This window comes from Schistocerca piceifrons, chromosome 2 (assembly GCF_021461385.2).
Source record: "Schistocerca piceifrons isolate TAMUIC-IGC-003096 chromosome 2, iqSchPice1.1, whole genome shotgun sequence".
In the NCBI taxonomy this organism is placed as follows: Eukaryota; Metazoa; Arthropoda; class Insecta; order Orthoptera; family Acrididae; genus Schistocerca; species Schistocerca piceifrons.
This window is the reverse complement of record NC_060139.1, coordinates 710541038-710812285: the sequence shown is the minus strand read 5'-3', so window position 1 is coordinate 710812285 and position 271248 is coordinate 710541038. Positions and strand designations below refer to the sequence as shown.

The 271248-nt window shown below is 41.9% G+C and overlaps 1 protein-coding gene across 3 annotated transcripts; it reads left to right on the top strand.

The window, feature by feature from the left end:
* Positions 1–41291: 41291 nt before the first annotated feature.
* Positions 41292–242281, top strand: LOC124776568 (acetylcholinesterase-like). Of its 3 annotated transcripts, none has more exons than XM_047251609.1 (11): positions 41292–41432; positions 175690–175833; positions 177407–177541; positions 184682–184844; positions 196830–197015; positions 201568–201770; positions 206742–206907; positions 216996–217183; positions 218070–218202; positions 225974–226106; positions 241578–242281. In XM_047251609.1, the coding sequence occupies exons 1-11, from the start codon at positions 41322–41324 to the stop codon at positions 241732–241734; spliced, it is 1719 nt and encodes a 572-aa protein (XP_047107565.1). In that variant the 5' UTR covers positions 41292–41321; the 3' UTR covers positions 241735–242281. The 3 variants fall into 3 exon arrangements, with proteins under 3 accessions (XP_047107565.1, XP_047107567.1, XP_047107566.1); XM_047251611.1 differs by lacking the exon at positions 41292–41432 and adding an exon at positions 68835–68887; XM_047251610.1 differs by lacking the exon at positions 41292–41432 and adding an exon at positions 143284–143404.
* The last annotated feature ends 28967 nt before the right edge of the window (positions 242282–271248 follow it).

Below are 271248 nucleotides of genomic sequence, written 5' to 3'. Positions count from 1 at the left end.
GCCCTACCTTCCTATTCATAAGGAATCCTACTCCCGTTATACCATTTTGTGCTGCTGGTGATATTATCTTACACTTATCTGAGCAGAAATCCTTGTCTTCTTTCCATTTCGCTTCACTGGCTCCTATTATATCTAGCTTGAGCCTTTGCATTTCCCTTGTCAGATTTTCTAGCTTCCCTACCACGTACAAATTTCTGACAGTCCACGCACCGACTCGTAGGACGTTGTCGTTTCGATGGTTATTGAATCTTTTTCTCATGGTCACCTCCCCCTTGGCAGTCCCCTCCTGGAGCTCTAAATGGGGGACTGTACGGGAATATTTTGCCAATGGAGAGATCATCATGACATTTTTTCAGTTACAGGTCACATGTCCTGTGGATACACGTTGTGTGTCTTTCATGCAGTGATTTCCATTGCCTTATGCATTCTTATGACGTTCATCATTGCTGATTCATCCGACTTTAGGAGGAGTTCCGCACCCCAAGGACAAGAGAATGCCCTGAAATTCTATTCGTTTCTTCGTCCTCTTTGACAAGGCCACTGGCAGAATGAAGGTGACTTCTTATGCCGTAAGTCTTCGACCACCGTAGCTGAAGATTTTTATTCAAAATTTAAGTGCTGACGCGTTTCGAACCAGAGACCGAGAATGTTTTGATTACTAATCAAAGACGCTATCCCCCAGACCACGTGTGATTGACGAACATTTGTTTGAAACATACTGAAACTTTTCTGCTACATCCCGACTGCAAAATGAGGCACAATAGTGGAAGATAAATATGGTATTCACGAATGTATTGGTTTTTGTCGATTTACGTACTTGTATTTATGGTGGCTTCTGAAACTTGCCCATAGACCGTTTAATAAACTTTTAACGCTAGGTAGATCGCAAGATATTATGTTTCTGTTCGTAAACAATATTTTAGTTATTATTCATTGTGTTTCAAAGATACTGTAATTAGTTGTCCAGGTCGCTCCGAAACAGTGAAAAAATTTGTGACTTCAGCTCACTGTGTTGAAACTGAGAAGTATTTACAGCAGGGTAACAAGGCAGCCGCACTTTCTTTTTCTTCCTTCTGTCCCGCTTCCTTTTTTCGGTAGTTAATTACACGAGGCAGTTAATATAATTACTTGCCTGGAATCGAAGACCACCAACAGGTGCTTCCGCATAAGGTATTCCTTCAAACCTGTATATCGTTTTGCCTGTATATGTTTGCGAAATCAGACCCCTCACAGTGCCTTCTTCTGTGTCTACTGTCACATATTCCTGACCCTGTAAGAAACAGAAAGAAAAGTAACATTATGTTTATTATAAATGTGCGTAGGACGAAAACAGTAACAGGCCCACTTAAGGTATTAATTTGGAATACTTGGATCAGAAGTGGGTGTCTTAACAACACGTGGAAAGGCCAGCTGACTCTGAAAAATTAAATACTGAGTTTCCTCTGGAAGCAGCAATTCCACACCCACAATTTATTGTTTTTGGTAACAGATGTCATTTTGTTATGAGAAATCCCGCAAAAGGGCATCAGTTGCAAATAGCTACAAATGATCACTTTTGACAATTTGTAACTGAGACTCTTGAAATAAGTATTTTTCGCTGCTTTTATTTTATTATATTTGAAACTGTTCAGCTTGTTTCAGAGTTACAGCCCTTTTCAAGCTTCTACTCGCGTAATCAGCAAAGAAAGACCGGGAGCTTGGTATTGGACCTGCGAGTCTGAAACCAGCAGCAAAGAATCAAATATCAACATATAAAATAAATGGAGTTCAGCTGTGCAACTGCTACTGCATCAGTTACGGATCCGCAAATCAATTTCTCCATCGAAAATAACGCAGGAAATAATGATAACATTGAAAAGGCAGTAAAGCAACAGAGAAGCATTAGTCAGAAATAATGAATAGTCGGGAGAATGTGAGCCACTATTATTGTAATTAGTATGTGCCATCTAACATGCATCAGAAATGGAGTCATCTGTTCCTGAGACTACTCACAAAACATAATCCATAAAATCATCTGTTGCAATGAAAATAGTAAGAACTGATGTAATATACAGCGCGGAAGCACATTAATTGTTGTAAAGTATAGTAGGAGTGCCGCATACAAACTGCAAGACATGTACAGTTGCTAGAGGCACACATTTCCAACACTGAGAAGCTTCTTCTGCCTTTGAACGAAACACGCTCCGTTAGAGGCTCGACACTGGTTCACCGATCATATTCGCAGTGTGTATTTTAGAGCCCTACAACAACAAGATTATTTCTGAATAAGATGCAACAAAATGCCTACTACTGATGGCTTGGTGCGAACGTTGACAGGCCACGTAATACTATTAAGAGTTGCTAACCTACTCCTGTTCAGAGAACTTAGGAACTGTTCACACATGTGACGATAATACACTTTCTTAATGGAAGATGGTACTAGCTTTTCTATTGATTGGGAATGCTTTCAATGGATGTTTTAACACAACGTTAGAAGTACATAATAGTGACTCCAGCTTTTTTCGACGTTGCTGTTCTCCACAAAACAAGAATCTGTTTAGTTTTCATTAAACTCTTCTTACACGTCGTTATTCCGAAAATTTTCAGTTGGATCACTCAGATTCCAAGGAGAAACGATATATACGTATATGTCGAAACTTAGTTGACATCAAGGATGAAATCTGCACACACGCACACTGGACTCGCATTCGGGAGGACGACTCTTCAAACCTGCGTCTGTCCATCGTGATTTATGTTTTCCGTGATTTCCCTAAATCGATTCAGGGTGAGAGTCGACATCGTGGCATTAAGAGAAGCTTGCTCGTGGAATCGTGCAGCGAGAGGCAGTGGTGGGTGGTTTGAGAGCTCGCGGCGATTAGCCGACCGCTCGAGGGTTGGGGTAGGCTGGTGGGTGGACACCTGTCGCGGGGCTCTTCCCGAAGGCCGAGTTTGCGTGCTTGCGTGAAGGGTGGAGGGACTTAATGGCAGCTTAGATGAGTGAAATGACGGATGAATATTATATTTTGAACGAAACTACAGGCCCTACAAACATGATACAGCAAGACCACGCACACTAGAAAAATGGCGGCGATGCGACGAGGTCATGGCAATTTCGAGCATGAATCTAGAGTAAATATCAAGACAGTGAGAACTGTTTGAAGAATGATAGATTATAAAATTAATAAGAACTGACATGGTGTGCTTGTATATTCCATTCTATGTAGAGAACGGCGAACGTTATGTGCAGTCTGCTTCCAGAGTAAGTAGAAGCGAAATACATTCATTCACTTGACTCTGGAGGTGAGTCAATAATCAAAGGACTGTAACAAATAAAACTCCAAACAGAAGCTGTGGTGTCACCGCCAGACACCACACTTGCTACGTGGTAGCCTTTAAATCGGCCGTGGTCCGTTAGTATACGTCGGACACACGTGTCGCCACTATCAGTGATTGCAGACCGAGCGCCGCCACACGGCAGGTCTAGTCTAGAGAGACTTCCTAGCACTCGCCCCAGTTGTACAGCCGACTTTGCTAGCAAAGGTTCACTGTCTATATACGCTCTCATTTGCCGAGACGACAGTTTCGGATAGCCTTCAGCTACGTCATTTGCTACGACCTAGCAAGGCGCCATATTCAGTTACTATGTCTTCTAAACAGATAATATTGTGAATCATGTACCGTCAAAAGCGACGTTCATCATTAATGGATTAAAGTTAAGTATCAAACTATTACGTCCGCTTTCTGAATTCTAATTCCTTGTCATGTTCCAGACCTCACGTCAGTATAGTTCTTCCCTCCTCACGCCAGCCAGCGTGAGCTAAGACGCGTGCATTTCGGCCTCCTCTAGTAACACGATGTTGGCTCTTCAGCCAACACTACAGAAGCCATTCAATTTTCTGGAGAAGACAGAAAATAAAACCAGCGGAGAAACATAACTAGGTGGAAAATGATGAGGTCTCGAAGTTAACAAATGTTAATTCTAAGATTGGCAATGTTTTGTGAATTATTGCTGTGTAATCATAAGGCAACATGCACGGTAGCTATTGGTGAGAAACTGAAAGTGGGAATGCAAGAAAAAGTGAAAAATAATCAAATGCACTAATAATCTTGAAGTGTTGCGTAACCAGTGGTTTCGACCTCGAAGAACTGCAGCTAATAAAAATACTTGCTGGGTAGGAATTACTTACCGCCATTCATTTAGTTCCGTTGCATGTTATGACAATACTTTAACTTTTCTAACTGTAGCTTTTAGAAAGAACATGGTGGTAGAAGAACTTGAGATGAAGACAGCTTTTTATACGACAAAAGTAAATAGTTACATCTAAGTTGTGTTATTCTTCTGCATCGTTGCTCGTCGCACAATTTTTTATGCGTATTATGTTCTTTTCCAGACAAATTCCCGAAATATAAAGGCGTATACTACACATCTGTTAATTATGGTATTCGTATTCTTAACAATTGGCTATGGTACCACGAGACACATGAAACAAATCAGGCTTTTTTAACAGATTACTTGACGAAAAAGTATATCTGGAAAAGCTAGATGGTTTCGAAAATAATACAGATCGATTGGGCTTCTCGAAAAGACAAAACTAGGCAACGCTACGTTGTTACGTATCGATGAAAAAGACACGTTGATTGATCTGACGAAGCCACTTGAGCTAGTTCAGTTTAATTTATTACGTGTAGGTATCGGCATGCGGAAAGTAAAGCAGTAATTTTTGTTTGTTTCTTTCGTGAATTTTTGTTTTGGAGTTGTAATCAAAGGAAAATTCACTGCAGCCAGCATCCTATTCTACGTTTTTTTTCTGAAATATCTTTAATCGTATGAAAATTCGTATGATATCGTTCGTATCCCATCGATAAATCGTCCTTAAGTAAAACTGTGTTGGCGAAATTTTATACATTACATGAAAAAAATAAACTCATTTGCGCAATAAAGCGTAATCTATGTTTTGAAATAAATTTACTTACGGTTATGACGACCAGGATTAAGCAGAGTACTACCGTGAAATGTACTAATTCTTTTAGGCACATTGTAATCAACACTTGGTTCCTTGCAGAGTAGCAGCAAACGACTGAGTTGGATATCTACGTATCTCGCAAACAAACAAAGATATCAAAAATGACATACTGGTGCTCATCAAGATGAGGAAAAACACTCCACTCTCTTAAAGATAGCATCAGTGTGAGTGTTATTTAACCTGAAAGGACTATTGGTGACATACTTGTAATGGAGTATTTACAGATATGTTCGGTACATCCAGTACTCAGTGAAGAACTTTTGCGAGAAGCTTCCTTTGTTACGGTATTGCTTATCATTGAGAATTAAACAGAATCTAGAGGACTGGAAACTTAAAAACAGAAAAGAATTAAAAGAACATTCAAAATCATGGAAGTACAGTCTGATGATGAATTAAACTATTAGAGGACTAAACTATTAGATGACCCTCGTTTTCTAGTGGAGCTGTCTCCAAATTCTCATCAAATCATCCAGGCTTAGGTTCTTCGTGTACGAAAGAGCACGATCTGCTTTTTTCCACATTCGTGTCGTATATAGTAGGGACTCGCCTGTAACTCAAAATACAAAAGAAAATCTTATCAATATTGAAGATGCTGTATTAACAATGAACACCAAATTAAAAATAAAGGACACTGTTTAAATCAACTGTATCTTACACACATGGTGTTTCGAGGGCTGTAATCCCACAATTTGAGGTATTTACATCACTAAGGTTAAGATGACAGTAATTTTATGTCACTTTTGCGAAGTGTTGCTTCTGTGTGTAATAATGGAACTATAAACTGAAAGTTAGTATTATCGAAAATTGATTTTGCATACCCACTGCAAATAACATTTGTCGTCCCACGAACGAGAACGACGTTCCACCTACCCTGGTCTGGATGCATGCTCTGATTTGGTTGTGAAGGGTCGTAATAAATTCGTTGTATCCTCTCCTGGCGTAAGCTGACTCTTGTAACTGGCCCTTTATCTCCTACGTACTGAGCTAGGCCCACAGATGTTCTATTGGGGACAGATCTTGAGATCTCGCTGGTCATAGAAGTACCTCAACATCATGAAGACAGTTCATAGCGACACGTTCCTTGTGTGGATGAGCATTTTCTTGTTGAAAAATGGCACCACCATACCGTCGCAATAGAGACACGTACCTTGTGTGAATGAGAATTGTCCTGTTCGAAAATGGCACCGGTACACCGTTGCGTGTGAGGTAACACATGAGCAAACACGTTCCACTGTGCTGTCATATTTCCTCAATAACTAGCAGCCATGACTTGAAGTCACACCCTATGGCTCCTCACATCATAACACCACTGTAACTTTCCAAAACATTGGAAGACTGCTACCTTTCCCCAGGACGCCACAATACTTACCAACAATAGTTCAAATGGCTCTGAGCACTATGGGACTTAACATCCATGGTCATCAGTCCCCTAGAACTTAAAACTACTTAAACCTAACTAACCTAAGGATACCAAAAATAGTCATGTGGGGTAGTACAGAACATTGCTGAACGCAATGTGACACCATTCATCAACAGTTCATGTTTTCTGGACGTGGCATCATTCCAAACTCAGCCGTTTGCGTTGTGGTATTAATGGCAGCCAATACATGGGATGGTAATTCACTTCTCCTGCTGCTCCAAGTCCCTGGCCAATGGTGTGGGACGACATAGAATGTTACAAGGTTCAAATGGTTCAAATGGCTCTGAGCACTATGGGACTTAACATCTATGATCATCAGTCCCCTAGAACTTAGAACTACTTAAACCTAACTAACCTAAGGACAGCACACAACACCCAGTCATCACGAGGCAGAGAAAATCCCTGACCCCGCCGGGAATCGAACCCGGGAACCCGGGCGTGGGAAGCGAGTGTTACAAGGAGCCGACTACTTGCTCTCGGATGGCAGGTGTAGATGTAAAGGGACTATGATGTGCTTGATGCAAAATAGGGCGACCCATCGTTGTGGTGGTTAGACGTTGTCAAATGAAACCTTGTCAAACGAGTACGCCTGCCGTCATGTTCCGATGCAGTCCAGCATGGAGCTACTGCCACATTCAAATGAGCCACAAATTTGGATATTGTGCGATTCGACCAGTCGGACAACTGGAGACCCACAGCGAGGCCTATTTCAAACACTGTTAACTCATGATAACGCTATTTCAGACAAATACTCAGCACTTCCATGTACTTCACAGTGATCACTCAACATCTAACAATGTTCACACCCACTATATATCCTAACAGGCCTGATAACAGCACTAAACACGAACAGTAATCTGGCGATCATTCTACCTTTCACAGAAAACTGCAGCTCTAATCATTTACACACCCTCAGATGGTGGATGTGTTTACGAAGTTAATTGACATCCAAACATGTCTTCATGGTGCTTCACTTTTTCCTTGTCAGGCAGCGTATATCATAATGACTCTGTACTGACAAAATCATAGAAGAGTAAAAGGCGTATACATTTCCTAGCCATATGAGCCGAAATACTTATAGAAGGCCGGAGTTTTAAAGGTGTAAGCAAGTAGAGTAGAGTGTTCACAGAACAACGTGGCCGGGAGATGCGCAGTCGGCAGGACGCACTTGGGGATAGCAGTGGAGGTGGGGGCTGCGAGCAGGCACTCTAGGGGAAATGCCGAGCGCTGGTATGGACGTGCCGTTCTAAATTGAAGCCTATGCACAAATTTTTTGTAAATATTAAGTGGAACGCATTGAAAAAGAATTATTGTCATATCTACTTTGATTACTACCTAAAAACAATTCTGCTGAAAATTAAATAAAAGCAATGATTTATTTTTGTCTGGCCTGTAAGTCATCTGCATCTTTAAAAAAATCGACATGAGTGACATGTCTTGTTGTCATGTTGACATTTGCTTCTTTTTCCAAAACACAGCAGAGTTTACGCAATGTCATCTTACTAACATGTTGTGCAGATGCAGCTACGAGAGAATTCTGAAACAGTGGGTTATTAAATGAGGGACTGAGGAAAAGTAAAGTCAAAGCACAACCCACAACGTTTCTCTTTTCAAAACCATCGATGGCCCTTAAAAAGTTACGCTCCAGCATCAAAAAAGCCTATAGTTAGTGGAATAACACAGTAGACAATGAAATTTTGCTTAATAATTATATAGAAAAACACTCATATCATTTGCCAAAGTCTTATTTCGATATCTAAAACCGATGTGAAATGTGAGGAATGTTGTGGATATTACATTCTGGCTTTGTCGCTGGCGGGCGCGATCGCAAATGAGTGTGCTACATCAGATTTTCTCGAGACTGGTGACAGAGACCTCCACCAAACTTGAGTATTTTAGCAAAATTTCATACACAGCAACATATTATGTAAAATGCACCAAACGCAATATCATAGTGACCGCTATATTTCATAGCAAACTGTTTCGAATTTATCACAGCGTCTTATTTAAATGTGAAATCATAATAACTATTACCATTATAGAAATAGTAGGATGTCATCATGAAGCTGACATACAAAGCTATATTATTTTACCGAATAGTTTCTGTAAAATCGTTTGAGAAACACTGGCGTGCGCCTCGATTATGTCATTGCAACATGTCGCTGACCAGCTTAAAGTGTGCAAAATATGTTGCCTTCCCTTCCGAACAAACGATTGAACTCACCCAGTGCTTTGGACCAAAGTTGGTCAATGCGCATTGGCCACTGTATTGTGGACGAACTTTATCTGTGAATGTTAAGGAGAAATATAGGGGATGAGATCTAATGGTCCGTGCCCTGAGTAGACCAACCATGCAGGTGAGGTGGCTTTACTCTAAACCTGTTGTAAAAATGTAGGACCATGCAGTTGGTTGCTCCACGCGAAAGAAGGGACTACTCAGCTGGCACAGTACATGTGGCGTGCATCAGGGAATTATTGGCTTACATGAATGCCTCCTTACGTTCAGTGATGAAATACTTGATGAAATCTGAGACTGGTAAACAATCGTAATCTTGAAAGACATATTTTGGTCTTAAACAGGAAAGTTAATAAGCACATTGCAGGAGCATCCATGGAAAGATCCCACAATTAGGCTCACTTACTAAAATAAATAATTCTGACGTAATACTAGATACTAAAATTTCGATAAAAACGAAGTGAGCAGCTGCAAAATTATTAAATACAAACAGTATATCTACCAACACTCTGAAACACTGTTGCAATTTCTGCTGCTCGGTGGTAGCACAGACATGTAGATGCAATCGCATTTGATGGGTATCTCAAAAAATCTGAAATGGGAGCTGGCAGCAAATACAAATATTGGTGGGAAATTCAGAATAGGTCAATTGTACTGCAAACAGGGAGAAGGGAAATTAAAAAAAAAAAAATTAGCAGGAAATTTCTAAGCTCAATTGTGCTTTATGCCCCAATGCCCCACCCTCTTCTTCTACTTTATGCTCCAATCTCTCACCCCCTTCTTCTACCAACCAATCACATCGATGTATTAAAATAAGGCATCACATTTGCATAAAATAATTTTTAAAACACGACACAAGCTTAGTTTTGTTTTATACCTCTCCTCTGTCCTTCCCCTATCTCCAGCCGATCGGAACTCAATATTAAAAAATCCAAGACGGCTGAACAGTCCAACTGCATTAGCCCAAAACAATGAAAAGACCTCCCCTGCACCCTATCTCCAGCCGATCACATCACAGCGCTCCTTATCTCCCATCAATCATAGAGCAGTATTAACAATCCAATACGATGAAAACGACCAAATGAGTGTTTATACCGCACATCCCTCCTTTCTCTCCCCAACTAATCAGATAGTATTGTAAAAATGGTGTCAAGTTACATTACTTACGTACAGACCACCAATATGCACTATATCCCCACTTCCCTCCTCTTTCCAGGGCACAATTAAAAAGCCGGGATGATAGGGATACACCAGTTGTGTATTCTGTACCCCAAGCCTACTACAGTAAACGCTAAACGGTAAATAGAAAATGGTGAACGCTAAATGCCTTACAGTAACCGTTAAACGGTAAATGCTAAATGCTAAAAGTCCAATGGTGAATGCTAAATGGCAAATGCTAAATAGTAAACGCTGAACAGTAAACACTAAACGGTAAACACTGAAGAGTTAATCTTATACACCTGTGGCATAATGCCTATCCATCACTGGCCGTCACTGATCCCTGACCATCATTGATCACTGCAAGTGTAGCAACAGATTTCTACGACAATTTATGATGGTCTCAAATTAAATTATTTCTCTGAAATTCAGAGATGACTGTGTACATAAGCATGCCACTGGAGAAAGTTAAAAAATGTTTCCAAGGTAAAAATGTTATGCATCATTTATGTACATACGCATTTCTGAGTTTCTTACACAAAGGACACTGTAGTCACCTGTATTGTCTAGTAATCATTTCTTGTCTCACACACAAGGATACTAAATTGCCTTATTATGTTATAAGATTACTATGGAATTAAAGAAAAACAAACAATGGTTCAGGCTGTGGGTTCCTGTAGCCATGTCCTAGTTCATGAACCACGGGCAACGTATGAGTGGCCAAGTAAGTTGTCCCGACAGTCGGGATACCAGTTACTTTGGAATAAGGCTGGGCATCTCGGACATATTCTGAGTCGTGGTCACCTTTGTGCTCATACGGCAAAGACTACCAAATCCACCGGTTAGTCCCTCAACCGTTAGGGGTAAAACTCAATGGGACTCGGGGCAAGTAAGGCTAGCAACCTGCTTCCCTTGTACTTTAAATATGATGCTGAAAACAATCAGAGCAAAATGCCTCGGACCTTTGGAGGTGACGGAGTCCCACCTCTAACTGACAAACGAGGGACTCCTAAGATACGACTCGGCAAACAAATGGTAATGAGATGGGGAGCTATTAATATCAATGGGGGCTACTCTGGGAAGAAGGTAGAGATGGCAGAGGCTGCAAGTAATGTGGGGCTGGATGTTTTAGCTGTTAGTGACATTCGGGTAAGGGGTGAGAAAGAAGAGGAAGTGGGAGAATACAAGGTCTACCTGTCAGAAGTCAAAGCAGGAATAGCACAATGGGGTGTAGGGCTTTACATCAGGAAAGAAATGGAACCCGGCGTAGTTGCAATAAGGTATGTAAACGAACGGCTGATGTGGATAGATTTGACAGTGTCTAGCAACAAAATTAGGATTGTGTCAGTATATTCGCATTGTGAAGGGACAGATCAAGATAAGATGGATAGTTTTCATGATGCACTCAGTGATGTAGTTGTTAGAGTAAAGGACAAGGACAGTGTTCTGCTCATGGGTGATTTTAATGCCAGGATTGGAAATCGAACAGAAGGGTATGGATAGGTTATGGGTAAATTTGGAGAGGATATGGAGGCCAACAGGAACGGGAAACAACTCTTGGATTTCTGTGCCAGTATGGGCTTAGTAATCACAAACTCCTTTTTTAAACATAAGAACATTCACCGGTATACTTGGGAAGGCAGGGGAACCAGATCTGTCATTGACTATATAATAACAGATCAGAAATTCAGGAAGGCTGTGAGGGACACACGTGTATTCAGGGGATTCTTTGATGACACTGATCATTATTTAATCTGCAGCGAAATTGGAATTGTGAGGCCGAAAGTGTAGGAGGTCAGGTCCATATGTAGGAGGATAAGAGTGGAGAAACTTCAGGATAAGGAAATCGGCCACAAGTACATAACAATGATCTCAGAAAGGTACCAGTTAGTTGAATGTAATCAATTACAGTCAGTGGAAAAGGAATGGACAAGGTACAGGGACACAGTACTAGAAGTGGCTAAAGAATGTCTTGGAACAGTAGTGTGTAAAGGTAGGATGAAGCAAACAGCTTGGTGGAATGACACAGTCAAGGCAGCCTGTAAAAGGAAAAAGAAGGCGTATCAAAAATGGCTACATACTAAAACTTAGGTAGACAGAGAAAGTTATGTTGAAGAAAGAAACAAAGCCAAACAGATAATTGCAGCATCCAAGAAGAAATATTGGGAAGACTTTGGAAACAGGTTGGAGACTTTGGGTCAAGCTACTGGAAAACCATTCTGGAGTGTAATTAGCAGTCTTCGAAAGGGAGGTAAGAAGGAAATGACAAGTATTTTGGGCAGGTCAGGAAAACTGCTTGTGAATCCTGTGGATTCCTTGGGCAGATGGAGGGAATATTTTGAAGAGTTGCTCAATGTAGGTGAAAATACGATCAGTAATGTTTCAGATTTCGATGTACAATGGGATAGGAATGAGGATGGAAACAGGATCACATTTGAGGAAGTGGTGAAAATGGTCAATAGATTGCAGTGCAATAAAGCAGCTGGGGTGGATGAAATTAAGTCGGAACTCATCAAATACAGTGGAATGTCAGGTCTTAAATGGCTACACTATGGGACTTAACTTCTGAGGTCATCAGTCCCCTAGAACTTAAAACTACTTAAACCTAACTAACCTAAGGACATCACACACATCCACGCCCCGAGGCAGGATTCGAACCTGCGACCGTGGCGGTCGCGCGCTTCCAGACTGAAGTGCCTAGAACCGCTCGGCCACTCCGGCCGGCTAGCTTCTTATGATAGGACTGACACAGTTCTAGGTAATAAATACACTTGTCCCTACCGTACACTTCGCAAACAAGACAGTACTCGGAATCACTAAAGCACTCTCTCTGAAGCGATTGTATTATTCACTCACTGACTTCTACAAAAAGTTTTAGTTCAACAATGAATTTTCTTTTAGAGATCAATATTACCATCTTCCACTGCGTAATACTTCATGAATGGAAACTGACTTTTTTACATACACAACTATTAAATATCAGTCATTCAAAATCGACTGTATCAGTATCGCTCACTCTTCCATGATGTATGTCAACTTTACCGCCGTTGAAGTAGTCGAGCTAGGCAGAACTGATGGTCGGGAGTATTGATGGTAGACATGTCTCGCAGTCCTTCAGATGAATTAGCACTATTTCGTGGTGACACGTTTTGCGCTCAATATCGGATGGTGGTTGCTCTTTTTCCAACGTTGACTGTCTTATGGTGTGTATTGCACTCCCCAGACTCTTCAAGTTCTGTAACACAGAATATCTGCTTTCATTATTACAATTAATAACTCATAAGTAAAATATATACATTCTTATTAGTAGCAGTGCCTGTAGTAATTGCATCTTTTGCGAAAACAGCGACTGCGATATTGACTCTGCAAAGATTCTGCGGTTCTGATTCAGCTGAAAGCTTCGTAGCAATTTTTTTCCAGCTTTTATAGTACGCCGGCATGCTGAATCAGCAGGCAAACGTATGATCAGCAGGCATTAGTCAGAAACTTTTGTAATATTTTGTTTACAACACACATTTCCTAAAGAGAGAGGACCCCTCCCCGAAATTTACCTGGGAACATAATCTTTCATTCTTTATGGATGTGTTTGTTGGAGAGGAAAACATATTAAAGACAGAATTCGCTTCTCCACAACAAAACTTTGCGTTAAAATATATATAAAAAAACACGGAAAAAAATATTTTTAAAAGGCGTACATTATTAATTAAAGCGTAATGTACTTAGACACAGTGGTAATGCAAATCATCTGAGGATTGGCTGCGGTCTTGTGACAGATAAGGCTGCAGTTTTAACTTTTGCAGACGTTAGCCGTGCTTTCTCGCTCATCCCGCACTATACACAGCTGACGTAAATCTGGGTCTTTATGAAGGTGGCATCTATTCTTTCGGACATGTCCGAAAGAACAGATACCATCTTCATATAGTTAAGGCTAACCGGCCATTGACCTTCTTCTTCTGTGCTGGATACACTCGTATTGTCCCAACTCTCACGAGAGTCGGTAAGATTGTCTGCCGCGAGTAATGAGTGTAATGGGCAGGGGCACTACGAATGTAGTGTGTGGACAGTAAGTTGGGACTGTGGGTCTCACGGGAAGCGTGCAAGGGATAAATCCGTGCATTCGCACTATCTTCTGTTCTCTCGGTGGCTCAGATCAGTCTGCTTTCGGCTGCGGGCGGTTGGGGGTGGGGTGGGGGGTGGGGGCGAAGACGTCCGCTGCGCCCCGCCGTGCGCGACCGTGAGCGCTTGCTTGTGTTTACCTTCTGCAGCGCGAGTTGTATTTGTTCTAAGTTCAGTGTGACTATGGCACATACATGGCGCCACGATACGATCAAAATTACCTTCCAACCAGATCACGCGCGGCCTCGAGCCTATGAAAAAGAACAGTTCATACACGACGATCTACGTTTAGATCCGATGACTGTCGTCGGAATACAGTGTTCTATAACGGCGAGCGTGGTTTATGTTAAAATAACCAGTGCAGAGGTCTGCGCGACAGTGGTGTCTAAATAAGCGAATTCACTCAGATTCAAACATTCTGACGGGCATATCGGTGCAGTGACGGTGGATCATGCAGGCATGGGCCTGAGGACTGTAAGGGTTTTTCAGCTTCCCTTCGAGATCCCAGAAGAAGTTGTCAAGGACGCCTTCCGACCATATAGCAATGTTATCAGCCACGTTGCAGAAAAGTGGCAAACTTTTTCGACTTATAAGGTCTACAATGGTGTGCGCCAAATTGAGCTCAAGAAACATGTGCCGTACTATTTGAACATCGGTGGCTGTCGTGCAATCATAATGTACGACGGTCTACCGCGTACCTGTTCCGGATGTGGGCAGGAAGGCTGCTTACAACGTAGAATTACGCAGACACCAGTGGGAGACTCCGTTTCCCCGACGAGGACGACAATCCTGCCCCTCACGTACGCTCAGACGACGATGCGTACCTTAGATCAGAACGAAACGGGAGATTGGGCACATCCACGTCAGAAGGACCAAGGGAGGAAGGGACTCCCGATGCCAACCCAGATGTCACCCCCTCCACATCAACAACAGTAGCAACAGTCCCACGGATCCAGACGCAACGTAACATTAAGGACGAGATGGACGTGGACGCGAACATTGTCCCGACCGCGGCTTTCCTAGCGGAAGGTGATACGACGCTGGATTGCCTCCCACATTCGGATACGGATGTCCACGTTCGAAAGCCACGTTAGCCTCGACGACGCAAGCGACGTCGGCGGACCCCTTCTGACGATTGCCTCCTGCACACGACCGGTCAAAAAGGTGATATCTCGTCAGAGGGCATTGATGCTGCTGCTGCTGCTGAGGATCTAAGTGGTGTAGACGATTCGCTTGCCCATACTACGAGTTCCCAGTTACTTCTTGCACCACAGATGGATGGCGCTCCGTCCTCCTCTTCCAAAGACGACGTGGGCGAGAGAGATATAGGTGCCAATCAGCTACACAGCATCGTATTGCACCCATTGTGATCGGACGATGTTGAGGAACTTACGGGAGAGGGCACGGGTGACTGGGGAGGGGGTGGCATTGGGGATGCCACTTCTAGTGTGAAAGACTCATAATCTGTAACGGGTTCGGTGAGTCCGGCATCTCTTGTGGTTATCTTCGATTGTCATGGCATCTACCCTAGGTGACGAGGCTAGGTAGCACACCTTTCGCCTTGCCACAATCAACAGCAATGCGATAAGGGCACCACACAAACTGACAACGCTACAACGCATGCTCGATGCGGCGGACATCGACGTGGCCCTCTTACAGGAAGTATGTGTCGCTAGTTTCCCTGACTTCTACGTATATACCGCCCACATCTCCCACGCCTCTTCTACCGATTGTGGCGTGGCTGTCCTGCTACGGGACGGCTTGACGGCTTCGCGGCTACGGACGTACTGTACCTACCAAGTGCAAGAGCCATGGCCGTAACTGTCAACGGTGTACGACTCATCACTGTATATGCCCCTTCAGGATCAGGGAGACGGAGAGATCGAGCCCGCTTTTTTTCGAGAGATATTAAGCGCCTCTTTACACGACATGGTGATCGAAGGAGATTCTAACTTTACTTTATCTCCGTCCGATCAGCAGCCACATCACGTCCCGTGTGCGGAATTGGAAATGTAGTGCGTGACCTCAACCTGCTCGACACGTGGTGCCACATCCATGGCCCAGCTCCTGGTTACACCCATTATACAAGTCATTCGTCAAGTCGGTTAGACAGGATTCACGTCACAAGCACCCTTTCAACGGTGACGAGAGGAGCAGAGCTCTGGCCCACTGCATTCACCGACCACACAGCCTGTATTTCCACCATTGCCCTCCAACCTGCACGTTTGTGGCGCAGTAGCCCCCCCCCCCCCCTCCCCCGGAAGCCGAACGTCGCCCATCTGGACGATTCGGCATGTAAAGGTGCTATCGAAGAGTCGTAGAACGCGTCGTTACTGCGTCGTGGGCGTTGCGGATCGACCCTCAGTTGGTGAATTGAATGTGCGAAGCCTGCTCTTAGGCGCACCTTCAGGGCTTACGGCCGGGAAGCGGCGGCATGGAGGAGGAGCACGGAAAACGTTTATTACACCGTCCTACGGGATGTCTTGCTATGGAGCCCTCACCTGACAGGCAGATCATAGCCAACCGCGCGAAAGCGCAGCTCGTCTCCTTAACACGCCATCATTTTCAGGGCGCTGTTATATGGTCGCGTGCTCCAGATTATGCAATGAGAAAGGCCGTCTATGCCCCACATGCTCTTAGAGCGCAGGAGGCGTCGTAGGGCGCTGGTAACCGACATGATAACGGACTACCGTCGACACGTGGTAGAACAAGCAGACATAGCAGAAGCCTTCTATGAGCATTACGCTCACCTTTATTCAGCAGTGCTCCCTAATATGACGACGTAGATATCGTTTCAGCACGTGTCCACGGTACAGTTCCACCAAACATGGTACCGACTATACTGGGAGAAGTGACAGAAGAGGAAGTGCTCGACACGATTGGTAAAGGTACTCCCCATAAATCACCAGGAATCGACGGATTACCATTAGAGTTCTATCGAGCCTTTAAACAAATGTTTTCTACGTTCTAGGGGACTGATGACCATAGATGTTAAGTCCCATAGTGCTCAGAGCCATTTGAACCATTTTAAACAACTGTTGGTACCGTGTTGGGTTGAAATTTGTCACGAATTGATGTCCCCAGGTATACCGTTGCCTGCACCGTTCTTGGAAGGACTGATTGTATCCATCCATAAGCCGAAGGGACGGAATCATGTCCGCGATTATCGCTCCTTAACGTTATTGAGCAGCGACTTCAAGATCTTTTCGAGGCTGCTATCAGAACGTATTCGCGGCACACTATTGCACGTCCTGTCCAGCGATCAGACGTCCTTGGGGGGAACCAACAACGTCAGAACTGCGTTATGTCGTTACAGAGATCTCATCTCCCTTGCACGGGCGAGACGTTTGCCGTCAGCCCTGGCGTCTATCGACTTTAGCCAGGCTTTTGACCGTATGGGTCACACTTTCCTCATGGCCGTTCTACGGCGCATGGAATACCGCGACCCCTTTATCACAGTGTTGACACGCCTTCTGCATGGTGCTACTTCTCGAGTTCTTGTTAATGGAAGACTGACGGCACCCATGCCGATCCGCCGATCAGTACGACAGGGATGTCCATTATCTACATTGTTATTTTGTTATTTGCATTGGCCTTAGCACCTTTGTTGTGTGGTCTCCGAGACAGGCTCACTGGGATACAGTTTGGCGGCTCCATCTATCGCTACACCGCATATGCGGATGATTTGATGATCGTCATACGTGGAGCTGACGATATGGCGGCGGCTTTGGATTGGATAGCAACCTACGGTACAGCTACTGGTAGCCAAATCTACGTTGAGAAGTCCGTCGCCTTGAGCATCGGGATTGGGCTACCGCAGGAACACATTGCCCCCTTACGCTTCAGTGACACTGTCCGCTGCTTGGGCTTAGATTTCATGAACGACATGCGACGCGCGACGACGCTCAGTTATCGACGCCTTCTTAACCAAATTCGGGCCGGAATTGCAAATCAGCGCTTGCGATGCCCCAACATCGTTCAGTGGGTGCATTATGCCAATGTATATCTTGCGTCCAGCATACCGCATGTCACCCAAACGCTACCGATTCCGAACCCCTTGGCGCACAGCATTATGGCAGCGCTGGTATACTTCGTCTGCGCTGGTATGTTACTGAAGATCAGATACGTATCTCTTACCCTCCCCAAGGAAAAAGGTGGTATCGGCCTAGTTAACGTCCATGACAGGGCCATTGCCCTCTATGTTAGCTCACATTTATGTCTGCTGCGCCGTTGTCCTACAAGCACACGAGTTTGCTTCTGATGGCGCTACGACCTGCTTCACTAAGAGCGCCGGTGCCGCCACAGGACATTCCAGCGCCCCTCTTTTATACAGGACGTTTCTATTTAGAACAAAGTTATTCCGGTGTAGCGCTCACGACACCATGAATGGCCACAATTCGACGCCTATATCACGACATGCTGCAACGTCGCCCCCAAAATGTGGTCGAACTAAAATATCCTGGTATACGGCGGCGCGTGGTGTGGAAAACTGTACACGAAGCTATGCTTGATTCCGATGTTGTTCCACAATGGTACGTAGTCGTTAATATCTACAATATCCACATGGCAGAATCTCCTAATTGAGTGGGTTGCAATGCAGTAGATTCTGACGAGCACCGCCTCAGCTCTGGAGAGGCGGAACCGGTTTGGCATCTAGTGCAGCAGATGCTGGCTTATCTCTTGCGAGTTACGCCGAAGCATATATCTGCACGCACGTTATTGTTTCCGGATGAGACATTTTACCCCAAGACTCGGACCAACTCCGTCACCTGGATACGTGGACATGCGGTCCATTACCTCTATCGTGACGGACACAAGAACTTACTTGACTTCTGGCTTTATTTACAAGAAAGACATCATGCTATTGCCGGGCCTACCAGATATCGACAATGCTTCGCAAACTACCTATGGAGTGCCTTTCACAGCCCGCCGTGTAGTTGGAACGTTCCAGGCAGTGGTCGATGAGGTCAGAACGAACTGCAAACGATCATACATTAAACTACCTTTATCAGTGGGCGCAGTCGCTGGGAAGCCCAACTACGATGTGGTAGATTTATTTTCATGTTATTTATGTTTACTAAATGGTTCAAATGGCTCTGAGCACTATGGGACTTAACATCTTAGGTCATCAGTCCCCTAGAACGTAGAACTACTTAAACCTAACTAACCGAAGGACATCACACACATCCATGTCCGAGGCAGGATTCGAGCCTGCGACCGTAGCAGTCCCGTGGTTCCGGACTGCGGCGCCTAGAACCGCACGGCCACCGCGGCCGGCATTTACGTTGACTATCTTCGATGGTGTCTTCATTCTGTTTTAGTTTTCGGGGTTTGATTAACTATGACTATTCGCACATTGCTATCTATGTAAATAAAAAAATTAAAAAATTCAATAAATAAAATAATAAAAAATATAGATAACAAAAATATCTTCCGCACCCTCCTAGAAATACCTTTCCCCCTTCCTTTCTTCGTGTTTTTGAGGGTTGTCGTACACACGGTAGTCCTGTATAGTATAGTTTCTTCACATTTTAGATGGGGGGTGGTTACGTATGGTTAAGAAGGCAACGCCTGAAGAGGTAAGAGTTCATTTTGTTTGGCAGGGACACAAGTGGCGGTGCCCCGTACGGATGCCTATGATTTTGTTTTCTTAAAAAAGAAAACATTGTGATCCACAATTTTTTTGTTCCGTTTGAATAAATAAAAAAAGAAGGGCGCTTAAAAAAATGATGGATCGAGTATCCGCCATGTAAGCAGGAGACCCCGGGTGCGAGTCCTGGTCGGGGCACACATTTTCAACTGTCCCCGTTGATGTATATCAATGCCTGTTGACCACTTAGGGTCTTGATTTAATTGTCATTTCATAAAACTGGCTCAGTTATTTTCAGATCTTCTGTGGAAGCGAATGTGATCTCTCGCGATCTGTTCCCATAACCTAATGTGTGCTGTTCCATCCAAATCAATAAATACGTGGGCTGTTTGCGAACCTCTGAAATGAATTCTTTGCGGATATTTCACAACTGATGGAATGACTCCATATGCAGTGTCTCAGTCTTTCATTGTAGTATTTTCAGCCGGCCGCGGTGGTCTATCGGTTCTAGGCGCTCAGTCCGGACCCGCGCGACCGCTACGGTCGCAGGTTCGAATCCTGCCTCGGGCATCGATGTGTGTGATGTCCTTAGGTTAGTTAGGTTTAAGTAGTTCTAAGTTATAGGGGACTGATGACCACAGATGTTAAGTCCCATAGTGCTCAGAGCCATTTGAACCATTTGTAGTATTTTCGACCACCATCGTGAACTTCAGTCAATAATTGAAACTCGTTCGCTCTGTACCTATTTATTTCCTCTCTTTAATCTCATTTACACTGCGCTACAAGATATTTGAAAAATTTCAGATGTTTTATTAATCAATAACCCTACAGCATCAACCACTTTCACTTCCAAATATTCTGCAGCTCATTTTGTACCCATCTGCAACTTAAAAGAGAAATGGACAAGATTAGCTTTTTTTTACTAACTGACCAACACATGATTTTATTCAACAACCGTGTTATGCAAAAATAGCTCACCTTCGGGTCTGAGTCATTTCCACACTTTCATTGTGTTACTAGATATTTCAGTAATCCATTTCGTATCATCTGAAAAAGACATTAATTTCAACAGGATGATTACTACCACGTGATTTTATTAGACGACTATTGGTTTTCCGAAAGGTTTTTCAGCAGAAAATGCTTTATATGCTTTCACTGGTCAAATAATAAACTCTGAATAACCGAACACCATCCATTGGGATTTTTTGTGATCTCTCAAAGGCTCTTGACTGTGTGAATCACGAAAATCTTCTCGTCAAGCTTAAATATTGTGGTATTGTGAACAGTACACAAATGGTTTGATTCGTATTTAACTGGAATAATGCAGAAGGTTGAAATAAACAGTACAGATCGTCTGCAAAAGTCAGCAGTGTCCTCTTGAGGCATGGCGCCTTATATCGGTCCTGTCTAAAGCCTGTGTAGCGGGAGAATGACGCATGCATGTTGCATGCACAGTGAGAGAGGGTTCAGTCGAGTACGTAGCCGGCCGGGTGGCCGAGCGGTTCTAGGCGCTACAGTATGGAACCGCGCGACCGCTACGGTGCATCGGGCATGGGTGTGTGTGATGTCCTTAGGTTAGTTAGGTTTAAGTAGTTCTAAGTCCTAGGGGACTGATGACCTTAGAAGTTAAGTCCCATAGTGCTCAGACCCATTTTTTTCGAGTACGTAGTTCTAATTTTCATCTGCTAGAGGACAGTAGCGGACAGGACTAAACAAACAGAACTATGATGTAGTTAAGAATTTTGACCACCAGAGTCCAGTAGTTCACCGTGACATTCAAAAAACAGGCCAAGAGAATGTTTTTGTGACTTATTCTGTTTATTACTTCAAGACCTTTTTGTTTACTTATGTTTGCACAGATTTGTATATGCTTTTAGTAGCGTGAAAGATGTGTCAATGTGGTCTAAAGTAAATGTGTAGATCATTCTTCTAATGATGAACGCTGTACGAACTAGTATGAGAAAGTTATAAGACAGTGCGAATGCAGACGATGGAGGATTTTGTAACATAATGTGTTAAGTAAGTTGATGGTAAAAGGAAAGCTAATTCGACTACAGATGAAAATTGTTTATAGCGCAAAGTATAAAAAATATCAGAATGTTAAATATTTATTTCGGGAAAAAGTACAGTTCGAAAGTGTGTCATTTGTTGATTGGCTAATCATGAAAAGCGCGGACTAACACGGCCTTAAAGAAAACTGACCAATCAGAACGTAGTATTGTTCGCGTGTCTTTTCTCTTTTAGATATAGAATATTACCGCAGTCTAAGGGCGTCGGAGCCCAGTCTTTCAATGGTGTGGTCGTGTGTAGTATGAGCTCCGAAGGAAGTTATAATTTGCCGGTTTTAGTTGTGTAAAATCTTTCAAAAGTTTTTTAAAGTGAAGGCATATTTATTCCTGAGTGTTTTTTAGAAAGTAAGAATTTTTAAGTAATTATGTATATGAGAAAAGACAGTATCTCGCGTGGAATATTGAGCAGATCGGTGACTAAAAACTTGAGTGCATTAGACACTGATAAACTTAATAGTTTGGTGAGCATTTTGACTTAACAACAATCCATGCTTAGTAGTTTTTCAGATTTCGGGAAATACGTTACCACAAACTTGCTAACATGAATGAAAGGGTTTGCGCATGGTTGTGTTAAAATTAGCACGGGCTTGGCAGTGAAGGTGTACATCTCAAGGTTAAGAATGTACCGACGTTTTGGCAGTATTTCCACCTTTCATTCAAAATTAAGACCGTTTCCCGATTCTCAGAATAATTACGTTATGTGCAGCCTGCTGCGAGTTGCAGTACGGTAGGTTTTTGCTTGGCTTTCCTACCGGCGATCTGCTGAAACGAGTTTACCGGGAGGTGCAGGTAATGGTCGAAAGTAACCGCGCCGCCGCACTCTCACTGGGAAGGTATTAAGAACAGTGCCCCACAGGGTTCAGTCAAAGGTCCCTTACTGTTCTTAATATTTATTAATGACTTGCCACTCTATATTTTTTCATGAAGATGCAAGGCTAGTTATTTTTACTCATGATAGAAGCACAATAATCACACCCAACAAACCAGAATTAGTTAAAGAAAGTGCAAATAATGTCTTTCTGAAAATTATTAAGTGGTGCTCTGCAAATTGACTCTCACTAAATTTTGAGAAAACAATATACAGTTCCTTACAGTAAATGGCATAACGCCATTGGTAAATACAGACTTTGAACAGAAGTCTATTGCTAAGGCGGAATATTCAAACTTTCTGGGTGTTTGCACTGATGACAATTTAAATTGGGAGAAACCATTGATGATCTGCTGAAACATTTGAGTTCAACTACTTATGCTATTAGAGTTATTGCAAATTTTGGTGATAACCATATCACGAAATTAACCTAATATGCCTATTTCCATAGCCTGCTGGTAATATCACTCATCACAGCTATTATGATAGTTGAGTCTATGATATTCTGGTAGGTAGGGGATAGGACTCACAGAGTTCATTTGGTGCAGTTGGTTCCGGAGAAGTTTGCTTTGGTGGGGCCCTCTACGTTCCATAGAATTTACAAGTTGCGGCGGTGTAGTTGAGTATGCTGTGTGAGAGAAGGGGGCAGCGGTATCGCCACGGGACGGGTTGACTGCTGCGTATCGTACGTGGCGGTGCTGATATATCCATTGATATGGCCTTGATGGCCTGTTCGGGAGGAGTCTCCTTATGGCAACAACTCAACAGCTGTTGAGTCGAAAGTAGCGGTAATTCTGTACCCTGTTTCGTGATGTTGAGGGGGGAGAAGAAACTACATTTGTATAAGTTCTGTTTACAAACACAGCTGCTGCTTCTCGGACGGTAATATTATTTAGAGACATAATTTTGTTGATTTGCTTGTGTTTGAGAACACAATGGGCGGCTTCGAGATAGGGCATTGTGACCACCGGTACAGTGAATACAGGCAGGTTGATTGGCCCTCCCACGGGCGCCACTTGCGCGTGGGCTCGCGTTATACATACATTTTACGTTACTTCTGCACTGTTTGCTGCCATGTCAAAATCAAAAACAATTATAGCGTTCTAAGACGAACAGAACATACACATAGATTGGACAGGGAACTTCATGAATATAAACTGTGGGAGCTGCTGTTATCTAAATGTCACAGTACAAACTGGAGAGGGCTTTGTTACCTTTCGCCCAATCAAGATCGTAATTTTACTAAATCTCCTTATGGCAGTGCCAACGGCGTTGACGCAGTGGTAACACCGGTTCCCGTCAGATCACCGAAGTTAAGCGCTGTCAGACTGGGCTCGAACTTGGATGGGTGACCATCCGGTCTGGCGAGCGATGTTGGTAAGTGGGGTGCACTCAGCTCTTGTGAGGCAAACTGAGGAGCTACTTGAGCGAGAAGTAGCGGCTCCGGTCTCGGAAACTGACAAACGGCCCGGGAAAGCGGTGTGCTGACTACATTCTCCTCCATATCCGCATCCATTGACGCCGATAGGCTCAGGATGACACGGCGGCCAGTCGGTACCGTTGGGCCTTCATGGCCTGTTCGGGAGGAATTTCCTTATGGCAACAACTTCCCAGCAAAACGCCATTTCCGTTAGTAATTCGTCCTCCATAAGTTAGGTTTGAACATCATTGAAGATGCCTTGTTTAATAAGGAAGAACTTCGGAATTTAGGCCTCAAAATTTGCTTTATCTAAGAAAGGATGTTAAACCATGGCATGGGCAGTCTGTACTGACACAGTCTCAATTTTCACACGGTTTTTTACTGCCGCCGTAATATTGATTGTATGCTTGAATACTGACTCACATTCCTGTCTAATAATTATGCCTAGTGCCATAGAATGGAGCCTGCCTCTGTTTCTGTCTCTTCTCTCAACAAATAAGACGAAAGGCCCTTTGTCGGTAGTTGCGCACAAGTTAGCAGTGCTACTTGTACGTTGGTGGGTTACAGTTCGTTCTTGGGCGGCGTCGACACGTAGCACTTTCTCCATTTTGTCTCGTTGGTCGGCGCCTCCTTCCTCTCCCGTGCGGTCCCTTTGGAGTTTCTGCGAGGCCTGCAGGTCTCTTGCTGTAGTTTCATCGACAGATGGTATATGTTCGGGTGTGTCTGTGTTGTGGTACAAAATTATTGCGTCGCTGATCACTTCACTGATGGGTGCATGGAGTGTATCAGTATCCATTGCGCCGGCCGTTGTGACCGAGCGGTTCTAGGCGCTTCAGTCCGAAACCGCGCAACTGCTATGATCGCAGGTTCTAATCCTGCCTCGGGCATGGATGTGTGTGATGTCCTTAGGTTTGTTTCGTTTAATTAGTTCTAAGTCTAGGGGACTGATGACCTTAGATGTTGAGTCCCATAACGCTTAGAGCCATTTGAACCGTCTGAAGTATCCATGACGACATTGTCTGGCTGGTTTTTCGAAGTTTGTCGAGCAGGGGTTTGCGATCGCCACCGTTCGTGGTTGCGATCGCAGCGTAGCAAAAATTTTAACGATTTGGCAGAGCCTATGGAAGTAGAACAAGCGCTGAAACGAACCATCACTGTGTATACTGCGTGTGCACTAGCCGAGCAGGAAGTATTTACACCGTAGCGCGTCGATGTTGTCACTTCCGCTTTCTGGAGCAGCACTGAACATGGCGCACTATTCCCCAGCGGTGGTTTTCGGTGTACACGCTGCCCAACGAACATTCATCATTCTCCCATGGATGTCTACAGGTGTTTGTCTTTCGGCAGCTAAGAAAAGAAAAACAGCACATTTGTCCTGTTTAGGCGCATTTGATAATGAAGTCACTGTAGTTCACGTTGCCGCATGTACGGCGCGAAGTCTGAAAGACACGAGTCTAATACCCTGCTGGCAAGTCGATGCTTACACACCCGCATCAACTAATCCCTTGCTTACATATCGGTGGTTACATACTCGCATCACGTTGCAACAACGCCCTCAAATGAAAACGTTTTGATCTCTCTTACATATATTAATGGAACACTTGTAAATAATCAGCATGTATCCATAATTACAAAATAATTTGTGATGTGTTGGTAAAATGACTTATTCCATGCCATTATGGTTCAAATGGCCCTGAGCACTATGGGACTTATCATCTGAGGTCATCAGTCCCTTTAAACTTAGAACTACTTAAACCTAACTAACCTAAGGACATTGCACACAGCCATGCGCGAGGCAGGATTCGAACCTGGGACCGTAGCAGTCGCGCGGTTCCGGACTTCACGCCTAGAATCACTTGGCCACCGCGGCCGGCTATGCCATTATGATTTATCGTGCAAGTGATCAATGTAACATGAAAATAACTAACTATGGCACTCAGTACAGTACTGTAATTGTGGTTTAATTAACAAAATACGAGCGTTGTGAGTATCGGACTAGAATTGTAACTGCATACAGTTCCTGCTTTTAGGATAACACTGGAGGGCCCGAGAGTTTAATCACCGACGGTGCTGTTGCTTATAGGAAAGTTCTCAAGTTGGTCTAACCCTACGCAGGGGTATAGTGGGCATCACGTGATAAGCCATTGACCTGCCTCCACGAAGCTCTGTCTTGGTCACTGGAAGCTGCTTGCTGCAACCCTATATCGCTCAGGCTCTTCATCTGCTCCATCCACCGCAATGGTGTGCGTCCTCTACGTCTTCTGCCGTCGACATTTCCCTCTATGGTTGCTGTTTCCATTGCCTGTTGCCTTCTGGTATTGTGACGAAAATATTGCAATTGATTTTGGTTGACAAGAGTCTAGAGTCTTGCTCTAATGCCGAGCTGCCTCATGATAGATTCACTGGTTCTATACAGTGATGGAGGTGTCCTTCCAGATGCGAACAAGATTTGTTGTAAAATGCTCACAGTCGAAAGGCGCCTAGGATCATAAGCTCGCAGTCTCCAGTATTCTAAATACTCGAAGTGCCTGACGACCTCGTAGCCAGAAATTGTTGCAATGTTATGTCTGCTCTCATTAGGGCGATCTACAATCATCAATTTGGTCTTTGTGTTGTTGGTTTCAAGACCATATCTTTTGTTTTGTACGGCCAGCCTTCGAGTGGTTGTTTCCAACCGATGTTTGTCGGTTGTAAAATTATCAGAGTATGATCAGCATAGCTAAGAGTGTTAGGTATGTGCCACCTACAACGATGCTGCCATACGTGTCTCCAAGAACCTCCCTCACAATGTGCTTGCTATATGCACTGAACAATAATGGAGAGAGATTGCAACCTTGTCTCACTCCGGCACTAGAAAACAGGTCTGAATAGGAGCTATTGATTCTTAGCGTCTCCGCGTTCGAAAAGCCCAGTTGCCGGATCAGGTATACCAGGTGTCTCGGTGTGCCCATCTCGATGAAGATACTCCATAACTTTGACCGTTTCACCTTGTCAAAAGCTTCGTTGAAATCCACGAAGCACATGAAGATCCTTCTTTATGAGCTGCCGGATGTTCAGGATCTGATCATTGGAACGTTACAAGGCCAAGAAACTGCAGCGAAAATCTGTAGAGGGTAGATGACTGGTGCAAGGACTGGCTACTGCCCCTGAAGGTAAATAATTTTAACGAACTGCTCATAAGTATTCGAAGACAGTTTCACTGTAACAATTGAGTCAAATCGCCGCTAAATGCGCACTGAGAATATAAACACATAAAACAAAAGTGATGCCATTTCAAGAACTGGAATTCATAAGAGCCAAAGTTGTTAAAGATGGGCAAATAATTTAACAAGTAAGAGTGTTTAAACACTTAGAGTTCAATTTTAAATTTCCCAAGTCAGATGACGAAGAGCTAAAATTGGCCAGATTCAGACATTTCTGTGGAACTATACAACGTACATTAAAACATAATGTACGAAAAGAAACGTTAACTGAACTCTGCAAAGTGTTTGCGTTACCTATGCTTCTGTATGGTAGCAAATGTTGGATCCTAACATTTGATCAGCTACGTCGAATGGAACCATCAGAGATGTAGTTCCTCAGCTATGTAGAGGGATATTCATAACTAGACGATAAAAGAAATGCCGACATTAGATAATAACTAAATGCTGAATCTATTACAAATATAACAGAAAAATAGCGAATTATCTGGAAATAACATCTCCAACGTATGTCTAATGACAGAACAGCTAAAGTTGCAGTACAGTATAACCCAACCAGCAAGAGGAACGTTGGACCTTCCGTAAAGAGATGGCCTGAACAGTTCTGAAGTGGAACAGGCCAAAAGGCCTGATCTTTGAAGACGGTGATGATGATGGTGGTGATATACATTGTTCAATTGCACCACTGGCGATGGAGATTTACCGACAATCATTCTTCCCACGAACCATTCGTGAATGGAACAAGGAAGAGGAGAAAAGATAGTGATACCAGAAATACCCTCCGCCACACATCGTAAGGTGGCTTGCGAAGTATAGATACAGATATAGATTCCCAAACTGTGGGAAAGCTCCATCCCTCTGCTCACAATGATCAAACGATTTTATAGTTCATGCTACGTCATGGCAATGAAATAATGGAAAGTAATGGACATTAATAGTAACTCCCACAATATTTTATAATAAGTGTTTGGATTTGTACAACTAAACACACAAGCATGGCAGACTGGACAAAATTAGTCCCAGGAAGATGTGTGCCGGACTCTCAGAAAGTTACCGAGGATTACTTTGAGAAGATCACCTTGTGAGTCTCCTATAAACGTTATATACTCTGCAAAATTCTGATACGGAGACTCAGTTCAATGTTTCGGTTGTAGCCGTTCTGCTGATGTGTTACGGTCGCTAGCCGCTGCAGGACGACCTGTCGCCAACACGCACTTGCCGCCTTGAGAACGCTACGTTCGCTTTAAGTTTGATAGAGCCACCTGCCATGTCTCTGAAATAAGTTTCAAAACCAGAGTGAATAGCTGCAGTTTAATTAATCTAATGAATCGCTGATCCTTGGAACTATAATTTCAGTTTTCTTGGAGTACCGTCAAGTCCTGAAAAATACTGATGCAAGTACACGCCATAAAATTATAAAATCTACATATACATCTGCGTGATTACTCTGTTATTCACAATAAAGTGCCTGGCAGAGGGTTCCGTGAACCACCTTCAAGCTGTCTCTCTACCGTTCCACTCTCGTACGGCACGTGGGAAAAAAGAGCACATAAATTTTTCTGTGCGGGCCCTGATTTATCTTATTTTATCGTGATGATCATTTCTCCCTATGTAGGTGGGTGCCAACAGAATGTTTTCGCAATCGGAGGACAAAACTGGTGATTGAAATTTCATGAGAAGAGCCCGTCGCAACGAAGAACGCCTTTGTTTTAATGATTGCCACTCCAACTGACGTATCATGTCTATGTCACTATCTCCCCTACTTCGTGATAATACAAAACGAGCTGCCCTTCTTTGTACTTTTTCGATGTCATCCTTCAGTTCCATCTGATGCGGATCCCACACCGCACAGCAATACGCCAGAATAGGGCGGACAAGCGTGGTGTAAGCAGTCTCTTTAGTACACCTGTTGCACCTTCTACGTATTCTGCCAATGAATCGCAGTCTTTGGTTGGCTCTACCCACAACATTATCTATGTGATAGTTCCATTTCAGGATATTTGTAATTGTAATCCCTAAGTATTTAGTTGAATTTACAGTCTACAAATTTGTGTGACTTATAACGTAATCGAAAATTAGCGGATTTCTTTTAGTACTCATGTGAATAACTTGTCACTTTACTTCATTCAGGGTCACTTTTCACGCCATACAGATATCCTATCTAAATCATTTTGCAATTCGTTTTGGTCATCTGATGACTTAACAAGACAATCTAAGACTGCTACTGAGATTGTCCCCTACGTCGTTAATAAAGATCAGGAACAATAGAGGGACCATGAGGCTTCCTTGGGGAACGCCGGATATTACGTCTGTTTTACTCGATGACTTTCCGTTTATTACTACCCACTGTGACGTTTCCGACAGGCAATCACGAATCCAGTCGCATAACTGAGGCGATATTCTATAGCCACGATGTTTGGGTAGAAGACATGTGTGAGGAACGGTGTCGAAAGCCTTCTGGAAATGTAAAAATATGGAATCAATTTGACATCCCCTGTCGATAGTACTCATTACTTAATGAGTATAAAGAGCAATTTGTGTTTCACAAGAACGATATTTTCTCAAACTGTGCTGACTATACGTCAATAAATCGTTTTCTTCTAGGTAATTCATAATGTTCGAACACAGTACATGCTCCGAAACCCTACTGCAAATCGACGTTAGTGATATGGGCCTGTAATTCAACGGATTACTCCTATTTCCCTTTTTGGGTACTGGTGTGACTAGAGCAGTTTTCCAGTCTGTATGTATAGATCTTTCCGTAAGCGAGTAGTTGTATATCATTGCTAAATATGGAGCTATTGTGTCAGCATACTCTGAAAGGAACCTGACTGATAAACAATCTGGATCGGAGGCCTTGCCTTTATTAAGTAATTTAAGCTGGTTTGCTACATCGAGGATATCTACTTCTGTGTTTCTCATCTTGGCAGTTGTTCTTGATTGGAATTCAGGAATATTTACGTCGTCTTCTTTGGTGAAGGAGTTTCGGAAAACAGTGTTTAATCACTCTGCTTTAGTGGCACTGTCATCAGTGACTTCACCGTTGTTATCGCGCTGTGAAGGTATTGATTGCGTCTTGCCACTGGTGTCCTTTATGTATGACCAGAATCTTTTTTGATTTTCTGCCAGATTCCGAGACAGAGTTTCGTTGTGGAAATTATTAAAAGAATCTCGCATTGAAGTACGCGCTATATTTCGAACTTCTACAAAACTTTGCCAATCTTGGGGATTTTGCGTTCTTTTAAATTTGGCATGCTTTTTTCGTTGCTTCTGCAACAACGATCTGACCCGTTTTGTGTATCACGGGCGTCAGTACCATCACTTATTAATTTATGTGGTTTATATCTCTCAATTTCCGTCGATACTATCTCTTTGAAATCATTCCACATCTTTTCTACCCTTACACGATCAGATCGAAAAGAGTGAAGACTGTCACGTGAAAAAGGCGTTAAGAGAATTTTTATCGGATTTTTTTAAATAGCTGTACTTTGCGTGTGTTTTTGATGGTTGTGCGTTTTACGGTATTCAGCCTAGCAGCAGTTGCCCTGTGGACGCTAATCCCTGTATTCGTCACGATACTCCCTATTTGTCCAGGATTATTTGTTGCTAAGACGTCAAATATGCTTTACAACCATTTACGCTTCAGTGGCCTCATGAGATAATTGTTCAAAACAATTTTCTGAGAGAACATTCAGTACGATTTCCGATGACGTTGTATGCCTGCTGCCTGCATTAAACGTATAATTTTTCCAGCATATCGAGGGTAGACTGAAGTCACCACCGACTATAATTGTATGAGTGGGTTACCTATTTGAAATGAGACTCAAGTTCCCTTTGAACTGTTCAGCAACGATAATTTCTGAGTTGGGGGCTCGGTAAAACGATCCAATCAATAGTTTAGTCCGATTGTCAAGTATAATCTCTACCCATACTATTTCGCACGAACTACACTATGTGATAAAAAGTTTCAGGACGCCTTGCCAAAAATGACTTACAAATTCATGGCGCCCTCCATCGGTAATGCTGGAATTCAATATGGCGTTGGCCCACCCTTAGCCTTGATGACAGCTTCCACTCTCGCAGGCATACTGGAAGGTTTTTTGGTGAACGGCAGCCCATTCTTCACGGAGTGCTGCACTGAGGAGAGATATCGATATCAGCCGGTGAGGCGTAGCACGCAGTCGGTGTTCCAAAACATCCCAAAGGTGTTCTATAGGATTCAGGTCAGGACTCTGTTTAGGTCAGTCCATTACAGGGACGTTATTGTCGTGTAACCACTCCGCCTCGGGCCATGCATTATGAACAGGTGCTCGATCGTGTGGAAAGATGCAGTCGCCATTCCCGAATTGCTCTTCAACAGTGGGAAGCACGAAGGTGCTTAAAACATCAATGTGGACTTGTGCTGTGATAGTGCCACACAAAACAACAGGGGGTGCAAGCCCCCCTCCACGAAAAACACGACCACACCATAACACCACTGCCTCCGAATTTTACTGTTGGCGCTACACACGCTGGCAGATGATATTCACCGGGCATTCGCCATCCCACACCATGTCATAGGATCGTCTCATTGTGTACCGTGATTCCTCACACCACGTAAACTCTTTTCACTGTTCAAATGGTGCAAATGGCTCTGAGCACTATGGGACTTAACATCTGAGGTCATCAGTCCCATAGAACTTAGAACTGCTTAAACCTAACTAACCTAAGAACATCACACACATCCATGCGGGAGGCAGGATTCGAACCTGCGACCGTAGCGGTCGCGCACTGTTCAATCGTCCAATGTTTAGGCTCCTTACATCAAGCGAGGCGTCGTTTGGCATTTACCGGTGTGATGTGAGGCTTATGAGCAGCCGCTCGAACATGAAATCCTAGTTTGCTCACCTCCAGCCTAACTGTCACAGTACTTGCAGTGGATCCTGATGCAATGTGGAATTCCTGCGTGATGGTCGGGATAGATGTCTGCATATAACACATTACGATCCTCTCCAACTGTCGGCGGTCTTTGTTAGTCAACAAACGAGGTCGGCCTGTATGCCTTTGTGCTGTACGTGTCCCTTTACGTTTCGACTTCACTATGACATTAGAAACAGTGGACCTAGGGATGTTTAGGAGTGTAGAAATCTCGTGTACAGACGTATGACATAATGACACAAGTGACACCCAATCACCTAAGCACGTTCGAAGTCCGTGAGTTGCGCGGAGTTCCCCATTCTGCTCTTTCACGATGTCTAACGACTACTGAGGTCGCTGATATGGAATACCTGGCATTAGGTGCCAGGACAATGCACCTAATTTGAAAAATGTATGTTTTTGGGGAAGTCCGGATACTTTTGATCACATAGTGTATCTACTTCAATTTCACTACAAGGTAAACTTCTTTTTACGGCAATAAATACTCCGCCACCAACTGTATTTAATCTGTCCTTTCTGAATACTGTTAGGTCGTTTGAAAAAATTTCGGCTGCACTTATTTCCGGCTTTAGTCAGCTTTCCGTACCTATAACTATTTGAGCTTCAGTGCTTTCTACTAGGGTTTGGAGCTCTGGTTCTTTCCCAACAAAGCTACGACATTTTACAACTACAATACCGATCGTTTCTACAACTACCTTAGTGTGTTTTACCTGCCGCCTTTTAGACGGACACCCTTTCTTTGATTTCCTGAGACCCTCTAACCCAAAAAATCGCCCAGTCCCTCCCACACAACCCCCGCTACCCGTTAACCGCTTTCTGTGTGTAGTGGACTCCTGACCTAAGAAGCGGAACTCGGAAACCCACCACCCGATGGCGCAAGTCAAGGAATCTGCAGCCTACACGGTCACAGAACCGCCTGAGCCTCTGATTCAACCCTTCCACTCGGCTCTGCACCACAGCACTACAGTCGGTTCTATTGACGATGCATCAGATGGTGAGCTCCGTCTTAATCTCGCAAGCTGCACTGGCAGTCTTTACCATTTACGCTAGCCGCCCAAAACCAGAGAGAACTCCTACGATCCAAAGCGACACACGTCATTGGTACCGACATGAGCCACCACCTGCAGTTGGCTGCACCCTGTACTCTTCATGGCATCCGGAAGCACCCTTTCCTCATCCGGAATGACTCCCTCCCGGTATGCACATGGAGTGCACACCGGCTTCCTTCCCCTCCTTGGCAGCCATGTTCCCAAGGGGCCCCATAACGCGTCTAACATTGGAGCTCCCAGTACCTGAAAACCCACCCTCTGTGAATGCCCAGACCTTGCGGGCCGAGAAGCTTCCTCTGGAACTGTGTGGACGACTGCAATAAATTTTTTAGCGTGGTTCCAATGGGCATAACCAACATAGCAATGAATTTGGTTCTAACATATGGGTTCTCGTACTCGTAGACAAACGTTCATGTTTTAAATCTCGAGGATGTGTGTTATATCGTCAGCAACAACGTACTTCAAAGCTCTAGACTGTGGATCAGATGCTAATCGTCAATTAATACCGTGCTAATTTTGGCTTTCCTTTATCTGGTATGGTCGGAATTGAGCTTAGTTTCTATACACCAGCCGGCCGGTGTGGCCGTGCGGTTCTAAGCACTTCAGATTGGAACCGCGTGACCGCTACGGTCGCAGGTTCGAATCCTGCCTCGGGCATGGATGTGTGTGATGTCCTTCGGTTAGTTAGGTTTAAGCAGTTCTAAGTTCTAAGGGACTGATGACCTCAGAAGTTAAGTCCCATAGTGCTCAGAGCCATTTCTGTATAGCATCAAAATAAGACAAATTAAAAATGAGTGTAAGAGACTGGAGCACGTATTGTAAGTTTGGGTTTCGTTGTTGTTTCTGCACTCAAGTACACATTTCAGTTAATGAATGTCCATAATGTTCAATGCGTGTAAATATCTGCTTCATCGATTCAGTACCACTGAAATATCTTCTGTGCTCTGAGAAAAGATAAAGTGTTTTAGAGTTTTCAAGACTTTGCAGTGCAAATAAATCTTAAAACATTTTGCGTTGCTGCTTATCAGTTGTGCATTAGAATTTAATTGTCATACACTAAAAGGTTTAAATTCAGATTTGTTACTTTATTTTTTACAGCCTGGAACGATATAACACTCAACGAATTATTAGGTCTACAAGTTTGCTTCCGCCGCTTTTCCCTTAGTTAGAGGCTTTATTGTGAAAAGTTAATAAAAAATTTATGATTCAGGGTATTGGCCGTCATTGGCCACTACTTCCTCCCATCCTTCGGACAGCATACGAATCCCGTTGCGGAAGAACTGAGCGTCTTTTGAGATGATCTGTGAATTGATCCAACTTTGCACTTGTTTTTATGACCGGAAGCTCTGGTCAGCCAGGTCATGCGCCTTTGATCGAAATAGGTGGTAGACAGCGGGAGAAATGTCTAGAGAACACGATGGCGGGATAGGACTTCCCATTTGAACGTTTCCAAGTATGTTTCCATGGCTTTTGGTACATGGGGTCCAGCACTGCAATGCTGTAAAATCACTTTTCCACACCTATCACTGTATTGGGGCTGTTTGTCTCTCAGTGCTCGGCTCAAACGCATCGAATGATTTCGATAACGATCTGCTGTGTTTGCTGACGTCGGTTTCAATTAAAAGGGTCCTATAAATCCCTTTCATTATCATTTTATTTGCTTTCCAGAGCACTTTGCGTCCTACAGAACAATTCGGGTGTTTTCGTTGCTAAATTTCGTACCATAGAAGACTACGCTATGATTCAATCTAGCTGAAGCCTATTTCTTTGTACGATTTGCAAGCATCATATGGTTGTTATGATGGTTCTTTTGAGACTTGCAAATGCGTCTATAACGCCATTATAAGTCGTCCGTGTTTTTATATGTAACCCAACTCACGACTATGATTCCATAAAATGTTTATCCCTTGTTCTCCTATTCCAAAACTCTCTGGCATGCGTGAGTGAATGAATGTGGGTCTACAGTAGCAGGTTCGAATCCTGCCTCGGGCATGGATGTGTGTGTTGTCCTTAGGTTAGTTAGGTTTAACTAGTTTTAAGTTCTAGGGGACTGATGAGCTCCGAAGTTAAGTCCCATAGTGCTCAGAGTCATTTGAACCATTTTTTTGAATGTGGGTGTGTTTTATTTTGCTGTACGGTTGTTTAGTCTGCTGCAGAGAATAAGCGGTAGTCTTACAGAATGGCCAACCGTTGCAGTTTTCGGGTAGGCAAAGAGGTTTGTTCCCTTTGTGTGAAAGTTACTGGTGTTAGGTTGGTGGCGGAAGGCCTCATCTCTGAGCTTTTCTGGCCACGGGGTCGTGTGGGGGAAGTTTTAATGTGTGATGGTCAGTCTGCTTCCAGCTCTCCGAGGGTCTGCAGCCGAGGTCTCAACGAAGAAGGGTGAGTTGATTTAACCCCGTGGCGCGTTGTCTTGTAGCGAGAGGGGAGCTTTTGGTTTTTAGCCTCGCGTTTTGTCCAATACATTGTTTTGCAAGGACGCAGCAAGGAATGCAAGGCTTTTGCATACTTTCAATTTGATTCCTAATGCTGATTTTAGTCCGTAAAGAGTTTACTTATTGCTCTGATTTTGGAATATTAAATATATCCTGTCTGGATTATTCAATTGTATTTGTGGTTTGTGATTTCATGTTAAGCGTGTATGTGTGGCCCTCGTTGAGGCGATTTCTCGAAACCGAGGTTTAACTTTAAATGCAAACGTGATATTCAGATCACTCTTTTATTTTATCATTTCTCAACACAGCGGAACAAGTTCCTAGTTTCGTTGCTTGTTGGTGTTGGGGCCGTCCTTGTTGTTCTTTGAGTGAATGTTGGTCTGAATGTGAGTATTAAAACTTTCGCATCCCCCTCTTATTACGACCGCGATTCTAAATTAAAAGATTCTGTTGTGAATCGTGTAGAGTTTCACAAGCAATCGTATGCAGTTACCAGGCAACAGCAGTTATATAGATGTCTTATATCAGTGTCTTAAGAAATAAATTTTTTTTCATGTCTTATCCAGTGTACCAATGTTACGTCTTCTTTACCTATCCACTTACACTATAGCTTCGAAAGCCTTCCATCACTGTGCTTGTCTTCGACGTCAAAATAACCGTTCTTGAAGCGATAAAACCATTCTCTGCACGTTGTTTCACTAATAGGTCTCTCACACTAGGTCTTACCCAGCGTTTTATGAGCTTCAGCCGCATGTTTCTTCATATTAAAGCAGAAAATTGAAACTATGTGCACCACCACTTCCCGCTAATGTCATCTATTTCAAAACTGCGGAAGTGAAGCTGTAGACCGAACACTAAAACATCCGCTATGTGCTTTTCAGGGAGTGACTTCGAGTTTTTTCAGCATTTACACGAATAAACAGTTAAAAAATCATTTGACAGTTTGTTGTGTAACTGATGGATGATTAACGACAAATTAACGCAGTTGTGCAGTAAGAGACATAACAGAAGACTAGCAGCATGCTATTTCATAAAAGACTGTTTGAAATTCCACCCTGGCTGTTTTGTCATCGCTCATTTATTTCATACAACCAGCTGATTTCGGTTATGTGGCATCTGACGTGCTTACTCATATTGTAACTCTCGTGTTGTTACCAATTCTTTGACTGGATGTTAATTTGACCGTGATAGTGTGTGTAAATGTAAATAATCGGACTGTAACTCTTCACCTGAACATTTACGTACTGATTGCGTATAAAGTTATTCTAGCAGAAATCGAAGCTACAGTATGCTGTTTGAAAAGTAAAATCTGCGGTTACGCAAATAAATACAGTCGCCAGCCTAATCAGACAAGGGTAGTTTCAAGTAAATGTAGATCAAATAAAACTAACTGTTGTAGGAAATTTCAGTTACAAATCTGTTCAGTAAATGGATACGAAAACAACAGCGCACTGTAGCATGCATTAGAGAAACAGCTAGTCATGAGCATATCTGCTACGTTTTTAAGTTCAACAGAAACAAATTTCTTCACACTAACGTACACTGCCTGCTTTACGAGCTAATGTGTGAAGAATAAAGCTAATTACAACGCACCACTACTTTGCATATGAGGTGGCCTTCTAACTTCACTACTGAAAGAACGTGATTTTGGCGTACGAGGCTTGCTGAAAATTAATGTCTCGGAATTTTTATGTGAAAACTCTTAAACTTTTTAAATAAAACAGACGTTGTTAACTACTCTGCTTTCTTCATGTTCACACATTAATTTCTTAACATAGTCACCCTGACGACGAACATATTTCTCCTAGCGAGAGACCAGTTCGTTGATATTGTCATTGTGCAGCGACTGACTTTGTTGACGGAGCCACAACCCCACCTCTGCTTGCGCCGCCCCATCGCATCAAAGACGGTCACCAGATGCCGTCGCCATAGGTCGCCCGACAACATCGGCCGGTCACAGAGCGAAATGATAATCAAATCAAGACCCTACGCTGCCGACAGGCCTTGATATACATCAACGGGGACAGTTGAAAATGTATGGCCCGCCCGGGATTGGAACCTGGGATCTCCTGCTTACGTGGCAGACGCTCTATCCATCTGATCCACCGAGAGCACAGAGGTTAGTGCGACTGCAGGGACTTATACCTTGCACGCTCCCCGCGAGGCCCACATTCCAAACTTAATGTCCACACACTACATTCGAAGTGCCCCTGCCCATTACACTCATTACTCGCGGCAGACAATCTTACCGAGTCCCGTAAGAGTTCGGGCAATGCGTGTGCATCCGCACAGAAGAAGGTCAATGGCCGCTTAGCCTTAACTATATGACGATGGTATCTGTTCTTTCGGACATGTCTGAAGATGGATGCAGAAAAATACGAATTGAAATTTCATATGGTAAAATGTAATAAATAACTGTTTCTGTAAGCTCAGTATATTGCATTTTATAATAATATTATAATATCAGTAAATAGAATTACTTAAGTTGCGAGAACAAATACATTTTACGTTTTGAGTAAAAAATAGGTTTGGCGTCATTCTGCCCCACCTGTGCGGCGCTTAGATACTTCACGTGAGGCACATTGATACGAGGAGGAAATTGTATGAAACTGGTTTCAACTTCTAAGAAAATTATTCTTTTGTTGTGAAGAAATCAAAATCAGTCTTACATTTAACATAAAAATTCAAATTATGAGTGAAAATTAATTTTTAAATATCTTTAACGAGAAATTTTTTTAGTGAAATTGCGAGACGAGTTGCCCACTTGAACTTAAGAAAATTGCAAGAGAATTAAAATTGCTAGTAACTGTTAGTACGCTAACAAACAATCGTTCAGAATAAACGACTTTTTAACGTAACATTCTTAATAACAACAGAAGCAACGTCTATTACAGATTGTATGCACTAAAATCAACCGAAAAAGCATAGAGATATGAAGTTCGAGGTGTGCCATTTGAGAAATTTCTCTTAGTCTTCTTCATTTGGGAACACAAAAGAGAAGAAGATTCTGTCTTTTTCCACAACAAAGAACAATATTCTGTCTTTTTCTCAGCTATGACGTTTGATAGGGACCCACAATCATCGTATCAAAACACAAGCACGTTAAATGGTCAAATTCCAGGCTCTGATAAGCTACTTGTGATATTCTTTGGTGTAAAACATTCCAAGGAGGCCGATTTTGAAAGTTGAGCTATGTTATATATGCATGAAGTATTTCCAATGTTTTGAATGTGCCAATCACTGAAAGCTATTTTTAAGTTTGCATTTAAACGGACCAAGAAGACTGACATCCAATGGTTTTAGCTTGTGTGACGTGTGTGGCGGTAGAGACAGGCAGAATATTCCATTGTCTCGACAGAAGTTGACTACTCCGATCGAAAGAGGTGTTTCGTGATTGTCACACATAAGGACTAGAGTGTAGTGCTTGAAGTGTGACGCTGATCGTTTCTCAGAACATGGACGAACAATTCCATTGTCATTCAGCCGCCCCTGCTTGCTAAACCTAGGCTGGACCTCTGCTTAAATGTTGATCTTCTAAATGCACACGAGGAACAACACAAACAGGAGGTAGTGCAACATCTGTTGTAGTAACTACTCCGCAAAACGTAACAGGCTTTTCCCGTTCAGCTGACACAATTTGTCCTACTTGTCTCTGTTCCTTTGCAGTCAAAACATTAGGCGTTGGTAACACTAGTTAATTCCTGTTTCGTCAAGATTTATTACACGATCAGGCGTAAATTTATAGTGCTTTATTACACGCTCGTAAAGGTAAAACAACGTAGTAATTGCTGTTTTATCGAATGCAAAACTTATTGCTGGGCTTGTATTTTCAGGTTTTGTGAGGCTACGTTCTTGGTTCCTTTTTCTAAATTTTGTTTCCCAATTATTTCCAGCACATGTATTTTTTCCATGATCCTGGAAAAATGCATCCCAAATGTTCAGCGTATTCTTAAGCCAATGTCAAGAGTTTCTGGATGAAAATAAAAATTCTGTAAACATCTTCTCTCGTTGTTTTGTAAATGCCTGAGCAGCAGTATATTTTGACCTGTATGTCGTAGAAGACGACGACTGGTAATTTTCTTCGTGAGTTTCTCGAAACCTTTCAATAAAATGTTGCGAGGTTCCAGGTTTGACATCGTAATTTTTAGCTGCTTTTCGTACGGATAATATCTTAAGTGTAACTTCGGTTATGGCATCCTTTATCTTCTTCTCATCTATATTGCGTCTCTCAGTCTTTGGTTTATATATATATATATATATATATATATATATGTACCTACTCCTTGTGAAAACGAAAAATAACTCAAACAGCTCCTCGTTCTAATAAAATATTTGTCCCACCAGCCATTTCTTCAAATTGGGGAACAAATAGTAGTCCAAGGGAGCCAAGTCTGGAGAACATCGGCGGGGGGGGGGGGGGGGGGGGGGGGATGTGAAACGAGTTGGAATCCTATTTCTATTAATTTTGTGACCACAACTGCTGAGGTGTGTGCTGGTGCATTGCCGTGACGTGATGGAAAAGGACTTTTTGTGGTCCAATCGCCGGCGTTTTCTTGCAGCTCGGTTTTCAAATGGTCCAGTCACGATCAATAATATGCACCTGTAATAGTTTTACCCTTTTCCAGATAGTCGATGAGGATTATCCCTTGCGAATCCCAAAAGACAGTCGCCATAATCTATCCGGCCAAAGGACTGGTCTTCACCGTTTTTGGTGCAGATTCTCACTTGGTAACCCATTGTTTAGATTGTATGGTCTCAGGCGTATAGTAATGTATCCATGCTTCATCCACAGTGACGAAACGACGCTTGAAGTCCTGCAGATTCTTCCTGAACAGCTGCAGATCATCCTTGCAACACTTCACACAATTCCATTTTTGGTGAAGCGTGAGCAATCGCGGAACCCATCTTGCAGATAGCTTTCTCATGTCCAAATGTTTATGCAAAATATTATGCACCCGTTCATTCGAGATGCTCACAACACTAACTATCTCCTGCACATTAACTCTTCTGTCATCCATCACGATATCATGGATTTCATCAATGATTTCTGGAGTCGTAACCTCCACAGGGCGTCCAGAACGTTCAGCATCACTTGTGCTCATATGGCCACTCTGAAAATTTTGTAACCACTTATAAAGTGTTCTAATCGAAGGTTCAAAGTCACGATAATGTTTATCAAGCTTCTCTTTAGTCTCGTGAGGCGTTTTGCCTTTCATAAAGTAATGTTTACTCACCAGACGAAATTTTTCTTCGTCCATTTTTTGACAATCACTAGAGTTCCTTGATTCACACGAATGCCAGACACAAAGAAACAGACCAATAAGGCTGAAACTTGGTGTGCGTTCTTTCCAAAGATGCTACTAACTAAACATGCCCTCGATACCTGCCGGTGGTGCCATCTCTTGGACTTTGCGCGGACTTTTCAAACGCCCCTCGTATTCCCATCCGATGGTGCTGTAAGCAATAGTGGTCACCCAGCACGTCATTATGGCCAATGGACGACATGAGGAGCAGCGAAACTGCAAACATTCAGCTCGCTTGTAACCGCCCGGAGCCGCTTCCCTCCTGACACTCCTGCGCACGCAGGTCACGCACGCTGCACTGCACTGCCAGCTGTCTAGCCGTGGCCTGAAATTTCGCGTATGGCAGCTGCGGAGGCCTACCTGCTGCTCGCCGCAAACTGTTGCGCAACAGGTGGCGCCGTCGGTGCAAGGCCGCGCCGGCACGCTCGCGACAGGTACAGGACAAAGGCGCCCGCTGGCTGGCTGGTCTGCCTGCCCCCAGCCGCTGCCTACTGTACTGTACCTCATCTCCGCCGGGTACTTGAGCGCACAACACACAACATGTTCACCGGGCGCGCGGTGCGGCTGGCCGGACTGGTGGTAGGAACGGCGCTAGCACTGGTTGCCGTGGCGACTGCACTGCTGCTGGTGTTCACCTCGCGCCGCCTGCAGGTACTGCCACTGTTTGTGTCTTGTCCGACGATTACTACTCGCCATTCATTACAAAACAATCGTTTGTCACTTTGTTGCTAATGTCAAGTACATGGGTTGGATAAAATGTAGCGGCAACACTGCCATAACATGAAGGATGTGTGACACATGGCATACCCGTTGTCTGTAGCTGGTAGCAGAAGGACAGTTGGAGCAGTGCAGAGAGCACCGACGGCTGTGTTTGAGTCTGTTGAAGTCTGAAAGTGCAGGAGGCCAGTTCAACTACCCTAACAGTATGGCTCAAATGGCTCTGAGCACTATGGGACTCAACTTCTGAGGTCATTAGTCCCCTAGAACTTAGAACTAGTTAAACCTAACTAATCTAAGGACACCACACACATCCATGCCCGAGGCAGGATTCGAACCTGCGACCGTATCAGTCGCGCGGTTCCAAACTGAAGCGCCTAGAACCGCTCGGCCACCGCGGCCGACCAGTGTACGACACCTAGCATCTGTGTGGGAGAAGGTGATCGAGATGTGGGGCGATTTCATTGACGGCATGTAATACGGGGAACGTCTGTGAGTAAAATCTAGTATGACTGTAAGTTTTCACTAAGTGACTTTAACTCCAATAAGGTATGTCCACGCGACGCCTTATTTTTGCTGTACCTGTATGTACGCGCATAAATTTCCAACAGCGCAATTACGCATGCGCATGAGTAATTTCCTGAAAATGAAGGCTGTGCTACGGCAGGTGAAGGACAGAGATAGCGAGAGGAATTTCTGTGTGTATGATAATTCCCTTCCCTCGATAATTTCCTTCCTTCTTGCCCCCTCTGTGTTACCACAGATGACGTGTCACTGGTCTCATTTGTACTAAGATTGCAGTACACGAGAGGTACTTAGTTGCTTCCACCGACCTGAGTTCCATAATGATGTTCACCTACCTGCAGTAAGTTGTTGTCGCCTGCGCAGAAAACAGCACAGACGTCGTGAATCCGTTACCTTGAGGCCCAGCGCGCCAAAATGATAAACATCCGTTACTAATATGAGAAAAAAATGGTTCAAATGGCTGTTAGCGAGGAACTGGTACTGTATAAATAATTAAATTTATATTGGTTTGGTAAGCCACGCGCTTTTCACTAGCAGAATACGAGAAACTGCACAATTGTAGACCACCTTATGAATTACAAATATTTCCATTATTCACACTTTCACAGAGAGTAAAAAAATATTGAACTACATGTTGTAAGCATATTATATCGCTGGCGTAGTCGTGGAGTATCTTTGCGGGCAGCCGCGTCTGTCGAGTCGAGCGCGGGACACGGAACTATTATGTTGTGTTGTGTGTAGGTCTGCATGTGAGAGGCATTGTTAGATGGAAGTTGAAGTGTTGCTACAAGTGCTATTACAGTAAAGTGATAAAATAAGCAAATGATTCAGAGGAAAGTGAGTCAAGATGTAATTAAAAATGAGCAGTGCCGCCGATAACGTATGTGTGTATCCTCTCGTTGCGTGTCACACAGCATCAATCATCCGCGCCGTGTTTGGTCACCCAGAATGAAGTGATGTGAATCAGTAGAAATTAGTCACCATAAAAAAGTGCAGTCGAGTGCAAGTGTCTTGTAGCGAGCGTGAGAACGTGCGTTCGATCATCGCGTTTCCGCATTATCAACAATCAGCTGCGCCGCGACGTTACGCGCACGATCGCACAATTGAGAACTGTGAACTGTAAATTTAACGTAGTGAACAGTGTTAAAATTTATCATTAGTGTCAAGGAGGACTGGTACCAAATATCTGTGTATGCATGACGAGCGTAAGAACTTTCGTGCGATCATTTGGCTTCCGCATCATCAACAATCACCCGCGTCGTGTCGGTTACGCGTACGCACGTCCAAATGATATTGTGGACTGTTAATCATCCATTAATTGGGATAACACTTCTGAATTAGAATGTAAACAGTGCAACCTGCGACTTTCTTTTATGGTCTCAGAATATAGTTGTTCATACCAGACGTAGAACAGTGTTGTGTTTTGACGTTGAGTGGCTCCCCTAACTCGCTTGCGTATCTCGATAGACAATTTCAGGCAAGCCAGCGGCATTGTGGAGCAGAACAGTACGACCGCCGCGGGATTACCAGGTACGTAGTGTGGATGGGGCGCACGGTCTCGAATCGACAAACAGATAAAGGGAACGCCGCCCATTTGTACTCCCGGGCGTGTTACAATGTTGCCTAATTACTATCAGACTGGTGCTCAATTAGACGTCCAAAAACCATAGATTGCTAATTATGTCTTAACTGATACTGACCACTACAGAAAACATGTTTGTCATCCGAGACTGCCGATCGAGCTCTGATACGACGGCCGAACCACCCCGCCCCCATCCAAGTTGGGCGCGACCGGAAGATCTCCGAAGTGCTTCTTCTGCCTTTCCGTTTAGCAATTGTTTATTACTCTGCTGGTAATTAACACTTCTAAAACAATTGAATGATAGCCTGCTATTGAGAGGTGCATTTATACGAAATGCAAGTAAATTCACTGTTTAATTTTTCTTATATTAATAATGGATGTTTATCATTTTGGCGCGCTACTTCCAAACACAGCAGCCAATCGCGGAGGAGGACCACAATTTAGGCGGTTTCTCTCATGATACATGTACCGAATAAACCATCTGTCACCAGTACCTCAAAACACATTACGTCGTCTTCCCAGTGATGCTTTCTGAACTCCTCTAAGAAAACCTTCTTGTAGCTGAATATGATGGCTGTAAAGCCAGAACTGAAAGTATTACAGTGGGTATAGCTCAGTGATACACACCTTCGGTGGGAATAAAAAATGGTTCAAATGGCTCTAAGCACTATGGGACTTAACATCTGAGGTCATCAGTCCCCTAGACTTAGAACCACTTAAACCTAACTAACCTAAGACATCACACACATCCATGCCCGAGACAGGATTCGAAACTGCGACCGTAGCGGTCGCTCGGTTCAAGACTGTAGTGCGTAGAACCGCACGGCCACTCCGGCCGGCTGACAAGCTCTAAAAGTGAGGTATTTATAATATGCTGTTCATTAGGATAATGTTGCTAAAAAATAGGATACTTGCCTCTCGCAACAAGGGAGACTGAAAGGAAAGATAGAAAAGTAATATCAACTAATGCCTTCACAAGAAGGGCTGCGTGCCAAGTCTAGAAAGTTCTAGGAATTTCTTGACGTAGGCGTATGTACAGTCAGTAAATAGAACCAGACCTGTCATTCAGTCTCTCGTTGATCTGTATGCTTTTGGAAATTATGACAGTAGGCAGAAAGCAGAACCATCAAATTCCGCATTCGAAAACGTCGTACACCATACTACTGTTTGACTGCTACACAGACTCAGAAATGAGAGACATTGATATAAGCACTATCAGTGTTACAAAACAATTAAATTTATCTAAAGCGAAAAAGGCAGGAGCCTCGGACACAATTCCAGTTGTGCTTTCATTGAATAAGCTGCAAAATTAGGTCCTTTGGAAGATCGTGTTTACAGGAAATGTCTTTGTCCAGTGTTTTATCTCTCGTGACGAAAAAGAACAGTGCAGGTCACTCTTTGTTACAAGAGAAGGGTAAAATGTCGGATACGCAACACGCTAACGTTTACCAGTTACAGTATCTAAGGAAAATTCTGACCCCTACAGTGTGACGTTCCGGAGGGAAAAAATCTTTTCTCACAGAATCAGCATTGAGTCAGAAAAAAATCGTTCGCATGAAACAGAGCTTACATCATTCGTACACAATTTTTCGCAAATAGTAGATGCCGGTGAACAAATGGCTTTCCTCTTTTTGTATTTCAAAATCTCATCTGACGATCTACCACATACTCGGCTAATAATGGAATTGCCGTTGTTAAAGGTACTCGTATCTTCACAGATGTGCGATTGGATCGAAGGATTTTTCGCAAATTATAACTAGCAGAATGTTGGCAAATAATAACTACTACGTTGTACTGAACAACGAATGCACAAGAAAAGCTAAAGTAGCTCCTGGCCTGTCCACATGCAGTATAATAGGACTTTTAAGTTCTCTCTGTAGGTAAATTTTATCAACTAGGATTAGGCTTCTGACTGACTATCGTGATATGTGGAGGAATGTTGGGCACTAGTCGTCGGCTTTCACCAGTGACATAGGAAACATGTGACTGATGTTGCTGGTGATTTTCTCGAACGGGCTAAGCTACGGATCAATCCGTTACCAGAACCAGGGTTTTTTCAGTGTCACATACGTCGGCTTCGCGATCTCACAACCAAACTGTCACCTTCCACCCTAACCCAGATCTCAGGCAAAGCTGTAGATCAGTCTGTCACCACAAGAGAGTTTTTTTAGTATCAGATTCGTTGACTTCGCCAAGTCACATCTAAATTGCTGCTTTCCGACCTAAACTTTACCTCTGGATAACCACATAAAATTTTGTTAGTCACCACAACCAATTTTTCAGTTTTTTGTTTTTGTTTTATTTTTGTTTTGTTTTAGTAACACACTGTGAATACATGCACCAAAAGCTGACGTGACAGCAGTCGTCAACATTACGTCAATGGCCAAAGCCGACGACTCATATCCAACATTCCTCTTGACTCCTATCGTGTTGTCGACAAGGAAGTATCATTGTTGGACAATCGTAAGGAAACTCACATAAATTTGGACAAAGTTTACTCTTGCTGTGCTGAACGGTAGCTCTCCTTAGCGTCTTAACAAACCTCTATTTGCAATGCGAATTGTGTCAGACATAGGGGATATAAAAATGAAAAAACTGGCATACTATGCTTACTTTCATTCCATAATATCATATGGGATTATTATTCGTCAAGCCAAGCTAAAGTTTTCAGGGCACAAAACCGTGCAGTAGGAGTTATATGAGGTGTGAACTCAAGAAGCCTGTTTAGGGAACTAGGGATACTAACTACTGCTTCCCAGTATATTTATTCCTTAATGAAATTTGTCATTAAAAATATATCACTTTTTCAAACCAACAGATCAATTCATGGAATCAATACTAGAAATAGGAATAATCTTCACAAGGATTTAAAGTCACTTAGTCTTGTTCAAAAGGTGTGCATTAGTCAGGAACACACATTTTCAATAACTTGCCAGCAGCCATAAAAAGCTTAACAACCAATTAAATTTAGTTTAAGAGAAGCCTAAAGGATTTATTGGTGGCCAACTCCTTCTACTCCATTGATGAATTTCTCAGTAGTACCAACTGATTTGTACAATATAACCTCTGCACAATTTCAGTGCATTAATGTGTTCATTGTAAATAGGTGTGTGTGTGTGTGTGTGTGTGTAAGTACAATTTAACTTCTGCACCAGTTCAGTGCAGTAATGTGTCCATTGTAAATAAGTATTTAGTAGTTGTATTACACGTTTATTACCTTATAAATAAATAAATAAACTTTTTTTTATTTTAATTTGCAAAATGTTTCTTTCATATAGCGTTCATTAAAAAATGACGACCATGCCACTTGGAACCTATGGAATGGTACATTAGCTTATTTTTGTGAGTTGTAAATATTTGTCATGTATTGTTGTTTTTCTGACATGTTCTACATCCTGGAGAACCTCCTCACTACAGATAAATTGGAATGAAAGTAAATCTAACCTTAGATGCAAGACAATGCCTACTGCAAAGAGAAATAACTGCCTGGAACCCGATTGCAAGGTTAGTGACGAGAATCTGAGCAGGTGACCCCGTGCCTCTGGCAGGACTGCCACCCGATCCCCTCCTCCCCTCACCTCATCGCATTTTCCTTCCTGGCAGCTGTAGCTGCCATGTGGTTTTTCAGGTTAAGCACTTCTCGCTATTCCTGCATTTCCGCGTATTGTTTACTTTGACCTCTCGTTCCTTTATGCCCTCTCTACTTTTTGAATATCGTTTTTGCTTGCTGTTGTACTGCCTCTGTTGCTCGCGGAATTTATTCTCGGAGCAGTTCTGGCCATCTTGTGGTCTTGCGACGGTGTGTCTGTTTTCCCAGAGAAGCTATGACCCCTATTTCCAGACTGCCTCGACAATTCTTGGAAAAGTGGAGCAGTCTGTTTGAATCGTTCACGCAAGTACGGGCTTCCCGCCCGTGCACGCGACTCGCGCGTCGGAAAGTATCTTGGTAGATGCAAGGCAAGCCTGACGATCCTGCCTTGTAGACCTTGCAGCCCACATATTCCAGCACTGGCCGGATCAGGGCTACCATGTGTAGAAGTATGAAACTGGAATTTAGTTGCAATAACTACAAAAAATGGTTCAAATGGCTCTGAGCACCATGCGACTTAACTTCTGAGGTCATCAGTCGCCTAGAACTTAGAACTAATTAAACCTAACTAACCTAAGGACATCACACACATCCAAGCCCGAGGCAGGATTCGAACCTGCGACCGAAGCGGTCGCTCGGCTCCAGACTGTAGCGCCTAGAACCGTACGGCCACTCTGGCCGGCCAATAACTACACTGCTGTTGTTTGAAAGCGATAAACAACATTTCATTCAAATAATCTTCATTGCTGTTTATACTCTTTTCCCACCCCTCCGGCAGGTTATGAATGCCACGTCAAAAAACGGTCGTTATTTTGAAGCAAACCATTCAGCGAGCCATTTTGGTACATTTCCATACGAACTGAAGCGTTGTTCAGCGACAGCGTGACCCGGTGATGCAAATAGATGATAATTGGACGGAGCCAAGTCTGGAGATAAGCCGCATGCCCTAGTACGAGGTGCATTCAAGTTCTAAGGCCTCCAATTTTTTTTCTAATTAACTACTCACCCGAAATCGATGAAACTGGCTTTACTTCTCGACATAATCGCCCTGCAGACGTACACATTTTTCACAACGCTGACGCCATGATTCCATGGCAGCGGCGAAGGCTTCTTTAGGAGTCTGTTTTGACCACTGGAAAATCGCTGAGGCAATAGCAGCACGGCTGGTGAATGTGCGGCCACGGAGAGTGTCTTTCATTGTTGGAAAAAGCCAAAAGTCACTAGGAGCCAGGGTCAGGTGAGTAGGGAGCATGAGGAATCACTTCAAAGTTGTTATCACGAAGAAACTGTTGCGTAACGTTAGCTTGATGTGCGGGTGCATTGTCTTGGTGAAACAGCACATGCGCAGCCCTTCCTGGACGTTTTTGTTGCATTGCAGGAAGGAATTTGTTCTTCAAAACATTTTCGTAGGATGCATCTGTTACCGTAGTGCCCTTTGGAACGCGATGGGTAAGGATTACGCCCTCGCTGTCCCAGAACATGGACACCATCATTTTTTCACCACTGGCGGTTACCCGAAATTTTTTTTGGTGGCGGTGAATCTGTGTGCTTCCATTGAGATGACAGGCGCTTTGTTTCTGGATTGAAAAATGGCATCCATGTCTCATCCATTGTCACAACCGACGAAAAGAAAGTCCCATTCATGCTGTCGTTGCGCATCAACATTGCTTGGCAACATGCCACATGGGCAGGCATGTGGTCGTCCGTCAGCATTCGTGGCACCCACCTGGATGACACTTTTCGCATTTTCAGGTCGTCATGCAGGATTGTGTGCACAGAACCCAGAGAAATGCCAACTCTGGAGGCGATCTGTTCAACAGTCATTCGGCGATCCACCAAAACAATTCTCTCCACTTTCTCGATCATGTCGTCAGACCGGCTTGTGCGAGCCTGAGGTTGTTTCGGTTTGTTGTCACATGATGTTCTGCCTTCATTAAACTGTCGCACCCACGAACGCACTTTCGTCACCTCCAGAACTCCATCACCACATGTCTCCTTCAACTGTCGATGAATTTCAATTGGTTTCACACCACGCAAATTCAGAAAACGAATGATTGCACGCTGTCCAAGTAAGGAAAACGTCGCCATTTTAAGTACTTAAAACAGTTCTCATTCTCGCCGCTGGCGGTAAAATTCCATGTGCCGTATGGTGCTGCCATGTCTGGGACATATTGACAATGAACGCGGCCTCATTTTAAAACAATGCGCATGTTTTATCTCTTTCCAGTCCGGAGAAAAAAAAATCGGAGGCCTTAGAACTTGAATGTACCTCGTATTTCCCAATTGAGCGCCTCGATCGTTTCCCTGCCCCACTCTGCTGTGTGAGATGGGGTGTTATCATGGAGCAATATGACTTTGCGTCGCCTTTTTCCGTATTCGGGTCGTTTTTCACGTAATGCTCCATTTAAATCGATCATTTTCTGTTGTCAGCGATCAGTGTTAACAGTTTCATCAGGTTTTAGGTGACAGCCTTATGATCCCACCAAACACAGACCATTGTCTTCTTTCCAAAGCGATTTGGTCTTGTAGTGGATGTCGATGGTTTACCTAGACTCACCCTTAATTTAAGACGCTTAGGATTCTCAGTTGGGATTCCGTGAGAAGTTAAACGCGTATAAAGACACAGTTCACCCATCCTGGAACTCGAGAATCTCAAGGATTTTTGCTTGTTTTCGATGAGGATACCGGCAACATATCGGTCCCCGGAATTCCAAGACCTACCATGAAGTCCTCATGGAACAGCCGATGACACTGTAATTCTGTTACAGACTGCAAAGAACCTGGAAGAGCAGTTGAACGAATGGACAGTGTCTTGAAAGGAGGATATAAGATGAACATCAACAAAAGAAAAAAGAGGATAATGGAATGAAGTCGAGTTAAATCCGGTGATGCTGAGGGAATTAGATTATGAAATGAGACACTTTAACTAGTAGATGAGTTTTGCTATATGGGGAGCAAAATAACTGATGATGGTCGAAGTAGAGACGATGTAAAATGTAGACTGGCAATGACAAGGAAAGCGTTTTGTGAAGAAGATAAATTTGTTAACATCGAGTATAGATTTAAGTGTCAGGAAGTCTTTTCTAAAAGTATTTGTGTGTAGTGTAGCCATGTATGGAAGTGAAACACGGGCGATAAATAGTTTAGACAAGAAGAGAACAGAAGGTTTCAGAATATGGTGCTACAGAAGAATGCTGAAGATTAGATGTTTAGATCACATAACTAATGAGGAGGTACTGAATATAATTAAGAAGAAGAGGAATTTGTGGCACAGCTTGACTAGAAGAAGGGATCGGTTGGAATGAAACGTTCTGAGGTATCAAGGGATCACCAGCTTAGTATTGAAGGGCAGCGTGGAGGGTAAAAATCGTAGAGGGAGATCAGAAGATCAATACACTAAGCAGATTCAGAAGTATGTAGGTTGCAGTAGGTACTGGGAGATGAAGAAGCTTGCACAGGATAGAGTAGCATGGAGAGCTGCATCAAACCAGTCTCTGGACTGAAGACCACAACAACAACAACCAAAATCTCTACAGTAATTCCTGACGCTATTCGATGGAGAAACGACTTTCTTTTGTACCTGGCGAGCAGCATTTCACAAGTGGTCTTTCGATTTACTTGATGTCTTTCATTCAGTTCTTGCGGAACCCGTTTTTACACTTCCTGCACCTTTCACATAGCTTTCAACCGAAGAGAAACGGATTTCTGCGTCACATTCAATTGTTCCGCAAGTTCCTGTTGAGTTTGAGTATCATCTTCATACAATAAAGCCTGCAATTCGTTGTCTTCTCACGTTTAAATCACCACTTTTGAATTTTTTGAGCCACTCGAAACAATGTGTTTTCCCAAGAGCGTGTTTACTGAAAACTTCGACAAGCATACGAATTGTGCAGCAGTTTTCTTCAAATGATAACTGATAACCAATGCTGTTCGCAAATCGTAGTTCGTAGGCACAAAACTCGACATGTTTAGGGGTTTGAAACAGGTACCGATGTATGGAACCATGGTTACTGTGTTCTGATATTCGTCGTCAGCCGTTACAAGAGGCAGATGGCGCTGCAGACGCGGTCTCACATGTCCTACACTGACGGCTAGAACCATGTTCAGCGAAATTCCGGTTTCATACTTCTACACCTGGTAGATATAGCGTCATGGCGCGGTGTGCGGAAAGAGTCAATATTGGATTTAAATGTCGGTACAGCGCCGTCAGGCGATCTTACGCTTTCCCTCTGACGTCTTCTGTATATGGCTTCCATGTAAGACGCCTACCAAGTACTAAACCAAGTACTTTGCAGTGGCAGACCGTGGGATTGGACCTCCCATGATCCGCACCAGAATAAGATCCACAGGCACTTTATGCCGTTTTATGATCGCTGCTTGGCTTTGAGTGCGTTATATTTAAGACGCCACTTGGTAACCCGTTATCTTCCCTGTAAAACTGTTTGGAACCGAGCGACCGCTATGGTCGCAGGTTCGAATCCTGCCTCGGGCATGGATGTGTGAGATGTCCTTAGGTTAGTTAGGTTTAATTAGTTCTAAGTTCTAGGCGACTGATGACCTCAGCAGTTAGGTCGCATAGTGCTCAGAGCCATTTGAACCAATCCTGTAAAACTACCTGTCTGCGACATTTTTCTCCGCTGTTTTAGAATTTTTTTAACTTTATAAGTTGGTTTAATGAGAATGAAGTTGATTGAAAAGTATTGCTTGAACTACACCGAAGAAAAATATTGCGCACAACAAATCATATGTATCATTGTAGTAAATAAATTGTAAATTGTGCAAGCTTCCCAAAAAAAACTGAAATTATTATAAAATCTATATATTATTATTTTTGGCAGCTCTGTGCATGGAAACAACTCATTGTATTTGCTGCTCGTAAATTATTAGTAGTGCATAGTTTATTAATTAGAAACGAAAAAAATAGCTATAAGTAAGAGTTGAGAAACTATCACTTTGAAGGAATTGTGTGTTTATTATAATTTTATTTTACATTTCTTTGGTTTTGTACGAAGTGAAGTCATTGACTGTGACTGAAATCAAGTTTAGCACTTATGTCGTTTCCCATCGACGAGTTAGCTAAAGTGGACAGTCAGCTTTCACTAATACCCGACCTTACTAAATTTTTTATTATTTTTAATTTGCAGAAACTGCGTTCAGTCACATACATTGTCGTAAACATCCTTGAAGCAATTTCGCGGTTTGGATAATCAATGGCTTCACCCACACTCTGAAATGCAGTTACGTCGCTGGGTTCCCCTCGTCACCTTGTTGCTGGCACATCGCTGACGCGGCCCAGCGATGATAAAATGAACGCACTAACTGGCAGCATATTTTGTTATATCCTAGCCAGTAATGCCACCCGAGCCCGCTGCCAAAAGGTTGGCAGCATCAAAGTCCGGACGCCGTCCGCATAAGCAGCGCCAGCGAGACAGGAAATCGCCGCAAGTCTGCGCGCGCCACCGCTGACTCCTGGGTTCTTAAGCGCTGGAGTCGCGAGCGCTAGGACAGTTCTGTATTCGCCGCTCAGTTGTATACTCGCCACCGAATTGTGTACTTGCGAGTCAGTTGTGTGTTCATCGCAGCAGAGTTGTTGTTTGTCGTCAGCCGACGCTGACCTAGCCGCTCCGACTCGAACTAGACAGATCTCTGTAGACACGGAGTTCACTACTGTGTTTCTGTATCTTCGTTAATAAAGATAAGTACCGACTTTTATTTAATCAGAGTGTTTGGGTTTTCATCTTTCTGTTCACTGTTCCAGCGGACCGGTCGGCCCGCTATTAAAAGTGTGGCGGTGACTTCGTAAGCCGTTTCTACAGCGAATTGTTTGTCGCTACGAACGCCGCCACAAAATATTTAACCTGCAATATGTGCTGCTCGTATGGCCGCTGTCCATTCGGATACGTGCATACGAACTGCACGTGCCTCATGGCACAACTGGAAGAGCCGGCGTGGTAGCCGAGCGGTTCTAGGCACTTCAGTCCGGTACCGCGCGACTCCTACGGTCGCAGGTTCGAATCCCGCCTCGGGCATGGATGTGTGTGATGTTCTTAGGATAGTTAGGTTTAAGTAGTTCTAACTTCTAGGGGACTGATGACCTCCGATGTTAAGTCGCATAGTGCTTAGAGCCATTTGAATTTGAACAACAGGCAGACACAGTGAACCCACCCAACTGGTGAGATTACGTTACAGAAATTACCTGGGTTAAATGCTTTGCGGAGCGATTGTCAAATAAATTGAAATTTTTCAATTCTTTGTTCAAATGTGTGTGAAATCTTATGGGACTTAACTGCTAAGGTCATCAGTCCCTAAGCTTACACACTACTTAACCTAAATTATCCTAAGGACAAACACACACACCCATGCCCGAGGGAGGACTCGAACCTCCTCCGGGGCCAAGCCGCACAGTCCATGACTGCCGCGCCGAGACCGCTCGGCTAATACCGCATGACCTCAATTCTGTAGTGTGTGTTAGTTTTATTTGCGCTAGAATAACAAAAAATAGCTAACAGATGAGTTAAGGCCAACTTCCAGTGGTCTTGCAACACCAGATACTAGGACAACGCAATGGATGGTCTATCGTAGGTACTACTGTAAACTCCTGCAATATTATTAATCAGCCACATAAAAATTATTGTTGAATTTTTTATTTAGGCAGCCGATCATGCAAACCTAATCTTGAGAGCAGCAAAAGTATAATATTATCTGAAAAAATCTATACAAATATCCAGTCAGATATTGATACGTGCTGCAAAGAGTGGCAACTTCTTTTAAATGTTCAGTAACGTAAAATTGTGAAATTTACAGGACGAAAAAAATGTTGTATCGTAGGAGTACAATATGCGTGAGGCACAACTGAAATCATTCAACTTACGGTACTTATACCACAGAGTAACATTTTGTTGGTATATGAAATTGGATGATTTTATGGGCTCAGCACTACGTAAATCAAGTAACACACCTTGGTTCATTAATAGGATAGTTGGAAAACTGCAACAAGTCTGCAAAGGAGATTGGTTACAAAACATATAGAGGGTATCCCCCCCCCCCCCAAAAAAAAAGAGCAAGCTTTAGGGACGGTTTCCTTGTGCCAAAACAAAAAACAAATGTCGGTGAACATGGTCTCTAAAATGCATACTTTAAGAGCTATGAGCACTTGTTCATCGTCGATACTGTGGAACAGACCTCTTCCACTGCAAGGACCTCGCTTCCCATATTTTGGAAGGAGGTAGTATACACCAAACCAAGGAAACAAGTTCCGTAAAGATTGGGTCTAAGATGCACACTTTAAGAGGTATGAACACTTGTTCATCTTCACTAGTGTGAAAGAAAGCTCTTCCACTGAGAAAGTACTCGTAGCTGTTAAGGTACGCGTTTTAGGGTCCATGTTTACTCTAAATTTTTTTCTTGATTTGTTCCATATTGCCTCCTCCCAAAATATGGAAAGCAAAGAGCTAGAAGTAGAAAAGATGTATTTGATAGTATCGAAGATGAATAGGTGCTCAAAGCTCATAAGGTATGCCCATGTTTACTAGACTTTTTTTCCTGTTTAGGCATAACGAAGCTGTCCCTAAAGATTCTCGGTGTTTTTTTTGGACATCCTGTATACAGAAGGGCAACACGAATCGTCAGGGATTTGTTTCATCCGTGGAATAGCATCACAGAGATGTTGGAAAAGCCTGACCTGGCAGGCGCTAGAAGATAACGAAAACTATCCCGAGCAAGCGTATTTACAAAGTTTCGAGTTTCTAGTCAGCAATATACAAGTTAGTTAACTTATGCATATACGTGGATGTGACATTTTTTAGGGACGTCTTGTAGATTGATCACACAACCTCAGTTGCAGGTAATCAAGACAACACACTACGGTTCGTTGGCAGGACACCGAGAAAATGCTGTCAGTCCCATAACGGAAACTGCTTAATAATGATATAGTATCCCATCTTAGGATATTGCCGAAGTGTGTGGGACGAATTCCAGATATTAACAGAGGAATTGAACGTATACAAAGAAAGGAAGCACAAAAGGTCAGAGGTTTATTTGACTAACTGGGGAGCGTTACGCTAATTTTGAAAACTCATAATTAGCAGATAGACGCGAAATGCGGCCAGGTGACATGTGTTCTGGTATTCCGCCTTGTCACAAGAAGATTAACTGACGAATCCAGTGATATTCGAACCCTCACGTATCGCTCCTGCAGTGACAGTGAAGGCGAGATTAGACGCACTGCAGCACGCAGTCATTCGTCCTGAGCTCCAGACGCGACTGGAATGCGAAGAATCCGTAACGTCTGGTACCACGCTGAATACCCTCTGCCATGCACTCATAGTGGTTTGCAGTGGTCTGCATTTTGTATTTGATAGGCATCCACACGTCGTTGTTTTCGCTCGGGAGTCAAAGTGTGCATGTCAAACTTTGCACAAACCTTTCTCTTCATCAAAACGTTATATAGAATGTCTTGAACGACTGATTCAAATATGTTATTTCACTGGTTTTTATGACACAGCAGTGTTGATACACTAGGGTCGCACGTCAGATACTTAACACTGCCTGATCACAACTAATTGGCTGAATGCATATCTGTTGTTTTTCAGTTGTTAGTCTAAGCTGCCGCCGTAGTTACAGCGCTGATGTTCCTTATAGGCCGTGAATAAAACAAGTCTTGGTTTTGGACGAACAGCGTACTCTCCATATGCTTTGCTTCTTCCACCGTCGCGTCTTGCTCTAGCCCTCATGCCACAGAAATCGGCAAAATGCCGGAAGCATTTAGTAACGTAAATGTAGGGTATTTGCTTCAGCGCCAGCTCATTGACCTCTGAGATCGTATAATGCTCTATTAGTAACAACCTCATTGTTCAACATGAACGTGCTGTAATGGCAGCAGCTGTCTGACGCAATCCCATTGTTGCCACATAATCATGTTAGCGACAGACGTCTGTTCAGCAACTTCCTTACAGTGCTACTGGGACAAAATAGCACAGCAGAAATGACCGTTCAATACAGGCACGGTACGAGGGAATGGCTGTCTTGTTGGCAGCAGACAGAAACACACCTCTCCCGGTTGATTCTTAAACCATATTCCTTGCAGGTTTTGCCGTCGTGTGATGCACCGGTTCCTCCGGCCTCAATCGGTGGTCGGGGCCACTTCACAAAATTCACGCGTACGATCGTTTTTAGACGGAATAGGATCGATCATATTCTCAAGCTATGAAGATGCTTGGTGCAGGCGCAGAATACCTAAGGCCGGTATTACACTATGAAATTTCTTTGTCAAAGATTTGATCAGAGATGTGATCAAGTATTCCGTCAAATATATTTGACAAAGATCTTTGACGTAGCGCTAGGAGGAGTATTACACAGTCATCCAATTTTTCGTCAAAGTTCAAGATGGCTGACAACAACAACTTGTTATTAACCGCAGCAGTTGCATGTACCACAATTGCACTGTGTGCATATGCGGAAGAGAAGCGGGAAAAAAAAGGAAACAAACCTGGGTGAAGCCGTGGGTTTTACGACGACACGATAAAAGCATTCAACAAAACTTGATACGTGAGCTTATAGTGGAGGACGTCAAGTCGTACATCAATTACTTAAGAATGGATGAGCATATGTTTCTGTATGTGCTCAGTGAAGTGTATCCTCATATCACAAAGCACAATATTCACTTAAGAACTGCTACATCTGCAGAAGACAGGCTCACTGTAACACTCCGATTCCTTGCTACAGGAGAGGGTTAGGTTAGGTTAGGTTAGGTCAGGTCAGGTCAGGTCAGATCTCCAACCTTCGTAATCTATTTTTGTATTCAGGGTGCCTCACGTTGTAAAGCGCCTCATCAGCATCATACATCTCTATTAATTTTGTAGGTGTTGGCACACACCAATTGTATTTACCTGCAATGTTTATAAAAACACTACAGACGACAGAAAGCAGCGATGCTAGTGCTCCATGTGGCAATATGTCACATTACAGTGAACAGAAGACAAGCGACTACTTTGATCAAATCTACAGCGAGGCCCTAGATTTGATCAAATATTGGACAACATTTGACAAAGTTCCCTATTACACCATCAAATATCTTTGACAAAGATATTGGACAAAGATATTTGACAAAGAAATTTGATAGTGTAATACCGGCCTAATGGGGAGCCCAACCGACAATCGGCGCCAAGTTCCTTGTGAATTGTCTCTACTGCTCAACGAAACGTTTTACTTTGTCCGTTACATAAATAATCAACAGATAAAACATGTGCTATAAACATTCATTGTAATTTAACCGATAAGACATGCGTGTGAGGAAATGAATGTAATCCAGCGATTCGGATCTATCGGGAAGTTACTCTTAAACATACATTCTTGTTCGCTTGCACATGCATTCACGATGTAATTAGAGGTGAGCCACCATGTGTCTTCTCATTAAAGGACAACCTTGTCTCCATCGAGCAAATTAACGCTGCCAACAAAAACGTAACATTTCTCCGTGATTTCCACCTTTTATAATGAAGTTGATTACACACGTAAGCGACTTTGTTTCACATACACTGCATGAAATCAAGTGATACAACGTCACGTTGTCCGTCTAAAATTCAAATAAATACAATAGTCATTACAAAAGGACATAGTCTCGAAAAGTGAATTTATGTCGTCGAGGCACTTGCAGGAAGTTGACAACCAACGCAGTAGACATGTAGAGCAGGTGACTAGACGGGCACCTACTTTCTTATAGTTGGACCGTCTTTCGCGTGGAGCGCCGCAGTAGCTGACGACTTTCTTATTCGTGTCGCACGTCTCGTGTAAAACGGGGTTAACGCTTTGCGAGCCTTTGCATCTGCGGCCCCGGTAGTGGCAGATCTCGCCATTCCGTGATTTGGAGCACGCCAGATCTTTTAAATATTTGTAGGTAACAGCAAGAAGCAATATTAAAGGGGACGAAGACCTAAGAGGGTGAAAACATGCGATTGCGATATATTTATGTTTGCGAAAGTGCGTATACTCAGGAAATGGCATACTAGACACAAATGCGAACGATTCTAGAGTATTGCTCTATCTTTTGGAGTTCCTGTGTAGGCACGACTTCAAGCATTGACCGAATTTATGGACACACTACTAGGATTAAGACAGGTCACACAAATGTTTAACATACAAGTAGATGCACATAGATAGTCATTTTTTCTCTTATCCGTTTTGGGTGGACAACACGGCAGCTGATTTCGTAAACTACACTGAAGGAAGCATTGCAACCGGCCATAAGCTGGTTGGCTGCGGCATTTCTTGCAGTGTAAGTCATTTTCTCCTGCTCAGTACGTGAATGGAATAGGACACAAGGCATCTAACACTGACACGAAGTACTCTCTCCACTACATACTGGACAGTGGTTTGTGGAACACGTATGAAGATGTGGAGGGAGTATTACATTGTCCAACAGCTGTACATTCTTTGTGTCTGTCGATAAAACTATGAATTATGATGGTCAAAGAAACAATTATCATGTTTGAATAGTCTGATAGTTTTTCGTTTTCAGACTTACTAGATATTTTATTGCTCAGGAAGACGATAATAATATGAGAAGTTTAGATGAAATTTCTACGTCTTGAAGAAGAAAGCAGAAAAGGGCCAGGTCGAAACGAACATATACTGAGGTGACAGAAGTGACAGGATACCTCCCAATATCGTGTGGGACCTCCTTATGCCCGTCATAGTGTAGTACATCTACATCTACATTTACATTTATATTCCGCAAGCCACCCAACGGTGTGTGGCGGAGGGCACTTTACGTGCCACTGTCATTACCTCCCTTTTCTGTTCCACTCGCGTATGGTTCGCGGGAAGAACGACTGTCTGAAAGCCTCCGTGCGCGCTCTAATATCTCTAATTTTACATTCGTGATCTCCTCGGGAGGTATAAGTAGGGGGAAGCAATATATTCGATACCTCATCCAGAAACGCACCCTCTCGAAACCTGGCGAGCAAGCTACACCGCGATGCAGAGCGCCTCTCTTGCAGAGTCTGCCACTTGAGTTTGTTAAACATCTCCGTAACGCTATCACGGTTACCAAATAACCCTGTGACGAAACGCGCCGCTCTTCTTTGGATCTTCTCTATCTCCTCCGTCAACCCGATCTGGTACGGGTCCCACACTGATGAGCAATACTCAAGTATAGGTCGAACGAGTGTTTTGTAAGCCACCTCCTTTGTTGATGGACTACATTTTCTAAGGACTCTCCCAATGAATCTCAACCTGGTACCCGCCTTACCAACAATTAATTTTATATGATCATTCCACTTCAGATCTTTCCGCACGCATACTCCCAGATATTTTACAGAAGTAACTGCTACCAGTGTTTGTTCCGCTATCATATAATCATACAATAAAGGATCCTTCTTTCTATGTATTCGCAATACATTACATTTGTCTATGTTAAGGGTCAGTTGCCACTCCCTGCACCAAGTGCCTATCCGCTGCAGATCTTCCTGCAATTCGCTACAATTTTCTAATGCTGCAACTTCTCTGTATACTACAGCATCATCCGCGTAAAGCCGCATGGAACTTCCGACACTATCTACTAGGTCATTTATATATATTGTGAAAAGCAATGGTCCCATAACACTCCCCTGTGGCACGCCAGAGGTTACTTTAACGTCTGTAGACGTCTCTCCATTGATAACAGCATGCTGTGTTCTGTTTTCTAAAAACTCTTCAATCAAGCCACACAGCTGGTCTGATATTCCGTAGGCTCTTACTTTGTTTATCAGGCGACAGTGCGGAACTGTATCGAACGCCTTCCGGAAGTCAAGAAAAATAGCATCTACCTGGGAGCCTGTATCTAATATTTTCTGGGTCTCATGAACAAATAAAGCGAGTTGGGTCTCACACGATCACTGTTTCCGGAATCCATGTTGATTCCTACAGAGTGGATTCTGGGTTTCCAGAACGGATTTGATACGCGAGCAAAGAACATGTTCTAAAATTCTACAACAGATCGACGTCAGAGATATAGTTTTGCGCATCTGCTCGACGACCCTTCTTGAAGACTGGGACTACCTGTGCTCTTTTCCAATCATTTGGAACCTTCCGTTCCTCTAGAGACTTGCGGTACACGGCTGTTAGAAGGGGGGCAAGTTCTTTCGCGTACTCTGTGTAGAATCGAATTGGTATCCCGTCAGGTCCAGAGGACTTTCCTCTGTTGAGTGATTCCTGTTGCTTTTCTATTCCTTGGACACTTATTTCGATGTCAGCCATTTTTTCGTTTGTGCGAGGATTTAGAGACGGAACTGCAGTGCGGTCTTCCTCTGTGAAACAGCTTTGGAAAAAGGTGTTTAGTATTTCAGCTTTACGCGTGTCATCCTCTGTTTCAATGCCTTCATCATCCCGGAGTGTCTGGATATGCTGTTTCGAGCCACTTACTGATTTAACGTAAGACCAGAACTTCCTAGGATTTTCTGTCAAGTCGGTACATAGAATTTTACTTTCGAATTCACTGAACGCTTCATGCATAGCCCTCCTTACGCTAACTTTGACATCGTTTAGCTTCTGTTTGTCTGAGAGGTTTTGGCTGCGTTTAAACTTGGAGTGAAGCTCTCTTTGCTTTCGCAGTAGTTTCCTAACTTTGTTGTTGTACCACGGTGGGTTTTTCCCATCCCTCACACTTTTACTCGGCACATACCTGTCTAAAACGCATTTTACGATTGCCTTGAGCTTTTTCCATAAACACTCAACATTGTAAGTGTCGGAACAGAAATTTTCATTTTGATCTGTTAGGTAGTCTGAAATCTGCCTTATATTACTCTTGCTAGACAGATAAACCTTCCTCCCTTTTTTTATATTCCTATTTAACTTCCATATTCAGGGATGCTGCAACGGCCTTATGATCACTGATTCCCTGTTCTGCACATACAGAGTCGAAAATTTCTGGTCTGTTTGTTATCAGTAGGTCCAAGATGTTATCTCCAGGAGTCGGTTCTCTCTTTAATTGCTCGAGGTAATTTTCGGATAGTGCACTCAGTACGTCACTCGATGCTCTGTCCCTACCACCCGTCCTAAACATCTGAGTGTCCCAGTCTATATCTGGTAAATTGAAATCTCCACCTAAGACTATAACATGCTGAGAAAATTTATGTGAAATGTATTCCAAATTTTCTCTCAGTTTTTCTGCCATTAATGCTGCTGAGTCGGGAGGTCGGTAAAAGTAGCCAATTATTAACCTAGCTCGGTTGTTGAGTGTGACCTCCACCCATAATAATTCACAGGAACTATCCACTTCTACTTCACTACAGGATAAACTACTACTAACAGCGACAAACACGCCACCACCGGTTGCATGCAATCTATCCTTTCTAAACACCGTCTGTGCCTTTGTAAAAATTTCGGCAGAATTTATCTCTGGCTTCAGCCAGCTTTCTGTACCTATAACGATTTCAGCTTCGGTGCTTTCTATCAGCGCTTGAAGTTCCGGTACTTTACCAACGCAGCTTCGACAGTTTACAATTACAATACCGATTGCTGCTTGGTCCCCGCATGTCCTGACTTTGCCCCGCACCTGTTGAGGCTGTTTCCCTTTCTGTACTTGCCCAAGGCCGTCTAACCTAAAAACCGCCCAGCCCACGCCACACAATCCCTGCTACCCGTGTAGCCGCTTGTTGCGTGTAGTGGACTCCTGACCTATCCAGCGGAACCCGAAACCCCACCACCCTATGGCGCAAGTCGAGGAATCTGCAGCCCACACGGTCGCAGAACTGTCTCAGCCTCTGATTCAGACCCTCCACTCGGCTCTGTACCAAAGGTCCGCAGTCAGTCCTGTCGACGATGCTGCAGATGGTGAGCTCTGCTTTCATCCCGCTAGCGAGACTGGCAGTCTTCACCAAATCAGATAGCTGCCGGAAGCCAGAGAGGATTTCCTCCAATGCATAGCGACACACATCATTGGTGCCGACATGAGCGACCACCTGCAGATGGGTGCACCCTGTACCCTTCATGGCATCCAGAAGGACCCTTTCCACATCTGGAATGACTCCCCCCGGTATGCACACGGAGTGCACATTGGTTTTCTTCCCCTCTCTTGCTGCCATATCCCTAAGGGACCCCATTACGCGCCTGACGTTGGAGCTCCCAACTACCAGTAAGCCCACCCTCTGCGACCGCCCGGAACTTGCAGACTGAGGGCCAACCTCTGGAACAGGACAAGCAGCCATGTCAGGCCGAGGATCAGTATCAGCCTGAGACAGAGCCTGAAACCGGTTCGTCAGACAAACTGGAGAGGCCTTCCGTTCAGCCCTCCGGAATGTCTTTCGCCCCCTGCCACACCTTGAGACGACCTCCCACTCTACCACAGGTGAGGGATCAGCCTCAATGCGGGCAGTATCCCGGGCAACCACAGTCGTAGTCCGATCGGGGGATGTGTGGGACGAGCTGGCCGTCCCCGACAAACCCCCATCCGGACCCCCACAGTGATGCCCATTGGCAACAGCCTCTAGCTGTGTGACCGAAGCCAACACTGCCTGAAGCTGGGAGCGAAGGGATGCCAACTCAGCCTGCATCCGAACACAGCAGTTGCAGTCCCTATCCATGCTAAAAACTGTTGTGCAAAGAACGTCTGAACTAATCTACAGAGAGCGCAAACAAATCGACACAAAATTTAAACGGTTATTATAATACAAGATTGCCTAGTAAATGCAGTAATGCTGCTACTTGCGCACTGCTGACACACTGCTCGGCGGCGGAAGGAGACTACGCGATTTTACACTATTCAGGTACTAAAACGCGATGCTACAACTCTCAAATACTATAATACGCCCGAAATTTATGAATTAAACAATGCAAGTACCAAAAACACGCAAAGAAATTAAGAATTAAACTATGTAACAAATGAGTGAGCTAGGAGTATACGACTTGCTGCTGCAGCTGCTTATCCAACGGCGGCAGGGAGCACACTCGACGTGGCATGGACTCAAGAACTCGTTGGAGTCCCCTGCAGAAATAATGAGCCATGCTGCCTCTACAGCCGTCCATAATTGCGGAAGTGTCACCGGTACAGCATTTTGTGCATCGAGTTTCCTCTCGTTTACGTCCCATGTCGGGCGATCTGGGTGGCCAGATCATTCTCTCGAATTGTCCAGAGTGTTCCTGAAACCAGTAACGAAAAATGGTGGCCTGGCGTCTTGGCCATTATTATGCATAAAAAGACCATGATTGTTTGGGAACATGAAGTCTATGAATGACTGCAAATTGTCTTCAGGTAGCCGAACAGAGCCATTTCCACTCAATGATTGGTAGAGTTGGGTCAGAGGACCCAGTCCATTCCATGTCAACACAGCCCACACTATTATGGAGCCACCACCAAAACTTGTACAGTGCCTTTTTGACAACTTGGGTCCATGATTTCATGGGGTGTGTGTCGCACTCGAACCCTACCATTAGCTCTTACTAACTGAAATCGGGCCTCGTCTGACTAGACCACGGTTTTCCAGTCATGTAGGGTCCAACCAGTATGGTAACGAGGCCAGGAGAGGCGCTGCAGGCAATGTCGTGCTGTTAGCAAAGGCAGTCGTGTCGAACATCCGGTGACATAGACCATTAACGCCAAATTTCACCGCACTGTCCTAAAGGATACGTTTGTTATACGTCCCACACTGATTGCTGCGGTTATTTCACGCAGTGTTGCCTGTCTGTTTCTATTGACAACTCATTGCGTTGTCCGACGTGAGAGGTTATGCCTGAAATTTGGTATTCTCAGCACACTCTTGTCACTGTGGATCTCGGAATAAATGAATTCCCTAACGACTAGCCGGCCACTGTGACCGAGCGGTCCTAGGCGCTTCAGTCCGGAACCGCGCTGCTGCTACGGTCGCAGGTTCGAAACCTGCCCCGGGCATGGATGTGTGAGATGTCCTTAGGTTAGTTAGAATTAAGTAGTTCTAAGTCTAGCGGACTGATGACCTCAGATGTTAAGTCCCATAGTGCTTAGAGCCATTTGAATCATTTTGAACCCTAACGACTTTCGAAGTGGAATGTGCCAAACGTCTAACCCCAACTGTCATTCTGCGTTCAAAGACTGTTAATCCCCGTCGTGCGGCCATAATCAGGTCGGACACCTTTCCACATGACTCACCTGAGTGCAGGTGACTTCTCCGTCAACGCACTGCCCTTTTATACCTTGTGTACGCGATACAACCGCCATCGGTATATGTGCATATCGCTACCTCACGACATTTGTCACTTCAGTGTGTGGTTTTCAGAATGTTTATATACATCAGCGATTCTCAACCTACGGGGCGCACCCCTCTCACACCCCACACCCCCTAGGAGAGCGTAATAACAGTAGTTGGTGTGGGAGGGGGGGGGGGCGAGCTTTTTGAATGTAAAATATATGAATTCAAGAATGTATTAATTTACTAAAAGGAAACTAAGCCATATGCTTGATGGTATAATAAAAATTTAAAATTCAGGTTGACACTAATAGAGTGTACAACAGTATTGGACCAGTAGTGAACAATGCAGTTAATAAGTAACTTTTTAATACTAAATTGAAAAGAAGTTTAGTAGTTATTAGTGGCTTCCTTGGACCTAGCTTGCAGGGCAAAGATTTTCTTAGGAGGACTTAGTGTTAGAAGCAGACACTCTGAGTTCTTTTACTGTGTTTATCTTAGAACTGTAATTTGTCTTCAAGGCATCCAACACAGAAAAATCCGTTTCCCGAAGGTAGTACGTTGAAAATGGTGATAGTATACGAAATGCTTTTATTTTCAGTGCAGGAAACTCATCAATATTCCCTGCCCAAAATTCTTGACTAAACAGTCTTTTCATTTCATCAGTTGCCGCGAAATCTATGAAAATTTCTTCTGCAGGTAAGAGACAACGAGGGTATTTTGAAATGGATCGATACGTTTTAAAATTCTTTTCCAGCGTGATGTTCAATGGCTGCCAAACAGTTTTTTCGTGTGTTTTCGTCAACCTTGTAAGTTTTAACATATTCATCAACATTTGAGAACATTTCTTTGTGTTCCTGCTTTAGCGCGCTACATGTAGGACAGAGCAATAGAGGGCCATCGTTTCTGGTTTTGTCAATGTAGATGATCTGTGTTGCAAAACAGCAATGATTTTACTTATGTTGGGAATTTGTAAGGACTGTATCTTTATCGTATGAGGAAGGAGGCAGGGGGGGCCGATGAAAATTATGATTCAAACTTGGGTTGCGAGTAGTGAAAGGTTGAGAAACGCTGATGTAGATGTCTTACATTGATTATACGAAGTCAGGCTGCTGAAAGAACGTCCATGACAGTTCACACAAGTGGAGCGCATTGTGTGAGGGGACACATAAGCGCCAGTACGAGCGGTCTCTTCCTCAAGCACGTAGGTAGGGGTGCTACCTTAAATCCTCGTACATTATGTAGGCGGGCTTCTTAGACCATTGCCGAAAGAGTAGCTGCAACTATGAGAATCAGAACGATCTCTGTGAAGACAACAGCGAGGAAGAAATGAGATAGAGATCTACTGGGAAAAACTGCTGCTCTTTCGTCTCCAACAGAAAACTGCAGTGCGTGCAGCTAAAACGACGAAACTCGATAATTTTCAAGAAGACGCAATTCAGTGATGTATATCCACTGAATAACCAAAGAAACTGGTACACCTGACAAATATTGTTAGGGCACCCGCGAGCACGCAGATGTACCGCAACACGACGTGGCATGGACTCGATTGATGTCTGAAGTAGTGCTGGAGGGAACTGACACCATGGATCCTGCGGGGCCTTCCATGAATCCGTAGGGTGCGAGGGGTGAAGATCTCTTCTGAACAGTGCGTTGCAAGGCATTCCAGATATGCTCAATGATGATGGTTTCTCGGGTCTCCAGCCGGGTGGTAGCGTTGATATCTCGCGACGTTTCGGGAAGAGGAGATGGGTAGTATGACACTTCCCGAAACGTCGCGAGATATCAACGCTACCACCCGGCTGGAGACCCGAGAAACCTGCATCAATAGTTTACGCCGGGAAAGCCTACAGTCACATGCTCAATAATGTTCATCTCAGGGGAGTTTGGTTGCCAGCGGAAGTGTTTAAACTCAGAAGAGTGCTCCTGGAGCCACTCTGTAGCAATTATGGAAGTGTGGAGTGTCGCATTGTCCTGCTGGCATTGCCCAAGCCGTCAGAACGCAAAATGGACATGAATGGATGCGGGTGATCAGATAGGATACTTACATACGTGTCACATGTCAGAGTCGTATCTAGATGTATCAGCGGTCCCATATCACTCCAACTGCACACGCCCCACATCATTATAGAGCCTCCACCAACTTGAACCGTCCCCTGCTGACATGCAGGGTCTATGGATTCATGAGGTTGTCTCCATACCCGTGCACGTCCATCTACTCGATAGAATTTGAAACGAGACTCGTCCGAGCAGGAGACATGTTTCCATTCATCAACGGATCAATGTCGGTGTTGACGGACCCAGACGAGGCATAAAGCTTTGTGTCGTGCAGTCATCAAGGATACACTACTGGCCCTTTGGATCCGAAAGCCCATACCGATGATATTTCGTTGAATGGTTTGCACGCTGACACTTGTTGACGGGCCAGCACTGAAATTTGCAGCAATTTGCGGAAGGGTTGCACGTCTTTAGGTACGATTCTCTTCAGTCGCCGTTGGTCCCGTTCTTGCCGGATCTTTTTCCGGCCGAAGCGATGTCGGAGATTGATATTTTGCCGGACTCCTGACATCACCACTTCATCGCTACCTCGGAGATGCTGTGAACCATCGCTCGTGCGCCGTCTATAACACCACCTTCTAACTCACTTAAATCTTGTTCACCTGTCATTGTAGCAGCAGTAACCGAGCCACACACTTTTTGTCTTATACAAGCGTTGCCGCCATATCTGCCTGTTTACATTGTATTTGAATACGTATGCCTATACCAGTTTCCTTGGCGCTTCAGTGTATATTGTGGAACTATTAAGCACTGGAAGAATATCCAATCCGGAAGAACCTCCTTCCTTCACTATGAGACAGTGCGTTGTTTTTTCAGAGGAAAGACCAGTCTTTCATTGGTATTTAGTAAGATAGGTTTACGATTGATAACGTTTTCTGAAAGAAGAATTCTGCTTGAACGGGCAGGATATCGTTTCCTGAATATGCTATTTTTGAGGGAGTATCGAAGTGCAAACCTCATGAAATCGTTTGGTTGGACGATTCATGGGTAAATGCTGGTCATTTCAGACCGACGGCGTGGACTGATAACACGGTACAAGGAACAATGAAACTTGTTTTTGGGAAAGGAAGTCGGTACATTGTTTTACATGCTAGAACAGTCATCCTGATTTGTTCCAAATACTCTGTTGTTTACATAAAATAAATGTATGGAATACAAAGAGGAAATGACGGCAACGAAATTTAAGATGTGGTTCGTACACTCTTTGCTTCCAAAGATGGAAACGAAGTTCACTATGAAATTCAACGATGCACGATATCATTCCGTCCAATTAAGCAAAGTCCCTCCATGTAGAAGCAGGGTAAGTGGGATGGCTAAAGAAGAACGGCATGGATTCATTTGATAGGGAAATGGGAATCGTAACAGCGCATCAATTACGTAATATCACTTAAAACACTGATAAAATTGCGGAAGAAAATGGTTATAATGTGTTGCACCTTCCGCTAATTAGTAATTATTTTAGGAGGTGACAGGACCAGCAGCAGTGAAGATAATGACAATGACATAGATGTGGCTAATGATGACTCTCTCATTAAAGACTATGGACTACGGCCTCTCCCGCGAGATTCCGGAAGGAGATACACAATCGCATATATTTAAATACCGTAAAATTATAATCTTTACGTTGTCTCGACATATTTGCAATCCTTATCGTTTTAATTACGAAGAAAGTACGTTTCGATCGACTGAGTTTTTTATCGGTTTCTCACGCTTTAGTAGTACGGCGTTGCAACTGCTCTGGACGGGTCGATGTGACAATCGTAGTCGAGCGACCGACACAGCGTCACAACAAACAGCCGCGAAGCAGCTTTGGCAACATTGCCGCCAGCTGTCATGGACGTTCTTTCAGCGGCCCCACTATTGAGCTTCATAACAAAAGGACCGAAGAAGTCACCACATCTGAGACTCATTGACAGTGGCGTAACGAACTAAGCAGACATATGTGGTAACGCCTACACTTGAAGCTAATGAACAGAAAATGATTAAAACTGCACAATAGTAAATGCGTAAAGGTTTTAGGAAAGAAACGAATTCATTTGATTTTTCCGCATGTTTACACAGTCATTATCATAAATGCAACACTGTAAATATATGTTCGCGGCGTTGATCTTGGCCTCTGTGTGTTTACTTCCAACGTGTCCATTGCCAAACTCGTGAAGTCCTGTGCACCACAGCATCCTGTCGCCCAGGTTTCGTTGCGTTTCGAAGTGTAGACCTTCTCTCGACTCCATTGCTTTTAGTGCCTCTTAGCAGTGTTGAGTGCAACACGCCTTGCTTCTTGTCTTGATCCATCGTATACCTTTTTCCCGTGTGGTGCGCGACAGTTTACAGTTCCTGCTGTGTAATTGCACAGAAGGCACGCATGGTAGTTCCGACAGTAGACGAAAGATGTCGGCGTGGCAGCGACTCGTCGTCGAGAGACATCACGTGATGTGCGACAAGGGCGCATACTGGTGGCCAAGGCATTGACCTCGACTCGCTCAGCATGCCTGCCGGAAAGGTACGTACGCACTGTTTGTCCACACGGGTTTCATCGCTCGGCGCTATGTCAGTCAGTACCATGTTCTTTGACTCGCCTAATATAATGACTTACGGTAACATCATACTAATCAATGGGTATGTGAACGGTTACCATGTGTTCTTTTCTCTTTTAATGAAGCTCTTAACTCAGAATACCAAGCGGGGGTGGGGGGAGGGATTCTACATGCCCACCTTTTGAAAATACTGTAAACTAGCCAGTTACTTAATGTTTTAAAACTTTGAGAAATATTTATAAATTATTTTGCCAAGCTCCATAAATGTTATAAGTTTTTCAGTAAAACGTAACCCAAAATGTTACTTTCCACGATGAAAGACGCATTCAGTGTTTTCAGGTTCGGGACCTTACTTACACATCAATATCTCTTTAAAAGTATGCTGTGAGTAAAAATCAAAAACGGTTAATAAAATCTGAATTCTTGAATTTTTTTCTTGGCTGTCATAAAGTACCTCCTGCTTGGCAGTACACGTTACTGGAAACGCGTTGATATTGCTAATAGTATGCTAAAACCAATTTTCAGGTTCTGTGCCCTACTTATACATCAGTATCTCTTTAAAAAGTATGTTGTTGATATAATAATAATAGTTCATCTACATTTTGAATCAATTATTAGTAATTATCTTTACCTTGTTGTTTCACATTTTTGAAATTACGTAAACCTGACGGCTTCTTAATGTTACTGAAATGTCTGAGGTCCTTGCTGTTGTTTGCGCACAGTACGTATTGACGCACTTATATTACACGTTTTTAAAAAATGGCTCTGAGCACTATGGGACTTTAACATCTGAGGTCATCAGTCCTCTAGAACTTGGAACTACTTAAATCTAACTAACCTAAGGACATCACATTCATCCATGCCCAAGGCAGGATTCGAACCTGCGACAACTCATGTGCATAGTAGTTCTCCGTCCAAAAACTGAAACAGTTGACAAGTGCTGCCTTGTGGTTCTTGTCATTGTACATCGAGAAGTTGTTTCAGGTACTAGAAAGAGATGACAGTCGCTGAGTATGAGTTCGAGACTGCCGGGTGAGAGGTGGAAAGTTTATCCTTGGGAAGTATTGCGGCGCATTGTCATGTAGATAGACTATTTTGTGACCGTTCACCCGGCCGTCGATTTTAGCTGACACGTCTGTTTGGTGAGCGTTTCGCAGCACACTTCAGCTGCAGTTGTTGACCCGCAATTCGTGAAAAACAACTAAAAGAATGACATTTTAGTCCCAAAAGAGGGTAACCATCATTTTTCGACTCGAATAAGGTGACTGATTGTACTTTCTGGTTTTGACGAAACTGAGTGATGCCACTGCACTGAATGTTTTGATTCTCCGTACGTGTAGGATATTGACGGCTCTTCGCCCGTAGCAATGTGGGAAATCATATAATGTACATCTTGTCGACAGAGGTCTCAAGACTTTCTTACACTTGACATTCTATGCTCTTTGTGTCGGTCAGTAGGCAATTTCTGTACCCATCCTGGATACATTTGGCGAAATCCGAGCTTTTCTGAGACAATTGTGTAAATAATGGCACGTACAACATGAGAAAATTTAGTAACCAGAGCACAGAACACCAACCCTTATTCACGAACATATACCAGTTCGAGTTCCACTTGTACGATTTTATGTTTCTGGAAACTCGAGCTGCCATTGCGCTGTTCAGCACACACGTTTGTACGGCTGTTTCGTCTTGACACCTTTGTCTAACCTTTGTTTCATTCATTATTGTAAACCCATAAACTAAGCACAATTCCGGATAATTTTGGACTGCTGTAACCCCTTGTACTCAAAATTGACGAGAGACATAGTTCTTTGTCTTCACTTACAGTTAAACAGCTGAATCAAGACTGTAAATTACGCGGCTTCATACACAATAATAGAAGATGCTTCATTCGCGGAACTATGTCCTGAACTCCCCAACGGTCCTTACTTCTCGAATATGCCTTATATGTGTGAGAGTTATGAGCAATGAACACCAGCACAGAATGAGTCATATCGATCTTCACTCAGCAATAACGGTTAGTCTATTGTAATATTTTGGTGTGCAGAAGTCCAGGGCTACTGCAGACTGTACATATTCTCGACAGAGAATTTTGTATGAGGGAAAACTGTGACAGAGTTACATTGACAACCAAACTAGCATGAACTGCAAGGAATGTTTCTCAGCTTCTGAAAGAAGGCGTGAAGGTAGGGCAGGTAATCACTGTATGTGTGGCAATGAAAAGCGGCCATTGTCAGGGAAAAGGGGCAGAGGACAGCAACCTTCAGATAGGCCATTCACAAATCTATTCCACTGTTACAATTGAAGTTTTAGGATGACTGACCCATCATATGCCAGTCTACCTAGATATATTACTGATTCTGATAGCAAGAAGATGTATATTGTGGTGAACGGAAAGAGAAACCATAACTGGTGTGTGTGTGTGTGTGTGTGTGTGTGTGTGTGTGTGTGTGTTTTGCCTGACCTTACTTACATAGTTTTTATCGAGTTTTAGGGAGAACCTTTCTAATTTCACTGACAGAGCAGGCCTCTTGACTACTGTAAAGTGTAATAGTTTTTAGCATTTTTTTAAATCAGAATGTTGAAATATTTTTGGTTCGAACGTACACAATAAACCGAATGGATAACAATAGAGACGCGCTAATATAATTCGCTCGCTGTCTTAGGAAAAGGTACAATGACGAACTCCGTATCTGTCTTGTGCAACTCATCCACTTCTCGGGCAAATCAGGACTAATATCTAGTGTGCACAATGGCGTGCCAGTTTTCGCAAGTTCGCGTAGATATGAGCACTGGTTGTACTGAAACAAATCAGAATCAATATTGTACTACAAAGTAGTGTATAACCACAAGTCGTGTTCTTCCTCCACAACATTTCCAAAACTGTGTTGGAACATGGCACAGCTCGTACTTAAGGAAAGAACCGCTCCGTCCCTGATTTACCTTCTCATTTGTCACGTCGTGAGTATTTAACCTACCGATACCACCCATCATCTTCGACCCATGACGTCATCAAAGTGGCAGAAATAAAGCATTTATCTAAATCCAGTATTCTTAAATAGACGCCATAACAAAAATTATAGTTATTGCCCCGACATCACATTCGTTGTCTTCACTAACTCACAAACAGCCTGTCGTCTTTTAGTCTAAGCTGGACCTTTAACACACTAGATATTAGTATGGTACTAGAACTAACATTTTATGTTTACATTCCTTGGCTTGGCCATTCACAACGTACCAACCTGTTCTGGGCCTCGTGGTAGGCTCTTGATTAGTCACTCACTACAACCTACAGTCAAACACAGAATACCGAAATAAAGTGAAAATTGCCAGTGTTTTTCTTGCCTCTGATCGCTCACGTATGAGTCACACGCCGCGACACCATTATGTCACAGATTAATGGCGACGTCTGCTATTGATCGGTTCAACTCAACACGGCACGTCTCCCATAATACGCATCATGGTTTGTGCCTAATGAAGCTCGTATATGTCTCTGAGCTTTGGACTGGATCACAAGTTACACACCTGTTAGGAACATTTTCTGAAGAGTACATGTCAATACAGTCTGGTTTGATGCAGCGAATCCAGAGAAGCTCGTAGTCTTAGCACATATACACCGAACACTTATTTTACGTCCCCAAAATTATTTAGTTCTCTGTAGACGTAGGCTTCTGCTTGTTTCAATATAGATTACATGTTGTACGTATTTTATCCAATCTGAAGATTTCTTCGTGATACTACAATTTTGAAAAAGGCGAGAGCATAGTTCAGATAGTTATACTCGTCAGTCGTCGTTTGGCGAGAAGTTACAGCGGTTTCCCCATTGTAGCGCTTTAACGAGGCTGGCTGGCAACCAGCGAACGACCTTGTGCAGTGAACTCGCAGCAAGACGCTGCTCACACACCGCGCCGGCACAGATAATGGCAGCGACGTTACGCAAGGCGCGACTCGGCACGCCAGAGTTATTACGACCTCTCGTGAATGTCACACGTGCTTACTACTGTTACGGCGGCAAGCAAAGCGCGATGTAGAGTTGGACAACACGATTCTTTTTCCAGATTCGATTCCTACGATTCAATCTCACATTGCGAATCGATTCCTACGATTCGTTCACGATTCTTTCACGATTCATTCTAGTCTGCGATGGCACGATTCTTACGGAATGCAAAAAGTTCTACATCTTACTCACAGATGGCAGGACATGTCTGAAATTGTCAATTGGGTTAGAATCGAACTGTCATGATAAGATATACCAGAAATAGTTTATTTATGAGTAAACATGCATATGACGTTACAAGTGTAATTCTCGATTTATACGTGTAATGCCTTAATTGATGAAAGGTCACGTTTGATTTGGTTGCATCTATTGTTTTATTTCAGTATGCCAGGAGAGAGGAGTCGATTTGTGCGAAAGGTGATGCAAAATTACGTGGCATGCTAGTTTGGTTGTGTGGCTTGAACGTATCTAACTACAGACGTCTGTTTTATAGTAGCAGAATCTAGCAGTGAGGCAGACGTGGTGTGGCTCATATCATCCTATGTTTTTCTGTGCCAAGATGTCTTTCCAAGTCCACATCACCCTTGTAATTCATAACGCAGCTGACAGCCCTCCCACACAGCAAATTTAGCTTAACTTTCATTTCTTCTAAATACAAAGCAAAGGTATTTTGCTTTTAATTTGTCTGAGAACTTGCTGCTGTCACTACTATTTACGTGAGAAGACGACATACTTCTAAACAGTAGGATTAAATCGTATACAGCGAGATTACTTCGCTAAAATTTAATATGAATCTGAACACGATAACATTCGAAACCTCGAACTTGAAATTATTAATTAAGCTTTTGTTTAATTAAAAAGCTTTTGTTTAAAGACGGTATTACACGGCGATCCGCAAAGAAAGCTATTGGTTAGAGAGCCTATATTCTCTCTGTATAGGCTCTGTAATATTGGTCTAGTGCGACAGCCATTTAGTGGCAGCACTGGTGGAAGTAACAGAATTAGCAAATTAGCAGTGAAGTAATGTCGCTGTATACGATTGCATCCTACACTTTAGAAGTATGTCGTCTTCTCACATAAATAGTAGTGGCAGAAGCAAGTTCTCAGACAAATTAAAAGCAAAATACCTATGCTTTGTATTTCGACGAAACAAAAGTTAAGCTAAATTTGCAGTGTGTGAGGGCTGACAGCTGCTTTATTATGAAATATAAGGTACTGTGGAATTGGAAAGAGCACAGAAAAACGTAGGATGATACGAATCAGCGCAATTGCACTATATATAGGAATAGCTCGCGCATGCGCACAAGGGGGTACTAAAGTCAGCTTTCTGCTTATTTGCTTATGGTTTACTGTTGCTATTAACCGCGGTGACCAGATCCCAACTTCAAGTTTTTATATTGAAGATTTTGTCCATTCTTCAAATTTTCATAAATACAGCAACTAAACAATTTTTTTCCAGCAGACTTTCTTTACTCAAGCTATTTTCGAAAGAGATTCTTTGTACTTTGATTGCTTCGTATTCTAGAAATAGAATGGATCAAACAAGCATTAATCGTCTGACGTCGGCGCGGTGGCTGATGGTAGCGATAGTAAATGGGAAATGCCTTTACGCTGGTTCCCGTCAGCCACCGCCAAATGTCAGCTTGGTTTTCACGAGTAGTCGAGTAATATTACGGACCACGGACTTAGTTTGTTAGTTCCGAGCTTCCTTTGTTCACAGGCATCTTCCACCTGACAGCCATCTGTCGGTCGTAATCATTCGGTACGACTCGGCATGATTCGGAAGTTGCCTTTGAAGCATAGCGTACTATAAGTCGTTGAATCGTTGGGTCTTGAAATCGTCCAGACTCGGAAACACGCAATCGTTCTTACGTTTCTTTTGAACGGCGATTCGTCCGTATCACGATTCGATTCATACGATTCTTTATTTAGAGTCGTTCAAATGAACGACTCATTCACGAATTGCCACAACTCTAGTGAGATGGCTAGCTTTTAGTTTTCTGGACTGTGAGCTTGCGGCTACGTTCAAATCTGGTCATTATGTTGGGTAATGGACCTGAGGAGACATTCTGTAACACTTTGCGGAAAGTAATGAACAGGTTCTTTAACGTTCAGTACTTGGGAGGGCCTCATCAAAAACGAGTGATCATAGGACAATGAAACTTTGTGCTGACATTTGTAAGGACATGAGGAAGAGAAACAACGAATAAACCACTGACAGTAAAACATTTTAATTTCCACATGACAGAGTAACATTTATTAATTGCGTAACAGATCATCTGCGTCCACGACAAACTGGGACCGCACTAGAGATACCCCTTCACAAGAATACTTTACAATAAAAAAACCCCTGCCAAAAATTTACATTTTTCAGGAGAGCTGAAAGACGTTCTAAATAGTTGTATGTGCTCTTGTCATCAATTGTATTCTTTATGTTGCTTCTTGAAAATGTCTAAAAGATTTTGTAACGCTGTACTGACATACGTTTTAGTGCGTATAATAAGATTTTTTTTTTTCAAAATACAATCTTCACTGACCCAGACTGTTTTAGTCAGAAAATGTAGCTGAGAATATGAAGGAGTGAGTCGCTGTCTGCATTATTATACCGCATAAATCTCACAATGTGCGAGTTTTTATAGAACAAGAGATTAAATTACATTAAAGAGACACAGAATTGGTCAAATAAACGTTCACTTGCCCTCTCCACTACTGTCTTTAGATTCAGTCATATCCATGTTTGGCCCATCTTCTTCCTCTCCACGTGCAGTCAGTGTGTTAAAAAAGTTTTGGCTATCACTCGTCACAGAAGGAACAAATTCCCTGAGGTCTTGAGCTTTCGACTTTTTGAACATGAGTACAGTGTTGTAAATCTGACTGAAAGTTAACTCACGTGGACTCTCCATATTGTTTTAAATGCAACCGTGTACCAAGGTCCTGTATAACTGCCTCGCACAGGAACATAACTCGTGGATGCTTCAACTTCATACTTCCTTAGCTCTTTCAGTTTAATTTCGTTTTTTCGTAGACGGTTTGAAGTAGTACTCAACAGCTTCTTTCAAGATGAATGTCACTGAGTGATGCACTTTGCAGCTGCGAAAATGTGTTGGATGTTTTTGAGAAGAGGTAATGACAATGTCCCAGTCATCAGGTACTTTAACAACGTGATTCTGTTTCTTACGTGAAATAAGGGACAAACTTTATCATTTGGCGAAGAAAAATGACCTCTCATTAGAAAGATGTAAGTTATTCTGTTGAACATTTTCTGGCTGTGCACTATCAAAACAGAGAAAATACGTAATGTGAAAAATTTTATACTGACCTGCGCTTCCATCTGGAATCGAAATTAAATTTCTCTCCAGATGTTGCCTATTTATGAAGTAATGAAACAACGAAGAGGTCTCTTCGTGCTGCCCATTCTTGGCAACTCCTTCGTTATAGCTTCATCACTAACACGGTCGTGTTCACCGGAAACATAATACCATTGCTGTCTCGCATAAAATAGTGCATTACTGTCATCTGAGGCACAGGAAGGTTTGAGTGTAATCGAAACATGCAACTGCCACTAACACCAGCCGAGGATACTGTTTGAACTATTTTTTTCATAAAAAGCTTCCACTTTTCTTAAGTCAACTTCTTTTTGAACACTGAATCCGGAATTGTCATTGGCGCTAGCAGCAGATATCTGCTTCACTGTAGAGACACGGGTAGAACAACTGTCACACCGAGGATATCCAAATGATTTGTTGAACGTATTGAACACGTCCCAGTTGAGTTTGTAGGCGATATTAATTTGACATACGCCCAGAAAAACTTCGTGAATTTTCTTCACGGCTGGAATTTCAGTCAGATACGTACTAGACAAATTCTTACGGCATGAGTAATGAGAAATCCTTGGTTTCAAGAAATGTGATGTTCAACAAGGTCTCTGAGTGGACGAGGAACAGAACGAGAAATGGTATTGTGCTTGCCTCGCATATCCTTCGGAGAGTCTATGTTTGAGATCAGATGGTATTGCACGGTGCGTAGTCGAACACTAGAGATTTCGTGAAAAGTCATGAGTGCCTTCTGTTGTAGTAGCATCATGAGTCATTCGGACTCTTCTTTATTATATTTCCTTTCTTTGTTGACTTTTCAGCGTTTCAGGCCACGAACACTGTCTTCGGAATTCATTACAGAACCACAGACACTGACCCTTCATTTGCCAAGGAGTAGACTGGAATAATCCAACAAGTACTACGAAGGCAACAATGAACATCTAGGTTCTACTGTCGCATGCTTTCGCACAAAAATAGCCCTTGTCAAATGACAAAGGCTGTTTTGTCAGAAATTATTTTGACAAAGACTATTTTTGTAGAACCATCACATTTTTGAGCTGCAATAACTCAGGACAAGGGACATTCCTGCCGTATCGCATTGAAGAACAAATCGTGAACGTCGGAGATGGTTACAAAATTGCACTAAAATGCGAATACTAAATAGATTAACAATGTCTGTTTTTGTTAAGAAATCTTTTGTTCGTAGCACTTTTCGAACAGTGGAGCATGGGAAGTTCAGCTGTCGTGACACAGCTTGTGCACTGTTTAAGGTCGCATATTATGTCCAGCGTTCTCAGCCACGACACCAGTAACTTCTTCAACAATTTGTGGCGTAGTTGGCCGTCGGCATCTCCCAGGAGCATTTCATGAATCTGCAGTTCTTCAACCCCGGCGAGGAAAGAGGACTTCTCCATATTGCTTTAATGCGTCGACACTCGCAAAGAGCAGCAGCCAAGTTTGCTGTTGTTTTGATAAAACAGTTTTACGAGTAAAGCCCTGCTCACCTTGTACAGACCAACGTTGACTGTCTGCAACTGTAATGCACACCGAAAATCCTGCAGCGCACAGTCCGAACATAATTTCTATAAAGTTGGGTACCCATACAGCAAATAGTTTCCCATCTGCAATTGCTCAAGCAGCGAAAGCGTGACTATAGCCACCCCGTGCCAAACAATCCCGTCCCCCCTCGGCCCGTGCTATAGATGCTAGAGAAGGTACATTACTTGCATGCCATACGTCCCACATCGCATACGTATGTTGTAACCACAGGTATGTACAAGCATATCACGCTAGCAGAAAATTGCTACGAAATGCATAATGAGCTGAAGATGATCAACGCTTGGCTCATGTAGTAGCAGCCGTCCTTAAACACATAAAAGTAAAATAATTCTTGTAAATGGGGGATCATACCACTCATAGTTTGACTATTTGACAGGCGATCAGATACTGTACACAGTTATAAGCATAAGAACATACGTGCGAGGCGACTTAAGGCAGTAGTCTTGGAGACAGCAGTCGTCAGACTTATCGGAAGAATAGTTAGGACATGTTATTAATTTGCGAAGGAGGGAAAATGTCATTAGACCAGTTCATGAGTTTCTCTACCTGGAATTTGCACCAATCTGGAGTGATGAAAGATAAAGAGAAAATTCAGAGAAGTTGTACTATTCGCCACACTTTTATTTAACAGTGCTAGAGCGTCAGATTAATGATAAACGAAGTCCAGTAGGAAAAGACACGTTGTCAATCATAAATAACGTTAGTCACAAATTTCTATGAATTTATGTTACAATATGAGCCAAGAAACACATTATTTTCCCCATTGCAGAATCCACGAGGGACAAATTAGAGAAATACAGCCGTATATAGACGCATGCAGACAGTTTGTCTCTCGGGCATCATCAGCGAATGGAATAGGACCGGGGGCTGAACAAGACCGGTGAAGCGGGTGGAGGGGCGGTGAGGTGTGAGTGGGAAGACGACCTGGCCACACGAAGTATGCTCCGTTACACTTGTAAGGTTGCTTGCAGAGTAAATTATAGATGTAGATCGTTTATTGTAGATCTCATCACAGAGACCTATCGGTATATTGGGCACCATCCAAGTGTAGAAAAATGGAATGATGTTACGGTCATTACATACTTCTATAGCTTGCATTAAATCTTACAGCGAACCGTTGTTCATTTGGCGTTCTCTATTTCACTTCAAAAACGGTGTATAGGGCGTCCCAAGAAGAATGGTCAATAATCAGGAGTATTACAGGAACGATCACTCGAAACATAAAGTCTACCAAACGTCGGCTCTGAAACGCTTACCTTAAGAGCTGTGAGCACTTCTTCACTACAAGACATGTGTTTCACAGTAACGAATATGAAGCAGTGCTTTTAACTCTTTTGAATGGCGGGCATCATTGTGTTTTACCACATGTATATGCGCTTTGAAAGGGCGGTGATCACTGCGGCTGATGGCATATCTTTCTCTCTGTCGGTCCATTATGGCCAGGGGACATCGGCTGGTACGTACTTTTCAATACAATAAACTTTACCAACAGCCGTACACTTTAAGGTATTTTATCTTATTTCGAATGCAACCAGTTTCGGCAATTCATTTTACCACCTTCAGGCCCCATTCGCTTTTTTTGTTAATCAACGACATTATCGTGTAGCGCCATAAAACTGGATATCGTGAATCCCAATGGCTGTGCAGCTGATTCATACGAGAGCGTGACAGCAACTAGCTCTCGTATGAATCAGCTGCACAACGACTGGGATTCACGATATCCAGTTTTATGGTGCTACACGATAAGCTCATTGACTAAAAAAAGCGTATGGGGCTTGAAGATGGCAAAATGAATTGCCGAAACTGGTTGCATTCGAAATAAGATAAAATATCTTAAAGTGTACGGCTGCTGGTAAAGTTTAAAGTATTGAAAAAAAAATTCTTTTTACCGTTCAGGTGCGGCAGTTGTCTCAACTAACCAACCGACTGATGGCAGTAGATTTGCTGCGTGTTGACGACACGAGCTGATATTGGTGGTGCTCGTGGAAATGCCGCATATTTCTCTCCTTAGGTCTCCTTTATACGGCTATTTTTGATAGTAATTGTTTGTGTGTTGACCTTTCACGAGTCTACAGGTAATACTGCTGTTTATTGGAATAGAATTTTCTATAGTTCACTTTTTCTCCGTCCTGCATGTCCCGCCAAAAAAGAATAACAGAGAAATAAGGCTGCTGAAAGTTATTTGATGAAATTCCTTCTAATGACAACAGTGTTGCAGTGATGAAAGTGATGACAATGACTCGAAATTCACTTTCGTCGGAAGGTGTGAAAAAGTTTGTTGGCACCTATATATAAAAAATAATTTAATAACTTATCAGCTCAGATAAAGGCACACAAGCCACACGTAGACGACAGAATTCGCCACGAAAGCAGTAAACATCAGTCTGTTCACTGATCATCTAGAAGATGTGCAGTTTGCAGTGCAAGAAAAACTCTGGTCTAAACTGTGTGGATGTGTTCAGTGTGCAAAGAACCTTTCTGCGTGAGAGCAGACAAGAACTGTTTCAAGAGATACGAAAATTAAAAGAAAGTTACACTAAAGTTCAAACAGCAACTGCCTAATTTGTATACTCTAATGGGATGATGGTTAGCTGCTGTGTTCTTCAGCGACAGATGTTTCAAGCGTCGTCACTCAATACCAAGCGAAATACGTCAACAGATTTTGCCCTATTCGGAAAAAAAGGTTAATCTCCTGTTCGTTGGTAAAATTCAAGGAAACGCTGAACTGTAGGTTGTTCGATATATGGAGTCCCGGTGAAATATTGGAAGAAGGAAGATAACATTTTTAGCCTACCGTCGACCGTATTGTTGCTGTTAAGGTGAATTTTTACAAACGTACCGTAGAAAACTTATCACTGTTTTGAAACTATAGTGTTACGAGTGGATCAAATCTGAAACGTCTAAATTACTATTCAAGCCCCGGTAAAATTCAAGGAAACGCTGAACTGTAGGTTGTTCGATATATGGAGTCCCGGTGAAATATTGGAAGAAGGAAGATAACATTTTTAGCCTACCGTCGACCATATTGTTGCTGTTAAGGTGAATTTTTACAAACGTACCGTAGAAAACTTATCACTGTTTTGAAACTATAGTGTTGCGAGTGGATCAAATCTGAAACGTCTAAATTACTATTCAAGCCCCGGTAAAATTCAAGGAAACGCTGAACTGTAGGTTGTTCGATATATGGAGTCCCGGTGAAATATTGGAAGAAGGAAGATAACATTTTTAGCCTACCGTCGACCATATTGTTGCTGTTAAGGTGAATTTTTACAAACGTACCGTAGAAAACTTATCACTGTTTTGAAACTATAGTGTTACGAGTGGATCAAATCTGAAACGTCTAAATTACTATTCAAGCCCCGGTAAAATTCAAGGAAACGCTGAACTGTAGGTTGTTCGATATATGGAGTCCCGGTGAAATATTGGAAGAAGGAAGATAACATTTTTAGCCTACCGTCGACCATATTGTTGCTGTTAAGGTGAATTTTTACAAACGTACCGTAGAAAACTTATCACTGTTTTGAAACTATAGTGTTGCGAGTGGATCAAATCTGAAACGTCTAAATTACTATTCAAGCCCCGGTAAAATTCAAGGAAACGCTGAACTGTAGGTTGTTCGATATATGGAGTCCCGGTGAAATATTGGAAGAAGGAAGATAACATTTTTAGCCTACCGTCGACCATATTGTTGCTGTTAAGGTGAATTTTTACAAACGTACCGTAGAAAACTTATCACTGTTTTGAAACTATAGTGTTGCGAGTGGATCAAATCTGAAACGTCTAAATTACTATTCAAGCCCCGGTAAAATTCAAGGAAACGCTGAACTGTAGGTTGTTCGATATATGGAGTCCCGGTGAAATATTGGAAGAAGGAAGATAACATTTTTAGCCTACCGTCGACCATATTGTTGCTGTTAAGGTGAATTTTTACAAACGTACCGTAGAAAACTTATCACTGTTTTGAAACTATAGTGTTGCGAGTGGATCAAATCTGAAACGTCTAAATTACTATTCAAGCCCCGGTAAAATTCAAGGAAACGCTGAACTGTAGGTTGTTCGATATATGGAGTCCCGGTGAAATATTGGAAGAAGGAAGATAACATTTTTAGCCTACCGTCGACCATATTGTTGCTGTTAAGGTGAATTTTTACAAACGTACCGTAGAAAACTTATCACTGTTTTGAAACTATAGTGTTGCGAGTGGATCAAATCTGAAACGTCTAAATTACTATTCAAGCCCTTCTAGGGTAAATTTTTAAGGCGTTTACCTACCTCGCAAAGAGTTAAGGTAGGCATTTAGAGCTCATGTTTACTAGAGTGTATCGCATCGAATGATCGTTTCCTGTCATATTCCGGAATGCTAAACATTTCTCTTGCGACACACTGAATATGGGCGTGATAACAATAAATGAACAGTCATCTGAGTGCTGCCAACCGTTATTGAGTCATACCAATTCGCAGTAAAATGTTGTTTTTATTCCCTACAAAGTTTAGAAAAAAAATAGCCAGATAACAGAGTATGATCGATATACTAATATAAATACTTGAGACATTTATTTGCTCTTGTTAAATTATTTATGAACGCAGATTTCAAAAATGTAACTGCTGGAGTGACTGCTTTAAATTATTTCCTTGTACAGAGTATCTATTCTCAGCCTACTGCTTTCCAAGAAGGGATATTACTCGTATGTCGTAAGAGCTATGGAGGAAAATGTGTAGAAACTAACGTCCATACTGAAAAAAAATCACAGTGAACAGAGATGAGCAAGGACACAAAATCACCGCCAGCGGACTCTCGAAGCATGACGAAGGTCACCTTGGCTGATAAGTGGCGGTACACGCTGATGGAAAAAAAAATCGCAATACCAAAAAGTAACTGATATAGAGTTATGAAATTTCGGTAATACATTTTGCGTATTTAAGTGATTAACAGTGCAAGATCAGACGTTAGTATACATGCGAGATACATAAATAACCCGCAGTAACCACCAGAATGTTGAATGCAAGCATGTAAACGTGCATGAATTGTGTTTTACAGGTGCCATATGTCAGTTTGTGGGATGGAGTTCCATGCCTGTTGCACTCGGTCGATCAATAAAGGGAAGGTTGCAGCTGTCGACACTGTCGAGCATTTTGGGGTACAGTAGCGGTAGATGGGCGAACGGCGCCCTGTTGGAAAACACCCCCTGGAATGTTGTTCATAAATGGCAGCACAACAGGTCAAGCCATCAGACTGACGCATAAATTTACAGTCAAGGCTCGAGGAATAACCACGAGATTCCTCCTGCTGCTATACCAAATCTCACCCCAGACCATAACTCCAGCTGTAGGCCCATGTGTCTAGTACTTAGACAGGTTGGTTGCAGGTTCTCAACTGGCCTGCTCCTAACAAACATATGGTCGTCACTAGCACCGAGATAGAATCAGCTTTCAACAGCAAACACAACAGACCTCACCCTGCGCTCCTATGGGCTCTCGCTTGACACCATTTAAGTCGCAAATGACGGCGGTTTATGGTCAGTGGACTGCACGCTATAGGACTTCTGCGTCGGAGCTGTCCTTGAAGTAACCGATTTATGACAGTTCTTTGCGTCAGCGTGGTGCCAACTGCTGGTCAAACTGTTGCTGCAGACGCAGTACGATGCACCAGAGCCGTAAGCCAAACATGACGGTCTTCCGTCTCGGTAGTGCTACGTGGCCGTCCGGAGCCCGGTCTTCTTGTGACCGTACATTCTTGCGACCGCCACTGCCAGCACTCAAGCACAGTGGCTACGTTCCTGCCAAGCTTTTCTGCGGTATTGCAGAAGGAACATCCAACTTCTTGTAACCCTATTACACGACCTCGTTTAAAAAATGTGGGGCGTTGATAGTGGCGTCTTTGTCACCTTAAAGGCATTCTTGACTAACATCAGCTCACCACGTCCAATCTCAAAGGTAACTAACGCTCACGACTGTTACAGCGTGTATTTAAAGCAAGCCTGATTTGTATCCTCACAGTGGCGCTACTAGCGCGACTGGCGCGAAACTGGGCTGTCAGACGTAGAAAGGCGCCTAACAACTTTCGTTATGTCACACAACTCCTCCGTAGTGTTCCGATTTTTTTTCTCCGACTGTGTATGCTGGTACTTGGCAGTGGCGCGTTGGTATCTGACATTGGCAAGGTATGAGTACATTGATAACCTAGTGTGGCGATGCATCAGATTTACGATATGGCATCCATAATGCGACTGCCCTCACCTCGTAACACCTACCCTTCCATTACTTACTTCTGCCTGTTCGCCATCAGTCCCGTGTAGACAATATGCCGCGCTGTTGATTTGTATTAGCCTCTTCATGTCTGCATAACTACTATATAAACGTGGTTTTCTTTGTCAAGCCTTGGTCTCCCACTATAATTTTGACACTACACACTTACCCCCCCCCCCCCCCCCCCCCGTTGCAAATTAAGTATTTCTTGATGCCTCAGGTTTGGTCCTATCAACTGCCGGCCGGAGTGGCCGTGCGGTTCTGGGCGCTCCAGTCTGGAACCGCGAGACCGCTACGGTCGCAGGTTCGAATCCTGCCTCGGGCATGGATGTGTGTGATGTCCTTAGGTTAGTTAGCTTTAAGTAGTTCTAAGTTCTAGGGGACTGATGACCTCAGCAGCTAAGTCCCATAGTGCTCAGAGCCATATGAACCATTTTTTCCTATCAACCGATCCCTTGTTTTAGTCGTGACATAAATTTCTTTTCCCCTCATTTCGATCCCGTGTCTCTTCATTACTAATCCGATCCTCCCATTTAACGTTCAGTATTCTTCTGTAGCTCCATATTTCAAAAGCTTCCATGTTCTGCTATAATGAACTGTTTATCGTCCTAGTCTCACTTCCGTACAACGCTATATTCAAGACAAAAACTTCCAGGAAAACTTCCTAACATTTCAATTTATATTCCATGTACCAGAGTTTCCCTTTTTCGGAAATCCTTTTCTTGTTAATGTCTGTATTATATTTCCTCTCTACTTCAACAGTCATCAGTTACTTCGTTACCCAAATCTTGAACGTCTCATTTCCTTATCCAATTTTCTCTGTATTGCCTGATTTAATTCAACAACATTCCGTTATTCTTGTTTTATTTTTGGTGATGTTCAATCTAAAACCTCTTTTCAAGACACTATCTATTTCAAAAATGGTTCAAATGGCTCTGAGTACTATGGGACTTAACTTCTAAGGTCATCAGTCCCCTAGAACTTAGAACTACTTAAACCTAACTAACATAAGGACATCACACACATCCATGCCCGAGGCAGGATTCGAACCTGCGTCCGTAGCGGTCGTGCGGTTTCAGACTGTATATCTATTTCATTAAACGATTTCACAAATCACTTGCCGTTTCTACCAGAAATGAAATGTCACCGACACACCGAGAATTTTTAATTTTTTCTCACAGAACTTCAATTCTTGATTTCATTTACTGCATGCTCAGTGAGTATTTTGAATAACGGCGGGAAGAAGTCACCATCCTGCCACTTTTTTCTCAACTGCTGCTTACCTTTCACGTCCTCCAACTCCTATAACGGCCGCCTGCTTTATGTACAATCGTCGATAACCTGTCGCCCCTATATTTTATCTCTGATACCTTCATAATTACAAATAGCTTATCCCAGCTTTCTCTAAATCTGCAGATGCTACCAGTTTTGTCAGTCTTGTGTAAGTAATTCATGTCGTAATGGCCCCATCATGACTTACTAAGCTTCTTGATGTGTGAGAGTATTTAGCCTGTCTCATATACATTGCACAACAAGTGGAACAATTTTGTCGTGTTATTTCTCCCAAGGATAATAATTCTGAGGGAACGTCGTATGCCGGCCGGATTGGCCGAGCGGTTCTAGGCGCTACAGTCTGCAGCCACACGACCGCTACGGTCGCAGGTTCGAATCCTGCCTTAGGCACGGATGTGTGTGATGTCCGTAGGTTAGTTAGGTTTAAGTTGGTCTAAGTTCTAGGGGACTGATGACCCCAGACGTGAAGTCCCATAGCGCTCAGAGCCATTTGAACCATTTGAACGTCGTCTGCTCAAAGACCTTTTTTTACTTAGATCTTTCAGTGTCTGTGAAATTCAGTCTTGCAATATACTTCCCTTCTCATCCTCATCTACTTCCTGTTCTGTTTCTAGAATATTGTCGTTGATATTGTTTACACTTATACAGACTGATCAAAAAGAGTCTGAAAAGCTTGTAAGGGTGTTGCGGGTTAGATTGTGCTGGGAAATATTTGTTAAGAAAAAAATTCCATAGCCTGCGCCGTCTCCACGTCAATTAACATTGGACTTAGCCAATCAGACCGTTTCGCACGCAAATTCAAGCTCCCCACCATACCATTGTTTTCACAGCGTAGATAATAGCGCACGACACTACTCAGTGTTTGGCTCGGATTCGATCCCTATTACCGTCCTGTTCACAGTTTTTGTATTGCTGTCCTGTTCGGTTTTAGAAAGCCAAAGGAAGAATACATCTGGCGACATCACCTCTGGTGGGCCGCTTGAATTTGTGCGCCCAGCGGCCGGATTGCATAAATTCAGCGCTGATTAACTCGGAAACGGTGCAACGTACCGAATTTTTTTCTTAACAATTATTTCTCAACACAACCTCCCCAGTGACAGCTTTCTAAACTTTCCAGACAGTTTCTGACCACCCTGTGTAGACCCCCCATATATTCCTTCCACCTTTCAGCCTTTCCATATTTGCTTAGTTCTTGCTTACATCTGATCTCTTAATATTCATACAGCTGCTTCTATTTTCTCGCTACATTTCCTATAGGCAGCATCTATTATTGCCCTAGTCATGTGTGTATCTGCAGCCTTTTATTTGCCTTCAACTCATTTCTAGTTAGCCATTTTCTGTCCATCTCATATTTCACACGTTTGTATTCTCTTTCGCCTGCTTCATTTGCTGCATTTTTATGTTTTCTCCTTGAGTCTGTCAAAATCAATACCTCCTGCCTTATCCAAACATCTCCTTTAAGCCTTCTATTTTTATCTACGTGATCCTTCGCTGCCTTTACTATTGCATCTTTCAAAGCTACACGTTCGCCTTTTGTTTCTTTCGACATGTTTCACTCCAAAGTTGCCTAACGTCTCTCTGAAACACTAAACTCTCTGTGGTTATTTCTGTTAATCCACATTCCATCACCGAATATTTACTACATTTTTGCACTTCCTTTAATTTTAATCTGCAGTTCATAATCAATAAATTATAGTTAGATTCCTCATCAGCACATGGAATTGTTTTCTAATATAATAGTTCGTTTCGAAACATGTCGAAACGTCTGAAACCTTCCGCCGTCTCCAGGCCTCTTGCACGTATGCAACCTTCTTGCCTGATTATTAAACTAAGTGTTACTAGTGATTTAATTGTTCTATGTTCACAATTCTACCAAGAGCCTTCCCTTTCCAACTATTTCCCTCTTCCTTAACTACCTAAATGATTTTTGTACCTCATCACATATTCTTAAACTCTCTTCATCATCTGCGGAGCTAGCGGGTATATTATCTTGTAATACTTCGGTGAATGTTGCCTTTGTCTCTATCTTAGCTATGATAATACGCTCACTACGCCACTATGCCATTCATAGTAGTTCATCTGCTTACACATTTTATGATTCATTATTAGGTCTATTATCTCTGTTTGATATTGTATTTATAAGCCCATACTCACTTGGGCAGACGTACTGTTCTGTCATCTGGTGCAATTCACTAATTCCCACTATAACTACCTCCGATCTGCCATTTCTCTTCTAAACTATCTAAGCTCTCTACCAGATTAAGGGATACAAGGTTCCATTTCCGACCTTAGATTAGCAGTTTTGTTCCTCCAAATGATATCATCCTTCTGAGTAGTTCCTGCCTAGAAGTCGAAATGGGCTCTATTGTACTCAGTAACATTTTACCCAAGAAGATGCCCTCATCATTCTGCCATACACTAGAGCTGCATGTTCTCGAGAAATGTAACGACTGTAGTTACCTGTCTTCAACCATTCGCAGCATTAGCAAAGGATGACAACGTCGGCTAATGGTACAAGGACATATTCATCAATTATCAAGAGTGCTGCTCCTGCAACCATTGAAACGACTGTTGTTACCCGTCAATATAACTACACGTTCTTCTAGCCCGTCTACAGACAAGCGAACGATGCCGTTGCACCTACGCTACGGCCGCCTGCATCGTTAAGGCATGCAAGTCACTCTACCTCGACAAGGTCCATGCTTCGTGGCCGAGTTTGAGACTATTCAAGAAAAATCTTCTACAGATTAAAATGAACATAGCTTAAAATAAAGCTTGATTTTTGACTGGTGTCAGAATTGCATAAAACTTAATTCTCATGAAACTCCTTTTATTTTCCGTAGCGTTTCTCCGGTACACAAACAGCGTCCACACTGAGGGTTACTGGCTTATCCAGGGACTGGTAGTTACTACGTTCTCTGGCCGGATGCCATTCCCACTGCCGCATACTCGTTGCCGTAAAACAGTAAGAGTGCTTCTTTTGCAAGTTTCGCTTGAGAGCGTCGGGAATTTTGGAAGGAAGTAGACGAGGTACTGACAGGAATGAAGCTGTCAGGCCGGTTTGTGAGTCATGCTTAGGTAGCTCAGTCGGTAGAGCACTTGTCTCCCAAAAGCAAAGGTCCAGAATTCGAGTCTTGGTCTGGCACACAGTTTTGACCTGCCAGGAGGTTTCAAGAGTACGCTATACTCTGCTACAGAGTGAAAATTTCATTCAAAAAGAAAAGTCTTTTACTCCATGTACGTGTGAATAGCCTAAACTCTGTTCCTGATTGATAAAGTGTGACATCTTCACATTTTCGTAGGTGTCAACGTTTGTTATCTATTTTATGATGTTTAGTCGTGGCGGAGTGAACATATCTCCCTCATCCTTACCCAGCCTGACTGTGTGTTCCGACGCGAATGACCCTGTCGTCGACGGGCTGTTAAACGTCAAACCCAAATGATCCTTTCTTTCTGTACTTAGAGTTGTTTCGAACAACGTGGAACTTGCAAAGAGGAGGTTTCGTATTGTTCTACAACATAGTCTTAAGCTCAAATTTGAGGTTAAAGCTTGAACTTTTATTCAAAACTGTGATTTAATGAATACATAGTGAAAAAATTTAATGTTCCGACCAATAATGACAATAATGAATATGTTTAATTGACGGTGTTTCATCCGGCAGTAGATGATGCTAGTTACTGGTTTTGTATGGTGTCTCACTCATACAACAAGTCGCAAAATTAACTGTTCTGTTGCATTTCCATAGGAACGCACATTTTAAGCACACGTATATCGTCTGTCGTTTCTACACTAAATTATACAAAACAAGAGCGCGTACAGAATTTTTGATCAGACATGTGGTTCTATAATACATAGATTCGAGTTCTTGAAACGAAGTATCGTAAAATAGAACGATTTATTACAGCTGAAGCAGTTTTATGTCACATAGTATCACTCTGCAGGAAACTGGCACCTGTTTTCAAAGTAATTTCGTTGTTTTCATACGTAAGAGTGATTCAGGGCTTGAATAAAATACACTCCTGGAAATGGAAAAAAGAACACATTGACACCGGTGTGTCAGACCCACCATACTTGCTCCGGACACTGCGAGAGGGCTGTACAAGCAATGATCACACGCACGGCACAGCGGACACACCAGGAACCGCGGTGTTGGCCGTCGAATGGCGCTAGCTGCGCAGCATTTGTGCACCGCCGCCGTCAGTGTCAGCCAGTTTGCCGTGGCATACGGAGCTCCATCGCAGTCTTTAACACTGGTAGCATGCCGCGACAGCGTGGACGTGAACCGTATGTGCAGTTGACGGACTTTGAGCGAGGGCGTATAGTGGGCATGCGGGAGGCCGGGTGGACGTACCGCCGAATTGCTCAACACGTGGGGCGTGAGGTCTCCACAGTACATCGATGTTGTCGCCAGTGGTCGGCGGAAGGTGCACGTGCCCGTCGACCTGGGACCGGACCGAAGCGACGCACGGATGCACGCCAAGACCGTAGGATCCTACGCAGTGCCGTAGGGGACCGCACCGCCACTTCCCAGCAAATTAGGGACACTGTTGCTCCTGGGGTATCGGCGAGGACCATTCGCAACCGTCTCCATGAAGCTGGGCTACGGTCCCGCACACCGTTAGGCCGTCTTCCGCTCACGCCCCAACATCGTACAGCCCGCCTCCAGTGGTGTCGCGACAGGCGTGAATGGAGGGACGAATGGAGACGTGTCGTCTTCAGCGATGAGAGTCGCTTCTGCCTTGGTGCCAATGATGGTCGTATGCGTGTTTGGCGCCGTGCAGGTGAGCGCCACAATCAGGACGGCATACGACCGAGGCACACAGGGCCAACACCCGGCATCATGGTGTGGGGAGCGATCTCCTACACTGGCCGTACACCACTGGTGGTCGTCGAGGGGACACTGAATAGTGCACGGTACATCCAAACCGTCATCGAACCCATCGTTCTACCTTTCCTAGACCGGCAAGGGAACTTGCTGTTCCAACAGGACAATGCACGTCCGCATGTATCCCGTGCCACCCAACGTGCTCTAGAAGGTGTAAGTCAACTACCCTGGCCAGCAAGATCTCCGGATCTGTCCCCCATTGAGCATGTTTGGGACTGGATGAAGCGTCGTCTCACGCGGTCTGCACGTCCAGCACGAACGCTGGTCCAACTGAGGCGCCAGGTGGAAATGGCATGGCAAGCCGTTCCACAGGACTACATCCAGCATCTCTACGATCGTCTCCATGGGAGAATAGCAGCCTGCATTGCTGCGAAAGGTGGATATACACTGTACTAGTGCCGACATTGTGCATGCTCTGTTGCCTGTGTCTATGTGCCTGTGGTTCTGTCAGTGTGATCATGTGATGTATCTGACCCCAGGAATGTGTCAATAAAGTTTCCCCTTCCTGGGACAATGAATTCACGGTGTTCTTATTTCAATTTCCAGGAGTGTAAAATGAAAGTGTGAGCATGTTGTTAAACTGCACTCTCATCATCTCCTGACACCTGAGTTAGGGAAATACAGCAATTCCGAAAAAGCGCCTTCTGTGTTTTCCAGTTTGTAACCAGTGGATCTGTAATTACGTTCCAGCGTACATAAAATTTTAGACCTTCTGTTTTTAATTTTAATATACACGAAATGTGATGACACTGTAGTACGCTTTTTACCATGTAGGTTGATGATGCGGCTTTGCGCCCCGAAACCGGTTGTGTTTTAATAAACAACAATTTTACCAGCTTTGGTTGAATTTTTTCTAACATCACTTCTTTCAACTGCTGCTGATGCCCAGAATACAAAATACGTCGTCATAAAATCTTTGTTTTTGTTGGTATCCTTGAGAGACAATGTCAAACACAGATGACGTCACTAGTTAAACACGTGGAGTCACTATTTAAACACGTGGCGGCACTAGTTTGAAAGACCACTCTTCGTATAGCGAGGAGTATACACTTTGCGGAAGGAAGGAAACAGAGAACATCCTTCTCACAATAATCATCCCCAAAATCGGCTCAGTTGCCTTACAGAAGCCACAGAAAACACTAATAATATCGATCTGACGGCCTTCTGACCACTGTGCCACTTCGCTCCTTAAACGCTACCAGCCTCGTTGTATCGCTTACAACTGTTCTTTTTGTGGTGGTGGTCTTCAGTCTAAAGACTGGTTTGATGCAGCTCTCCGTGCTACTCTATCCTGTGCAAGCCTCTTCGTCTCCAAGTAACTACTGCCACCTACATCTCTCTGAATCTGCATACTGTACTCATCTCTTGGTCCCCCTCTACGATTTTTATACCACACGATTCCCTCCAGTACTAGACTGTGATCACTTGATGCCTCAGAATGTGTCCTACCAACCAATCCCTTCTTTTGGTCAGGTTGTACCACACATTTCTCTTCTCCCCAGTTCTATTCAGTACCTCCTCATTAGTTAAGTGATCTACACATCTAATCTTCAGCATTCATCTGTACCACCATATTTCAAAAACATCTGTTCTCTTCATGTCCAAACCGTTTTTCGTCCATGTATCGCTTCCATACATGGCTACACACCATACAAATACTTTCAGAACAGACTTCCTGACACTTAAATCTATACTCGATGTTAACAAAGTTCTCTTCTTCAGAAACGCTTTTCTTGCCATTGCCAGTCTACAATTTACACTACTGGCCATTAAAATTGCTTCACCAAGAAGAAATGCAGATGATTAACGGGTATTCATTGGACAAATATATTATACTATAACTGACATGTGATTACATTTTCACGCAATTTGGGTGCATAGATCCTAAGAGATCAGTACCTAGAACAACCACCTCTGGCCGTAATAACGGCCTTGATACGCCTGGGCATTGAGTCAATCAGAGCTTGGATGGCGTGTACAGGTACAGCTGCCCATGGAGCTTCAACACGATACCACAGTTCATCAAGAGTAGTGACTGGCGTATTGTGACGAGCCAGTTGCTCGGCCACCATTGACTAGATGTTTTCAATTGGTGAGAGATCTGGAGAATGTGCTGGCCAGGGCAACAGTAGAACATTTTCTGTTTCCAGAAAGGCCCGTACAGGACCTGCAACATGCGGTCGTGCATTATCCTGCTGAAATGTAGGGTTTCGCAGGGATCGAATGAAGGGTAGAGCCACGGGTCGTAACACATCTGAAATGTAACGTCCACTGTCCTGAGTGCCGTCAATGCAAACAAGAGGTGACCGAGACGTGTAACCAATGGCACCCCGTCCATCACGCCGGGTGATACGCCAGTAAGGTGATGACGAATACACGCTTCCAATGTGCGTTCACCGCGATGTCACCAAACACGGATGCGACCATCATGATGCTGTAAGCAGAACCTGGATTCATCCGAAAAAATTACGTTTTGCCATTCGTGCACCCAGGTTCGTCGTTGAGTACACCATCGCAGGCGCTCCTGTCTGTGATGCAGCGTCAAGGGTAACCGCAGCCATGGTCTCCGAGCTGATAGTCAATGCTGCTGCAAACGTCGCGGAACTGTTCGTGCAGATGGATGTTGTCTTGCAAACGTCCCCATCCGTTGACTCAGGGATCGAGACGTGGCTGCACGATCCGTTACAGCCATGCGGATAAGATGCCTGTCATCTCGACTGTTAGTGACACGAGGCCGTTGGGATCCAGCACGGCGTTCCGTATTACCCTCCTGAAGCCACCGATTCCATATTCTGCGAACAGTCATTGGATCTCGACCAACGCGAGCAGCAATGTCGCGATAGGCTACTATCCGACCTCTATTAAAGTCGGAAACGTGATGGTACGCATTTCTGCTCCTTTCACGAGGCATCACCACAACGTTTCACCAGGCAACGCCAGTCAACTGCTAATAATAATGGCGTGTGACGAGGGCCTCCCGTCGGGTAGACCGCTTGCCTGGTGCAAGTCTTTCGATTTGACGCCACTTCGGCGACTTGCGCGTCTGTTTGTGTATGAGAAATCGGTTGGGAACTTTCCTCATGTCAGCACGTTGTATGTGTCGCCACCGGCGCCAACCTTGTGTGAATCCTCTGAAAAGCTAGCCATTTGCGTATCACAGCATATTCTTCCCGTTGCTTAAATTTCGCATCTGTAGCACGTCATCTACGTGGTGTAGTAATTTTAATGGCCAGTAGTGTATATCCTCACTACTTTGACCATCATCAGTTATTTTGCTTCCCAAACAACAAAACTCATTTATTACTTTAAGAGCCTAATTTCATAATCTAATTCCCTCAGTACCACATGATTAAATTCATCTACAATCCATTACAATATTCCATTCCGTTCAACTGTCATCGGCAAACCTCAAAGTTTTTATTTCTCCTCCCTGGATCTTATGTCCTACTCCAGATTCTTCTTTTGTTTCCTTTCCTCAATATACAAACTAAATAACATCGGGGATAGTCTACAACCCTCTCTCACTCTCTTCTCAAGCATCACTTCCCTTTCATGCCTTTCGACTCTTATAACTGCAACCTGGTTTCTGTACAAATTGTAAATAGCCTTTCGCTCCCTGTATTTTACCCTCCTATCTTAAGAATTGGAAAGAGAGTATTCCAGGCCGGCCGGAGTGGCCGTGCGGTTCTAGGCGCTACAGTCTGGAACCGAGCGACCGCTACGGTCGCAGGTTCGAATCCTGCCTCGGGCATGGATGTGTGTGATGTCCTTAGGTTAGTGAGGTTTAATTAGTTCTAAGTTCTAGGCGACTGATGATCTCAGAAGTTAAGTCGCATAGTGCTCAGGGCCATTTGAACCAAGAGTATTCCAGACAACAATGCCATAAAATTACTCTAAGTCTAAAAACGCTACATACGTAGGTTTGCCTTTCCTTAACCTATCTTAACCTCACATTTATTACAAGCTCTAAAATATACAAAACTGTGCTTTGGGGGTCAAATTATTACCTTGATGCTTAAAAAAAAAGACTTTTTTAACTGATGAATCAATATGTCTTTTCCCTAGAAATAACGGGTGTCCAGGAAGTAAGGAAGACTTTGAAATTTGTCATATGACATTTGGCAGACGTTGATTTTTCATGTTTGTTATCTGCGATCCTCGCTATACGTATCCTGGTAGCTTTTGTATGGTGAGCATTGTTGTTTGATGTTTAGTTTCGTAATGGAACAAATGACAACTGAGCAACGTGTCCAAGTGATAAAAAAGTTATTACAAAACAGTGATAGTCCCACAGCAAACTTCCTTGAATGGCGTGTAGCACTCGGACACAATGCTGCTCCAACCGGATCATCAGTTCGGAAGTTGATCCGTAAGTTTGAGACCACGAGTTCTGTTTCAGACGTTAAGACAACAGGACAACTGTATACTGGTCGAACACAAGAAAACATTGCTGTCGTGCGTGACATTTTGACCGTAAGTCCCAGAAAATCGGTTCACCGACGAGGTCAACAGTTGCTTTTAGCACCATGTTCACTGCATGAAATCCTTTCAAAAGATCTGAAAATGCATGCGTACAAGATTCAATTTACACGAGAGTTGAATCTCGCAGATCATGGAAAGAGACATCGATTTGCTCGACAAGCGGAGGACGAGAACTTCACAAAAGGCATAATTTTGTTTGGGGAAGATGAGCTGCATTCACAACGCACGACTGTGTGGTATGCGTTCTGGACAGGAGTGATCGGCCCGTACCTTTTCGAAAATGATGAGGAAGCTCCCATAACTGAACGGCGACCGTTGCCGAAACATGCTTTCTGGTTGGTTTTTTCCTCTTATTGATGAAAACGACGATCTTTGGTTTCAACAAGATGGTACGACATGCTACATATCCCAAGAAACGATTGCTCTGCTAAATGAAAACTTTCCTCAAAAAATTATCTCTCTGCGTGTCAACCAGGAATGGCCTGCCAGATCATGTGATCTTACGCCTTGTGACTTCTTTGTGGGGATTTGTGAAATCAGAATTTTACGGAAACAAACCACAAACAATATACACTGTTTTGATCAAAAGTATCCGGACACCCCCGAAAACATACGTTTTTCATACTAGGTGCATTGTGCTGCCACCTACGACCAGGTACTACATATCAGCGACCTCACTAGTCATTAGACATCTTGAGAGAACAGAATGGACCGCTCCGCGGAACTTACGGACTTCGAACGTTGTCAGATGATTGGGTGTCACTGGTGTCATATGTCTGTACGCCAGATTTCCACACTCCTGAACATCCTTACGTCACTGTTTCCGATGTGATAGTGAAGTGGAAACGTGAAGAGACACGTACAGCACAAAAGCGTACAGGCCGACCTCGTCTGTTGACTGTCAGAGTCCGCCGACAGTTGAAGAGGGTCGTAATGTGTAATAGGCAGACATCTATCCAGATAATCACACAGGAATTCCAAACTGCATCAGTATCCACTGCAAGTATTATGAAATTTAGGCCGGAGGTGAGAAAACTTTGATTTCATGGTCATAAGCCACATATCACGCCGGTAAATGCCAATTGGCGCCTCTCTTGGTGTATGGAGAGTAAACATTGGACGATTGAACAGTGGAAAAACGTTGTGTGGAGTGACGAATCGCGGTACACAACGTGGCGATTCGATGGCATGCTGTGGGTATGGCGAATGCCCGGTGAAGTCATCTACCAGCGTGTGTAGTGCCAACAGTAAAATTCAGAGGTCATGGTGTTATGGTGTGGTCGTGTTTTTCATGGACGGGGCTTGCACCCAATTTTGTATTGCGTGGCACTATCATAGCACAGGCCTACATTGATTTTTTAAGCACCTTCTTGCTTCCCGCTGTTGAAGAGCATTCGGGGATGGCGATTGCATCTTTCAACATGATCGAGTACCTGTTCATAATGCACGGCCTGTGGCGGAGTGGTTGCACGACAATAACATCCCTATAATGAACTGGCCTGCACAGAGTTCTGACCTGAATCCTTTAAAACACCTTTGGGATGTTTTGGAACGGCGATTTCGTGCCAGGTCTCACCGACCGACATCGATATCTCTCCTCAATGCAGCACTCCGTGAGAAATGGGCTACCATTCCCCGAGAAACCTTCCAGCATGTGATTGAACGTATGTCTGCGAGAGTGGAAGCTGTCGTCAAGGCTAAGGGTAGGCCAACACCATATTGAATTCCAGCATTACCGACGGAGGGCGCCACGGACTTGTAAGTCATTTTCAGCCAGGTGTCCGGATACTTTCGATCACATAGTGAACCAATTGAAGGATCAAATTCAAAGGGTATTAACGGTATCCCGCCAGATGTTTGTGAACGCGCCATCGAGAACTTAAATGAACGCATTGCTCTTCGCCGCGCAGCCTTGGGTAGTCATATGGAGGCTACAATTTTTCATTCATAAATGGGAGAAGTTACATTTTCAATAAATTTGTATGTTTAATATTAAATATTCGTCCCTACTTCCCAGACACCCTCTATAAATACATATAATGTGCATTTCTGGGGATTTGATTTCCGCGAGATGTAGTACTGCAAACAAGTTTATTCACAACATAATTCTTCCGGCGACTTATCCTGTGGACGAGTTTATGGACAATCTTCTTCTCTGAAGTAACTTTAATATATTATAACTACTGTGGCTCTTTTACCAACTGTATGACAGCTGAGAGCGTTACTTGGTAAGAAGTTGCGACCCTTCTGTAGCATAACTCTTCAAGAGTATCTCCCCAACCATTGGACTTGTAACATAGCTTTCTGTGGTCTCCACGTTCACCCGACGCCTAGTGAGTGAAGTATTGTGTGTATGTGCCTCGGCTACCCGCTAACTACAGAAACATTACTGAAACACCAGTCAGATCAATTACTCCAGACTTGGTAGTCACGGTTAGAAAGAACTGCCTTCTTCGCTGGATATGTGCCATGTTGCAGTTACGCTGAAGTGGAGTATTTCTAAGACAAACTGCTTGAGTTACATTTTGATTTTGTGTATTATTTATCATTATAAGTCAATGTTTATAATTAATCTCTATAAAATTATTACACTATTTTTTGAAAAATTGGGTACTTCGATGTATTAAGAAACAAATGTTCCAATTTTAGCTATGGAATCCTATGGATAACTCTTATCTTACACGTCTCTGGCACGGGATGAACCAACAGCAGAAGTATTAAGTCCTTAGCTTCAGTTCCCAAGTGAAATGAATACTATGTAACATACGCCACCTTCCGATACATTTTCAACGCTGTTAACGAGTCACGTGTTTAGTTACATTTGACACAAATATTACCTACTGTCACACAAATAAAGACGAAGAGCCCACGAAGCGCTTCGGGAAGATCTTCCGCGCTTCATTAAATCAAATTCTGAGTACTTTGTATGAGTTTTAGGAAAGCTATGTTCCGAATAAATGCTATCAAACCAAACTAAAGTTGACTAGAGGACGAATGTGCTATACGAGTCTCCGACCTTCAAACGTCAGGCACATTCACTTATCAAGCGCCGGCCGCTGTGACCGAGCGGTTCCAGGCGCTTCGGTCCGGAACCGTGCGCCTGCCACGGTCGCAGGTTCCACTCCTGCCCCTCGGACATGGATGTATGTGATGTCCTTAGGTTAGTTAGGGTTAATTAGTTCTAAGTCCAGCGGACTGATGACCTCAGATGTTAAGTCCCGCCGAGCGGGATTAGCCGAGCGGTCTAAGGGGCTGCAGTCATGGTCTGTGCGGCTGGTCCCGGTGGAGGTTCGAGTCCTCTCTCGGGCATAGGTGTGTGTGTTTGTCCTGAGGATAATTTCGGTTAAGTAGTGTGAAAACCAAGCCAAGGAAAAAGTCTTGTCTACTTTATGCAGCACATAAATAAGAACAGTTCTGTTGAAAAATACTTAGTGGAATGCGTCGAAGGAAAGCTGCCACTTTGTTCCTATCAACGTCTTTGGATGCTCCAAAATTCCGAGCGACGGAGGTCGCCAGTGGTACCCAATGAACAGCTACATCACCATGCTAGGCCGTTGCCCAGCAGCGCGATGGGGAAAGTTCAAAATGGCTCTGAGCACTATGGGACTCAACATCTTAGGTCATAAGTCCCCTAGAACTGAGAACTACTTAAACCTAACTAACCTAAGCACATCACACACACCCATGGCCGAGGCAAGATTCGAACCTGCGACCGAAGCAGTCCCGCGGTTCCAGACTGCAGAGCCAGAACCGCACGGCCACCGCGGTCGGTGATGGGGAAAGTGTTCCAGTTCCTGCATAATCCTAGGAATCTGTGACAAGGACAAGGGATGTTCTCAGTTGGGAATATAGGCACATGGCCTACTTTTCTCGAATACCACAATGGAGGCCGCTTGCGGACGAATCACCATGGATAGTGTCACATTCCTCACTTCATAAGACACTGGGAAGAGTCCAGGAGTTTAATCCAGGGTATTGATACAGATCAGCAATGTGGTCACGAATTTTGCGCCACCACCTCTCCTCCTCACGCCAAAATGTTGGCACAGAAAATTTTGTTCACCATCTGGATTCGAAGCGGTGTACCTCCGAAGCGAGCGTCACTTAACCCGCGTGCGTTAGCGACCACAGCTACGGTGACAGGTATTCCTACACAAGAAACTGTATACACCTAGCCTACAGCGCAGTGACAGGCCATCTCACGCCGTTCTCACAGTCAGTGCTTCAAAGTTGTATAGCATTACCACGTAGTTCAGGTGTTTCCCATCCGGTGCCAGAACACATTCCGTGGTCAACTGTCAGACTTGCAATTCGCCGAGTTTCTTCGAGTCACATCTGTGCGCTCACACTCATGTTATTCCTACCTCATTAAAAAGAGATGTCTGATATTACTTTTGAGAAGGTGTTCTCTGTTTCACACGTTCATTTACATGCTCTTACTTGCTTTTGAGAGTCGTATAAGTCTTATATTCCTTCCATTTTCCCTCGCGGTGAGTTGTTCTACAGCTGTTTGTGCAGATACGTCCGTGTCCCGCGTAGCTTCTGCCCCAGGACCGCTCGCGGCCCGTTGGACTGGGATGGTCAGCAGCCAGGACTCCGGGAGTTTATAGCCATCTTCTCTGTTGATGTTGTCAGGCTGCTTAGTAGCCGGCCGTTGTGGCCGAGCGATTCTAGGCGCTTCAGTCTGGAACCATGCGACCGCTACGCTTAGGTTAGTTGGGTTTAAGTAGTTCTAAGTTCTAGGGGACTGATGACCTCAGATGGTAAGTCCCTTAGTGCTCAGAGCTAGCCCTCGCGGTGTTGAACTCTTCATAAAAAATTTTGAGCAAACGTATCCCCCTTAGCGATAAATACTTACCAAAGAGAACGGCACTTAACGGTAAATATGTTGACGGTAGGTCGTCTTCGGGGAACCCTATGACGCGCGACGAGAAGTTAAGCACTGAGGATTCTTTAGGGCACGAGGAAGCAAACGTAATCACAGCCAGTACTGTTACGATGCCGGAAGTACGTGGCCAGATTTCTTAACTACACGCATGACGATCCTCACGTAGATCGATATGTATTTCCTGTAGACTTGCTCGAACAGAGCACGTGCCGCTGTTAAAGACCACTGTGAAACACGTTACTCGGGTTCTGGCAAAGTACCAAATCTTTCAGAAAGAATAAAGCGGTTTTAAAGCAATGCATGTTTTCTTTTTGTTTTTAGCTTTGACCTATGTTGTTAAATGACCGACTGAAGCTCTAGAATCAAAACAGCAACCAGCCAAAAGTATGGTTCAACAAGGTTTATTTGTATCAAACCATGACCAGTTTCTGAGTTTTTACAAATCTACCTTCAGATGGTTGTTACACTTTCGTTTTGTTTTCTTGCTGGGGCCTCGTTTTGTATCCGTTATTGGTTGAAAATGACACAATTGAGGATGTGTACTATGCAAATGCGATTCAATTCCTTGAAAAAAACCTCACGCCACATCTTTATCTGTTTGATTTACAGAACATCGCCTAACTTCACGTGAGTAACATAAACGTTACCGATGCCTTAAGAGTGTATCGACTTAGTAAAATGTGCCTTTGCTACTACAATGGAATTAATTAAAAAACAGAGAAAGAAGTAAAATTGTTTAGAGCAGTTTCTTATATACTGATTGGTTAGAATGATACAAAGGTTATGTATAGACAGTACCAAACAATGTGTACAGAACAAAAGCACAATAAGCTACTATTTGTATTATAGCGATAAAGCTCTGTTTGAACGTTGAATCTGTAGTTGCATTTTATATTATAAATTGTAATGTTTTAATAGATCAGATCGTGGATATCATTTAGATATGAATTTAACAGGAAAAATATAATTTTTAACGTACTGTAGCTATCTTGAACTATGAGAATATTACATTGGTTTAATCGATGAAAAAACCTCTCGGGAAGTATTTGGGAACGAGGTGTTGGATGACTCTCTTTGTACATTCAGAATGACGTTAAAAAAATGTTCTCACGTTTATGAATATCAGTCTCCTCTCAAAGACTGATTATGCTTCCCTTATCTGTGAGGTATAAGATCTGGAGGGCGTTTTCTGTGTTGTCTACTATGTGACTATTTTCTGTAAGATGGGTGGCAAAGGCTGATTTGCGTAAGTTCTTCACTCGTAGGGTATCCAGGTGTTCCTTACACCTTGTTTCAAATGTTCTGCCTGTTCGACCTTGGTAGAATTTGGGACAGTTACTACAGTCCAGTTTATAGATTCGAAATAATTTTTGGGGGATATTGGGGTGTGAAAGTGTGTGTACAACTGTCTGCTGAAATTTATTATTCTGTTTGCACAGGCTAGAAATTTTATATGAAAGCGAGCCTAAATATGGTATGACTGCGTAGTTTGTTGATTTTGTGTCCTTCACAATCGCTGTAGATATTTGTTGCAGAGATTTATTGCCAGCAATTCTTTCTTTTATTTTCTGGAAGAGCTTATCTCTTGAAAGAGCTTATCTATTATTGAAGCATCACATCCATTATTACGTGAAACTGATTTAATTACGCTAATTCCCTTTTGCTGTTCATTGGGGGTGAACGCTATTTTAAGCATACGATAAAGCATTGACCTTAAGTTAGCCATCTTATGCTGTTTCGCTTGACAGTATGTGTTACTGATGGTAACATCCTTTGTTGATGGCTTACGAAATATGTCAAAGTGTGTTGTAAGGTATTCACTTGCGTAGTCCACATCCGCAAGTGCGTTATTTTTAAAATTCGTAACAAAAACGCAGGGCGATTTCGTCACCCAGAAGCTTACAGCACGTAAGTTTTCACCACATTTCACATTTAATGATCTTAAAACTTTTTTATAAACGCTTTCACAGAGATCATTAAAGATAAATCGATCGTAAACTTTACCAAATCCTGAACAAATAACCAATAACGAATACAAAACTAGGTCCGAGGAAGAACACAAAACGAAATGTATAACTATCATCTGAAGATGGATTTGTATAACTCAAAAATCGGCCATTTTTAATCCAAATAAACTTTGTTAAACCACACACGAGGCTGGTTATTGTTTTAATTATAAACCTTATGGTATTACGGCCATGGTTCTCAACATGTTAGCTTTCGAGAAAATGTGTTTTTGATTGAAGATAAAACGTCCGGATAAGAGGGAACTCCATTACAATCCTTACAATCATGTCCATTATAAATCATAGTCAGAGTCACCATTATAAAGCTGAACTTAGTTATTTGAGATGGTAAGACGATGTAATTGCAGACTCTACTGTACATTGTAATAAAGTATTACTGCTGAATTGCATGTATTTCTGCCGGCCGGAGTGGCCGAGTGGTTGTAGGCGCTTCAGTCTGGAACCGCGCGACCGCTACGGTCGCAGGTTCGAATCCTGCCTTGGGCATGGATGTGTTTGATGTCCTTAGGTTAGTTAGGTTTAAGTAGTTCTAAGTTCTAGGGGCTGATGACCTCAGATATTAAGTCCCATAGTGCTCAGAGCCATTTGAACCATTTTTTTGCATATATTTTGCCACAGATATTCAGTGTAAGCTCCATTTGACATAAGGTGTTCACGCGCGCGCACACACACACACACACACACACACACACACACACACACCACATAAGCCAGTTCTTCTTATAACTTTATCAGAAAAAATGTATTACTAATGCGACAGCTGTTTTAGTCGTTACACTCAAATCGGGTAGAACAGATGGTAGCGAAGTCACATAGTAGCGCAATGTTTCGTAATCAACAAATGGAAAGATTTAAAGTTTTGAATTACTGTATGACAGTAGAATAGAAAATAGATGTGCTTTTAGGCAGCCAAAACTTGAAAAAAGCGTTGTGAGAGTCTCGTATGTGTTTCACAAGGTTGCATTAATTTTTGTTCACTTCGTATGCAGTATTGTTTGTCCAACTTGTTACACCACTCGTCTCTTATCAGTTCCGTTGTATCAGTGGCCGTTTCGTTGTTCAAAAGGGTCGTGTAGCGTGTTCTAATGCTTCGTCCACCCAGCTTCTCTTCGTCAATTTGTGGCACATCAGACAAAACATTTTTATGAGATTCTGTAACTTATCACGGCACCGAGCTTCTCTTGGCCTTTGTCAACATTCTGCGACCAGTTCGGTAAACGTGCATCACCAGTCACCTCCATCCACATCTGTACTTCACAAACCACTATGAAATGTATAGCAGGCAGTACTTTCCACTGAGCCACGTGTTAATGTTTGCTCCTGTTCCATTCACATCTGGAGTGCGAGATGAATGAGGGTCTGTTTGTGCTGTATTTAGACTAATCTTATCTTCGTGATCCTTACGGGAGCAACAACTAATGGGTTGTACTACATTCATAGATTTATCAGTTAATACTTGTTCCTGAAACTTTGTAGTTTGCCTTTGGCGCGTAATTGGCTTCTATTGCCAGGTGTCTTCCAGTTCATGGTTAGAAGCTTCACCGTTAAGCTCCAACACGACTCAGACAAACCTGTGGCAGTTCCTGGAGCGGTATTTGCAGTGACTGAAGAGGACTGTTACAAAAGCGGTCGAAAAATCTATGTTATAGTTGATTTTGTGTTTCCTAACGACGCAGCTAATACCCAAAAGGGTTTTATTGAAATTGACACTGACCGTGGAAGCCTACTCAACTAATATAAATTTTCTGTTCTGTTCGGTTTCCGAATATTTAGTACATACACCATCTGTCCAAAAAGTTCAGAGACCGATTCTTTTCCTGCCGTATAAGCGACGTCAGCCATGGCGGCAGCTTGGATTAAAAAAAAAACTATAAAAAACAGGATGTGCCAGCCGGTTGTGAGCAGGCGACGTTTGCAGTGGATCAATATCACTGAATCATGTTCTCACGACATTCTCTAAAATGTTCTGAAGAAGAAAAAAGTGTGTGCAGAGTCTGACGTGCACACCTTGACTCCCGAACTAAAGTAACGCCACTTGGACACCTGCCGCCACCTGACTGAAATGCAAAACGCGGACAGTTCTGTTCTGAAAAAAAAAAAATAATCATCACAGGTAACGAGACTTGGTGTTATCAATAGGAACCTACTACAAAATGACAAACTGCAGAAATTCACATGAAGGGTCATGAACGCTTCTACGACATAACCGACATTTAAGCCAATGTGACGTGCGAATTGAACAACATCCCAAACAAAGGCTTCTCTGACAGTTTTACATGGGTGTATGAATGCGGATATATGAAGCATTGAAACCAATATGTTAACTTTTCCCTATTTTTTATTGATCCAGTCTCGGAACTTTTTGGACTGATTGGGTATGATGTTCGTCATGTTTTGGTTCAGTTTATAACTAACATGTGTGACCTAAGAATGTAGTGCATCCGTTTTTACATTTATTAAAAATAAGATAGGGCTCCTAATTCAATTATTTCGTTGGATGGCTGTGTCCTTATTGTCAATAGATTCATAGACTCAGTCTCATTACTGCAAGCAAAAAGGAGGAAAAGTGAAAGAGGAAAATGATTATCTTCCTCCCTTTGTCCCACTGCTCTGCCGAACGTACAATTGTAAGACACTAAAATTTCTCAGGTCGCATAGGCAGTTTCTAACGGGATAAATTTAACATTTGTTGCCATACAAACGGCGAAAAAAAGATTAAAGCAACTCTGAAGTTACGTCGCTCAATGCGACAGAAACATTTACGAGTATACGTGAGCGGATATTGGAAAAAGCCTAATCTAAGATTGGTGAGTGTTCGCGGCAGAACAAATTTCGCGAATCATACACGTATAAATATTTCCACAGAGACGGTCACTCTCCATATGCATTGTAGTAGCCACTAGAAAAAGAAGTTCTGCGGTCAGCGCAAACTTAACCTCCGTTAGGCTATAAATAAAGAATTTATAAGAAAAATCCTAAAACTGCGCCCAACTTGTTGCTTCTGTACATAATCAGCATTGAGATTTCAACATTTACACATCCTGTCGAGTTGACAAAGTTCCTGTACATTCATTTCTGCTGCCTGAGTTGTAACCAATCCGTGACAGCTTCGTCAAGCATTAGGAGCCAAGCCACTTCTTCCAGTGCATGAAGAGATTTTCGATTGGACCCGAGTCTAGACTGCAGTGCGGGCGTTCAGAAACGTCTCAATTGACTGATGCGACAATTCTTGTGTTTGTGACGAACCATTGTCGTGAGAAAACACCGAGAGTCAGGAGACAATGTCGCTTGTTTAGAATGGCTTCCCTCAATTTTCTTAAGGCTAAGTTCAGATGACGGAAACCTGACGCGCGTTTTCCAACTGCGCGTTTGTAGACATGTCACGTTCAACTTCAACTGATCATAAGAGGGCCGGTAAGATAAGGGCGTCCTTGTGCTGTTTAATTTACCGCGCATTTTTGTCGTGATCGGATGTATTTTCTGTGTCTGTGTTAGGTTTCTCTGTTGGCAGTTTAGAAAAGTGAATAAAACCGGAGGCACGAACATTGACATCGAGCTACTAATCGACCAAATAGAAGGAAGGCCAGCATAATGGGATATGGAGCTGGAATTGTATAAAGACTGTATTGTCGATCTCTTGAGGAGCGAAACGTTACTAATGATTGGAAAAAAAGCACAGGTGTTTCCAGTTTTCAAGATGGGTCGTCGAACAGAAGCAAGAAACTATAGGCATATACAGGTATGTCTGACGTCGATCTGTTGCAGAATTTTTGAACATGTTTTATGCTGGCGTATTATGACATTCCTGGAGATCGAAAAACTCCTCTGTAGGAACCAACTTGGATTCCGAAAGCAATCATCGTGGAGAACCCAGCTCGCCCTGTTCGTCCACGAGACGCACAGAGTAGTAGATACAGACGCCTAGGTGGATAGCGTGGTCCTTGACTTATCGAAAGGCATTCGATGTAGTTCCACATTGCCGCCTAATGAACAAAGTACGAGCATATGGAATATCATACCAACTGTGTGACCGGACTGAAGATATTCTATCAAACAACACACCACGTCACTCTGAACAGAGAGAACTCTTCAGATGTAAAAGTAACTTCGGGCGTGCCCCGTGTGTTATAGAACCATTACTTTTAGCAATATACAGGGTGGTCCATTGATAGTGACCGGGCCAAATATCTCACGAAATAAGCATCAAACGAAAAAGCTACAAAGTACGAAACTCGTCTAGCTTGAAAGGGGAAACCAGAACGAGCTATGCCCGTTGGGCATTTTGATCACAATAGCCATGCATCAACTCGATTTCGATCTTTTCTGCAATTGGTAATCGGTCCATTTTAACATGTATAATGTATCACGAAGCAAATACCGTCCGCACTGGCGGAATGTTACTTAACACCACGTACTTATACTTTTGTGACTATTACAGCGCCATATAACACAAAGCGAAAAAAGTGGTCCAACTAAAACATTCATATTTCTATACGTACTACACGAATATGTAATAAAAAATAGGGGTTCATATTTAAAAAAAAACGCAGTTAATATCCGTGTGACCTACGGCAGCGCCATCTAGCGGGCCAACCATAGCGCCATCTGGTTTCCCCTTTCAAGCTAGACAAGTTTCGTACTTTGTAGTTTTTTCGTTTGACGCTTATTTCGTGAGATATTTGGTCCGGTCACGATCAATGGACCACCCTGTATACAGGGTGTTGCAAAAACGTACGGCGACACTTTCAGGAAACATTCCACACACACAAAGAAAGAAAATATGTTATGTGGACATGTGTCCGGAAACGCTTACTTTCCATGTTAGAGCTCATTTTATTACTTCTCTTCAAATCACATTAACCATGGAATGGAAACACACAGCAACAGAACGTACCAGCGTGACTTCAAACACTTTGCTACAGGAAATGTTCAAAATGTCCTTCGTTAGCGAGGATACATGCATCCACCCTCCGTCGCATGGAATCCCTGATGCGCTGATGTAGCCCTGGAGAATGGCGTATTGTTTCACAGCCGTCCACAATACGAGCACGAAGAGTCTCTACATTTGGTACCGGGGTTGCGTAGACAAGAGCTTTCAAACGCCACCGTAAATGAAAGTCAAGAGGGTTGAGGTCAGGAGAGCGTGGAGGCCATGGAATTGGTCCGCCTCTAGCAATCCATCGGTCACCGAATCTGTTGTTGAGAAGCGTACGAACACTTCGACTGAAATGTGCAGGAGCTCCATCGTGCATGAACCACATGTTGTGTCGTGCTTGTAAACGCACATTTTCTAGCATCACAGGTAGAGTATCCCGTATGAAATCATGATAACGTGCTCCATTGAGCGTAGGTGGAAGATCATGGGACCCAATCAAGACATCACCAACAACGCCTGCCCAAACGTTCACAGAAAATCTGTGTTGATGACGTGATTGCACAATTGCGTGCGGATTCTCGTCAGCCCACACATGTTGATTGCGAAAATTTACAATTTGATCACGTTGGAATGAAGCCTCATCCGTAAAGAGAACATTTGCACTGAAATGAGGATTGACACATTGTTAGATGAACCATTCGCAGAAGTGTACCCGTGGAGGCTAATCAGCTGCTGATAGTGCCTGCACACGCTGTACATGCTACGGAAACAACTGGTTCTCCCGTAACACTCTCCATACAGTGACGTGGTCAACGTTACCTTGTACAGCAGCAACTTCTCTGACGCTGACATTAGGGTTATCGTCAACTGCACGAAGAATGGCCTCGTCCATTGCAGGTGTCCTCGTCGTTCTAGGTCTTCCCCAGTCGCGAGTCATAGGCTGGAATGTTCCGTGCTCCCTAAGACGCCGATCAATTGCTTCGAACGTCATCTTGTCGGGACACCTTCGTTCTGGAAATCTGTCTCGATACAAACGTACCGCGCCACGGCTATTGCCCCGTGCTAATCCATACATCAAATGGGCATCTGCCACCTCTGCATTTGTAAACATTGCACTGACTGCAAAACCACGTTCGTGATGAACACTAACCTGTTGATGCTACGTACTGATGTGCTTGATGCTAGTACTGTAGAGTAATGAGTCGCATGTCAACACAAGCACCGAAGTCAACATTACCTTCCTTCAATTGGGCCAACTGGCGGTGAATTGAGGAAGTACAGTACATACTGACGAAACTAAAATGAGCTGTAACATGGAAATTAAGCGTTTCCGGACACATGTCCACGTGACATCTTTTCTTTATTTGTGTGTGAGGAATGTTTGCTGAAAGTTTGGCCGTACCTTTTTGTAACACCCTGTATAAATGACCTAGTAGACAACGTCGTAAGTTCCATAAGGTTTTTAGCGGATGATGGTGATGTATACAGAGAAGCAGCGACGCTAAAATATTGTAGCAAAACGCAGGAAGACCTGCAGAGGATCGACACTTGGTGCAGGGAATGGCAACAGACGCATAAAACAAACAAATTTAACCTACTGCGAATACATAGACAGAAAGGCCCCTTTAGTATGATTAAAAAAACTGCAGAACAATCACTGGAAGCTGTTAGTTCCATAAAATATCTAGGAGTATGCGTACGGAGAGATCTGGAGTGGAACGACCACATAAAATTAATCGCGAGTAATGCAGAAGGCAGACTAAGATTCGTTGGTAGGATCCTCAGGAAATGTTACAAAACACTCTTTCGAACACTAGCTAACATTACTCGTCAGTAGGGGATAGAATTGATAGGGAAGCTATAGAAGAGTCGAAGAAGAGCAGCGCGTTTCTTTTCAGGGTCATTTAGTAAGCGGGAAAGCGTCACGGAGATGCTCAGCCGACACCAGGAGCAGACGCTGCAAGAGAGGCGTTGTGCATCACGTTATGGTTTACTGTTAAAATTTCGAGAACGTAAATTCCTGGAAGCATCAACAAATGTATATGTAACGAAAAGACCACGAGTCAACTATGGAAACTCCAGGTGCGATTACCAACAATGTAGAAAAAGACAGATTGCTACTTACCGTAAAGAAGACACGTCAAGTTGCAAAGAGGCACAGTTAAAAGATACTTACATAAAGCTTTCGCCCACAACCTCGATCGGTAAAAGAGACACATGCCATTCACAAACATACAAGCAAGCGCACCTCACATACGCGCACGCACAAACACACACACACACACACACACACACACACGACCGGTGTTTGTCTTGCCAGCAATCGGTCTTTCCGCGAACCTTGCACGACTGGAACAGGAAAATGGGGAAGTGAGACTGGTAGACAAAGTACCCTCCACCACATACCGTAAAGTGGCTTGAGGAGTATAGATGTGGATGTAGATGTAGGAAATAAAATTTTGAGACGGCGAGGTTGGAAATAATTGACTTGGGTCTCCTGTGAGGGAAATGACTGTAGGAAAAAGTACAAATATAGGAAAGAAAAACCTTATTGTAAACAAATATAATGTCGTTAATTAACAAAATAGCTGGTTAATTTAACCCGAAGGTTTCGGTGTATGAAGTGGGTCGTCCATCGCGGGAAGCAATTATGCCTAGGAGATTTCATTCCAAGGTACCTTCGTATTTAAATCCCTCATTCATTCAAACATAGCTGTTAAGTACTACAATCGCTTTCGGCGCAAACAAACTGACATCTAATGAAAGATGTACTATTCTCCACTTATTACACATTATACCAAAAGTGTACTCAGCATATCTATGTGCTAAAGTTAGCCGATAGTTAAATGCCTATTTTTTCAGAAGTAAGCTGCTTTCGGGCCACAGGATCTCATTAAAATTTCCGTCATCCCACAAGCTTCATCACTTAACGATCACGTAAGGAAGAGCCACGTCGTGGCTTTCTGTTAAACTCTTTGCTTCTGTGTATCCGAAGATTTTCAGGTGAATTCATATAGAGCGAAGTCTCCGAAAACTGCTGAGTCGCTGTGTCTTCTGTAAGTGCGAATGTATATCCAGACGAAGCGATAGTCACATAGCGCTGACAGTACTACAGAAATGAATGCTTGTAAGTCTTCAAGCTCTGGATTTTGTATTACGATATGTTTACTATCGAGAGGTACGATTCAGTGAGGAGTCATTGACATATTTCAATCCAGATAAGTTTGTTGACGAATTACCCCAGATATAGTCCCCTTTCCTTTTCTGTGTAAATAGTGTATAGCTCCGCCACCAGACAGCCACTTGCGAGAGATATCAAACCGAAAAATACCGAGCGAGATGGTGCAGTGGTTAGCACACTGGAATCGCATTCGGGAGGACGACGGTTCAATCCTGCGCCCCGCCATCCTGATATAGGTTTTCCGTGATTTCCCTAAACCGCTTCAGGCAAATGCCGGTATGGTTCCATTGAAAGAGCGCGGCCGCCTTCCTTCTCCGTCCTTCCCTAATACGATAAGACCGATTACCTCGCTGTTTCGTCTCTTCCACCAAATCAACCAACCAATCAAACTGAAATAGACTGCAAGAGAGTAATTGCAGCCACTAACGCGCTCTGGTGCTCATCATCTGAATACTCTGGAAATTCATTCGCGTGTTAGCGTGTGTCAACGCGCGCTAAATCTGAAACGAATCTGATGTCTCGCAGTATGTTTCAGAGCTGAATACCCTTCCATGTTCCATAAAAATCCATGAACAAGATTCCTTTACCCTTCCAGATCACTATATCGATAACCTTCCTTGCTGACAGAGTTTGGCATGCTGTTTTTAGTTTGTGGTGTGGGACGGCATGGTCGTGTGCCACTGAATGCCGCTTTGTCTCTGCGTTAGCATAGTAAACCCACATCTCACCAGCGGTCACGATTCTCTATGCCGCGAGTTATCCTTCCACATCGCAATGAGGAAACAGCTTTGAATAATATCCAGAGAAGCAGTCATCCACTGACATTTGGGATTTGCAGAAAATAGTTTCGGAGGCTAACGAACACAGAACTTGCGGTATTGCAGTTGTCTACTCACATCTCATTCAAAACACTTCGAGAAATGTAGTGACCACTGTCAGACGGTTGAGATACGATGAAATGCCTGCTTCACGAAATGTTTCGTCCATTTCCTGTACAAGTTTGTTGCTGCTTATAGATGGGTAGAATCTTCTGTTACCGTGAACATTCGAGTTCCCGCTTTGAGACGGATGACGACATTGACTCACGATGCGTAACACACAAATACGATCTGTGCACAGACAGATTTTGCAATGAAAGTCACCAGAGTTGAGACTTGGTAGCACCAAACACCGTATTATAGAAGGGATTTCACATGTGGCCCGACATTGACATGCAAAGCTCATTTTTAACAGCTGGCGTAGGCGAACGAGATACAGTGTGACCTTCTCGCTACCGCAACTCTTAAGCCCACTGACCTGCTACATGGATCAGTGTATCGATCGTTCCGTTCTCCCCACTACTTCCCATGCTACACGAAAATGTAGGTTATTTAACAACAGCCCTTGTACAATGAAGTTCCGGCTTAGTGCTCGCTATCACCAAAGCTGCACCAAAACATCCTAACTACCACCAGAGAACTCTTGTAATGCATTGAACGGTAGCCTTTTGAGACTGGAATTTATGTGAGAAGCCTTTTATGAATCCTGCAAACAGCCCATGAACACTCAAACGACGACAATAGATAAAATAGGGGCACTTCATGTACACAAACGTTTTTAACCTATGATATGAAACGATAATTATTCACGACCGCAGCCCGTGGTCGTGCGGTAGCGTTCTCGCTTCCCGCGCCCGGGTTCCCGGGTTCGATTCCCGACGGGGTCAGGGATTTTCTCTGCCTCGTGATGGCTGGGTGTTGTGTGATGTCCTTAGGTTGGTTAGGTTTAAGTAGTTCTAAGTTCTAGGGGACTGATGACCATAGATGTTAAGTCCCATAGTGCTCAGACCCATTTGAACCAATTTGATACTTCTTCACGTGCACCTGCCCCAACCGGACATTCCAAAGTACTTGACAAACCCTGCAGACAGACACAACAATATTCCAATTTTTTTAAACATCGCAAAAAAATAATTTTCAATTATTGTTAAGAAACGTATAAATTTACAAGCCAATATTAACTTTTACGTCCCTGGACGTAATCTAATATGGTGTTGTATGAATATCGTTCTCTGATTCAGCTAAACACTCTGAGAGAGAAAGAGGTGCAGCTGAAATTCTTAACAGTTGAAAGATGGCTACACTGAGCCACTGCGCCAGAGGTTGCGCGAAAGAGTATTATTAAGCCGCCTCCACAGTGCTTGGGGAGAGCTCGTAGTAGTCAGTGCCTGTCGAGGACTGGGGGTAGTCTGTGCTGAGATGTCGTAGTGAGGAGTGTTTGTTGAGATGTGCTAGTAGGCAGTGCTTGCTGAGATGTGATATTGGAGAGTTCTGGTTGAGATGTGGTAGTAGCGAGTCGGTGTGGAGAGATTGTAATGTCTAGAGTGCTTTTCATCAATATAAATTAAGGTAACAAACTACTTTTCTTTTTTTCTCATTATTTCAATGTCCTAAATAATGTGTCATTACAGGTTCAGTCAACAAAGCATCTGGCGTGTGTTCGTGTATTAGAGTGTAATTCTGGTTTTCTTGCGCAATTATAGTATTTCTAATTTTCTTTTATCACGTCAGTATAATTGGTATTTAAAAATTCTTGTCTTGTTGAAGAAGAACCGTGCCAGATGTGCGTTGAGTCATACTTCCACATACAGAACAGTTATACTTGTGCTTTGGTTGCGTTGGTTTTATAGTTGCTGGGGACTTAATTAACTGTGTTAACGAGAATTTTCTTTCATTCTTTGTTGTTATTCTATGCAGTCAGATTGCGTACAAATACTAGTCAGGGCCAGCCGTTTACGAGACACAGCGTAATCGGACAAACAGTCACGAAAATTAAAAATTATTTTCAAATTATAAATAATCAAGCCCCCATGCACGTGGCGACCGCTGCTTCGGATCGTCCCTTGGAATCTTCTGATTGTAAAAATAGTAGACAGTAGTATTGTTGTAGTAATTTGTAGTTCAGTAATTGTAGTCTATATTGCATGTGTAGATTTGGTAATTGACATTCTTCTAATGGTATTTTTCAAAATTTAATTTTTATTGCCTTGTATACGTGTTTGACAATTTAGTGCAATTATTTCAATTGTTCGTTAATCGTGTTTGAAGGAAACATTTCGTGTGAATGGTATTGTCGGAGATAAAGTGTCATTGTGTGCAATTTTCATATAGTGACGAGTTTTGTATATTTTGTAAATGATTACACGATCAATGAAAAAGGCAAAAATGATGAATAGTGAGAATGACGAAATTGTTAACATGGCGAACTCGCCAACACAGGAGAACAGTGTGATGAATAACGAAGTGGAAAACAATGTAATAAGTCGGGAAAATAGTCCGGAATCATTTCAAAATTTTTCTCAATCAGAAAATTCACAGAATACGAGATTAACGATAGAAGATTCTGAAATAGTATCTAACACAGATAGCTTTATGGCTATGCAGAAGGAAGTTAGTTTTGCGGGAAATGTTAGTGGCGAAAGGAATTTCGAACCGGCTAATATGGAGCAGTTGATAGGTGTAATATTAAATTTGGGATCTGAATTAAAAACAGTGGCAACACGGTTAGACTTACGAATGGGAACAATGGAGCAGTTTCGATCTGAATTTAAAACAGAGATAGAAACGATTAAAACCGAGATGGGAACTTTGGGATCTGAATTAAAAATGGATATGGGAACACTGGAAACACGGTTAGACTCACGAATAGGGACATGTTTCAAAAATATGAAAGATGAGTTAAAGAAAGAAATCAGAGAAGAAGTACAACCGATTTTGAATTCTCATAATAATAGATTAGTTGCAGTAGAGATTAGACAAAGGGAACAGGATAGAGAACAGGAGGAAAGAGATCGCGTGATAGTACAGAAATTTTCAGAGTTAAATTTACAACGTGCACACGATAAGGAGGAAATATTTGAGAGAATCGGGGAATCCGTGCCAAATGACAGATTAAATAACCTAACACAACAAAATGAACAGTTAATTACCAAATGTGTCAATACTGAAACCCGAGTCGCGACACTTACGGAAGACGTAAATAAACAGAGAGAACAAATAGGTGATTTATCGGAAAGAGTTGAGGAGATTTCAGATAAACTGACAAGTCTTAGTTTAAATGGGGACAGAGATTCAGATGATACAGCACCATTGCCATTTGCAGAAACCGAAGAGTATCAGAACATAAATAAGCATGTTGAAAATCAAGGAAAATTTAATGAACGCGTGAAAAGGGAATTTGAGGCATTAAAAAAGCAAGTCAAACAAATTGAAGGCGAAATCGTAGGAAAAGACGGCAAAAGAAATTTAGAATCACAGATACCAGAGGGGTTTGAAGAAAATAATTTGTTTCATTTACGGGATGCAACAAGAGAGCGCCAGGCGCGTGAATTTAACAATAATCGACATTGGGACTGGGACAGACGCGGTAGGTCTTTGTCGCCACGAGGAGAAAACTTTGACTATAAACACTTTTTGACTGTTCGGAAATTTAAGATCTTTCGTAATTCTAAGAATGACATACATCCATGTGCATGGTTAGATCAATTTATGTACGCACTTCCGCCAAATTTGCCACAAAGTCACAAACTGGAAATTATGTGCGGCTATTAAAGTCCTCAGGGGATTCATTACACTAAGTGAATATGTGCCGTAGCGTACATGGGGGCTTAATTATTAAGTTTGAAAATAATTTTTATTTTTCGTGACTGTTTGTCCGATTACGCTGTGTCTCGTAAACGGTTGGCCCTGACTGGTATTTGTACGCAATCTGACTGCATAGAATAACAACAAAGAATGAAAGAAAATTCTCGTTAACACAGTTAATTAAGTCCCCAGCAACTATAAAACCAACGCAACCAAAGCACAAGTATAACTGTTCTGTATGTGGAAGTATGACTCAACGCACATCTGGCACGGTTCTTCTTCAACAAGACAAGAATTTTTAAATACCAATTATACTGACGTGATAAAAGAAAATTAGAAATACTATAATTGCGCAAGAAAACCAGAATTACACTCTAATACACGAACACACGCCAGATGCTTTGTTGACTGAACCTGTAATGACACATTATTTAGGACATTGAAATAATGAGAAAAAAAGAAAAGTAGTTTGTTACCTTAATTTATATTGATGAAAAGCACTCTAGACATTACAATCTCTCCACACCGACTCGCTACTACCACATCTCAACCAGAACTCTCCAATATCACATCTCAGCAAGCACTGCCTACTAGCACATCTCAACAAACACTCCTCACTACGACATCTCAGCACAGACTACCCCCAGTCCTCGACAGGCACTGACTACTACGAGCTCTCCCCAAGCACTGTGGAGGCGGCTTAATAATACTCTTTGGCGCAATCTCTGGCGCAATGGCTCAGTGTAGCCACCTTTCACAGTAGATAAACGAAATAATTATTTCAAGTCATAAAGTGTTCGACATGTCAAAAACTACTCAGAACACTTCGAGCCTATTGCATAGTTAAACTAATATATTCGATATAGGTCCTGGGAACGTCTACCTGTCTCCTCATACTTATGTGGGTGCAATACATGTAACATAAGGGAATGACAATTAGATATCAAAGCTAAAACACCACAATTGGAATCGCTATGGAGGTACTTGATGAAATCATCAAGAAGTTGAAAAACGCTAAAGCAACACTTTTAGATTATATTAACCTGCAATAAATCACACGTTTATGCACCAAAGGAAGTTCGTTGAGTCTGTTGGTTTTACTATGTTTATTTGTCCCCAAGTAACGAACATATCATTAATAAGCATCACAAGCGTTTTCTTACTTTGGAAGCTCGTAGTAGCGGCGACGAACGTCATCGCAGTCCCGGTGCCATAAGGTGTGCATACTCACCACTCCAGGCAGTTATGCCTTTCCGGGTAAAATTTATCAGTGGATCGCAATCAACTCCCAACACTTGAGAATTACCAGAAAACGTTAGGCGAGGGTCACAGCCTCGACTTGACCCACGAGACGGGAATAAAAGCGTTACCGCCTATATATTACTATCAGATCTGCAGAAACCTGATTACATTATGTTAAATTCCACATTTCTACCACTCAACCAAAAACGCACATCGCTACCGGTCCCCATTTAACTATCCCAGACAGGGCACTGCGATGAAATAAAAAATCTGAGCAAAGAAAAATTCTCAAGAGCAGTGTTCAAAGCAAGAAAGATCCAAAAATCACAGGAAATCAAGCACGTAAGGTCTCCTTTTAAGAAGCCTCTGACCGCTAGTCACTTTCACAATGGATCGCTTTCGATTAACAGCACGATCTTCTTCTGTGTGTCCAGTTTCCACTTATCGACTTTGACTACAAAATCGCCGACCAGCCATCGCTACTGGAAGCTAGACAGATGTCCCGCACCTCTGCACGTAACGACAATACGCCTTCAGAAGTCAGAAACTGATGATAAGCCTCCACGACCCGGAGACGGGGACGTAACTTAGTGCTCTTTCAGTCCATCCGTACTCGCAAGGTAGCTCGTCCGAACCCGAACTAAATAGCCCCAAATAACTGGAGATCCCATTATGCTACTGAAACTAATCACTGTATCCTGCAGCTCTCTGGATGGTATGACTCTACACGTGAAAGTCAGTTGGTAAGTGCATCTGTTCGTGTCTTGAGTGTATATGAGATAAAAAGAGCGGGGCAGGGGGAGGGAGGGAAGGCGGGAGGGGGAGAGAAAGAGAGGGGGGATGGGGGAGAGGGGGAGGTGGGAGGAGGAAACTGAAGGCGAATAAAAATTATAAGAAATCTGTTAGGTATTTTTGGAAAGTCGCAGTAGATTGCAATAGAGGGAAGAGAGAGGTGAATTTGAAACAACAATAAGTAGCGTTAAACAATTCCTCTTAATTAGTTTCAAGTATGGAGGCAGAGAATATGGGAAGAGAAATGTAATAACCAAAAATATGTATAAAAGAAACTTATTTCAATCGAAAAGTGACTTAAAAGTAAACTAACTCATATTACTGTGGCGGATGCGATTCTTTTCTGTCGCTAAGTGATCTTCCACTGACTTTCACTGACAGAAAGCGGAGAAAAAGACCGAGTAAAGGAAATAAAGCAATTTCATTACTCTAACATTTGTCCAGAATCCTCCATTATTTCTAACTTCAACCATGTATCTTGAAAAAGAATCTATGAGGAGTCGGACGTAATTGCCCACTGAGGCAACTTCCTCGTAGTCATCAAGAAAATAGTCCCAAAGGGCGTCAGCTCTAGCCATTTGGTTTCGTGGTCAGTTAGCTGATAGTATTCGTGTTACGTCAGCACACTTGCTCTTCGTTGGATTCATATCAGCAACACGTGGCGACCAGCCCATGACGTTGACGCCGATGTAGGATTCTGCTGCGGGACAAATGCGGGCTAATGCACACAAGAATGGTCTTCCTGGAATGTGAATTTTCTTTATTATGTACCATTCGCACTGAAGGCAGCATCACATTCTTGAATGTGAGGGCGTACTACCTGCTATCAAGATTTCTCTCAAGCCTATGACGTACACCTGCCCCCTCTTACAGAAATCGAACCCCAGCTCGAAACCGACAGTCTCCCACTTCTTATTGTCACTGTTACGTGCTTTTCACTATGTCTTCTCCCTTGCAGGTTGTAAACCACTGTTGCGCCGTCGTTACTCGTAGGAAACGCCTTTCATCAGCGAAAGTTAAGTTTTCCCACACCACGGCGGACGGAGCTCCGCGAACGCCAGCCGGTACAATGCATTTTCCTCACTGAGTTCCTGTTTTACTGCGGATATTCGAGCGTGCTGTCCGGTTTTCCTCCGACTTCGGCGAACTGTCTCTCTGAAGCCGAGGAAGTTGGTCTCACGCCGCAACTGCTTCGAGTTAAAGGGAAGCTATCGGCTCCTACGCACAATCCTCCTGGTCTGTGCTCAGTGTCATCCTGCCTGAGCCGGAGATTCTTTTGGTTCTGTCCCTTTCAACATAGTTCCTCAATCTCTTTGCAGTAGTAGGTGGCGTGCCACACTTCGTAGCAACCTCTCTAATTGAAAACCAACCTTCTTCAATCAGAGCACTGGTTCCATCTCGAACAGAATGCTCCCAATGAGCCAGTGCAACTGTCTGTCCACTATGTGATTTCTGCTTTGCCCTCCTATAATGGTGCCTGGAGGGGAAACAAACATGATTCCGCCAAAAGGAGCAGCAGGGGTGACAGACTGAAGGAAGACGTATTCTAAACTTCGTGTCGCTTTACACTGAGGGGACAAAAGTGACGGGATACCTCCCAATATCGTGTCGCATCTTTTTCCGGGCGTAACGCAGCACCCTGACGTGGCACGGACTCAAGTCGTTGGAAGTATCCCGCAGAAATACTGAACCATGCAGCCTCTATTGAGAAAGTGTTGCCGTTGCACGATTTTGTGTACGAATTGATGGTTCAAATGGATCTAAGCACTGTGGGACTTAACATCTGAGGTCATCACTCCCCTAGACTTAGAACTACGTAAACCTAACTAACCTAAGGACGTGACGCACATCCATGCCCGAGGTAGGATTCCAGCCTGAGACCGTAGCAGCCGCGTGGTTCCGGACTGAAGCGTCTAGAACCGCTCGGCCACGGTGGCCGGCTGTAAGAACTGATCTCTCGATTAGATGGTCTGGGTGGTCAAGTCATTCGAACAATATTGTGGCTTAGTATCATGATGTATTGTCATCCATAAAAATTCCATCGTTGTATGGAAACGTGAAGTCCATTAATGGCTTCAAATGGTGTCCAAGTAGCCAGACATAACCATTTCCAGTCATTGATTGGTTCAGTTAGACTTGACGATCCAGTCCATTCCATGTAACCACAGCTCACAGCCTTATGGAGCCATCACCTTGCACAGGGCCTTGTTGACAACTTCGTGGAATCTGCTCCACACTCGAAACTTACTATCCGCTCTTACAAACTGAAATCGGAACTTATCTGATCTAGCTACGGTTTTCCAGTTGTCTACGGTCTATTCGATATGGTCATGAGCCCAGTAGAGGCACTGCGGGCGATGTCGTCCTTTTAGCAAAGGCTCTCGTGTCGGTCGTCTGCTGCCACATCCCATTAAAGCCAGATTCCGCCGCACTGACCAAACAGATAAGTTCATCGTACGTCTCACTTTGATTTCTGCCGTTATTTCACGCAGTGTTGCTTGCCTGTTAGCACTGACAACTCTACACAAATGCCGATGTTCTCGGTCGTTGAATGAAGGCCGTCGGCCACTACGTTGTCCGTGGTGAAAGGTAATGCCTGAAATTTGGTATTCTTTGCACATAGTGGATCACGGAACATAGAATTCCATAACGATTTTCGAAATGGAATGTCTCATGCGTCTAGCTCCAACTACAATTCCGCGTTCAAAGTCTGTAAATTTCAGTCGTGCTGCCATAATCACGCCTGAAAGCTTTTCCCTTGAATCACCTGAATACGAATGCCAGCTTCGCCAGTGCACCGCTCTTTTATATCTTGTGCAAGCGAAACCACCGCCATCTCTGTATGTGAATGTCGCCATCCTATGATTTATTGTCACTTCCGTGTTAAATCTGTCCGTGTGGTAGAGTGAACCAAGACACTAAGACTGTATCTCGAAGGTCTTGGGTTCGAATCCTGCCCATGACATGAACAATTTTGTCTTGTGTTTATGTTCGTCTACGGGGGTCTGTGTCAGCCCCGAATAAAAGTTTTTCGACTAGTTCTTAAGAAACTTGAGTTTGAACAAATAATTGACAGAATGCATTATTTCTGATATTTCTTTTATGGGCACTAGGCCGTCGTCGAAGGCATAATCCTTTGCCTAACGTTTCTTCTTCCAATGATGGAAGCATCATCAGGGGCTTTAACGACTCAGAAAGCAGTTACAGTCCCTAACGAGCTCCGCAAGGCAAACTGTTGATACGTATCCACGCAATAGCCGGTTCGTGACATCGGACCCCTGTCAAACATCGCACTGCTGAGCGTAAGGGAGCTTGTAGTGGGGAAGAGTTGGCGATGATCGTTTTATTTTTCGCCAAAGCCCACTACTTAACTAATTTCAATCCTTCTTTTCTGATAAAGTTGTATTTGTGTTCTTGAATTTCTGTGGCATCTATGCACATCCCAAAGTAGTAATGGTTGCTGAAACCACAGTGTCGGAGAAACGAATTTGTTGCTTCTCTGGTCCCAGTTCATAATCTGCTACTGCTTATTTATCCGTCTTGTCCTGGCGGCAATTATTCTGTCACTTTGGTTTTAGCAGGAGATGATCATTACTACGCTAGGATTTGTAGAGTTGCCATAGAAATTCAAAAGCACTAAAACAACTTTAAAAGAAAAGGAGGAGGAGTGGAATTACGCAAGTTGTGGGCTTTAGTGCTAAATAAAACAAACAAGCCTTCTGGATGCTCCATAGCATACTACGGCGCGATTCGGCGATCTTAGGCAGCGGTCTGATGATGTCACGAACTTTCGTTGCGTGGATACATATCAACAGTTCGGCTTGCTGAGCTTATTTCAGGCTACAACTGGTTTATGAGACGTGGAAAGCCTTTCATGAGGGGTCTAACATTGGCAGACGAAACGTTAGGCAGAGAACTACGCCCTGGAGCACAGCCTAACACACACAAAACGCATTTCAGCAATAAACCAAATAATTAATTGATAGTTGCAATGGAAAGTTGCTAAATGCCAATAGTTAGCGGCTGTAGCAGGCATTTCTGAGAATCCAGTTTCTTTAAAGCATACGTGTCTAAATAAACAGAAAAAAACGGTCTGTCCGACCTCCTGTTACAGATGAAACTTAAGACAGTAAGACAGAGGTAGCCGGTTCGAATTTGGTCCAAGCCACGGTGAATTTCGTAGAGTGTTTGTGCTATCTTTTTGCGTACTGGGTGAGCAACAACGATGACGATAAAATACTGTAAATGGCTGCTTGGTCTAATTTTCGAACGCCAGTTTCGAGGATAGGAACCGTTCTAACACATACGTGTCTAACATCTAATGCGTAAACAAAAGAAAAAAGGATAATGGCACTGGAAATAGCTACAACAGACATATATGCAATGTATATTAGGCTGTTATTGGTTTGTTGTGAATACCATGCATTTACCATGTCCTGAACTCAAGTTTGAGTTGACATTCCGAGGTTCCGACCACCGCACGGGGAGATACTTAATCCACAGTTCCCAAAACACAGGCGTCTTTCGTTCTTACAGGCATCCTTGAGGTGAATTTGTATAGCATTTGATAACAAATATTACTGTCGCTCAATCGCTGTCGTGTGGATGCAGGACATCTGCAAACCGATAAATGTGCCAGATACGTGAAACAGGACAAGATAAATAAATATCAGCTCAATAACAAAAGATATAAACCCCTCTGTGAAGACATCCGTTACAATCATCCATCCGCAGTCAGTACCACGTGAGTGTTACAGTTAAACGGAGGTCAGATTAGAGTTGAACCAAGGGCATGAGTGCCGACAGCCGGCAGTGGAACACAGTTGACAGTGAAAGAACAGTGTCAGAAAAAAGGTGAATGAGACTGTACCATTCTGTACCATTCGAAGAGGAGGAAAGAGAAGGAGAAAGTGGAAGTTGGTGAGATCCAGTGATAATGAGACTTTGACAATGACAAAGAGGAAAATAGAGATAGTGAGAGTGAGAAGAGACAGCAGCAGAGGGAAAGTGCCAGTGAGATAGTAGCAGTCAGAGAGGGCAAGAGGGAGACAGTGTTAGTAGGACAGAACGAAGGAATGTGGCTGTGAGACGGGGGAGAGTGACATTCAGCTAACCTGCACGAGTGAGTGTGAATGGGCAAGCGGGCGTGAGTGGGTATGAACGATTAACGGCGATTGGCTGGTGTGTGTGGGCGAGTTACACTTATGGGAGCTTGCAGAAGTGAGAGATGAGTTGCATGTCGAAAAGAGCGCGAGTATGTTCCACATGCTAAAATTTTTGAAGCTAGTGGGAGGAAGTAGTGTGAGGCACCTGATATCCCATTTTTCAGTCGGTCTTTCAAACAGAAGCATTTCACCTTTTTTGTGCTTCAACAGGAACATTTTTCGGCTGGTGAATGATATAACGAAATTACATTGTGCTGTATAAGAGATAGGACACAAACTTGAGCTTTGGTGGCGTTCTATTTTGCTCCGTAGCTGATTTCTTTCCTAAGCGAGTGTCCGTAGTTTCCAAACAAATTGTATCGCAAGTGTTGTCACTTTGGATCCTGACCATGATTGCAAACCAGTGACGTCATGTAGCAGGCGTCAGACGTCAGTCGCTTACGTGCACCGTGGATGACCTCGGCCAGCGTTTCAGCGTTTATCAGCGCTGTGCCGGTCAGGGGTCGCCTACTAAAATTTGCCGTTAGTCTGTACATCCAGACTCAATTCTGTGACGAAGTTTCGAGAGCTCATCTGTAAGCGCTCTTAGTGTTTCTGTCAATACGCCGGATTCGTTTCCGAAACACTCCAGCAGCCTCCCGCCGGTGGTTCGAATCCTTCCTCGGGCTTGGGTGTGTGTGGTGTTCTTAGTATAAGTTAGGTTAAGCTAGTTTAAGTAGCGTGTAAATCTAGGGACAGATAGCCTCAGCAGTTTGGTCCCTTAGGAATTCACACACATTTGAACACTCTGAACACTCCAGCAGAGTGTAACTATCAGTAAACAGAGGGTCAGGAACAGTAGTTCTCCCAGCACAAAAGCAAGTCGTAACATTACTTATTAAAACCGGTCGCCAGCCTAATTAGGCATTCTTGTGTCAAGCAAAATGATAAAGCAGATGGCAGTGTTAAGGCTAACCTAACGTTCCTTGACACACACACACTAAACTCTTTCCTTATATCTGTTCATACAACAACACGGTAACCTAACCTTGCAGATAAATGCGTTACTAAGAAATAAATGGCCAATGAAATAGTGAACAGTAAAGTATGCCTCGCAACAACACGTACCTAAACTGTTGCATCTAGGTGCAACAGTTTAGCCGGCCGCGGTGGCCGTGTGGTTCTAGGCGCTCCAGTCCGGAGCCGCGCTGCTGCTACGGTCGCAGGTTCGAATCCTGCCTCGGGCATGGATGTGTGTGATGTCTTTAGGTTAGTTAGGTTTAAGTAGTTCTAAGTTCTAGGGGACTGATGACCACAGCAGTTGAGTCCCATAGTGCTCAGAGCCATTTGAACCATTTTGCAACAGTTTATAAAACCAATTACCGACACATATGAAATTAGTAGCAATACTGGAAATGGAAAAGCTCGAAATGATTCTGAATTTAAAACAGGGGGGCTGCTAATGGTCATAATCTATAACTTCATTGCTTAGTACAGGACCTCTAAGCCAGCCCGGTTAGCTGTGCAGTCTAACGCACTGCTTTCCGGGCGGGAAGGCGTGCCGGTGCCTTGCAAGAATCCGTTCGGTGGATTAGTGCCGAGGTCCGGTGTGCCGGCCAGTATGTGGATGGTTTTTAAGGTGGTTTTGCATCTGCCTCGGCGAATTCGGGCTGGTTCCTCTTATTCCGCCTCAGTTACACTATGTCGGCGATAGCTGCGCAAACACTTCCTCCACGTACGCTTACACCATAATTACGCTACGACACAAACATTGGGGTTACACTCGTCTGGTATATGAGACGTTCCGCAGGGGGGGAGGGGGGGGGGGTCCACTGGGGGCCGAACCGCACAGTAACCCTGGGTTCGGTGTGGAGGGGCGGTGGGGTGAGTGGACTGCTGTAGCCTGTTGTGGGGTTGTGAACCACAGAGGGCTCCGGCGGGGACGCAACCTCTCCGTCGTTTCTAGGTCCCCAGTTCCATACAATACAGTATAGGATCTCTATGCCTGTGCATTAACCAACTTGCATTATAACACAGTAAACAGTTCTTTCTTGAACTCGGTTTGAGGCAACTAAACAGAATGCAAATCTAACTACACTGGCTCTGAAGGGGCCTTCGCATTGCTTCATTACCTAACTAGCCTAGTACATGAGGGCCCCTAAACTTTTATGGTTTGGAGAACCAAGCGCATTACTTATTAATTAAGTAAAGCGCAACAAACTATAAGTCTTTAAATAACAAATGTGCTTTCATAAGCAGTCTTTTGACCTACTCAAAAGCGGAATTGGCTGTGCAAATGGCAACATAACATTAAATTTAAGTTCAACCACTTTCTCATAATAAATTAGGACACTCGGAATTAAATTCACTAGGATAGGATAACTGTCCGGGTTTGTGATTTGGGATAATCACGGGTGTAAGAAAGAGTTTTAGCAACAACAAAATCATTATTATAAAATCAACCAAATTTCACACACACGTGGTCCATTTACAGAGTGCCAAATATAAACAATTTAGTGGAAGGCTGGTGGTACTGTTGGCGTAATTTGCAATGTCTATTAACCGGGCGGCGATGGAATCATAGCAGTACTGTTGGCCTCGCCCTGTTACGTATCTTCTTGGCGTCGGAAGTATATTTATAGGACCAAAAACCATGCCATGATAATGGTATCACAGAATGCAGCATCCGAGGCCTATAAATACTGCCCTTACGCTCTTCTGACCTCAAACCTCCAGGTATATGAGCCACAATTATCGGCAACTGCTAACGAGATGTTGACCATAGCACTGCTCAGCACAGACTCCTTACCCGTCACAAAGGACGAATTGCCACTTCCGCGCCAACCACAACTTCTCCACTCCGCCGGCCGCGGTGGCCGTGCGGTTCTAGGCGCTCCAGTCCGGAGCCGCGCTGCTGCTACGGTCGCAGGTTCGAATCCTGCCTCGGGCATGGATGTGTGTGATGTCCTTACGTTAGTTAGGTTTAATTAGTTCTAAATTCTAGAGGACTGATGACCACAGCAGTTGAGTCCCATAGTGCTCAGAGTCATTTGAACCATTTTTTCTCCACTCCGCCAGGCTACTTCCGTAGCTGTGGGGCTTACCCGCATCTTTTACGTTCAACCCTATGTTCCCTAACTATGGACCAAGTCATTTACAGTACATTACATAACAATCATTTCAGTAGTTATTTAAATTCACAAGCATAATTTAAGCAACATCGTTCAAAAATTCACATAACTGAAACATGTATGCATAGTCAAAGAATTTCCATGACATATACAACATTGTACATGAGCAATACTACAAATTGACACAGAAATATCGATACAGATACAAAATAGATCGAAAATAGGTGTTACAAGGTGACGTCTGCGCCGAGAGAAGCGGGTTCGAAACACGGTTTTAAAACGAGGGCGTGCTGAAGAGTAATGCCTCAGATTTCTTTAAGTGAAAACTCTCAACGCTTTTTAAATAAAACAAGCGTTATTAACACTGAACGTATTTGCTCTTCATGTCTGCATGTATATTTCTCAGCATAGTCCCCCTGGTGTCGAACACATTTCTCCCATGCAAGGCCAGTTTGTTGACACCGTCGGTGTGGAATGTCAGACTTCGTTGGCTCAGTCACAACCTCACCTCTGCTTGCACCACTTCATCACTCTCAAAGTGAAGTCCTTGAACGCTTTCGTTAAGTTTCGGAAACAGATGAAAATCGGATGGGGCCAGGTCAAGACTGTGATTGAGGATTATCAATGACAATGAACCCAAAGCGTCGGACTGTTCCATATGTCTAAGCGCTCGTGTGTGGCCTGGTATTGTCATGTTGAAGGAGAGGGTGCACCATATGTTGACGAACTCTTCGAATTCGTTTCTCACGCACTGACCTAGCTACGTTACACACGACCATATTACACGCTACAATTTAGAGCTATCTAGCGGTGCAGAGCTTCAAATATGTATAGATGAACACTAAAGATGTAGAATGTTAATAACGTTTGTTTTAGTTAAAAAGCTTTAAGAGTTTTCATATAAAAATTCGGAGACAGCACGTTTCACATGACTTCTGAATATTTCATCACCTATTCTTAGTTGGCAAAAGAAGAAAACCGTGATACCCTTATTTTTATCGTCGTTTAGTGGCTAGGGTCGGTCTCTGTAGATCGCAGAGTCCTGGATCGACTGCAGGCTGAGTCGTAGATTTTCTTCACTCTGAGAGTAGGTGCTTGTCTATTCCTAATCATTTCACCCCATTTTCGCCTCAAAGACACGCAAGTCGCCAAATTGGAGTTAAATAGAAAGACTTGCATCAAGTAGCCGAGCAATCTCAGACGGAATCTCCCGGACAGTAACGCCGTGCAATCGTTACATTTTTTTTATTGTAGTAAATATAGTCAGCTTCTGCCACACGGTCCTTTATTAACTGCAGTAAATACGGGGAAAGATCGGAAAGTAACGCACAATAATTTATTTATCCTCCCATATTGCAGCTAGAATGTTGAAATTTCACGACGACGTAGTTTAAAGTTTGCACTACAGAGGGTATGTTATTGTCATGTGCAGCTCTAGCGGGAGAATCCTGAACTATGAAGCAAACGTGGCGTGCCTATTGCCGTCTTCAGCTTGTGAAGAGCAGCGAAACGTAGTCTGATATTCGTGGCCCAAGCGGCATAAACCGAGTGAAATTTACAGGGACATGCATGGTGTGTACAGGGAAGGCTGTAAGGACCGTAGGAATATCTCCAAGTCGTGTGCATTCTTCCAGGAGGGCCGTGTGAACGTGAGTGATTCGCCATGCAACCCCGCACAATGTCGAAGCCGCTGAACCAGCAATTTTGGACGACCAATGTGTGCTACTGCCAACCTTCTCGCAGCAGTGCAACATTTCCTATGGTACGGTGTACGATCTTGTTCGTCATATGTTGAAATTTCGTAAAGTTAGTGCTCGCTCCGTGACTAAGAACTTGAGAGACAACCACAAGGGCCTGCGATTGATGCAAGCTTGGATCACATAGCGCTTTACGCCACAGAAGGTCATGTCTTTCTGAAAGGAATCGTCACTGGTGATGAATCGTGGGCGTACACTACAGGCCCGAAACCAAGCAGACCTCTATGACGTGGAAACAGGCTAGTTCCCTGTAAAAAAAGAAAAAAAAGTAAAGTGACTCAGTCTGCTTGGAAAATAGTTGTGACAGTGTTCTGGTGCGTTATTGGAGGAATTTACCGAACACAGGATAGTAAGAATACTGCAGCCCACATCAAAACTTTGATTAAGTTGTGTCGTGCCCTTCGTGATAATTAGTGCTGTCGGTGTCATACTTCTTCATGACAAAGCTCGCCCCTATGTTGCGGTTCTTGCTCATGAGAAAATCGCCAGATTTGAGTGGGAGGTGCTCCAGGATCCACCATACAGTCTGGACCTTGCACCGTCTTTGGTCCCACGAAGAAATCCCTGGCCGGCCAATGCTTTGCAGAAGTGAAATCAGCAGTTCGCAGATGGCTATATTCCAAACAAACAGATTTCTACGAACAGGTCATATTGAAAGTGGTACACAATCGGAGGAATGTGTTGATAACGCTGTGACTATGTGGAAAGTAGGTAAAAGATGTAAGTTCATTTGTGATTTTTTCTGTTTTGTTACCTAATAAACGTTTTGGTAATAAAATTATTGTGCGCTATTTTCCGATCTTCCCTCGTATAATTCCTGTCTGCTGCATCACCTTTTGTTAAAGGCTACCGTTTTTAGAGGACTAATCTTCCATCAACTTGAATCTGTTGACCGTGACGACATTATTGAACAGCATAACAATAAAGTAAATTACAATAATGAAAATTAATATTATAACTACGAAAAACGTTTCATTAAGTCATAACTCAGTTGATCGTGGACAACTATAAGCTCTTTGGCGCAAGGTGAGTTATTTACCTCCACCTATACGGGCTGTGCCATCTGTTAAGGAGAACTATTGAAACTGTAAACTGCATAAGGGAAGCATTTCAGTGCATAATGCGCTACGATCAAGCCCAGAGGACCACGCTGCGCTGCCCGATGGCCGTTTCATCCTCCGTCCTACGCCATTAGTTGGATGCAGTGTGGAAAGTATCGAGTCTCCCAGCCGTCGTTGGCTTTCCAGACGTCAGGGCCGTTACTTCTAACTCAAGTAGCTCTTCAGTCGGCTTCACGATGCAGATTATGCTCCGTTATGGTCCTCTAAGGAATAAAAAATACAGAAAGACAATCCTGACAGTACCTGGAATTGACCCAATGCCTTCCGTAGGGCAGGCAGACACGTGGAGTGTTTTATTATGCTGGAATTCAATGGTTCAAATGGCTCTGAGCACTATGGGACTTAACATCTGAGGTCATCAGTCCCCTAGAACTTAGAACTACATAAACCTAACTAACCTAATGACATCACACACATCCATGCCCGAGGCAGGATTCGAAGCTGCGACCGTATCGTTTGCGCGGTTCTGGAATTCAGTGAGTTACAATGTTGTACATATGTTGATACAAAAGTTTAACCTTTATCAACACAAAATGTATGGAAACGGATATTCATTGCACAATAGCCGGTCGTTTGTGGCCGAGCGGTTCCAGGCTCTTCAGTCTGGAACCGCACGATCTCTACGGTCGCAGGTTCGAATCTTGCCTCGGGCGTGGCTGTGTCTGATGTCCTTGGGTTAGTTAGGTTTAAGTAGTTCTAAATTCTAGGGGACTGATGGTCTCAGATGTTAAGTCCCATAGTGCTCAGAGCCATTTGAACCATTTCGAGCCATTGCACAATATAATAATAACATGATATTACTTCCTAAGTTCCCACACCCCAAAGGCACCATGCTGACGTCATGTAAGCAGGCTAAACCAAGTTAAGCTCACAAACTCGTCTGCAGACAAAGATAATTGCCACAAAGTATGACCTGCTTGTAAAATGGCACGCACCCGAAAGCGTTGTCAGACCATATACAACTTAACCTTGGCACCACGCAGAACCTGACAACCTGTACCGAATGAAAGAAAAACGAATATATTCTGCACGGTTCCAAGCCCTCGTGATGTTGAGCTCGTTTGGAGTCTTGACGCATTTGCTTGAGATTCTTTACCTGTTCCTGCCACGTTGACGTATAGGCTTGTGGTTTCTCTTATAACATCTAAACTTTATTTGTCGTGATTGTCAAAAGATACCTTTTGTGCGGTTTAAGAACAAGTTTGCGTACATGAATTTTTATGTGCAGGTTGTGAAGTTGAACGATTAATCTTACGAAATCGGTAGCCTTTAACAAAGACCATTGGGGTAGAGGTGAACAGTGTTAACATAAAACATAAGTGATTATGTTGAAGAGTATTTCAAAGATATAGTTGTAAAATTTTAGTAATAAGTTTTCTTTACGTATTTCAGTGTTTACGAATAATTTTTAGCCAAAAGGAGGATACTGTTCGGATAACCTTCCGATTACCACAGTTTCGATCAGGTTATATAGCTTCTACAGTGCTATGTGAGAGTGACCATCTTTGCAGTCATATTTAAAAACGTACGAATCACAGACTTTGTTTTGCTGCCAGTAGTCACGACTTTGGACTTAATCTTTTAGCATTGTCGGCTCATGTTAAAGGCTGCTTGTAGTCTTTTCTGTCCTAATGTACATCAGCATTACGTGGAGACAGGGAATCCATTATGGCGTTCGCACTGCGCGGAAACGCAGTCATACAGTCGGTATGAACATAGAAAAGTATGTGCACCAATATAAGTTACAGGTTATACATCTGATAATGTGACGTAAATACTAAGCTATTGAAGAGGAGCAACTAGAACGGATGCACGTAATAAATGTTTTTCACGTGATGCTGTTGACACTGACATCGAAATTTAAGTAACTAGAATTTTGTTGTTGCTGATTCGCTGACTATCAATGTACAATCTCAATAGAGGTTCATATTTTCTAAACTCTGCTGAGTGTTAATAAAAAATTTATTGGTACTTCCCGTAGTTGTTTGAAATGATTCCTTGCATACAGAAAGTAAGTATTCCGTACCAAAGAAGAAAAACAGTCTTAAGAATTGCAGGGCATGAACTGAATTCACGAATGATAGTGTGAATCTGTTTCATATTTCCTACCAGCGCCATTCAGTAATACACATAACGTCGTAAGTCCTCCGATGGTTTCACAGATTAAAAATATTGGGTCCTGTAGCTTGTATTTAAGACCTGAAATGGTATTTTGGTAGTCGATGTGAAGTGAGGGACTAAATTACGACTTTCGTTAAAGGTGCTTAAGTATACAAAATAAAATGCGTATTTACACGCAGAAACTGTTGTAGCAGTTTAAAATTCTTATATATCAGATGTGCGTTACAAATTGATTCACCGTAATGTAGTTTCCCAAAAACCATCTGAAGATGCCATCTCGTTGCACCGAGCTTGTCAGTTTTTAAATAGCCACTGAGCAATAAATAGGTTGCCTGCGTTTAAAGAATAACGTTTCATGCATTTATGGAAAACGGCTTTTACGTCTGGAAGGTGGAAAAGAAACGGACTTTGCAAGCAAAATCATTAAGTTCTTTAAGTTCTCGACAAAGATGATGAAGGTATGGTATTATGCCTAAATTTGACAAAGTGGAAAATGTCACAACATTTGCTGTTGGCAATAAGACTCGACGCAGAATGATTCTGCTACTAGTTAGAGAGAGCATCAGGTACACCCGCACCGGAGGGCGGTTTTGTCTAGTAAGGAATGTATCATTTACATCTCAAAATAGCAGCTAATCACTGACCGAAGTTGGCAAGTTGAAAACGTTTGAGTATTTACTCGTGGTAAGAGCCTTTCTGTTGATATTCCATATTTAATGTATCAAATAATGACTGAGACAAAATGACGATTGCAATCCTGAAAATGGATATTAATTTTGCTCCTACTTCAGAACCATTGACGTTAAGTCCTTCTACATAGACCAGCAAAGAAGCCCTTGGAAAATCGGCTCGTAACTCAGCAGAGGAAATTTAGCGCTAAGCTTGTCGAGCAGCTACGAAACCCATTCATAAAATGATATTATTGTCTGAGACAACTGCTTTACGTAATGTCCGAAAGGGTCCCCAGACTATGGTCCTTATGCAGGTAAAGGCAATGCCACTGTTCTGCCTCCGAGAGACACCTAATGGTATATTCAGCATGCAACGTGATAGCCGAACCAACGTATTGTAAGGCCGAGAAACAGAGCATTGCTCTTGTTCAAAGAAAGTGTGCTTCGCTTCTGAGTTCCAGCTACCTATCTTAAGAGGTCATTGCTGATTTCTTGTCACGGGCAGGCAGATATAATATCACTGTTTAAGCGTGTGTGTTTATTAAATAACTAGTGTTGCAATCGATAGACAATATCGCAGTGAGTGGTCAGCTGCCTTTCATCCTGGTAACATGATTTTGGAGGGTTTTGAAGAGAAAGTGGTTAACCCTGCAGTTTTAGAACTTTCGATTACTTCATCGTGACAAGAATCTTCCTTTAACAGATTTGTTTTTAATTTATCAAGTAAGGACTCACAACATGACGGTGGCAGCCTTGGGAACGTTCTAAAGATACATTGACAAAACGTTCATAATGCGGCCCCATAGTAACAATAGGTTGCTAGAGTTCTTGGAGAATCTCAGCTCCATATATGGGAATATTAAGATTGCATACAACTGGACAAGAATGGCTATCGCTTCTGGATGTCCTAGTTACATAGAAGGGAGTTGTGCCTACAGAACATTCCCTGTGCCTTAAGCCCACACATGTGGATTTAAAAGACAAAAAAGATGACGCACTACAAAGGAATTATCCGAATGGAACGGAAATCGGTATGTGTGACGCACATGTGCAGACAAACAAATGATTATAATTTCAGAAAAACTGGATGATTTATTCAAGAGAAAGAGCTTCACAAATTGAGCAAGTCAATAACGCTATGGCTTACCTCTAGCCCTTAAGAAAGCAGTTATTCGGCGTGGCAAAGATCCACAGAGTTGTTGGTTGTCCTCCTGACGGATATCGTGCCAAATTCTGCCCAATTGGCGCGCTGGATAGTCAAAATCCCTAGCTGCTTAGAGGACCCTACCTGTAATGATCCAAACGTTCTCGACTTGGGAGATATGCGGTCACCTTTCTAGCCAACGTAGGGTTTGGCAAGCACGAAGACAAGCAGCAGAAACTCCTGCACTGAGCGGGCGGGTGTTATCTTGCTGAAATGTAAGCCCGGGATGGGTTGTCATAAAGCGCAACAAAAAGGGGCGTAGAATATCGTCGACCCACCGCTGTGCTGTAAGGGTGCCGCTGATGACAATCAAAGGAGTCTTGCTATGAAGAGAAATGGCACCCAAGAGCATCACTCGTGATTCTCGGGCCGTATGGAGGACGATTGTCCGTGGCGTCTTCAGGTATTTCTTCGCTGGTTACCGCTTTTTTTTCTCTTGAATAAATCATCCCTTTTTCTGAATTTGTTAAAATTTGTACGTTTGTACAAGTACGTCATATCTATCAGATTTCCGTTCTATTCGGATAATTCCTTCGTGGTGCATCGGCATTTTCTTTTAATGTAATTTCAGGCGACACCCAGCTGCGACCATTCTTCCCAAACAATGAGCGTCCATGGAACTTTTGTTCACAGGCCCATATACCGTAAAGCCTGACGATTACAGTGTGTAAGACGAATGCTTAGAGGCTGTATTCAAGGACAAACGAATGTTTAAAACATTTTAATAAGGAAGTCCTGGAACACAAAACATCACACTGGCTATGGCACAGAGACAGAAAAGATATGTAACAGCTCCGTAGTTGTAAATGGCTTTTCAAAAACTGTCAGCGTCATGAAGTTTCTCAGGCTCAGCGCCCAGAACGGCAGCTGTTCTGTCGTTTATGTTGGACGTTCACCTATAGTATGTAAAGTAAACCACATGCCTGTATAACAACTGTACGTCAAACAGCAACGACGCACCTGTCTTCTACAATCGACCGCATATGTGTAGACTGAACACGGCATTTCTGAAAGCTACTGCATTAATTACATCACTCAGATTGTTTTCCTTGTGGGATTCTGTGAAAGCCAAAGCAGCGGAAATGCTACTGACAGATGATCTGATGCATCGAGGCGAAGCCCTCTAGAGATTCATGGAATCGTGTCACATCAAGTCTTCACCGTCGCTTTCCTTTCTGAGTCTCCTCTGCTTACCATTCCGACACCTAGCATACATTTCAATTACGAACTGTCTGATTTGCAACAGTTGTGGATTTGTTCCTCCTCATGCAGAACTGTGTTCTTTTACATTCGGCGCTTATAATGTCCTTTCTTTAATACATAAGTCTGGTAGCTAAGTCTGATATGTGACTGGCCTCGTTGCGGTCACTATACCATCTGTAACACACGTGTATTTTTCCCAGATATAAATTTCATAGCACTGTTCTGGCACCTCGACGAATAAGAGCTACCTTTTCATATTCGGAAATTTGTCACCTACTCGCCTTGATAATGACAGGAATATTTCACTTTCGAAATAGCTGAAGTGCAAGAAACTATGTCCCATTTGTACATATCGAAAAATTATGTAAAACAGTCTCTTCAGTATTTTGGGGAATATATAGGCCTCGTTTTAACTGATTCAAGCTCTTCGTAAAACATTGCGTATTGAATTATCCAACTAAACACATCTTTTGCCTTTTTTCGCAAAACTTTATTATTATTGTACGACGTAGTTTTCGGTTTACAAGCCCATTTCCTAGAGCACAGATGATTCCAAAGATGGCAACCAAGTAAAGATAAACACGTCAGAAAAAAATGGTTCAAATGGCTCTGAGCACTATGGGACTCAACATCTTAGGTCATAAGTCCCCTAGAACTTAAAACTACTTAAACCTAACTAACCTAAGGACATCACACACACTCATGCCCGAGGCAGGATTCGAACCTGCGACCGTAGCAGTCCCGCGGTTCCGGACTGCAGCGCCAGAACCGCACGGCCACCGTGGCCGGCAAACACGTCAGTTTCGTAATTTATCAGTTCTTGACTTACTCTATAAAATTCTCTGTTCACAGTTTCGACACATTTCCGTTGGTATGCTATATCATTCGTTACGGTTGAATAATTGAATTGGGTTTTCTCATCCAAAAGTAAATGTGGAAATACACCCACCTAATTTATAATATTTCTGGTTGGAAGCGCTCTGCAGTCTTTCCCTCCGTGTGTAGGACTTTTATATCAACTACTTATTTGTGGTTTGGATTTAAGAAATGATCGTCAAAGTATGAATCTGGCTCCATTAATCTCTAGCTTCTACGGTGCACCCACTGAACTACATGAATAGACTGAAAGCTTAACACACTATTTCCTTTTCATAGTTAATATTTCTAATGGAATAAGAAACATTTTAAAGGCAAAGGGTTTCTATGTGTTTTTCGATGGCCCACAGACATTAAATAGTTCCACAGACATTGGTAGGTATTTCTTCAATTTAAAGACAACTAACGGCCAACATGAAAAGTGGAGTTTGTAAGATGGTCTGTCAAGAGTGTCAGTTCTGCTATATTGGCCAGACTGGGAGGTCAGTCTGTACTACGCTTACAGAACACCATAGAAACACATAGATTAGAAAAGCCGAAGTCATCCATTACCAAGCATTGCTTAAAGCCAAACTACAAATGAGTAATAGATGTACAAGTCCTACACATAGAGGGAAAGCAATAGAAATACCACCACGATTACTATCGAATGAGCCAATCATTCACTCTTTTTAGACAATGTTACAACCTATAAATAGAAGAAGAACCTCATGAATTTATTCATTAATAAATAAGAACACAAGTACCCATTCTCGTGCGCATAGTGCTCTAGTGTATAATTATTCACAAGTACTGTATATGCTCTCTTAATGAATGTTGTCGAATACAAAGTTGAGTGTGTCAAAACTGTCATAAGAAAGAACTTTGACACATTAACGACAGGAACTCGGCAAGCACTATAACCCGATTTCCCATAAACTTCGCTGTGTGGAAGAGGAATCAAAATCAGCGAAGACGTGTCCTTGCTTATTTGTAGTTACTCGATCGTTTCTGAGAAAAGGATTGTTAGAGTTTTTGATGTACGGTACTTTTAAGTGTCTTGTAGAGTGTGACAAATTCAGCCGAAGTGAAGGTGCAGCGGTTAGCACCGCAACATGGCTTTTGCGCCTCGTGTTCGAAACCCGATTATTGTTGTTATCTATTATTTTCATTATCTAACCTTGTCAGCAGAATATTAGTAAATGAATGTTTTTCCCTGTGTATGTTGAAATAGCGTTGTCCTTATTCGCTAGTAACTGCGTATCTGGTGAATGAATTAAAGATAAATATAGATGCTTGCTTGGTTCCGAAAACTACACTCGTTTATAACTGCAGCCTGCAAGGAGAGTGTTGTATTCTACCGATTCTGACCTGCCCAATTAATTTCGTCTCCTTGATGGAATCACTAATGGAAACACATAACTTCCGAGTTAGTTCTCGAAGAGAAAAGACAGCTGTGGAGCAACCAGCAAAATTCAATACGAAAAACTAACGAAACCGAACCGTAGCCGTGACCTCGCAAACCGATCTTCAAGACGAATGCATTAGGGAAGAATCTGTGGATGATCTAAGCGAGTGTGACGCCGTGAGCTCTGAACCAAAAGAAGAATTAATTGGTACAGTGTACTGTTGTACTGAACTGTTAAATAAATCGAATATAATTAATAAAACACAAACGAGAAAACCAGACCGGTCGATAATCTTGGGTAAAGAAAAGGCGGAAAGAATCATGGATCTTACTGCACGTGAAACAAAATCTTGACCGCAGAGAAAACTGTAGAGGAAGTAGGTGAAAGGCATATTGCACATTCAGTCGTCGAAGAAAAACCTTCCAGTTCACCACAAAAAAATGAAGAAGAGGTAAAAATAGACGCAGTTCAGATAGTATTAAAGGTAAATTGAATTCTTTATTTTTTGTAAATGTATTCACAAGAGTTTCAGGTAATATTAAAATTTTGGGCAGGGAGTTCGTGATAAAAAAGTGCAATCTTCATTTTTTGATTACAGTTAAAGTCAGTAAGACTTGCCGTACTTCATTCAAAATGGACACTGAAAACGATCACGTCAAAAAACACTCGCAGGCTAAAAAAATAATGAATAGGTATGGCGACGGAAGAACCTAGTGAAGAACGGTGGAATAAATCACGAAAAATTTAAGGGGGTCGATTCGTGGGTCTATGATGGTTTTGAGGAAGCCAAAAAGTACGGAGGCCTTGCTACAATACGAATGTTGAGTCAATGGCCGATGACGGCAGCGACTTTATTGCCGTCCGAAGATCTTTGAAGTTAAAACTTCGCAAACGTAATGTGATACTGTCAAGGCAAAGCATAGCATTTGACAGTGACCGCACTGCAGTTCCTTCTCTAAATCCTCGCACGAACGAAAAAAGTGGCTGACGTCGAAATAAGTGTCCAAGGAATAGAAAAGCAACTGAAATTACTCAACAGAGGAAAGTCCACTGGACCTGACGGGATACCAATTCGATTCTACACAAGAGTACGCGAAAGAACTTGCCCTCCTTCTAACAGCCGTGTACCGAAAGTCTCTAGAGGAACGGAAGGTTCCAAATGATTGGAAAAGAGCACAGGTAGTTCCAGTTTTCAAGAACGGTCGTCGAGCAGATGCGCAAAACTATAGACCTATATCTCTGACGTCGATCTGTTGTAGAATTTTAGAACTTGTTTTTTGATCGCGTATCATGTCATTTCTGGAAACCCAGAATCTACTCTGTAGGAATCAACATGGATTCCGGAAAGAGCGATCGTGTGAGACCCAATTCGCTTTATTTGTTCATGAGACCCAGAAAATATTAGATACAGGCTCCCAGGTAGATGCCATTTTCCTTGACTTCCGGAAGGCCTTCGATACAGTTCCGCACTGTCGCCTGATAAACAGAGTAAGACCCTACGGAATATCAGACCAGCTGTGTGGCTGGATTGAAGAGTTTTTAGCAAACAGAACACAGCATGTTGTTATCAATGGAGAGACGTCTACAGACGTTAAAGTAACCTCTGGCGTGCCACGGGGGAGTGTTATGGGACCATTGCTTTTCACGATATATATAAATGACCTAGTAGATAGTGTCAGAAGTTCCATGCGGCTTTTCGCGGATGATGCTGTAGTATACAGAGAAGTTGCAGCATTAGAAAATTGTAGCGAAATGCAGGAAGATCTGCAGCGGATAGGCACTTGGTGCAGGGAGTGGCAACTGACCCTTAACATAGACAAATGTAATGTATTTCGAATACATAGAAAGAAGGACCCTTTATTGTATGATTATATGATAGCGGAACAAACACTGGTAGCAGTTACTTCTGTAAAATATCTGGGAGTATGCGTACGGAACGATTTGAAGTGGAATAATCATATAAAATTAATTGTTGGTAAGGCGGGTGCCAGGTTGAGATTCATTGGGAGAGTCCTTAGAAAATGCAGTCCATCAACAAAGGAGGTGGCTTACAAAACACTCGTTCGACCTATACTTGAGTATTGCTCATCAGTGTGGAATCCGTACCAGGTCGGGTTGACAGAGAAGATAGAAAAGGTCCAATAAAGAGCGGCGCTTTTCGTCACAGGATTAGTTGGTAAGCGTGATAGCGTTACGGAGATGTTTAGCAAACTCAAGTGGCAGACTCTGCAAGAGAGACGCTCTGCATCGCGGTGCAGCTTGCTGTCCAGGTTTCGAGAGGGTGCGTTTCTGGATGAGGTATCGAATATATTACTTCTCCCTACTTATACCTCCCGAATGTAAAATTAGAGAGATTCGAGCGCGCACAGAGGCTTTGCGGCAGTCGTTCTTCCCGCGAACCGTACGCGACTGGTACGGGAAAGGGAGGTAATGACAGTGGTACGTAAAGTGCCCTCCGCCACACACCGTTGGGTGGCTTGCGGCGTATAAATGTACATGTAGATGTAGACATGTTATCAAATATGTCAGCACAAAGGTAAAACATACATTCGAAGAATTATTGCAAACCCCAGAGATGTTTCAACGCCAATCGCCTGCCATAATTCCGCACTTCGACCTTGATTTTGTGGTCATTACGGATCAAACACTGGTATCCCGGTACGACAATTTGGACAGCCTACCACAGGGCATGGACGCAGACGACAGCCGCTGGGCGGCGCTCCTATAACGTGCGAGCGCTGCTGTCGTCGCCACCGCGCTGTACGCTGGCCACGCCGCCGCGCTCACGGGGGCCCCGTAAAGCAGGCAGCGTAGGGGCTCAGAAGTCATGCGTGCAAGATTTGGCAGGACAATCTAGCGTACAAAGTGCTGACACAGACGACCATCCCTGACATCTGTATCAAGGTTGTGGATGGTTTCCTCCACAATAGAACCTTCTTTCTTACTCAGCAAGAAAAATGCTCGAGCTTATGTCACTCGTCGACGGGTACCACTCAACGCTCTGTGTTGTCTCCCATCCACTTCAACATTTATGTTAATGATATGCCAGTCGTCCCACACTGCCACCTGGCGCAACAAGCTGACGATACGGCGCTCTTTACGACTAGCCGTAACAGGGACCATCTCATTGCTCGTCTCCAGATGTAGATGGACGCAACAGTCAACCGGTGTCGTTCAAACAAGATTGTCCTCAAAGCTGCCGAAACTACGGCGGTCTGCTTCACCAAACGGCGCCCAATCCTCCTCCACAACATCACTATTGCAAGCGTTCAGGTCCCATGGTCCCCAGATACCAAATATTTAGGTGTCCAGATGGATAAAAAACTGCTCTTCCATCAACATACGGAATACGTCACCTAAAAAGAACAGAAGCTGATAAAGCGTTGTACAACAGCTGGGAACTGAACTCAGACACGAAGCTCCTACTGTACCAGATAGTTGTCCACCCTTCCCTCACCTATGGCTCCTCCGCGTGGGCCACGATTATTGCCCCTTGGATGCAGACCCTCCAGCGCCTGAAGAGTAAGGTGCTTCGGTGGAGACTACATGCTTCTCGCCGGCCTTGGTGGCCGTGCTGTTCTAGGCGCTTCAGTCCGGAACCGCGCGATTGCTTCGGTCGCAGGTTCGAATCCTGCCTCGGGCATGGGTGTGTGTGATGTCCTTACGTTAGTTAGGTTTAAGTAGTTCTAAGTTCTAGGGGACTGATGACCTCAGATGTTAAGTCCCATAGTGCTCAGAGCCATTTGAACCATGTTCCTCCACTCATGAGGGTTGTTACCCTCCAAGAGGAGACAAACATGGTAACTCTAAAGACGTCCATTTGAGACAAGGCAAGGCGTCTCTATATCAAAGTGGATGCCCTGCATGCCACAGTCACTGGCTTACACCACATTGGCACCACTAGTCCCCAGGAATGGCTCCGCCACCCTGGTTCTCTTACCATCCTCAAGGACTCAGATTAAAACCATGGCTAATGATAGCCTTGTTACAGCTATTAATAATGTGTCAGTCTTGATAGGCCACTCTGTATGTGATGTCCAGGGTACGACCACCAGTATCCGTATCTGTGTAGTTGCGTTCCTTCTTGCCCCCAACCTTAAACTTCTAAACTTCCACCGTCGGATGGTGGTACGGGACTTCAGGTCCCACCGCCACACCTTCAACGTGCACTCCAGTGATATCATTGCAATGATGTCACTGTGAGATGGAAAAATTTTACCCTTACACCAAGACAGTGAGACCGCCACCCATCAAAATTTTACCCTTGCACTAAGATAGTAAGATCGCCATCCACTAGTGACGCTGTACCACGATCTACCACAAAAAAAACCCTCAGAAGTCAGTCGTGCTCCGACTGCGCTCATGTATTGTACGTTTTACCCATGGTTGTTCGGTTCCTGATCTTGCTACGTCTAGGCTCTCTGTTTGGTTCGCTTTCCGGACTTGCCATTCTGCCGTATCCGTCAATACCTGTTATTGTCGTCTTCGTTGTTGCTCACAGCTGTTGTCATTCCGTGGGTTTTATCGACTCACCGTCGGCGCCCTCGGCTGGTCGGCGGTCGGCCTGAATCTCCAACTCGTCGGATTCTGGTTACTAGACAAACAAAATATCACATCAGCAGTAATCGAACATCGTCGCATCGAGGTGAAAAAGTCACGGAACTTGCTGTCAACCAATTAAATCACTTGACACAGTCATGTACCGGCCAACACGGTGTAACTCTGTCCTCCGGCCAATTTCCTTCATTTGCCTTTAAGAGCCGGCCGCAGTGGCCTAGCGGGTCTAGGCGCTTCAGTCTGGATGCGCGAGACCGCTACGGTCGCAGGTTCGAATCCTTCCTCGAGCATGGATGTGTGTGATGTCCTTAGGTTAGTTGGGTTTAAGTAGTTCTCAGTTCTAGGGGACTGATGACCTCATCTGTTAAGTCCCATAGTGCTCAGAGCCATTTGAACCATTTGTCTTTATGGAGTTAGCGGATAGTTCGGTCCTCTTGTGCAACAAGAGGTTAACCAACAAAGGGGACAGCATCCGAATGTTAAAATGGAGCCAAGCTTGTTCATAACTGATTCACGGGGTGGACAAAGCGATCCTTTGTTATACGACAAAAAATTCATCGATGAAGATGGAATACCAACAGTTCAACCTCTTCGTTGAAAGTAATTCCCCTGAAGTTTACACATCTGTGTCAATCCTGTGACGTATATTTTTACTCGGAAATAAAGCATTTCATTAAAAAACTGCAGAATTTCTGTACGCTCATTACGCAGCAGGGGGATATCACAACTAGACGCGACGCAGTACAAATCTATGCATTGATAATCAACTGAATGCGCCAGTTTTCGGAAAAAAATGATCCGTTATGCGTGGTTTTCTGCGAAATTATTGCCAACGTGTTTTATCCTCAGCAGTGTTAACGACGTTTCTTTTCCGAGTGAAATTCCTAACACCATGAGGTTCGCTCGGTGGCAGGCTTGCCACACCTGCGTTTCCTGATATGAATCATACCGAGAAATACGACTATGGCTAACGTGCCTTTACGCGATTCTCATGGTCGGAATTACTATGTTTCGAATGCTTATACGAGCGGTATTATCCAAGGGAATACACCAAATCCTTCCGAGGAATAAACATAAGAATAAAGTATAAGTATTAACTTAATAATTAATATAAAAATGAAGTAACAATGAAATGAACACCCTTAGCTGCTTACAGGCGTTGACATATGTCAACGGGGACAGATGAAAATGGGTGCCCCGACCGGGACCCAAACCCGGGATCTCCTGCATACATTTCCAAAAGAACAGATACCATCTTAGTATATATAATATAAAAATATTATAAAGATTAATATAGGAATTGATAAAAGAATTAAATATAAGAATATGAAAATTCAAAGAGGATGTATGTAATCCATGAAAATATCTCACACACCCATTCATACAAATTATACAGATGTCTGTGTGTGTGTGTGTGTGTGTGTGTGTGTGTCACATGTCCTCCTAAACCAATCGATCGATTTCAACAAAAAGTGGTACACATACCTCTTACTGCCAGGCAACAGTTGCTGTGAGGGTAAGAATCATCTGCATATCATAGTTCAGGAGACAGACGTCATAAACAATGACATCCACCGCTAGATGTCTCTGTCTTGCAACCGCGTCTGTGGTTTCTCGCTGAAGGCACTGCTACTTCAAAACAAAATTACTAAAACGGTAGTTCAGGTAGCAACTACTGGTACTGGAAGGGTTAAAGGGAAGCGAAAGAGCGACACGGGCAGATGTGGTATCATCTATCAACTTTGAGGCGATATGTACACTGGCGGCAAAAGATAAAAATCTTCTTTCGCTAGGACAAACCAGCTGCGTACAAAGATCAGGAACGTACTTTGACAGTGAGAAAACTGAGTAACTGCAAGCGTGAATCGTTGATATTTTTAACATGCGCAACAGATTTCTCACATTTTGAGTCCACACCCATAAGTAGATATTTGCTGTTTTTTCTACAATCTCAAGAAACGTGATAGCTTACTGGGAACACCTTAAACTAAGTGCCTTGACCTAAAAGGAGACGCCATGAAAAAAAAAAGAACTACACTACTGGCCATTAAAATTGCTACACCAAGAAGAAATGCAGATGATAAACGGGTATTCATTGGACAAATATATTATACTAGAACTGACATGTAATTACATTTTCACGCAATTTGGGTGCATAGATCCTCAGAAATCAGTACCCGGAACAACCACCTCTGACCGTAATAACGGCCTTAATACGCCTGGGCATTGAGTCAAACAGAGCTTGGATGGTGTGTACAGGAACAGCTGCTGCCCATGCAGCTTCAACACGATACCACATTTCATCAAGAGTAGTGACTGGCATATTGTGACGAGCCAGTTGCTCGGCCACCATTGACCAGACATTTTGAATCGGTGAGAGATCCGGAGAATGTGCTGGCCAAGGCAGCAGTCGAACATTTTCTGCATCCAGAAAGGCCCGTACAGGACATGCAACATGCGATCGTGCATTATCCTGCTGAAATGTAGGGTTTCGCAGGGACCGAATGATGGGTAGAGCCACGGGTCGTAACACATCTGAAATGTAACGTCCACTGTTCAAAGTGCCGTCAATGCGAACAAGAGGTGACCGAGACGTGTAACCAATGGCACCCCATACCATCACGTCGGGTGTTACGCCAGTATGACGATGACGAATACACGCTTCCAATGTGCGTTCACCGCGATGTCGCCAAACACGGATGCGACCATCATGATGCTGTAAACAGAACCTGGATTCATCCGAGAAAATGACGTTTTACCATTCGTGCAACCAGGATCGTCGTTGAGTACACCATCGCAGGCGCTCCTGTCTGTGATGCAGCGTCAAGGGTAACCGCAGCCATGGTCTCCGAGCTGATAGTCCATACTGCCGCAAACGTCGTCGAACTGTTCGTGCAGATGGTTGTAGTCTTGCAAACGTCCCCATCTGCTGACTCAGGTATCGAGACGTGGCTGCACGATCCGTTACAGCCATGCGGATAAGATGCTGGTCATCTCGACTGGTAGTGATACGAGGCCGTTGGGATCCAGCACGGCGTTCCGCATTACCCTCCTGAACCCACCGATTCCATATTCTGCTAACAGTCATTGGATCTCGACCAACGCTACCAGCAATGTCGCGATACGATAAACCGCAATCGCGATAGGCTACAATCCGACCTTTATCAAAGTCGGAAACGTGATGGTACACGTTTCTCCTCCTTACACGAGGCATCACAACAACGTTTCACCAGGCAACGCCTGTCAACTGCTGTTTGTGTATGAGAAATCGGTTGGAAACTTTCCTCATGTCAGCACGTTGTAGTTGTCCCCACCGGCGCTAACCTTGTGTGAATGCTCTGAAATCCTAATCATTTGCATACCACAGCATCTTCTTCCTGTTGGTTAAATTTCACGTCTGTAGCACGTCATCTTAGTGGTGTAGCAATTTTAATGGCCATTAGTGTACTTTGGGCCAAAAACGCAGTCTTCGACTGTCGAATCATGAACTTTTCACAGTGTTTTCATATGAGGAAACAAACGGTTGTTGCGAAGTGGTCGTTCTATGCTCGCGCAATCTGCCGTTTGCCAATAGTAGGATGTGGTTGTGCGTAGGAGCCCCTATCTGACACCGGCGGCCAGATGAATGAATTGGGCGTGTGAAGGACACTCGGTGCAACGTAAGGAATGGCACGATGACGCCAGTATGAGTACGATAGCTGATGGTGGGAGGGAGGGGGGACGGGGAAACAGGACGAGGAGGGCAGAGTAAGTGGACAGCTTAAATTGCCGGCGGCCGCCCGCCGCGCCACAGTACGACATGGCGGCGAGGGAAGCCACCACGAGTCCACCCGCGACCTGCCCGAAGCTCCGAGGGTCGCCACTTTTGCTGACGCTGCTGCTGCACACTGCTGCTGCCAGACCGGTAGGTCTGCCTCTTCGACTGCCCTCATCACTGGCGTGTCACTTGTTTATTTATTTATTTTATGTTTTCGTAATTCCTCCCTTCATTTCGCCTCCCAATATTAGGACCCTCTGGCCCTTGCTGACACCCTTAGCAAGTCGGCATTACAATATGCATAGCACTATAGCAGTACATAACAATAACAGTGATAGTAATAACGATAACTGGAAAAAACGAAATCCCAGTGAAGGAGACCAGTGACTGATATATTGTGAACTTCCTTTTGTTTCAGAGGTAAACACATTCTGTGTTACAATAGTAACCTGTTCTGGGCTACATTGGCCTTCTTTAGATGCTGTTTGCTATGGGGCGGTATTTGGCGAATGAAATGTCCATTACATGTTACAGCCAAAATGCATATTGCCAATAGCAGCGGAAGGTGGCCAATGTAAGCCAGATCGAGTTATGTTCATGTAACAGAATGTGATTGTGTCTGAATTAAAAGGAAGTTAATAATTATTATAATCTATCTACATCAGGATCTCGCTCCAGCTACTGCCTGGCCTGGGTGCTGACGAGTCCTCTCCATTTGACTCGGTCCTCCCACCACTTTTCTTCCTCCACTTGCTGCCAGGTCACACCTCTCCTTTCCACAGACATTCTCACTCCCATTTTCCACCGTGTTCTTGGGCGCCCTCTAGGTCTTTTCCCATCCATCTTTAGTTTTTCCATAATTTTGGGGAGTCCCTGCCCATGCATCCTCTTAATATGCCCATACCATCTTAATCTCTTCTTTTTTTTCAATTTCTTCTCTCATACTTTCTTGGTTAAAGTCCTTTCTAATCTCTACATTCCTTACCCTGTCCATTCTTGTTTCTCCCTTAACTGCTCTGAGAAATTTCATTTGCCCAGCTTGCAGTCTGCTCTAGTTCCTTTCTGTCATTCTCCATGTTTCTCCGCCACAGGTGACAACAGGGAAGTAATAATTCTTATACATTAGGAGTTTTGTTTTTTCTGAAACTTCAGGTGTTTTATTGTTTGGTAGAAATTGCCTCCCTTCTGTAACTTCCTATTAATTTCGTTAGTTATTCTTCCATCCGTAGATATTTCACTCCCTAAATAAGTGAAACTTTCTACCACTTTGAGGGGTTCTCCATTCAAGGTAATATTTCCGTTGACCCTTTCTCTCTTACAAATACCATTACTTCACTCTCATCTTTATTTATTTTTAATCCATACCTTTTCTTTATTTCCTTCCACACATCATCTTGTAACTGTATATCTACCTCTTTATCACCCCATATTACCATATCATCTACAAAAATCATGTTTTTGTCTTTTTCTTTTACTATATCTTTAACTGCCCTATTCATTCCCTCCATCACAACATTAAAAAGTGCAGGAGATAGAATACTTCCTTGCTTAAGTCCTTGTCTTATTTCGATGTATTCAGAGTTCCCCAATGGTGTTCTAATTCTACAATTGTGTCCTCTGTACATTGTCTTTATTACATTAATGTATCCATCTCCTATTTCTATGTTCTTCATTTCTTCCCAGAGTCTTTCCCTGTTAACTGTGTCGTATGCCTTTTCTGTGTCTATAAAAACCATTATCACCCTTTTGTTATACTCCCAACTTTTTTCCATCAGTTGACAGATAGAAAATATGAGGTCGATCTGGCTTCTTCCTTTCCTAAACCCATGCTGTTCTTCACTCACCTCCTTTTCTATTTTTTCACTTATTCGATTTAGTAAAATTCTTTCAGAAATCTTGGCTGTATGACTCATAAGGGTTATACCTCTGTAGTTTTTATAAAGTCTGTTATTAACTTTTTTGAAGATGGCAACAATGTCTCCTCTTCTCAATAACAATAATATGATCTACAGCGTGTTCGGTAATTCCCGTTACAAACTTCTACGACTTGTAGAGGGGACTAAACTGACAATATTTTGAACTGGAACCGATTTCCGGCAACGTACCGTTTCTGTGCTACAGCCATTTGAAAATTGTTTGCTAGCTGGGTATGCAACAGGAAAGTCATGGTGGGGAGTGTTTACGTCGGATTGGCTGATGCCATTTGACGTCTGTCATATCTCTCTGACATGATTCGAGCCTCATTCACGTGTCCGTGAGTCTTAGAGCAACATGGCCGAGTACACATTTGCATAATACACAGACATAATCCTCCATTTTGGCGAACCTCAAGTAACGGAAGAGCTGCTCATCACCTTTATCAAGATTGTTATGCACAATATTCTAGTCACTTGCATAACCTTTTCGCTGCAATAACCCAACGGCTTCGACAAAGGGGTTCCTTCACCGTCAGCAGGCGTGATTCTGGTGATCCAAGGAGACGCCAAACATCCGAAGTGGAAGAGTCCATACCGCACCACTTTGAAGAGAAGCCATCAACGAGAACGAGAGCAAGTTCTTTGACTGTTAACGAGTGGAGCTGTAAAACAAGTGACGTACTTGGTCACACCTAATGAATTACCTATAAAACTGGTTGCATTATCAACATGTTTTCAAATGATTCTAGCCCAGAAACGGTACATTTCTGGATTTGGGTTCGCATTCAAAATATTATGTAGAAGTTTTTGATGGGAATTTCCGCATACCCTGTACGCTAATATATAAAGACATGTCGTTGTTTAAAACTGTTACCAAAAATGTGGAAAAGTTCTTAACTGATTTACTTCAAATATTTACGTGATGCTCTAGTAAACGTTGAGATGAACATAAGATATATACACTGAAGTCCAAAATTAAAGCAACAAACGGATATTTTGCAAGTTGCGTATATTTTGCCACAAAATAGTATAATTACGTGATAATAAAGTAGAAACAGTGTAAAGAATACAGAACGTAAACAACTGCAACATACGTAGCGGTAGACAAAAGTGTTTTGCGTTTTTAGGGATTTGCACACACACATTCCGACCACTGGTTAATGTGCTCAGTATGGTGTGCGACCACCTGTGGCCACAATATAGGTATGACAAAAACGGGGAATGCTGTGAACAATATCATCAATCGCATGTTGAGGCAATAACGCTTGTTCTTCAAGCACAGCTGCTCACAAGTCTTGGAGACTGGTTGTTGGATGCTGACGTGATGCATCCCGTCTCCCTGGTGGATCCCAGACGTGCTCTATGAGATTCACATCGAGAGAACGAGCAGGCCACGTTGTGCGTGTAAAATCTTCCATTTCCAAGAAAACATCAGCCACCCGTGCTGCATGAGGTCGAGCATTATCGTCCATCACTACGAAGTCTGCGTCCACAGCATCCTGCGCAACCACAATTGATATCCCAAGATGTCGCTATGATGTCTGACAGCATGTGTCGATTCACCTGTACAATTTCATGAAGAGGTGTTGGATTGGTCAACATAAACCCTGCCCCTCCTCCTCGATATCAGTCCCTTTCCACGATGTTTTGGCCCCGAAATCGTGTTCCACGTTCCCTCCAGAGGCGAATCCGTGGGGAATCACTCTCCAGACCAAACAGGGATTCATCTGTAAAAGATCGTAGGACCACTGTTCGACCACGCAGGTGGCATGTTGATGACTTCACTTCAGACGCTCCCTTCTGTGAAAATGCTTCAGAGGTACACATAGAGCGGGTCTTACACCCAAATAACGGTCGTCTCTTTCTGATGTGACACGTGGTCGTCCGTGCTCTCGTCTTCAAAAATGGTTCAAATGGCTCTGAGCACTATGGGACTCAACTGCTGAGGTCATTAGTCCCCTAGAACTTAGAACTAGTTAAACCTAATTAACCTAATGACATCACAAACATCCATGCCCGAGGCAGGATTCGAACCTGCGACCGTAGCGGTCTTGCGGTTCCAGACTGCAGCGCCTTTAACCGCACGGCCACTTCGGCCGGCTGCTCTCGTCTTCGGGGTACAGTTTTGGTCTCTATAAACTATCGCCACATCCGACAAACAACGGAACGATACACATTAGGCCATCGGGCCACATCAGTTTGCGACTGTCCTGCTTCCATTCTTCGTATGGCCATCCACAGCGATTGTGGATGTGGGACTATCCGGCCAATACTACCCCTTTGATAGGCGTCATGGTGTTAGTGTGGCTGTCCGTCGACTGGGATGCCATCTTCCGTACAGAACACGATCGTACACACATTTTTTGACAGTTTATGTGATTATATCGTGAATTAGATGCAAGACGGGGAAAAATGGTTTGTTGCTTTAATTTCAGTCATCGGTGTATATATAGGAGCGTTAGTTACATTTGAGATTGGACGCTTTGAGTTGGTTCTGTTCAAGAATTCCGTTAAGGAAATATATACGACATAATCAACACCTCACTGAGTTTGAACGAAGTCGGGTAAACAAGGACTACGAGACGCTGGTTCTTCCTTCTGTGATATTGTAGAAGACTTGGCAGAAATGTAGCCATTGTACATGATTGCTGACACCGGTGGTTGAGGGAATGTACGGTCGCAAGAAGACCAGGATCTGGATGGCCATGCGGCACTACCGAGAGGGAAGACATCGTTTTCGGCGTGTTGCTCTGGAGCATTTCGCTGCAGCTGCAGCAGCATTTTGAGCAGCAGTTGGCACCACAGTGCTGTTACAAATCTGTTACTCCAAGGACAGCTCCGAGCCATCTGCGACTTCCATGGTGTCAAGCGAGAGTTCCTTGGAGGGCAGAGTGGAAGTCTGTTGCGTTTTCTGATGGAAACTGGTTCTGCCTCAAGGCCAGTGATGGCCTTGTGTTGGTTAGTCGGAGGCCACTTAAGGGCGTGCAAACAACCTGTCTGTGTGCTAGACACACTGGACCTACACCAGGAGTTATGGCATGGAGTGCGATTTCATATGGTAGCAGGAGCACTCTCGTTGTTATCCCACACATCCTGACTACAAATTTGTACGTCAGTCTGGTGTTTCTTCGTGTTGTGTTGCCATTCGGGAACAGCATTCCAGGGAGTGTTTTCCAACAGGATAACGCTCGCCCACATACCGCTGCTGTAGCCCATAATGCTCTACAGAGTGTCGACATATTGGCTTAGCCTGCTTGATCATCAGATCTGTCTCCAGTCGATAGGTCATCATCGGACGACCAACTCCAGCTTCATCCACAAACAGCATTAACCGCCCCTGTATTGACCAATCAAGTGCAACAATCGTGGAACTCCATCGTACAAGCTGACGTCCGGCACCTGTACAACACAATGCAAGCACATTTCGAAGCTTGCATTCATCATTTTGGCAGCTACACCGGTTGTTAATGTACCACCATTTCACCTTTGCAATGGCTCATCTCGTGCTTACATTAACCTGTGATCTTGTAATGTTTATCAGTTAAATTTGTTACCTAGACACGTGTATTCGAGAAATTTTATTATTCTACAATAATTATCTATTGGTATTGCAATTTTTTTCCGTCGGTGTATAAAGAGGAAATGGAGGTGCCAAAACTCTGGTAAAGATCCTGCACGATTTACTTCAAATTTTTAGGCGATACTGTATGGCAGCAGTACAGAAGGAACCAAATGTGTAATAGACATTGGCAGGTCATGAGGAGAGCGGGAAATAATACGGTAAGGTTAGCAGATCAGATGGAAGGAAGAGTCTTGACGTAAAAGATTTGAAGACGTTACTTTCCAGCACGCCCTCGTATTTTTTTGCACAACGGAAAGTCGAAGTTTTTCGGTAACTTCAGGATGAAGGCATAGGTATTAGTTGTTCGCTACGAGAAGAACGCAGGGTCTCTACTTCTGGATCGGCAGAAGTCAGTAGATGTCGTTTGATTTGGGGCAACGAGTGTTTTGTTTCCGGCGGCTGCCAACCTCAGTCATATACTACCGAACGCTGCGTACAGTACGCTGGCATTGCGCAATGACTGTGGTTCAAGTGGTGCTGCGTTGCAAAGAAATACCATTCGTGATGAGCTACGAAGTGCTTCCAGGCTCATCCGCGTCCCCGAAGGCATGTGGTAGCACATTACGAAATGGCGCGAGATAAATGATTAACAATGTCGCTGAATGCTGCCAGCAGGAGAATAAAAATAAAGAGTTGCTCCGTCACATCTCACAACCGATGACGTGAGCTGTTTCATACACAGTAGTAAGCTACAGAAATGTTCGTAGAATTCGAAAATTTTTCAAAGATACTCCCGCTAAATCGCCAGGAACTCCCGTATAAGAGGTAAATATCATTTCAGTTCAAATTGCAGTTTGACAATACTCTGAAACTGCATTCCACTTTGTCTGAGTTAGGTTAAAATGTGTGTGTAGAGGCTGAGGGAATACCGGTACTGATACTGTTTCCGTAACAAGTACATGTCCCCAGGTGAAGGACTGACTTTTTCAAACCACTGTATATGTGCAGTCCTGCAGGTTATGTCCCCGGGTACTGTATCACACCTTACAATCATTACATCAGGACCCCTTGTTTCCGAGTAACAAAAAAACGCCTGTGATCCATCGGCGGATTACAGGTCCAGTAATAAGTGTAACTTCGAAGACCCCACTGTAGCATAGTCGTTAAGGTGAAGCGGAAACGGCTGGTTTTTTTTTTTTTTTTTTTTTTTTTTTTTTTTTGTCGTGCTGTGAGCTGGTTTTTACTGCCACACCGGCGCACCAAGTTCAGGGTGTAGGCCAGAGGTTCCCAAACTGGGGGGCGCGCCCCCCCTGGGGGGGGGAGGGGGGGGCGTGATGATGCTGCAAGGGGGGTGCGGGTGGAGTTAGTGGTATACACCTAATATTTCTTTTTAATATCGATATTTTAATAAAAATGAATGTGCAGGTATTAATGATAGATTATGGTGCTAAATGCAATCGTTTGGCGTCCCACTTTCCGCAATCCTATCTCAATAACCTATCCTAGAACATACAGCTTTTGAAGATTACGTTTAGAATGTCACGTTTAGAATGTCACACACAGAAACTCTCAAAATTACGAAGGCGATATGCGTTAAATCTAATATATCAGATTTGTAAACAACTTACTTCTGACAATTGGAAAACAGAAAAGTCAGGTATTAACTATTCCGTACATTTGTACACATGAACTGAACGTAATCATGTTATAACTTTTAGCCGTAGTAAGCTACGTTCATCAGACTAATAATCACTTATACTGCGTAACTGCAAAAATGCCGTTTTATTACCCTGTCAACCCGCAGATCCCCATGTGATATGCAAGCTCATCCTTCACATTGATTTATTTGTTTGTTTCTTGCCATATGTGTGTGGAAATAATATTTTTATAATAAATACGTCACATTATAAGAGAACTTGTTATTTTCCTCCTAACTATCCTTACATGTAGGTACTACTGTAAAATTATAAAAAACTATTACGAAGAAACAATATAAAATAAACATAGTGAATCTGATTTAAATATAAATACTGCGTGTGATCCTTTGGAGTCTGATGTTACATGTGGTATGTTATTTCAAATAATAATAATATTTCTTCTGGATGAAGAGACAGTGAAAGTTTATCATAGATATGGCAAGCGAAGAGTAGTCCTAAAATCGTATACGTTTGAAGAAATGGTGTGCAGCAAGGGAATGTAATCAAGGTAAGGAAGTTGTTTTATTCATATTTTTTAAAGTTCTGCGTAATCTGCACGATTATTGCGTAAAACTAATTTTTTATTTTTTGTCTGGTTCTGGGAACTGGGCCTTTGTCGCCGTTCGGTAACTGTCGTCGTTAACATAAATGCCAACCTATGTGCAATGACAATGGGGAGCGCTATAGGCGTACAAATCAGTGATGTTCGTTAACACCGTGACTGAGTGACTATTTTTGATAATGAGTGAAGGTAATAAGCTACACTCAACTTAAAATAATAGCCCGCATCCACTAATCTGGAAAGGTCGCAAATATTTTTCGTTGTTTACCAAGGACCTTCTTTACTTTCGGAGTGGCTTATAATCACAAGACTAGACTGATGACGTAATAACTGCGACTCGATACATTAACAGCCCACCATGTTACATGACGTCACCATCACAAATTTTTCAAGTTTCTTGATAATTAATAAAAATCTCTATTTTTTTTAGAGGGGGGGGGGGGGGAGGCACGGAAGTTTTCTTTTCGGCAGAAGGGGGGCGTGACAAACAAAAGTTTGGGAACCTCTGGTGTAGGCTAAGGCATCATACACGTGATTACATAATTATACTTTTAACGACAACGATCGGTACAAAAAAAAAAAGAAATTGCAGAGGTAATGTCCGAAATGTTCACACGCAACGGTCAGGTGACTGCGGAAACAGCTCGACCACTGATGCCGGGGGGTGCACACTCCTCAGTGATCGAGCTCGTAGTAAGATAGATCTCGCGGCTGCAGAGAGGCAAAGCACGCGCGTCCGGCCGAACGTGCAAAGTACGTCTCGTCTCGCAAAGCGCCATTTCATTCACAGGCACGACGGGACGGGGCGACCGGTTGCCACCTGTTAAGGCTAAGCGCAAATTGCGACGCGTATATAATCCGTTCATCATAACAGTAAACCTGATGTAAACAAACACAAACGCGATGATTGATCAGAAGCCGTTACGCTCTTGGAAGCAGGTCCCACTTATGTATTAGATATCTTATTACTAAGTTACGTTAAATGAAACTTTAAGATATTCAAATGTATTAACAGCCATCGTAGTTTATCTTAGTAAAGTCGTGTACAGTCAGAGCCGCTGCACCCTTGTGCTCCGATTGTCGCACTGTTAATGCACAGTATAAAAATGGCTGAGACTGCTTTCTGTTCCGTAGTAAATCACGCGCATGGAACACGGTTAAAAAGTGCCGAGAAATAGGCTGTTCTTAATGTTTTTGATAAGTTTACGGAGATTATCGGCTTTGAAGTTCTCCCAGCGTTGTATGTAATGCAGATAATAAATAAATATTTGTTAAACGTATAACGCAGTCGGTAGCGTAATGGAATGTAAAGTGAATGATGTAATTATTGTGTTGGTTCAAATCTCTCCAGTGTCGTTTTTTTTCTCATTCAATTTGAAATACCTACATAAAACTCTTCATCATTTTTTATGAATTATGCACTTCTTCTTGTTTCTAATTACATATTAGGCGCCAATTTCCTGTTTCCATATCAAATACAAATTCTTAATTATCGAAGTTTTATGAAAGAGTGTTCATAAAAGTTGTTTAAATTAAGAAAACATAACAATTTAATTTTTAAGGCAAAAATGAAAAACCAAATCCACTTTATTTAGACTATTTCCATCGTTTTATACCACAGAAGTATATAAGTATAAAAGTTGTTTAAATTAAGAAAACATAACAATTTAATTTTTAAGGCAAAAATGAAAAACCAAATCCACTTTATTTAGACTATTTCCATCGTTTTATACCACAGAAGTATATAAGTATCGTAGAAACATGAAAGACAATCATTTTCACAGCATCGAGCACATCATACAAATGCTGCATTTTTACATTTGCTGCTGTACCATGACAACATGAACCCAACAGAACTGATCTGGAGCCAAGCTGCGAGCTTTGGCCCGAGAAGTAACAAAACTGTTAAGCTGCCAGACGTACTGGAAGTAAAACGCACGCAGCTTTCTCACACGTCACTGCCGAACGCTGGCGGGATATAAAATGGCTCGTCATAAAAGAAAAAGAGAAAATGCGGCGCCTGGTTGGCTTCGTGGATTCAGTTCGTTATCAACGTAGCAGGTGATACTTTCAGAACTGAGATGTATTTCTCGTATTCGGATAAGGAAGGAGCTAAGAGATTACCAGACGACTGACTGTAAGTAATACCTTCAATGACCAGTATTTAACTATACGGTGAAATTCTTCAATACTCTCTTACGTTACACAAACCTTATGCAGAAAAATTACCTTGTGGTTAAGTCAGGAATTTTCGTCATTCTTGTTTCTAATTACAATAGTATGTTAGCTAAAAACGATAATGTGTTACGGTTTTCGTCTAGTCGTCTAAGACACTATGCAAAATTCAGAAACATTGCAATGTCAAATAGGGGCCACTGTGATATTGCGTTTGGTGTGTATTACACCATATGTTGCAGCGTATGAAATTTAGCTAACGTATTGAATTTTTCTTTAGACTTGGAAAGAGTTCTCTATCTGACTTCCATCTCGAGAAAATGGATCCTATGTTGCGCGTTCACTCCTGGTCTCACACCCGCGAGAATGAAATATTCGCAACATCCCTCATATCTCTTAAACTACACGAAACATCTAAACGAGATTTTGGCGAACGGTGGCACACAAGGAGGAGAGTATTTTGCCAGTTCGTAAACACTCTGAAGTTTCTTATCTTTGGCGATGTATCAGAAGTTGTACTTTCTAGTTTATTTTTCCACTCCAGTGACTGTAATTTTTTAAGAATTATCGACAGTTAGTGAAACAACTTTCCTAATATGTAAATAAACATGACATTTCTTCTCTTATGTTACCACAAACCGACACAACGAGGTTCTTCGTAAGCTATTGAGCACTCTGGTCGCCAGTTACCTGTTTAAAGAGACACTCTGTTTCAGAATTCTGTCTGTCATAATAGCTGCTGTAAAAATGAGTGTGTGCAAATTGTACTGTGTTTTGGCAAAAGATCTACAACTGAACCTGTCGACAAGAGAAATGTGGCCGTTTCTCATAAATGGAGATGCTTCTTCGAATGAGAAAAGGTTAATAGTGCACACAAAAATAAATCGACAATTCTGTTGGAATTCTGGTTCAATCAGCATAACCCATCATATTTTTAACACTGAACGACTGGAATGGAGAATTACCACAGGATTTAATTCCTTTTCTTCATCTGAATAGTATTAAAATACTGACTAGCATACCCTTCAGGCGGAATGACACGGACATGCCAGATGCTGGCTACCCACCTACGGCTTGCCAAAATGACAATATGTGAGTCATGTATAAAATACACTACCGACCATTAAAATTACTACGCCACGAAGATGACGTGCTACAGACGCGAAGTTTAAGCGACAGGAAGAAGATGCTGTGATATGCAAATGATCAGCTTTTCAGAGCAATCACACGAGGTTGGCGCCGGTGGCGACACATACAACGTGCTGACATGAGGAAAGTTTCCAACCTATTTCTCATACACAAACAGCAGTTGACCGGCGATGCCTGGTGAAACGTTATTGTGATGCCTCGTGTAAGGAGGAGAAAAGCATACCATCACGTTTCCGACTTTGATAAAGATCGGATTGTAGCCTATCGCGATTGCGGTTTATCGTATAGCGATATTGCTGCTCGCGTTGGTCGAGATCCAATGACTGTTAGCAGAATATGGAATCGGTGGGTTCAGGAGGGTAATGCGGAACGCCGTGCTGGATCCCAACGGCCTCGTATCACTACCAGTCGAATTGACAGGCATCTTATCCGCATGGCTGTTAAGGATAGTGCAGCCTCATCTCGATCCCTGAGTCAACAGATGGGGACGTTTGCAAGACTACAACCATCTGCACTAACAGTTCGACGACGTTTGCAGCAGCATGGACCATCAGCTTGGAGACCATGGCTGCGGTTACCCTTGACGCTGCATCACAGACAGGAGCGCCTGCGATGGTGTACTCAACGTCGAACCTGGGTGCACGAATTGCAAAACGTCATTTTTTCGCATGAATCCAGGTTCTGTTTACAGCATCATGATGGTCGCATCCGTGTTTGGCGACATCGCGGTGAACGCACATTGGAAGCGTGTATTCGTCATCGCCATACTGGCGTATCACCCGGCATGATGCTATGGGATGCCATTGGTTACACGTCTCGGTAACCTCTTGTTCGCATTGACGGCACTTTGAACAGCCTTTCTGGATACAGAAAATGTTCAACTGCTGCCCTGGCCAGCACATTCTCCGGATCTCTCACCAATTGAAAACGTCTCGTCAATGGTGGCCGAGCAACTGGCTCGTCACAATACGCCAGTCACTGCTCTTGATGAACTGTGGTATAGTGTTGAAGCTGCATGGGCAGCTGTACCTGTACACGCCATCCAAGCTCTGTTTGACTCAATGCCCAGGCGTATCAAGGCCGTTATTACGGCCAGAGGTGATTGTTCTGGGTACTGATTTCTCAGGATCTATGCACCGAAATTGCGTGAAAATGTAATCACATGTCAGTTCTAGTATAATATATTTGTCCAATGAATACCCGTTTATCATCTGCATTTCTTCTTGGTGTAGCAATTTTAATGGGCAATAGTGTAGTTCATCATCATCATCATCATCATTTAAGACTGATTATGCCTTTCAGCGTTCAGTCTGGAGCATAGCCCCCCTTATAAAATTCCTCCATGATCCCCTATTCAGTGCTAACATTGTTGCCTCTTCTGATGTTAAACCTATTACTTCAAAATCATTCTTAACCGAATCCAGGTACCTTCTCCTTGGTCTGCCCCGACTCCTCCTACCCTCTACTGCTGAACCCATGAGTCCCTTGGGTAACCTTGCTTCTCCCATGCGTGTAACATGACCCCACCATCTAAGCCTGTTCGCCCTGACTGCTACATCTATAGAGTTCATTCCCAGTTTTTCTTTGATTTCCTCATTGTGGACACCCTCCTGCCATTGTTCCCATCTACTAGTACCTGCAATCACCCTAGCTACTTTCATATCCGTAACCTCAACCTTGTTGATAAGGTAACCTGAATCCACCCAGCTTTCGCTCCCATACAACAAAGTTGGTCGAAAGATTGAACGGTGCACAGATAACTTAGTCTTGGTACTGACTTCCTTCTTGCAGAAGAGAGTAGATCGTAGCTGAGCGCTCACTGCATTAGCCTTACTACACCTCGCTTCCAGTTCTTTCACTATGTTGCCATCCTGTGAGAATATGCATCCTAAGTACTTGAAACCGTCCACCTGTTGTAACTTTGTTCCTCCTATTTGGCATTCAATCCGTTTATATTTCTTTCCCACTGACATTACTTTCGTTTTGGAGATGCTAATCTTCATACCATAGTCCTTACATTTCTGATCTACCTCCGAAATATTACTCTGCAAACTTTCAATCGAATCTGCCATCACAGCTAAGTCATCCGCATATGCAAGACTGCTTATTTTGTGTTCACATATCTTAATCTCACCCAGCCAGTCTATTGTTTTCAACATATGATCCATAAATAATATGAACAACAGTGGAGACAGGTTGCAGCCTTGTCTTACCCCTGAAACTACTCTGAACCATGAACTCAGTTTACCGTCAACTCTAACTGCTGTCTGACTATCCATGTAAAGACCTTTAATTGCTTGCAAAAGTTTGCCTCCTGTTCCATAATCTCGTAGAACAGACAATAACTTCCTCCTAGGAACCCGGTCGTATGCCTTTTCTAGATCTATAAAGCATAGATACAATTCCCTGTTCCACTCATAACACTTCTCCATTATTTGTCGTAAGCTAAAGATCTGGTCCTGACAACCTCTAAGAGGCCTAAACCCACACTGATTTTCATCCAATTGTTCCTCAACTAATACTCGCACTTTCCTTTCAACAATACCTGAGAAGATTTTACCCACAACGCTGATTAAAGAGATACCTCTGTAGTTGTTACAATCTTTTCTGTTTCCATGTTTAAAGATTGGTGTGATTATTGCTTTTGTCCAGTCTGATGGAACCTGTCCCGACTCCCAGGCCATTTCAACTATCCTGTGTAGCCATTTAAGACCTGACATTCCACTGTACTTGATGAGTTCCGACTTAATTTCATCCACCCCAGCTGCTTTATTGCACTGCAATCTATTGACCATTTTCTCCACTTCCTCAAACGTGATCCTATTTCCATCATCATTCCTATCCCATTGTACATCGAAATCTGAAACATTACTGATCGTATTTTCACCTACATTGAGCAACTCTTCAAAATATTCTCTCCATCTGCCCAAGGCATCCACAGGATTCACCAGCAGTTTTCCTGACCTGTCCAAAATACTTGTTATTTCCTTCTTACCTCCCTTTCGAAGGCTGCTAATTACTCTCCAGAATGGTTTTCCAGCAGCTTGATCCAATGTCTCCAACCTGTTTCCAAAGTCTTCCCAAGATTTCTTCTTGGATGCTGCAATTATCTGTTAGGCTTTGTTTCTTTCTTCAACATAACTCCCTCTGTCTACCTGAGTTCTAGTATGTAGCCATTTTTGATACGCCTTCTTTTTCCTTTTACAGGCTGCCTTGACTGTGTCATTCCACCAAGCTGTTTGCTTCCTCCTACTTTTACACACTACTGTTCCAAGACATTCTTTAGCCACTTCTAGTACTGTGTCCCTGTACCTTGTCCATTCCTTTTCCAATGACTGTAATTGACTACATTCAACTAACTGGTACCTTTCTGAGATCTCTGTTATGTACTTGTGCCTGATTTCCTTATCCTGAAGTTTCTCCACTCTTATCCTCCTACACATGGACCTGACCTCCTGCACTTTCGGCCTCGAAATCCCAATTTCACTGCAGATTAAATAATGATCAGTGTCATCAAAGAATCCCCTGAATACACGTGTGTCCCTCACAGTCTTCCTGAATTCCTGATCTGTTATTATATAGTCAATGACAGATCTGGTTCCCCTTCTTTCCCAAGTATACCGGTGAATGTTCCTATGTTTAAAAAAGGAGTTTGTGATTACTAAGCCCATACTGGCACAGAAATCCAAGAGATGCTGCCCGTTCCTGTTGGCCTCCATATCCTCTCCAAATTTACCCCTAACCGTTTCATACCCTTCTGTTCGATTTCCAATCCTGGCGTTAAAATCACCCATGAGCAGAACACTGTCCTTGTCCTTTACTCTAACAACTACATCACTGAGTGCCTCATAAAAACTATCCATCTTATCTTGATCAGTCCCTTCACAATGCGAATATACTGACACAATCCTAATTTTCTTGCTAGACACTGTCAAATCTATCCACATCAGTCGTTCGTTTACATACCTTATTGCAACTACGCTGGGTTCCATTTCTTTCCTGATGTAAAGCCCTACACCCCATTGTGCTATTCCTGCTTTGACTCCTGACAAGTAAACCTTGTATTCTCCCACTTCTTCTTCTTTCTCACCCCTTACCCGAATGTCACTAACAGCTAAAACGTCCAGCCCCATCTTACTTGCAGCCTCTGCCAGCTCTACCTTCTTCCAAGAGTAGCCCCCATTGATATTAATAGCTCCCCATCTCATTACCATTTGTTTGCCATGTCGTATCTTAGGAGTCCCTGGTTTGTCAGTTAGAGGTGGGACTCCGTCACCTCCAAAGGTCCGAGGCATTTTGCTCTGATTGTTGCCAGCATCATATTTAAAGTACCAGGGAAGCAGGTTGCTAGCCTTATTTGCCCCGAGTCCCATTGCGTTTTACCCCTAACGGCTGAGGGACTAACCGGTGGATTTGGTAGTCTTTGCCGTATGAGCACAAAGGTTACCACGACTCAGAATATGTCCGAGATGCCCAGCCTTATTCCAAAGTAACTGGTATCCCGACTGTCGGGACCACTTACTTGGCCACTCATACGTTGCCCGTGGTTCATGAACTAGAACATGACTACAGGAACCCACACCATGAACCAGTTAGTTGTTATTGAAAAAATTTAGACAATTGATACGTGGCAGAACACAATGGTCAGTGTATCGCCAACAGCTGAGAATAATCCGCGCGGCAGAAATGTGGAAGTTAGCGAAGTGTGCTAGTGAGAGGAAGGGTTCACGTCGTTCGAAAAACACTGTCATGAAGGTAGATCTGCCTTTATCAGCAATATATTTCAATAACTTAAATGTATCAAATCACCATAGTCTTTCGGGATGCTCATACATTATGAATAATATCTACCACTACTGCTGATAGTGTGTGTGCAACCACTGAAGTGTTCTTTCTCGTCACGACGTGCCGATTAAAACATCGTTACTCGTGACGGCTTCCCGACTGTTTCTAGCTCGCATTGGAAATGTGAAGACCACATGTACGTAGTGTAATGTTTCTTATTACATCCATATCCAAGTAATGATAGTGAAACTTATGTACTTCATATCTTGGACGATTTTTACCAACAGTACAAAGGGGTCCTGCCTGTGGAAATTACGTGTTTTCGTCTTTTTGTAACAGATCGTAGAGATACGTCAGCATAACCAGGCAGCAAGTATATAACCTTGTTTTACTTTCCTGCCTTGCTTCTAGAACAAATGATTGTATTACATTTCTTACTTCCTTATTCGCTACCATCACGATGAATCGTCTGTTCCTTCTTACGAGCCGGCCGCCGTGGTCTCGTGGTTCTAGGCGCTCAGTCCGGAGCCGCGTGACTGCTACGGTCGCAGGTTCGATTCCTGCCTCGGGCATGAATGTGTGTGATGTCCTAAGGTTAGTTAGGTTTAAGTAGTTCTAAGTTCTAGGGGACTGATGACCACAAATGTTAAGTCCCATAGTGCTCAAGAGCCATTTGAACCTTCTTACGATCTGAAAACATTCTGGAGGCAGAAGATATAATTCCAGTGGCTAATGGCTCACCAGTTATTGAACTGTGCATTGTTCTTGACAAAAGAATAGACAACACAAAAAAGTATACGGACATATGTAACTGAGAACTATTATGTACTAAGGAAGGGAAATGGAGCACTTACACGGCGAAAAACGAAACACTACTCAGTGACAGTAAAATTCAGTATACCGTGAGGCTGCATTTTTCGGATGGGCAATACTTCCACATCACGTATGCGCCATGCCGAAGAATCTCAAGAAATTTTGTGGGTGATTTCTAAATGTTGGAAGTTATCGGCGTTGACAGTAGCTTTCAACAGGCGGGTTTGTCTTTGTCGCAGGGAGAACTAGCCGTGGCTGCCAACAAAGAATTATTCGCACTGAAGAATTTGAGATGTTGTAGTATATCTTGGGACAAGATTAACCAACAGACAGCCGTCAACATGCTTGTGAAATGGAAACTGCAAAGAATATGGAAGTGATACAAACCATGTATCGACATTCCCAGCTCTGACTGTTTTAAACTTCACTAACAGCACTTCGTCTCACGGCGTGTGATGCATGAGCGAGTGTAACTTCTCATTGTAAAAATAAATAGTATTCTAATACGCGAGGAAAGCCGAGTACCAAGAATGTTTCTTACAAGTGAACCTCCCCATCGCACCCCCCCTAGATTTAGTTATAAGTTGGCACAGTGGATAGGCCTTGAAAAACTGAACACAGATCAATCGATAAAAAAGGAAGAAGTTGTGTGGAACTGAAGAAAATAAGCAAAATATACAAACTGAGTAGTCCATGCGCAAGATAGGCAACATCTAGGAGAGTGTAAGCGTAGGAGCACCGTGGTCCCGCGGTTAGCGTGAGCAGATGCGGAACGAGAGGTCCTTGGTTCAGGTCTTCCCTCGAGTGAAAAGTTTACTTTTTTTTGTTTATGATCTGTCCGTTCGTTCATTGACGTCTCTGTTCATGACGTCTCTGTTCACTGTAAGAAGTTTAGTAAGTTTAGTGTCTGCATTTTGCGACCGCACCGCAAAACCGTGCGATTAGTAGACGAAAGGACGTGCCGCTCCAATGGGAACCGAAAACATTTGATCGCAAGGTCATAGGTCAACCGATTCCTCCAAAGGAAAACACGTCTGATATATTCTATACGACACTGGTGATGGCATATGCGTCACATGACAGGAATATGTTGTCGACCCATCTTACTTGTACGCTTGGCGAATGGGTAAAAAGATTCTTCTACCTTGCCCGATATTACGGCACAGTTACCTCGTATCGGACGGACAGATAACAATTGTCTGAAAATAAAAAATTAAATTTTTCACTCGAAGGAAGACTTCAACCAAGGACCTCTCGTTCCGCAGCTGCACACGCTAACCACGGGACCACGGCGCTCCTGAGCTGATACTATCCTTGCTGTTGCCTATGTTTCGCATGGACTACTCAGTTTGTGTATTTTGCTTATTTTTTTCGTAGTTCCACACAACTTCTTCCTGTTTTCTCGATTGATCTGTGTTGAGTTTTTCAAGGCCTATCCACTGTGCCAACTTATAACTAAATCTGAGGGGGGTGCGATGGGGAGGTTCCCTTGTTAGAAAGGATATTTCGAAAACTGCATGCACGTGTCTGAGAGATGGCTCGCAGAAAATATTCTTCTGGTCAATCAGTTCTTAAGCACTCTGCCAAGATGTAAATAAAAAGTAGTTAGGTGTTGCGTTATTCAGTGCCAGCTCCCAGCCCTCGTAATCCGCTGCGATATTGCATCACTTATTTTTTGAAGGACTGCTTATGAGCAAGGTGAGGCTTTGACACAATGCTGTAAGTACTTCGTAATTTGACTCTGTCTGCTACAACAAACTAGCACGATTTTCTCAAATTACCCTTCTGAGAAACACCTACTAGCAGTATAGAAATCTTTGTGCGCTTTCACAATGACCAGCAAAACGTCTAGATTCATAGTAATAGCAACAATGAACGCAATAACTAACTTCGTGCTTCTGCATGCCACTCCCTTGCAGTTGGGAACTAAACCCAAGCAACATCGCGTTGCACTGGTCTAGTTACTACCAGCATGTTTAGACATTGTGCACAGCTAGTTTTAAGTAAAGCACATTCTGAATTCTTATTCGTTGTGTTTTTCTGTACTTGGTCCTCTGACTGAGATGCTTAAGCGGTTGTCAGATAAAGCACTTACAGCCGTCTCCTACATCAGCCATTCCGGACTTGTCTGTCTGAGGTTTTACTGACATCAGAACAAGATTAGTAGTTACGTGGACTGTAAACAACTTATATAGTGAAATAGCTTCCTGTTATTGCACACGATGGCTCAAATGGCTCTGAGCACTATGGGACTCATCTGCAGAGGTCATTAGTCCCCTAGAACTTAGAACTAGTTAAACCTAACTAACCTAAGGACATCACAAACATCCATGCCCGAGGCAGGATTCGAACCTGCGACCGTAGCGGTCTTGCGGTTCCATACTACAGCGCCTTTAACCGCACGGCCACTTCGGCCGGCTATTGCACACGGATATGGCCCAAGGTTAACTAGGGATGGGAAAAACTGACCGGTTAAAACCGAGACCGATATTTTAGTTCCGAATAACTGGTATTTTTAGATATTTTTAAGGTTTCCGTTATATTAGGTTTTTTCGTTTTTTGGTAACAGCAGAGCAAAAAATAAAAACCAGCATATTAAATTGCCGTAACAGCAGTGCTTAAGTTTTTGGTTTTTAAAGAAAACTGTTTTTAAAACATGAGTAGTGTTGATCCGTACAATTTTAATTGCTTTGCAATATTGGATTATTTAAGAACTTGGAGAAAGCAGTCAGCATTATTTTAATAACAACGCCTACAGTTAGAAACTAGTAACAAACACATGACATAAGAATTGGTACGGTACTGCAGACACAATACTGTACGTGTTGCCGTGTGGCATAGCCTGTTAGACGGATGCGCGTACGTGCAGTGAGCCCGCAACGTGTCTGTAGAGTAGTTTCCCGCTCTCGTCTTCAGACATCAGTTGTCTTGCAGAATAGTACCATCCCTAGTTCGGAAGTATTTTACGACGTTGTGGTAGCAGTGAAGCACACTGATTCATCTGGATAAAAAGATTCAGAACGGTGGAGGCACAACAAATTTGCGATATCAATAAGGAGAAAACGTCCTCAGTGTTCCGTGGAACGAAAGGCAGGTCTGATTTATTCATTTATTTGACATGGTGTCAACTTGGGATAATAACTGAACTCTCGATTTTGTGGTTTCAGGATGAAAAACTACACTCCTGGAAATTGAAATAAGAACACCGTGAATTCATTGTCCCAGGAAGAGGATACTTTATTGACACATTCCTGGGGTCAGATACATCACATGATCACACTGACAGAACCACAGGCACATAGACACAGGCAACAGAGCATGCACAATGTCGGCACTAGTACAGTGTATATCCACCTTTTGCAGCAATGCAGGCTGCTATTCTCCCATGGAGACGATCGTAGAGATGCTGGATGTAGTCCTGTGGAACGGCTTGCCATGCCATTTCCACCTGGCGCCTCAGTTGGACCAGCGTTCGCGCTGGACGTGCAGACCGCGTGAGACGACGCTTCATCCAGTCCCAAACATGCCCTATGGGGGACAGATCCGGAGATCTTGCTGGCCAGGGTAGTTGACTTACACCTTCTAGAGCACGTTGGGTGGCACGGGATACATGCGGACGTGCATTGTCCTGTTGGAACAGCAAGTTCCCTTGCCGGTCTAGGAATGGTAGCACGATGGGTTCGATGACGGTTTGGATGTACCGTGCACTATTCAGTGTCCCCTCGACGATCACCAGTGGTGTACGGCCAGTGTAGGAGATCGCTCCCCACACCATGATGCCGGGTGTTGGCCCTGTGTGCCTCGGTCGTATGCAGTCCTGATTGTGGCGCCCACCTGCACGGCGCCAAACACGCATACGACCATCATTGGCACCAAGGCAGACGCGACTCTCATCGCTGAAGACGACACGTCTCCATTCGTCCCTCCATTCACGCCTGTCGCGACACCACTGGAGGCGGGCTGCACGATGCTGGGGCGTGAGCGGAAGACGGCCTAACGGTGTGCGGGACCGTAGCCCAGCTTCATGGAGACGGTTGCGAATGGTCCTCGCCGATACCCCAGGAGCAACAGTGTCCCTAATTTGCTGGGAAGTGGCGGTGCGGTCCCCTACGGCACTGCGTAGGATCCTACGGTCTTGGCGTGCATCCGTGCGTCGCTGCGGTCCAGTCCCAGGTCGACGGGCAGGTGCACCTTCCGCCGACCACTGGCGACAACATCGATGTACTGTGGAGACCTCACGCCCCACGTGTTGAGCAATTCGGCGGTACGTCCACCCGGCCTCCCGCATGCCCACTATACGCCCTCGCTCAAAGTCCGTCAACTGCACATACGGTTCACGTCCACGCTGTCGCGGCATGCTACCAGTGTTAAAGACTGCGATGGAGCTCCGTATGCCACGGCAAACTGGCTGACACTGACGGCGGCGGTGCACAAATGCTGCGCAGCTAGCGCCATTCGACGGCCAACACCGCGGTTCCTGGTGTGTCCGCTGTGCCGTGCGTGTGATCATTGCTTGTACAGCCCTCTCGCAGTGTCCGGAGCAAGTATGGTGGGTCTGACACACCGGTGTCAATGTGTTCTTTTTTCCATTTCCAGGAGTGTAATACCATCCGAAAGTGAAGATGCAGGGAAGTCATCAACTTGTGACCTTTCGTTTTCCTTGTCGCCGTGCTCGTCATTCTCACCTTCGCAACCTTTGCTGAAGACAATGAGACCGATTACTGCAGCGGCCTCATTTCATTCTCAGCCATGTGTTAGGACGGGCAGTACGAGATGCGGGCTCGTTGGGGTTCGGATCTTTTCAGCCAACTCCCAGAGACCTGGGAGCTGGTCAGTGCAGTTCCAAATTGTGAATAACTTAGGACGCGTTATCAGTTCCGGCATTTTCTTTACAACTAAGGAAAGCCTTCGATATACCTTAGCCGGAACTGTGGCATTAATCACACACGGATCGTGATATCCTACTGCCTTCACTTTGATTAGAATTTTTCAGTCTTTGCTCGACGTCGACGTTTATTATCTGGAAGTAATAAGAATAGAAAAACGAAAATCTGTTATTACAGAAACCGGTTATTTTGAGCGGTTTTAAGTGCCAGGTTAAGTTGCAGACGAAAAGAACCGGTGTAACAGAACACCAGCTGTTTCAGCTATAATCGCCATCCGAAGGGTTAACCAGCAGCGTCAACCGAGCGGCATGTGTCGCGTAAGCCAAACGTTCGGCAGATTGTTCCAGTGGCAAAATGGTTCAAATGGCTCTGAGCACTATGTGACTTAACTTCTGAGGTCATCAGTCGCCTAGAACTTAGAACTAATTAAACCTAACTAACCTAAGAACATCACACACATCCATGCCCGAGGCAGGATTCGAACCTGCGACCGTAGCGGTCGTTCGGCTCCAGACTGTAGCGCCTAGAACCGCGCGTTGTTCCAGTGATTTGCAGACGTGAGATCATTCCCACTGGGAACTTAGTTCCCAGTAGGTAGGGCTTGCACAGTTCACACAACGGATGTGGAGGTACGAGTGTCGAGATGAGTTGATGAAAGTCCTGAAACAAGCGTGCGAAGAATTGGAGCTGCGGAAAGCATAGACCATGCTATTGGCTGGTAGATCCCGCGCGAACAGATACTTCACCCATATCACTTGTAACATATGCAAGCCCTTTTAACACACGACCGTCCGCAGCTCGTGGTCGTGCGGTAGCTTTCTCGCTTCCCGCGACCGGGTTCCCGGGTTCGATTCCCGGCGGGGTCAGTGATTTTCTCTGCCTCGTCATGACTGGGTGTTGTGTGCTGTCCTTAGATTAGTTAGGTTTGAGTAGTTCTAAGTTCTAGGGGACTGATGACCATAGATGTTAAGTCCCATAATGCTCGGAGCCAACACACGACCGCCATGCCACCCTGCAGTTCTACCGATGGATTGTAACAATGGGACAGAGAGGAGAAGCTTGCATTCGATTTATGAAAGTAGCGGGATTGTCACATAGCGGTATAATAAATCATCTCAGTAATTAGTAGTGAGCAGACGCAATGACACGAGCGATCGCGGAAGCAAGGTATTATCAGGTTCGCTTTAGCATTAATTTTTGGGTGTGAAAGTCATCTTGCGGTACACGTTACCGGAAAAATGCTGATTATCGGCAATTTATGAAGAATTGGAGAACATAGCACTTACAGAAAGACTGCGAATGTAATTTATGAACGACGGGCTGTGTTCTACGCTGCGTACGACAGTGTCCAAAGAGCGATGCATTGATCGAGAAGGACCACTTCGTTTACCTATCATTAATATCTTACTTTTCTGTCTAAGGGCATATTTGAAGACAATAAGGCGTTCAATACCTATTGGCAAGAGTCACACGTTAGAGAGAAGCGTGTGGCACATCCATATAGCCAAAACAGAGGACAGCCGAATGTGGTCGCAAAATTTTGCGATTCTACTAGAAAGACTGAAAGATGTGTAAGAATGTGTGACAACTACACTCAACATCCCATGTAGTAGCTAGAGGCAGACGGCTGCCACAGAGCCGAATGAGCCGTGTTTCAAAAAGTATGTTTCCAGTCACATACGAGGTCTGTTCAAAAAATTCCGGAACTTTGTCCACAAAATTTTTCTACGCAAACCTTTTACTTATTGCGCATGGCCTCCTTTGAAATACCCTTCTCCACAGTTGATACACCGCTCCCAACGCCGTTAGCACTTCCGGATACAGTCTTGGTACGCTTATTGCTACATCGCGTGAAGCACCGTCGGAGAATTTTCTTTTATCTCGTCTGTCGTTGCAAATCTTCATCTTTTCAAAGGAGTTTTCAACTTTAGAAATTAAAAAAAGTTCACAGGGGCAAGGTCTGAAGAGTACGGAGGACGAGTCAGCACAGTGATTTGGTTTTTTGTGCAGTAGTCACGCACCAACAAGGATGAATGTGCAGGTGCTTTATCGTGATGCAAGAGCCATGAATTGCCTCGACATATTTCAGACCGTTTCCTTCTCACATTTTCTCGCAGGCGTCGCAACACGTGTCGATAGTAACATCAAAAATGGTGCAAATGGCTCTGAGCACTATGGGACTTAACTTCTGAGGTCATCAGTCCCTAGAACTTAGAAGTACTTAAACCTAACTAACCGAAGGACATCACACACATCCATGCCCGAGGCAGGATTCGAACCTGCGACCGCAGCGGTCGCGCGGTTCCAGACTGTAGCGCCTAGAACCGCTCGGCCACTCCGGCCGGCGATAGTAACATCGATTACCAGCTTGTCCCCGTGACATGAATTCATGATGAACTAATCCTCCAAAGTCAAAGAAAACTATCAGCATGGGCTTGACATTTGGAGGACCTTTCGCGACCCATTGTGAAGACTGATCCTTGGTCTCAAAATCGTTACCGTAGATCCACGTCTCATCAGCGGTTATGATTCTTTTAAGGAACACCTCGTTCTCACTTGCGCGATCCAAAAGCTCTTCACGGACTGCTGGGCGAAGGTCTTTCTGGTCGAAGATGCTGTGTCAGGATTTCATGACATGATCCAACTGAAGTGTTATATTCGTCTGCAGTCTTCGATTGGCACGCACAATGACGTTGACGTTCCTGACGTGAGCGTCGTCGGTAGACATCGAGGGGCGTCCTGAACAAGAGTCATCTGTGACTTCCGTCCAGCCACTTTTAAACCGTGTGAACCATTTGTAACATCGAGCACAACGTATGCACTCATCACCGTAGGCTTCCTGCAACGTTGGTAAGTCTCTGTAAAAGTTTCCTTGCCGACCGAAGTGGCCGAGCGGTTCTAGGCGCTACAGTCTGGAACCGCGCGACCGTTACGGTCGCAGGTTCGAATCCTTCCTCGGGCATGGATGTGTGTGATGTCCTTAGGTTAGTTAGGTTTAAGTAGTTCTAAGTTCTAGGGGACTGGTGACCTCAGAAGTTAAGTCCCATAGTGCTCAGTGCCATTTGAACCATTTAAAAGTTTCCTTGAGTTTCACGCAAAATTAAATACAGATGCCTTGCTCCTCTAATTCTGCCATCTCGACATTCGCAAACTGTGCGGTACAACGTTCAACAATGTAACTTCCGTCAGTTACACATGAAACACAGGCATGTGCAGGGATGCCAACCACATTTCGCTCCAGCACGCCGTTGGTGCGTAATTACGAATGTTCCGGAATTTTTTGAAAAGAACTTCGTATATAAAAGTTTTGTTCTGCTTCTGTCGAGTAGCATCCCCAACACTTTGCTGTTAATAGCCATAGAGCAATTCTCACGGAGTGCTGGACAGAAGTCTGCAGATGCCCCCCCCCCCCCCCCTCCAAATGGACTGAGTTTTGATAGCTGACTAAATGTAGGCTCTAACATCTCTTTGGGCCTAAAAGTGATTATGTGTTTAAAGTTATTAAGACAACTGGACCTCGCGCTTCTGGTCAACTTGTACAACACAGCGAGTATTACTTTTTGGTATAGGTGGAAATGGTTCAAATGGCTCTAAGCACTATGGGACTTAACATCTGAGGTCATCAATCTCCTAGACTTAGAACTGCTTAAACCTAACTAACCTAAGGACATCACACACGTCCATGCCCGAGGCAGGATTCTAACCTGCGATCGTAGCAGTAGTGCGGTTCCTGACTGAAGCGCCTAGAACCGCTCGGTCACATCGTCCGGCTTATTTGGAAATAAACAAATAGATTTACCAACCTCGTATCTAATTCCGCAACGATTATTGAAATAATCTTCGTCAGTAAATGTGGTACGCTTATAAATTTATGAGAGAAGTAGTTCTGTATCGATACCTGTAAGAAAAATTTCCAAAAGCACCAGTGTACGCAATTTCGCACGCAAACAAACGTCCATAAAAAATTTTCCGTTTGGCTCTCTGAAGTTACGTACAAGAAATTATTAGCGCCCTCTATCTCTCGTGTTGATACAAGGAATCTAACGCCTCTGACGTGAATTTGAGAAATTTTTCAATAATCGTGCTTACACTGGACGCCGTTCAAGGATAGATACAACGCTCCTTACCTGCACATTTTTTTCTACGCTCGCTGGTGCTGGTACCTAAAGCTACAGCTTAGAAAGCCTCTTTAAACATCTGCAGTCGGTGTCTATAAATCATGACATTCCATGCATTCCATACCTAAGCGCACTTGCAAATTATTTGTAACACTAACTTAAAGACAATGTTGTCTCACCTTTGTGAATCTGAAACAAAGTAAACTGCAGGTATTCTGTAGAGTCCTAAAATTTTATCTGACAATATGAAGACAGTACAAAGATTGAGTCAAAAGCTGATCTTTCGTTCTTGAAATCGAAATAATTTTATGGACTTCGCCGAGTGTCCTGAAAGAAACTAACAGATTTTTGGCGTTTTAACAGAGGTAATCCGTTCACAGTATTTCCTATGTTTCAGCCAATTGATTGTGGATCAGAGAGAACCTTCGTAGCAGGGTTTATACGCCACGTCAATTTAATTTGTGTCGAAGGGTATCGGCTTAACACTTTTGGGTTGCTTTGGGCACTACTTACGCTGGTCAGAGCAAACATCGCTTCAGCTACCTCATCTATTACGGTACCCTTTCCGCGTCTCAAGTTTTGATGGTGTTTATCGACTTTTGGATTAGCCTACACATTCCATGCAGGCAACATACAGTTGCATACCGCAACGAATTTAGAACGAATATTTTGCTCTGTAACGGAGTTAACGCTGTCATTTTAGGAGGAAGGGGGGGGGGGGTGTAATACAGACAGAAATGCAAAATGCAACTGTGCGGGTGGATCATAAATCGCGTATGAGTAGCTCAGTAGTGGTAAGAGCAGTACCGAGAAAAGGCAAGGATTCAGGTTGGTATCTCGGCCCGACGTAGAGTTTTAATCTCTCAGGAAATTCCTGTCTTGTTAGCATTTAGATTTTGAACGTAACATTAGGCATAAGTGTTAACAAAAATGGTTCAAATGGCTCTGAGCACTATGGGACTCAACTGCGGAGGTCATTAGTCCCCTAGAACTTAGAACTAGTTAAACCTAACTAACCTAAGGACATCACAAACATCCATGCCCGAGGCAGGATTCGAACCTGCGACTGTAGCGGTCTTGCGGTTCCAGACTGCAGCGCCTTTAACTGCACAAGTGTTAACAGAAAGCATTAGTGCAAGAATCTACAGAGTAATCAATAACCGATACTTGCACTATCATGTCTGATAACGGACAGAAAATGTGGTTCTTATGTAAAGCAATTAAAATATGCAAGGAAAAAGAGAATATCAATACTGATGTTCGATTTTGTGTTAAATTTCTGTATAATTCTTATGATCATAATATAGCTTCCACAATACACAGTACTGAAGAAGACACTTCAGTTTGATAGATATTATGCTATTAATAGATGCTACTCTCAATCAAAATTACGTATGCTGATATATGTGAAATTTGGATTTATAAATTCCATCGCGGCAATTTTTGATGTACAATAATTACACTAGTTGGAACATATGATTCAAGCTACGTAATCTCTCAAAAAATAGTTTTTGTGGTTTTCCGTTACGTATTTTGATTGCTTTAGATAAGTAATACCTTTGCTGTCGGTTATCACACATGACAGAACAAAAATCGGTTATTGATTACTCTGTAGATTCTTGTACTAATGTTTTCTGTTAACACTTACGCCTGTGTTATAGTTCTAAATGCCAACGAGACTGGAGTTTCCTGAGAGATTAAAAATGTATACACGAAAACAGTAAGGGAGTTAATGTTACCCTCTCTTAGTGTTGCTGCTGTGATACCGTATCTGCTCTTGAAAGCCACGTATGAAGTTAAAATTACGCAAAGCACTCAATGAGGTTTTTCCTTACGATACTCATGACAATGTTGACTGGAATACTCTCTTTCAAATTCTAAAGGTGGCAGGGGTAAAATACAGGGAGCGAAAGGCTATTTACAATTTGTACAGAAACCAGATGGCAGTTATAAGAGTCGAGGGACACGAAAGGGAAGCAGTTGTTGGGAAGGGAGTAAGACAGGGTTGCAGCCTCTCCCCGATGTTATTCAATCTGTATATTGAGCAAGCAGTAAAGAAAACAAAAGAAAAAAATTCGGAGTAGGTATTAAAATCCATGGAGAAGAAATAAAAACTTTGAGGTTCGCCGATGACGTTGTAATTCTGTCAGAGACAGCAAAGGACTTGGAAGAGCAGTTGAATGGAATGGATAGCGTCTTGAAAGGAGGATATAAGATGAACATCAACAAAAGCAAAACGAGGATTGTGGAATGTAGTCGAATTAAGTCGGGTGATGCTAAGGGAATTAGATTAGGAAATGAGACACTTAAAGTAGTAAAGGAGTTTTCCTATTTGGGGAGCAAAGTAACTGATGATGGTCGAAGTAGAGAGGATGTAAAATGTAGACTGGCAATGGCAAGGAAAGCGTTTCTGAAGAAGAGAAATTTGTTAACATCGAGTATAGATTTAAGTGTCAGGAAGTCATTTCTGAAAGTATTTGTATGGAAGTGAAACATGGAAGATAAATAGTTTGGACAAGAAAAGAATAGAAGCTTTCGAAATGTGGTGCTACAGAAGAATGCTGAAGATTAGATGGGTAGATCACATAACTAATGAGGAAGTATTGAATAGGATTGGGGAGAAGAGAAGTTGATGGCACAACTTGACCAGAAGAAGGGATCGGTTGGTAGGACATGTTCCGAGGCATCAAGGGATCACCAATTTAGTATTGGAGGGCAGCGTGGAGGGTAAAAATCGTAGAGGGAGACCAAGAGATGAATACACTAAGCAGATTCAGAAGGATGTAGGTTGCAGTAGGTACTGGGAGATGAAGAAGCTTGCACAGGATAGAGTAGCATGGAGAGCTGAATCAAACCAGTCTCAGGACTGAGGACCACAACAACAACTCATGTCAACTTTCTCACATAGGTGATATATAAAGCAGTGAATCCCTGAAAATTGTCGTAAATGCCAGTCACTTCTTAGTTCGACTAGTTACATCGTCCATCTCCATTTTTATTCAACATCAATAAACTATTCTTACAGTTTCACTCTGAAATGTTAATTCTGTTTTCTCGCCTGATTTTGCGTTATATACAGGGTGAGTCAGGAGAAATGGTACATGCTTTGAGCGGTGATAGGATTAGTGGTTCTGAGCAAGAAAACGTTGTGTGGACATATTTCCTATTCCGAATGACCGCGCGAGATGGCGCAGTGGTTAGCACATTGGACTCGCATTCGAGAGGATGACGGTTCAATCCCGCGTCCGCGCATTCTGATTTACGTTTTTCGTGATTTCCCTGCATCGCTTTAGACGAATGCCAGCATGGTTTCTTTGAAAGGGCACAGCCGACTTTCTTCCCCATCCTTTCCAAACCCCATGAGACCGATGACCTCGCTGTTTTGTCTCTTCCACCAAATCAACCAACCAACCAACCAACCTATTCCGAATGATTTCCGAGATAAGTCAGATTTAATGTAGGGGGCACGTATGTCGATTGGACAGATGCCAAAAGTTAGCACATTATTTAGTCTTCACAATGAAATTTTTGTCATAAATGTAAGCTCAGATTGTTAAGCTCTATATCAACTTTTTTGCTAACTTGTATGATGTAACAACCTACCCCACTATGGGGCATCTTGTTACACTATATGGGGTTAGTTGTTACATAATAATTAAGAAAAAATATATTTTTGGTTCCATAACGCAGATTTATTTAATCATTAGTTTTAATGCAAGAGGTGGTAACAAATCATAAAACTTGAAACACAGTACTAATATTGACAAACGGTTATCATTAATCTGATGAAGAAATATCAAGTTCATTATCAGAGCTACAGTTTTTACAAATAAAGAAACTGTCATGCTTGGCACACGTATCATGTGCCCACCTTTTACATTTTGTGCACTGTAGCCATGTGGTTGGTGGTCTTGACAGAGAGTATGGTTCCATACACTCAATACACACGCAGTCGTCTTCCTCATCAGATGATTCTACGATCTCACATTTTCGTTTCCCCGTTTTTGCTTTTTTGTTTTTATTTTTCGGCGCCAACACCAGTCATCGTCTTGCAGGTGTCTTTTGTCTATTTGCCTCAACTGTCAATGCTGCTTTTACTGGTGAATCAGTCAGGATAGCACTCATTCGTTTATTTCTTCCTACTGTTTTCTTGCGGGCAGGAGCTTTCGGGAAAGGCCTCAGTTCTTCAGGTGGCACATGTGTGTGTATGGAGTTTGCAGAACCAACTGTTGAGGTGCAAGGCGTCGGACTTGATTCCACACTTGTTGATGTGCTGGGAACGCCATCCCCTACTGAGTTCGTAGGAGACACAGAAAGCAGAGTTTCATCTTCCCTGTATGGGCGGTCCGTCGCGGCAAAGGGCAAAAATTCATCGTCTGTAAAAATTTCTCTGTTAAATGGCGATATTCCAGTCACTTGAAATCGAGCCTTGATGTTCCTTGGCGTAGAAGCGCTAAGCAAAGATTGTTTAACTATAAATGGAATGTCATATATTGTCATAGTGTTTCCAGCATTGTTTTTCATCCACGCATCTGATGCAGAGTTAATATATTTTTTAAATGGGCCAAATACAGCTCCGTCTAAAGGTTGCAATTTATGAGACGTATGTGGCGGAAAAGAGAGGACTACCCCGTTTTCTTTGGCTACGTCCAACACTGAAATATCAAGGTGCGATTAATGGTTGTCCAAAAGAAGGAGAACCGGTCGCTCTCTTGTAGCCCTGGAATGATTAATGAATTGAAGCATGAACGAGCGAAAATCTTGCACTGTCATCCACCCTGACTTGTTTGAAGACCCTGCGCTACCTTCTGGCCCATTTCGAAAGAAATAATCCCTTAAGTTCTTTCTTGGTAACACGAAGAAAGGCGGGATTGAGTTTCCAGACGCTTTTACTGCCAAGGCAACAGTAACTAGAGTTCTTCTTTCAGCAGACGTTATAGAACCAACTTGTTTAATTCCTTTCCTTGCCACAATTTTGGCGGGCGTTTGTACCGTGGTGACGGCAGTCTCGTCCACATTATACACTTCTTGACATTGAAATTTGTATCGATCATAAACTTCACTTAGATTTGTAAAAAATCTACCTACGTTGTGCTTATTGCAACTTGTAGCCCTTCTTAGGCTGGTAGCTTCTGGTGTGCGGATGGAAAGCGTTTTCTTTCGTTTGAGGAATCCTCCAAACCAGTCAGTGGAAGCTAGTTCTACATCGCTCCAACCAACGGGAAACTTGACATTATTGTTCACGACATATTGAAATGCTAGACTCCTCACTTCCTTCGCAGAAAGTCCATAGTAGAGCTTAGCAGCTTTCTGAATGTATTCTTCCAGCTCTGCTTCTTATTCGTCTGAGAAAACCTGCCGAGATCGCTTATAACCAATGTTTGGCACAAGCATCTCTCACGATTCTGAAAGTAAGCAGACAAGAAAAATTGTAATTGGCTGTTATAGGCTACGTTTTCCTGCGCGTATTTGTTATGTCAGAAGAGATTAATTTGCTTAGATATATTGATGTATTTGCACGTTATATAACACCAATAATCTACAACGCCACAGTTGGCGACGCTGACAATGAAAAACAAGCTGCCTACCTCCCTTTTGTTGATTGCATTCGCTTGCAAAACCTCTGCAGCGTCATAAAATTTATATTGTACTTTTGGGCAGCTTTCCGCAATGAAGAAAAGCCACTTAGAACTTCATTTGCCGCTTCAGCATATGTTTCCTTGGGAATAGTGCCTCTGTCAGTCTTCTTCTTATAATTACGCCATTATACCTGTAGATAGACATAATTGCTTACATTAAAGGAAACAAAAACTCTTTGGGGCAAGCTGTTACACCGTAACAACTGACCCCATGCTACGTCATTTTCTCTTATTGTCGAAATCAACAATATAAACTTTTTGTTTGGAAGTTTAACGTATACTACTACGTACCTGAATGTTGGACGCTGATATGTTGCAAAATTTAAAATGAAATCAGCAATTTCCTGTGAACTATGAAAAAATTCAGACAGACTAAAAAAATTACTCCAGCACAGGAAAAACATGTTTTCTGTCACTAACGCCTTATTATCAACTGACGGCTGATATAGGTAGGATGGGAGGAGGGGGTCTCTTAGTGCTACCATCTGGCGGAGCAACGAGTAAACTGCTCTAGCGCGGAAATTTTTATTGTCGAGTAACAACTTGCCCCGTGTAACAACTAGCCCCGGTCTCCTCTACATTGTTTTTTATTTTCTGTATGACTCAACCGTTGTTATCGTTTACAACGCACCACAGTAGTGTAGAGGAAGCCGAGACGAACGATTTGATACGGGCTCTTGTGGTCTATCAAGTCGGGAAACTAGTCCTCGAAAACTACCTAAGCTACACCGCGTGCGCCTCGCGCGAGATTTTCGGGATTCCATGCTCTCTTCGCGCAAACTATTAGCCCCAGAGAAGAAATGCAAAGGTCTTTTTTTTGTAGGATATTTAATGTAGTTTAATTTTTAAGTGATATTAAATGTGTCCTGTTTCGGAAACCATTCGGAATAGGACGTATGTCTGTATGAAGTTTTTTGCTCAGAATCATTGCTACTATCACCCCTCGAAGCATGTACCTTTCCTCCTGACTCAACCTGTATTGCGACGACCTAGGTATCATAATCACCAAGCCTTGTAGTCGAGAATGAGGTTTGTAAAAACGAAGCGCGCTGACAACCACATCCTGAATACCCAGCACTTCCTTATAGCTGCCACAGAGCGTAACTTCCGTTTCCACTTTCGTTTTGCAGCCTCTTCCTCAAGAGCAGCCTGTGGTGCGCCTAGAAGAAGGCCTTGTCAGGGGCTACGCTGGCCTCACCGTCTATGGCTTCCCGTACGTCAGTTTCTCTGGTATCCCTTACGCAGAGCCTCCAGTCGGACCACGCAGATTTAAGGTAAGATAATGTAATATCATTCCAAAAAAATTATGTAACTCTCACTTACTGACACTTATGCTGCTGTGGTAAAGCTATACATCATGATAACATGCCAAACACCTTCTATGTAAACATTAATAAGAAAATGGGACTGAGCATAGTTTTCTTTTAATTATTTAGACCTACATCATTAATTATTACACCATGATTACACTGTAGAGAAGCAGTTTGTAATATTGGCACGTCTGTGTGGAGACCATCGGTTGCTTGGAATCTTATATCCCGGCCTAACGGCGTTTCAGACTCAGACTATGTCATCAATATCGACACAGTACAATCACTGACAGATGCAGCAGCACGCCCTAGGCGGCTTTCCCAACAGGTAAAGTGCTGCCCTCAACTACGGCTCAAGGCCAGTATGAAGGGTGTCAGAAACAGCCTCAAAAGCTTGCAGTGGTGTTACAGCGTTGGTTGTGCTGAGAAATAATTGTTAAGGAAAATTTCCGTTGATCTGTTTCCTAGTTAATTAGCATTGAAGTTAGCCAATCAGGCGGCTGCGCTCGCAAATTCAAGAGATTCGTCAAAGACGTCGCCAAACCTGTTCTTTGTTTGGTTTCCTAGAAACCAACAACAGAACGATACAAAAATTGGACATGGGACGGTAATAAGAATCGAACCCGAGCCCAAGGCTGAGCAGTCTCGTGAGCTATCATCTGTGCTATGAGAACAACTGACACTATATTGTATCTGGCAGGCCACTTGAATTTGCGCACGCAACGGCCTCGTTGGTTAACTTCAATGCTCATTAACTTGGAAACGGCGCAACGTATCTAATTTTTTTCTTAACAATTATTTTTCCAGCACAGCCGACCCTGCAACACACTTACATTCTTTTGAGACTATTTATGACTACCCTGTATAAAAACCTGGATCGGCAACGCAACAGCACTTCGGATCTGCAACCTGCTTGTGAGATACCGTGAAATGATTGTGCAAAGCCTGTCGTTGCGTGTGGATTGGTTCAAATGGTTCAAATGGCTCTGAGCACTATGGGACTTAACATCTGTGGTCATCAGTCCCCTAGAACTTAGAACTACTTAAACCTAACTAACCTAAGGACATCACACACAGCCATGCCCGAGGCAGGATTCGAACCTGCTACCGTAGCAGTCGCGCGGTTCCGGACTGAAGCGCCTAGAACCGCTAGACCACCGCGGCCGGCACGTGTGGATTCAGATACGCATTGGATTCTCGTGTTGAATGTCTTGGATATAGCGTACGATGACTTGACTTTGACCCCCTGACTTCAGGTTAAACTATATTATTCTGTTTGGGGCTGTTGGAGACGTTAACTCAATACGGTCTGATTACGAACTTGTACACTTGTTGTACTGTGAAAGTGGAATATGAGTACTCGTCACGTTCGGAGTAGAATACTTCATAGATCAATACAGAAGACGTCTAAAAATCAGTGCAAGACTGATTAGTGTGATATCTAAAATTTACAAGACCAAACGAATGGCGAAAGATTTAGTTTTGGTTTCTTTGTGTAGGTGGTAATCTGATTACAGTTTGTATCTTTTGGTAACAGGAGGCGGAGCCTAAGAGACCATGGGACGGCGTGCTGGACGCGTTGGAGGAAGGTTCACTCTGCGCGCAAGTGAACGATGCGGGTGTCTACCTGGGCAGCGAGGACTGCCTCTACCTCAACGTGTACACACCGCAGGTGAGGCAGGAATCCATCCACACTTAATGTACTGTCTCCCATCTGTTTACATACCTCCCAGAGATATCAATATAATGATTTATCACTTACATCAACTAGCACGCTCTCAAATGACCATGCAGATATATTACAAATTACTGAGTGATTTCTTAAGGGCAGGTTTTCGCCAACATTCAAACATTTCCCCATGATCGTATAGGCATCTCAAATAGTTCCACACGCAGATTAGATCCATTCTACGGAAGGTTCATGTGTAATACGACAAACGCACACAATGTAGTCCCGTTTATTAAACGAGTGAAAAACACTGGTTAACTAAACTTACATTTGGTAATCAAGACGCGTTTGTGAGACATAGGTCCATCATCAGGTTACAGTCTTGTTTCTTAGCTCGTTAGTATTTCTCTCAGATATGTTTCAGAACTGTAACACACAATCATGGAAATGGCTGATCAAGTGTGAAGATTGTCCCGCTCTCGGTAAGCTTCGCTAGAGGTCCTGATACTTCACCTTCTGACACTACAGCTGGACGTCTTTTTCTCTGACGAGTACCACAGGAAGAAATCAATAATTAGCGGAAGAAAACACTAACCATCCATGCTGCCGGAGACCGGGACGGCCATTTGCGAAAGCTGAAGTTTGCGACGGATGCATGACCATTCCCACGGCCTGGTACGAGTGGATTCGTGTTCTTCCTGACGTTCTGATGGCGATGTCGTGGATCCACGTTTCATTAATGTCTGTTTCTGTGGTGTCACCACCAGACACCACACTTGCTAGGTGGTAGCCTTTAAATCGGCCGCGGTCCGTTAGTATACGTCGGACCCGCGTGTCGCCACTATCAGTGATTGCAGACCGAGCGTCGCCACACGGCAGGTCTAGTCTAGAGAGACTCACTAGCACTCGCCCCAGTTGTACAGACGACTTTGCTAGCGATGGTTCACTGTCTACATACGCTCTCATTTGCCGAGACGACAGTTTAGCATAGCCTTCAGCTACGTCATTTGCTACGACCTAGCAAGGCGCCATCCTCAGTTCCTATTCTGAACAGATAATATTGTGGCTCATGTACCGTCAAGAGTGACGTTCATCATTAATGGATTAAAGTTAAGTATGAAACTAATTACGTCCGCTTTCTGAATTCTAATTCCTTGTCATGTTCCAGACCTCACGTCAGTATAGTTCTTCCCTCCTCACGCCAGCCAGCGTGAGCTAAAACGCGTGTATTTCGGCCTCCTCTAGTAACACGATGTTGGCTCTTCTGCCAACACTACAGTTTCTCTTTCTCCTCCTCGATCCACAGCATTATTAGGGGGGAGGGTAGCAGGACACTTTCGGCCCGGAGAAGATATGATGCTGATATAAAAATAATGTACTTTTATTTTTATTTCGTTGGTAACTGTTACACAGAATTATACATTGTCAACCTGAAATGTGCAATACTTCTGCATACGCCACTATTTAAAGTGATTGTGTCGTAAGGAGTTCTTTCAAAAAGGTAAACTGGAACACTGTTACAGCTTAAAGTTGTTTGAAGTTAACAGGTTATACAGTCTTATGCGACTGTAAACCTATATAACCTACGTAAATTGTAATACTGTGACTGCGGAAAAAAGAGGCCATGGAACAACGAAGGCAACATGTATTAACATTGTTTCTTTTCTACACTTAATCGCCAACCAAATATACAATGTGTGAAAATCGTGTAAGGAGTCCGCAGCTTCATTTGTAGTACGTGCGAAATAAGGATTGAAAGCAGCCACGCTTTTCTTGAAAGTAACCTGCGTGAAGAGCGAATAGAGACTGCAACAACAGATGAAAGAATCAAGCAAGTCAAAAATATCTTATTGGTGGTCCACAATATATGGAACAGCCGACTTTGCGTTTTACGATTGTCGAATTAATGAAAAATGCCAAAAGCTAAAGGAAAACGAATTTCCGAGAACCATTTGGACTGCTTTCAAAAGAATTTAGCTGAATTCATGCTTCAAATTGTTGTTGTAAATGATATCTGAGTTCACCACTAGGGGCCAGAAAAGAAACAGCAATGAAAGTTGTGGGAGGAATCCGGTAGACTAACACGAGCAGAGACGAAGTGGACTTAATTTGGCGTAGAGGCAGTTATTGGATAAAATCATTATTTATTCTTCCTACTGCGTTTTCTTCTGTGCTCACTCATCTCATCTTAATTTTCCTCATCTCTGAATGTCTTTTATGCTACTGTTTCCTCAAGTTCTTCCGCCTCTTCTTCATCTCTCTATCCCCACACAGCCATTGCTCACACAGAAGCGTAGTAACCAGTATAATTATGCGTATTATTGTCGTCTTCACAGAGAAATGTAAACTGTGGTTATTATCTGTTCTAGCTATTACACTTTCTACGCTTTCAAAAATTAGAGATTCAAGACTAAATATGAAAAATCTATTCTGAAAGAGTTACGTCTACAAAATGTGTGATAAGTAACACTATGTAACAAGAATTTGTCAGTTCAACAACACTTTCTGATTAAAATTGACCTGCAGAACACAAAATGATGATAATTTTGCGAAAATAACAATTATTTTTTAAATAATGGGGATATCCTTGTTTTTAAAAGACCTAGATATAAAATATTTCGTTCATTTACTTCGATAAATAACCAGTAGATATCACCCAATGCCGTGTTGGTTATAAGTTTTCTTTCTATTTCCTTCGTTAGTACTGTAGGTTACCGCTAGATAATACTAAAGTGTATTATTATTCCACTGCTTTTTAGGTTATTATGTGGAGATTTTAAAATGACTGGACTCTTTGTAGGACTTCATAGAGGCTTCACAAAATAGTCATGTTTCTCCTGTCTTTGGTATAGCAGAGAAACAGCCAAAAATTGTATTAAGAAAGAATGGCCTGTGAGAGAATAGCTAATTCTAGGCATAAATAACTTACTGCGAGGAACTCTTGCACGCAGGAATAACCGGCGCTACCCTCCCTGCATAATAAATTGGGATTAACTAATCAGTTTCTTAATGGTTTGGCTAGTGATTCTGCAGCTCTTCATTTCATAATATAAATGGTTCCCCAGAAGTCTGATGCAGAAGTGAAAGGAGAAATTTTTACCGGACCCCAAATTTGGCTCATTTTGCAATAAAAAAAATCTGGAGGAAACACTGACTCCAAAACAATGTAATGCATGGGAATCGTTTAGAATACTGGTGGATGGGTTACTAGGCAAGAAGTGAGAATTACGTAGAACATATAGATGCTTTAATTCAAAGCTGCAATGTCTTTGGATGCAGAATGTCAATTAAAATTCCCTGCTTGCATTGACATAATGATTTCTTTAAACAGAAATTGGGACACGTGTGTGAAGAATATGGTGAAGGTTATCGGCAAGACACTCGGTCTATGGGAAAAAGATACCAAGGAAGGTGGGATACAACTATGATGGGGGACTATGTTTGGGCTAAGTGCTTGAAACGAAGGGATCAACATAAACGAAGAAGCCGATTTGATATTCATTTTCGATTTAAATTCTGTCCAAACTAAAAAATATCCCTTTATGATGTTTGTTGGGTGTTACAAGAACTGCTGTGCTTGTAAACATTTATTTTTTATTTATTAGCCTGTTTGTTGAACGCAATAATTATTCATGTTAAGCTCTTGTGTAGTGGTCTTCAGACCAAAGACTGGTTTGATGCAGTTCTCAATGCTACTCTAGCCTGTGTGAACCTCCTTATCTCAGAATAAGTACTGCAACCTACATCCTTCCGAATATGCTTACTTTATTCATCTCTTGGTCTCCCTCTAGGTTTCTTATCCTCTGACTTCTCTCCAACACTAAACTGGTGATTCCTTGGATCTCAGAATGTGTCTTACGAACGGATGCATTCTTTTAGTCAAGTTGTGCTACAAATTTCTTGTCTCCCCAATTCTATTCAGTACTTCCTCATTAGTTAGATGATCTAATCTTCATCAGTCTTCTGCAACAGTGCATTTCAAAAGTCTCTATCCTCTTCTTGTCTTAATTACTTATCTCCCCTGTTTCGTTTCCATCCATGGCTACAGTCTAGACAAATACGTTCAGAAAAGACTTAAGTCTGTACTTGATGCTAACATAGTTCTCTTTTTCAGAAACGCTTTCCTTGGCTTTGGCTGTCCACATTTTATATGCTCTCTAGTTCGGCCATCATCAACTCTGCCAAAATAGCAAAACTCATCGAATAGTTATAGTGTCTCGTTTCCTAATCTAATTCCCTCAGCACCACCTGATTTAATTCGACTACATTCCATTATGTTTGTTTTGCTCATCTTACATCCTCTTTTCAAGATGCTGTCCGTGCTCTTCCAAGTCCTTTGCTGTTTCTGACGGAATTACAATATCGTCGGCAAACTTCAAAGTCGTTATTGCTTATTCCTGTACTTTAATTCCTACTGTAAATTTTTCGTCGGTTTTCTTTACTGCTTGCTCAGTGTACAGATTAAATAACATCGGGTTCAGCTACGACCCTGTCTCACTCCTTTCACGACTGCTTTCCTTTCATACACTTCGCCTCTTATACAGTGAGATGACAAAAGTCATTGGATACCTCCTAATATCATGTCGGACCACCTTTAGCACGCCGTAGTTCAGAAACTTGATGTAGCATGGACTCAAGAAGTCGTTGGAGTCCCCTGCAGAAATATTGAGCTACGCTGCCTCTGCAGCCGTCCATAATTGCGAAAGTGTTGCCGGTGCATGATTTTGTCACCAACTGATCTCTCGATTACGTCCAATAAATGTTCGATGAGATTCGCATTGTTCGATCTGGGCAGCCAAATCATTCGCTCGAATTGTCCAGAATGTTATTCAAACCAGTCGCGAACAGTTGTGGTTCTGTGACATGACATCGTTGTTTGGGAAATACGAAATTGATGAATGGCGGCAGATGGTCTCCAAGTAGCCGAACGTAACCATTTCCAGTACATGTAGACGGAGCCCACGCAATTATGGAGCCACCACCAGCTTGCACATCTTGGGTCCATGGTTTCGTGGAGTCTGTGCCACACTCGCACCCTACCATCAGCTCATACCAACTGAAATCGGGAGTCATCTAACCAGGCCACGGTTTTGCAGTCGTCTAGGGTCCAACTGACGTGGTCACGATTCCAGGAGAGCCGCTGCGGGCGATGTCGTGCTGTTAGCAAAGGCACTCGCGTCTATCGTCTGCTGACGTAGCCCACTAACGGCAAATGTCGCCGCACTGTCCTAACGGATACGTTCGTCGTACATTCCACATTGATAGTTCCATAAAATTTCGGGCATGCAGCTATATAAATTTTATTCTTCTTCTGATATTTCGGCTCTATACCGTCCAGCCATCTCTAGCTATCTTCCGGCTCACTTTAAAGATGTCTGAATGATATATAGCGGAAATATCAGAAAAAGAAGTGAAAATTATGCGTGTGCACACCATAAATCTTGTGGAACAATCATTGCACTACGAAGATTTGAAGATGCACGCTCCACATTGATTTCTGCGGTTATTTCACGCAGTGTTGCTTGCCCGTCGGCACTGACAACTTCACGCAAACGCCGCTGCTCTCGGGCGTTAAGTGGAGGCCATCGGCCACTGTGTTTGTGCGTGGTGAGAGGTAGTGCCTGAAATGTAGTATTGTCTGCACTCTATTGACACTTTGGTCTCGGAATATTGAAATCCGTACCGATTTGCGAAGTGTAATGTCCCATGCATCTAGCTGCAACCAGCATTCCGCCTTCAGAAATCTGTGATTCCCGTCATGCGGCCATAATCACGTCGGAAACCATTTCACGTGAATCACCTGAGTAGAAATTACAGCTCCGCCAATGTACTGTCCTTTTATAGCTTTCGTACGCGATACTACCGCCATCTGTATATGTGTGTATCAGGATCACATGACTTTTGTCACCTCAGTGTAACTGCTGTCTGGCTTCTGTACAAGTTGAATAAAGCCTTTCACCCTTTGTGTTTTACTTTTGCTACCTTCACAGTTTCAAAGAGTATAGTCCAGTCAGCATTGTCATAAGCTTTTTGTGAGTCTACAAATGCGTAGGTTTGTTTTTCTTTTAGCAAACCTCTGAGGTAGTTTAGTTTTTCCGTTCTCCTGTAGTGAATTCGTGTTAGTATATCGCAACCATGACTTATTAAACTGATAGTCCGCAACTGCTCCCTTGTAACTGAATTACTAGATTCTTCTTGAAATGCTGAGGGTATTTCGCCTGTCTCAAAGATCTTGCATGCCGGATGGAGTAGTTTCTGGATATTAGTAGCCCTGACAGAATGGTGTCTTACCTAGACGGTTTGTTTCGACTGAGGTCTGTCAAGTTCATCTCGCAATCACATCTTCAATCTGATATTCATTTACTTCCTCTTCCCTTTTCACTCGTATAATAGTACGTGGCAAGTTCATTTCTCGTGTATAGCCCCACTATGTATTCCTTCCACCTTTTCCTTCTTTGTTTAGTGTTAGGTTTTCCACCTGAGCTACAAATATGCAGCTGATTCTTTTCTCTCCAAATCTCTCTTTAATTTTCGTATATGCGCTATTGGTCTTCCCCTAGTCAAATATGCTAATTAGTCTATTGTCAGTAAAAGCGAATATTTTGAAATAATACCTAAAATATTGATTTCAGAAAAATAGGTTTATATTCTTCATCAGCACGGCAGAGATACATATAGAAAATAAAAACATGCGGATAAGCCGCGCGGAGTGGCCGGGCGGTTTGAGGCGTCGTGTCCCGGATTGCGCATCTCCTCCCGCCGGAGGATCTAGTCCTCCCACGGGGTTGAGGGTGTTTGTTGTTCTTAGTATAAGTTAGTTTAAGTGGTGTGTAAGTCTAGGGACCAATGACCTCAGCAGTTTGGTGCCTCAGGAATTCACCTACACACATGACGATAAACATCAAGTTGTTTAAATTTTGTTACTGTGTGTAATGTACTGACAAAACACGAAGACTAGTTGGGCAGATGACCTCACGGCTCAGTCTCGGAATGATATGCATTTCCATATACACCTAAAAAAGCAACTTCCTGCTACGTTTCACTGACACATTTATACGCCTACGATGTACATAGCCACTTTTTTTTATTTTGGAGAAGTTGTCGAGTTGACAAGTGCTATGTAATGTCCTATATCGCCTGCAGCTGCCGAATGACACGGACTCCGCCGACCCCCTGAAGGTGATGGTGTGGATCCACGGCGGCGGCTTCGTGCAGGGCGAGGGCGGCCGCACGCAGTTCGGGCCGGACTTCCTGGTCGAGCGCGGCGTCATCATAGTCACCCTCAACTACCGTCTCGGCGTGCTCGGTGAGTAGGCTAGCGGGCAGGCAGCACGCTTCACCGGACCCTGCTCATCTGCAGTGGTCTAATTTACGAGGTCACGGAAAATTACCCTCGGCCTGCCAGTGAAGGCAGGATTTTTGTCGATCAAAACGAAAATATTTTTACTCATAGTGCTTTCTCAGGGCAATATACACTCTCGGACAAAAACATAAACGACACACCACGATGGAATTATACATGTACTGACAAACAAATGATAACCATTTCAGAAAAATTGGATGATTTATTCAAGAGAAATAGATCCCCAAATTGAGCTAGTCAGTAACGCACCGGCCCTTTCGCAAGCAATTATTAGGCTTAGGACTGTTTAACAGAGTTCTTGGACATCCTCTTGAGGGCTATCGTGTCAAATTCTGTCCAACAGGCGCGTTTGATCTTCAAAATCTCGAGCTGGTTGCAGGACCTTGCCCAAAATGCTCCACACATTCTCATTTGGGGAGATATCCGGCGACATTGCTGGCCGAAGAGTGATTTGGCAAGAACGAAGACAAGCAGTAGAAACTCTCGCCGTGTGCGGGCGGACTACATCTCGCTGAAATGTAAGTCCTCTTCATCGGGCACTGACGTTTATCAGCCACAAATTTATTCCGATGTGAGAATAAGTGAAGGTGGAAAAGAAGGGTCATGTTACAACAAATCGTGCTTCAACTCTCTAAATTTTTCCCTGCCCGAGCTTTTTATAGTGCACTGCAATTATTATTTGCAGTCACACGATTTTGTTTATACTTCAAGTTCTGTTTTGCAATTAAAGTCGTTCGTTGGCTGATTTGGCAAAACATTTTTTTCTGTTTACACCGCTGCTAGAAGACGGGAATTTCGTTGGTGTTTACCTGTGAGGACTCGGAGCACATAGGATTCCTGCGTTACACGTATCACCACATGTAGTCACTTATAAAGTCTCCGATCATTATCGATCGATTTCGGTCTTATCGACAAGCATAAAGTACACAATAGTAGACGAAGGCCTGATCTTACGAAGCTAAATCGCTTGTAAAATCCGATATCGTGTGGTCCCAAAGTTCTGGCAAGCCACAGTACCCATCAAGCAACTGCCGGACTTAAAGAGAAAACTAATCTAATGCTTTTAACGCCAGTGTGAATGGTCCACCACTTGTAATAATTTTAATAATGTATCCTACTACGTTGCTAACTGATGTAAACCTCAAATATCGTATTACAGCACAACACAGTATTACGTGTGTTCGGGCTGTCGTCGACCATTTGTGCCCCGTTTCGACTTCTTTCGTATTTTCACAGTACATTTACTGATGAAGAGTCATATCGTATAATAATCGTTTAGATATTTCTGTATTTTCGCCAGACATTTCATGTAAGGCAATACTGAAACTGGTGCTCCCCAACCTTTTCCCGCCAACCTTCGGAAACACTGGTATCAGCGCTGCTTGTCCAAAATATGCAGCTCCTCTTCATACGCTTTAACACGGTAATATGAATCCATAAACCTCCATCAATTTAGTATGCTCTCACTAAGAGACAACAGAAGAAAATTACGGGGTATAAGTTCAAAGCCGCGAGAAGGATACGTGAACAACTACAGAGTTCCTTTACGAGGTTCATGATATTCACGTCCAGTTCGTGCTGAGACATTGCACACGCCTGTAGAACAATTTGTGGTTTTCCTTAGCTGTTCTAGGGAGACTGATGTTGTTGCTTCATAACTATTACTTTCAAGGACAGCACTGCCGACAGAGGTCACAGAAGAACGGTCTCTCTCAAGAATTATACTGGCCCCAATCGTGTTCTACACACATAAAAAAAAAGTTTTGTGTCACCTAGATTTCGAGAGTTCCGGAACCTGTGTATAAAATTGGAGTAGAGATCAACATAAACATCATTTCCGCCCTTTTTATTGCTCATGGAAACCGCACATTGTATGTTGCACCACCACACAGCGAGACCTTCAGAGGTGGTGCTCCAGACTGCAGTACACACTGGTACCTCTAATAACCAGTAGCACGACCTTTTGCATTGATGCATGCCTGTATTCGTCGTGGCATACAATCCACAAGTTCATCAGGGCACTGTTGGTCCAGACTGAGGCACTCCTCAACGGCAATTCGGCGTAGAGCCCTCAAAGTGGTTGGTGGCTTACGTCGTCCATAAACAGACCTTTCAATCTATCCCAGGCATGTTCGATAGGGTTCATCTCTGGAGAACATGCTGGCCACTCTAGTCAAGCGATGTCGTTATCCTGAAGGAAGTCATTCGCAAGATGTGCACGATGGGGGCGCGAATCGTCGTCCATGAAGACGAATGCCTCGCCAATATGCTGCCGATATGGTTGCACTGTCGGTCGGAGGATGGCATTCATGTATCGTACAGGCGTTACGGCGCCTTCCACGTCCACGAGCGGGGTACATCGACTCCACATAATGCCACCCCAAAACAGCAGAGAACCTCCACATTGCTGCAGTCGCTGGACAATGTGTCTAAGACCGCCAGCCTGACCGGGTTGCCTCCAAACACGTCTTCGACGATTGTCTGGTTGAAGGCATATGCGACATTCATCGGTGAAGAGAACGTTATGCCAATCCTGAGCGGTCCATTCGGCATGTTGTTGGGCCCATCTGTACCACGCTGCATGGTGTCGTCGTTGCAAAGATGGACCTCGACATGGACGTCGGGAATGAAGCTGAGCATCATGCAGCCTATTGCGCACAGTTTGAGTCGTAACACGATGTCCTGTGGCTGCACGAAAACGTCTGGTCAATGGTGGCCTAGCAAATGGCTCGTCACAATACGCCAGTCACTACTCTTGATGACCTGTGGTATCGTGTTGAAGCTGCATAGGCAGCTGTACCTGTACACGCGATCCAAGCTCGGTTTGACTCAATACCCAGGCGTATCAAGGCCGTTATTACGGCCGGAGGTGGTTGTTCTGGGTACTGATTTCTCAGGATCTATGCACCCAAATTGCGTGAAAATGTAATCACATGTCAGTTCTAGTATAATATATCTGTCCAACGAATACCCGTTTATCATCTGCATTTCATTTCTTCTTGGTGTAGCAATTTTAATGGCCAGTAGTGTAGTTGCAAGTGGGAGTGTTCATACATCCGAAAGTCTGTTTTGTGTGGTCGATATGTAAAAATATTGAAATAAATTGGTGTTTGAGCGATGTGTAACCTATTTTGAAGTAGAATCCAACAGCATTATGACAAAATTTGATACTGCTGCCCTCAGTATTCAAAGAAAAATTCTGTAACGACTTCTATTGATTCGGTACAGCTCTTTGTGGAGCAATCCGCGAATAAGAAAGAAATGTAACGCTTTCTTGCCTTATTAAATTTGATCTCACTGTGAACTTCTCAAATCCGAATATGGGGAGAAGCTACAAAAACAATGAATGTCTTTATCTGTGGACGGGCTCAGTGTGGTAGATGATAGCAGTGGATTATGATAATATGTATTAATGATCTGACAAATGAAACGTGCGAAACAATAAATCGAGAGTACAGTGATACGCAAGTTATTTAGACTCCAGCCCACTTCGTAAAACTCATAGGGATCGTCAGTTGCAGGACGTGTGAAGCTTACATAGTGTGAATCATGTCTTTAATGCATCATTATAGACATTTAACACATTCATGTTAGCTCCTTTCCATTAATATGCACGGCACATAGTGACAGTGTGGATAATAACCACAATTTTGGTGTTATGTGTAACTAAAAGAAAATTAAAATGAAATTGTTTTCTCCAATTTACAGAGTTAGCGAATCTGCCTATGGAATTCCATTCAATGCCTTGTAGAACCAGATACTTCTTTCTATCACAAGTTTTCGACACGCAGATTCAGTCAGCAGCTCTGTTTTTACACGAAGAAAGACAAATACGATTACGAGGTGTGACTACAAAATAACATGACTGATGCTGTCCCAAAGTACACATGCGCCAAGGATGAACGACCAACAGCTGTAAAGCGTTGAAGCCTTCCCTGTCCAATGCGGCATCTCTGTTGTCTGTAGGCAAATCAGTGTGGCTGTGGACTTCATCTGTTTAGAGCTGTTATTTTGTTTTGCTGGAAAAATTATAATTCTAATAACAGAGCAAAGAATTGCCGTGAAGAGTCACTTGAAACTTGGAGAAACTTCTACTGAAACCTATATTTTGCTAAAAGAAGTGTACGGCGAAGACTGTTCATCTCTTAAGCTTAGTTTTGAGTGATTCAAGATTTTCCAAGGGGGCCGAGAAGACACTGAAGATGACTCACACCCGGGACGCCATTCAACATCAGAAAAGGGTGAAAAGCTCAAAAAAATTGGTAATGTAATTGGATGTGACCGTCGTTTGAGCGTTCTATCGATTGCTGTAACTGTAAGAATTAACAAATAATGCGTAAGGCAAATTTTACGTAACCAAGTTAACAGGAGAAAAGTGTGAGCGAAATTTGGTCCGAAAATTCTCTCGATCGAACAGAAAGAAGCTCGTGAAAATGTTTGTACTGACTCTCTCTGTACCACTGAAAATTCTTCTAATTTCTCGGAAAGAGTGGTAACATGTGACGAATCTTGGTTTTTCCCTTACGATCCAGAAAGTAACCGCCAATCCATGCATTGAAAGGGGCTAATTTCACGAGAGCGAAAAATTTCGAATGAGCAAAGTAAAATGCAAAGCAATTGATATTTGCCTTTTTAAAAAAAAAAAATTTAAAAAATGGTTCAAATGGCTCTGAGCACTATGGGACTTAACATCTGAGGTGATCAGTCCCCTAGAACTTATAACTACTTAAACCTAACTAACCTAAGGACATCACACACATCCATGCCCAAGGAATCGAACCTGCGACCGTAGCGGTCGCGCGGTTCCAGACTCAAGCGCCTAGAACCGTTCGGCCACACCGGCCGGCTGCTTTTTTTTTTCGATATTCATGGAATTGTGTATCTTCACTGGGTTCCTGAAGGTCATACTATTGCTCAACATTACTACCTTGAGGTTCTTGCTCAACTCCACGAGAAAATAAGAAATAAACAACCCACATAAGTCGCGGGTTCTGGATCAAGACAATGAACCGGCACATACCGCATTATCCGTTAAGAGGTTTTTAGTCAAATACAGCATTCCAGTGTTAGACTATCCATCTTATTCGCCTGACCTAGCACCATGTGCCTTATATCTATTCCACAACGTCAAATCTGCATTAAAAGTAAAAAGATTTCAGTCCGCTGAAGTAGTGAAAGAAGAAGCGGCACTCGTGATCAAGGAGCCCATAGAGGAAAACTTCCAGCACTGTTTCCATCAATGCAAAATTCGCTTGGAACTGTCTAGGGATAGAGGGCGGTATTACATTGAGGGTGATAACAACTAAATATTTATGTTTTTGAAACATACATATCTTACGTTATTTTATAGCCACACCTCGTATTCGCAGATCTAGACAATTCGAAACTGTTTAGCATGCTGCTTTGATGTCGTTACGTTGTAGCGCCTTTCGACTGCACACTCAGGAGTCCCTCCGTGTCCGCGAGCGAGCTTGGCCTCGTCTCGGCTGAACTGTGCCATTGCCGCGCTGACATTGGCGGCTTGTGTTCAGTCAGCTGTTCGGAGCTTAGTTGCTTGCGTCACGTCAAGGACAAACGCTGCACGGAGACGGCGAAGGCTGATGACTCTCTGATAAAGCGAGGCAACGAAGGAAGACTATAGGGAACAACGTCCTGCCCACGGCGCAGTCATTACAGAGAAAAGTTTCCGATGGGACAACTTTGCGAAAGGGAATCGGCTGTATCACATTCAAAGTGTCCAGTATCTACAAGGGCCTTATTTAGAATCTGCAGACCTCTAGCGGAGATGTAGTGGTAACTTACCCGCCAAAGTAGTATATTAGAGCAAATTAACATAATGTGAAGATGCAGGCCGCTAGTCTTCTTCGCTTGATCCAACCAACTACTTGCTGATCTGCCTTAGTTTTCTGCCGACGATTTTGTCTTGCAAGGTGGTATAAATTATTCCCCTCTCTTAAAATATGCCCAACGAACTGGAAGTATCTTCGGCTGACACGCGAAGATAAAAGTTTTGTGATACTAAGTTGTTATATGAGGGGCGATCAAATACTTTCCGTTCGAGCGCGTTGTTGCAGCGTATATGTAAAGTAGCGCGATTCACTGCGAGTATACTCGTATTAGCTGCGAATTTTAGGCAAGGGATTAGCGTGCGTTAAATGCGAAAAGGTGACCTATTACCAAATGCGTCCAAACAGGACCAACGTTCAGTTGTTCTTTACTGGGTGCCCAAGGACAAACACCGGTAGACGTCTATCGGAGAATGAAGGATGTGTATGGATAGCATATCTATCGAAATTCGGGAGGACGACGGTTCAATCCCTTTGGCATTGAAGGGTCAACGATTCCTGTCGGACGGGGATGTTCAGCAGGCAGTCACGGACTTCTCCGCGCAGCAGGACACAGAGCTTTACCAAACGGGTATATCCAACCCTGTGTGTCGGTGGAATGATTGCCTCAATGCTCATGACGATTTTGACTGATTGGTACACCGATTCTAGACAGTACGGCCTTCCAACGGAAACTTTTTGATCGCCCCTTACGTAATGGAATCACGGGTTTTTCTTTCTGTTCACAGTGTCTATAACATCTTATCATGTAATTGTATAAAATTTTACTGTAAAATTTATAATTTAATCAGTTGATGAGATTTAAAAAAACGAGAGGAATTTAAATCAAGATACTCAACACGATTTATTGATATCACTATGAACAAAAATATTTTAAAAAATATACGTTCAGAATCATGTCAGTCCAAAAATCAGTATTTCACTTTTAAAAATAACATAATGTAACTATGGGTAAACACGTTTGTTAGCCAAATTGTAGATAAAAATGAATTGTATAAACCCAGCAAATTTTACATGTATTTAAGTCAAATGCATTACATTACCAAAGAGTCAGTCTTAAAATGAAAGTTTTAAATAATGTTATCGCCTTATTGAATGCGCCTACACTATCACTGAAGATACTTATAACATCTTCATAACTTAATTGTCTTAAAATATCCCTTTCAATACCGACCGAAGCTAAAATTTTCCGTCTTCTAACATGGAGATTCAGAGTCTTCTTTTGATGAACTTTTCCACTGCTGTTTGTGATCATAAGTGGCAGGTACATCTTAGAATGCCCTAGAAATGAAGGGAACACTTTTGAAACTTTATGGTTCCTGGTTTGAATGCAATGACCTATCGAAGAAATTGTTTTTCGCGAAATCTGACTCATTGCAAACTGCCAAAATTATGTTAACTGTTCTGTTCAGTCCCTGCGATTTTTTCGACTGAAGTGCCACGAGTTTGAACGGGTAACACTGGATATATTGCGCGACGTTTGCGTAGTGAATGGTTGACTTAATTCGTACCAGTACTCCAACGAAAAACTCAGGCGAATAAGTCCCCGCAAAATAATTACGTCTTTACTACAATAAGGGCGCCTGCACCATAGTATTCAGGAACTTCTTTTAAAAATATTAATGTTACTGATCGTTTTGTGGTGCGGCCACGATAGTCTGCTGCTAAATGCAGTCATTATACCTACGCCGACATTTTGGAGTGGCTAATACTTTTACAATGCTGTGATGGTGACGTATCGTTGTTATCAAGACGTGATCTGGAGAACCCCACGTAACAACATTCCACAACATTTATTTATACGTACACCGGTATCCTCACGTACTTTCTCCTTATATCTCAACAAACTTTGACTAGAAATTCGACGCCCCTGTTTGCATGTCCCCTTACATGCAAACTGGACGTGACGATTGCAGGCTCTGGGATTTAGAAGCACTCAAACAGACTGCGATGCTGTAACCATAGCTTTGCCCGTCAGCGGTTCGTGGTTTTGTGGGTAACGTTGCTGACTCTCAAACACGGGGTTCCGGGTTCGATTGCCGCTACGGTCGGGGATTTTCTCCGCTCAGGGCTAGGTAAGTGGTTGCGCTCACTATCATTTCGTCATCATACACTCGCAAGCTGCCGAAATAAAGAATTGCAAAAGGTGGCCGAACATCCCAGATCGGAGTCACCAAGCCAGTTTTATTTCGCAGCTTTGTCCTGGCTTATCATTATTCACGTGTTTCGCGAAACTCTTCGGGTCCTGGCAGGTTAGTGCGCAAGGATGCGGTTGTCGGACGCCCTACTGCCAGTGCAAGTTCCCTTGACTTCCTTTTTTCAGATCTAGGTGGAAGAATATTGGGAATAGTGGACTAAGGAATTTCAGGCGGCGGCTTGAGGCGTAGCTTACGGGATATAGGTCTCGCTTCAGGCTTTCGAGCACAGCTACTACTGTCCTCGTACGTCCCTACTCGAAAAGTTTTGTTAAATAGCAATCATACGAATCGCTACTGCTATATCTCATGTAGAGACAATATATTGCTGAACCTTAAGATCCGAAGGTCGATTTTAACGATGGATGAGGAATTAAATAAGATCATATGATTATTGTAGGGTCGTCGGAAGTGCGGCGAAAAAAATCGGGCTAGATGTAATTAAAATCAGAACATGTGTGTTATTGTAGAGGAACAGAGCACGAGGAACTTTAGGCGTAGGCTTTGTTGTACACAATTAAAATGAAAACAAAATTGAAGGAGTCTCAAACAATGAAAACTTACTTAAAAAATAAACATAAGATATTTTGTGAAAATGATTCAAGTATATATACCAACATCAACATGCTCATATTCTGACGAGATGGCGAAATACCCCTAGAAAGAGTTAATGAAACTCATAAACGCTATTGCTTTGTGGTAATGCAGGATTTTGGTGCGGTAGTAGGACAAAAACTAAAACCAGAAAGAAAATTATTCTTGAGTTGGTAACTTTGGGAATGATACCGTAAATGACAGTGGCCACACATTCACACAATTATTAAGTATTAAATGCTAAAGACATTATCATTAATAAAAATGATAAACGTAATTCTAACAAACACAAAATATAAAGTTCGGAGGAGAAGTATCTGATCCATTTACGATTAAAATAGTATTAAGACAGGGAGATGGCTTATCGCCATTACCTTTCAACTTAGCTCTGGAGTACGTGATGATGAAATAGTAAAAGAAAAACCCCCAAATACGTGAGAATTGGACCCAAGAAATATCAAATGAACTTAAATTGATTGGGATTCGCAGGTGACTTAGCCTTATTAGCTAGTAACATTCAGGAACCCATAAATCAAATAACAAGCCTACAAAATGTAGCAGTAAATGCAGCACTCCAGATACCATTCGAAAAGACTGAAATGATGGTAGCAGATCCACTAATAATCAACCACATAACAGTAAATAACAGGAAAGTAAAAACACTGAAACACTTTAATTACATAGGAGAAATTATAACACACAACTTGGACGAGAAACCTGCATGACAAGAAAGAACTAACGAAACGGTAAAAGCTCAAAAATTAACATGGTCTGCGTTCGATAAAGAAGTCTATCGGTTAAAACTAAATTAAAAGATGGCAAGGCGGTCTTTCAACCAGAGCTGACATACGGAAGTGAAGCTCTTTACAAAGTCATCCAGAAAAACAGAATCGAGAAGCTCTTAAAATTAAAAAGAAGAATAGCTAGAAAATGCATAAATAGGAAATATCAGAAAGATGCACTCTGGCGGATAGTGCCAAATGAAGTGGTGTACAGTGAACTGAAGTCCATTACAAGTACCATACTGAAAAAAAGGTCTTCTTTTTTGGTCACAGTATGAGGACACTAGAAACTAGGTAACCAAGAAAAAATATGGAGAAACTTCCGAACATGAAGCAACAAATAGGATGGATAAAGGAAATCAGGGAGGATAAGAAAGAAGTAGAATTAAGCTTGGATTATTTCCAAAACAAAATAGAAAATTAAAAAAAGTAAAGAACATAAAAAATAAGATTTAAATCAAAAGTAGACAAAAGGCAAACAATGAAAAGGTTGTTGGTTTGTTGGATTGTTTTAGGGCGCAAAAACAATTAAGGTAATAAGTACTTACGTCATAACCTCAGATCATCAAGCAGTAAAAGAACTTAAAACCGACTATACGTGCCCTCCCGCCGGAGGCTCGAGTCCTCCCTCGGGCATGGGTGTGTGTGTTGTTCTGAGCATACGTTAGTTTAAGTAGTGTGTAAGTCTAGGGACCGATGACCTCAGCAGTTTGGTCCCTAAGGAATTCACACACATTTGAACATTTGACTATACGTGAAGCCAAGTCGACGGAAGGAAAGCGAGATATCAACAAGGACTTCTTCGTAGAGAAAAGTCCACAAAATACGCTGTAGAGACAGCAGAGCTCCCGAAACAAAGATTAAATGTTCTTCGCCATATTGCCACGACGTATAAAAAGTAAAAACGCGACCGACAGCCCGCGCGTCGTTCGCTAAAATAGCCGATAACTCAGACGGCAAATGTACATCAGAACGTAAGTGGTTTAAAACAGGGCATTCGGTCAGGAAATGGCGAATCGTCAAAGGTTGACGACAATAGGCACAAAGTGGCGGGCTATCACCACTCAACAAATGGTGATGGCTAAAACGGTAGTGCCCAGTATGCACCTAGCTAAAATGATTCGCGGTGAGAGGGCCGAGAAGTTTGATTCCCTAAAGCTTGTTCCGGTGAAGAGAAGACTAGTGGTGATTCCAAGGTGACACTACCTGCCAACAGACAGCAACATGGAGAGTATCCGAGGGGATGGAAGAGCTAGCGGACCGAGGTAGGAGGACTGCAGCCTTGGCAGCAGCGTCAGCAGCCTCATTTCCCATCAGACCGACGTGACCAGAAAGCCGTCTGAACATCACAGTCGTTCCCTCAACATCGAGCGAGCGGGAGGTCTTGGACCCGTTGCACTAAGGGATGGACTGTGTACAGTACAGAGAGGCTCTGAAGGGCACTGAGAGAACTGGAGCATATGACACGATTAAAAAGCCTGTGTCGCCGGATGTACTAGGTAACCTGACAGACGGTGAAGAGCCTATGAATATTGAGCAGTGCTCTGGAAGCCGATATCGAAAATGATCGATGCCAATGATGAAGGCATACCCGACACCACGTTCAGTCTTAGAGCCATCGGTGTACACGAAGATACTGTCTAGAAGATCGAATCGGAGTAGTTTCCTTAGGAAGCGAATGAAGTCCAAGGTGAACACGGGCCGCCGCACGAGGAACGACAAAAAAGATCAGGACTGGAAAGATACTGGACAGTTCAGAAAGAAAACATGATGAAGAAGATGACCAGAAAACGGCTGACTGAAGTGGTCCATTGAGGCCGTAAAAGCAGAAAAATAAGAATGCCAAACACGTTTATTTATTACACATTAAACATTTTCAAGAAGAAGTTTCGACTAATTTTTCGCTTCCGTATGTACTCATATGTCTATACACGACTCTTCTCCTTGCAAAATTTTAATACGGCAAAGAGAAGCGGCAACGGTGAATAAGTCAATTAATACGCGAAACAGGTGCTCCAGCAGTTTCGCTCCAAGTGAAACACGAAACTTTATATGGATGTCCATGTGGAAGGTTCCTTCGCTTCACACGTTTATTCTTCTGTATGTCAACACACTAACTGTTGTGAAATTCGGGATATGTGAAAAAAATTTAGTTGTCTGTTGACTTTTGGTCGATTGTGGCAGTCCATGTAGCGACGTAGGAATAGACGCCTTGAGATCCGCACCCACACACTTTCCTAACCAGCGATTCAGCGTGTGATCCACTGAATGTGTTCTATAAGATGCCGCACAATATCAATAAAATTGCTCCTAGCGTGGAAACTACGCATTCGTTCTTCACTCTCCCATAAATCGTTTCCTATACTGTCCAGTCATCCCTTATAATCAATCAGCTGTCATCCATCCTCACCTGATCAAAAATTATTTGACATTCTTCATAACGTATACATCGAAGAACGCTATATCAGTATCCTGTTCTTTTCTGAATCGGTTGTACTGGCGGTGCTACAGGTTTCCTGAGCCTCGAGAACGAGCTAGCGCCGGGCAATCTCGGACTGAAAGACCAGCACCTGGCCCTGCGCTGGGTGCGTCGCAACATCCGTGTCTTCGGAGGAGATCCAGATGACGTCACGCTCTTTGGAGAGAGTGCTGGAGCTGCTTCCGTGCATTACCACCTACTGTCAGGGGTGTCAAAAGGTGAGTACAATTCCACTCCTTTCTCGCAGACGGATCTAAAAACTGCATGTCCAGGGAGTAGATAGATGAGGGTAGATGAAATGCAATGGGAGATGAAAGGCCTAAGCGATTTCAAAAGGTGCAGCGTACAACGTGGCATGTGCTCGGAGTGACAGTGTACAACAATGGTCTGGTCACACAAAATTCACTTATGCTAAGGTTGCCCATAAAGTAATGCACTGCATTTTTTTCTTCAACATTTCCTTATTAAGAATGATGAGAATTACACACACGAAAGAATTGTGTTTTACGGACACACCCTATTTTTCCACGTAATCTCCATCCCGTTCTATGGCCATCCTCCACCGCGAAACAAGAGCGTGTATGTCCTGTCGGCTCCAATCCTTGTCCTGGTGGCGGAGCCTGTGGTTCTCTGTGTGAGTCACCTCCAAATCGTCCTCAAAATGTCTTCCGCGAATGGCATCCTTTAATGGCCCAAACAAGTGGAAGTCCGAGGGGACTAGGTCAGGTGTGACAGCCGTGGAAACCCTCACATTTTGACATAGTTCGCTTCTGGGTCAATTCTTAGTGAGCAGATCACGTCCATGAAGTGCGACAGTGTAAGGTCTGAAAAATATCAAACTACTGCTGCTTCTTTTAATCGCAAACTTTTACCCAGGTATGTATTTCTTCGGATGAAGGAAAATAGAGTTAAACGGTCTCAAATCTGGTAAACTCCGAAGATGTTTCAACAGTCTATGCATTAGATCCCTGGTTTCTCAATACCCATATACTTTTGTGGACAAACGTATTTTATCTTTCAATGGGAGAAGTCTTTTCTTCTTTGCTTTTATATCTGTGCCTCTTCTCGACCAATTTTCATCCAGTTGACCAAAAAGATTTGCTTACTATTCACCAGTTACTTTTTCACACTCTGAAAGGTACTTGTGAGGTAACCCTTTTGCATTCCATAAAAAGGTTATTATCTTTTCATCTAGACGAAATAGAAATCACTGTTTAGGCCTTTGCTCTTGGTCGGCTTACAACCAATTCGTCAGCCATCTTACACAAAATTTTCAGAAAGTTAGAGCTTCATGTAAAATGTGGCGTGAAATTTCTACTAATTTGCCTATGAAGTAATTTTTATTGTACAACATTAATCGGCGACCTGCTCACTTTCTGAATGTTTTTAATCGAGGCTGTTGTTTAGGATGTCCTTCACTTGGCTCTTCCTCTATAGAAGTACGGTCACGTTCACATTGAAGTATCAATTTCTTTAATGTTCAAAAATGAAAGAATGCACTTCTCTGAAACTATTACATACAGTTCAAAAAGTTCCCTTGGTGATAAACCATCAACAAAGAATTATGGGAGCCTGTTGTTTGAGATGAACACACACAATACGTCTGCCTGAAAAGTTATAAACAAGTGTGTGTGTGTAGTGTTTTTCAACCAATAGATACTGAAATGTAATAAAGTAAATTGTAATAGTAAAGTGTTGAGTGACATGTTACGTGGAAACCTCTGTCTTGTCACTATTACTGGCACAGTTTCGATTCAGTCCACTCGCACAGGACAACATAAACAAATAGGCATAATGAATTTTTGTTACAAATCGTTACGGAGTATAGCTATCAAACTTCTTAGTGTAGGAAACATCTTTAGTGAAAACAATATTAAGCTTTGGTTTCTATATGCAAATATTACATGATAACGTCGCACCAGACAACTGAGCTATGCCGACTATGCCTCACTTGTGAACACGAAATTAAGTACAAAAATACCAACATTGCTTTGCAGCGTCGAGTTTCTATAACACTGTAATAAAAAAAACCGATCCAAGGGGAATATTTTGTGATTTAACGAGCAGAGACTTAAATTGAAGTAAAGTATGGGATCTATCGTTCAAATTGATTAGTTCCCGTCGGAAATCATATCGTACACAAATTACGTCTTGGAGACAGACTCCCAACTGAACGCCGCCAAGAAACAGTCCTCCTCCTGACAGACTTAGTTTGGGCTTCAAAATTTAAAAAAAAATGCCTGGTTGGAAAGTGTGTGTTCCTCAGGCATGTACAAAAGTTTTGTCAAGTTGAAATAGCTAAAACACCCCCTCCATTTCTAAGGGTTAAGTCTGCATATCAAACTCTATGGTATTGACAATTCGGGTACTCCTTGTCACACACTTTTAGAGGTACTAAACAACTACAGAAGGATGCTAGTACCCTTACGAGGAAGATTCAAAGCCGGTAAGGCAGAGGACTTCATACAGTTTCTAGAACACCTTGATCCGTGCCGAAATATTCACAGGGACGTGGATCCCATATAATTTGGGAATCAACAAAGAACGTGCACGAAAGTTATAAAACAAATAAGACTCTGCTCCCTAAAATCATGTCATCGTAAGATAGAAACAATAGAAACATAACTAACTTTGAAAACAAACGCCCCAAACTCGACACTTTCAGGATATTTAATTTCTGATTTAACCCTCCCATAGTTCCTCAAGACAACATAACCAACCACTCTCTACCCACATAGGGCATATTGGAGTGCGGATAGTACCTTCTACCTAACCTTGAAATACTTTGTGGCGTTATAACTCAACCGTGGTACATTGGTTATTGTACAGACAGCGAGTAACAAAACTGCGACCGCTATACTGGCAGAAAGTGCTAGAAAACCAGAACAAACATTGTGAAGTATGACAACATTAACTTGAATACAAACTTGAAAATACGACGTGTTTATTCATACGTTAGTGTTGAAGCGATACACGGAACTGTTACATCACATTCGAATAAAAATTATTTTCCTTTAAGATTGTCTTGATAAACTGTAGCTACATACCAAATGGAGTTCGTAAGAAAGCTAAAGTGTAGTGTAGTCGCTATATCATAGTGGCTTAACTGAGCCACTAAATAATTAATATAAACGAAATATAAAACTTCATACAAAGCGTGTTTTTTAAGTACTGTTAACGTCATAGTAAGATACTGAAAATCAATATGATTTAGTCTACTTTAATCAGGCAGAATTAATAAAAATATACTAACCCCTCTATTGACGTAAATGTCTTACTTATGTTGTAGCTCCAATTGTGGTGCGCTGCTTGCAAAGAACGATATAACGCATTGCCTTATACTTAGTCACTAGCAATAATAGATCAACGATGTTTCACTTGTTTGATGGTAAAACAGATACAGCAATGAATACTACCAGCAAAATGGAAGAGAAATAGGTCCACTAACAGTAATAAGTTATGTCCTCACACACTACCATGCCTAGTGTTATATTTAAGTAAGGCCAATATTTCATTATTAGTCCTCGTCCTCCGTCGGCTCCTTCCCCCCCCCCCCCCCCCCAATTAGTTTTTCCTCTCCTTCCCCCCACTACGCTTTTCCTCTCCTTCCCCCTTTTCTTTCCCATCATCTGTCCAGGTTCCCCCCATCCGTTCTCAGCTGTGGTGTGTCATATTTGTGCCAACTTTGTAGTGCAGTGTTTTAAGTGAGTCTTCAGTGTTGTGCGTCTTTTCCAAAGTGTTGCGAACAGAAATCATGCTGTCGCTGGGTGTGATTTTTATATCTCTTGCGAACAGAAACCAGACTGTCGCCGTGTTTTTTAATTGTCTGTCTATTATTTTACCTGTCTGCTTCCTGTGTACTTTATTAGCATCGCCAAAGCTTTGTTTTATGTTTTAAGTTCCACAATTTTCCGCCGTTTTACCATTTAAGTCACCGATTTTATCTCCTGCTTTTATTATTTATTATCTTCATTAAAAAGGAAATTCTGTAGGCTGAAGAGCGGCGTTCTAAGCTGCTGCCAGCCTGTCCCCTTCGGGAGGAATCGAATCTCAATAAAGGAAATTCAATATTAGTTCGCTGCTGGGTCGTGACTTCTCCTGCCCTGAAGCAGGAGACCGTCGATGAGCTCCCAAAATTGGCTGCCCTTCACCAGGATGTGCTCACTGAGTGGGTGAATCCGAGGCCACCTCAGGTGACAGTAAACCTCCATCTCTTCCAGGAGATCCATGAATCTGCCCTTCTCAGTTTTTTTTTTCTCTTTTGGGTTGCACAAAAATCAATTAGTGATCTTTTACATAAGATTTGTTGGATCGCTTCACCACTGAAATATGAAGAAACACATTGTAAATGGACGTTTATTGATGTATATTAAAGATGGTATTTGCTGATTTTACTTAATAAAAAATAAGTTCAAAACTGTTACGTCGGAAAGCTGCTTTACTTGTTATAAACAACAACCTCAGTTTCCTTCTACCTGTACAGTAACAAGCTCCTATGGTGACATGTACTGATGGGAGTTTGTTCGAGTAGAACTCTCTCAAATGATATGATGGCTAAAATTGATCATTTCTATTGTTTACTTATCGTTTTATGTAGATCAAAAGATGGCTATTTGCACCTGACATCCGGATATGCAAGAATAATAAAAAACAGTGGGATTGCTACTGACTGCTGTGTTCCTGCCATTCCTTTTAAACTGTGTGTCTTGAGAGCCGTCGGCCCTAGGCTGGCCAGCACGGCGGCACTGACCGTCCGCCTTCCTTCGCCAGGGCTGTTCTCGCGCGCCATCGCCCAGAGCGGCTCCGCGCTCAGCCCCTGGGCCTTCTGCGCCTCGCCCCGCCAGAGGGCGCTGTCTCTGGCAGCGTCTCTGGGGCTGCCCGGCGGCTCCAGCGACCGTCAGCTGCTAGAGTTCCTCTCACAGCTGCCGGCCGAACGACTCCTCAGCGACACCAAGGCCGCTCTTTCCGACCGAGTGAGTTCATGTATTTACTGATGTATTTTCTCCACAGTGACAGTACTCTCATCTGTTTTGATAACTATCTTCGCAGCCTTTTATAGAACTGTCCAGCCTAATACATAATCTGTTTTGTTTGAAGAAATAACTGTAGTATGTGAGTTTGAGATGTAGTGTTTCAAATGTGGCGATAGTGGGACAAACTCTATTGTCAGCAGCTGATTAGGGAAAGGGAAACACATACAACTAAGGTTCCAACAGTGAAAAAATAAAAATGGAAAGCTATTAAATGTTTGCGCTTTCCTTGGAATACAATAACAGTTACAGAATTTACCATTTTCCATTTCCAGTACATTTTAGTATCACAAATTCACTAGATTAAGTTTTAAAAGTACCGTACAAGAAACTCTGCTGAAATTCGACCTGATACGTTAAACAAGGGTACTTTTAAAATCTACAAATGAAATTTCCTTTTTTAAAAAAAATTAGGTAAGTCACACATATATGATTTAAATTTACGATTTTTATGCTGACCAACGACTTTTAATTGAAATCTTTTGATTAAAATCAACCTTTCAGAACCTTCAAAAGAAATTTAGGATCACAATATTTAAAACACAATAGATAAAAAATTAAACCAAATAGTATCCAACCGTAGTAACTGCCTCTCACTGAAATTACCTGAATTTTTATTTGGGAGCTGGACTGATCGAAATGTACTACTTTCAGTTATCCACAACAACAAGGAATCGCCGGCCGCTGTGGCTGAGCGGTTCTAGGCGCTTCAGTCTGGAACCGCGCTGCTGCTACGGTCGCAGGTTCGAATCCTGCCTCGGGCATGGAAGTGTGTGATATCCTTAGGGTAGTTAGGTTTAAGTAGTTCGAAGTCTAGGGGACTGATGACCGCAGATGTTCAGTCCCATAGTAGTTCGAGCCATTTGAACCATTTTGAACAAGGAATCGGGTCCATGGACATGCCCCTTATACAGGCAACAAGATCATTCTCTTGTGTGTATTGCATATTAAACCAGGGACCTAGAAACGACGGAGAGGCTTCGTCCCACCCTGGCCCTCAGTGGTTCACAACTCCACAACAGGCCACAGAAATCCACCCACCCCACCGCCTCCCCACACCGAACCCAGGGTTATTGAGCGGTTCGGCCGCAGTGGATCCCGGGAACGTCTCACTCCAGACGACTGTGACCCCAAATATTTGTGTGGTAGAGTATTATGGTGTACGCATACACGGAGACAGTGTTTGCACAGCAATCGCCGACACAGTGTAACTGAGACGGAATAAGGGGAACCAGCTCGCATTCACCGAGGCGGATGGAAAACTGCCTTAAAAACCATCCACAGGCCGGCCGGCACCCCGGACCTTGACACTAATCCGCCGGGTGGATCCGTGCCAGGCACCGGCGCGCCTTCCCGCTCGGGAAGCAGCGCATCAGACCGCGCGGCTAGCCGGGTGGGCAGATCATTCTCTTACTTAGGTGCAGAACGTTCCGTGAAAGACGAGTACTTCAGGAACAATTCAAATGATTGGCTTATACACAACCACAACACAGCTTTCATAGTAAATACCGACTAACTGCTCGCCATAGCGAGAACAGAGCCAAAAAACCCCTGATATAATTCTATTTTTTTTTAAATTCCATCTGCCTTTCATACATCCATTAAATGCCATCAGTGCTTAACAAATGGAACATACTATGAAAATATGGAGTCTCGTTGAGTTCACCTATAACAGAGTCAGTATGGAGCGAGCCACACCCGTTCCACGATGCTGAAGGAACTCATTATGCTCCACGGAGGCTGCCAAGGCTCCGCTCACTGGCAAAGATGCTTAGTACTCAAGCCATTACGCGTGCTTCCACCCAGAAGAACTTGCACTCCGTAGCCATAGTCACTTCTGAAATGTAGGATATTCATGTAATCAACTGCCCAACCACCGGAGTTGAGTGCATTCTCTGACCGCCAAATTGGCCAGCGGTATCTCCTTTCATCACGAAGAATTATCACTCTGCCTCATCCAGACACTTCCGAAGCAAGCGACACATACACCACTACTCATCAGGCGCGGTAGAGCGTACCATGCGACAGCGCAGAATCAGCTAACTTTCTCTTCACTCCACGCACCTACCCGCTCTAGCCACATGACCCATTACACGCCTCTGCTTCACTTATACTACTGCACGATGGTGCCAACCTTTGGCACACAGATGAACAGATAGCGAAATATCATTTCCTGTCCGCGTCTGTGTGCTCGAACTGTGGGTATTGTGTAATCCAGAGTTGTTTTTCGGTGGTCAGGAAAACAACGAGGCTTTCTCCAGCCTAGAGATAATCCTCCAGAACGGTTTGGGAAGGAGGCCTATGCTGTCGGCTCAAGGGGGAGGGAGACACCTGGATCACAGGTGTCTCCCAGCACCTGTTGGAGGTAAAGTTATGAAAAGACCTGGCAAGAAGGGGCGTTTTACGGTGGAGAGTTATCAGCGCGATCGCGAATTCTCCAGTGAAATTACCTGCAGGCAGTTATTGGTTCTGATTTTTTAAATTTCTTTATTCATGATAATGTTAATGATACTGGTTCTGATTGGTCGAAAGGCCTGAACGTTGAAACAGTTTTCATGCAACGGTTTGGAGCTCGTGAAAACGATGGGAAGATGGTCGAAAACACTCGCGGGTCTGAGGTGGCAAAACCTTGTAGGACGTTGGTAAGATCCCTCCCATGGCCAGCAAGGTCCTCCGATCTCTCTCCCGTAGAACATGGGTGGGACCAGCTCAGACATCAAATGAGTCTCAGTGCCAATATCCTGGATATCAAGGACCAGTTACAACAGTTATGAACCAGATTACCTATGATAAGGGGGCTCCTACTGCCAAGCTCTTTGTAAAATTGACCCACGAAGTTTCATTTTGTTTCCTCGTCCCATACTGGATGCTTCAATATTTTTTCAGGCATTGCAGTTCATTGTATTAGTAGAAGTAGTGGTAATTAGCAGAAGAAACTAGTCATTCTAATGGGCACTATTATATTAACTGTAGTAGTGTTTGCAGTTTCAGTAGTTCCATATGTCTAGATGTTAAATGTATACTGGAGTAATATACGTTGGAAACGACTACAGACTGTGGATGAGTTAAAGATAACGGATCATGATGTAATAAATAAATTAACTTTATCACGGTTACCTATACATTATATACCTTTAATGACGAACCGTACGATATTGCACCGCGCCTTGCTCAATGTTTTCGCCATTGGCAGCCTGTTTTGGACGTCCTTCACATGGATGATTCCAAGCAGAAGTAGAGCTATGTTAGAATTTAGCCACCTATTTCGTAGATGTAGAAAATACAGACTTCTCATAAACATTAGCTTTTTATTAATATATGTTGCCTATAAACGGCGCACAACAAATAATTTTGTAACAGATTAGTATTCTACGTTGTCCGTTTGAATAAAACAGACGCACAGTGTGACATTATTAAAAAGTATAGCTGAAACTATTCTGCCGCTGATGTTGTCACTTGTCACATGTTTTTGACCAACACGCAACAACATAAAAACCTATATGTGTAACCGCCAGATTTGTGTCTGTCCGAGAATTTTAAATCTTGGTGCTGATAAGTTTGATAAATTTCCATGAAATAATGGAACAGTTCTTTTGTGCCATTGTGATTGGTAAGCTTGATTATTCCAAAGATTGTATAAAGAATGTCAACAATGCACAACGTACTGTTCATTGTTGACCGCCGTCTGAATTTGTTAGTATGATGACTACAATTGAAAATGGAATTTAGTGCTGTTATTGCACATTTTCATTTGAAGGGTTGGACTGCCGCACAAGTCTAGTTCACGCGGACTCTGTACCACCGTTGCAGACCATTTACTGTTGGATAAATGGAACTAAAATCAGTCTGACAAGTATCGAAGCCGAAGCGCGCTCTGGCCGTCCAGTTGAGGTCACCACAAAGGAAAAATCGACAAAATCTATGATATGGCAATTATAGCCTTGCTGGCCGAATAAAAATTCACGAAATTTCTGAGGCTGTAGGCATCTCAACTCAGCAAGTGCGTAATATCCTGCACACATAATTGGCTATGAAGAAGTTGTGTGCGAGATGGGTGCCGCGATTTCTCACAGTCTGCTAAAAGCACTACAATGTCTAGCGACGTTTAATCGCAATCCGCATGACTTTTTGCGCCGATTTGTGACTGATGATGAAAAATGGATCCATAATTATACATCACAATCAAAACTGCAGTCAAAACAATTGAGAAAGGCTGCTGAAAGTGCACCGAATAAGGCAAAGACCATTTTGTCAGCTGGTAAGGTGATGGCCACTGTTTTTTGGGATTCTCATAGGTTACTTGGAAAAGGTTGAACCACAACTGAACGCTATTATTCTTCATTGCTGGATCGTTTGAAACGTGAGTTACCTGAAAAAAGACCAAGGGTGGCATGAAAAAAAAAAGATGCTTTTTCACCAGGATAATGCATCTTCCCAAACATCAGCGAAGACAATGGTGAAAGTGCATAAATTGGGCTCTGAATTCGTTCCTCATCCACCCTATTCATCATACGTACCCCAAAGTGATTTCTTCCTGTTCCCTAACTTGAAACTTTGGCTTGCTGGGAAGAAATTTTCATCAAATGAGGAAGTTATGGTTGTAGTCAACGAGTATTTTGCATAGTTTGACAGAAGCTACTTTTCTGGTGGAATGAAAAAGCTGGAGGACCACTGGAGCAAGTGTATACTTCTCAAAGGAGATTATGTCGAGAATCAAGGTGAGTTGTTTTCGAAGCAAACATTTTTTCTTGCTTTTTCACCAGACTTATCAACCCATGTCGTGCCACTCGTTGCATTTCAACTCTCTCATTTTACCACCATCATCAGTGTCCATCTCTGAGTGAAGATGTCAGAATCAAGTGCATGTTGTTAGAATGAAGAGTGGAAAACCACATGAGACGTGTGACTCCGCAGGACAGGAGGCGGCTGTTCAACTTCGTGTTCGTGCCGAGCGTGGAACCGGCCGTGGCTGGCGCCTTCCTCACGCAGGAGCCGGCGGCGCTGATGGCGCAGGGCCTCTCCCACAGCCTGCCCTACCTCACCGGCGTCCTCTCCGCCGAGTGCAACTTCTTCACATCCAGTGAGTACCTCTGCTGCCCCCGCTTTCTGCGCCCATACAAGGCTGAACGTATTCTACAGCTATAAATCGCAAGCGCAAGATCAGTCCTCTGAATATACACTACTGGCCATTAAAATTGCTACACCTAGAAGAAATGCAGATGGCAAACGGGTATTCTTTGCACAAATATATTATACTAGAACTGACATGTGATTACATTTTCACGCAATTTGGTTGCATACATCCTGAGAAATCAGTATCCAGAACAACCACCTCTGACCGTAATAACGGCCTTGTACGCCTGGGCATTGAGTCAAACAGAGCTTGGGTGGCGTGTTCAGGTACAGCTACCCATGCAGCTTCAACACGATACCACAGTTCATCAAGAGTAGTGACTGGCGTATTGAGACGAGCCAGTTGCTCGGCCACCACTGACCAGGCGTTGTCAGCTGGTGAGAGATCTGGAGAATGTGCTAGTCAGGGCAACAGTCGAACATGTTCTGTATCCAGAAAGGCTGTTCAGAGTGCCGTCAATGCGAACAAGAGGTGACCGAGACTTGTAACCAATGGCACCCCATACTATCACGCCGGGTGATACGCCAGTATGGCGGTGACAAATACACGCTTCCAATGTGCGTTCACCGCGATGTCGCCAAACACGGATGCGACCATCATGATGCTGTAAACAGACCTGGATTCATCCGAAAAACTGACGTTTTGCCATTCGTGTACCCAGGTTCGTCGTTGAGTACACCATGGCAGGCGCTCTTGTCTGTCATGCAGCGTCAAGGGTAACCGCAGCCATGGTCTCCGAGCTGATAGTCCATGCTGTTGCAAACGTCGTCGAACTGTTCTTGCAGATGGTTGTTGTCTTGCAAACGACACCATGTGTTGACCCAGAGATCGAGACGTGGCTGCACGATCCGTTACAGCCATGCGGATAAGATGCCTGTCATCTCGCCTGCTAGTGATACGAGGCCGTTGGGATCCAGCATGGCGTTCCGTATTACCCTCCTGAACCCACCGATTCCATATTCTGCCAACAGTCATTGGATCTCGACCAACGCGAGCAGCAATGTCGCGATACCATAAACCGCAATCGCGATGGGCTACAATCCGATCTTTATCAAAGTCGGAAACGTGATGGTACGCTTTTCTCCTCCTTACACGAGGCATCACAATAACGTTTTATCAGGCAACGCCGGTCAACTGCTGTTGTGTATGAGAAATCGGCAGGAAACTTTCCTCATGTCAGCACGTTGTAGGTGTCGCCACCAGCGCCAACCTTGTGTGAATGCTCTGAAAAGCTAATCATTTGCATATCACAGCATTTTCTTCCTGCCGGTTAAATTTCGCGTCTGTAGCACGTCATCTTCTTGGTGTAGCAATCTTAATGGCCATTAGTGTAGGTAAGGTGTCCAGTATGACCCTATCACTCTACAAAGGAGTGTAGCGTCTTGTGAAACTTCATATTCTTGGCAGATTAAAAGTGTGTGGCAGATACACGACTTACGATTCGCCCTCACACTTTTAGTTATGCCGGTACCTCTCTCTCACCTTCCAGTCTCATAAAACCTCTATCACAGACCAACACACATAGTCGAGGCATTCATTGTTGTGAAAGTTTTTAAATTGGCTATGGGGATGTGCCCGTACAATCATCTCAACAGCGGAAGATACGACAGTATGCTTCGACAATTCAGAATATTCCTTAAGGCCACGCTGTATCCTGGTACGGAATTAATTGCTTACACTTCTCGTGCGACGTCATGGACGTGATTTTCGCGTCAATTATGATGGTATGCAGATGAGGACGACATAGCACGCAGTCCCCTTGTGGAGAAAATCTCCGACCCCGTTGCGAATAGAACCCAAGCCCCTTCAGATAACAGCCTGCCGCGCTGACACCGCGGCTACCGAGGCGGACTGGTGCGAAAGTTTTTATCGTCTGACAGTTGGAGAGACTGGCGCCATAAGTGCAGAGCAAGCCAGACCCGAGGTTATTGTTTTTTCTTAATTATTTTTCTTCTTAAATCACGAAATTTTTATGATACACTGTCCATCCAGGTTAATGTGCCAGAGCCGCCTATGTTCGTCGTCAACGTACTATAATCACTCACAGAAGGTAGGTGGCAACACTAGCAGAGAAGCGTGTACAAGGCTAGGCTTGTAGGGGGGGGGGGGGGGCGGCGATGCGGAAAACAGTACAGTCGTCGTCTTAGTGCGGGAACGGAGCGATTTATCTGACGTCCCAAAGGGCATGATCCTTGACTTTCGAAGAAAGGATGAAAGCGTTTCCGAAACGGCTACTTTTGTGAAAGGTTCGCATTCCGCCGTGGTTAAAGTATACCGCGCATGGCAAAATGGCGCTGCCCAAAACCGGAGCTCAGGTAACTCTGGTGGACCGCGGGTCGTAGATCACAGGGGTGAACGACGGCTGTGGAGCTGTGTACGGCGAACAGACTTGCAACTGTTGAGTGACTGACCGCCCAGTGAATCAAGAGACTACCAGTAGTGTATTCTGAACGGCCTTTTAGCGAACGTTGCTGCGTGTGGACATCGACAGCAGACGCCTGGTTCGTGCACCCATGCTGACTGCTGATCATCGGCAACAAAGGCTAGATTTGCTCGCCACTACCGCAACTGGACGTCCACTGAGTAGCAAAAAATGTTCAAATGTGTGTGAAATCTTATGGGACTTAACTGCTAAGGTCACCAGTCCCTAAGCTTACACACTACTTAACCTAAATTATCCTAAGGACAAACACACACACCCATGCCCGATGGAGAACACGAACCTCCGCCGGGCACTGAGTAGCGAGTGGCGATAGATGGCCTTTTCAGATGACTCATGTTCTATGTTCCATCGGACAAATGGAAAAAGTCCTGCAAAAGTAGTCGTAAGGGTCCAGGTCGGAGGAGGAAGCGTTATGATCTGGGGAATCTTTTCGTGGCCTTCCCTAAGTGATCTATTTTGTTCTGGAAGGTACAGTGGATTAACACAAGAATACGTCTATCCTTGGGGACCATGACCACTACTAAATGAAGTTTGTTGTTCCTCAGCACGATGGCATCTGCCAGCAGGACAATGTGGCATGTCACACAGCTCACAGTACGCGTGCGTGGTTCGAAGAGCACCAGGATGAATTTACCGTACACCCACGGCCACCGAACTCTCCAGACTGAAACCCAGTCGAGAATCTGGGGGACCACTTCGATCGGGCTGTTTGCGCTATGGATCCTCAGCCGAGAAACTTAGCGCAGCTCACTCCGGCAATGGAATGGGCATCGTTCCATCTCCCCATCGGTACATTCCAGAACCTTACTCTTCCTGCTCGCCTCGAGAGGCCCGCGTTGAAAAAGTTGGTTGTTTATAATTCTGACAGATGATCACATTAATGAGACCGGACAGCGTACTTTTGCGTCCCAAACAGTAGTAAACTATAAGAATATAAACACAGTATTTCACACATGAGAAGCATATATTTCTGCAGCTATCTGTTCGTATTATGATAGGCACTTTCCTCGACACGTAACAGTTTTGGACAGAGCCTAATGATGCACATTCTTACACTTCACCTCCACTATCCACAACATGAATATTTTTGTAAATGTTATTACATTCTATTCAAAAGACGACTGCATTGAAGGTTCTGCCGTTCGTGGCTCACATGTGGTAATAAATGAGGAATTAGTTTCTTCTGTGATGGGGAAACAGTTTTATTGCCTTTGACATTTTATCATCATCTCTGTGGTTTTCTCTTCAGCTGAAATTGACGTGGCTTATTTGGTGTGTTAAACAATGTAGGTACTGCATTTCATACACTTTTCCTACGTTCCACAATTATCAGTTTGGCTGGAAGTAAAGCGAACAAGACATTAAGTTTTTGTGTAGATATACGGCGTCATGTATTCTGTAGCTTATTAGCCACTTTCTGTTCATAAAAGAAAACTAAATTCTTCGCTAAATGTCCGTAGACTACCTGGTTACAAGATAATCGAAAATACATTATTCTGTAATATGCTGTACTGTTATCATTTAGTTATTTCTGCTATTTTAATCAATACATACGGTCCCTTTCATAAAAACTATGTCACAAATCAGTATAATCGGTACCACTCGCACTCGCCCGATATTTTATTGAAAAGGGTAGCTTACCTCCACTTGAAGCGCCACTGCCGTAGCAGGAGAGTCGTGACAATATGAGCTACAAAGATGTCTCCACTGCACGCCTTGCTCTGCTGTGTTCCATACGACGATAGAACTTCGGACGGGTTTCGCGCGTCAGTTTCGAGCACCTACCTCGCCCAATCACGTAACGCAATTTTGTTTACATTTCTATGGCAACGCTGTGACGCCGCACTTACAAGCAATAATGTCTTCCAGGCAGTATCGACGGCAGCCTTGCGCTCGAAATGTGGCAACAGCACTGCCATCATACATATCGTATGTATTCGTTACTGAGTAGTGAACATTCCAGAAGACTCGAAGTATCGTTTCGTTTCTGCCTCAAAGGTTTCGTTTCTCGCCAGTCTTCTTCCACGCACGTTTCGTACTGAATATGTAGATTTCGCAGTCTTTAAAGTATCTCATTCTCAGCGGAGTAACGGATACATTTTGTAGTAGTAATAGTAGTAGTAGTAATAGCTTTATTGCTAGTTTCCAAGAATGATTGCCTATCGACGTTGGTGGGCTCCAAACGATACGTATCGAACGTGCGATAGTAAATCGATTATGGAAGTCTCGTAGCGCGCGTTATGATCAATTATTTGTGATCGCCATTTTTTTCAGTTTTGCGTTGTTTCTTCAGTTCGTGTACAATACATTCCCGCCGTAATTGTGAGTCCATTGGGAAATCGACACGGTTTCTCTTGATAGCGAGTGTAATGTCTGCTGCTTCTCACGATTCTTCTGCAGAATGCCTCACATGGAAAACTCTAATTCCATGCCTATCCAGCATAGAAAAATGTTTGACTTTTTGCCGGAAATATGGACTTCTGCCGGACGAGGAAAAGGACTGTGTTGACTGTGGTGCCGCGAAGTCTGTGAAACTTCGTAAGAGGAGTGTGGACACTGAAATGCCGTTGCAATTTCATTGCCGACTTTGCGAAAAGCAAAGCAGCATCAGGGGAAACACGTGGTTCCAGTCCTCCAAATTATCGATTCAGTCGAGCATAATTCTTGTCGTGCTGGATTCGAGATTACACGTTGCAAGCCACAGCATCAGAAACTGAGTTATGGGCAAATACTGTGTGTGACTACTTCGGGCCGGCCGGTGTGGCCGTGCGGTTAAAGGCGCTTCAGTCTGGAACCGCGAGACCGCTACAGTCGAGGGTTCGAATCCTGCCTCGGGCATGGATGTGTGTGATGTCCTTAGGTTAGTTAGGTTTAATTAGTTCTAAGTTCTAGGCGACTGATGACCTCAGAAGTTGGGTCGCATAGTGCTCAGAGCCATTTGAACCATTTGACTACTTCGAGTTTTGCCAATTAAGTGTGCTACGTGATAGTGACAAATGAGTGTGCCAATTGGTGGACCGAATAAACCAGTAGAAGTAGACGAATCTCATATTGCTAGACGAATGAATCAAAGAGGACGACCTCATAAAAGTGAAGTGGATCATATTTAGGTTTTCGGTGGGATAGAAAGGGAATCCCGCAAGTGTTTCGTTGTGAGGGTATTGTCCCGAGACAAGGTGGCTTTAGTGTGTCTCATATAACATTCATACCGCCTGGAACAAAAGTCATCACAGACGGGTTTTAGTCATACTGAACTCTCAAAGCTGAAGGGTTCGACAACAAATTCGTTAACCACTCTGTGGAGTTCGTCTCTTCAGATGACGCCAGTGTCCACACTTAGAATATAGAACGGCTGTGAAAGTCTGTCAAGTCTACCATAAAAAGAGAAGGGCGCCCAGAACGAACTGTACAATTGCCCCTGTAGCTTACACATCACGCGGACTGTCACAAGACGATAACACCAACGACGACTAAGGTAAGTTATCTCCTTCGAATTTAGAAATGCTTCTCTAAGGCATTTCTTTTGTCATTGCTGTAGTGACAACTTGAAATATACTCGTATCGCGCGCCACGAGACTTCTGTTATCGATTTACTATTATCGCACGCTCGATATGTATCGTTTGGAGCCCTCCAACTTCGATAGGCAATCATTCTTGGAAGTTACCGCTTTATTCATCCGTAGGTCTCTTTTTATAAGGATATAGGACATGTCAAAGTATTTAATAATTGAGATCAATTTAAAATAAGCTAATTCGTATACACAAATATTTGCAGACTTCTAGTTAGAGACAATCATTAGATTTACTCCTGGTTTACAATACTTTTTTTACAAATAACTTATTAAATGATGAAATGCCACATTAACTCATATCTCACTATCAGTCGCTGCACACGCTATACACACATTGTTTCATAACACAAACACACACACACACACACACACACACACACACACACAGGTGATCTCTGGGCCATTTTCTGCACCGCAACTTCCCATTTGCTATCCTGAAAAACTGAGTCAGCATCCCTCCATAATGAGTGAGATGTTGAGCTCAGAAAGAGGAAGAGATGTTAGTAATTTTGTGCTATGCATGGCTTGGGGGTAAGTATTTCTAGAAAGGAAAAAAAAACATAAACTTAAGGTGTCATGTGGAATGTTGGATATTTTTTGCAATCATTATCATTACTAGGCCTATTTATTTGTATAACATTTTTATCAAATCCCTACTCTGTTTTAGCTAAGTAATCCTTCAATGTATAAAATGTATTGCATAACAGGTAGCCTACTTCTTAGCTGCTTTCTTAAATAAGTGTATTCTGGCAATTTCTTTAATCTCTTTTGGTAATTTATTGTAGTTTTATGCCTTGGTAGAAAATGCTGTTTTGAGTTTTATGTTTATTTTTTCTTGGTAAATGTAAGTTTAGTATATCTCTTGTTGCATGGTCATGGACAGAGCTGTTTGTGCAGTAATTACCAATGTTATTTTTGATGTGTACAACTGACTGATAAACGTATTCACATGGAGCGGTTAAAATCCCCAGTATTCAGAACAGATCTTAAACAATGAGCTCGACTAGTATTTTTTGTTATTATTCTTATGGCTCTTTTGTGGAGTTTGAAAATTGTGTTCATGTTTTGTGCATTTGTTCCCCAAAAAAGAATTCCATAGCTAAGACTTGAATGTACACATGAATAATATGTAACTAAAAGACACTGCATGTTACATACTGATGATAGGATTCTAAGGGCATAACATGCTGATGACATTCTATTTGCAAGTACCTTTGTGTGTTCACACAAACATAGCCGTGTTTTCTTTCCCGCATGCAGTTCTTGTTCATTTCGGGTAGATGGCAGAATTACATTTAGTCCCCAATTCCTTACTCGCAGACACCTTCATGCATGCAGTAGATTGCGTGCGTGGTTTCTGCGTGGACGGTGTTTTTCCAACATCACTTGATTTGACCTGCGACCTGCCTACGTTTTTTACAAAATGTTGAGTTCAATTACAAAGTTAAATTGTGATTTGAAGTGAGAGAAGAGATTAGTTCTATTTTATAACCTGTTTCAGGCTACTTTTCGTTCGAGTTCAAAGTAACAGTAATTTAGTTCATTTTCTCAATGTGTGTGAAACAGTCACGAAGAGCAGAAAAGTACATTGTGGACCTTTTCTTCTTTAGAGAAGAGCCAGCAGGGAAAGCGAAGTGTGATTTATGTTGACAATCACATACAGCTAAAGGAGAGTTTACTACAAATTTTGAAAAACATTTGCTCGCAAAACATTAATCTACTTAATAGTTTTCGTCCACTACAGCTACAACAGCTACTATAGATTTTAACATTCCCACAGCCACTACTACCACAACCGGCCTAGTTTTTAAGAAAACCACTCTACACAACACTTTACCTTCAGAACTATGAAATAAAACCTGTCCCCCCTCCCTCATTTAGTGTTCGTTGTGTTTGGTCGTTGCGGACGTCACATGACATCCAGTAAAGTTCGTTTGTTGATCCTTTCACTCAGTTTTTTTATTATAGAGGCCAACTAGGTCTCTGAGCGAACACGCTGAGCTACCGTGTCGACGTCCACTCAGCTACTGGAGCCCAAGAGGTAAGTGTACCACATACAAAAGGCAAACCGTGTCCCGATCGGGCGCACAGTTCTTACGTGCCGAGAAGTTTCAAAATTACACTCTGTAGTCTTGACCGTCGAAGCAGCGATATTTCTACTTAAGACACTGCACATAACAGGAAAATGTGTGTGAATTCTGCTTTGGCTTTCCCGATCATTAAAACTTACTGTTGATTACATCGTTGCTGTAATTGTAATAATGATGCCGATGAATGGATTTTACGCGCTTTGCCCATTTAATACTTTCACTAAGGTTAAAATTGTAGTCGTAATAAATATCACACTTCTTTCAAAAATAAATACGCGCATACGAGCGCGAACACACAGTGATATTAGAATTAACCGTGTAAAATATTACATAAACAAAACTCAATGGAAGTTAAAAGCAACTGAAATAGCTTAGCGATACGTTTAGCTAATCACTAAATTAAAGGCAGCCATGTAGGCCTAATACACTCTGCAAACGCACTAAAATTACTAACTTAGGCTGGACTCCAGGCTACATACGAAACTTGGTGACAGAAACCACAGTCGTCTTTTTATCAGTCAAATGAGAGACAAGATAGACATTTAAATTTACAGCTGCACTTTTGTAAGGATATGAAACGTGTTCCGTTAAAATTGCTGTACTTGAATCTATCTCCTATAGTCGTCAAAAAACTGTCCTATCACATGAGCAAAAGGCCATGTATTAAAGCACAATTATCTAAAATGCAGAGTTGTCTATAGCACTTAATTTCTCCATGTTGATTCAGAGGCTGTTCCACACCTCATTCTTATTCACCCAGGCTTGTTCTCGATCCATAATGACATTGATATTGACAGGACTTCAAACAATAATCTGAAAAGCTAGGGCTATGATTTCAAGTCCTGAATTGAAAATGACTGTTAGTTTTAAATATGTTTTTACTATGTGCTCATTATGTGCCCCTACAGGGATTGAGTTAAAATTAATAGAAATGAGCTTACATGTGTGACTGCATACCTGTCTTTAACTGGATTATTAAGTTAAAGTCATATGGCATCATTTGCTGGGAGACCCCAAAGGGTAGGTTCAGCCATGCATAATTCTCAGTCTTTATAGTGTAGACTACATTTGTCAATCAATTTTTCTCTGATATAGTGGAATTAATGTTACGTGTAAGACATAGTGTTTGCAACAGTCATTAAAAAGCTGTGCTCGCTCATGTAGAAAGGGATTGTCATTTCCATATATGAATTTTTTTTAAATCCTTATGTCTTACTTGTGTAACACATAGTAACAGTTTTGAGAAATACGTGGTTGTAATGACTGTGTATGGGGCAAAGTAATAACTTTCTTCTACAGATTTAAGTGATAAAATGTTGTAGACATTGTACTTGTATGAAGAAATCAGACACCTGTAGACAACTCTGATACAGATCTTACAAGAAATCATGCAGACCACTTAAGACAAATGACAGTATAGTTTCTTGAGATGGATTAAATCCGGTTCTGTGCCTTTAAAAGCAAGCTTTTAAGCCAGATGCGATTACAGAGATCGGATATGCCTTTGCATGAGTCAGTTTGAGACAGAGAGTTACTGTGAGCCACTGGTAACATTAGTTCCCATGTAGTTGTACATTATTACATTAAAGTCTATAAGTGCATAGTTTATTCCATTGAAAGCTGAATCACTTGTATAGTATTTGCTATCATACAGACAAAGTCATATCTGTTATCAGTTCTTCAGAGCAGTTCATTATTTTCTTGATGATGGTGTGGAAGAAAACTTACATGGACAGTGGTATTTCTGAAAAAGTGGTGAAATATGTAATCCTTTTGTTTCGTGCACTAAAATTTAAGGGACTACTTCTTGCTGGTTGCAGATTTCTGTGATAGCTACCTTGCAAACCACAAGGAGAAGATACCCTGTTAAATCTGTTTTATCCTGTTTGAATACATTTCTAACTCGTGGGTCACAAATTTATTTCACAGTCGCTGTTTCTGGTTCACTGTCAACAAATGAGAGCCTCAGAAATTTCAACGAGAACTTTGAAGCAATTATTGGGCCTGATCTGCGACTGAGGGAAGTGAGTGATCAGAAAGCAGCAGCTGCACTCATCAGGAAGTTCTACTATGGAGAAAAAGAGATAACTAGGCTCCAGGATGTGACTACTGGAAAGGTAAGCATCACTACATAGATGAAGCCTCATTTTAAAGGAAATGAGTGAATGCAGTCTAGCTCTTCTTCAGCTCTGCATTTTTGGCTGTACTATATGGCTTATCTTACCCAGAGTGCTGTCGAAAGTATTTTGCAATCATGCTTTGGTTAAGCACTTTGGAGGTTATGAAAGAAACTGATAAACTAGTCTTCTCCATTTTGATATGTAAATGTTATGGCTTATAGTTTGAAACAACTATTGGTTAATCTGTTGAAGTGTAATAAATGACACACATTGGATACCATGATTAGATGTTTGTATACTCTGGATACAAACCTGCATAAAAAAACTTGTTGGCATATTTGAACACATTGCATTTTTGTAATGTCATTTTCTAAAAATTTCTGCCAACTTTTATAAGGAATGGCAATCCAGGCAAATTTTACATGAAACTTCAACCATGTGACACACATTAATCTTTGATTATAATTATTACTTACAGGACCCTTGAATGGGTTTTCCCTTTACTACTAATGTTGTGGAGGAACATGGAGATTTTTGTTGCATTTTATATTTCTTATACATACGTGTCCTGTGAAGTAGATCATAGATATGCTATAGGCTATAGAGCTCCTGTTTTTTCATGGCTAATACCTTACAGGCTGAATAACCTGTTCTTTTCCTAAGAACAACCATACTACATTAAAATATTTTTGTGTGTATGGTTATGGAGCTGTATCTCACAGATACAGCAAAATTCAGAATATATAGATAGATATCACCCCTTTTTATGGTGTATTTGAAAAAACACTGAAAATTGCTGATGGTTGTTTCGTAGTGAGTTCTTTAGTTTTATCTGTTATGCGCGAAAATGCTACCTAACTACTCAACTCCCTTTTATTTGCAGATGTTGACAGATCTGTACTTTGAAGAAGGTATAGATGCAGTAGTGCATAATATGGTAGAAAATGGGTCGGAGCCTCTCTATTACTATCGATTCTCATACAAAGGGCCTAACTCTGCTGTTCCTGATCAACAAGGTAAATGAAAGTAAAAATTGAAACTGTATTTGTCTGAAAAAATAATTAATATTTGTAGTAAAATATATCACATCTAATCAATATATTCAACAATTATAACTGTCGCAGCACAGATTTTAATCATTAAGTCATGTGAGTCAGTCATTAATTAATCTCATTATCATCCTTCTTCTACGTTATGTGGTACAACAATCAAAAGGAAAACTGATACCAGTATCTTGTTATAGTACACAAAAGCACACAAAATCCAAGAGGCGAGACACATCATATTGAGCTGATCACAACTATAGCCTCTGCTATGAACATGTCAGGTATAAGGGTCATGAGATTACACCATCTAGCTCACTATCAAAGTCCAGTTTTGTCCAAAAACCACGTAAATAAGTTCATGTGGTTGAATATTCTTGCAGTACCCACAGAACAGGAATATGCACTTTGCCCTACTGCAAAATCTGATGCATAAATATTGTAACTTGGTTCAGCAGAGTGAGGCATAATGATGGTGACCCAAGCCAGCTAAAGTAGGTTGTTGTACAGATATTATTATGAAAAGGATAGACTGCTACTCACCAAGTGGAGGAGATATTGAGTTGCTGACAGGCACAACAAAAAGGCAGCTATACATTAAGCTTTATGCCAAAAGGCCTTCTTCCGAAGTAGAAAACACACATACACATTCACACAAGCACAACTCACACGTACATGACTGCTGTCTCTGGCCACTGAAGCCAGAGTATGTACAGCCAACTGGTTATGTGTGTGTGAATGTGCTTATGTGAATGAGTGTTAGTTTTCTACTTCAGAAGAAGGCCATCTCAAATGTTTCGTTGTGCCTGCCTCAACTCGGCATCTCTTGTATATGGTGAGTATCAATCTATCCTTTTCATTATATTGTTGTTACTCCATACTGGATTTTACATTGTCTAATTGTTGTGCAGATATTTTAGGCACCAATACACAGACTTCTAATGTGGCATCCTTAGCATGACAAAAAATATCAAAATGACTGCCGATGACACAACAAAAAATGGCATTCAATGTTATAAGTCACATTGCCATGATATACAGTGTCTGCAGTCCCTCAGATGTGCAGACAAAAGGTTGAATCGTGAAGACAAAGCTTTGACGAGAGAGACCAATTTTGAGATAGTTGACCATCCACTAGAGAGTTTAACCTCCCGCTACCCTTTCCAATCCAGAAACACAATTGGAGAATCTGTTTCAAGTTCTGTATTATTTTACTGTAACCCCAAAAACCTAGTGTCAACTTCCCATTCATAAAGGATCCTTGACCTCAGGAACAACATTTGCATGTGGTCATGATGGCTGCATATCATCAGTCCAAGTTTCAAGGTAGGTTCAATAAAAAATAGAAAAATGGGAAGATGATGGTTTTAATGCTTCAGGTATTTTACTAGTCTTCATCCACTTGAGTACAATGCACAAAATATTCATACAACCATTTTATGCTGCCAGAGAAGCTGTTCATTGTGATGATCAAAATTACAGACCAATATCCTTATCGGTTTGTTGCAGGATTCTCGAATATGTTCTCAGTTCGAATATAATGAATTTCCTTGAGACAGAGAAGTTGCTGTTCATGCATCAGCACGGCTTTAGAAAGCATCGCTCCTGCGAAATGCAACTCTCCCTTTTTTCACATGATATCTTGCGAACCATGGATAAAGGGTATCAGATGGATGCCATATTCCTTGACTTCTGGAAAGCGTTTGACTCGGTGCCCCACTGCAGACTACTGAGGTATGAGCATATGGGATTGGTTCCCAAGTATGTGAGTGGCTCAAAGACTTCTTAAGTAATAGAACCCAGTACGTTGTCCTCGATGGTGAGTGTTCATTGGAGGTGAGGGTATCATCTGGAGTGCCCCAGGGAAGTGTGGTGGGTCCGCTGTTGTTATCTATCTACATAAATGATCTTTTGGATAGGGTGGATAGTAATGTGCGGCTGTTTGCTGATGATGGTGTGGTGTACGGGAAGTTGTCATCGTTGAGTGACTATAGGAGGGTACAAGATGACTTGGACAGGATTTGTGATTGGTGTAAAGAATGACAGCTAACTCTGAATATAGATAAATGTAAATTAATGCAGATGAATAGGAAAAAGAATCCTGTAATGTTTGAATACTCCATTAGTAGTGTAGCGCTTGACACAGTCACGTCGATTAAATATTTGGGCGTAACATACAGGGACAAGCATATAGTGGCAGTTGTGGGGAAGGTGGATAGTCGTCTTCAGTTCATTGGTAGAATTTTGGGAAGATGTGGTTCGTCTGTAAAGGAGACCGCTTATAAAACACTAATATGACCTATTCTTGAGTACTGCTTGAGTGTTTGGGATCCCTATCAAGTCTGATTGAGGGAGGACATAGAAGCAATTCAGAGGCAGGCTGCTAGATTTGTTACTGGTAGGTTTTATTATCACGCAAGTGTTACGGAAATACTTCAGGGACTCAGATCGGAGTCTCTAGAGGAAAAAAGGCGTTCTTTTCATGAATCGCTACTGAGGAAATTTAGAGAACCAGCATTTGAGGCTGACTGCAGTAAAATTTTACTGCTGCCAACTTACATCTCGCGGAAAGACCACCAAGATAAGAGAGATTAGGGCTCGTACAGAGGCATATAGGCAGTCATTTTTCCCTCGTTCTGTTTGGGAGTGGAACAGGAAGAGAAGATGCTAGTTGTGGACGAGGTACCCTCCGCCACGCACCGTATGGTGGATTGCGGAGTATGTATGTAGATGTAGAAAATTATGTACATAAAAAGCTGTACTCTTATAATTACAACCAGAAACAACATAAAAATATACTCACCACCCACAGTTAGCTGCCAAATTAGCCTAGGCTGACAAACACACGTGCCCCCTGCCTCTCTTCCCCCCCCCCCCCCCCCCCCACTCCCACACTTCTCTCTCTCTCACACACACACAAACTAAAACCCTAAAATAACTATTACTATGGTTTGTTTCCATCAGGAAAAACATGCTCACTACCTTACTAGTGAGATCCAAGATAGGAGGAAGAGAAGTACGTGTTTTAAATTTTTAACCTCTTTTTGCAAATAAAATCAAACATGGTATGGCACTGCAAACAGATAAACAGTTTAAACTGTTTGTTATCTGAAATAGTAATGTGGTATTACATATGATTTTATTTACAGTGAGTCATGACTTGGATATAATTACACTGAAAATAGCTACACAGTAATTGAAATCAATCTGCAATAAACATATTTAAAATTTATGACTGATATTTTGTAACTATTACTGAAATCCACACCTCTGTAACCATACTCCCTAGACACCACCCACCCACCAACCAATACTGTCTCCAACACAATACTTGCATAAAACTACAAATAAAGCATACAAACATAATTAACAATCACAGTAACACTAATATAAGCCTCCTCACTCTCCCTACCACAGTACTCGAAACCACATTAAACAAACCCTTCCCTCTCACAAATTTAACTACCAACCTTAATCTTGTACATTTTCCCTATAAGCTTCAAGAAACACTAATAAGTACAATAATTTTCCAGCAAATTCTTCCTGCAACAATTCTAATCAAAATGGGACTGTAGAGTAGAAGACAGCCTCTTCCCTCTCCCTACAACAGACTTCACAGCTCTTCAAATAACCTCCTATAATATTGGTACAAGTCCTTGTAGTATAATTTTTAAACTCTACACTTTGGTTTACCATTAAATGTCAAAAACCACTGTATTATAAAAAAAGTCTGAAACAATAGTTGACCCCTCTAACAGACAACCCCAGAAACAACAGCCCCCAAACCCATATTCCCCCAGGATGACCACCCCTCCCATGCTTAGCTTTCCCAAACTGTGACTCATCAATTCCTAGAACTATCCCCCAATGCCACAGTGATCCCCTATATTTTATAAACTCTGAACAAAGTTCACAGTGAAAATAATACCAATCTAAAACACATCTTTCACTCATACTCATTTCATGCACACAAAACCAAATAGATGAATGATAGCACCAATGACAAGTTAACAAAGTAGTATCCTGTATGGCTAGCCTAGATTGCTCAAACCATGAATCCCTCCTCCAAATATTAATCGTCACAATGGCACCATCAGAAATGTTGGTCCCTCATTTGAGAAGCAGCAACTTTTGTCAACTTCATCAAATCTCTACACTGATGACACCTCACACATTCTGCAGTGAGGCCATACAACTGTAGAAATTTTATGGTATCAGTCATATGCTCACCAACAGCAGCGATTAAAGGACAATTATTAAATTTAATCATGAATGACAAAAACACAAAATTAAAGACCAGAAATGAACAAATTTCAAAAAGTGAACTAACAACTACTATACTGAAAACAGATCAGTGGCCAATGACTATCATGGTTAAAATAACTCATTGACAAGCTAACAACCACCACCACCACCTTTGAAACCACACAGTGATAAGCCCAATGCCAAATTAACATCACTCACAAACAAATCAGAAACATAAGCATCTAACATAAGAGTGCAGTGTTGCTTCCTCCAAGTTGCCCTCTGCACACATGCTCCATTTCAAAGGTGCCACACCAAAATGACTTCACACAATACACCACAATGCAGTTACATCATGGATCAAAGCCGACAGTTGGTATTGCAACTTTTGTTTGACCCCCGACCCCCTAAAGAAACTGCTTACCTCTTAGTTATCAAAGTTATCTACCTTCAAAAACTGTAACACAGAGAATTGTCATTCCTTTGAGGTGCAATGAATTTTCTGATCATCTGCAAAATGCAGTTCCTGGGGCATAACACATCTTCAATCTCACCAAATTAGTCACTTCAGAATCTTGCCTTCTTTGGATAAATTTCTGTGGACCCCATAAACTATGACAAAATAATTTTAATTTCACAAAAAATCCAATAACTGATACTGATTTTAAAAGTGCAAGCTAATTGCTTTCAAGTTTTCACAATTACGAATTGATTCCCAAGCTCATTCCACCCAACTGAGAATCTAGCAAAGTAAATTGTATGGGAGCAAACATAAAATATTCGTGAATGACATTAGAGGGGTTCCTGTTGTGCAGCATCTATACCTTTACTCCAAGCCATGATGATGATAATGATGATGTTTGGATTGTGGAGTGCTCAACTGTGCGGTTATCAGCACCTGTACGGATTCCCAACCTTTGCTCAGTCCAATCTTGCCACGTACGTCACACTTAGTGTGAAAGATACAAGAGACAGCTGAAAGACCCTCAAACTTTAGAAAAAATACAATAATTCCAGTACCAAAGAAGGCTTGTGCTGACAGGTGTGAATGCTACTGAACCACAAGTTTAATAAGACATGGAAGCAAAATACTGACACATTATTTATAGAAGAGTGGGAAAACTGGTACAAACTGTCATTGAGGAAGATAAATTTCGATTCTGGAGAAATGTAGGAACACATAGGTAATACTGAATCAACGACTTTTCTTATAAGCTAGATGGAAGATAGGCAAGCCTATGTTTATGGCATTTCTAGATTTAGAGAAAGCTTTTGACAATATTCACTGGACTACACTCACCAAAATTTTGAAGGAAGTAGAAGGTTACCTACAACTTCTTCAAAAAGCAGACTGCAGTTACAAGAGTGTTTTGACACAAAAGAGGAATCATAGTTCAGAAGGGAGTGTGACAGAGTTGTAGTCTATACCTTATGTAATTCAAGCTGTATATTGAAGGAAACCAAGAAGAAATCTGGAAAGGGAATTAAAGTACACGGGGAACAAATAAAAAGTTTCAGGTTTTGCTGATTATATTGTAATTCTGTCAGAAAAGGTAATGGACTTGGATCAGTAGTTGAACGAAATGTATAGTGTCTTGAAAAACGATTATATAAGATGAACATCAGCAAAAGTAAAACAAGAGTAAAGGAATATACTTAAATTGAAATCAATGGGATAACTCAGTGTCAGAGAGATTTTATATTCTAGTGTAAAGTGGAAACATACTATATAGGAGTTCAATTAGGAAATAAGCCACCATGAGCAGCAGATAAGTTTTGCTATCGTGGCAGCCAAATAGCTGATAATTATCAAAGTAGAGAAGATACAGAATGCAGATTAGCAATAGAAAGTGAAGCATGTCTGAAAAAGAGAAATTTGTTAACATCTAACATAAGTTTAAATATTAGCATATATCTCTTCTAAAGGTGTCCATCTGGAGTGTAGCCATATAGGGAAATTAAATATGGACAATAAGCAGTTCAGACAAGAAGAAATATAAGATTTTGTAATATGGTGCTACAGAAGAAAGCTGAAAATAATAAATAAGGCAGTACTGAACCAAAATAAGGAAAAAAAGATGTTTATGGCACAACTTGACCAAGCCAAGGGATCAGTTGATTGGGCAAATCTTGATGCATCAAGGAACTGTTAGTTTGGTAATAAAAGGATATGTTGGGGGTAACAATTGAATATAGTAAGCAGGTTCAGATGGATGTAGGTTGTGGTAGTTATGGAGAGATGAAGAGGCTTGTACAGAGTAGACTAGCATGGGGAGCTGAATGAAACCAGTCTTTGAACTTAAGACCACAACAACATCAGCTTTTATGTTGAAACTATGTTTTTCCAAATCAATTCCCCAACTTCATCACCTTCTTCTCCTTTATTTCCAATGGAATTCTGGTTTTGCCAGTTTCTCAACTTGCTAGTTACTCTACAGCAAAGTAATCTACATAATGTACTGTAGGTTGGAAGGGGGAGAAAATGGTCCTGTAGAGGAGTTACAAAAAGAGTGCTAACAGTGCATGGGAAAAACTAATGAAAAACATTTTCAGGAGCTTGTAAAAATGCACACTCCATTAGAGATGGAGCTAAAGTATAACGGAGGTTGCTCTCATGAGTCAAATAAGTTTGTTTGAAGAGGGAATGGGGTAACTCAGTGTCAGAGATTTTATATTCTGGTGTAATGTGGAAACATACTATATAAAACTAACTTAGACATAGACAGTGGTAACAGAGTTGTACTGAAAAGGACAGTTATTATGGGGAGAAATGAGACTTTGAGAACATGTACAGCAGTGGTTGCTTATGTTTGGTAATGCGTAATTTGACTTGTTCCAAATCACTGAATGCTCTCCTTCATAATGGGTTTTATAGAACTGAATGACTGGGTGAATGCAGTGACATTTGGATCAAAGCCAGGAAATTGATCCAGAGGATGGTGTTGTACAACAGGAAAAAGAAGTGAGATCAGATGGGAAAGAACATTAGGTTTTCTCCCCTACTGTTTGTTTAATGTCAAGTAGAAAATGTCATTTCCATAACAGTATTGCTTATTCTTAAGACAGAGATTTAATATTCTACCAAATGGCAATTACCTTACTAAAAATTGTTAATTTTAATTATGAAGTTTATCTAAGTACAGAAAGAACTTTATTTCTTAACAAATAATTTGTGTTCACAAGTTGCAGCTGTACTTAGAATCATTAACTCTTGTACTCCTGCTGGAAAAAAGTACATCTGTTTTGGTTGTGTTAATATTTAAGTTCTTGCTGCTGCAATTGCATCACTGTAAGAAATTCTACCCCAGTTTCAGACTTAAGATGAAGAAGAATGAAATAGGCCTACCAATATTATAATCTTAATGAACTTCTAACACTGTTGTCTGAGTGGAATTTGTATGAAACCTTGTTGAAAACTGATTATGAAGATTGGCATTATTTTGTTATACCTGTTTTTGTGCATCTTCAGTAACATCACTTTTTTCCCTCTTGAACACAGGTGTTCCCCATGCTGATGATCTGAAATATGTCTTCCTTGATAACAGAGGTGGGCAAAATCTGGACCAAACATCAGATGAAGGCCAAATACGTGACAGAATCATTACTATGTGGACAAATTTTGCTAAATATGGGTGAGATGAAAATATTCAGTGATGACAGATATTCATAGTCTCTTAAATTTTTAAAGAGAATATTGAAATTTTGTGCTTTACAATGAAATAATTATTCAGTGTGTTCACTAATCTAGTTCATACATATTTAATTATTCTAATTTAATTGCTTTCATCATACACTGTGTAAGATATTCAGCTTCTGGTTATTCAGTGAACAAACATTGAAGGACTAATGGTGAAAATGTGTCTCATCAGTGGTCTGATATGACAGTTAATTCATATGTTCTGCTGTACTAAAATGACAGAATAATGTATGGGGTCTACAGTGTTATGTGACTTCCAGCACATTAGTTCAGTGTTGATTTTGTTTTGGCAGTTGGTACAGCTTGGTGTCTGAACATGCTGATATCCAGCTTCAGGTAGTTCCTACCATAAACACTATCAGTGATAATGGAGCAACACAATGTGTTGGACATTGACATCTTGTTTTAACTGTATTGCAATGTCTGTTCCTTCAGACATGCATGCAAGTCTGTCTGAAGGAACAGACAGTGGTGATTGTCTGCAGCTATAGTAATATCATGGAATTTTGTCACAGCTATAAATATTTCTGACATCAGCTGCGTTAGACATGAAAATGATACCAATTGGCAACACATGAAAATTTGTGCAGGACCTGAACACAAGTATGGATTTCCTGTTTATCCCAATCTGTCATGGTAAGTGGGCAATCTGTGTATTCAATCCCTGTCTGGCACAAATTTTCATGTGTCACTAATAGGCATGATTTCCATGCCCAATACAGCTAGTCTCAAAAATATTGAGTTGTAAAAACATTTTGTAACTTGTTTTAAATTGTACTGCCTTTAATGAATGCAAAGAGGAGGAAGAACACAGTTTTATTTTGTGTTTATTGTGTATTTATTTGTCCTGCTTTAGCATACAGTACAGATCATTCAGGTGCTATTGAACAGGTCAACAAATTCCTTTTTTTTTACTTATTTTGTTATTCTTGTACAGAATAACACATCACATGGTTAGGAACACTTTTAGTTAGTTCTTAAATATTATATCTGAGCCATTTCTATTTGTTATGCTATGTTACTGTGTAATGTTACACCATAGTGGCTTACACTTTCTGGTGGGATGATGACCTGGAAAATGTTTGGTGTACATTTGACTGTACCTGGTCCCATAACGGTACACATCCTTGTTCTGCATTAGTTTACCAGCTTTTGTGAGACAGTCCCTAGCTGATGAGATTGTTTCAAGGATAAAAAATAAAAAATAAATAAAAAATGGAACTGAACCTGGTGTTCAGTAAAATTAAGTTTACAAGCATCCATTCTTTTAAAGCCACAAATTATCCTCACTGCTCTTTCTTTACATTCTGAATACATTTATTTTCTCAGCAGCATATCCTCAAAAATGATTCTACAGCAAAAAGAACTGTTCATAGAATGCCAATACCACTGTTTGTTTACTTGCACCATTTAATATCATCATATGACTCATAGCACACTGTTGAGAGGTTCCTTGACAAGTTACTTACAACTGTATTCCATTTAAGGACTTTTTTAATTTATAGACCCAACAATTTTGTAGTACTAAGATTTTGTACAAGTTTCTTTTGTAATCTTTCTTGGATACTGTTTTGATCAGATTGAGGAGATAAGTTTGACACACACCTTTTTTTTTCTTTCTTTTTTTTTTTTTCAGAAGTTATCAGCTGGTTTATGCTGAACTACCCAGAAAGCCCTGTCATATATGGGGGTCACTCCGAAAGAAATGTACACTATTTTTGTAAAAATACAGTTTTCATTCTGCATGTGTGGAAGTTTTACAGTGTGTAGATACATCCTTCCCACTTCTTTCAAAACTTAGTTCAACCTGTTCCCGTGAGTGGCGCTATCACAGCATGTCTTCAAAATGGCTGCGACACTTGACATTCGTCAGAAGCAATGTGCTGTCATAGAATTCCTGTGCTGTAAAAACAAGACAGTGGGAAACATCCACAAGAGGTTGAAAAAGGTGTATGGAGATGCTGCTGTTGATTGCAGTACAGTTAGTCAGTGGGCAAGCAGGTTACGTGATGAAAGCAGGTACGGCAATATTGAGGATTGTCCTCGCAGTGGCAGGCCTTGTACTGCACACACTTCAGACAATGTGCAGAGAGTTAACAAAATGATGACTGCTGACAGACGCATCACAGTGAACAAATTGTCACACTATGTTGGGATAGGGGAGGAAGTGTTTGCAGAATACTGAAAGTGTTGGCGTTAAAAGAGGTTTTACCTGGTGGGTTCCCAGGATATTGACAGTGGCTCACAAAGAAACAAGAAAAACAGTATGCAGTGAACTTTTGGGACAGTACGAGAATGGTGGAGATGAATTTCTTGGAAGAATTGTGACAGGTGATGAAACATGGCTCCATCATGTTTCACCAGAGACGAAGAGGCAATCAATGGAGTGGCATCATGCAAATTCACCCAAGAAAAAAAACTCAAAACCACACCTTCTGCTGGAAAAGTTATGGCTACAGTGTTTATTGATTCTGAAGAACTCTTGCTTGTGGACATAATGCCAAGTGGAACCACCATAAATTCTGATGCATATTTGACAACACTGAAAAAACTTCAAGTGTGACTGAGTCATGTTCTACCACGTCAGCAAAAGCGGGATGTTTTGCTGTTGCATGACAATGCACGGCCACATGTCAGTCAAAAAACCACGGCAGTGATCACAAAACTCAGATGGACAGCACTGAAACACCCACCTTACAGTCCTGACCTGGCTCCATGTGACTATCATCTCTTAGAGAAACTGAAAGACTCTCTTCGTGGAACAAGATTTGGAGATGACTCCCTTCTGCATGCTGCAAATAAGTGCCTCCAACAGGTTGGTCCAGAATTTTACCATGCGGGTATACAAGCACTGGTTCCAAGATGGCGTAATGCAGTTGGGAGTGATGGAAATTATGTGGAGAAATGAAAATATTATTCCTAAAGGATGTATCTACACACTGTAAAACTTTCGAACATGTAGAATAAAAGATGGATTTAAAAAAAAAATAGTGTGCATTTCTTTTTGAGTGACCCTCGTAGCTTTCTGCTGTTGCTTCAAACTTTCTATGTTAGATGCGAAAACTAGAACACTAGAGTCATTAAAAACACTGGTTTTGGAGGTCCTTGTGTTCAACAGGATCATACACATAAATTAGATAGACTGGGTAATGGGTCCAGGATGAAGCACTGAGTAACTCCACATTTTGTGGTAGCTCATCCGAAAAGAAAATGCTGTTTCTGATTTCATTCTGAATTTTCTACTCTTACTGAAGTGATATCTTCTATCTGTCGTTTACTAAACATAATGACAAACAGTTATATGTTACACCTCTTATAACCCATGTTCCTAATTTTTCAATCATGATTTTGTGATTCTGTATATCAAAGGCTTTTGAAATGTCAAGAATAATTCCTACAAAGAGTTTATGTTCACTGTGAAATTTTACAGCATGATCTAAAAACTCAAGGATTGCTATTTGGGCAATCTTAATCTTTCTGAACCTTGCCCTTGGAAAGTGAGAGTTGAAATTTATGAGTCTGACATATAAAAGATTTTCTAGCATTTTTGGAAAGTAACTTAATGGAAATGCAAGCCAGTTGTTGGGAGACTATATCAGCAGAACCTTTTTCCAGCAGTGATGACACTATTGCTATTTTGAGGATATCCTGAGAAATATCTGTTTCAAATGAGATTCTGAAAATGTTTGTGAAGGATATTACTATGTGCAGAGTACTTGCTTTTAAAATGAAACCTGATGTTTTATTATTTAATACTTTCTTCTGAAAAGTTTTACCAGTTCGATTCCCTGAAGAAAAAAAAAAGTGGTTGGACTCCTACAGAGTACATGGATGATTTATCTAGCTAGTGATGTGGAGTGTTCATTGAATTTTTTCACAACTAATTTTAGATCTGCCACACCTATCATATGATAAAGGTTTATTCAGGCAATACACTACCCACTCTATTATAAATTTATCATTGTTTTTTAGAACAGTCAGCAATTTTTTGGGAAATTGTATATCTTTCAGAGCAGCTCTGCAAAAGTCAGTGTCCATCACAGGACAGTTGTCCATTCTTTTTCGGTCTTGACGTCTGTCATTTTGGTTTTAAGAAGGAAAGGTATATTAAAGTAATAAAGAAGATACTATGGAAACACACATACACCATTTCCCAGTTTTTCTTAGCTTAGTGGAAAGTCCAGTATTCTGATATCTTCAGAGTATGCTCCTTTTTTGTTTGTTACTGCTTTGCAACTGGAATGATGCATAGTGACTGTGCCTCATTGTCATTATATCCCATACTCAGTACACTGATAGTGAAGTCAAAGCTTTTATCTGAGATTAATCTTTGTGTCTGCTGAGGTTCTTGTTGGTGAGCATATTGTGGGGCTAATTGAATGTTTTTGTAATGTTTGTTAAAAAAGCATCTCCAGCATTGTTGTGTTTTCTTTGTTTCAAAAAATCAGAAAGTCACACAAAGCACTGGCTTAATATTTATTGAGCTGAAGCTATTCAGTAGAACATTCATTTGGTTATAAAAATAGATAAACAATTGCTTGATGCTCTATATAGATTAATATTTATGAAGTTAAGAGATAATATAACATAAAATTTCATTCACCCTACTGAAATTTATCTGCTTGAACACAAAAATAGTACTACCACCAAGTGTGAAGGATTCCTTACTATGGTGACTCATTAGTGCAAAGGCTGCTATTGACGTCAATTACATTTCTCATCACTTTATTAACACATAGTTTGTGCTGGAGTAGAATTTCTAACATTATAATCTTGTTTTTAAAGGACTGGACATTATGATGTAATACAGGAAAGAGACCTTCATTGCCTTAGTTGATGCAGTTCTGAATACATATCTGATGCTGTTCTGAATACATATCTAATCATGCAGTTACTGTCAGAAATCTTCATTGTTGTTCTCCAGTGTGGTTTCCACTTGTAGATCATCAGCCACTGCTGACTTTATTTGTGGATGTTTTAGTTGTACTGTTTCCTTTGCCATTGCTCGTATCAGGAGAAACCAGTATATAGTGGTTTTCCTTGACCTGTGCTGTTCAGTTTAAACCAATTTGTAATCTGTGTTCCTTAGGCTTAGAGTTGATTTAAAGAGATTTCAGTTACTTTCCTCCCTTCATCACCATTCTTTTTGGTTTAAACCACTTGGTGATTTACTCTGGTGTGTCAGTCTTACTGTCTACAACTTGTTTCCTTCATGCATCTGTAAATGTGTCTTCAGCCAGTACCTGCTTGCCTAAAGCATTTAAGTAGAGAGTTCATAAGTAGTATGATACCTTTACAATGGACAGCTTATGTCAAAAAGCTCAGCTTCCTTAAAGTGAGTACATATTTTTGTAATATGCTTGTTCACAGTACAGAGGTCCCAATTCGCACATAAACCAAATCTTGGCATTAAATCACAATGATATGTAATATTCAGAATTAATTCATTTGTATGAATTAGTTGGTTTAACTATTTTTTCATTTGTGAAGTTGTATTGTAAAAATCTTGAATGCTTGGTGCTCCACAGCTTTTGGATATTGATTGTAGAACATCTTCTAAGCACCATGAGCTGCACTACAAATCTTTATTAGCCAGACAGGTATTTAGGTGCATAACTCATCAGCTGTGGCATCTGATGCAGAGGAACAAAACAATTGTATGTACATCAGCCCCTACAATATGACACCTGTGTGTATAATAGCAGAAACACAAGTGTACTTACATTATGTACCTATATATCAATGACATGCATGTCAGATATAAATCCTTTGACATTCTACCTGATGTGCACCTAGAAAGCATACAACCATGTGAACACCTAGAATCCAATCACACTGATGTCTACATCTGATACACACTGTAGGAGATTGCAGATATATGTGTGTGAGGTGTGCTTGCTTGTTTGAATGAATCCGTGTGTTTCTTTTTCTGATGAAGGCTGTAGCTGAAAGTTAATGTGTAAGTGTCTTTTAATTGTGCATGTCTGGAACTTACTCATCTTTACAGTAAGTAGCAATCATCCTTTCCTTACATTGTTGATATTCCAACCTGGAGTTTCCATTGTTTAATACAATAGAATGTGGATTCCATATTACCTCACAGTAAACAGTGAGTCATGTATGTTACTGCTGTTAGATCTTAAGCAGTGATTTCAGGTAGTCTCATTGCTTCAACACTTTTTTATTTACTTTTTGCTTAAACTACTTAATAATACATATTGACTTGTTGATTTTACTGTCTGCAACGTGTTTCCTTGACACATCTGTAAATGAATGGCAACCAGAAGCTACGTTCCTGAAGCATTTAAGTAGAGTTCATAAGCAATATGGTATCTTCACAATGGGCAGCTTATATCAGTAAGTTCAACATTCTTAAAGTGAGTACATATTCCTTTAATTTGCTTGTTTGCAGTACAAATCTCACTCCCTAATATCTGACAATGGTAACATACATGACAAACTCTGTATTGTGAGGTACATCAGATTTGTTATAGTATTGTATTAATGTAGACATTGTTGTAATTAGGTTTTAGATATCCACATGGTTGCTTGCTTTGTAGGTGCACATAAAGTTGAATATCATAAAGAATTTATAACTGACAAACATCATTGATATAGAGGTATATAATGTAAGTGGAATTATGTTTCTGCTGCTATGTATACAGTTGTCATGTTGTAGAAAGTCATGTACATATAGTTGTTTGCTCATCTGTATCAGATGCCACTAATGATGGGTTATACACCTGCGTATCAGTTTGGCTAAAAACATTTAAAGTGTAGCTCATGATGTTTAGAAGATGTCCTTTAACAAAGTGCCTTGTAAATCTGATTCTTATGAATATCATTTCAGCTGCCAAGCAGCGTGACAAAAATGTAATTTTTCAAACTTATTACTTTGACAGATATTGCTAAATTTGTTACTTCACATTATGTCTCCATTGTCAGTAAGGCATTAGTCATCAAAAAATGGAAGCAATGATGGATTGTGGAGAGATAGTGAAGGAAATGAGCAATGCCCTTTTCAAAGGAATTATCATAGTATTTATCTTAAGTAATTTAGGAAACCAAAGAAAAATTTGGACCTGGCTTTCTACATCAGATTTCAACCCCAGTCCCCTTAAATGCACATTCAGCATCTTAACAAGTACACAACTTTGCTTGGTTGTTATAATGCTTTAGTTAATCAAGTGTTGTATGCCTCGAAATGTTATTGTTCAGCAAGCCTGGCTGCTAATCAGAGGACCCGAGTTCGATTCTAGTACTGACAGGGATTTTTCCTTGGTGGGAGGACTGGAACAGCATGTACTCAACCTTGTGACGTCTACCTGTATACCATTCACTATTCAAGTACAGTGCAGTATTGTCGTCTTTTCTGGGCATTATGGAACTGATGTGTTTGTTCTTTTTTCATATTTTTATGAAACATCTTAAGTACCTACAATCAGAACACAGGAAGATAGCCCAATTTACAATTTACACAGTTGAGTTCCATCTGCAGGAGTGCCCATGTGTCCAAGCTAGTGGAAGCGATGTGGAAGTGAAGATGTTATTGTTTATTATTGACATCTCAAATGCTGATGTCTACTATCAGTTTGAAATACAGCTTAAAAAAATTGATGCATCAGTCGATTTAATCAGTCATATGATCCTGAATATGAGGAATAAATTGGTTGCTGACATTAACTGTCATGTTTGTGAAGTACTTGATGAACTAATTGGGAGTGTCCCCACAAAAGTCGAGCAAAGGAAAGGAGAATGTGTGTAACGGACGACAACAAAGGGCAGCTGTCTCTAATGAATGACAAATTGGTACAAGTTGTTGAACAGAAGATGAGGGAAAATCATTGGTTCACCATATGCATTTTCTACTGATTTATTTATCATTTTTGTATAAATTTTTGTTGGACAAGTTAAATTTCTGAAATTCGTGTGTTTACTGGATTTCATGTTTAACAGAAAACAGCACAAAGCAAAAAATGAGAACTACATTATTGTTTTTGACTTGGTGCTATGAGAAGAAAGTTTTTTAAAAAAATTATATGTGGTACTATTAGCAGAATGATACTTTTTAAAATTATACATTGATATTGATTGTACAGAAGGAAGAATTATTGGTTCCAACATGGAGCTAAACATTGTTGCAACATAGTTTGCTTTCAGTCTCGATTCATGTATATCCATTACAAGTGCTATGGCTTCAGCTGCTTCATAATAAGTACTCAAAATTGCACTTTCAACCAATAAAATTTGTTGACAGAATTTGTACAAAAGGCTATGAATTTGTTCCTCCATTGAACTTTTATTCATATTATATGAACTTTTATCTTCAGGTGCATACCTCTTTCATAACTTTAAATTATCAGAGGTCTTAAGAAGGTAGAAGTTGCCACAGATATCCCTATGTTTTTTCTTAACACACTCTTCTATTAGATATCAAACAGATGATGGACCTGACAGGCACAAATGGAATGAAAAATTAAACTGATTATACTTTACCAAACAATAAATTGGAGAGGATGTAATGGTTCTAAGCCACTTTGAAACTGTGAATCATCTACACTTACACATGTAAAATACACACAAAGCTAGAGAGAAACATACTCATCAAGCACCATATTTTTAAAAAAAAACATACATTATGACAACTTATTTCAGATTAGGGAGGTATGCCAATTTTAATGAAGTAACATGTTCATCATCTAGAAAATAAAGATTGTACAGAAACAGATGAAAGAAGCAGTTATTTAACAAAAGTAACATCTTTCATTAAACAGAAAAAGATGGTGCAGAAATGAAGGAAGCAAAAGATTGCAGGTACAAGAAGGCAACTATTAAATAGCATTTTGAATTTGAAAAGCATTAGAAATAAAATCACCAATGAGGTCATAAATCCAGTTTATCAGTTTTCCTAATTAGGGCAGTTGAAGACAATAATTGAATGGGCAAGTAAAGAAATACACAAAACACCAAATCATGACTTTGATTGATCCTGGCGTACTAGAGTTTTCAGAACAAAGTTTTAATATTACTTCATTGTATGTGTGTATTACCAGTTTTGAATTATGACAGTGAAACACAGACTTATAATGCGTAAATTGTTTGAAACTCTGAGCTGCTCAGGTAGCAATGGAAAGTTCCATGTTGTGAATAACTAGGAGGATCAGAAAAAAATGAACTAATGGATCAGAGAAAACACTGGAGTGTAACCTGTAATTATGAGTGTAACAAAAAAGAAATACAGATGGTCAGGGCATGCTGATGAGCAAATAGTTTATAGGCCAATGAAGTTCCTGAGAGAAAATAAAGGTTCTGGGCAGTGACCTAAAGGGATACAGGTACATGACATTGAAAAACTTGCAGGAGGAACATTGATTTGTTTAACTGGCAACTACAATGCATAGAAAAGTGTAGAGAGGGCTTTCGTCCAGCTCTGAATACTATCTGAAATCTTGATGGCAATATTATCATATGTCAAAATATTTCACTTCCTCCACGTTCAGATACACACGTTATTTCCAGAATCCAGTGACTATTTGTGCACAAATGAGCTGCAATTTATAAAGATATAAATGTAAATGATTTTTTCAAATGGAAAAGGGCAATTTAAAATAAAAATTAAGTTATCACAAATATTTTGTACATACAGCCACTTGTAAATACTACAACATATTTATTTAGTGGAGTACATATTGTATTGGTGTGCAAATTTTGAGGCCAAAAATAACTTTGGCATTATGTCACTGCCAAGTAATGTACCATATTTACTCGAATCTCAGCCGCACTTTTTTTCCAGTTTTTGTAATCCAAAAAACTGCCTGCGGCTTAGAATCGAGTGCAAAGCAAGCGGAAGTTCTGAAAAATGTTGGTAGGTGCCACCACAACTAACTTCTGCCGTCGAATATATGTAGCACTACACAAGCATGCTTTGTAGGCACAAAGGTAAATATTGGCGCCAAAACCAATGCGTCAGTAAATAAATTAAAAAAAAAAAAAAGGTGGAAGACGAGCTTTTTTCTCCGCCCCGAGTTTCGACCACTGCATTTTCATACATTATCCCACGAAATAATACAAATTCCAAATTGTTCATCTTCGAATGTAGCAGAATTTCAGTGTACTACGAAAATACGACTGACAAGACTGTTTGAGATGTTTGTCAATATGGCCAACTCTAAGTTCTGAATTTTTTCCTACGTGTGAGAAGAGATGGTTGCTAATAGGAACCTGATGAAATGTGAATCACATGCAGTATTCTCTTCACCATAAGAGTAATACGAATATAAACATTTTACCATGTATTCTTTCGTGTTTCCTGCTATCTCATTTAAATCCTGTCTGCCTAATAAACTACGAAACTAGAGACAACAGCAAACGCGTAAGAGTATACGTATTGTGTCATGTTTATATACTATTCTTATGCCTAATAGTGATAGTCAGAAATGAAGCACGGCAACTGACTAGATTTTTAAATCTAAGACGACTCTAATTTCTGTGCAGAATTTGACGTACTAAAGAAGCGGCCGCAAAGATTTTCAAATGGGGAAAAATTTTCGCCTAACTCTCGTTCAGAACATGTTCTATCATACGCAGTCTATTATTTGGTTCTTGTTCATCATTATCAAAGAAAGCAGCAGTGTAAGTAACAACAAATAGCAGTCTCTTGCCATTGTTTCGCTAATGATACGATTCCTCTCTCTTGTTTTTAATTGTAAGCGGCGGTAGCGCGCACAAAAGTAAGCCATGCCGAGAGCGGCGACAGGCCGTAAACACCCACTATCAGAATGACACAGTGCAGTAATGCATTTTTAGCTTAGAGTGACGTAAACACCTATAACAAAGAAAACGGCACTTATAAGATAAAAGCAAAATAAGCAATCGATCCAAACCAGACGAAGCACGTGAAAAAGGAAGAGTACCCGTATAAATACGGACGGAGCGCCTGACGCATAGCAATGGCTACGTGGTAAAGCTTAACTGCTAAGCTTACGACTCGAACCAAACTACTGTAGCTGTATCGTCATTCATTATACCTAAATTGTGTCTAATATTAGAATGGACCAACTTTGTTTCGATTTGGAGGTGCGGCCTAAAACTTTTCTCTCCCCTTGAATTTCGGGTCTCATTTTTCAGGTGCGGCTTAGATTCGAGTGCGGCTTGGATTTGAGTAAATACGGTAATTCAATGGAACTTGGACCATGTATAGAAATAACTACTGCAGTATAATATAGGTGACTGAAAGAATTATTGAGACCAACAGAAATGACACTTTTGTTCACAGATATTAATTACAGTGAAGTTACTGCACTTTATGATGTACTCTGGATATTACAAAAGGTGAGACATGGTTCTTGATAGGAATGGAAGGCAATGCATGCTCTGCAATACGCTCCCTTGCTGGTTGGTAAGGAGTTCTTGTTGTTTGGTGTTCCATTTTTGAACAAGAGTGGTTAACAACCAATGGGTGGTCAGTGGTTCATGTGGGCATGCTGCAGTACATCTCCACTATGCATCCCACATGTGCTTGACGCGATTTAAGTTGTAGGGAATGGAGAGGATAGTCCATTTGCTGAGCATTCTATTGTCCCAAGAGCTCCTCCACCAATGCTATTTGATGCAGTTCTGCATTGTCACCCATAAAAATGAAGTCAGGGCTGATTGCACGTCTGAAAAGATGCACATTGTGATTACAGGTCACATAGCATTGACTGATCAATGGACTGCGTCCAAAGATTAGATCTGGTCAGTACACCCATGCAACATTATGCCTCATCAATCATGTTTGACGATGTTCTTGGGAGCATTACTTGTTCCCATCTCTCACCATATGAGGCTACATCCAGCATTGTTAAACATAATTGTTTTGGTGGGTGGGGAGTTATGGTCTACACCATGTTTAATTGGTGTATGACCTCCAATTCTGGCACTGTACTCCTTCCCCTGTGCACCTATTTAGGGGTGCATTCAGCCCTGACTTAATTTTTCTGGATGGTAGTGTGCAACTGCATCAAACAGCATAGGTGTAAGAGCTCTTACCATGAAAGGATATTCAGAAAATGGACTGGTCTGTCTGACCCCTTCCCCCCTCCACCTGCCAAGTTGAATCCCATCAAGCACATATGGTATGCATTGGGGAGAAGTACTGCAACATGTCCACATGCACCAGCAACTGTCAGGCAGTTGTCAATCACACTCATTGAGGACTGAATCACCAGACAACAAAATGTCCTTACCAACATTCTGGCTCTGCAGAGCATAAATTGCCATCGATAGTGATCACACGTACCCTGTTGCAACGCACATTCCACCTTTTGTGGTATACGGGATGCCCATTATGAACTGCAATGACGTCATGTAATTACTGTCTTTGAACAGAAGTGTTATTTCTGTTAGTCTCACTGTGTAATCCTTTCAGTTATTTCCTGTACTATATTGTAGCAGTTCCTTCTACCTATGGTCCACGTTTCATCAAGCTACAGTACTTGGCAGTGACATACCATGCCAAAGTTACTTTTGTCCATTTTGCACACCAGTGTATCATGATGATGAATTACATAATGGAAACTTTGCACGTATGTTTGTTGTCATTGGTGACTGCACCCTAGATCGGTAATTTAAAAATTACAATGAATGATACAAAATTTCCTTTTTTATTTTTTATTTGTTTATTTATTCATCCGTCCACAGACAGCTTGGATGGAATCATTATATTTATATTCATTATTTATAGATGATTTATCTAAGATAAGAAACATGAGGAAAAGGATATATACGAGATATTATTGATATAGACAAATATATTCTAGTTCTCTCTGTTACATAAGGTTAACTTAAAGGAACAGAAAGAACAGATTCACACAAGAAAAGTGAATCACAAGACTCCTCTGATACTGCACCTTCATTTTTAGATTACACTGTATAATTTACAAACTAGACACGTATTGTGATACAAGTTTACTCCAACATTACAGGTTATGTTGTTATTGGTCAGCCTGATGGTTTAATCATAATTATTTGAATGAACTCTTTGACAGAATAAATACTAGTTTTTTAGAAAATATACTGTAAAACACATTGTAAATTTACTTATTTCCTATCTGTTTTGCTCCTCGGTAATATGTAGTGGTTTAATATATTCTTAGTGGGACATCCACAGCTGTTACTTGGATTCATCATGATGGATAAAGGAACTTTGAAATTACAACCATCGTGGATTTTATTCATCACAAACAATACTGGTTTAGGTCTTGACTTTATCTTTATATCCAGATGTATGTAACCACTTACTCTGGTTTGGCAATCATTTATGAAACTGATTACCACTTACTGCTCAATGTTTCTCTGTACAAAAACTTTAATTTGAAAGACATAGTCACTTGGAACCATGAAATATTCCATATTTTTAAGTAGCTCAATGCAGTGGCCCCATTTGTGACCCTTAGTTATTATTTTGAAGACCAGTTTTTGCACCTTGAACATATTTTAAATATGTTCAACATTTGCACCTGAGAGCATTACACCATTACTGATGATAGAATATTTGTGTACAAAACATACAGGCCTGTGCGAATACACTGTGCTTTATATTTGTACGATGTAGCATGCTGTGCTACTTTTTTGTCCAATTACTCAGATGTGTTCACCCCACTTTAATTGCTGACCTACATACATACCTAAAAAATTTGTGTTATCCACAAACTCTGTGGTCTCATTTTGTACTTTTAAGCCTTGTTTTCTTTAGGTTTTTTTACCTACATAGAAGTTCATGTTACAAGTCTTTTTATATTAAGTGTTACCTTATGGGTTGTTGACCAATTGCAGATGACCTTAAGCACCTTGTCAGCTTTTCTTCTAACATTTCTGATGACCATCTGTAATTATTGTATATTGCTGTCATCAACAAATAACATTGTTTCATGCTGTGTGATTCACAGTGGAAAGTTATTAGTGTAAATAAGGAACATTATAGGGCCTAACACTCACTTGACGGACTACAGTGTACCAATATTCTGCTTCCGAAAGATGTTTCCCTATACAGAGTGTCCCAGGAGTGGTCAGTATTCAGGGAAGTGACAAGAATGGTCACTAAAAGTGAAAAAGTGTAGTAAACTTGGGCTCCAAAACACACACCTTAAGAACTATGAACACTTGTTCAGTAGAAGAGATATGCTTCATTAGCAAAGACGAATAAGTGCGTATAGTTCTTAACATATGCATATTAAAGCCCATATTTACTGGACATTTTTTTCTTTTTTTGATCTATTGCTTCCACCTCTCAAAATACGGAAAGCAAACAGCTAGCAGTAGAAGAGACTTGTTTTGTAGTATTGTTCATAGCTCTTAAGGTATTCCTTTTAGAGACTGTGTTTATTGGACTTTTTACTTCAAATGATCTTTCCTGTCATTTCTCTGAATACTAGCCATTCCTCCAAAGACACCCTTTATTTTGCAAGTCAGTGGAAATTTGGAAAATCTCCACCCCTTGGACTCTGTTTGCTACATAGGACCTTAAGTCCCTTCATTTCCAGTGCTTCAAGTTTACATAAAAGATTTGGATTCCAACTGTGTCAAATGCTTTATTGAGTACTAGAAAACGACCTTTTACATGTTCTCATTAATCCAAGACTTCTGAAACGACTGTTGTAAATTTTTCTGCAGCAGCTTCCTTTCCTTTTCCAGATATGATACCAAGTTTTTCTTTACACAGAAGTATGTGTTTATATAAACTATAAATCTGTTTTTCATAAACATTTCTGTTATTTTTGAAAAAGAAGGCAGTAATGAAGCTGGTCTGTAATTCTTTACATTTTCTGTGTCATATACTTTGAGTATGGGAAGAACCTTTGCTTGCTCTAGATAATCAGGAAGGCAACAAATTGTAAAGATTCACTTATAATATCTATTAGGGGTGCTTTTATGCTGCTAATACAGTATTTTTAGCACACACATCAGGATCTTGTCTAGACCTGTGAACATTTTACTCCTAAATTTATGCATGGTCCCACTGATTTTCTCCTCAGTTGGGATAGCAGCAGCTTTGTGTAAGGTTCATTGTTAATTGTAACTGTATGGGAAGATTCCTTGCTGCTTGATCGCAAACAATTACTTTAGTAATATAGCAAGTAATATAGCAATGTTAGTCATGTCCTTAGGGTTATTTACTTAACAATCTTTATTTGTGATTTATATGTTTATCTGTTTTGGTTTTGCCCAGTTTCATGTTTCGCTCTATTCAAAATTGCTTTGCTTAATTATTTCAGTTCTTTATAGTATTCACAGTGAATTCAGTCAGAACTAGGAGTTTTATATAAATCAGAGCTATGCTTATCACTGTGTTTAATTTTCATGAGAATAAGTTTTCATTATATATAATATTAAACTGTAGCACTAAACATGTATATTTATTTTTCAGTGATCCAACACCAAATGAAACATCACATCTTATACCAAAATGGGAAGCATTCACTAAACAGAATTCAGCATTTCTGGACATTAATGTGGAACTAAATATGGACAGTAGTTTAGACAAGGAACGGATGGCCTTTTGGCATGGTATTCTTCCTCCATAACAGACTATTTTCAAAAGATTAAGGAGAAATTCATACAGTATTCTTAAATTCATGTACCTGTTCAATATTTGTCTTGTGTCTGATTTCTGCCACACTCTGGAATAAGTTATAAGGTCACAGAATCTCCAAAGTTCCAAGTAATTTGCCAGAGAAGCATATCCTTACGAGAATTCAGGGTGTGGTCTTATACTGTGCTGTTCTGTGTTCCCTATGTGATTATTTTATACCAGATTTACATTTTTGGTGCTTTTACTAATATTTATTGTAGCATGGAATGTGATTTGATGTGTAAAAGATATAGTTTTATTTTGGAATACTTTATTCACAAATAGTGTGTGTGTGTGTGTGTGTGTGTGTGTGTGTGTGTGTGTGTGTGTGTGTGTGTGTGTTTGTTCAAAGAGTATGTTTCACTTGAGTCCAATGTAAGAGGACCACCAGTATTTAAATGTATAGTATTTTTGAATGTTGCAATGTCATTGTGAATTACATTAGAGCTTAAATACTGTTTAAAACTCCTATGGAGGTATTCTTCAGTGAAGTAAAAGTTAATTTCAAACAGAAAATTACTGCATCTTATTTCACTTTATACTCCCAACCAACAATACATTGGATATATTGTGACGGACTGTCAACCACCTCAATGGCATGTATTCAATGGATGCAAGGTAAGCACTGATTAGCCAGCATAAACTGGAAACAGTGGCTAAACTAATGGAAATGTTAAAGTTTAATAATGTCCCTTGCATGGGTTGGCAAATTTGATACTATACAGTATTTTGTGGGTTGTAATTAGGCAAGCTATAAGAGCCAGTGGCTCCTTCTTCAGGCAGAAGGGTCGAAGGGAAAGAAAGAGAGATGAAGAAAAAGGACTGGAGAAGTCTAGGAAAAGGGGTAGATTTTGGGAAAGTCACCCAGAACTGCAGGTGAGGGGAAACTTACTGCACAGGATGAGAACGAGAGACAACCCTCTTTCATTTGTGTGTTCTGCTGCTGCTTGGCAAGTAGATTTTTTTATCCATTCAATTAAATTATCTTGTCAGAAACTGATTGTAGTTGTTGTTATATACAATATTTTGGGATTAGTGCTGAAGTGCTATGATTTAGGCAAGGTCAGATGTTCTCTAAACAGGTTGCACAAGTGGCAGCTAGAGTTTTGGGAAGCGTGGCTAACTGCTTCGCCCAGCCTTCAACACCAGGTCCCACAGCATGGTGACTGTGGACCTTGGTGTGGAGTTTGAAGAACTGAAAGTTGTAATTTCTTATCTTGTGAAGTGGATAACATACTTGTCGCTAATGCAAATGACTAATTATTCATGAGGATGCAGCTGAATATTACAAGGGTTGCCCAGAAAGTAATAATGCACCACATTTTTTTTCTCATCCAAAAACAATGCTATGAATGCAAAATGTTACGTATGTATTATTGAAGCCTCCTGAGTGAGTGCGCCAAGTTTCCATCACTTCTGACACAGTGTAGCTGCAGGAAAGTTTCAAAATGGTGAATGTACATGGTGTACGTTACAAGCAACATACTGTCATTGAATTTCTCATTGCAGAGAAAGAAACTGTGGGGAATATTCACAAATGCTTGTGCAAAGTCTATGGAGCATCCACTGTTGACAGAAGTACAGTTAGTCGCAGGGTGAGGTCATAAGAAGGTGGGTAGGTGGAGCTCTATGATTTGCAGTGGATGGGGAGACCATCCATGGCTGTCCCACCTAACATGCTGCAGCGAGCTGATGTTTCCATTCGCTTGTTTGAGCCATTACAGGATGCCTTTCATGGGAGACATTTTGAGGGTGATGAGGAGGTGATTCACACAGTGAAGCACTGGCTCCACCACCAGGACAAGGATTGGTACCAACAGGGCATACATGCCCTTGTTCCGCATAGAATGGGATGGACATTATGTGAAAAAATGTGTGTAATTCTCATTATGTTCAATTGAGAACTGTTGAAGAAGAAAAATGCAGTGCATTACTTTCTGGGCAATCCTCATATATCAACACTATAAAGAGCCTCAACAGATTATACTGACCATTGCATAAGTAGGCTGCTGTTGGTGGGAACATAAGCAACCAAGATAGCGGCATATTGTACTGCTGAGAAGCAAAACCATGTAAACTGAAGCAGAGTGGTGCCAGTGTGAATGTGGAGCTCTGCTGCATAACTTTTACTGCCCACATTTTCCGAGAGGTGAAGTATATAATTGGATAAATCTACAACTGATTCACATACCACAATGAGAAAGACTGCATACTGTGTTATTGTACACAACTTCAGTACAGTAAACCCATGCATCTTGGAAGACTTTTCATCGTGGAATACTGAAAATATTAAATAATTCCTACTTAATATTGCAGTAACTGGAAGAATGCTTTTGCTTGAATAAAACCTAAATTGGAAGTGAATATAATTTGTATCAGTAAGATGTTAGTGTCCAGTTATTTGGGTACACAGATGGCACATTGCTAATTAGTTCATGCAGGCTGTTTGTATGATACCACAACCACCTCAAATACAGACATACTACCAACTTTATGATTTTGCACTCAACTGTTTTTCTGTCCTTGTTACTGCCCACTGTAATTATTTACAAGCAATCTTATTAAAATCAAAATAAAAAGTCTGAAATTGTAATGAGCCATTAATTTTTAAGAGGCGTGTTGTCCTCTCTGAATCTGCCTCAAACACAACTATAATCATCAGTATCTTGCTAATGATTACAGTTGTGTTTGACACCTATTATTTTTGGTGAGAGCACAAAAAAGATGTCTGTATCTAATCTACATCTACATTTATACTCCGCAAGCCACCCAACGGTGTGTGGCGGAGGGCGCTTTACGTGCCACTGTCATTACCTCCCTTTTCTGTTCCACTCGCGTATGGTTCGCGGGAAGAACGACTGTCGGAAAGCCTCCGTGCGCACTCAAATCTCTCTAATTTTATGTTTGTGATCTCCTTGGGAGGTATAAGTAGGAGCAAGCAATATATTCGATACCTCATCCAGAAACGCACCCTCTTGAAACCTGGCGAGCAAACTACACTGCGATGCAGAGCGTCTCTCTTGCAGAGTCTGCCACTTGAGTTTGCTAAACATCTCCATAATGCTATCACGGTTACCAAATAAGCCTGTGACAAATTGCGCCGCTCCTCCTTGGATCCTCTCCATCCCCTCTGCCAACCCGACCTGGTATAGATCCCACACTGATGAGCAACACTCAAGTATAGGTCGAACGAGTGTTTTGTAAGCCGCCACCTTTGTTGATGGACTGCATTTTCTAAGGACTCTCCCAATGAATCTCAACCTGGTACCTGCCTCACCAACAATTAATTTTATATGATCATTCCACTTCAAATCATTCTGCATGCATACTCCCAGATATTTTACAGAAGTAACTGCTACCAGTGTTTGTTCCGCTATCATATAATCATACAATAAAGGATCCTTCTTTCTATATATTCGCAATACATTACATTTGTCTATGTTAAGTCAGTTGCCACTTCCTACACCAAGTGCCTATCTGCTGCAGATCTTCCTGCATTTCGCTACCATTTTCTGATGCTGCAACCTCTCTGTATACTACAGCATCATCTGCGAAAAGCCGCATGGAACTTCCGACACTATTTACTAGGTCATTTATATATATTGTGAAAAGCAATGGTCCCATAACACTCCCCTGTGGCACGCCAGAGGTTACTTTAACATCTGTAGATGTCTCTCCATTGAGAACAACATGCTGTGTTCTGTTTGCTAAAAACTCTTCAATCCAGCCACACAGCTGGTCTGATATTCTGTAGGCTCTTACTTTGTTTATCAGGCGACAGTGCGGAACTGTATTGAACGCCTTTCGGAAGTCAAGGGAAGTAGCATCTACCTGGGAGTCTGTATCTAATATTTTCTGTGTTTCATGAACAAATAAAGCGAGTTTGGTCTCTCACAATCTCACAATCGCTGTTTCCGGAATCCATGTTGATTCCTACAGAGTAGATTCTGGGTTTCCAGAAACGACATGATACGCGAGAAAAAAACATTTTCTAAAATTCTACAACAGATTGACGTCAGAGATATAGGTCTATAGTTTTGCGCATCTGCTCGATGACCCTTCTTGAAGACTGGGGCTACCTGTGCTCTTTTCCAATCATTTGGAACCTTCCATTCCTGTAGAGACTTGCAGTACACGGCTGTTAGAAGGGGGGCAAGTTCTTTCACATACTCTGTGTAGAATCGAATTGGTATCTCGTCAGGTCCAGTGGACTTTGCTCTGTTGAGTGATTCCAGTTGCGTTTGTATTCCTTGGACACTTATTTCGATGTCAGCCATTTTTTTGTTTGTGCGAGGATTTAGAGAAGGAACAGTAGTGCGGTCTTCCTCTGTGAAATAGCTTTGGAAAAAGGTGTTAGCATTTCAGCTTTACGCGTGTCATCCTCTGTTTCAATGCCATCATCATCCCGGAGTGTCTGGATATGCTGTTTCAAGCCACTTACTGATTTAACGTAAGACCAGAACTTCCTAGGATTTTCTGTCAAGTCGGTACATAGAATTTTACTTTTGAATTCACTGAACACTTCACGCATAGCCCTCCCTACGCTAACTTTGACATTGTTTAGCTTCTGTTTCTCTGAGAGGTTTTGGCTGCATTTAAACTTGCAGTGAAGCTCTCTTTGCTTTCACAGTAGTTTCCTAACTTTGTTGTTGTACCACGGTGGGTTTTTCCCATCCCTCGCAGTTTTACTTGGCACATACCTGTCTAAAACGCATTTTACAATTGCCTTGAACTTTTTCCATAAACACTCAGCATTGTCAGTGTCAGAACAGAAATTCTCGTTTTGATCTGTTAGGTAGTCTGAAATCTGCCTTCTATTACTCTTGCTAAACGGATAAACCTTCCTCCCTTTTTTTATATTCCTATTAACTTCCATCTTCAGGGATGCTGCAACGGCCTTATGATCACTGATTTCCTGTTCTGTGCTTACAGAGTTGAAAAGTTCAGGTCTGTTTGTTATCAGTAGGTCCAAGATGTTATCTCCACGAGTCAGTTCTCTTTTAATTGCTCGAGGTAATTTTCGGATAGTGCACTCAGTATGTCACTCGATGCTCCGTCCCTACCACCCGTCCTAAACATCTGAGTGTCCCAGTCTATATCTGGTAAATTGAAATCTCCACCTAAGACTATAACATGCTGAGAAAATTTATGTGAAATATATTCCAAATTTTCTCTCAGTTTTTCTGCCACTAATGCTGCTGAGTTGGGAGATCAGTAAAAGGAGCCAATCATTAACCTAGCTCGGTTGTTGAGTGTAATCTCCACCCATAATAATTCACAGGAACTATCCACTTCTATTTCACTACAGGATAAACCACTACTAACAGCGACAAACACGCCACCACCGGTTTCATGCAATCTATCCTTTGTAAACACCGTCTGTGCCTTTGTAAAAATTTCAGCAGAATTTATCTCTGGCTTCAGCCAGCTTTCTGTACCTATAACGATTTCAGCTTCGGTGCTTTCTATCAGCGCTTGAAGTTCCGGTAATTTACCAATGCAGCTTCGACAGTTTACAATTACAATACCGATTGCTGCTTGGTCCCCGCATGTCCTGACTTTGCCCCGCACCCTCTGAGGCTGTTGCCCTTTCTGTACTTGCCCGAGGCCATCTAACCTAAAAAACCGCCCAGTCCACGCCACACAACTCCTGCTACGCGTGTAGCCACTTGCTGCGTGTAGTGGACTCCTGACCTATCCAGCGGAACCCGAAACCCCACCACCCTATGGCGCACGTCGAGGAATCTGCAGCCCACACGGTCGCAGAACCATCTCAGCCTCTGATTCAGACCCTCCACTCGGCTCTGTACCAGAGGTCCGCAGTCAGTCCCGTCGACGATGCTGCAGATGGTAAGCTCTGCTTTCATCCCGCTAGCGAGACTGACAGTCTTCACCAAACTGGATAGCCGCCGGAAGCCAGAGAGGATTTCCTCTGATCCATAGCGACACACATCACTGGTGCCGACATGAGCGACCACCTGCAGATGGGTGCACCCTGTACCCTTCATGGCATCTGGGAGGACCCTTTCCACATCTGGAATGACTCCCCCCAGTATGCACACGGAGTGCACATAGGTTTTCTTCCCCTCTCTTGCTGCCATATCCCTAAGGGGCCCCATTATGTGCCCGACGTTGGAGCTCCCAACTGCCAGTAAGCGACCGACCAGATCTTGCAGACTGAGGAGCAACCGCTGGAACAGGACAAGCAGCCATGTCCGGCCGAAGATCAGTATCAGCCTGAGACAGAGCCTGAAACCGGTTCGTCAGACAAACTGGAGATGCCTTCCGTTCAGCCCTCCGAAATGTCTTTCGCCCCCTGCCACACCTCGAGACAACCTCCCACTCTACCACGGATGAGGGGTCAGCCTCAATGTGGGCAGTATCCCGTGCAGCCACAGCCGTAGTCCTATCGGGGGATGTGTGGGACAAGCTGGCCGTTCCCGACAAACCCCCATCCGGACCCCCACAGTGATGCCCATTGGCAACAGCCTCAAGCTGTGTGACCAAAGCCAACACTGCCTGCAGCTGGGAGCGAAGGGATGCCACCTCAGCTCGCATCCGAACACAGCAGTTGCAGTCCCTATCCATGCTAAAAACTGTTGTGCAAAGAACGTCTGAACTAATCTACAGAGAGCACAAACAATTCGACACAAAATTTAAATGGTTATTAAAATACAAGATTGACTAGTAAATGCAGTAATGCTGCTACTTGTGCACTGCTGACACACTGCTCAGCGGTGGAAGGAGACTACGCGATATTACACTATTCAGGTACTAAAACGCGATGCTGCAACTCTCAAATACTATAATACGCCTGAAATTTATGAATTAAACAATGCAAGTACCAAAAACATGCAAAGAAATGAAGAATTAAACTATGTAACAAATAAGTGAGCTAGGAGTATATGACTCGCTGCTGGCAGCTGCTTATCCAACGGCGGCAGGGAGCACACTGGCTGTGACCAACCGACACTGGCCGTTCAAAACAAAAACAGAAGACAGACGACTTCTTTCCTTGGGATCCATTAAAGATACATCAGTTAATTGTTATATTTAGCATAAAACAGGTGTTCACTGCAGAAAGAAACTATCCATTTGTTAACCATTTATAGAATCTAAGAAAGCTACCACAAGCACTTTAAATTTAGAAAATGTATAGAACTGTAAAATAATATTTAACAAAAATTGAACTGCCACATGGGACTTTAAACAAAGATTTTAAAATAAACATTTGCTTGCTTGAGCATTATAAAGCTGTACAAAAAACCAGGCCCAAGTACTTTGAACACACAGTTGTCTCAGCCATCTGTGTGATTGTACAGTAAAGACAAAACATCAGCAATTCTCCCAAACATAAAACCCTGCACTGAAATCACTTACTCATTATGCTGAAACAAAATTTTGGCACAAGAAAGATGGCCTTCCATCACGTTTAAAACCAACACAAACAGAAATTGTACTTGCACACACAGTCAATAGCCACTTCCTACATGACATGTTTTATATAACTAATGTGAAATAATAACCTGTCACTATGCTATTTCTGACACTCAGAGCAGTGTTTGAAAAATGTTAGTACCTTGAAAAAATGGGTACTAGAACATTTTCAGCAGAGTGTTCATACACACAGACTATCTCCAAGGCTATCAGAAAGTGAGCTGTAGTTAAAAGTGCACCACACTAACAGCTGACCAGACACTTCTCCCCACTAGACATATGCTTCCATATCACAAATCACATTAGGCATATTCACTTTTGAAGATGAATAAATGCATAACAAGTCTAACATAGGAAACTAATCATTAGTCTGCTCTTCATTATCTGCTTTCATATGTTACTAAAATAAATAGTTCTTAACTTGAAGTATTAAGAAACTACAAGGACTATTTTACAACATTTTTGATGTATCAACATATCAAATGGCAGACAAGTACAGGGATTCCCCTTTGACATAGGCCCTCCGTTTGTGTTTCTGTTCATGGGAAAACTACCTCTGTGAAGATTGTTTTAGGACAATGTAATTAACCTCTGATTTCCTGCACAAATGACATACCTGTCTAACTTCTGGTCATGTAAGTACAGAAGTTTTGCTGCCCTGGTTGATTTGGTGCTGTCTGTATGTAACATCCAAGCAATGCTCTCTCACTTCAATTTAATTATGAAATGGTTATTCATGTTGCTTTATGGGTGACATGAATTCTACTTTTTGAAGTTGGTTGAAGCCTTTTACATCATCATCATCATTATTATTGTTATTATTATTACCAAAATATTACTTGTGACTTTAAATATAAGTAAATGAAAGATAGAGGGGGAGATATTTAAACAATCCTATGTAAAGTAGTTGCTTCAATTCAATCTTCTCAGTGAACATGAAGAAAACTGAAATATCATGTAGAACATACTCATGTGTTTGCAGAAGTGTCAAATCTGATAAAGAATAACATGATTAATTATGTTTCAAACATGCTCATAAATAAAATAAGAAAGAGGTAAGTGAACTGAGTTTTGTGTTAGCTATTCTGGATGAACAAACTGATGTGTGTAATTACTTGCAGCCTACTCAGTGCTTCACTACTTGTCACAGCTGCTCATCAAGCTTCTTGAACATCCCAAGAGCTATGATGGAGCTGCTGTTATCATTGATCATTTGAATGTCTCACAATATTGAGCAATGTACACATTTTCTACTGCAACATTCATTCATAGTTTCTCCAGTGACTGATTCATGGCTATTGCAAGCTGTGGCAAAGATTACAGGATTTTCTTTCTCACTATGAATGGTCTTGTTATTGTTTTTTTGAGTCTATTAAAAAAACCAGCACTCTAAATGAGGACGTAAAGAAATGACTGGTGGAGTTCTGCCCTTCATTTGGGAAGAAACTTATAATGTAGTGAACTGGTCTGACTTCTTACACCCATTACTCACAACTACTACTCCATGGTTCCCATGACTTGCCTAAGATGAGCCTATTTTCAGTATTATTAAAATCAATATATTTTTTATTTTGCAATGAATAGGAACTGTTACCAATTAATTTACATGTGAAAATATGGTCAGCAGAGAATAAAGACATATTTTGCAAAATAGTTTCCTAAGATGCAGAGTTTTCAAATGCAAAGCTGTAAGATAAATAATTTTAACAATTAATACTACAATATTTACGTTTTCATTGAAAATAAATTATACTTTACTTACCTACAACAGTGATCACTCTAATGCCAAAGCTTTTTCATTTTGTATGAAACACACCATTCCAACTTGTACTGAAGGTTAATAAACCAAAAGTCATTTGCATTATAAACAATCAGTTTCATTAATAATTATAATTTCATTTAGTTACTTTCTTTTATGAACTAGTTATTGCATCATCATAAAATATTTGTGTTAGTGGAAAAATTAGAACATAAGCATACATATGATGTGGCAAAAGTCATGGGATAGTAATATATGCACCTTTACAGTTGGCAGTAGTATCCTGGACACAAGGTGCATTAGGGTAATTCATTGGTGGACATGTCATTTGTACTCACGTGATTCATGTCAAATGGTTTCCAATGTGATTGTGACCACACAACAGGCATTAACACACTTTGAGTGCATAATGGTTGTTGGAGCTAGATGCATGGGACATTTCACTTTGTGAATCATTAGGGAATTCAATATTCTGAGATGCACCATGTGAAGAGCTTGCTGAGAGTACCAAATTTCAGACATTACCTCTCGCCATGGACAATGCAATGACCAACGGCCTTTACTTAATGACCGAGAGCAACAACTTTTGTGTAGGATTGTCAGTGCTAACAGACAAGCAATACTGTGTTAAATAATCACAGAAATCAATGTGGGTTGTACAAAAAATGTACCTGTTAGGACAGTGTGGTGAAATTTGGCATTAATGGGCTATGGCAGCAGTCAACTGACATGAATGCCTTAGCTAACAGGGGAAAATTGCCTGCAGTGCCTCTCCTGGGCTTGTGACCATATCATTTGGACTGTACACAACTGGAAAACCACAACCAGGTCAGATGAGTCCTGATTTCAGCTCATAAGAGTTGATGGTAGAGTCTGAGTGTGGCCCCAAGTTGTCAACAAGGCACTGTGCAAGCAGATGGTGCCTCAATAGTGGAGTGGACTGGGTCCTCTGGTCCAACTGAACCGATCATTGACTGGAAAAGATTATTTTTGGGTACTTAGAGACCATTTGCAGCCCTTGATGGACTTCATCTCCCCAAGTAATCATTTAATTTCTATGTATGACTATGAGCTGTGTCACAGGGCCACAATTGTTACTGACTGGTTTGAGTAGTGTTCTGGACAATGTGAGTGAATGTTTTGGCTGACCAGATTGCCCAACATGAATCCCATCAAACATTAATGGTACATAACTGAGAGGTCAGTTTGTGCACAAAATCCTGCACTGGAAACATTTCCACAATTATGTACAGCTACAGAGATAGCATCTCTCAATATTTTTCAGAGGAACTTCCAATGACTTGTTGAGGCCATGGCACATTGAGTTGCTGTACTGTGCCATCCAAAAGGAAGTGTAACACAATATTAGAAGGTACCCCAAGATTTTTGTCACCTCTCTGTATGTTTATCTAATGAAAGTATTATCTCTTATGATGTATATTAGTCATGTGTATCACACAGTTCAGTTGTAAAATCTGCCTGTCACATTACATTTAACATCCACTCACCATTTTCCAGAATTTCATACAAAAAACCTTTGCATGAGAGTCTGTCAAAATATTAGTGAAACAGAAAAATGAAAATCTGTAACATGTCAGAATTGTGTGGGCACAGGCTGAACTGAATCAGCATGTGGCTTTATTTCTTATAGGGGCCCCCACAAAGAGTTTCTGTACGTATTGTTTTTCAAACAACCTAACTGTATAAGTGTTGGTAATGCACCATATGAAATGAAAAATTCATATTCTTGCTTTTTTCTTATTTCATGTCTCTTTTCTCTCAGGACCATCTTCTATATTCATCTCCTTTGGTTGAATATAAATTTAAAATTTCTCATCAAAAATCTCTTTTTCTCCTAGAATCATACAGTGCAATTAGTGTCAAATCAAACCTATGGCAGAATAGGTACAATAAGCATGGAAGAACAGTAAATGCTGCCTATATAAGTAAGATATACAGGTAATCAGAAATGTGTATTATTATTTCTTCAAGTTGAGATGTATGATAATTGATAACTGAAAATGTATTCACAATCAAAAAGGTTTACATCAGTGAATATACTAATTTAAATACACTGTAAGCAGAAAGAGCTCAATGTCTCAAGTAAGCAGAGTCTGAAATTCTGTTTGTTGGTACTGCTCTAAAATAATTTCTTGATTATATACTGTACAAATTACATATCCAACATCAGCTGTGGGTAGCATGTGTGTCAAAGTTGACAATGTGAGCAAAGAAATTACACTTTTGAAGAAAGATGCGCTGAAAGAAATTCATAATTCCTAGAAAAATTACAGAGGTACTTCACATATCTTACAGGAATAAAATAACTGACTAGTATGGTGATTACTTTGCTCATTAGACATTAAACTGGTTAATACCCCTTCCTACAACATATATTTACTTTAAGAAACATTGACATGTTTATCACCATACAAACTGCTGTATCCTAATATTAGTGCACATGAGTATGAGTGTGAGTGAGCCAAGTGTAGTGTTGCCAAGCATGTGTACTTAAAGGCCAGGTGTATCAGTATGTGCCAGCCACTACAGACAGCTTATAGGAAGCTGCACCGCCTAGAAATGACTCACAGCTATGTAAGTGCCGAGCAGTGCTGGCTCACTCTCACTGTGTTATTTTAGTTTGTATCACACACATTAGTTGTTCTATGTATTGCTTCTGTCTCACCTTTTTTGTCTTCTTACATGTGGAGTCAAGAAGCTTATTTCTGGTATTGTTCAGAGGTATGAATAAAGCCATATTTGTGTTACTTGGATCAGTTTCATGTATTGCTTGGTTACTACATGATTGTCAACGAGTTTGGAACATTTTACATGTGTGCAGTCTGTATGTTTAGTTTCATAAGGTTTAGCCATTATGGATGCCATGCTACCAGCGTTGACTGAACAGCTTACTTCGACAGTGACCGCTTTGTCAGCTTCCACTAACAGACAGGATACTGTTCCACAGGTCTATCTGCCTACTTTTCTTCAGTATAATGATTCAGCCAAGGATCAGGAAACTTACAAGAAAAGACTCAGACAGCATTTTTTGGCTTTCAGTGTGACAGACTCGAGTTTGTGCAAAGCCTTATTGCTTTCATGGATTCCACCTTAGGTGCATTAGTTACTGTGTCAGCTTGTCCCTTTACAAGATCCAGGAGCTCTTACTCTTGAGCACATGTGCAGTTTATTGTCCACCTACCATAGCAAGTGAATATGTGTTATAGTGGCGTGAGTTGAATTGTACTGATGCTGCAAGAAACCAAATCAGTCATACAGGGTCTGGGCAGCCAAACTTCATGCCTTAGCCACAAGTCTCAATTCATTACTGATGCCCAGAATGACTATTATAGAGACTCTGTGGTACGCAACACATTTCTGGACAAGGAAGTGCAAGAGAAGGCTTTACTCTGTGAAAACCCACTGTTGGCAGAAGTTTTGCAAACAACACAATCTTCTGAAGTTTCTTGGGCAGCAGGTGACTAAATTGAAGCATGGGGTGATGTGGCAGTAGTGTGACAAGATGTGCGTGCACAAGGAAGTGGCAGTAAATATGCAAACCCAGCACTGAACAGACCAAGGCCAGCCCAATCAGCCACAACTGCCATAGCACCAGCATTAACATTCTCTGTTCCTGTCTTGTCCTTTCTGTTTTGTCCATCATGAATGTTCAGCATGCTCTAGGCAATGGGCTACTTGCAACGTTCACTGAAGATTGCTCAGGATATGGAATGTACACACACTGTGTGACACCAATAGCTGTGGCTTCAACCAAGTTGTTTGGCAAGTTAAATGTTTTTTGCCAAATGCTCTGACTACATATCAATACCGATGTTGCAGTACTGTTATTGAATTCTCAAATTTATGTGAATTTAGGCTCGCTGCCATTGACACCGGTCATGCAGAAGCTAGTCAGTTATAACAAACAGAACATTGTGCTGTTGGGAAAATTTACGCTGTCTACTGTTACTGAGCAGTCAATTGTGGGTATGTATTCTCTCCCATGCCAGAAGGAACTAGTTGCAAAAATATTGGGAAGCCAGTACTTTTCTAGAAATGATTTGTCTGAAGCATATCTGCAGGTTCCTGTGGATGATGAGTTTCAGTGAGTTCTGGTTCTGAATACTCCTTTTGGTCTCTGCCAATATTTGCACCTTCCTTTTGATGTGGCTAGTGCTCCTGCTATTTTCCAATGATTTTTAGAGCAATTCACCATGTCTGTCCTGGGTTACATTAATTATCTGGATGATACCGGCTCTCCCAAGGCCAATCACTTGAAAAATGTGTGCACTTTGTTTTCTGTCTTATGGTGTAACCTCTCAACATCTCAGTTTTTTCAACCTTCTATTGTTTATTTGGGTTCAAGGTCTTGCAGGGTAGGGTTTCCCCTCTATCAGACCATATCTCTGCTGTTACAGCTATGCTCACCCCTCATCCATGGACAAGCTTCTGGCCTTTCCAAGAAAAACAGCCTACTACAATAAATTCCTGCTGGGGGTGGCCTCATTAGCCTATCCGTTGCATGCCTTATTCCACAAGAATGTACCTTTTTTCTGGAACCTGGATTGCAAACATGCTTTTTGAATGTTGAAATTCAAACTACTTTGGCCCCCTGTTCAGCTACATTCTCTCTGCCCCAGCAAATAGTTTTGGTGACTGATGCATCACAGTATGTCCTTGGTGTGGTACTAGCCCACTGATATGCTGAACGCTCTGAATGACCTGTTGCTTTCGCTTCTAAATCTCCCACTGTGGCCCTGCAGTGTTACTCTCAGGTGGCATTATAAGTCAAAAAAAAGGCTCTTGCCATAGTCTATGTTCTCCGAGTATTTCACATTTGCTTGTATGGCTACAAGTTGTCCGCGAAAGATCTCTCTCCCAGAGTACTCATTCACACTGTGCTATGGCATGAGATTCTACAGTTCTACACCTCTTCCAACTGGGCCTTTGGGAAGTTACACACGCAAAACTGTTAGCTGGGCAGGGAGTGATGGCAAAATCGTCCATTTTGTCACAGCTTGTGAGCAATGTGCTTGACAACAGGCAGCTCCCAGGGTATCTCTATCTCCCTGGCCAGCTCCATGCCAGCCATGGAGGGGGCTCCATTTTTGAATTTCTGTTGGCTGTTGATTTTGGATGCATTTTCCTGGTTTGCTTACATTCTCTGGTGTGTGATGACATCGGCTGAGGTCACAATTCATATGCTTTGTGATGACGTTCGTCTTCTTTATTTCTTTGTTTGTAGTCTTCAGTGTTTGCATTGTGATACTGACTGAAAAATGGGGTGCGGAAGTACAACACTGACTACTTTAATTGATGTAGCTGATAGGTGCACATTTGCATTTCACAGTTCACAATTTCACTGTTCACAATCCCCCAATAATACATAGTTATATATGGCCAGTGCACTATTGTTTTAACTTTTCATAAGCCTCATTAATATCTTGCAGGCAAACCTCCACATACTTCTATAACAGTTTACTATTGAACGAGCAGTAAAAACCTAACCACAAAGTTCACAGTTCCTGAAGAATAGCAAGGTACATATGGAGCAGACACTTTGATTGTTTTAACACATGGCCTAATTGTGTTACGCTTATTTCGTGGATGCATTGTTGTTGATCTAACCAATAAAGAGTTACTCCACTGAAACTCGGCTGTGGACTGACTTGTCTTGGGACCAAAAATCGGGCCTTTATATATCCTCACAATAACAGGTACTGAAAGTGCACATTGTTCGAAGTTAAATTTACAGAAATTACAATTAAGACTTAACTCATTAAGTTAAATGAACACATTGAAAGATTAGTTCCTTTTAGCAGTTACAAGGTTTAAGCCAAATTATTTGTTTAAATCATGAAATTAACAGATATTGTTATGCAAACAATACTTTTGACAATACTGTTAATTACTTTGGAATTAATTAAGGGCTGGACTTGCTAACATGTTTTCAAATAGAGCCAAATAGATCCTTTAAGACTACTATTAGTTGTTTCTCCAAATGTTTATAATTAGTGTAGAATTTATATTTGTTTATAAGTCAACAATAGAATTTAAGTTACGAAACAATTACTGATTTCATCCTATAACAAAAGATACTAACTAGGCATAATCGGAATAAATTATAAAATCAATTACATACACAAAACTATGCACAAAATTAGATCCGGGGTTATATTCTCTAAGACTAAGGACCAACCTTTCTCTTTTATGAAAATGCAGATTATACCCAAGTATGTTAATGGTAATTAGTCAGAAGTGAAAAAATGAATTTTAAGGAAGCAACTGGCAAAACAAGAGGGAAATAAAAATATCCCAGCTTGCTTCGTCACAGCTTTTGAGGGTTTTTTTTTTTTTGTCTAGGGGGTACCTTGAACCTTAGTTTCTGATCATGGGCCACAATTTGTTTCTCACACCTTTCAATGTTTTTGTTTCAATCACAGCATTCATCATGTTATGGCTCCACCATTCCACTCTCAATCAAATGGCAAGGCAGAATGACTAGTGCATATTTTCAAGTCTCAAATGTAAAAGTATGTTGTGGGCTCTTCGCCAGATGACACCCTTCTCCATTTCCTAAGTTCCTGTTGCTTCACACTGGTGGGGGAGTGCAGCCTAGCTGAACTGCTTCAGAAATTAAATGGCGTGTGACTAGGTCCTCCCGCCGGGTAGACCATTCACCTGGTGCAAGTCTTTCGATTTTGACGCCACTTCGGTGACTTGTGCGTCGATGGGGATGAAATAATGATGATTAGGACAACACAACACCCAGTCCCTGAGTGGAGAAAATCTCCGACCCAGCCGGGAATCGAACTCGGGCCCGTAGGATTGACATTCTGTCGCGCTGACCACTCAGCTACCGGGGGCGGACAACTGCTTCATGAGTGGCAGTCATACCTGCTCCTCCACCTTCTACAGCCTGCGCCACACCTGCTGCAGTCAGATTCATGCAGCCACTTCGTACTGGGATCACCGGTCCGGCTGCAAGGGCTTGGTTGTCGGCCCAAGTAGATACCAGCTACTATTGTCCACCACCAGGAACACCATCCCTGTGACATCTGTATGGCTGACTGGCTTGTGGCATGCCACTTTGATCAGCTGCATCCTCCCTCACCACCTCACCACTGCAAGTTATTGGTTCTTGGGTGTGGCCTCCACCACAGAGTAGTCTGTCTCAGCACCCTCTACATTGAGCCTGTTGTCACCTGTTACAGCAGCTCCCCAATGCTATTGGCTGCCTCTTCCACATGCAGCACCCTGGAGTTCCAGCTTCCTGGTGCTGATTGCTAGTCTGCCTCTGGCCTCCTGCATGTTGCTGCAGCTTGCTGTTCCGGTTGGGCCATCTCCACCGACCCTCTCACCATCATCGCCTCAGCCAGTGTCATCAGAGGGTCCAGACCTGTCTACTCTGCACTGGGATCTGTATGTTTATGATGAAGCACAGTTGGTGATGGCACCCTGTGCTGTTGTTGGGCGCCACATGGGCCTACCAACCTCGGGCATGCTTGCGTTTCAACGGTTTTTGGCCATATACTCTGGTGCTCAGACACATCGTCCTTTCCCCACCATTGGCACTAGCTGACACTTCTCTGGATCTGACAGATGTGTCCGTGATTGGGCCACTGTCATCTCCTCCATCACCTTTGAACCCACTATGCTCAAGGGAGTGGCATGCTGTATGCTTCTATTAGTGTGTGTGAATGAGAGTGCGCCAAGAGTAGTGCCACTGTGCTTGTGAACTTAAATCAACCGACAACTGTACCAGTAGTGTCCACAACTTATTGAAACAGTGTCTCACCATCTCCATGCATTTATTATGAACATATTGTACCAACAAACTGATGGGATTTCAAATATAAAAATATAGGACACAAATTAGAAATTTTATAAAAATCAACACATGAAGTATCCTGAAAAGAAGTCTTAGTTATGATCATTTCCTTAATAGTTTCTACACAAAAACTATTCTTTTCATGAGTCTATAAAGCATCTGTGATAGAGAACACTCTTTCTGAAGCAGGTAGTATTGAGCTGAACATTTCTGTAGCAGATATCTTGAGATGCATGGAAGTTGCAAAAGATAGACCATTTAACTCAAATACATTTAACAGTTCTTAATCCCTAGTTTTTCAGTTCATGTGTATTTTTAACATGCTTCACTTCCTCAGAAAGTTCAGCTTCACATATTTATTTCAGAATATTTTTATGAAACTCTGCTAATGTTTTACGACTTTTCTGAACCAGCTTGCAAAGAAGAGAATATTTGAGCTGAACCCAGTTAAATGGCTTCAGCACACGCAATGGCCCATTTTTAATGCAGTCAAATTATTTTGAAATGAGCAAGAAGTCAGAATCTCTCAGCAAGTCATCTTCTTGCAATGTATTTATCAAAATTAATTTCATAGTATGAAAATTTTCCTCTTCCCTTGATTTCAGTTTTCTTATCAATATTTATAATCTCTCAGCAAGTCATCTTCTTGCAATGTATTTATCAAAACGAATTTCATAGTATGAAAATTTTCCTCTTCCCTTGAGTTCAGTTTTCTTATCAATATTTATAACTCCTTAAAAACTTCATTTGGTGAGATATCTGCTGCCTCAGTAGTTTTTATTGTTGATCAAAGCATTTTCAGTTGGGTCTGAATAAAATAGACCCAAAGCAATGACTAAGGATCACTAAAAATCATTTTATGATAGTAAAATATTTTACCTGAGACAAAAAAAAAAAAAAAAATAATAATTTAGTCCCTCATAAATATCAGCAGTTCTATTAGCAGCCTGTTCCAAGGAAAACCATCTTCTTTTAACTCTATCAAGCACTTGTTCATATTTCACTTCAGAAAATACACAAACCTCTTTCAGTTATTCAACACAAGTGGTATCAACGTGGAATTACTAAAAAAATTGTTTACAATAGTTTCTATGTTTTCTGGTAGAATGTCTGCACTGATTTTTACTGCACTATGAAGTATGTGCACTGCACAACCCACAAACCTGAATGTTGTTCTTCAGCAAAAGTTTAAGTCTTTTCTAAAACAGTGTTTTGTCTTATTCTTCTGGCATCTCCAAAGCTCATGTATAAGTTGTCACCATGGAATGCAACATTTTTAACTATAAGGTGCCAGATAGCACAGTAAGCCAGTTTCAAACTTGTTTCCAGATGTAAAGTTCAAGTATATAAGCTTGATCAAAGCTGGAATATTCAGGCCTGTTAGTTGGATTCAAGCTTGAAACAAACATCAAAGTTGGCAGAGTTCAAGCTATATTTCAAGCTTGACTTATCAAGTTTGGTTCCAGCTGTATCTACACACGTGGAATACAGCCTGGTATTTACAGCTTGTTTTAAGCTATATAATTATTAATCTGAATTTATTGAACCTAATTTATTAAATAAATATCAGAATGGAAATGGTGTGAAAAAAATTATCAAGACATTTATGTTTAAAAAATTTTATTTTCAAAGTGTTTAAAATTGTTTTATTTTAAAATTAAATTATTCTGAAGCCCCTCCGGCCCCAGCACACAGACCAGAGCAGGATCAAATTTTGCTGACTTCTGCCGGTTTAATGATCCTGTAACAGGTAAAAGAAAATGTTAGCCATACCTAAACATAACAAATGTAAAAATTTGAAACTGATCAACCTAAATATGAAAAGTAATGTTACACTTATTATGAATATGCTTAACTTTTGCCAAGCATGAGTCACAAGAAATTTTGTGTCTATCATCACAGAAAGAATTAACAGCTTCAACAAAATCTCTCAAGACTGATGGTGTAATAACAGACTACAACTCTGATTTTACTGTTGCCCCAACTTTAAGACTTCTTTGGCTTGAATTTCTTGAGTATGTTTATTTTGTGCAAGAGTGTCATACTAACGGGAAGAAATTTCATATTACTGCAATTAAAGGGCAGTCAAAGCTACGTAAATAAAAAAGACTGACACCTATGTAGTGACTGGTTCTTGATGTACTTTTCTTGTTTACCATGCCATTACTATTTGTATTTGCAAAGAAACTTTTCACACTTCACGATTATTCATTCATGATGTGACACAGGCAAGTACTTACAAGTAGACAAATGTAATAGGGCGATATATATAAAAAGGTGAGATTTTAAAAAAGTAAAATAACATTAAGTTTTAATTTATTGGTGCCACGTACTAGAGAGCTAGTTTAAAATGACCTCTTTTTGCTGAACAACTTGTAATATGTATTCTTAGCTGGTAATCCATTTCACTTTCATCCAGGCTCAACTTTTTCCATGTAAAAGAATATGATATATCTTTACGTTATGTAATAGTATTTAACATTTGTAATATTAACGTACCACTATAGAAAAATGCACCAACGTACCTGTAATACTCTATATATCCTCTTCAGACCCAGTGTAGCAGTAAGGCAGGAGACGCCACACACTTATCGAACTATTTTTCAGTATAAAACAAACTTCACAACAGTCAACAATCATTAATGTACGTCACAAAGGTAAAATGGCCGTAAACCTAGCGGAGTCAGTGCAAGGCTTATAAATGCTTGTGGCGCTTCCCGTGGACGTCTATGGAAGCTATGCTGCACGCGCATCTGCTGTACAGCCTTCCAGGGAAATTACAGTTTATTTCAAGCTTGGGAAAATTATTTTAATTCAACCTAAACTCAAGATCCACCTTGAAATAAGCTGTGTAACAGGTTGATTTTTCAATCTTGAATTTTCATCTGAACCTAAACTCAATATCCACCTTGAAATAAGCTTGAGTGCTAGCTGGGGTGGACCTTCCAAGATAAGATCTGTTGTAATATCAACCATTTCACCAAATATATTCTGGAAGCCAGTCATATTTACTTGAATGCTTGGCACAAAATTTTATACTTTTCTAATTGGAAGCGTCCACCACAAATGAAATGTATTTTGCATATTTCAGGTCCTCACAAATGTGGTTTATGGAGTCAACACATTTACTATTATAGTTCCACACTTTGTTCTGGAACAATAAATTACTTCTCAGGCAGCTTCCTGGTAATCACAGCTGTGCTGTCCATTAATCTGAAGGATGTATATGTCCTGCATTTATTTTTTTCGGACAGTGGGACCCTTAAGCTAAATAAGGGATGACCCCATAAAATATGGGGTATCTGTTCACCTTATGCTAATATGCATAAAATATCAAACTCATAGTCAACAAAATCTGGTGTATGATCTAATAATATACACTGAGAAAGAATGCTGATGAGTAAAAAAATATTTAATTGCTTCATCTAAATCATTCTGTGACAAAATTTTCTACATCAGTCCAGTTATATTTACCCCCTTGCCAGTCTCTTTCTTAAATTCTACATCAGTTGCAACTTCCTTCTGTCAACACTTGTCTCTGCTTCACTTTGAGATTTTACCCAATTACGGATAGCACCACGACATCTCATCATCTTTAAGAACTCATTTAATCATCATTAATTCATTACCCCTCTTACTCGTAATTATTATTAAGTTAACATTTTAAAACAAACATTACTATTCATCATAATCACTAAATCAGCAGATACACAAATATCACATTATGTTTAATCTTGTTAATGGTCAAACTTGTAATCATTCTCATAAATTACTCTCTCCATTTGAAATATTTTACATTACATAATGAATACAGCCCACTACATTTTCATGACAATAATTAATCCCTAACCCTAACATCATCATCATATACCTTACAACACTTCAACAATACTCATAATACCTCATATTCTTCCATATTACTACACAACCATCATCATCTTCATCATTACTCATGAATAACCCTGGTATATCAACAGAATCATATCATCTCATAATAAATCCTGAATACCTCATAATAAACCTCAATATTTCAGCTAACAGTTATCTCTCATCAAAAACAGAGCATCAATATCCATCTTATCGCAACTCCTCTTAAGACAAAACAACCTCAACATTATCAGCAGTTAAAATTTAACGTTACTTTATCCAGATCATGATAAGAGAAAACATTACTTCTTTCTCGAAAGGTTGTTCACTACTTTACTTGATCTCACTTCGAACAAAAAAATTTTCTGCTTCCAGTAATTAATAAAAACCATGAAGTATGAATCAGATAATTAGTCAAAATTGTTCTACCTAATAAATACTTACATTAAGATTGACGACCTATTTACCCTACAGAACTATTAGAATTACATTGACTTCACTGCAATTTCATAAGATAAAACATAACATTTATTCAAAAGTAAGTCACAATAACAACTAGAAGTCACCAGTTAACTGTATAAGGCATCACTACAGTGCAAAATATATGTATCACCTTCAATGTATAACACAGTTACTGAGAAAATGTGTATGTGGAATTAATTTTAAAGGTGCTGGGTTGGTTTCCATTAATTAGCCATTCCTTAAAATTTATGTACCAACATTGTATCAACACACTGTAACACTCCTACAGTGAGATTTTCATAAAAATAATGGTAACCCGTGAAATCTGAAATCTGTTAATTGATGTTTTCATTGTGGCAGTAAATTTTTGATGAAGAGAATGGGCTGGTCATAAAGACAATAAAGATAGAACAATAAAAAGAGAACATTGATAAGTGGAAATATAGACACAACTGGAATGCCATACAGGCCGAAGAAGGAAATGTGGGACAGAGTACGGAAGTGGCTGGTATGATAAAATAAAAGATGTCCCTACGAAATGAACTGTGTTGTCAGTTCATTGTAACATGAAGGTAACTATGGCCAATCAAACAATCACATCAAGTAACAGTAGCATGAAATACCAGTCCCCATAAAACTATTGGAAGGCCACAGGAAAATCTTACCAGTTACTAACCCTGACAACATAATAGTAGTATGTCGTGGGAGATAAGGGTGAGTTGCGTTTTGCATGATCAGTGTTTTTGGAATGCAGGCTGGTTTGCATGGAGGATGTCCTTCTGTTCAAGACACCTCAGTATGTTGAGCTGAGAATGTGCTCAAAGATTCTACAACAAATCAGTATTAAGGTTATTGGACTGTAGTTTTGTGGATCACTTCTACTACCCTTCTTTTAAATGTGTGTGACGTGTGCTTTCTTCCAATTACTGCACACACTTTTTTCTGTTTGAGGGATATATGACTTATTACAGTTAAAAGAGGGGGTTACAAGGCTGTAAATTCAGTACAGGTTCTGACAGGGATTCCATCAGATCCTGGAGCTCTGCTCAGTTTAATGATTTCAGCTGATTCTCAACACAACTTACACTAACACTTATTTCACTCGTCTTTTCAGTGGTATGACAAGTAAGTGGGGGTGGTTCTTCTGGGTTTTACTTTTTAAAAAACATTTGAAAACGTAGTTAATGATTTCAGCTTTTGTTTTGTTACTCTCCATCCCAGTTGCTGTCGCATTCAAAAGTGACTGGACATTATCTTTGGTTTCACTAACAGCCTTTATACACAGCCAGAATTTCTTTGAGTTCAGTGATAATCATTTGACAATATCATACTATAGCAGTCATTGAAGTCGTCATACATTCCTCTCTTGACAAACAAATGCGCTTCATTCAGCAGCTCTCTGTTTATAGCCCTATGCTTCATTTTACATCTATTATGCAGTAATCTCTGTTCCTGTAGAAGTTCATTTACAATGACTGTATACCATGAAGGGTGCCTCCCATTATGAACTGTTCTAGTGGGTACACATCTGCCTAGTGCATAGTCAATTATGCTTTTAAACTTGAGCCACAGTTTCTTTACTTGCTCTGGGCCTGTGCTGAGAGTTCCAAGTTTCACATTGAGATATGATACTAGTGCTTTTTTATCTTGTGTACTGAACATATATTTATTTGCACTTGTTTTACTTGTCCTCTGTTCTTTGGTAATCATTGTTGCCACAACTGCATTGTGGTCACTGATACCAATTTTGATGTGGACTTCCTCAAAGATGTCAAGTCTGTTTGTTGCTATTAGATCCAATATATTTCTATTATGAGCCAGACTCTGAACTGTATGTTCTAGGTAGCTACTATGGGGTTAAGTTGTCATACAAACGACACAATTGTCTCCATCAGGATAGCGTAACAAGTATCTATTTTATGTTACACAGATATATTACATTTTGTGTTTCATAATGTTCATATTTGCATTAATATCATCTTTCATGATAGTGTTGTCACAAAGTAGAAGCTGAGATGAAAATTTAGTCTGACTATTAAATGAGATATGCAATGGAGTAAATGAGATCTGATTTGCGTGAGAAACATGTATAATGATGGCTATACAAAATTAGTAGTTAAATAAATGTTATTCACTGTATAACAATACATGTGGCATGTAACATATACAGCTGGAAGACATGATCACACAACGTGTTTAACAACATTGATAAAAGACTGTATTGTATGGGTACACTAGGTTAACTGTGGGGCTGTGTGAGTTACATTCACCAGTTTGATGGTGAATGTTAGAAATAATGATAGTTTTGTAAAAGAAATTGGTTGTAAAATAAGTGCTCGATGACAATAATGCATTGTATGAACATTTGTTTTGTTTTATGAGTGAATATTCATAAGTAACAAACTCCAGGAATGTGTCAAACATGACTTTGTACTCTTTTAAGCCCATCTTCTAGCTAATGAATGTGGACTGAAGTTTCAGAGTAGATAATATGGTCAAAATATAACATATAGAATGTGCCATCAAGATAATTAAAAAACCTGACAAAATATAAGCAGTCCATCATTTGTAAGCTTGTACATTAGTAACACTCAACCATAAATACAATTTTCCATTGTTATGATTTAATCATTAAATAAAGGTCACTGATTACTAAAAACTGCAGAAACCCTGAAATACAGAAAAGAGAAAAACAGTGTTGGCTGCAAACTAAAGTAATGTTGAAGTGAAGAATATGATTGACAGGAAGGTAAGTGAAGAAATAGACAAAATACACATCACTAGGAATGAAAATTGAAGAAAGTACCACATACCTCTGAGTCCTTGTGCTCACCAAGCACATGACATACCAAGTGCTTGTGTCCCCTTGAGGGAGAATAACTAAAAATCGAAATCCCTAACATAAATAGTCATGTTTTGTATCTGTGAGATTTTAATTCAGAGACATATTGCAAACTGAAGAGTCTTCTAGACGAATGTGTAAGCACTTGGGTATGGATTTCTTAGCATTTACAAAGGCCCATTACAAATGTCAAAGTATTTCTCTATTTCTCCACCAATGGATTACAATTCATCACAAGTTTCAACCACAGCTAGATTATCTGCTGTGAACTGTGTCATTTTTGTTATCATATCTTTATACCCAAAACTCTCCTTCCTCCTCCATGACTTATCTAACAATTTCTCCTGTGGTGTAATATTTTATTATGTAGGATACTGAGTGAGTTCAGATATGAAGTTGGCTGGTTTATTGTCAAATGAAATATCATATGAGGAAAATGCACTGGAAGTGTATGCAATTCAAGATATATTCAAAACTGTTAACATATTCACACCAGTTAGAATAACCTTCATTATTATAAGTTGCGCATAATGCATGTTTTCTCGTATACCTATCAGCTGGATTACTTGAAAGATGGTAGGCAGACAGAAATTGGTATGTGGCTGATTTCCTCTCTCTCATTAAAATTTTGCAGTCTCAGAAATCTGATAAGATGGCTTTATATATTGCAGCATTTGGAAAATAATCTCTCATGATGTTTTAAATGATGATCAAACTAGAACCTTTGTTACCTGGGAATAGTTTTACAGATTTTGAATATAAATCTACTGTTACAAACATCCAACAGAAGCCATCTCCAGATTTTGGTAAAGGCCCACAAATATCTACTACTTCTCATTTCATTTGTTTCTTTGGTTTTATGTTTTGCATGAACATCTACAAGTTTGTGTGCTAATCTTAACTCTCTACCATGCTGAGACATAGGAAACCAGAATTACCTTATGTGTTATGATTTCAACTCCTGACAGTAACAATGTTTTTCTGATCTTTATCCTACCTTTGTGCAGATACCTAAGTAATTTTTATTTGCTACATACCTAAATAATTAAAAATGTTATCTAGGCTGAATTTCACTTACATTCATTATTTGCTGTATGATTGCAATATACTGATTCTACTTTTGCATTTAGATCAACTGGAAAATCTATTAATCAAAAGATATTAGTAATTGAATTTTTTATCATGGAAAAACTTAGCAAATATCATATGAGGCAATATGCATTCACAGATTTAGTGACACCACTCATTACAATGGCTGGCATTCTGAATTTCCAGTAATGTAGTTCAGATTCTGTAAAACTAATTAACTTGTGAGATAATTAACATTAAAGTTCAGAAACAGTTACATTTTTCTTTCTGAATCTTGTGTCTGTGCTCGTTAGATTCTGACTTTTGTCATTATACTCATATTGACCTGGTTTTTATGTACAATGTGACATGTTTTACTAACTGATTCAAATGTTAATTCAAATTTTTGCATAATTCGTCATAATTTTCAGTATGGGCGTTGCACCTGTATGCAGGTTATTACCAACATGGATGCATCAAATTGTTTAATAAATTTTTCTGATTTCTTAGCCTACCACATAATTCATAAACAAAATTATTGTTAATACTCTCAGCCTATTCTGAGCGTCATGAAATAACCTAACAGTTTTACAAATGATTTTGTAGTTTCCATAATAACAATTTGTTCATACACCAGTCTTTAAATAACCAAATACCACCCAAAATCCCCAGTCTGCTCCTCAGCCTGTTGTGAATTCTCTCCTGCTGACCACTAATGTAACATCTAAGTGCAGGAACCATTCATTATGTTAATACATCTGCAAAAATGCACATACCAATATTTACAAGAGCTTAGTAGCGTTGCTGCCTAAAAACCCAACAGTGAATTCCCTAATTAGAGTTTGTGAATATTTGTACTAAATTGTTTTGTGGATCGCAGGGGGATTGAACTATCAATTTCATTGGAATGATTGATTGTCATACATTGTGATCTTCACTAACTATGGTGGATTATTACAAGATACTGTGTTTTCTGTGACATGTGATGCAAATGTGAACTGTGCGCTATGCCACACATGACAAATAGTTTTTAAGACTTTTGCAGCAACAAAGAGAACCCTTGGTAGTAGTTCTAAAAACTGTGCCTCAATAAAGTTATAATTAATCTGTCACTGAACTGTTGTTGGATGTTAGAGGTAACCTGGTTGTTTATATTTCAAAGTTAAGAGAATGGTCATCATTCAAACAGTAGGAGAGGAATGCCAACAAATGTGTGAAAAAGTTAATTGAGAATATGGTGTTGTGCACATAACTAAGCAAACACCATTTGCTTTTTACTAAATTATTGGAATTCCTTTTCACAACCCCACCACTATTTTATAACTACCCCCCCCCCCCCCCCCAGTCTCTGGAAAACTAATTAAAACATCTGGAATCAAGTTTTCCTTCCCCTTCATGTATTTAATAGTGCAGTCATATTACTGGAGGAATAACACCAAGTCATCAGTCTAGTGTGGTACAATTTACACTCTTCCTTTGTGATCTGAGTGAACTATGACTTTGTGACCCAATAAATAATTCTTAAATTTGTTATAAGTTGAGTATTGCTAGAAGTTCTTTTCCTGTAACAATGTATATTTTTGATGTCATCCAAACTTTCTATTGGCGAATGCTATGGATCTCTGTTTGGCCTCTCCACCAACTACTTTTTCCAGAAATAAATGCACTCCCACATTTGTTACACTACCTGTCATAAGGCGAAAATGCATTGACAAATTTGGTCTGTATAAAATTCTATCTTCACAAAGTTGTTTCCCAGTCTCCTCAGAGGTTACCTGGAAATTATTGTCCTAAATGTGGAGAACATTTTTCCGAAGTTATTCAGACATGGTACGTATAAAGTACTAGTGAATTTACTACTGAATCCACAGATTCAAAAGAATGATTTTAATTGGTTTTTGTTTTTGGCCCAGGAAATTTTCCAGTGGTCTAAGCATGATCTTTGTTATATTAAATTCAATACTCTGAAATGATGGGATACAGAAACTTAAGCTTTTTCACAGAAAATTGACATTTCTCATGGTTTAAAGACATGTCCTTCCCTTAATTTTTCACATACTTCCCTTAACAATTCAAAATTTTCATACAAATTTTTCCTTGTAATTAAATTATCATCCGTGTAAATACAGCAGATAATTTATCAAGCATTTTTGTTTCCAAAACGAAGTCTAAAGCACAAATAAATTCAACACCAGGTGCATTAAGTCCAAATGATACTATCATATTCAGGTAACATCTATCCCCACACAAGAAATAGTATTTTTCCTAAACTGATGCTCAAGAAGAATTTCGTGAAACCCAGAAGTAAAATACAAGGTAATCACGAATTATTTAATATGTTCAAATTTGTACAACAATTCATCAGTGGTATCAAGATGATTATTTTCTCACTGTAAAAATTTATTTGTTTATGTACAAGCGAGAACAAGTCTTACAACCCTGTCTTTTATTTTGAGACAACTACAAAGAGCCATTGTACATCTTATCATTCCTCTCTGTTATGCATCAGCTTTCCATTCTTTTATCTTTTCCTCTATTCTTTTGGCTTTTGAAAAAGGAATACCACATGGTTTTATAAAGAAATTCTGATGAGATTTCAACTTTATCCTACACTTACAGTTTGCAATTCTTCTGGTTTTTCATCAAATCCTTCACAATATTTGCAAAACTAACTCTTGTAATTTTATTGTCATTCTGTGCTTGAACTTCCTGCCTCCTCTAATTTGACTTCTAGTATACCACTGTATTGCTTATTGAATAGCTTCTCATCAGTAGGTTCAATATCATCAAGATATCTCCTTTCAGTAGTATAAATCACCCAACTGGCCTGATTATTATTATTTGCATAATTTTTTAACAAACTTTGTTTATGGGCTCTGTAAATAATTGGTCTTTACTAGGATTATCAAAACCTACTTCTACCTCCACAATCCAATCAATTCACAAAATGTAGTATTCATTTGAGTATGGTATTACTAAGATTATCAAAACTTACCTCTGTCTCCACAATCCAATCAATTCACAAAATATGTTATTAATTTGAGTACGTTCTTACTAAATAATCTTGTGAAAATTTTATGTTGCCAGTAGTAAATAATAACAGTACCTGTCTTCCCACAATTTTACTATATGTCTCAGTGGCTCCTCTTATTTTGATTTCCACTACTGACATTTGAACAAAATCTGCACTCAGTTTAATTTTATTTCTGAACTTTTCAGATATGCTTGAGTCTGGACTACCAGAGTCTACCAAGCAGTTACCTCCTTAACTATCAGTCATTAACATGAACCTAAATATGTAAACTTTCCAGCAGTTTGCATACTCTTTCAACACCCCATTCATATAAAAGATAATTTTCATTTTTTTAAAATGGAAATTTTTAGCATTATCTTTTTCTACAAACCTCTTCCTTAATGTCTGTAAAATACTCATAGCAATACCAGGTTCCACTTCACTTTCACATACCATAGCATCTTGATTGCCACTCTCAGACTCCTTCCCATCATCCAACCTATTCCTTGCTTTTTCACCAATAAGGATATTTTTTTCACTATCTTAACTTTAGACTGAAATTTAATGTACTTGTTATCTTCGCTGCAATAGCTCCAAAAAATTATCATCTTTTCTTTTCTCAAATTCCTCATGAACACAATTAATATTATCTTCATATACCACCAGTTAACTAATGATTTACTTGTGTCTACTGGCAAGATCTACCCTTCATATACATCCTTATCAGTAATTTTACTTTCCCCACCCTCTTCAACAAATTACTATAATCTATTATTTATTTCTGCATAAAACATACCATCATCTTCGCATTATAACCAATCCCACCAGTGGCAACATTATTCTGATCAGCATCATTATCAATAATAATATTATTATTACAAGACTAAAACTCTCACTAAATCAGAGTCAGCTATGTCACACACAGCTAGAGCACTGCAAGTGTATGGATTCACATGGCTGCAGCGTGCAGGAGAAATGGCAAATAAACTTCACACAGCTTGACAGAAGTAGATGAAGGAGTCCAACACTGTCTCTCCTAACAACACAGCCATTTATGCAGCTAGTGTAGCCACTCAGAAAACAAGTGATGTGCAAAGGCTGCAAACATGAGTTGTGGACAGGCTTGATGCTTTTCCATAGACCTCTTGACTTTTTGTGACATAACTATCACATTTCCTTAGCTATGCA

What these genes read in the sequence shown, in the direction of transcription:
- LOC124776568 (XM_047251609.1), top strand. Translation starts at nt 41,322, where the DNA reads ATGTTCACCGGGCGCGCGGTGCGGCTGGCCGGACTGGTGGTAGGAACG. An exon ending in TCACCTCGCGCCGCCTGCAG is followed by an intron (nt 41,433 to 175,689) that starts GTACTGCCACTG and finishes TTCGTTTTGCAG; the next exon opens with CCTCTTCCTCAAGAGCAGCC. An exon ending in CTACCGTCTCGGCGTGCTCG is followed by an intron (nt 184,845 to 196,829) that starts GTGAGTAGGCTA and finishes GCGGTGCTACAG; the next exon opens with GTTTCCTGAGCCTCGAGAAC.